Below are 242656 nucleotides of genomic sequence, written 5' to 3'. Positions count from 1 at the left end.
TGTGGAACCTGTTGAGCTCTCAATATAATTAACTGATTTGGGCTTTCTGATAACAATGAGTGATAAAGGGGATATTATTATTATTATTTTTTTTTTTATTGCAGTAACATTGGTTTAGAATGTTATATAAATTTCAGGTGTTGATCATTATATTTTTTTTTTTTGACATTCTTGATGTTTTATTATCAGCCTCCCCCACAATATTTACACAAAGTCAAATTTCTTTTTATACAATTAAAGGCCCTTCAGCATCCTCAGGTTGATGCTCCACACAATGCAAAATTTCCCGTCATCTACAGGATGGTGCAGTGCTCACCTCTCTGCCCACGGGAGAGTTTTCCATGGATAGTCTGCCACAGGCACTCCAGTAAATAAAGAAGTAAATACACCAAACAGCTTTTTGTCCTCTCCCTGTCTGTCCCCAGAGCTCTGCCTCACATACAGAGTCAGCGGGGAGGAAGTAAACCTCGAGGAGTTAGACAAAGAAAAGCTTCATTCGAATTTGTGGGGATTTCATGTCTGGCTAAATCTTCAGGGTCTTACCCTCAGGGATGTCCTTGAGAGAGCTGGGGTTTTGCACCAAGGCCCTTTCCCCTTTGAATGAAATAACATCAAAAACACTGTTCTGAAGAGCAGGACGTTAACTGAATACACTATTTCTAAATAAACTGAGAGTTTCAGAGAGTAGGAGAACTTCAGGTAGGAAAACTAGTGATGAGTTTCAAATACATGAAGAGCTCTCCACCTAAGATTAAAGAAATCAGGTGAAACAGAACAGCGTTATAGAAGAATCACTTGAGGTCATTCATTCATTCAAAAAAAATGTTTTAAACCAGAGCCTATGGCGTGCCATTTGCCGTGCTAGGAACTATATATATATATATATTTTTTTAATTTTTTGTTTATTGCAGTAACATTGGTTTATAACATTGTAAAAATTTCAGGTGTACATCATTGTACTTCTATTTCTGCATAGATTACATCATGTTCACCACCAAAATACTAATTACAACCCATCACCACACACATGTACCCAATTATCCCTTTCACCCTCCTCCCTCCCCCCTTCCCCTCTGGTAACCACGAATCCAATCTCTGTCCCTATGTGTTTGTTTATTGTTGTTATTATCTACTACTTAATGAAGGAAATCATACGGTATTTGACCTTCTCCCTCTGACTTATTTCACTTTGCATCATGCCCTCAATGTCCATCCATGTTGTCACAAATGGCTGGATTTCATCGTTTCTTATGGCTGAGTAGTATTCCATTGTGTATATATACCACAGCTTTTTTATCCATTCGTCCCATGATGGGCACTTAGGTTGCTTCCAAGTCTTGGCTATTGTGAATAAGGCTGCAATGAACACAGGGGTGCATGTACCTTTGCAAATTGGTGTTTTCAAGTTCTTTGGATAAATACCCAACAGTGGAATAGCTGGATCATATGGTAGTTCTATCGTTGATTTTTTGAGGAATCTCCATACTGTTTTCCATAGTGGCTGCACCAGTTTGCACTCCCACCAGCAGTGTATGAGAGTTCCCTTCTCTCCACAACCTCTCCAACACATGTTGTTTCCTGTCTTGTTAATTATAGCCATTCTGACGGGCGTGAGGTGATATCTCATTGTAGTTTTGATTTGCATTTCCTGATAGTTAGTGATTTTGAACATCTTTTCATGTGTCTGTTGGCCATCTGTATATCTTCTTTGGAGAAATGTCTGTTCAGGTCTTTTGCCCATTTTTTAATTGGGTTGGTAGTTTTTGTTGTTGAGATGCATGAGTTCTTTATATATTTTGGAGATTAAGCCCTTATCAGATGTATGGTTTGCAAATATCTTCTCCCAATTGTTAGGTTGTCTTTTCGTTTTGTTGATGGTTTCCTTTGCTGTGCAGAAGCTTTTTAGTTTGATGTAGTCCCATTTGTTTATTTTTTCTATTGTTTCTCTTGCCCGGTCAGATGTGGTGTTTGAAAAGATGTTGCTAAGACTGATGTCGAAGAGCGTACTGCCTATGTTTTCTTCTAGAACTTTCACAGTTTCAGGTCTTACATTCAAGTCTTTAATCCATTTGGAGTTAATTTTTGTGTATGGTGTAAGGTAAGAGTCTACTTTCATTTTTGCATATGGCTATCCAGTTTTCCCAACACCATTTGTTGAAGAGACTTTCTTTTCCCCATTGTATGTTCTTGGCTCCTTTGTCAAAGATTAGCTGTCCATAGATGTGTGGGTTTATTTCTGGGCTTTCGATTCTATTCCATTGATCTGTGTGTCTGTTTTTGTGCCAGTACCATGCTGTTTTGGTTACTATAGCTTTGTAGTATATTTTGAAATCAGGGAGTGTGATACCTCCAGCTTTGTTCTTTTTCTCAGGATTCCTTTAGCTATTCGGGGTCTTTTGTTGTTCCATATAAATTTTAGGATTCTTTGTTCTATTTCTGTGAAAAATGTTGTTGGAACTTTGATAGGGATTGCATTGAATCTATAGATGGCTTTAGGAAGTATGGACATCTTAACTATGTTAATTCTTCCAATCCAAGAGCACGGAATATCTTTCCATTTCTTTGTGTCTTCTTCAATTTCTTTCAGAAATGTTTTATAGTTTTCGGTGTACAGATCTTTCACCTCTTTGGTTAAGTTTATTCCTAGGTATTTTATTCTTTTTGTTGCAATTGTAAATGGGATGGTATTCTTAATTTCTCTTTCTGCTACTTCGTTGTTAGTGTACAGAAATGCAACTGATTTTTGTATGTTGATTTTGTATCCTGCAACTTTACCATATTCGTTTATTACTTCTAAAAGTTTTCTGGTGGATTCTTTAGGATTTTCTATATATAAAATCATGTCATCTGCAAATAGTGACAGTTTCACTTCTTCCTTTCCAATTTGGATCCCTTTTATTTCTTTCTCTTGCCTGATTGCTCTGGCTAGGACTTCCAATACTATGTTAAATAGGAGTGGTGACAGTGGGCATCCTTGTCTGGTTCCTGTTCTTAGAGGGATAGCTTTCAGTTTTTCACCATTGAGGATGATATTAGCTGTGGGTTTCTCATATATGGTCTTTATTATGTTGAGGTACTTTCCTTCTATACCCATTTTATTCAGAGTTTTTATCATAAATGGATGCTGGATCTTGTCAAATGCTTTCTCTGCATCTATTGAGATGATCATGTGATTTTTGTTCTTCATTTTATTAATGTGGTGTATTACGTTGATTGATTTGCGAATGTTAAACCATCCCTGCATACCTGGAATAAATCCCACTTGATCATGGTGTATAATCTTTTTAACGTATTGTTGTATGAGATTTGCTAGTATTTTGTTGAGGATTTTCGCATCGATGTTCATCAGTGATATCGGCCTGTAATTTTCTTTTTGTGTTGTCCTTGTCTGGTTTTGGTATCAGGGTAATGTCAGCTTCGTAGAATGAGTTAGGAGCTTCCCCCTCCTCAATTTTTGGAAGAGTTTGAGAAGGATAGGTATTAAGTCTTCTTTGAATGTTTGGTAGAATTCACCAGGGAAGCCGTCTGGTCCTGGACTTTTATTTTTGGGGAGGTTTGTGATTACTGTTTCGATCTCCTTACTGGTGATTGGTCTATTCAAATTCTCTACTTCTTCTTGATCCAGTTTTGGAAGGTTGTATGATTCTAAGAATTTATCCATTTCTTCCAGATTGTCGAATTGGTTGGCATATAGCTTTTCATAGTATTCTCTTATAATCTTTTGTATTTCTGAGGTGTCTGTTGTAACCTCTCCTCTTTCATTTCTGATTTTACTTATTTGTGCCTTCTCTGTTTTTCTTGGTGAGTCTAGCTAAAGGTTTGTCTATTTTGTTGATCTTTTCAAAGAACCAGCTCTTGGTTTTATTAATTTTTCTATTGTTTTTTTGGTCTCTATTTCATTTATTTCTGCTCTGATTTTTATTATTTCCCTTCTTCTACTGATTTTGGGCTTTGTTTGTTCTTCTTTTTCCAGTTCCTTTAGGTGCATTGTTAGATTGTTTATTTGAGATTTTTCTTGTTTGTTGAGATAGGCCTGTATCGCTATAAACTTCCCTCTTAGAACCGCTTTTGCTGTATCCCATAAATTCTGGCATGACGTATTTTCATTTTCATTTGTCTCCAGGTATTTTTTGATTTCTTCTTTGATTTCTTCGTTAACCCAGTCGTTGTTCAGTAGCATTTTGTTTAATCTCCATGTATTTGTGGCTTTTCTGATTTTCTTCCTATAGTTGATTTCTAGTTTCATACCGTTGTGGTCAGAAAAGATGCTTGGTATTATTTCAATCTTCTTAAATTTATGGAGACTTGTTTTGTGGCCTAATATGTGATCAATCCTGGAGAATGTTCCATGTGCATTTGAAAAGAACGTGTATTCTTCCGTTTTTGGATGGAATGCTCTGTATATATCTACTAGGTCCATCTGTTCTAGTGTGTCGTTTAAGGCCAATGTTTCCTTATTGATCTTCTGTTTGGATGATCTATCCATTGGTGTAAGTGGAGTGTTAAAGTCCCCTACTATTATTCTGTTACAGTCTATTTCTGTTTTTATGTCTGTTAATAATTGCTTTATATATTTAGGTGCACCTACATTGGAGTGCGTAGATCTTTCCAAGTGTTATCTCCTCTTGTTGGATTGTTCCCTTGATCATTATGTAATGCCCTTCTTTGTCTCTTTTTACAGTTTTTGTTTTAAAGTCTATTTTGTCTGATATGAGTACTGCTACCCCAGCTTTCTTTTCATTGCCATTTCGTGGAGTATCTTTTTCATCCCTTCACTTTCAGTTTGTGAGTGTCTTTAGGTCTGAAGTGTGTCTCTTGTATGCAGCATATATATGGGTCTTGTTTTTATCCAGTCAGCCACCCTATGCCTTTTAATTGGAGCATTTAGTCCATTGACGTTTAAAGTAGCTATTGATAAGTATGTACTTACTGCCATTTTTAACTTTTTTTTTTTTCTCAGTGTTTTAGTAGTCCTTCTCTGTTCCTTACTTCTTCTATACAGAATTGATGGTCACTTTAGTTTGACCTCTGTCTGAAAGCTGTACTCTTTAACTACCCTCCTCCCTCCTCTTATGTTTTTGATATCATATCCAACCTCTTTTTTGTGCATTTGTATCCATTACGTTCTAATCGTGGAAATAGATAATTTTTCCTATTTGTGGTCTTCTCTTTTCCCCTTAAATCAGTCCCTTTAACATTTCTTGTAACACTGGTTTCTTGGTGACAAACTCCTTTAATTTTTGCTTATCTGGGAAAATTTTGATCTCTCCTTCCATTTTGAACGATAACCTTGCTGGGTAGAGTATTCTTGGCTGTAACGTTTTTTCTTTTTGCACTTTAAATATATCATGCCATTCTCTTCTAGCCTGTAAGGTTTCTGCTGAGAAGTCAGCTGATAGCCTTATGGGGTTTCCTTTGTATGTAACTTGACATTCTCTTGCGGCTTTTAGGATTCTCTCTTTATCTTTAATTCTGGACATTTTGATTATGATGTGTCTTGGTGTGGGCCTCTTTGGGTTTATCTTGTTTGGGGCTCTCTGTGCCTCCTGTACCTGGATGTCTGTTTCCTTCCTTAGGTTAGGGAAGTTTTCATCTATTATTTCTTGAAATAGATTCTCTGCCCCCTTGTCTCGCTCTTCTCCTTCAGGGACACCTATAACACGGATGTTAGTGCGCTTGATGTTGTCCCAGAGGTCCCTTAGACTGTCCTCACTCTTTTGAATTCTTTTCTCTTTTACCTGTTCACCTTGGGTAATTTCTTCTAGTCTTTCTTCCAGCTCACAGATCCGTTCTTCTGTATCCTCTACTCTGCTTTTGAGTCCCTCTAATGAGTTTTTCATTTCCAGTATTGTATTCTTCATTTCTGATTGGTTCTTTTTTATATCTTCCATTTCTTTGTTGACATTCTCACTGAGTCCATCTATTCTTCTCCCCAGATCAGTGAGCATCCTTAACACTCTTAGTTTGAACTCTCTGTCGGGTAGGTTGCTCATTTCTGTTTCACTAAGTTCCTTTTCTGGGGTTTTGTCCTGTTCCCTTACTTGGAATGTATTCTTTTGCCTCTTCATTTTGCCTCTTTCCCTGTGCTTGTGTCTACGTATTAGGTAGGTCAGCTACGTCTCCTGCTCTTGGATAGGTGACCTTATGTAAGTGATGGCTTAGGAGGCTTCCAGTGTGCTTCCCTCAGTTCTCAATGTTCCAGGGTGACCCCTATGTGGGCTATGTGTATCCTTCTGCTGTGGCCTGTTTGCTCTCCCTGTAGGCTCCCAGGGAGGCTGAGTTATGCTCCTGGCCAGCTGTTGTAATGCTCAGCTGCTTGTAGTTGTTGTGGGCCCTTCAGTCTCTTTATCAGCTGTGGGGAGCCCCAGCACAGTTGGCTGCAAGTTCTAATACCACATTTGTGTTGCAGTATTTCTTTTAAGTGAGTAGGCCCCCACCGTGGCAGGTTGTTAGGCTCAGGGCCTTACAATTGCTGTAAGCCTCTAGCCTATTAGGTCTCTTGTCAGCTCTCTGAGGATTGCAGCTGGGTGGGGCTGGCCTCAGGCACAGGAGCACCCAATTGTTTCAGGTTTTGGAAGGTGGAGCAAACCTCCTATGTGGGTCTTTGAGAAGTACAAGTCTTCTGTGGCTGAGAAGCCCTGCCGCCCACAGGTCCACACACACAGTCAACACAGTCCTGCCCCGTGTGAGCGCCCCGACCTCCCCAAGTGGACCTAGTCTCTCCACGGCGGGAGCCCCACACACTCTGCCACCGCCCCACACTCTCCACTGGCTCCTTGTGCACACCCTGCCCCGCTCAAGTCAGCTCAGTTGCCAGGCTGCAGAGAATCCAGTCACCAATCTATGCAGGCCCACACGTTGCCTGAGGGCTTGTTGTTGGGTGGGGCTAGTCTCTAGGGTGGGCTGCCTGCCCTGGCTGAGCTGGATTAAATCGGTGCTCTAGCGGGTGGAGCAGACCCTGGGCTAGCAGGTCTCAGGGAGAACTCCAATGGCGTCTGTGTCAGCACGCTCACACCAGGCCACAACAATGGCTGCCGCCAATGTCCCACTCCCTGGAGAGGTCTCACCCCTCACTGTGATGCACTCAGGGCCTATTAGGTGAGTCTCTTGTCACCGAAGCACTGTGCACCTTTCTTTCTGGTGATTTTAGGATGCTTTCTGGAACGGGTGAGTTTGTGCGCGGGCCCTTTAAGAGCCAGTTTTAGTTTCTTTGTGAACCGGGTTTTCTGGGGGTGCTACCCAATGCTTTAGTAGCAGGCACAGTCAGATATTATGCTGCTGGTCTCAATTGTGCTGGGTCCACAAAATGCCCACAGCGGGGGCGCTCCCCGGCTCAGGACCCCGCGCCTCCAGGGAGGCTGCGTACCTGTGAGCTGCTCCTGGCAGCCGTGAAGCTGGCGGCTTGTGAAGGCGGCATTTTTCCTCTCCAGAAGGGAGTCTCTGCCTCTTCTACTCCAGTTAGGATCTTCCGTTGTTGCAGGAGTTCCTCTTATCCAGTTTTCAGTTCTGTCTCAGGGGTAATTTTTCCATGAGTAGTTGTAAATTGGCTGTGTCCACGGGAGGAGGTGAGTTCAGAGTCTGCCTACGCCGCCATCTTGACTCCGCCCCCGCTAGGAACCTGATCATTATATTTTGATTTCTGTGTAGATTACATCGTGTTCACCACCCAAAGACTAATTGCAATCCATCAGCATACACATGTGCCTAATCACTCCTTTCACCCTCCTCCCTCCCCCCTTCCTCTCTGGTAACCACCAGTCTACTCTCTGTCTCTCTGTGATTGTTCATGTTGTTTTTGTCTTCTACTTATGACTGAGATCATATGGGATTTGACCTTCGCCCTCTGACTTATTTTGCTTAGCATAATACCCTCAAGGTCCATCCATGTTGTCACAAGTAGCCAGATTTCATAGTTTTTTATGGCTGAATAGTATTCCATTGTGTTTATATACCACAACTTCTTTATGCATTTGTCCCTTGATGGGTACCTAGGTTGCTTCGAAGTCTTGGCTATTGTGAATAATGCTGCAGTGAACATAGGGGTGCATCTATCTTTACGCATTTGTGTTTTCATGTTCTTTGAATAAACACCCAGCAGTGGAATAGCTGGATTGTATGGTAGTTCTATTCTTAATTTTTTGAGGAATCTCCATACTGTTTTCCATAGTGGTTGCACCAGTTTGCACTCCCACCAGCAGTGTATGAGAGTTCCCTTCTCTCCACATCCTCTCCAACACTTATTTCCTGTCTTGTTAATTATAGCCATTCTAACAGGAGTGAGGTGATAATTCATTGTGGTTTTGATTTGCATTTCCCTGATAGTTAATGATGTTGAACATGTTTTCATGTGCCTGTTGGCCATCTGTATGCCTTCTTTGTGAGAAACATCTGTTCAGATCTTTTGCCCAATTTTTAATTGGGTTGTTAGTTTTTTCGTTGTTGAGATGTATGAGTTCTTTATAGACTTAGATATTAACCTCTTATCAGATATATGGTTTGCAAATATCTTCTCCGAATTGTTAGGTTGTCTTTTCATTTTTTTGATGGTTTCCTTTGCTGTGCAGAAGCTTTTTAGTTTGATGTAATCCCATTTGTTTATTTTTTCTATTGTTTCCCTTGCCTGGTCAGACATGGTACTTGAAAATCTGCTGCTAAGACCGACATCGAAGAGAATACTGCCTAGGTTTTCTTCTAGAAGTTTCATGGTTTCAGGTCTTACATTTAAGTATTTAATCCATTTTGAGTTAGTTTTTGTGCATGGTGTAAGATAATGGTCTACTTCATTCTTTTGCATGTGGCTGTCCAGTTTTCCCAACACCATTTATTGAAGAGACTTTCCTTTCTCCATTATATGTTCTTGGCTCCCTTGTCAAAAATTAGCTGTCCATAGATGTGTGGGTTTATTTCTGGACTCTCGATTCTGTTCCATTGATTTGTGTGTCTGTTTTTGTGCCAGTACCATGCTGTTTTGGTTACTATAGCTTTGTAGTATATTTTGAAATCAGGGAGTGTGATGCCTCCAGCTTTGTTATTTTTTCTCAGGATTCCTTTGACTCTTTGAGGTCTTTTGTTGTTCCATATAAATTTTAGGATTCTTTGTTCTATTTCTGTGAAAAATGTCATTGGAACTTGGATAGGGATTGCATTGAATGTGTAGATTGCTTTAGGAAGTATGGACGTTTTAACTATGCTAATTCTTCTGGTCCAAGAACACAGAATATCTTTCCATTTCTTTTGTCTTCTATTTCTTTCAACAATATTTTATAGTTTTCAGTGTACAAATCTTTCACATCTTTGGTTAAGTTTATTCCTAGCTATTTTATTCTTTTTATTGCAATTGTAAATGGGATTGTATTCTTAGTTTCTCTTTCTGCTACTTCGTTTTTAGTGTATAGAAACACAACTGATTTTTGTATGTTAATTTTGTATCCTGCAACTTTACCATATTCATTTATTATTTCTAAAAGTTTTCTGGTGGACTCTTTAGAGTTTTCTATATATAAAATTATGTCATCTGCAAATAGGGACAGTTTCATTTCTTCTTTTCCAATTTGGATCCCTTTTATTTTTCTTGCCTGATTGCTCTGGCTGGTACTTCCAATACTATGTTAAATAAGAGTGGTGAAAGTGGGAATCTTTGTCTGGTTCCTGTTCTTAGAGGGATATCTTTCAGTTTTTCTCCATTGAGAATGATATTAGCTGTGGGTTTGTCATATATGGCACTTATTATGTTGGGGTACTTTCCTTCTATACCCATTTTATTCAGAGTTTTTATCATAAATCTATGCTGTATCTTGTCAAATGCTTTCTCTGCATCTATTGAGATGATCATATGATTTTTATTTTTCACTTTGTTATTGTGATGTATCATGTTGTTTTGCAGATATTGAACCATCCTGCATCCCTGGAATAAATCCCACTTCATCATGGTGTATGATCTTTTTAATGTATTTTTGTATTCAATTTGCTAGCGTTTTGTTGAGGATTTTTTGCATCAATGTTCATCAGTGATAATGGCCCTTAATTTTCTTTTTTTATGTTGTCCTTGTCTGGTTTTGGTATCAGCATAATGTTGGCTTCATAGAATGAGTTAGGAAGATTACTTTCCTCTTCAATTTTTGGAAGAGTTTGAGAAGGGTAGGTATTAAGTCTTCTTTGAATGTTTGGTAGAATTCACCAGGGAGGCCATCTGGTCCTGGACTTTTATCTTTTGATTACTGTTTTGATCTCCTTACTGATGATTGATCTGTTCAAATTCTCTATTTCTTTTTGAATCAGCTTTGGAAGGTTGTATGATTCTAAGAGTTTATCCATTTCTTATAGATTATACAATTTGTTGGCATATAGCTTTTCATAGTATTCTCTTATAATCTTTTGTATTTCTGAGGTATCTGTTGTAATTTATCCTCTTCCATTTCTGATTTTATTTATTTGAGCCTTCTCTATTATTTTTCTTGGTGAGTCCAGCTAAAGGTTTGTCAGTTTTGTTTATCTTTTCAAAGAACCAGCTCTTAGTTTCATTGATTTTTTTTCTATTGTTTTGGTCTCTATTTCATTTATTTCTGCTCTAATTTTTATTATTTCCTTCCTTCTACTGATTTTGGGCTTTGTTTGTTCTTCTTTTTCCAATTCCTTTAGGTGCATTGTTAGATTGTTTATTTGAGATTTTTCTTATGTGTTGAGGTAGGCCTGTATTGCTATAAACTTTCCTCTTAGAACTGCTTTTGCTGTATCCCATAAATTCTGGCATGTTGTATTTTCATTTTCATTTGTCTCCAGGTATTTTTTTTAATTTATTGTTTGATTTCTTCATTCACCCAATCGCTATTCAGTAGCATTTTGTTTAATCTCCACATATTTGTGGCTTTTCTGATTTTCTTCCTGTAGTTGATTTCTAGTTTCATACCATTGTGGTCAGAAAAGATGCTTGGTATTATTTCAATCTTCTTAAATTTATTGAGACTTGTTTTGTGGCCTAATATGTGATCTATCCTGGAGAATGTTCCATGTGCATTTGAAAAGAATGTGTATTCTTCAGTTTTTGGATGGAATGTTCTGTATATATCTCTAAGTTCATCTGGTCTAGTGTGTCATTTAAGGCCAATGTTTCCTTATTGATCTTCTGTTGGATGATCTATCCATTGGTGTAAGTGGAGTGTTAAAGTCCCCTACTATTGTTGTGTTACTGTCTATTTCTCCTTTTATGTCTGTTAATAATTGCTGTATATATTTAGGTGCTCCTGTGTTGGGTGCATAGATATTTACAAGTGTTATATCCTCTTGTTGGATTTTTCCCTTGATCATTATATAGGGCCCTTTTTTGTCTCTTGTTACAGTTTTTGTTTTAAAGTCTATTTTGTCTGATGTGAGTATTGCTACCCCAGCTTTCTTTTCATTGCTATTTGCATGTAGTATCTTTTTACATCCCTTCACTTTCAGTTTGTGAATGTCTTTAGGTCTGAAGTGTGTCTCTTGTATGCAGTATATATATAAGTGTTGTTTTTTTAATCCAATCAGCCACCCTATGCCTTTTGATTGGAATGTATAGTCCATTGACATTTAAAGTGGCTATTGATGAGTATGTACTTATTCCATTTTGTTACTTTCTTTCTGGGTGTTTTGGTAGTTCTTCTCTGTTCCTTTCTTCTTCTCTTGTTCTCTTCCCTTGTGGTTTCATGGCTTTCTTTAGTATTATGTTTGGGCTCCTTTCTCTTAATTTTCTATTTCTTTGTTATAGGTTTCTGATTTGTGGTCATGAGGTTTATATATAATAACCTATGTATATAGCAATCTATGTTAAGTTGATAGTCTCTTTAGTTTGACTTCTTGCTAAAAGCTCTACTCTTTTACTCCCCTCCTCCCACATTTTATGTTTTTGGTATCATATCTAACTTCTTTTGTGTGTGTGTGTGTATCCGTTACCATCTTATCATGGAAATAGATAATTTTAGTACTTTTGTCTTTTGACCTTCGTATTATCTTCATAGGTGGTTGATCTGCTGCCTTTACTGTATTTTTGCCTTTACCACTGATTTTATTGCCTTTTTTTTTTTTGATAATGTTCTTATTCATATTTATGGTCTTTTCTTTCTCACTTAAGTAAGTCCCTTTAGCATTTCTTGTAAGGCTGGTTTCTTGGTGATAAACTCCTTTAGTTTTTGCTTGTCTGGGAAACTCTATTTCTCCTTCCATTCTAAATGATAACCTTGCCAAGTAGAGTATTCTTGGCTGTTTTTTGGTAGGTTTTTTCCTTTCAGCACTTTAAATACATTGTGCCACTCCCTTCTAGCCTGTATGGTTTCTGCTGAGAAGTCAGCTGATAGCCTTATGGGGTTTCCTTTGTATGTAACTTGTTGCCTTTCTCTTGCAGCTTTTAGGATTCTCTCTTTATCTTTAATTCTTGACGTTTTAATTATAATATGTTTTGGTGTGGGCATCCTTGGATTTATCTTGTTTGGTTCTCTCTGTGCTTCCTGTACCTGGATGCCTGTTTCCTTCCTTAGGTTAGGAAAGTTCTCAGCTATTATTTATTCAAATAGATTCTCTGCCCCTTTGTCTCTCTCTTCTCCTTCTGGGACACCTATAATACGAATGTTAGTGCACTTGATGTTGTCCCAGAGGTCCCTTAGACCATCCTCACTGTTTTTAATTCTTTTTTCTTTTATCTATTCAGCTTGGGTGATTTCCTCTCGTCTTTCGTCCAGCTCACTGATTCATTCTTTTGTATCATCAACTGTGCTATTGAGTCCCTCCAGTGAAATTTTCATCTCCAGTATTGTATTCTTCATTTCTGATTGGTTCTTTTTTATATTTTCCAGTTCTTTTTTGAAGTTCTGAGTTCATCCATTCTTCTTCAAGACCAGTGAACATCCTTATGACTTTTTGTTTGAACTCTTTGTCAGGTACATTGTTTATTTCTGTTTCTTTTAGTTCTTTTTCTGGGATTTTGTCCTGTTCCCTTACTTGGAACATATTCCTTTGTCTCCTCATTTTGCCTCTTTGTCTGTGCTTATATCTATGTATTAGGTAGGTCAGTTACATCTCCTGATCTTGGAGAGGTGGCCTTATGAGGCCCAGCAGTGTGCTTCCCTTTTGTCACCAGTTCCAAATGTTCCAGGAGTGACCCCTCTGTGGGCTACATGTGTCCTTCTGTTGTGGCAGGGTTGCTTTTGCTGTAGGTGCCCAGGAGCCTAGGCTGTCCCCCTGGCTGGCTGGTTGTAATGCTCAGCTCTGAGCGGCTGCTATGGACCTTTTAGTCACTTTATCGGGTGTGGGGAGCCCCAGCACAGTTGGCTGAAAGGTCTAATAGCACATTCCTGTTGCAGTTTTTCTGTTAAGTGAGCAGGCCCCAAACATGGCTGATTGTTAGGCTGAGGGGCTTATAATTGCTGTAGGCCTCTGTCCTGCAAGGCTGTTGTCAGCTCTCTCAGGATTGCAGATGAATGGGGCTGGCTCCAGGCATGGTAGTACCCAATTGTTTCAGGCTTTGGAAGGTGGGGCCAATCCCCTATGTGGCTGTTTGAGAAGCACAAGTCTGCTGCAGCTGACAAGCCCCACAGCACATAGGGCAACACACACTGTCAACACAGTCATCCCCCATGTGGGTGCCCCGACCTCCTGAAGTGGACCCAGTCGCCCCACTCCAAAGGCCTCAGACACTCCACCAATGCACCCCACACTCTACCCACTCCTTGCACATGCCTTGCCTTGCAGAGGCGGACCCACTCACCCAGCTGTGGAGGTTCTAGGCACCCTGCCTATGTGGACCCACAAGTTGCCTGAGAGCTTGCTGTTGGGTGGGGCCAGTCCCTAGGGCAGGCTGCCTGCCCTGGCTGAGCTGGGTTAAATTGGTGCTCCAGTGGGTGGCGCTGACACTGGGCTGACAGGCCAGGGGAAGAACTCCAATGGTGTCTGCCAGCGTCTGTGTCAGCACTCCTGTACTAGGGCACAATAATGGTTGCCACCAATGTCTCAGTCCCTGGAGAGGTCTCACCTCTCACTGAGATGCACCCAGAGCCTATCAGGTGGGTCTCTTCACCAAAGAACTGTGCACCTTTCTGGAGATTTTAGGTCGCTTTCTGAAATGGGTGAATTTGTGTGTGGGCCCTTTAAGAGCAGGCTTTTCTTTCCCTTATGTCTGACAGCTTTTCTGGTGGTAGTCCCCGCTGTTGTTAGTAGCCAGCAAAACCAGATATTGAAACTCATCTCATTTGTGCTGAGTCCAAAAGATGCTTATAGCAGTAATGCTCTCCTGTTCAGATCCCCCAGTCCTCCAGGGAATGCTTCATATGTTAGGATTGCTCCAGACTGGCCATGAAGCAGCACAGCTCATGAATGTGTCTTTTTTTCTCTCCAGAAAGGAATTTCTGGGGACCAGCCTGGTGGCGCAAGTGGTTAAGTGTGTGCACTCCACTGCAGCGGCCCAGGGTTTGCCGGTTCGGATCCCAGGCGCGCACAGATACACCGCTTGTGAAGCCATGCTGTGGCGGCATCCCATATAAAGTGGAGGAAGACGGGCACAGATGTTAGCCCAGGGCCAGTCTTCCTCAGGAAAAAAACAAAAAAAAAGAGAGAACAGACAGATGTCTGTCTGTTCAGCTCAGGGCTGATCTTCCTCACAAAAAAAAAAAAAAGGAATTTATGCCTCTTCCACCTCAGTCAGCACTGTCTCTTGTTGTGGGGGTTCTTTTTATCCAGTTTTCAGCTCTTTCTCAGGGGTAATTGTTCCAAGAGTAGTTGTAAATTTGTTGTGTCTGTGGGAGGAGGTGAGTTCAGAGTCTGCCTATGCCGCCATCTTGACACGGTCCCCAGGGGATATTATTGAAGAGCTGGTCTAACATCAGTGCTAGTGGTAATGCTAGAAAAGGAAATATCAGTAAGCTTGAGTTAAGATATATGTAGTCAAACACTGCATTGCTGCTCAATAACAAATTATCCAGCAGAAATTTCAGTAATAAAGGTGGTAGTGGTAGGATCTGGGGATGAATGGTTAGGTTATAGTTATAAGCATATAGCTGTATCAGGGGTCAGCAAAACTTTTCTATAAAAGGCTAGATAGTAAATATTTTAGGCTTTGCAGACCAAAGGGCATCACAGCTGTACGTCTGCCTTTGCAATGTGAAAGCAGCCACAGACAGTACATAAATGAATGGACATGACTGTGTTCCAATAAAATTTTATTTACAAAAACAGGTGATGGGCAGACTCAGCCCTCGAGCCATAGTTTGTGAACCCCTCCTCTACCCATTTTTGTAGACAATGCTCACATCTTCCAAACATTTCTACCTCTTTTGGCCTCTTCCAGATAATATTGATATTTATGTTGTCCAGTTTTCCTTGTTCTAGACTCATGAGACACTAGAAGCTTCTCCTTTGAGAAGCAATGTGATTGGTTCTACAGCATGCTAGCTGTTTCCTTTTCCATAAGATGAGGGTAACAGTAACTCACAGGATAATTATAAAGGTTAATGAGATAACGCAAAAGAAATGCCTGACACCTAGTAGATGTTTAAAAACATTAGTGTTCTTCTCTCTTTTGCAATAACATTTTTGCTTGAAGTTTATGTTCAAGTTAATGAGATTTTAGCTTTGAGATTTTTTTTCAATATTTTGGATACCTTTGGAAGACCCATCAAAAATCCATGCTGCTCAAACCAGCCATAGACGTATCTGCTCCATAATGAGAATCTTAAAGTGGTTGTAGAGTGGAAAGGACCAGAATAATCATTTGGTCAGAAAAGAAAATGTGTCTCACAAAGTTAAATGACTTTCCTAAGGTGACAAGACTTAATACTGAAATTTGATCAGCATTTGAAGTCACCAAAAATACTTGATAAAAATTAGGAAGCAGCCCTTGTGCTTTTTGAGAATTAGAGAAAGGCGCTCCTTCTTCAGGACACTTCTATCTGTCAAAAAATTGTCCCTAAATATATAATGTATTAGAACAAAACACTTTACTACCCTTTGATGGAAAATTTTAATAATAAATATACGAATAATAAATATTAATAACATTAAATATTCAGTGTCTATGATGTGATTAGCACCTCCTCAGACGCAGTGCACAATCTGTACAGCCATGCAAAGTAGCTAATCTTATCTCCATATGTTGTATAGATTAGCTTCCTTTACAATGGTTTACATTTGTTGATTGTTTGCAATGGAACTCCATTTATCAGTCCTGAATTCCACTGGAAAGGATCCAGTAAGAAAAGCTACCTGTGTAACACTTGATAGTCACTGACAGCTAATCTAATAACTTCCTTTTCCCAATTTTGTTTTAGTCCTAACACTCATTCTTAATTTTTATTAATTAGCCAGAATTATAAAACACAGTGTTAAGAGTCCTAACTTGCAAAGTTAAAAGGTTCCATCCCTCTAGTTTAAGTTGTTGGTGTAGTAGAATAGAAGGTTTCTAGTGTTTTCCAGTGTTGTGTTGATTGACAGTGTTACCACATCACTGGATAACACATTCATAAATCTTGGAAATCCCCCTCCTAGCCTGATGAAACTGCATTGATATTGCTCTCATCTTGTTTGATCAGAGATGATTCTGGGCTGTTGCCAGCACAACTAAGCAGCAGCCCAGCATTTGGCCTCAATAATCTGTGTTCATTTCTTGTGAGCCAGGTTCTTGGTGAAGCTAGCATAGGGTGAAACAAGCCCCCAGACTTAATCGGCTAACTGAACCCAATAACTCCAACAAAGAAAAACCATGCTTGCCTTATTAGCAAACTATTGATAAAGGAGATTTCTTCTCCTTAAATTAAGAGAAATACTTAAAAGGAGGTAGAAATCAAATGGGAGTTGGTAGAGGAAAGAAATTAGAATGATCTGTAAAACATAGAGAAGACCAAGAGAAAAGATGAGGGAAGAGCAACTTGCAGTGGCATGGATTGTTAAAATACTTTCATAATGTTAAAAACCTTAACTATTTTGGCTGCCACAGGGTGATTCTACCTAATTTGTAGTCTATGAAATTCAAGATTTAACAGTGGCTGAAATTGCACAAATGGTTCCATATGTAAGATACTTAATGAAGATGACGGTCCTTTTCAGCCTCTTACTCACCTGTCCATATGTTAGATGATGTTCTTCAAGGCTCTTTCCTAATCTCTATTTTCTTTTTCTGTATATGTTCTCTCTGGTGCATGCATCCTACCCTATGGCTTTGAATATCATCTATATCTAATGAATCCCAAACTTTCTCACCTGAGCTTTAGAATATGTATGCAACTACCTTGGGACACCTCTGTTTGGCTATCTCCCGAACTTCTTTAACTCAATGTAGATGTAAGAGTTTATAGTATAAACTAGTGTTTCTCAAAGGGGCCACTCTAGGAATTTCCCCCAAACCAGTTCTTTCACCTGTTTGCCCATCTCAGGAAATGGCAATCACTATCTTCCTCACTGCTTTGGATGTAATCCTTGATGCTTTCCCTTCACTCCCACGTTCAACAAATATAGATGGCCTATGTCTTCTAAATCTTGTGTGAGCGTATCTACAGGGTGACCAGCAATTCAGGAAGTATAAGCAAATACATAATATGTGGTTTATTATGATAGTACAATGCATGGTAAAATGACATCATCTATATTTTCAGACCTTATAGCTCTCTGTCTTTGGTGGAACATACTTCACATCCAGAACCCTAGCTGCAAAGGAGTCTGGGAAATATAGTTGATCGCTTTTTAGGCTTTGAATTATAAGAAGTGTTCCAGTTATTACCATGTAACAAACTACCACAAAATGTAGTGGCCTAAAACAACTATCATTTATTTTGTTCATCAACCTGCAATTTGGGCATGGCTCAGTGGGAACAGTGTCTCTGCCCCACACAGTCTCACTTGAGGTGTGTTGACTGGGAGCTGGGGATCCATTTCAAGACAGCTTGCTTACACAGCTGGCAAGCTGGTTTTAACTGTCAGCTGGAAGTTCAGTTGGGCTGTGGGCCAGGACCTTGGTTTCTTTCCACAAGGGTCTTTCCATGTGTGGGTTTTGTCACAGCATGGTGATGCTGTTCCAAGAGTGAACAACCCAAGAGAACCAGGCAGAACTGTCTTTTATGCCTTTGCCTTAGCCTCAGAAGTCAAATAGCATCACTTTCACTATGTCACGAGTCAACCCAGATTCAAGGAGAGGGACCGTAGACCCCACTTCTCAATGGGATGAGTTTAAGAGAGTCACATGTGGGATGAAAAATATTGTTGGGCTATTTTTGGAAAATACTGTCACAGGAAGTCACCCTAGAAGCAGAGTGGCATGTAGGTAGATTCTGCGAATACATAGTAATGACCACAGTTATCAATTTTTCCTCATTGGCCTTAATTATTTTCTATTTCATTTTTTCTCTAGGTGGTTCTTGGAACCTTTTTATGTATCCCCATGAGCTTAGAACTTGACAAACTGTATAGATAAAAGGTGGAATGTTTTTCATTTACTCTCTAAACAGCCCAAGAAATGCAGTTTTAATTTCCTTTAAAGTCCTTTAAAACACTTACCTGAAGCAAAAGTGCTATAAGAGACTTTTCTAATTTAATACTTTTCATTAGGAACCTTAAAGCTCGATTTTTCAATACATTGCTTCATTAAACAAGTTGGCGGCAAGGAAAAAATGACTTGTATCAGTTCCTTTCTCTGTGTGGGTCATTCAGAACAGAGGGAACTCCCCTAGGATTGAAGAAAGATAATAAGAATTTGAAAGATGTAGCGAGTGGCACGTCCAAGTTACAGAGAAAGTATTGCAAATTAGCATATTTGGAAAGTTTTTCAAAGGTCAGTCTGTATCTCTTATTGCCTGCTTAGAATGTGTCAAACTGATGGACTGATTAGAAGTTGTTGTTTATGTAATGAGAAGTTTCAATCTTACACCCACAGTTTTTCTTACTCCCACTTCCAAACCTTGTTTTTCTTTTCAAAAATGATTACCTCAAAAAAACTTGTTAACTATAATTGAATGCCAAGGATGTCTAGATTCTTAAAACTGGTGCAGTGTGTTTCCTTTATACACCTTAACATTTAATACCTACTACTCTAATGTACCAATAATGTCCTGGTGGGGAGGAGACCTCTAATGTATGAGAATATTTTGCAATTAGCAAGAGAGTAGATGATCTTCAATCATGGTTGTAATAATAAAAAAGTGCATTTTATTTTGGCAAATGTGTAGTTTTTCCCACTTTCCTTAAAAAATTAATTTTAATTAAATAATTACTTAGTATTTCTGCTGCTATGTGCTATTTGTGAGTGAAATTCAATTCTAATAAAATATTTTAAAATGTATCTGCTTATAAAGAAATCTAATTTTCCAAGTTTTGTACACTAGAGAAATGGTCTTAGTCATTTTATATGCTAACAAATCAGGGGATTTCAGATCAGAAATATGAAAATTAAGTAGGATTCCTATGCCATAATACTGAGTAGAATACGTACATATTAAAAGTTTGTGTTAATGATATACGAAGAAGCAGCTGCCATAAATTCTCAGGGAGTACCATGCTAGCACTGTGATGGACTTCATAGTTCTGGCATATTTATTAGAATTTGTCAATAAAATGCTTAATTATCATACATGTTACTTGTATAATTACTTTCTCTTCAAAGAGATTCTGCAAAGCACCTCACTAATAAGTAACCATGAAGGAAAAAAAAATTCATATCCCCTCAAAGGCTGTTTGTTCCTGAGACAAAAGCTAAGGGAAAAATAGACAAAATAATTAAGGTGATGTACTCCTGGTTCAGATCAACCTATGATCAGACATTGTGGGTTATGGGGGAGCAAAACCACAAAACAAGAGGACTAGGAGATAAGGTAAGAAAATCAACCAAGGAGTCAAGATTACCCTTAGGGCCTTCCTCCCTGAGAGGGTGAGAAAGAAGCACATTGATTTTTTGTCCCCTGTAGAGCAGTGCTTACCAACATTTTGTGATTTGTTACACTCTAGTATTTGTTGGACTTTTTCCTATTTCATACCTCTTCATCACTATTGCTTTAAAAGAAAAGCTAAAGGAAAAAAAAAAAGCAAAGGTAATTAATTTTGGATCTATTTTAAGGATTTGGTGAAAATTTCTTGATATTGCTTGAGGAAACTGGAGGCTCCCTGAATCGTTGTTGCTAAAGAGCAGTGGTTCTCAAACTTGAACATGCGTTAGATTGCTGAGCCCCAACCTCAGAGTTTCTGATGTAGTAGGTCTGGGACAGAAACCTAGGATTTGCCTTTGTAACAAGTTCCCAGGTTTTACTGATGCAGCTGGTCTGGGAACTATTCTCTGAGAACCACTGGTTTAAAGGAAACTTTTCCCGGCCTCCTGCTCTGGGGCCCTGAGCTGGGCATCCGTGGGGATTAGTGCCCTTCTCACCAGGCAGTGTTATAATACATTCCTGGCGGAGGCGGGGGACTGCTTCCAGTGTCAAAGTCGATTTCTGGTTCCATTTTCCTGTACTTCTGCTCCACACAAATCTTGGATCCTGACAATTTGCCTTAAGATGGGACATCTTATCTTTTTCCACTCTGGGATTTATGACCTCCTCGTCCCTGTCTCTCCATCCATCTGGCTTCTAAATAAGCTTGGCTTGTCCCCAGCTGGCAAATCTGCCTGCTTCTAACTCCTAGTTTGTTTTCGAAACCAAAGTTTCCCAACATTTCTTGATACACGGTGCCCTCAGTTTCTCAGTAACATTTTCATAGCTCCCCTAAGCCAAAAGAAATACATAATGGCTCTGTTTATTAAGTAGTTAGGTCCAAATAATTTAATAGTAGCAATTGTGCAGTGTCAGTACATGTTCTGTGTTGTCCTCAAAAATGTAAAATTTTGTGTGTTCCTTGTGTGCCTCAGTGTACAGTGTGGGAATCATAGCTCTGTACACTGTCCCAGCTCATCAACCTTTTCTCACTTCCATCATACCAGTGGGACCTACATCCACAATTTTCTGCTAAAAGGCCCCAGCACAACACTCCACAAGCAAACGCAAATTGATGGCAATATTTATATTTATTTTTGCAACGCCTTGGATAAAAACCATTTAAACAATGTTGGGTAAGGTGTTATTCTCATAAAAACATCTCCTTTCAAAACAAATGTATTTCTATTTTCCATAAAAGTTAAAATTACATGCTAAAACAGAGTTAATCACTGAGATAACATAAAACGATATCAGAAGACTTGTAGAATAAGACCAGGTGATGAAATGCATTAAACTAAACAATTACACAGAACTAGAAAACTGACTCAGTAGTAAAATATAAAAATCTACAATTATAAATATAAATTCGGTCCATGGAGACACTAGAGCAGTATTTACAGTAAGTATCAGATTATTTCTACTTTAGGTGAATACTGCAGTTTGTAAAATGTTGAATATCATAGGGAACTCAGTGTTTTATTTACAATCTACTATATTAAAAGTTATATTTCTAGCAAACCTGCTGAGTGCTACAAATACAGCTAAAAATTTGACACTAAAAAAAAAATATGTTTTCTGTAGTTTGGAATTCCTAATATCTATAATTTGAAATTTTCTGTTAAAATCAATATGAAAAAAAGCCACAATTCCATTCTTAGAAATACTGTAAAATTCAATTATTTTAGTTTAAACACAATAAGTGAATTACAAGAAGTTTTGCAAAAAGGCACACATTGTTAATGATGTAAATTTGGCAGCAGAATCCTATGTCATGAAAGTTACTGTCAGGTGATGGGAAGTAAACGGATAACAGAAGAACTGAACTGATTTTCCTGTCTAATTTTTGAAAGAGGAAAACAACGCTCAGATGTAGAAACCCCTCACCCCTTTCTGTGCTAAACTAAAGACTCTAAGCTCTCAGCTATATTTCCGTCAGGCAATGTGGTGCCATTACTGTCCAGAGAGGTGGAGGGATTCTCTTCCTGTCTCGTGCTCACAAGGCTGAGGACTGCTTTGTAGAGAAACTGATACTGCTCCTAGAGAACAGAGAATGGTAGGTTATAAACAGGAAGCTCAGTGAACATATGTTTGCCATAAGAAGGAGTGTTTTTAGTCATACTGTGGCACTGTTCATGGGAGGGCATTGTGTTAAGGGCTCTGTATACTCAACAGAGGTACACAACCTCTATTAATGTCTCTTTCTGATTAAACTTAAAGTAGTTTTTTAATTAGCCAACATTTATTGACCTAGACAATTGGCCCACATACATTGGCCAATGGGAAGCACTCCAATCTTACTCATTTGCTTCATGGAATCAGAAGGTGATGTGACAGGGTTCCATTACTATTTATCAATTTGTGTGTAAACCCTTTGGCACTAGGCACCTGTAACTCACTCATAAATATGTTACTCTTTTGCCTTGCTTCAGTTGTTAGGAAATCTACTGGGTTTGTCTATTTATGGAGAGGTCTCAGAAAGCACTGCACTGTCAGCTCGGGGACTCGTGCAGAATGCAGGCCTTTCACAAGATCCACTGTTTGCCAAGTGTTCTTCACACTCTACCAGACTGACTGGTCCTATGCCCTGCTTTGAGCAAGGGTAAGCGTGTGCCCTACTGCAGTCTCAGAGTAGAGACACACAGGAGAATAAAGTGGTTTCTCTCTTACAGAGGCCAACTCCGGTGGTGGTGGGTGGAGAGAACGCAGTTGCAGAGAATGTGAGCCAGTGACTAGCATCATAGTGGGAAATTATTAGGACTACGTGTGAACTGGTGCATCACTAACTGCATTCATGAAATGGGTGAAAGTTCAGTCTCTGGAAAGCAATTTCACAGAGCACAAGCTTGATACAACTCAACTGGCCTGAATGAGACTTTTAATAGGGGCTCCTCTCAAGTGCATGTGCAAGGGTGACCTTGCTCTCTGGCCAACTGGTTTGGGCTGGAGCTTTGAAGATGGACCCTTTATTAGGCCCTTAGACGTACACAGACCAGGGAGCTGGAGGTGAGCCCATGCTTCTACATCCACCTAAGCTCCTCCCATTGGGGCATTTGCACTAAGTTCCCTATTGTCTTTCCAGCCCTTGTTTCTATAATAATAAAGACTTCCAAATTATTTTCAGAGTTGAGACTCATCTCTCCAGATGTGCTGCACCCCTTTCTTGATTGTACGAGTCCCACTCAAGTACTCAAGAATTAGCCATTTGTTAAGTTCAGAAATTGAATGTGGCTTGAGAAACAAGTGGGCAGTTTCAATATTTAAGTCTTCAGGTCTGTCTTCTGATTGTTCTCTGAGGCTAGGCTCTGGGAAAATAACTATTTATTTTGTTAGATAAGTCAGATTAGTTGGTGCTTCTACTGACATCTATTTTTCAGAATTACGATGTCTTGCAAAAAGGCATACATGAGATTTGAAATTTTTTAACCATCAATTTTCCAGAAGAAAAATTTTAACTGTTTATTGTTCCAGTTCTATGGATCGTGGACTAAATAATTTGTAATTCAGCTTGAAAACTACATGCTAATGTTATCAGTCAATGTGGTATTTTTTGATACACAATAAAACAATTCTGGCAGCCTCTGGGAAGTAAGTAGCACTCTAACAGTGAAAAGTCTGGGTCACTGCTTTATTACTTACAATGTCAGCAAAGACTCCTGGCCTCATCAAATTGATCATCTTGGCTACCTGGTAAACATCCATGGAATTTTCTTTTTCTAGTTGGTGCATAAGGGTTGTCAGAGCACAGAAAGTTCCTGCTGTCACTCCTCCATGCCTTGAAGCAGAGAGAAAGGACAAAGACTCCATTCAGAAGTATCAAACTTTCACATTTGGAACTCACAGAGCATGTAGCCTTGACAACTTTGCAGTAAGAACACTGAAATTTTTAATGAATTATTTCTCCCTACTTTATTGTGCATAGAACTATGGTTTAATTTGAAATATTGGCTAGTGTTCATGATATTAGTAATGGGATACTGTCTAAAAGTTTAATATTTGCTTATGCATTTGTTATTTTTATACTATGGAAGGGGGTGGCAATAAATCAAAATGATCTGACTGAGGTTATAATATATGTTACATAATATGTATCATAAATAATATGTACATAACATATAATTCCAACATATTCATTTTCTATTTGTTCATAACAGAAGCCTGGAAAGATCTATTGGATAAAGATTCCTGTCTCTGGTAAATAAAAAATAAATCAATTTGACTCCTATCCCAGGAAATGAATGGCTGAGAACTGTCTCTCTGGTTAGCACTTATAAAAACTCAAGTCCTTCAACACTGACTCATCACACAAAGTGGTCTCGGCATACAACGCAAGAGCAAATTCCTGACTGAGCATCCATCTTCTGCCTTCAACGGGAGCTCCAAGAGAAGTGAAAAATCTATTCCATGTTAACCTTGGAATAAGAAGTAGATAATTCACCCTGGCTGAATCACCACAACTGGTCCCACGTATTAGGTTAGTACAAAGACAAGAGAAATATACCTACACCCAGAGCATGCTCAGGTGTGAAATGCTTTAAAGAGTAGAACTTACTCATCATGAATAATCATGGGCCCATCCCTGGTGGCAGCTTCATCTTTGATAATACTTATAAGTTCAAAAGTTTTACTAATGGGGCTATCTGGATTTGGCCATCTGGGACACTGAAAATGCCTCACTTCAAGTACATAGTCATCCTATAAGAACAGAGAAAAATTAATGTTTTTAAAAGAGTCATATTGGTGAGTGACAGTTTATCATGAGTGGAATAATGGGGGAAAATCAAGAATTATACTAAGGTAATAAAACCAAACGGCCCACACAAGTGAGCAGGAGGGCTGCAGCCCGACTCTATCACGAAGGAAGAAACTGCTGTGACGCCACATTGGCCATGTGTAGATGGAATCCCTTTTTTAGTCTATAAATAAAACTTACTTGTGGGTTTATCATGCCAATCAAGCAATGGAAGTAGGTACCAAAGATGTGTCTGTGCTGCTAAATTTAAACTTACAAAAAGAAATCTTCGGTGTTAAAATTTGTTTTAAAACAGCATAGATTTCTTCAATCCACATTACTCAGGATTAACTAAAGGAAGTACAAAATTGCATGACGCAGTGGGGAAAACGCTGGCGAGGAGGGTGGAGATCCAGGTTCCACTTCAGTCCCAGTTCTGATTTTTGCTTGACAAAACGGCCTGTATGACTTTAAATCCCTTAAACCTCTGGCCCCAATTTCCTCATGTGTCCTCAATAAAATGCTACATTGAAAAATAAGTATCAAAACCTAAATTTTATATGGAATTGCAAAAGTCCAAAATAGCCAAGATACTACTGAAGAAGAAAAACAAGACAGGAGATTAGTTCTTCAGATATCAAGAATTATATCTGTAACCTATAAGAACTATAGGTTCTATAACCTATAAGAACTAAGATATTGTGGTTTTGGCAGAGGCATGGACAAAGAGACCAATGGAATAAAACAGAGATCCTGGAAACAAGCCCATACATATATTGAAATCTGGCTTATGACTGAACTAGTATTGCTGATCTATAAATGATGCTGGGACAATGATTATTCACATGGAATATAATGAAATTGGACCCTTGCCTCACAAAATATAATACAAAAAATCAATTCCAGGTGGAACTATAAAACATTTAGAAAACAATGTAGGAAAGTTATCTTTATAATTTCAGAAGGGAATTTTTTAAGACAATAAATGATGGTTTCCTTATAAAAGTGCAAAAGGAAAAGATTAATAAATTCATATGGATTAAATTTAAGAACTTTTATTCACCAAGAAAGATCACAAAGAAAGTAAAATTGTCAAATTACAAAATGGAAGAAGGTATTTGCAACATGTGTAGCTGACAAAGGAGTAGTATCTAGAATATAAAACAACCTCCAACAAATCAATAAGAAAATGATAAATAATTTAACAGAAAAATGGGCAAAAATCAGGACCAGAAACTTCACAAAAGAGGATGTAAGGATATTCAATTTCATTTGCAACAAGAGAAATGCAAGTTAAAAACGCCATAAGATGCCATTTCATTCCCACCACAACACTGGTGAGGAGGGTGACATTCCAAATCACTCTTGTATTCCTGATGGGAGAGGAAATGGGCAGAGCCACTTTGGAAAACAGTTGGCATTAATTAATAAAGTCAGAGAAAGTTGAATATGCTCATACCCAATGACCCAGCCCGGGAAATCCCAGGTATACCCAAGAGAAAATTTTGCATGTGTCTAAATATATTCATAGCAGCACTGTTCGTAGTAGCAAAACAAAACAACACAACAAAACAAACAAAAACAAGTAATAACCCAAATGTAGAATGGAAAAAATAATTTATAAACTGGTACACTAAACAGCAGAAATAAATGAACTTGAATTATACTCCCTTACAGGGGAAAATCTCAACAACATAATGATGAAGGAAAGTAGTACGTCTCTGAAAAATACACATAATTTATATGAAGTTCAAAAATATTCAAAACTAAACAACATGATGTTAAGAAATACAAAGACAAAAGGTAAATTTATAAAGTAACCTAAGAGAGCGATAAACACGGATTCAGGAAGCAGCTACTTCTTTTTTTCTTTCTTTCTTTTTTTTTTTTTTTTTTGTGAGGAAGATCAGCCCTGAGCTAACATCCATGCCAATCCTCCTCTCTTTGCTGAGGAAGATCAGCCCTGAGCTAACATCTATTGCCAATCCTCCTCCTTTTTTTTTTTTTCTCAAAGCCCCAGTAGATAGTTGTATGTCATAGTTGCACATCCTTCTAGTTGCTGTATGTGGGACGCGGCCTCAGCATGGCTGGAGAGGCGGTGCATTGGTGCACGCCCGGGATCCGGGCCCGGGCCGCCAGTAGCGGAGTGCGGGCACTTAACCGCTAAGCCACGGGGCCGGCCCAGGAAGCAGCTACTTCTGAAGGGAGGAAGGGATGGAATGGGATGGGGGCACATGAGGGACTTCAAAGGTAAAGGCTGTGTTCTTTTCCTTGAACTCACTTATTGGATCATTTTAATACCTTGTACATATTTTATGAACATTCTTAATCTAGTCAATATTTCATAAATTTTTAAAATAACTCGTATATCAAATAAATAAATGAAAGCCCCAGTTCTTGATTTCAGTAGTTTACTCCAAACCTCCTGGACACTATAATGAGTCCTGGTCTATACAATGTAGACTTTCACCCCTCTACCAATCTCAAATGCTGTGATTTTTTTGGGGGGTAGGGGAAGCGCCTATAAATGTTTGAAGTTGTAGAACTGCCCACTTCAGACTTCCCTTTCTGCCTGAACATTGTTTAGAGCTGCTGCCCATCCCTGTATTAGACTCCTGGGTAATCAAGGTGTCCATAACAGCTGATTTCCGTGGAGGAGACATAACAGAATTGGGATCAATCATGAACGCTTATTCTCTAGTTTATTTTCTGCATAATACCAGGAGAAAAACTGTGATGATTGCACAGACCTAAGCTAGATATTAGACATGATCTGTAATCAGGATAACGGGTATGACAAAATAATAGGTATCTAATGATTATTACTCTCATAATAAGCTTTTCACTAACTGCGGAGAGTGATGGGAGGAGGGCACGAGCAAGGACAGATCTGAATGGGTGCTTCTGCAGTGTTTGGGGAACAATTACAGATGGAAATTAGGATGGACTGTTAAGTGCTCTCAGGGAACATAGTATTCCTTTAATTTCCGCCCCTGATTTTACAAACAAGGAATCTAAGTCACTCTCCCAAGGCCACACTGTTCATCACTAGGACTGGAACCAACATGTTCATTTTTTTTGTTTTAATCAAGAAGGAAACTATTCTATTGCTATATTGTTAGCATTATTATTCTATTTGCATTATCAAATTTATATGTTTTGGTCATTCAAATATTTTGAAGAATAGTAAATCTTCTCATATACTCTATACGGTTTAACAATTTCAGAATTAGAGTATAGTAAAGTGAAACATTTAAACCATCTAAAACAGGATTTAATCTTTTTCTGATTGAGAAGGTACTCTGAACCTCACAAGTCTTATTCACCATTATTAGCATCTTTTAGTACTTTACTGTAGTGGTACAAGAAATTCTGCACTGTACTATAATTACTAAATAATTATCGACAAAGAATTCAGATTGATGCCTTGCAGATAACCAAGAATTTGGTAAAACAAACCTAGTTCATTGTACAGCACATTTCCAAAGCATTTCTTTACTTATCAACGCATTGTCCATTGTCCAGAGAGCAGTGAGCTCATATTGGTAGGTAATATTTTTCCCATTTTACTTAGGAGGATACAAGGTAAGGACTTGCTTTAAAAAATGAGAATTAGAATTAATGAATTTTTTTTTTTGCTGTGTTTATTTTCAATTTCAGCTCTATCAGCAACTGCTTTGGAGTAAAAGAGAAATCTGACTTTCTGTGTTTGTAGAAGTCAGGAATGGTTTAGTTTAGTGATAGCTAATTATTTAATGATTCTGTAAGATTTTGAAAATGAAAGTGACAAGTACAGTAAAATTGATTATTTGGGTAGTCTGTCTCAATTTGTAAGAAATCGGATTACTTTTTATTTCTAGGAAAGATTCTTAAATCAGCATATATTTAACATGCACTTAAAATGAAAAGTTTGCCATTTAAATTTTGTCCATACCTGTGTAGCTTCTAAGATAAAATCTTGAATTATAAGTTTTTCTTCGTTAGACAGACATTTGTGTTCTTCAGCCATAAGAGTCACCTTAAAACTCTCACAATTTATAGGCTCATCTTTATTTGGCCAGTAAACAAATTCATCTTCTGCCTGGAGGATTAAATACCAAAGAAGATTCTAGATTTTAATAAAATGTCTAAGTCAGACTGTGAAATGAGGTTAACTGGTTGTCATAGAAAATTCAACTCCAAGTTTTCTTTGAATCTCAAAATTTACTCTTAAAATCTTGAGCCTTAAACCAGATTGATGTGCACAATAAAATAATACACTTAAGAAACCAAACTATTGCTTTGTTATTTTGCGTTCTTAGCTTATCACTAACAATGGTAAGTTGTTGCTTCTATAATTGATAACTGAGTAGAGAAGAGTCAAGTGATTTTAAGAGCTAAGAATTTCCAGTGTCATTTGAAATGGTCAGTCTAACTTTATAGACAAGAAATGAATCTCAAAGTTAAGTATATGCGCAAAGCCTCAATGAAATAGGTCTTTTTTTTTTTTCATATTTCTATGGATCTCTTTACTCTGAGGGACTCTTCAAATAGCCTAACAAGTTTTGTTAAAAAAAAAAAAGTAAATAGAAGCATATGGACTTACTTCATTCATGGTTGCAATTCTAATTTTTCTTAAGCAATGTCATAAAATACTTAAATTTAAGTTAACTTTAACCTGTTGTTCAATAATTTCAGACCCGAGAGATTGTATAACCAGATCAGGCCCAAGAGTAGACAAGGTTCAACTCCAGTGACATTAGTTTATTAGTTGAAAAAAAATTACTTTGTGAGCTGGATTTCTGGCTGTTGTGACCTGCTATTTCCCCTGTAAGGGAAGCACCAAAAGTGACCTGAAGGACTTACCATGTTTTGACCATCAGGAAGCATAACCACCAGCTGCGCGTTATGGTCCCAAATCATCCTCCAGAAATCCTTGATGGTATGGAGAAGGGGATGCTGGGTGACCACGAATTCATTGCTCTGATAATAACCCTAAAAAACCAAAGAAAAGATAGAAAGAGCCCTGACATATGATTTTAAACATTCAAAATACATTTATAAGTTAATGGGCCTTAGGTCAAGGCAGTCTTTTTATTTTTAGATTGTGTCTAAAAACAACAATGTGATTATTATAGCCAGTGTTTACAGGGTACTTCCTATATGCCAGGTATACCACTAAGCATCCTCTTCCCCCTAAGTCACTTATTCCTTTCAGGAGTACTGTGAGATAGGAACTGGGATCCCCATTTTACAGATGATTAAACTGAGGCTTAAGAAGTTACATGCTGTACCCAAGTTTACACAGCCATCACCTCTAGGAGCAGACTTATCAATATGGCGTGTGGACCATGTCTCCTACACTAGATAGAGTGGAAATCTAGAGGAGAGTTTATATTTCTCACTTTCCACAAGTCCCAAGGGCAGAGTGCCAAATTTCATACTTACTGGCATTGGAACACCTTTGATGTCCAGACACCTCAGCTGCCTCTACAGGAGAGGAACCAAGGAGGCACCTTGCAGATTTTGCTACAGAAACCTGGAAGCTGGTGCCATGGGATTTATCATGATTTCCATGCTGCTGCTTATTAAAATCATGCCTCATCTAGCCCCTTCTGCCCTGGGGTCTGTCAGATCCCATTCCTATCCCCCATGGGCTCATCTGAAGTGTGACACGTATTTAGATGCCACCACCACACATCTCCCTGTTTCATGTATATTCCTCAATATTTTCTGTGCTGGATAAATGGAACAGTGCTTTTGGCATGGGAATTAGGTCTTTTTCATCTGAAACCAAGCTCTGTGATTGATTGACCCGAAATGGAAATGAAGGTCACATAACAGCTACTAAAGCACGCATCCCTCTTGTAGAAGATCTAAATGCAGAAGGAAAGTACTGTATCTTTAGAAATCCAACTCCCCAGTGAGCCCAGTTTGCAGGGTGAGAACTGTGCTGCAAACCTGGAGTGGTCATGTCAGTGAGACTGGGCTTTGCTGAAGCTGCTGTGTCCTGGGTCTGCTCAGGCAATCTGCTTTGGGAAATGAAACGGAGCCTCTTAGACAGGTGAGTGTACGTTTTGTATCTACTCCTAAGTTCTGATTGGGGAGTTTGGTTTCTGCATCTACTCATTTGTCTTACTTGAGGTTTCTCAAATCCCAGCACACACAGACACATCAAGAGATGCTGTTATTCTACTTGCTGCCACGGGCTGTGGGCCTGCAGTCATCCGATTTGACTTATGTTCACCAGTGGTGCTGCTCATGTCTGCAGTCGCTGCTTCAGGCAGCCCACTCTGGTTTGGCTTCTGGTGACACAAGCTGGCAGGCAGTCTCCCCAGTTACTTCTCTGACTTACCATGATGTAGGAGGCATTGATGTAGTCTGTGCCTTCCCCACTCAGGGATGAAATGCCAACCCTTGATCTTTCCACTGGAACACAGAACATTCATGGTAAACAACCATGCTCACAGTGCTGTACCTTTCCCCTCCACCCCCAAATTGCAAAACATAAGTGCATTTCTCAAGTTGAATGTCTCTGACTTAAGCTAATTTTTCTAGGTATTTTGTATTTTTAGATGAGACTTCAGAGTTTAAAGTCCTTTTTAACAGTTACATTATCAGGCATAATTAGAAAAATATGAGTGTATTCCTTTTGTTCCAAGATCTACAAATATTGTCAAGTTACTTTAAAGGCTTCTAGTATAAAAAAAAAAAGTTGTTTTTTTCCAGATTCAACATAACCTACCAGGGATGATGGAAGAAGTTCTGTTCTTTTCCCTGTTGCATTGCTTTAGGGCTGTAGAATAGTCACTCTGTTGTATATTTGACTGACTCAGGAGCTGAGAAAGGGAGTCAAGGAAAAATACAGATTATTTCACTTAAATCCTTCAAATACTCAAACACACACACACACTCATATACATGCACATGACCCAACCAAGATAAGATACTGAATACAAATATATATGACTTGTTTTCCAAGAATTCCTTGAACTAAACCTTATTTTAGGGAACTCGCTGGCACACCTATGTTCTACACCAGGGAAGTTGGCAGAAGCACAGAACACTCTTTAGTTTGACTTTCAGCATTGGGAGGATCTTCCCCACGTCTTCCTCTATGGGTGTGCACCCTCCACTTCCTCTACCTAACCTCACCCTACAGTTGAGAGGTAAATTGCATGATGTGTGTGTGTGTGTGTGTGTGTGTACATATATATGTATATAGTTGGATTTATTCATTCTTTTAGTACTCCATTACACGAATAATCTACTTGCTATTTATCTATTCCACAATTAGTAGATGTTTGGGTTACTTCCAATGTTTTGCTATTTCAAACTTTTTAGCAATAAATATCCCTTGTATATTTCTTAATGTGCACACATGTGAGGGTTTCTATAGAGAATTAAGAGTCATCAGTGTTTAACTTTTGACAGTCTGATAGATGAAAAATGATATATCATGGTTTTGATTTATATTTCCTTAATTATTATGATTGTGAATTTTAGTGTTCATTAGCCATTTAGATTTCTTTTTTGATGAATGTCTTTTCATATTTCTACTTCATTGTCATTTATTAATTTGTAGGGGCTTTTGACATCTTGAGTGTAAATCTATATTCTGTTAAAAAGTTGCAAACGTCTTTGTTCTCTTTAATCACACTGACATTTATGGCCAATTTATTAAGTTTTTCTTTAAGATTTCTATAAGTTATGTTTTTATTTAAGAAGTCATCCTCTACCCTAAAGTCCTCAAAAGAAATTTTCCAATATTTTCTTATAATAGTTATAAAACTTTGCTTTCACCTTTAGGTATTTAATACATGTTGAATAATTTTAGTTTTTGAGGTGTGGTAGGGACCTAATTTTACTTGTTTCCACATGGAAATTGTCCCAATATAATTTATTGATTAGTCTGTCCTTTCCTCACTAATTTGTAATGTCATACCTGTCACATAACAATTTCCATATGTGCATGGTTCCTCTGGCTGATTTGTCTGTTTTTCAATATTAATTATTATATCTGCATAGTAAGTCTTCCATATACAGTACAACAAATTTCTATTTCTTATTCCTCATTTTTCAGTATTGCTTTGGATGTTTTTGGCTCTTTACTTTTCTATCTCAATTTTGAAATTAGTATCAAACACAACAGCCTGGCATGTGATAGGTATCTGATAAATACGTGTTGAATAAATAGACATACAATGTATTTCAAGGAGATTTTTCTATGGATAAACTTGAATGAATACCTTTTCTTATAGGACAGTGTACACATACACACACTTCGCTAGTTATGATGTTAACAGGAAACAGAGTCAAATGTCTCTCTTTTCAATTGGATTCTGACCTCATAATTGATATTTCCATTTTGATCCTGGGTTATTCAATGTTATCCATATCAATTCGTTTCTGTAATTGTGTAGGGGGTAAATTATATTTAAATGAGAATTCTGTCAAAAATAGGTAATACACAGATTTTTTTTAATTTAGGGAAAAGCTATCCTAACAAACTAATGTTAATGTTCTGTATTTCTTTATTATCTGTTTTTGGAAGCTGAATTGTGTACTTTTTCTTTCCTTAGTGTTCCTTTATGACTCAGATGAGCTTGGCTGAGTAAAACATTTATGTTTTGTTGACAGCAGGTTCTAAGTTCAGCATTTACCCCTAATCTTTCTCTTATTCCTCCAAAAGCACGAAAGGTATTGACTGAGAAGGCAAAAAGTCAGAGGGAATTCATAGTGACTAACAACTTCTATGTTGTAGGCTGGGGGAAAAGAGAAAAAATTGCTATCTCAAGGTTTGTTAACTCTCCTGGATTTTTCCAGAGTCTTCCACATTCTTCCTAGATATTCCTTTTTCAGAAATTGGCCCTGTTTCTCTAGGAATTCTGGGAAGTAACAGGTTAGTATAGGAATAATGTGGAACAAAATAACATAGTCTCCATTCCTCTGGAAAGCCACGACTCTGTAAATCCCTCCATCCCAGCTGGCGGGTCTGGTAACAGCTGTTTTCTGAATTCTTTGCTGACTGATTTCTGGAAGTCAGAAGGTTAGAGTTGCAGGAGTTAGAATATTGGACAAAATATGCTCTCCTCTCTAGCTCACTGCTTCGTGACAGAGTGAGTGGGAGAAATTGGGGTTAAAGAAGCTATTGTTGTGGTGTGGCCTATTCTAGTCCAGGGGCTTCAAGTGAGACAGATTTTTCCCAGAGTAGCATGAACAGCCTGAGCCATAGCACTCATAGTTAAGTGGTCTGGTTTTTTTCAAAGTAAAAAGAGCACTTACTCTGTATTATAAGTTCTGCCTGTTCACTCTGTTATGCTCTGTGCCCTCCTTTCCCAGACCAAGTCTGCATTTATAAAAGTTAGTCTAGGGTTTCTGACAACTTTTCTTCTTGCTACTCAAATTACGTTCTTGAAATTTACCACGTGGCTTTGCTTCCTGTTGTAAAGAACAACACAAAGCCACTGCGTCCACAGTGCTCTCAACCCATCCGCATGGCCTTGTCGACTCAAAAGAGAAGATGCAAGAACATTCAATTCTGTGGTGACACCCAAGAAACTCCAAGGGAACTCACCTTGAATTGTTTCTCTAGCTTTGTTTTGCCTGTTGGTCCAGGAATGAGAAGTGCATTAACATAGGCATGAATATGACTGTCCAGCACCTCAGTTTCTTTGCTAAGTATGGCCTCAACCAGTGCATCATGAATGAAGACATACTGTTCCTGACAAAACGACAATAAGGAACATTCATGTTTTCCTTGTAGGTCTCTAGGTACAAAAGTGGTATCTTCCAATGACAGACAAAAAGATCTTTATGAAATGGGAGGAAACCCACAAATGCTTGCTTACTAGACCTGGCAGGAAGTCAGATGGAGGAAAGGGAGAGGCCAAGACGGAGCACAACTCTTTATTTCTTGTGTATTAATGTTTGTGGGAAGGAGGCAGGAAGATTTGGGGAGGCAAAGCAATGCCCTCTCTGCCCATCCTTCAAACCTGAGATCCTCTTCCACATTTTGCACAAGGACTTCCCTGACTTTTCAACTTCTGATGGGTCTTCTCCTTCTGTCCGTTCCAATTCTCCTTTAGCCAGTCGTACATAATTTAGCACAATTATCTATACAGTTTTTAATAGTTATCTTCTATTTCACGTACTATGGGACTCTTCTCTGGTCTTCTATGACTAGAATGTCATTTGCTTGATGAAATGAAATTTAGTTTGGTTTGGTTTTAAAGCCCACTCAGTTACATGTTTCTGACTGCTTTCAAGCTGCCATCTATAGTTTTAAATTTAAATTCATTTTTATTTAGAAATAGTGAAAACAAAATACACATATGCAGACTTTGTCCTGTGTCATAGATGGGTAAACTACATGGACCTAAAAAGGGATATCATTTGAGCATAATTCATACTTTTAAAATATGGAAATGAATCCATTCATTCACTATATGTAGGAAAAACTTGAGGATTTTGCTAGCAGATATGGGTGGTGATTAATCCACTTACTCTTTTTCCGAATCTTCTCTGTCACCAGTGTCATTTTAAAGACATTCTCCATTTGGTCAAAAAATAGACAAAATTTAGCTGACCCATCCATGACTTATATGCAATTATCTGGTGCTGTGGTTTGAATTGTGTCCCCCCAAAAGATGTGTTGTAGCCCTAACCCCTCAGTAACTCAGAATGTGATTTTATTTGTAAATAGGGCTGTTGCAGATGTAATTAGCTAAGATGAGATAGTGACTGGTATCCTTAAAAGAAGAGGAAAATTTGGACACAGATACAGACACATGTTAAGGACAGCCATACGAAGATGGGGGCAGAGATTGGAATGATGCTGCTACATCCAAGGAATGCATGGGGCTACCAGGAGCTCAAACAGACAAGGAAGGATCCTTCGCTAGAGATTTCAGAGGGAGTGGGCGCCTGCCAACACCTTAATTGTGGACTTCTAGCCTCCAGAACTATGAGACAATACCTTTCTGTTGTTTTAAGCCACCTGGTTGGTAGTACTTTATTATGGCAGCCCTACGAAACTAATATAACTGGTAACATAAACTCTGGTCTGTCCAGTTTTGGAATTTTAGTGACACTTCCAACTCTTAGATAAATAAAATCCTTTTTTATCATACCTCAGTTTGCACCAAATAATTTCTTTGTGAACGAATGTGTTTTAAGAAGCCAAAGATGTTGACAGTTCCTTCATGTTGAATTTGCTGCAACATACTGTCTAGCACAATATATGTACCTGTTCTTCCAACTCCAGCACTGAAGAGAACACAAAGAGAGAACTGTTTCAATAATAAGCATAAAATAAATTTGAAGATAGGTCACTACTGGCTGTCTTGTACATTAAAATAATATCCTTCCCCAAGCAAATGAGCTACATAATAAATAATTTAGCAGTCCAAAATTGTAAGCAGTTTAGTAGTTAAGCATAATGCTTCAAATAATAAATAAAAAGTTTTCTTTTTTAGTTTTTGCTACAGGTCAAACTGCAAAACAACCTATTTCTTTTCTTTTTTATTAATTGAGGTAACACTGGTTTATAACATTATAAAGATTTCAAGTGTACATCATTATAATTTGACTTCTGTATACACTTCATCTTGTTCACCAACAAAAGTCTAGTTTCTCTCTGTCACTGTACAAATGTCCCCCTTTACCCCTTTTGCCCTCCTCCCAACCCCCTTCTCCTCTGGTAACCACCAATCTGTTGTCTGTATCTATGTGCTTGTTTGTTACAATCTGACTATTTCTGTTGGAGATTTTTTATTTTCAGTGATTATATTTATTATTCATTATCTACTATACAATGAACAAATTATGTATGAGAGCATAGCAAATAGACATTTAATCTGAGAAAAATGAAACCATCAGCTTCACCAAACTCTGAAAAGAAAAGGTCCCTGGGTCTGTATTGCCAGGCAGACATGTTTGTAAAGGTTTTCACATTAATGGGAAAAAGAATTTGATAAGGCTTTCAGCTAAAAATATCATTTCAGTGAGATTGTGAGGAATAAAGCATAACTTCAGTCATTTCTAAAGGACCATTATCTATCGACTTCTTCAAAGACTCTACTGGAGGGACAGAATTCACAGACAGGCATTTCTTTTCAAATGCTCTGACAAGTAGGAAATGCTAGAGTGGAAAATTAGCACCTGCTCTGCACAATACCCTGGTCCTTCTCCATTTGCTAAGAAACAATTCCTGACCTTCAGAGCTATTTTTCTTGCATCTTCCTGCTTCCCTCAGCTTACCTTCAGGTTAACAGATAAAAAAAAACTCAAGATAGGTCTCTCAAACTTTGAGGATAACTCCTGAGGTAGGTAATTAGAATGTGTCAGATAAGCTGTATATCAAAGAAAAACACTTGCTTCTGTAAAAACACAGACACTGCTTTGACAAAAATACTGCATATAGAAATGAATTTGATTTTTGTGGTCATAAAGCTTGGCATATAACAAGCAGTCAGTAAATGTTAACTGCTATTTTTATTTTAACTGAAAAATGTTAGACTAAAACTTCCAACATATTTTTGTATCTTTCTTTGAAATATCATTATTTCTATTCATCAACTCAGTCTTGGAAATTAAAGTACTTAAGTAACAACGAATTGATAACACACTCAATATTATATATTAGAAAGAACTCAGGAAAATGAGAAATGGATTTTGGTCCCGAACTGTTTAAAAATGACTTAAAAGTATTTTGCCAAATCCCTCACATTCTGTGTACTTCTGTTTCTCTAATATAAACCTGGCATAATAAGGCTACAGTAAACTATGAACTCCTAGGAACAGAGGTTGTGTCTCAAGCATTTTTATCCCATGACATTATGTTGAAATAAATGTTTGTTTAATAGCAATATATTGTTCTGCCTGCCTCACACAGTTAATAAATTGAAATCCAATTCAACAATAAAATACAATAATAAACATCATAAAAATATCTGGTGCTTTGAAACATTCAGCAATCAAATTCTGAGTCTGGCATACTCATTTCCTAGTGATCAATATTTATGAAAATGGGCATGTAGTTTCATCCCCCTTGCTTCATGAAATCACTCCCATTTTGGCAAAAGCTTTGTTCCATTGATTCCCTTTTTGTCAGCATAAGTAAGTCTGTGGGTTTAGAAATCTGTCTGAGACTTACCTGCAGTGGACAACAACAGGCCCCACCGCGTGGCGCTTGGCATGGGACGCCTTTCTCACGAAGGTCAGCACCGGCAGTGAGTACTCTGGCACTCCCATGTCAGGCCACTGAGTGTAGTGGTACTGCGTAACCACACGCCCACTGGGTCTTCCTTTCTGGGAACCCTAGAAGAACCCAGACAGCTAATAACAGGAACAAACACCTACGGGCGCACGCATACACACGCGTGCACAAGGTCTTTAAATATCAACTCAGGATTCACAGCTTGATATTAGTGGTCCATAATGAAGAAGAAAAAGCACTTTCATTTGTGATGGCTAATTTTATGTGTCTATTTGGCTAGCCTATGGTGGCCGGTGGTTTAGCCAAACACCAGTCATACCAGATGTTGCTGTCAAGATATTTTTTATATGTGATTGACATTTAAATCACTAGACTTTGAGCAAAGCAGATTACTCTCCATAATGTGAGTGGGCCTCAGTCAGTTAGTTGAAGGCCTTAAGAGCAAAGACTGAGTGCTCCTGAAGAAGAAGGAATTCTCTTCAAGACTGCAACACAGAAACCCTGCTTGAATTTCTAGCCTGCTGCTCTGATGAATTTGGATTCAAGACTGCAACATCAACACTTACCTGATATCCAGGCTCCTGGCCTGGCCCACAGATTTCAGACTTGTAGTGTTCACAATTGCTGGAGTCAATTCCTTAAAATCTCTCTCTCTCTTTATAAATACATTCCTGTTAGTTCTGTTTCTCTGGAGAACCCTGACTAACACATTATTGTTCTGTTTTTTTAATCTTCCCTTATGGCAATCTCCACTACTTTTAGTTGGATGTGCCATTATCCTATGGGGCATCATATCCACTGAGACCATGGGCGCCAGGACCAATCTAGCTCCAAAGCCACGGCTGACATTTAGAGACTTGAAAAAAACCTTTGGGATTGAGGTGTAGCTGTGATAAGAACTCTCAATGCCTTTTATTATATATATTTTTACCCTGTCTTGGTTATACCACCCACTCACTTACAAAAGGATGAGATGGATTACTCAATTGATGACATCCATCCTTTAGTAACTCACCTTTTTTATCTTTGTGTTTCTTAGAGTAAAATTCCTCACAGTGTAATAGGCAAGCATTTGAACACTCTTCTGAGTGACCAGAAAGTTCCCATACTCTTCACTACCATCGGCAGGCCAGTACTGGTCACATTTTCTCTGCAAAAAAGAAAGTAAAGATGCTATTTCCATATTTCAAATGCACAACAGAAGAGTCATCCCCGAAATCAGTAAAGATCTGAGACTGTGACAGGAATAGACTCCCTCACTCTTCTAAATCTTTTCTTTCCTTTCTAAATGCTTGTGGATTAGTTGTACAGGAGACCAGGGAATAGAATCACAGAACTGAAAGGAACTTGAGATGATCTGGTGCAAACTTCCTCCTTTCAGATGAGGAAAGTGAGGCCAGATGTATTGAGTCACTGTAGAGCCAGCACTAGAATCAGCTCCTGTGAAATAAAATCTCTGTTAGTCTACACTGCTTTTCAATGAGCACTTTTACTTTTTCTCCCAATATGAGGAATGTATTTAAATAGCAGATAGCTTGATTTATAGTAAAACTTTTTGACCTATAATGTTAACAGTTTCCCTTTAACATCATACCTCCTAGAAATGAATCTTGATTAGCTTCCATAACTTTTGCTGCTTCCTAATGCTGACTCTATTTAAAGCAATTTGAAGTAGCTCTAATCGCAATTTTGGGAATGACATAAGAGACTACCCACATACCCTTCCTTTCTCTACGAGGTTTGTTATCATGACGATAACTTCCACGTTATGTTCCCATATCATTCTCCAGAAATCTTCAGCTGTGGATTTCAGTGGGCCTTGGGCAGCAATGTAAGCTTTTGGTCTGTTGTAGCCCTGAAGAAATAAATCACAAATGTTTCTTACTAATTTATATGCCATTTTTAACTGTACAATACTTAAGTGTTTAAGGTCAGCACATTTTTTCTATTAAAAAACATAAAAAATAAACTTGCAAAGCTGAAGAAACTTTAAAATACTAGCAAAGACAGAAACTCTTCCTTAACTATGATTTTTTTTTTTTTAAAAAAGAAGAGTTCTCTTTGCTTTGACACAACCACAATCCTCTGCACCTTTAGTCCAAGTGCATTTAATCCAAATCTATGTACTATGTTTCATATCTGGTCCTTAACTGTGCTGCTTTGAAATGTGTTTGAGGCATTGGGGCTCAGCTGTCTAAAACATTTAGGAAACCTCTGGTGTTGTCTCCTTATCCTCTCCTTGGTGGGACTGGGCAATGCTAATCATTAATAGCTATCCTTCACTGAGCAGCCATTGTTGGCCAAGATGCTTCACAAACATTACTTCTAATCCTTCACATCTATGTAAAATGGAAACATCGTCCCTGTTTTGGAGATGAGGAAACTGAAGCTCAGAGGAGTTAAGTGGCTTCCCAAGCTCCCACAGCTAGCTAGTGGCAAAACTGGGATTCAAAACCAGTGCTAACTCCAAAGCCCACGTACAATATGACAAACATATTGCCACCTCTGGAAGCACGAAGTGATTGCCTACAACAAACCCATGTACACTTATATTTGGTACTCACTTCTTTGAATTCAGTGTTCTACATAGCATAAACCTGAAGGCAGCTAGACTGCAAGGTCAGTGTCAGGAAAATAACTGAGTTCTGTTGACACTCAATTGACTGCAGTGAAAAACCAGTAAGCTAGTGAGTGGTCTATAGTCCCTGAAGAACTCCAATAAGTTCCACAAAGCCGGGTACCCTGAGGAGTGCCCAGAGTATAAAGGCTGATAACTGGTTTGGTAATCACTTTTAGCCAATACTAGCTTGGAAATTTCTTCAGTCAGGATTTACTGATCATCTGCTATATACACAGCATTGTCCTAGGAGCTATGGGATATTCAAAATAAGCACTGGCCCTGCCCCTCACATTTAAGGAGTTATAAACCTATCTAGATATATATATTCTACCTTGAACATATATTCTCAACCCAAATTCCTTCTCTCACCTAGGAGATTAACCAAATACAAAAAACAAACAAAACAAATACAATAAACCAAATACAAACTAAATACTTGAGTATTATTCAATATGAAATCCTTTAGTTATGGAATCTCTTACTGCTGATTTGTATTTTTTATTATTTAGCTAATAACATGTATTAAGCATTAGTATATTTATGGCACAGTGGTATAATAAATTCATAGTCTAATATAATATCCATAAACATTTCAGTTAAAACATGCTTACATCAACATAATTGGCATTGATGTAATCAGTCAGTTTGCCATCTTTTTCAGCAAGTTGTGCAAGCTTGACCCTACTGTGATCATCTGTAATAAAAAAAAGAGAAAATATTTCACTGTAGCTGGACCACTTTTCAGCATGAAGATAATTTATATTTATATAATAATTTATCAAATACAATTAAAATCAATGCAAAATCATTTACTTTAGTAGGCTTTTGGGAGATACAGAGATGAAAAAGATAAAGATAAATATAACAAGAGCCTCCGCCTTCAAGAAGTTTTCTAATGTAGAAGATGAGAATGGACATATACATGGAAAGAAATGTTCAGCTGTCAAGAAAGAGGTGCAAAGTACTAGGGGGATATGAAGGCAGAAAATGTATTGGTTTGGGATGACAATAAATGTTTTCGTAGAGGTTGAAACCTGAAGTTGGCATCTTAGATGGCTTTCTAAAGGTGGATGAAAAGTGAGAGAGTGAACAGTGGAGAGCCACTGAGGGGGAGAGAAGAGCGATGGGGGTCTCAGAAAGCTAAGGAAGAATGGCAGCATGGAGGCTCTGAATAGGAGGCCTACTGAGGAAAAGGAAGTAGGGAAGAAAGCAGGAGGGCCCTGGGAAGTTTCTGTGAACGGCAACAGCACACAGCCCCTTCAAAGGAAGAACCTCAAAGAGAAACTACTGCAAAGAGAGGCAGGAGAATGGTTGTCCAAGAACAGAGGACGTGGATCTTGCATTGTCAATTAAAAGAGGGCAAAGAGTATGGTAACTTATACATGGTGTACTGTGGTAATTCAAGTATGTTAAAATAATAAGGTTGGGATTAACTTCAGTTCTACAGAAAATCTATATTTGTAGGAACTACATAACAGAAAGGAAAGTATTACTAGAAGGAAACTTGATAGTTTCACAGGGAAGACTATTTATTCTTTTCAAGGATGAAGAAGTGAATGAAGACTAACCCATGACAATTAAAGAGATATTCTGGGATATTACTATTTTGGTGACAGTAGCAGCTCAGGTGCAGGGAATGTATGCAGAAACAGATGTATGGCAACGGAAAGATGGGTTTAGATGCCTATTTTTGTATTTTGGTTGTAATATTTTTAGAAGAGTGTTACTGGGTAAATTTCTGGGTTGTTTTTCTTCATCTCTAAAATAGGACTGTTGTTACTTATCTTTCCAGGTTGTTTCAGAGATTAAATGAAATAATGTATTTACAGTGCCTGATACCTAGTAGGTGTTCCACTAGGTTAACCTCCATCCCTTTCTTAATTACCTGGTAGGTATTTTCTATTTAGCTTGTAGAGGGAATAGCCTAACAACTTCACTCTGTCCAAGAAGCAACTGAGTTTTTATGTGCAGTGAGGAAAGTTGCTTTATTTGAGAAAGACAAACATGAAGCAGAGCCTTCTATTAAAATATAAAAATTGGTGTAGACCCTGTGGAAAGGAAGGTGGCACTTATGCAAACTATTTAGAAAATGTGATAACAAAAGAGGAGAGTACAGCTTCATTGGCTTCCAGAAACTAGAATGGAGCCAGAATTTAAATAACCCAGCTGGTAATACCATGTTCATATGAATCTAGGGAGTCCACCGAATATATAAGAAAGGATATAAATAGAAGTTTTGGAGGGAATGAAAGTGGATTTCAAGAAATGGAGGGGAATACAAAGGAAAATAAAAGGGAACAGATGTAAACAAGAGGTGTTGTAAGAAAATAGAAGAAAGATGGTCATTTCATAGGGAAAAATAGGTAAACTTGCATTAAAGAAAAGAGCCAGAGAGCTACTCATTGAGGAGAAAGAGAGAGAACAGCTAAGACAATAAAGGGAAAGAAGGAATAAAAAGAAGGAATCCAACTAACCCTTTATAAGACCCCAGGAAGAATGGCAAGAGAGGGAGGGAAAGGGTAGAAGGAAAAATAAAGTCTAAAGAAAATCTCACTTGGTTGGTAAATTCATATAAAGTAGGCAGATCTCAGTGAAAACGGGACTACGGAATATAAATAAAGACAGAAACCATAAGAACAGATTTACAGTCCATGGGGACTGAAGAAGGCACTGGATTAAAATTTGAATTTGTTTTGTTCAAAAGAAACAGATGTCATTAATTGCAGAATGTATTTAGGTTTAAGTGACATAACAGCCTGTATTATCTAACACAAGTCTTATTCCTCATACAAAGGTCCTGATAGAGCTACACCGAGGTCAGATTTCAGGGGACTTCAGGATGTCAATTAAAAGCACAGCAACTATAATGATCACAAAGTCAGAGCTGAGTGAAGGATATACTTACAGGCAACGATATTTATGTATCGGTTCTTGTGCTTATTGTCTGGGTGATTGGAGCTGTCTGCTGTAATACCTAAATCAACAGTACAGCTCTGCACTTCCTGTAAGAAATCGTATGCACGACATTTTAACACATATCCTTTCAAACAAAGTGCCTTAAAATATAGTAAGGGAGACAAAACAAACAAAATAACTATCCAAAATTTTTTTTTTACACATTACAACTATTTCTTGGCTAAAAGAAAATGCAGTGAAATAATGCCTTACCTGGTAAAACTCTTTCAGTGTCTAATGAGGGAATGAATGCCAAAAAAGTAAAGAAATCAAATTCCACAGCACACGACAAATGAGAAAAAAAAGCGTTCATATTAGGTTTACAATGGAAAACTATGATCATGCAATAAATACATTTGTCAAATACTAACTAAACAGAATGTTCCAAACAATTGCATGCAAATCAAAACTTCTAACCATTTGGAACCTTAAAATTATGTAAAAGAAACAACACTTTTAAAAGGGGACAGTGGTATAATAATATGATGAATTTTTAAAATGCAGATGAGAAAAACCACATATTTGATGACACATTTTGTCATATTAGTCAGATTTGCTAATACTCAAATATAATTTTATTTGACCACTATGGCACTATTTGAAACTCTGAATTAGTCATACATTTTTTGTTTATTTTGAGTAATTTTAAGGAGTAAACAGTTTCCTATTAGGTGGTTTGTAATAGATTTAGAGCTGTCAAAACATTAAAAGTCTCCTAAAAATTTTTTATCATACATACTACGTATTTTGAAACAAAATTTAGATAGCATTACTTTCAACATATTTAATTAGTAGACCTCTTTTTAATTAAAATATCAATAGGTAGAGAAAAATTATTTCTGCCAATTCTGTTTTAAGATGAATTAAAATCATTTTCAGAGATGTTGTCTATCTAAATATATTAGTTTGAAATTTACAATTATTTAGTATTATGATAATAACATGAAAGCCTCATCATTTTTGAGAAAGTATATAACCCAAATATGAATCTGATTGATCAGCAAATGGCCGAGCCTTTCTCCAAATAAGCTTTTAAGGCCTCTTTCGCAGCAAGTCATTCTGACTCTAGATTTAAAAACAATTTAATATACGAACCACTTAAAAGGCATAGCATTATTAGTTATTAAGCTAATTATTAAGTTAATGAAAAGTTTTCTTGAATCGGACTGTGAGTTAAAAGCAATGGGATTGAAAAAACACTTTTTGAGAGAAAACATGAAGTTATTTTATTAATTTAATTATTATGAACTGCTTAATAGTATTCAAAATGATTTTATAGTTGTGAAAACTGTGAATCTGCCTTTGCACATACGCTGTCAGCAACTTTTATTATAAATTATCTATTTTTCCTTATGGTTTTTAACATTTGGAAGATTAGACCCATCCTTGACATATTCTTCTTTTCAGTTATGATTTGGTTTGACATATGCCTAATAGTTTCTATGAGTTAATATCGTACCACCCAATAACCTCTATTATGGTAAGAAAAAATAGTTTAACGTTTTAAATATGTAATTTTTTATATTATTCTACTTTACTTAGTCGTTACCTCACACTGCTTTCATATTCAATGTAGCCATGACCTAGATCTTTTAAGATTAAATGAACTGGGTTCTGTTATTTTAAATTTAGTGAAAATCTGTCACATTTCATTTCTATTTCTTTTGATTTCTTTTTTTTTTTTCTTTTTTTTTTTTTTTTTAAATTTTTGTTTATTGCAGTAACATTGGTTTATAACATTGTAAAAATTTCAGGTGTGTGGTGATGGGTTGTAATTAGTATTTTGGTGGTGAACATGATGTAATCTATGCAGAAATAGAAGTACAATGATGTACACCTGAAATCTTTTGATTTCTTAAAGCTTTCTAATCTACGGCATTTTCCTTCCCTAAATGTGTCTTAGTGGATATGACGCCTGGGAAGCAGTTGCTTGGTGCACTGGGGCCGGGGGAACATTCCCTGATAGGGATCAGAGCTGAAAGTGCTTCAAAGAGGGAGGTCCATAGAGCACTTGGGGGTTAGTGGGAGAGGAACGCAATGTGATGCTTCCTAGAGAAGAGAGGCCAGAGGGGAGGCTGAAGAGCACTTGCTGGAATGGAAAGGACATGAGTTTTAAAATCACAGACCTAGGTTTGAATCCCAGCCCTGCTATTCATTAGTTGCTAATTAACTTCTGCAGAAGTTGATTTCCTCAGTAGTATGAACAGAAATAAAAACAAATAACTTCCAAAGCTGGGTGAAGGTTGACTGTAGAAGTACCTAGTACAATGACTGGTATATTAGGGAGTGCTTAATAATGTAACTTTTATTTTTTGTGGTTGTTATTGTTAACACTGGGCTTATGGCACCCTATTTTGAAAAATGTGCTTAACTGATACTTCAGAGGGCCACGGTAAATTTGCAGTAAATTTCTTTGCCCTTTCTAATGGTATTTTATGGACTATTACTAGAAAAATTTTCACTGATTGTGAAGTTCAAATGTATTTTAGAAATGCATATTTTCTTGAGAAGAAGATGAGATTTTACTTTGTATAATATTTATTTTACCTTGTGTAATAAATGCTTCTGCATTTATACTGCTGTAATACAATTAAGAGTTTGTACATACTTTGACTGAAAATCATGAAATTTAGTAGTTTAGTATAATTTATTTAATTTAGAAAATTAAAAGAAATCAGTGTTATTAATTCAGATTTAAAAATGAATACTGGAGTTCTGTATTTTATAGGAAAGAATTAACAATGCTTTTGATTTTTCCACTAGAACAATTTGGCTTTTAAAATGGAAAACCATTTTTCTAAATTGTATGCTAACCATAACACATCTCCTAAACAAATAAGTGATTATGAAACTAATATTCTAGCTAGAAATGAAAATGGTTTCAACACCCAGAAATAGCCTACTGCTGAATCTTTGAAATTTACTATTTTCCATAATAATTAAAATAGATATTACCATCATACCTCAAATTCTTCAGTGAACCCATTACTTGCATGTAAGTCTGCAACATGCTTTGGAAAGTGCTTTATTGGAATTGCTCCAACATCATCTAAGTGAATAAAAAAATTATATTGGAAAGGATAATTAAACAGAAATGAACATGCTTCTCATTTATAAAGATTTATAGAGTGCCTTCTTCTAAAACAACTTCCAAGTGCAATTATTCCTATAATCCCGATTGAATATCAGTGTTCAATGAAACATTGAGCAACAATTAACAATTCTCTCTATATTTACTATCAATCATAACCTTCATTTTAGAATTCTGATTTGATCAGGAATCTCTTTTCCTTTCATACTCTAAAGAGACAAGAATTAATTTTCAATGTTAAATTGTAAATATCACCAAATTCTCACTTCATATCAATCGACTATAGTTCTTTATGTGTAACTTTCTTTAACATGAGTGGGAGTTGCACGTAAATTTGGGGGAAAAATGCAGAAATAATATATTTTTAATTTTACCATGGACTAAACATAATATATAGTGCAATTTCAGTTTTATAAAACTGTGCAGTTTAATGTCTTGCAGTTAAATAGTCAGATTTTTGCATTTGAAAACATTTTTTCCTCCTCTCTATAAATAATAGAAAACATTTATATGTAGACTATTCATTAAGGATAATGTCAAAAACCTTTGGGACTTTTAATCTGTAAAATTTCAAGAATTCTAACTTGAAAATATGTGATATAAACAAAGTCATTGAATCTGTTAATTAATTCTGAAGGGGCCAAATTATCTTAACTGGCTCTGTTTTTTTTTTTTTTTTCCTGGAAAGACTGTCTTAGATTAAACATATTACTAGTTCACAGTATGCAATTTCACAAGTGATTTCTCTGACAAGGAAACATCAAACACGTTTCACTAGAAACAGTTATTTACATTAACAGATGTTCAGCATCTAGGCCATTTAATATTTTTAAGCTTCAGTTACCAAGAATTTGCTGATTTTAAAAAAAATTAGAATCCATCTGTTCTCTCTCTTTGATGAGTGTACCTGAATACTAAAATTGAATTAGCCAGTTAAGCTTAGCACTAGGCAAAGGTGTAATTCCACCTTCACACCTACAGAAGGATCTTGCCTGGAAGTAGCTTTTATAATTAGATAAGAAAACAGAAGGAATTGGTCACATCTAAATCATTAGTTCTTCTAGTAAAGGGCCTTCAAACCCATTGGTATTATCCTGCACAGCTGACCTTGTTTCACAAGCAAATTGACTATGTTTTATTTACAATCATGCATTCTAGCAATTTCTTTTATGAACTGGTCTGCAAGTAAGTGAGACTAACACATCTTTTTATTTTCTGATTTTACATAAAAATGGGCATATTTGGGTGATCAGGAATGCGTCTTTGAGAGCCGAGCACGTGAAATGAGGAGACGCCCTTGATGACTATTCTACTGAGAAGTAGAACTGCAGCTTTTGGATTTCCTGTTGAAGGTCCTAATTTTAGATTATTTTATTTATTGTTAGTAATAAACTATGTTGGACTTTGGATAATATTAGGGTTAATTTGCACACCCATGCTGATGGGGCATGTAGAAGAGGTATGTTTGAAAGTGAAAGAAATCAAAATGAAACAGATAACTGAGAGCTGTCAGTCTCAAAATTCTAAATGTGTTCATGAGAAACTGCGCTGTACTAAAATAAATGTACAGAATTTTAACATAAACTAGCAAAAGAGAAATAAAACAGAGATGGTTAAAGACACAGAGTTGATAAAAGAAGAAAAAGAACAAAATACCTCTAATTTCTATGCCTGTTGAAAATTACAAAGAAAATGTTTCTCTTTGGGTTTTTTTTTTTTTTTTAAGTCATGAGATTTCAGAAGATAACATCATGTAGAACTTGAGCCTCTAGCAATAATATATGGAATATCAGACAGTTTAAAAAATGCTTCTATAAAATGACCACGTAGTTGCATTTTTCCCTCTGTTTCCCCTGGTTGGGTGACTCTCTGTGCTTGTCTCATCCTCTATCCTCCAGTATTTATTCCATAGTTCACACATTTCTATACAACTTCCTTTTTCTTACCACTTTGCATTCTGAAATGTTATAAAATGTTAATTAAATAAGTGTCTGTGATTGTAGTTATAGTGTGAATTCTAGGGTCAGTGGGTGTCTTAACAAAATAACCCTGGCTAATTCTTGAATATTGTTAACCAGGTAAGTTCTGACAAAAATAGCTGATGTTTCCCCAGGTATTCAACTGTTTGACATTTCTACTTGAAGTATTGCACACAACCTTACATTCTTTGTGCTCATGTTTTTCTCTATCCTCACCATTTTACAGTTTTTTTTTCTAATATAGTTAAGAAACCTCATAAAGGAACTAAACTTGATCCTTATTTTTCTTTTTGTCCTATCCACCCTTACTGCACTGATTTAGTCTGCTTTTGTTGTTTAGGCTTCCATTAAAGTAACTGAAATGACTGAAAGTCAGTATTATTCTTAACTAATATTTAATTGTTATAAGTGTTTATGTTCTTTAACATATTACATTTGAACAATTATAAATTATCTTGCCACATCATCTTATGGTTAAGAGTGTTCAAGATTAATGAGAACAAGGTATAAACCTGGGTGTCTGATATACAATGTAATAAATATTTTGGGCAACACTAATATTTACTAATCTACACTAGAGCAATTTGCACAGCACTCCAATAAGGAGAAACCTTCCAATATTGTGCTTGCCGTTCAACATCTACCAGCTATTCATGGTCACACTTTAAGCTATTACCTGAAATTGGAAAGATGGGTGTGGGAGGTGTGGATATTACTCGAGGGGATGTACTGTCCTCTAAATAAAAGTGCGCTGTCTGGAAGCATTTCCTGGAAAGAAAAGAAAGCAATTTATACTACTGGCTGACATGGATAATAAGACAACTTCTGAGCTGCTTGAAAATCATGATGGAAATTTCCAGAATTAAAACGTAAGTGGAAATCTATATCTATTTTACAAAACACAGGTAGTAAAGAATTTTATGGCCTCAAAATTTATCTCAGTTTTACCTGTACCTGATGCAGAAGAGTGAGCAGATATCAGAGATGCTGAAAGAAGAGATGGCATTTGAAGCTGCGGTTGGTACCAATACCACATTGCTGAGCTAGGACACCTCGACGCTCTGGCTACTCTTCCACTGTTGCTATGTACCAGTGTGTCCTGCCACCTGGGACAGGACCAGAGCGGAAAAGAAAGCACGTCCAAAGCTATTTTCACTCCATATTTAAGTGACCATGCCCTTCGAGCATATTCAGCTGCTAGCAAATGGCAGCAAGCTGACTATGTAGAAACGAAATTCCACAGTGGTAACATTTTGATGAAAAAAGAAGGAAGCTTTATAGTGCAAGTCTGATAATGCAGTAAAGACAGAATGAAGTGAGGAGGAAATAATGAGCATATAACCAAAAACAAGGGTGATTTTCTTTCCAACAGATGCTAGCCTTGTTGATGAGGGTTTTGAGAGGGAATACATTTGGAATCAATGCATCTATGACCTACAATGTCACCTGAATCTATTTTCATTCAGATAATAAGAGCAACATCTGGTAAGAGCACATTACACACTATTGAGAAGAGCAAGGAACCACCTCCTGCTATAAACTAATGCAAACCACTCTTAATTTAAAAATTTAGATAATTAAAACTGCTAATGACACTCTTTGATGTGGGTCATTTAATTTATTTGAAATATTACTCATGAGCGGTTAAGTTTAAATAGAAATATCCATTTGAGTGAAGATGCCAATCTCATTTTCTATTTTAAAGACTCAAGCTACAAGATATTTATCCTAATGAGCTTTAACATAATACTTGTTCTTATACGACACACCTAAATTACGATATTTTTTCAGTAATCAGTTCCCGGCATAAAATTCTTCAGTGGCCTCCCACTGGATTAGAATGAGATTCAATTATTTCAGCAAAAGCTGTGAGACCCTCCATGACCCAGTCCTCTGCCTACTTCAGGTTTCTCCTCTCCTACAACTCCCTCCCTCACCCATTAGGCTCTAGCCCACACTGGTCCTCCCTTTCTCCCTCAAAGAAGCGCTGTCAGTACCACCTCAGGGCTTTGGCTCTTGCCATTCCCTCTGGCCATCTGCCTTCTTCCCATCATTTTTGCATTGGCTCAAAGACCACTTCCTCTGAGAGTCCTTTCCTGACTACCCCGGCTAAAAGTACCAGCCCACCCCACCAAGTCACTATTCTTTGCCCTTTTGTTTGCTTTGTGGCACTTATCACTATATGAAATACCCTATTTGTGTATTTGTTTATTTGTCTTACATGTTTTTAGTTGATCCTCCCTCATCAGAACGCAAGCCCCACAAAGGCAAAGCACTTTGTCTTAATCACTGCAGGGTTAGTCCTTGGTGCTAAAAACAATGAATGTCACGTTGTAGGTCCCTCAAAATATTCGTTTAATGAATTCACTGCTATAAATATGAGTAGTATAAAATTATATAGTTTATTTATAACCTTAATGTTGCAAGCCCCCCTCCCCCCGCAAAAAATCCAAAAGCAATGATGTGCATAGCAAAACCTAGTCCTCTCCTGTGATGGTCTAAGCCTGTGATAATCAAACCTGTGAGAACATAGATAATTGAAAAACCCAAGAATGTCTTCAAGAGAGAACAGATTGTGCAGGAGGAAGATGAGTGGATGAAGAATCAAGTATCAAAGGGACCCTGAGCGACGTTCATATTCTGGAAAGTGGAAGGAGTATTGCAGACTAATGAGGAATGGGAGGGATGAGGGCCACAGGTCTCATGATAAAGAAACTATCCTCTTGAAAGTCCACATTTGAGCAGAATTGAAACCAGACTGGAGCAGAAACTACAGGTAAAGTTTGGCTTATTTGTGCAACCAGAGATGTAGCATGTTCTGACACACTGATATGGAAATACTGGATTTGATACTTGCTGTTAAGATCAGAGAATCAAAATCGCTTTGATTCCTCTAAAATGTAGTTACATAAACTGGTGAAAGGGTTTCTATTTATTTTTCAAAAAATCTTAAAGTCGTAAAATGGATTAAGGGACTTAGTGCAATATCACAGCTGATAGAAGAACCCCTTCAACAGCATCTCTGACATATAAAGAAGGTCCGGTTTGAATACCTTCAGTGACAAAGAGCTCATTTCCTTATAAGTTGTTAGATATTTCTTTCTTATATTAGCTCAAAACTCATTCCCTTCTAAGTACCACCAAATGTTACCCAAAGAGGAGGCCTTGGCCTTCTGTTCCACTGTTATGCCTCTTACTGTTGATATCTTTTTTGTATCAAGCCAAATATCTATCTTCCTGTTAGTTTGACACATTGGCTCTAGCTCTGCACTTGACAGAGTTTGAGATTATGGTACCCAAGATCTTTTAGTACTTCAATCCTACTTTGGCCCTCATCTTTTTTAACTTTTGTCCTTTAAGTTTGTAGTCCAATAATACAAACAGGTAGTAGAGCATTGAACATGCCTTGTTCTGTCCTAACTCAGTAATCCTCCTCCCTGCTTTAAACATGATTCTCCTTCTGACCAAAATGCCTCACTCACTAACATGCCAGGCAAACATTGTCCTCCTTAAAGACAGCTCAGTGGCACCCGCCTGTGAAACACCCTCAAATTTCCTAAGCAGACTCCAGCACTCCAGTTTCTCTGTTTCCACTGCTCCCAACACAAACTTCCATTCACATTCACCTTTTTAAAAATATACTTAATTAATCCAAGGATGACCTTCACTTCCTAGACATTATTCTCTGTTATTTTTTAAAATATTTTTATTAATTGGTGGTTAGGGTAATTATTTTGTAATATATTTGTTTTGTGCCTATATCCTCATTACATTTTTTTAAAAGATGGGCCATGTCTTTTGATTTATGTAAACCCAACTCCTAAAATAGTGCCAGGGATGGGGCCGGTCCAGTGGCGCAGCAGTTATGTGAACGCACTCTGCTTCAGCGGCCCAGGGTTCGCAGGTTCTGATCCCGGGTGCACACCAATGCACTGCTTGTCAAGCCATGCTGTGGTGGCATCCCATATAAAGTAGAGGAAGATGCGCACGGACGTTAGCCCAGGGCTAATCTTCCTCGGCAAAAAAGAGGAGGATTGGCAACACATGTTAGGTCAGGGCTGATCTTCCTCACAAAAAAATAAAAACCAAAAAAAAAACAGTGCCAAGGATACAATAGGCGTTAAATGTTGAATGATTAGACAGGTTTCCAGTAGCAAGTAAATCCCACTAACCATAAGTTATTCAGCTACATCCTAGACTTTCCTGTCTACCCAAGCCTTAAATGGGTTAACTTAAAATCTCAAAACATTTGGGAAAGAGAGTTGCAATATATAGCTAGAGAAAGACGGATGGATGGATAGATAGAGCATGCATCTGAGAGAATGGGAAGAAGCTAGCATCTCATAGAATAGAAAAAGTTAAATTAAAATATATTGGTGTTGAGGTTTAATATGTTGCTAGTGTTCATTGTAGTATTTGGGTAAATACCAGCTCTACTCTTTTCAGATATGTAATCAAATATTTATTGATTTTAGAAAACAAGTGGTCCATTAATGCTACTTGCATTAACAAGTAATAAAAAAAACCTTATAAATCATACCAAAAAGCTTATAAGTGGGAAAAATTAAAATTAAAATAGTACAGGATAAATTCTGGATGAAGGTCATCTGTATATTGCTTAGGTATATTTTATAGTGCAGTCTTACCTAGGAAGTAACATTCTGCATAAAGGTCAGCATGGTACCAGAGGCCTCTATTCAGGGTTGGTAGCTACCCTCAGGGACCCAAGAATTTGAACTTTAAGATCAAGAGAGAATTCACATTGCTTTTCTTTCCACTCCCCCCTGCCAAAACAATTGCGTTTATGGAAAGTTCTTTCCACACTGCTTTTGATGTTGTTTTGATGAATATACCTTTGGTATTTTTAGGTTCTAACTCCTCAAAAAGCTCTCAAAAATTTACCCTTTGTCTTCTTTAAAGAGAACTTTTTGAAAATCTTCGTTATTGAAGTAATTTTGCATCTTAGAAACTTACGCTTTGACTCGTAAATTATACCTTAAAACATCTGGAAAATAATTTCAAGGCATATCACAATGTATGACAAGATTCAATATCTATAGTCCATCTGTTCTGTATAAGCAGTGAATGTCTTCACGTCTATGTGCTAAGTGTTGATAACTATGTCTCCTGCTCATTATCACTCAGCCATGATGAAAAAAGTGATGACTGTTTTAAACTCGTAGACATAAGTCCTATCAATCAACGTTAATCTGATTATTTAATTTACACCTTTTCATCACAGTAAGTCTTTAGAATTAAAAGCCAGAGATGTGTAATTATTATTCTATTTTTTAGATACTTATACAAATATGAAACAATATTCATTATGCTGCATTCATCACAAAAGCTGTTTAGAAGGTCTGACAGCAATCTTAAAAAAGATCTAGTAAATTCTCCCCCGAATGGTAAAAAGAGGAAACTAATTCTTAGGTGGGTAAGTGACATGCCCAAGGCCATACAGCAAATTCCAGGCAGAAATGGGAAAAGGACCCAGATGTTACGACCTCTATTTTGTTCTGTCTTCTTGCTACAACATGGTTTCTCTCAAGGTTTATACAAAACATAGGAGTCCACCTTGTGTTAGGTAAATTAGACAAAAGAGAGGACCTATTATACCACTTTGAGATTATTTTTTCTCCTAAAAAATTAGGTTAGAAAAATGTTTCAATATATAAACTTGGAAAAACTCATAAGGACCGTGGTGCTATTAGACTCTTGTTGATATGCCATTAGATTTTTAAGCCTTTCCACAGGCTGTGGTTTCCACAAGGATGGAAAATGTTTCCATATTGGCTCGTAAAATCATATTGTTTACAGATGCATCTACACTGGAATTTGAATACTTCACACGACAAACCTTGAAGAATGCATTAACATTGTCATTTTGTGCTTCAGCATATAATATCCCTAGTGTATTATTGATCTAAAAAGTTGCATTTTGAAGTGAATTAACTTCAAATGGATGTGAGTAAGATAGACATGTTAAATTTTGAAATGGATAAGTAAGACTGACAAATTTTATCAGAACATTTGATACTTAGATATAAATATTTACATAACCTTCTGAGTGTTCATAAACTAAAGCACTCTTTATTCAAAGTACACAAAGTATTATTTGTGAGGAAATGTGAAACATCGTATTAGTGAAAGTCAAATTAATATTTTTCAACTTGTAATTTTATCTTTTTCCTCCACATAATACAGATGGCATGACCCATTATTAACAGAAGATAAAAACCATTCCATATTTTTAATTTTCCATGAAATATCAAATCATATTAAATGACACCAATTTTCAAATTTACAGAAAATAAACTTGAAATATTAAGAGATTAAAAAACTCATTCTAATTATTTCAATCTTATAACTACAAACCATCTGACATCTTCACTATTTACTGTGAAGTAGAATTTCATCTTTTTTTCCATCTTATTTTAATTTTGTTTAACCTCAATTCCCATTAACTTCAAAAATTGGTTTGGCAATAGAAAAAATAAGCAAATGGGACTACATCAAACTAAAAAGCTTCTGCACAGCAAAGGAAACCATCAACAAAACGAAAAGACAACCTAACAACTGGGAGAAGATATTTGCAAACCATATATCTGATAAGGGGTTAATCGCTAAAATATATAAAGAACTCATAGATCTCAATGACAAAAAAACTAACCACCCAATTAAAAAATGGGCAAAAGACCTGAACAGACATTTCTCCAAAGAAGATATACAGATGGCCAACAGGCACATGAAAAGATGTTCAAAATCACTAACTATCAGGGAAATGCAAATCAAAACTACAATGAGATATCACCTCATGCCTGTCAGAATGGCTATAATTAACAAGACAGGAAACAACATGTGTTGGAGAGGATGTGGAGAGAAGGGAACTCTCATACACTGCTGGTGAGAGTGCAAACTGGTGCAGCCACTATGGAAAACAGTATGGAGATTCCTCAAAAAATTAAGAAGAGAACTACCATATGATCCAGCTATTCCACTGCTGGGTATTTATCCAAAGAACATGAAAACATGAATGCGTAAAGATACATGCACCCCTATGTTCACTGCAGCATTATTCACAATAGCCAAGACTTGGAAGCAACCTAAGTGCCCACCAAGGGATGAATGGATAAAGAAGATGTGGTATATATACACAATGGAATACTACTCAGCCATAAGAAACAATGAAATCCAGCCATTTGTGACAACATGGATGGACCTTGAGGGTATTATGCTAAGCGAAATAAGTCAGAGGGAGAAGGTCAAATACCATATGATCTCACTCATAAGTAGAAGATAAAAACAGCAAAAAAACCCCACGTAGAGACAGAGATTGGATTGATGGATATCAGAGGGGAAGGGGGGAGGGAGGAGGGTGAAAGGGATGATTAGGCACATGTGTGTGGCGATAGATTGTAATTAGTCTTTGGGTGGTGAACATGATGTAATCTGTGCACAAACAGAATATAATGATGTACAGCTGAAATTTATATAATGTTATAAACCAATGTTACCACAATAAAATAAATAAATTAATTAATTTAAAAAATTGGTTTGGCAGGGAAAATCTGATTAGATATAAACCAGTAATCCGAAAAAACATGATATCAATGTGGGTAAGAAGTTTGGCCAACAAGCCCAGTGGGTAGTAGGGAGAAAAGCTATATGAATTCTTACTGAGCAAACATTTATGGATTATGTACTGTATTCATGGTACTCTGCTGAGCCTGGAATCTTCTGTAAAGAGAGTCATTGGCAATTACAGGAATCAGTGAAGAAAGCAGCTTTGTTTGCATTATGTTATAGACAAAATAGACTTCTAACTCATGCGGATAACAAACGCATGATCTGCTCTCCATACTCTGAAGTCTACTCTGTTCTGTAAAGGAAGATATGAAATACAGCTGGTCATGAAAACATTTTATCTTAGCCAACCAATGTCCAACCACATGCAACTTCATGCTCCAGGCCTCACTGTCTCAGAGACTCCCAGCTTATTCCTGCTTCCCAGTCTTCCCGCCTGCTGTGCCCCTGCCCAGAATGCCCTTCTCCTTTATTTCCACTTTCTGATTCCTATCCATCTCAAGCCCTACATTTTACATTTACCCTGCCCACTCTGGTCTATCAAAATCCCTTGTTTTCTGGCCACTTTTAGCATTAGAAATTTCAGCTTCCATGCATATGCTTTTGTGTAATGTTTTATAAAATTTTCATGGAAAATTCTTTCTCCTCAATAAGCAGGGGCTCTCATTCATTTGTTTGTTCGTTCATTCATTCATTCATTCATTTTTTATATTTTCCCATAGTAGTTAACATAGTGAAAACTGTCAATAAACACACTAGTTTTTAACAAACTGAGAGAATATATTTTGGGATAACACATAAAGAGTAGTGATATGAACATATAGAAAGATGTTTCTAAACAAAAAGGAATTAATTATAGATCTTCTGAACAAAATTCTTTAAACAAAAATATAAAGTACTAAGCTATGCCCTTTCTTAGTTTACAGATATGACTCCTTATATCATCATAAAGACCTTGTTTTCCAACAGACGTAGTTATAACAGTTATACTGATTTATACTGTGTCCCTAGTAAACTTACTAATTTGCTGTGTGTTCTGCTTGCTATAGGATGGGAAGCTTACAATGAGTGCAATTTTCCTTCTCCTTTGAAAGTTTTAATAGGTTATTGATGAGAGTGAAGCTATACTTCATCCTCAAGTTAAATTATAATGAATTTTAAAATCCCATGCATCTTAATATAGTCATTAACTTTATTTTCTAATTATATTCATATTTTAATTGCTTAATTTTTATTCTTATGTATCTTTTTTATTGTTAGTATGCAATTGATATGCATCTTGTACAAAATCCACTGTTATAAAAAACCAATTTTTTTTTACTACATCAAAAATTATATTTTCCTAAATAATACCTTTTGAAATTGTAACAGCTGGAGCATTTAAGCTGAGAAGGTTAAATTTATGTTAAATACTATGATAATCTTTGATTGTGAATTAAATTAATATGAAAGTACAACGGTCAAAAACCTGCATTAAATATTAACTGAAACCAAATTTCCTCCATTTTACCATTAATTATTGCATTGAAGTATGAAGAACAATCAATTCTTTTATTATTATGTCTTTGGATTCACAAATTCAGCTTTTTCATAGTTACCTGTATAAATTAATGGTAGCTCTCAAGTAAAAGGAACTTTGAATATGCTTTGAAGACCTTTCAGATCAAAACTGGGCAAAATCTGAGCTTTATGAAATACATTTCCAAAACGAACACTCAACTTACCTCCAGTAGATGAGAATACCCACAAGAACCACTAGACAGATAAAAGTCAGGGCTGACACGATCACAAGGGGTACAACTGCCTTCTTCTCGGATTCCAACCCCTCAGCTAGACCAATACGAGATTCATGGCTACTATTACTGGCCTCTGTAGTCGGAAAAAATTGAGAAAGTTGATATTTAAGCTTAAGGAAAAATCACAACATTTTTCAACCGAATAATTGCAACCTTCACTGTTGTTGCTTACCTTTAAAATTTCAACTCTAGGATGCAAAAACTGTCTATTTTAAACCAATTTAAGTAAAACAAAGTTTAAAAAGTAAGGCAGGCTATCAGAGCTGAAGAATGATAATATCCCAACAGAGACCAGGATCCGGGTAGGGGTGCCATGGCAAGAAGTGAGCATAATACTGCCTTGAAAAGCTTGTTAAAAGGAAAATGGAAGTATTAAAATAAGAAAACTACCCAGTTTTTAAGTAAAATAATCAGGAAAAACAATGCCACTTACTGAGTCACCATATATAATCTTGATTTTTTCAAAATTAATTTCAATGGAATTAGTTTTAATTCTGCAATTAGGTAAATAATTAGGAGCAATTAATAATTTCACGAAGGGAGAATCTTAGGATAACTCTTCTTACATTAGGATAACACTTCAATCCAGCAAACTATTTAAAATTTAAGTTTAGGTTGGTTTTTAAAAGTTTTTTTAAATGCCCTTCTTATCAACCGTTTTTCTCTATCAAAAATAAAAATGCGGGGCCGGCCCCGTGGCTTAGCGGTTAAGTGCACACGCTCTGCCACTGGCGGCCCGGGTTAGGATCCCAGGCACACACCGACGCACCGCGTCTCCGGCCATGCTGAGGCCGCGTCCCACATACAGCAACTAGAAGGATGCGCAACTATGACATACAACTATCTACTGGGCTTTGGGGAAAAAAAAGGAGGAGGATTGGCAATAGATGTTAGCTCAGAGCTGGTCCTCCTCAGCAATGGATATTAGCTCAGGGCTGATCTTCCTCACACACACAAAAAATAAATGAAAAATAAAAATAAAAATGCTATTGCATGTGGATTAAAGGAATATGTAGATCTGAGAAACTCTTTTCAAATATTCAATTGTAAATTATAAGAATAGTCTAAATTCTGTCCTTGGGTTAATTTTAAGAGATGGCAATGACTATTTTTGTGACCAATTGGGTACATTATTGTTCAAGCATATTCAAAATCACTGCAACTGCAGCCATCCTTCCAAGATGTTAAAAGAGTTTCAGAACCACAGGGTTTCAGTGGCCAGTCACAATCCTTCACTTCTACTTCAAGGTGTGTGCAGTGGGAAACCAAGACGATCGAACACTTGAACTGTCCTACCACAATGATATGCAGACACTGCTACAAAGTAAGAGCTCTTACCCTGCCTACCTGCAGAAGTTCTGGAAGAACCAAATAAGTTTCCCATCTGAGTCTATATTGCTTCCTACACACTTGGCGCATTTGGTGCTTTTATACGAAGTATCTTACTATTAGTGATACGAGACAAAGGGAATCAATTCAATTTAAAATATTTAAGGATAAATTTGAGAGTAATAAATTCATAAACATAGCAATGAAATATATCTAACTGCAGAGAACTTAAGATTTAAAATGATAGCTTTCTTCTGTAAGGAGAGATGATGCAGAAAGGGTCAAGAATTTAATCCACTCATATAAGAAATGTATCAAAAGACTATAAATGACACCCAAATTTCCCAAGATGTTTGTTCTTATAATTACGGACGCATTTGCTAGAAAAAAGCAGAATTTAAAGGTGTGACTAAAAAGCACAGAACTGAATAAAAAGTGGCAGCACTGTAAATCAACTGATCCCTGAGCTGCAGTTAACATTCTTGTGAGAGAAGCTCACACTTCACTTTCCATTATGTTAATCATACGGTCTGGTAATTACATATTGTGGTGAGGCTTATCTAGAAGCCTAAATAATCTGATGGTAAATATACTGAAAATTCCCTTATAAAATTCAGGAAAGCATCTTGTTTTATACATGATTATCTTCACATTTTTTCCTTTTGTAACTATTGTTACCTAAATGGAAAGTCTGTAGGTAATAAATGAAATAATCCATTTAGCAAAGTCCCTGGTCCCTAGTAATTTACAAATGGTGGTTAATATTATTACCGCATCAGTCATTCTTGAAGGGTGGTCCCCAGAATAGTGGCGGGAGCATCACTTGGAACTTGTCAGATACGCAAATTTTGGGCCCCACCTCAACCACTTCAAATATTCTGAATCAGAAACTCTGTGGGTTGGGCCCAGCAATCTGTGTTTTAACATTTTTTCCAGGTGATTTTGACCCACATTAAAATCTGAGAAACAATGATGTACATTAATTTATACACAAAATGAGCTTATATAATTGCACAGGTCTTCAGTGACCACAAATATTCACAGCAATATGTATATAGGTGTATATATAGATACACACGTATCTCACTTATATAGATGTATGTGCATACATATATACGAGATATGTCTTATCATATATGTGATATATATGTCAGACAGATAACATAAAATATGTAACAAATTACCATATATATCACACCCACATTATATACACTCACTATCCATGCATGTATGCACACATATAGTCTTGTATACAGACGTTTCTCATAAGTTCTCTAGGAGGTCTGATTTTAAAATGAAATCTTTAATTGAGGAGTTAGAATGATAAATCCATTGTAACTGCATATTATGAAACCTAGATATTTTATGCACGATGGGACACCACATGCAAGTACCAACAATCAACTGGTTGCTTTGTATACTATAATAAGGAACAACTAGTTGTATTGATTTTTACATTTATTAGTTGAGACTAAAATGTCTATTTTGATATGGATCAGTAGTGTATACGAGTTACCCAAATGATAAGACAAGAACCTACTAATAGATAATTAGGAAATAAATAAGACTAATATTTTAAAATATCTTTTGAGAATAAAACAGTAAAATTTTGGTTTTAGAATTTAGGTATTATATACATTTTATTGTCCTCAATCATGAAAGCATAGTCTCTAAGAGACAGACACCAATTACATGTTTCCAGTCTCAGTTTTGTATTAACTCCCTATGTGACCTGGATCACGTCATTGAGTATCTTTGTGTCTCATTTTATTCATTCATAAATTGCAGATACTAGTAATTGCCTTATCTATATGATTTTGAGAACTATGTCTTGTAAATTATTCTACATTCTAGGAGTACATAATAAAATTATAAGTTTCAGAATTAGTCTATATGCATTTGATAAAGAGGCATATTCAATTATTGGATAAGACAGACTACATATGATTTTTTAGATATAGTTTTAAAAACAGGCAAGAATTTTTCCTTAATCTTGTTTGATCTTACTTCATTAATTTTGCTACTTGATGATGTTGGATGTTATATTTGGATTGTTTTTTCCTTATCAGTGGGAGAACATACTCTTAATAATTAAATAAATCTAATTAGCACATTGAAGAGAAATTGCTAAGTTTTAGTCAATAATTCTGGGTTTGGTATTTTGCAATATATAGTCTTTCCAAAACAGCAAAATCTAGCAAAAACATATTGTTAATGTCACCACCTAGTAAGATACAAAATCGATAGATTCCTGATATTTTCCTTTAAAATAAATCTAATAAAAATTTTAAAAAAAGCACTGTAATCAAAGCCAGATAACAATTTATATACATAGCAACACTAATGTATATAGTGACCCATGGATTCATTATTCATTCTCACATGTCAGAGTTGAAGTGTTTAAACTGGAATGCAATGTTAAATAGGTTTTAAGTCAGAACGGAGAAAAATTTCTCTATCAAAATGTACGAACTTTTAATTGGTGCTCACTGAAGGAAAAATATACAACTAATTCAAGGGATGGACATAACAAAGAGGAAAAATATCCTAATGAGATTGGTGTGCATGTTCTGGATTATAAATATCCACTTTTATGCAATAAGAGTGCAGGATGTTACTTTTGATTTAAATATTTTCATCGTTAATTTTAAAAATGCCTTAAAATTTAATAAAAGCAAATTATAAAATTCTTATCATCAATTCAATAAAATTATTTAGCATTTCATATGCTTAATGGTATTGAATTTCCCTTTTTTTCCTATTGGTATTTGAAGCAAACATCTGTATTATATATGCTGCAAATAATCTGCTCTAAGAACATCTGGCCAACAAACTAATTTGCATAAAACATGTTAACAAATTAAATGCATTCTACAGAAAATGTTCTAGCGTTTTACATCTTGTCATACAATACCTATACACACTATGCATATTAATGCATATTATTTAACTTCTTAGAAAGGTGTATAACAGCCAAGTACAAAGTAAAATGTATTTTGTTAGTTCACACTGCCCTCTTTAGGCAATATTAACATAATGAAACAAAGACAGTTTTTAAAAATTGGAAACTTCAAAAAAAAATCTTACCATTAACTCTCAAAACTTAACAAAAGGAGTTTTTTAAAAGCTCCCCAAGCTGAGGTGGATGTGAAAATTACCTAATTCTTTTCCATGGGGTGGGTCAGAGAGAGGTGTTAATATCATATTACTATCAGATCTTAGAATTCATTTTATAATTCAATAGAATTAGTTTACAACTAATTTAGAACATGAGTAAATACGAAAATTAAAACCATCTATTTTTTGGTGGTTTAGATAATTTTCAATCTATCATTTCAAAAGCTAAAATGTATTCTGCACACATAATTCCTCCAACATGGAATAGGCATCTTGTAGAACATAAAAAATTGACAATAAGTAAAAATCATTTCATCTATTTTGTAGAGAATTAAATTAAGAACCAAAACATGTTGAGAATTCATTTGAAATAATGAATAAAATCATACTTTAAAAACTGTAAATTGATTTGTTGAATGTCTTAATTAAAAAAAAAAGTCCCATTTTACCAAACTTCTCTTTCCAGAATTTTTCTATTTTTTGAGGAAGAAAACCACCATATCTCAATCTATCCCTTGGATCCATAACTAACCTGCCTCTGAAATGTTGAACACTTCTGAGTGTCCGCTAGTCAGAGTCGGTCTTGAGGACTGTGGGGATCCGGGATTTATCTCTGAGTCACCTGCGCCCAGGACCCCATCAACATCTCTTTCGTTAACATCTGGAAAACTGAAATCTGTGGAGGTCTCATTATCATTAAGGCTATCTGAGGCCCCTTGCCCTGATCCACTCTCTTCATCACTTGTAAGCACTGCCCATGCTTTAGATTCTGGGGTGAAAGGCAGCAGGGCATTACCAGTCCGGATGTTATTTTCCTGTTTTCCATATTTGTGCTTTTGGGTTAGTGCATTTGTTGGTGGTGATTTATCAGGACTTCTGTCCACATCAGTTTGACTGGCTGATATTATATCTGTGACTTTATTTTCGTCTTCAGAATTCTCAGATAGTGAATAAGAGATTGGGTTATTCTGATCCACAAGACTGTTTTCCTGGGTGTCTGAATCATTCATTACCTTTTCCTGTGACTCTCTATAGGAGGAGCATGACATACACTTATTTATGGATAAACCATCTCTGTCTCTGTCATCATAATCATCATCATCATAATCATCAATATCACCATCGTCACCACCACCCACTAAATCAGCATCAGATCTGGCACTTGGAATCAGCTCAGAAGTTGTTTTAGAAGGAAACAGCAACTTGGTTGTGGTTACAGAACCATCTCTGGTGGGAGAAACAGCTGTAATGGAAACATACACATTTCCTAAAGGAACAGAAGGATCAGCAGTTACAAGTGTATCAGAAACAACTGTTGGAATACCAGCAAATACCTCATCAGTAATAGAACCCTTGGTGGAGGTGAAAACTTCATTAGAACCTATAAGCTTATTTATAAGTGTATTTGGTGGGACATCGATGGATAAAACAGGAGTAACAAATGCATGCCTTCCTTTTGGGGGAAAGACATGGCTAATCTCCAAGTTGGCAGTTTGGAACATCTCATAATTACTGTACAATGAGGGTACCACTTGCTGGGAATTTTCGCTTTTAAGCAAAACTGGTTCAAAATATTGCTCACTTGCATAAGACATGGTTAAACCTTGAAGAGAAGCAGCGTGCATATTAGAAGTAGGCGATACATCAAAAACTGGTACAGACGTAGAGTGCAGCGTATTTTCACTTGAAGCAGAATCTGATGCCATGAGATGCAATATTGTAGAACTAATTTGATCAACCTTGGGGGTTTCAACCAATATTGGATCACTAGGCACAGCTGCAAGAGCAGTTTTAAGCAATGTGTCAATATCAGAAGCCTGAAAGGAAGGTTGCAGCAATACTTCAGTATTAAAAGAAGCTGAGGCCTCATAAAACAAGAGCGGAGTTGAAGGAGATAACATTTCACTAGAAGCAGGGTCAGAGGACGCTGGCTCTGGGTTTGCACTAAGCACAGGTTTAGGCAAGGTGTCATGAAATACTTGAGATACAGCATGTGTAGGTTGAACTGAAAAGTTATTTTCTGGAACTTGACTAATCTCATGATCAAAAACCTTAGTGGCAGTATAAGCAAGAGACCCTGGAAGTATGCCCTTTGTGCTAGAAATGGAAACAGGGGGTTCTTGTAAAGATGAATTCAACTTATTTACATTATCATACAGGTCAGGCACGACTATGCTTTCAGAATGATAAACCATCTCACTGAAAGATGAAATTTGCAGTTCAGTCTCATTTCCATATATTATGTCACTTTTAGAAAGCGGCTTATTATCATCACCAAACACAGATGTAGTATATGTAAATTCAGCTACAGAAACAGGTGAAGAAAAGTTAAGGGCTGTCAGACCATCTGTGTCAGGCAAAAGAAATTCACTATCAGAGGAGGCTCCAGACCACTCCCCATCACCAGAGGGGCCGTGAGTAGGCTGCAGCAAGGATGCTGTTGGAGTTATTAACGAAGACTTAGGCATCGGTGTGTGGCTAGGACTGCTAAATAAGGAACCCTGATGAGATACATCAACAGAATCATGCACAGGTATTGCAGAACTGTGAGAAATAGTGAAGAGGTGTTGGGAGCCCTCATTATCAGAGAAAGCATAAGCAGGTTCAGGCCCTGAAGAACGTGCATGCATCGTGACACCACTGCTGGATGGTTCAACTTGAGAAAACATAAGTGTTTTATAAAGGACACCAGATTCACTACCACCAAATTCCAATGTCTCTGAAGCAGCATGAGTAGTGGTCTGATGTGACACCACATCAGAATATTGAGCAAGGCTGGGTTCTAATAGCAAATCACCCCCAGCCACCGGCAGAGAAGCATGCAGGGACACCTTATCACTCTCAATAGCTGAAGTAACTTGTGGAAGGATTTGAGACACTGTATACAGATGGCGAGACAATTCACTACTGAAGGAAGCAGAGGAAAATGGGAGCAAAGGTGCACCATCATAGGAAGACAGGATGGATTCAAATGACACATCAACACTGGGAAATACAGGCGTAGCATGCAAGGCCGAATCACTACTTGAAGCAGCAGGGGTAGTGTTGAGGATCTGATTGTCAAGCAACAAAGGGGTGACTAGAGGAAAGACTTCACTACTGTAGGAAGGTTGAAGAGGTGTCTCACCATTGTATACTGGTTGAGTTGTCTGCGAGTGTACCACGTTGACAGTGGGCACCGAATCGTGTTGTCCGGAGGATGGAGTAAAAGCATGAGGTGTTACCTCAGTCGGGAAGTAGGCAAAGGTAGAATAATGTGGCATTTCCATATCTGTGACTGAGGGACCTTGTGACACCAGTGGGCCTGGAGAAGAGGACTCAGTTGTCTTCTCAGCTTCAACAATATGTATCTCAGTGTAATTAGTCTGGAGAAAGCTCTCTCTACCTGATCCAACATCAGGCTCTGTTGTCACATCTGTAGTGCTAGGAAACCACACATTTCCATCAACGGAAGGATCCTTTAGAGATTCTTCCAAACCTGAGGCTGAATCTTCTGAAGCATTTCTTGGAGATTCTGGAATAAGGACAGCATATGTGATTACTTCCGGGTTTTCTGAAGAAAATACATACCCGTGGGATATGTTCTCAGAGATGAAAGGCACAGCAGAAGTTGCAGGACTGGCGCCCGAAGAATCATCAGCTCCCGTATCCAGCCTGAAATCAGTCAATAAACTCTCTTCCTCACTGATATCAGTAGATACCTCTTGGGATTCCGTTTCAGAAACTGTATTTAAAGATTCCACAGTCCCAGACAAGTTCATCTGTGGAAATCTGAGAACAGTTTTAGAGCCGTCATTTAAAGAGGCTGAAGTGCCTTCCAGAGTGCGAGGTGGCAGTTTGGTCACAGTCTCTGAAGTCAAAGAAATGTCTTTTTCTGAGGCTAATTCAGTGACTGGTTGGGAAGTGGAATCTAAAGATGTGCTGTGAATATCACCCTTTCCAGAGAATTCGCTTCCTCTTGTTGGGGATGGGTTAGTCTTGGCCTCATTGTATTTAGTCCCTACGCGATTGTAGTTTGCTGTGGTAGGAATCTGGGGTTCCTTTCTCCTTATTTGGTTTGTGGCACTGTCTCTACCAGGATTCACAATAGTGTCTTCTTCAATGTCTTTTCCCTCTTCTTCCTCCTTCGAAAAGCAAGCAAAGTTTAATGGAACATAAGGAAATACGAGAAAAACAAAATCTTGATAATATCTTATATACTGTATTATACTGTTAATCTTCACTTGTGGGATCTTGGGAACTTCTCATAAAGCACCATCCCATAGAAGCCATGCCTCCATCCTATAACCTTTATCACCCACTCTCTAGGGACAGTAATTAAACTTAATGAAAACTCCCTATTTATGGCTGCCTTTATTTTAATGCTATGGAAGAAAGTAATTAAATTAATAGATACCACAGCTTTGAAAGGAAGACACATTGTAGTTTATTGAGAGTGGTATTTAACATGCTATTTATTTTCTTGTTTTTATGTTTCTCTGTTCAGTTTATCTGGCAACAAGCTAAATAGCAATTAGCTTCTTGTAATATGAAACGGCAATGAAACAATTTATTTCGAAGACCAAAGTAGTTGCATATTCAGAATATTTCATTGTATATATTCAGAATAAATCACAACTTTTAAGCCATCATAAGAGGAAGATTTAGGACTGGAAGAGGTTTTTGTTTTTGTTTTTCATTTTGTTTTAAATACCTTCCACTTAAGACTTAGGTAGACATTTTAAAGACAAGTTGTCAAAAACATACCTCTAGTACTAGTTCTTTAATTTTGTGTTTCCCTCAGAACCATCATTCAGATGACCCAGTCTTTCATGACCACTTAGTTACTGTAATGGCCCAGGAGCTATCTGGCTAGAGGTCAACTAAGTACATTTATAATATGTCTAATCATATGTTTAGAAAACTAAATTGCCAAAGGCATCAAGATATAACATTTTTAGTCCACATGAGACATGATTTTGCCAATTTGTTAGCATTGTCATCTATTAGATCTTTTAAGGCCATGCCCCTTAAAAGAAGAAAAAAGTGACTGAGTACAAATTAGTCAGTAAGAACTTGACCAATATAGCAGAAAGAATCTGAATTTTAAACTATGTGTGCTCATGAACACGTGTCTCATATGCCTGGAAAGCGGCACTGTACGAAACACAAGCTTCCAAGCTTAACGACTGCATCATTATCCAGAGCTTAATGATTTGGTCGGTTTTAAGTATTTCCTAAGGCATACGTCACAGCTCTGAGAAGTGAGTCAGCTTTAATGATCTAGATTGTATTGATATTAAAAATGGATATTCTGTTAGATTCCCTAGACAAATTTCCTCACTAGTGGTCAGAACTTCTTCAAGAAATTTTGCATTCTGCTTGATACCTTGTGCACAAAGACAACTCAAGAGATTTCACCATATAATTTCTTGAATAAAATAGTCCCCTAATCTACAAGCCCAAAAACTTCATGCAAAAGGAAATAAGAATAGCTTGCCTTGACTTGCTCTTGGTGAAAATTTGTTGGTGCCAGATATAACTTCTTTCCTTAGAAGTTCTCAAAACATTTGTTTTATAATCTGATCTAGAGTTTTGCTGAGGATCAATGTTAAACTTAGCAATATGGAGTTTCTGAACTCTTCCTCATTTTTGCAAATCTGGATATTTGCTTAGTTTTCTGATATCACTCCATACTCTTACCCTCTACCAAGACCCTTTCAAACTTTTTTCCTGCTCTATTCAAAACTCCATTTTCCTATCCTCTCCCCTCATTCTCAGAAGATGGCCTTCCTGTTTACAGAGAAAAGAGAAGCCATCTGACAAAAACACACTTCTTCCTAACATTAAAACTTCAAAAACAAGGACCAACCAAATCCACCCTTGTCCCTCATCCTATCATAACTAAAAAGTTGTCCTCCTTTCTTTCTAATTTCTACATCTATGTTTTAAATCCATTCTCCATCATCTTCTTGAGAACTGAACACAATTGAGAATTTCCCTCTACTTTGTGTTTTCCATTTTGTTTTCTCAAATAGACCATTCTTATCAGCTTAAACGAACCAGATCTCTCCTATCTAAAACGAACACAAAGGAAAATCTCTGATTCAACTTCTAGCTATCATTCTACCTCTCTCCTCCCCTTCACAGTAAAATTCCCAGAAGACACGTCAGCAATATTCTTTACACGATCTAACAATTTCTATCAAATCCCACAACAATATTGCTTCTCTTCCTCTTTGCTATTTTCCCACACAAACACACTTCATCATCCTCCTACTATAAGCTAGTATACTATAAGATTTCTAAAAAATTTTTCTTAAAACGTAATGCTATTCATCTTTTCTTCTGTTAGATCTTTTGGGAACAAAACTATATACACATAAACACACATTTTCTATTTCTTTCTTTTCTAGCAGATTTTAGACTTTATCGGATTCAGGTACCTCTCAGAATCTGAAGAAGGTGGTGGATCATTCATTAATCCTACCCAACAAAATCTGGTAGATCTCTATGAGGTTATATGGCCTCATGTCAGCATTTCAAGAATAATATATCATTCATGCTCTGTGATTACTTTATACATATCTGAAACCACAAATATTTTAATGGACACTCCTTCCTGTAATTTCTTATGGAGTTATTGTGAATCTCTCTTCCAATATGGTTTTGATCTGTGCCACATCTGTTATTCTTCATAACTTCCATTTTAAAAATTTTATTGTAGAGCCTTGATCATGCTGGATATACTGTCTTTCAAAGTAATGGGATTTCTATTTGAAGAGGATCTGAGAAACATCCTCCAAACTATTCGTTTCCTTATTCAGGCTTAAAAACCATTACTGATACATTCCAGGTATTTGCCAACCTCTGTCATTCGTTCCCACATGAATCAAGGGAAGCGAATAGTGTTACGGACTAAGTGTCTGTGTCCTCCCCAAATTCATACGTTGAAATCCTACCTCCCAAGGTGATGGTGTTAGGAGGAGGGGCCTTTGGGAGGGTTAGATGAGGTGGAGGATTAGATGAATGGGATAGTGCCCTTAAAATCAGAGTCATGAGAGAGCTTGCTTCTGCTCTGCTCTCTGCCATGTGAGGATACAAAGAGTTAAGTCGCAGTCTGCAACCCGGAAGAAGGCCCTCACCAGAACCAACCATGCTGGCACCCTGATCTCAGACTCCCAGCCTCCAGAACTGTGAGAAATAAATTTCTGTTGTTTATAAGCCACCCAGTTTACGGTAATTTGTCATAGCAGCCTGAACTAAGACACCATTCAAATCAATGATTTGAATTTACGGTGTAAAAATAACTTCTTTTTCCTGCCTTTGACTTGATTCTGATGATCATTTCTAGGTATATACATATCCATGTGCATGTGTGCACACACACACAAAGATCTCCTTAGCTGAATTCTGTGAATTCTTGTTGAAAGGTGGACTGGTCATTTTGGTAAAATAATCCTTTGTAAGAGAGAATTGCCATAAGATATATAAGTTATTAAAGTAACTATACATGTGAAAACACAACCTAATTGCTATTTATTGCTAGATAATAGCATTAGTTATCACATTTTATGAGCTCAGGCACATGTTCAGATGACATTAACAATAACACCTGGATTTCACATATACTCTCAGTCAAGATGAATAGTATATTTGGGCTTAGGATGAAATATAAGATACATCAGTCATTTTCTCTCTATTTTAAAAATTAAGGCAGTGTTAAAACTTATAAATATTCTTAAACACCCATTTACTTAAAAGACATGCTAGTAACAGACACTTATAATAAGAATAGTCCAAACAAATATTCAAATTAAAGGGTTAATTTAGGAGGGCGGAGTCAAGATGGCGGTGTAGGCAGTCTCTGAACTCACCTCCTCCCGTGGACACAGCCAATTTACAACTACTCGTGGAAAAATTACCCCTGAGACAGAACTGAAAACTGGATAAGAGGAACTCCTGCAACAACGGACAATCCTAACTGAGGTGGAAGAGGCAGAGACTCCCTTCTAGAGAGGAAAAACGCCGCCTTCACAAGCCGCCAGCTTCACGGCCGCCTGGAGCAGCTCACAGGTCCGCAGCCTCCCTGGAGGCGCGGGGTCCGGAGCCGGGGAGCACCCCCGCTGTGGGCATTTTGTGGACCCAGCACAATCGACACCAGTGGCATAATATCTGACTTTGCTGCTACTAAAGCATTGAGTAGCACCCCCAGAAAACCCGGTTCACAAAGAAACTAAAACTGGCTCTTAAAGGGCCCGCGCACAAACTCACCCGTTCCAGAAAGCATCCTAAAATCACCAGAAAGAAAGGTGAACAGTGCTTCGGTGACAAGAGACTCACCTAATAGGCCCTGAGTGCATCTCGGTGAGGGGTGAGACCTCTCCAGGGACTGGGACATTGGCGGCGGCCATTGTTGCGGCCTGGTGTGGGTGTGCTGACAGAGACACCATTGGAGTTCTCCCTGAGGCCTGCTAGCCCAGGGTCTGCTCCACCCGCTAGAGCACCGATTTAATCCAGCTCAGCCAGGGCAGGCAGCCCACCCTAGAGACTGGCCCCACCCAACAACAAGCCCTCAGGCAACGTGTGGGCCTGCATAGATTGGTGACTGGATGCTCTGCAGCCTGGCAACTGAGCTGACTTGAGCTGGGCAGGGTGTGCACAAGGAGCGGGTGGAGAGTGTGGGGTGGTGGCGGAGTGTGTGGGGCTCCCTCCTTGGAGAGACTGGGTCCACTTGGGGGAGGTCGGGGCGCTCACACGGGGCAGGACTGTGTTGACTGTGTGTGTGGACCTGTGGGCAACAGGGCTTGTCAGCTGCAGAAGACTTGTGCTTCTCAAAGACCCACATAGGAGGTTTGCCCCACCTTCCAAAGCCTGAAACAATTGGGTGCTCCTGTGCCTGAGGCCAGCCCCACCCAGCTGCAATCCTCAGAGAGCTGACAAGAGACCTAATAAGCTAGAGGCTTACAGCAACTGTAAGGCACTGAGCCTAACAACCTGCCACACTGGGGGCCTACTAACTTAAAAGAAATACTGCAACACAAATGTGGTATTAGAACTTACAGCCAACTGTGCTGGGGCTCCCCACAGCTGATAAAGAGACTGAAGGGCCCACAACAACTACAAGCAGCTGAGCATTACAACAGCTGGCCAGGAGCATAACTCAGCCTCCCTGGGCGCCTATAGGGAGAGCTAACAGGCCACAATAGAAGGACACACGTAGCCCACATAGGGGTCACCCCTGGAACATTGAGAACTGAGGGAAGCATACTGGAAGCCTCCTAAGGCATCACTTACATAAGGTCACCTATCCAAGAGCAGGAGACGTAGCTGATCTACCTAATACGTAGACACAAGCACAGGGAAAGAGGCAAAATGAGGAGGCAAAAGAATACATTCCAAGTAAGGGAACAGGACAAAACCCCAGAAAAGGAACTAAGTGAAACAGAAATGAGCAACCTACCCGACAGAGAGTTCAAACTAAGAGTGTTAAGGATGCTCACTGATCTGGGGAGAAGAATAGATGAACTCAGTGAGAATGTCAACAAAGAAATGGAAGATATAAAAAGAACCAATCAGAAATGAAGAATACAATACTGGAAATGAAAAATTCATTAGAGGGACTCAAAAGCAGAGTAGAGGATACAGAAGAACGGATCTGTGAGCTAGAAGAAAGACTAGAAGAAATTACCCAAGGTGAACAGGTAAAAGAGAAAAGAATTCAAAAGAGTGAGGACAGTCTAAGGGACCTCTGGGACAACATCAAGCGCACTAACATCCGTGTTATAGGTGTCCCGGAAGGAGAAGAGCGAGACAAGGGGGCAGAGAATTTATTTCAAGAAATAATAGATGAAAACTTCCTAACCTAAGGAAGGAAACAGACATCCAGGTACAGGAGGCACAGAGAGCCCCAAACAAGATAAACCCAAAGAGGCCCACACCAAGACACATCATAATCAAAATGTCCAGAATTAAAGATAAAGAGAGAATCCTAAAAGCCGCAAGAGAATGTCAAGTTACATACAAAGGAAACCCCATAAGGCTATCAGCTGACTTCTCAGCAGAAACCTTACAGGCTAGAAGAGAATGGCACGATATATTTAAAGTGCTAAAAGGAAAAAACTTACAGCCAAGAATACTCTACCCAGCAAGGTTATCGTTCAAAATGGAAGGAGAGATCAAAATTTTCCCAGATAAGCAAAAATTAAAGGAGTTTGTCACCAAGAAACCAGTGTTACAAGAAATGTTAAAGGGACTGATTTAAGGGGAAAAGAGAAGACCACAAATAGGAAAAATTATCTATTTCCACGATTAGAACGTAATGGACACAAATGCACAAAAAAGAGGTTAGATATGATATCAAAAACATAAAAGGAGGGAGGAGGGTAGTTAAAGAGTACAGGTTTCAGACAGAGGTCAAACTAAAGTGACCATCAATTCTGTATAGAAGAAGTAAGGAACAGAGAAGGACTACTAAAACACTGAGGGAAAAAAAAAAAAAGTTAAAAAATGGCAGTAAGTACATACTTATCAATAGCTACTTTAAACGTCAATGGACTAAATGCTCCAATTAAAAGGCATAGGGGGGCCGGCTCCGTGGCTTAGCGGTTAAGTGTGCGCGCTCTGATGCTGGCGGCCCGGGTTCGGATCCTGGGTGCGCCCCAAGGCACCACTTCTCCGTGCAGCGCGAGGCCGAGTCCCACGTACAGCAACTAGAAGGATGTGAACCTATGACATACAACTATCTGCTGGGGCTTTGGGGGGAAAAAGATGAATAAATAAAATCTTTAAAAAAAAAAAAAAAAAGGCATAGGGTGGCTGACTGGATAAAAAAACAAGACCCATATATATGCTGCATACAAGAGACACACTTCAGACCTAAAGACACTCACAAACTGAAAGTGAAGGGATGAAAAAAGATACTCCACGCAAATGGCAATGAAAAGAAAGCTGGGGTAGCAGTACTCATATCAGACAAAATAGACTTTAAAACAAAAACTGTAAAAAGAGACAAAGAAGGGCATTACATAATGATCAAGGGAACAATCCAACAAGAGGATATAACACTTGTAAATATCTACGCACCCAATGTAGGTGCACCTAAATATATAAAGCAATTATTAACAGACATAAAAACAGAAATAGACTGTAACAGAATAATAGTAGGGGACTTTAACACTCCACTTACACCAATGGATAGATCATCCAAACAGAAGATCAATAAGGAAACATTGGCCTTAAACGACACACTAGAACAGATGGACCTAGTAGATATATACAGAGCATTCCATCCAAAAACGGAAGAATACACGTTCTTTTCAAATGCACATGGAACATTCTCCAGGATTGATCACATATTAGGCCACAAAACAAGTCTCCATAAATTTAAGAAGATTGAAATAATACCAAGCATCTTTTCTGACCACAACGGTATGAAACTAGAAATCAACTATAGGAAGAAAATCAGAAAAGCCACAAATACGTGGAGATTAAACAAAATGCTACTGAACAACGACTGGGTTAACGAAGAAATCAAAGAAGAAATCAAAAAATACCTGGAGACAAATGAAAATGAAAATACGTCATGCCAGAATTTATGGGATACAGCAAAAGCGGTTCTAAGAGGGAAGTTTATAGCGATACAGGCCTATCTCAACAAACAAGAAAAATCTCAAATAAACAATCTAACAATGCACCTAAAGGAACTGGAAAAAGAAGAACAAACAAAGCCCAAAATCAGTAGAAGAAGGGAAATAATAAAAATCAGAGCAGAAATAAATGAAATAGAGACCAAAAAACAATAGAAAAATTAATAAAACCAAGAGCTGGTTCTTTGAAAAGATCAACAAAATAGACAAACCTTTAGCTAGACTCACCAAGAAAAAGAGAGAAGGCACAAATAAGTAAAATCAGAAATGAAAGAGGAGAGGTTACAACAGACACCTCAGAAATACAAAAGATTATAAGAGAATACTATGAAAAGCTATATGCCAACCAATTCGACAATCTGGAAGAAATGGATAAATTCTTAGAATCATACAACCTTCCAAAACTGGATCAAGAAGAAGTAGAGAATTTGAATAGACCAATCACCAGTAAGGAGATCGAAACAGTAATCACAAACCTCCCGAAAAATAAAAGTCCAGGACCAGACGGCTTCCCTGGTGAATTCTACCAAACATTCAAAGAAGACTTAATACCTATCCTTCTCAAACTCTTCCAAAAAATTGAGGAGGGGGAAGCTCCTAACTCATTCTCTGAAGCTGATATTACCCTGATACCAAAACCAGACAAGGACAACACAAAAAAAGAAAATTACAGGCCGATATCACTGATGAACATCGATGCGAAAATCCTCAACAAAATACTAGCAAATCGCATACAACAATACGTTAAAAAGATTATACACCATGATCAAGTGGGATTTATTCCAGGTATGCAGGGATGGTTTAACATTCGCAAATCAATCAACGTAATACACCACATTAATAAAATGAAGAACAAAAATCACATGATCATCTCAATAGATGCAGAGAAAGCATTTGACAAGATCCAGCATCCATTTATGATAAAAACTCTGAATAAAATGGGGATAGAAGGAAAGTACCTCAACATAATAAAGACCATAGATGAGAAACCCACAGCTAATATCATCCTCAATGGTGAAAAACTGAAAGCTATCCCTCTAAGAACAGGAACCAGACAAGGATGCCCACTGTCACCACTCCTATTTAACATAGTATTGGAAGTCCTAGCCAGAGCAATCAGGCAAGAGAAAGAAATAAAAGGGATCCAAATTGGAAAGGAAGAAGTGAAACTGTCACTATTTGCAGATGACATGATTTTATATATAGAAAACCCTAAAGAATCCACCAGAAAACTTTTAGAAGTAATAAACGAATATGGTAAAGTTGCAGGATACAAAATCAACATACAAAAATCAGTCGCATTTCTGTACACCAACAACGAAGTAGCAGAAAGAGAAATTAAGACTACCATGCCATTTACAATTGCAACCAAAAGAATAAAATACCTAGGAATAAACTTAACCAAAGAGGTGAAAGATCTGTACACGAAAACTATAAAACATTTCTGAAAGAAATTGAAGAAGACACAAAGAAATGGAAAGATATTCCGTGCTCTTGGATTGGAAGAATTAACATAGTTAAGATGTCCATACTTCCTAAAGCCATCTATAGATTCAATGCAATCCCTATCAAAGTTCCAACAACATTTTTCACAGAAATAGAACAAAGAATCCTAAAAATTATATGGAACAGCAGAAGACCCGAATAGCTAAAGGAATCCTGAGAAAAAGAACAAAGCTGGAGGTATCACACTCCTGATTTCAAAATATACTACAAAGCTATAGTAACCAAAACAGCATGGTACTGGCACAAAAACAGACACACAGATCAATGGAATAGAATCGAAAGCCCAGAAATAAACCCACACATCTATGGACAGCTAATCTTTGACAAAGGAGCCAAGAACATAGATTGGGGAAAAGAAAGTCTCTTCAACAAATGGTGTTGGGAAAACTGGATAGCCATATGCAAAAAAATGAAAGTAGACCCTTACCTTACACCATACACAAAAATTAACTCCAAATGGATTAAAGACTTGAATGTAAGACCTGAAACTGTGAAAGTTCTAGAAGAAAACATAGGCAGTACGCTCTTCGACATCGGTCTTAGCAACATCTTTTCAAACACCACATCTGACCGGGCAAGAGAAACAATAGAAAAAATAAACAAATGGGACTACATCAAACTAAAAAGCTTCTGCACAGCAAAGGAAACCATCAACAAAACGAAAAGACAACCTAACAATTGGGAGAAGATATTTGAAAACCATACATCTGATAAGGGCTTAATCTCCAAAATACATAAAGAACTCATGCATCTCAACAACAAAAAAACTACCAACCCAATTAAAAAATGGGCAAAAGACCTGAACAGACATTTCTCCAAAGAAGATATACAGATGGCCAACAGACACATGAAAAGATGTTCAAAATCACTAACTATCAGGGAAATGCAAATCAAAACTACAATGAGATATCACCTCACGCCCGTCAGAATGGCTATAATTAACAAGACAGGAAACAACATGTGTTGGAGTGGATGTGGAGAGAAGGGAACTCTCATACACTGCTGGTGGGAGTGCAAACTGGTGCAGCCACTATGGAAAACAGTATGGAGATTCCTCAAAAAATCAACGATAGAACTACCATATGATCCAGCTATTCCACTGTTGGGTATTTATCCAAAGAACTTGAAAACACCAATTTGTAAAGGTACATGCACCCCTGTGTTCATTGCAGCCTTATTCACGATAGCCAAGACTTGGAAGCAACCTAAGTGCACATCAAGGGACGAATGGATAAAGAAGCTGTGGTATATATACACAATGGAATACTACTCAGCCATAAGAAACGACGAAATCCAGCCATTTGTGACAACATGGATGGACATTGAGGGTATAATGCAAAGTGAAATAAGTCAGAGGGAGAAGGTCAAATACCGTATGATTTCCTTCATTAAGTAGTAGATAATAACAACAATAAACAAACACATAGGGACAGAGATTGGATTGGTGGTTACCAGAGGGGAAGGGGGGAGGGAGGAGGGTGAAAGGGATAATTCGGTACATGTGTGCGGTGATGGGTTGTAATTAGTATTTTGGTGGTGAACATGATGTAGTCCATGCAGAAATAGAAGTACAATGATGTACACCTGAAATTTTTACAATGTTATAAACCAACGTTACCGCAATAAACAAAAAATTAAAATAGCCGTAAAAAAAAAAAAAAAAAGGGTTAATTTATTTTTAACACATTAAAAATATACACAATTTATATTTTGGCTTATATTTATTATCAATCTATCAATTATTGGTTAAGTTAGTTATAAATAAACTAGCAATATTAAGAATTGGGTAAATATTATTTTAGCTTTTTAGAAAAATTGGAATACTAAAAATATTCCAATTTATAGTTCATAGCTGTAATTATTTTTAAAGTTCATTTTTTTCATTATCACCAAACCTTTTCTATCTCTGTTATTTTTATTATACTAATCAAAGTGTCTTCCAACTTCTTCATAAAATAATCATGTATATCAATTATATGACTATCTGTGAAGCTCAGCAACTAACCCTACAATGACTAATGCAACACGAACTTTTCTTAATGCAACATCTGAAACCTAACCAATAATTAAAAATAGACTTTTTAATTTTAAAACATTTGAATATAAAAAAAATAGCTATGATACCTTGATTATTTCTTCAGTTCCAATTAATTCAGGAAAGAGGTCAAGTTCTATAAAATTAAAAACAAAATTATTAAAATTCTTATTCAACTACTTCAGCCATGTGGGTTTACCTTTGGATGGAAAGAGAGAAAAGAAAAACAAAGACTGTTAGCTCTGAAAATACAGAATCTCTCAAAATAAAAATTTCAAATTTCAGTTTTCAACACTACTGAACACGATGTAACAACACCACATGAACCTGTATGAAACTGCATTCAAAACCTTCACCTGGAGCCAGCCCTCACGGCCTAGTGGTTAAAGTTTGGCACGCACCACTTCAGCGGCCCGGGGTCAGTTCCTGGGTGCGAAACCACACCACTCATCTGTCAGTAGCCATGCTGTGGCAGTTGCTCACATAGAAGAACTAGAAGGACTTACCACTAGAATATACCACCATGCACTGGGGCTTGGGGAAGGGAAAAAAAAAAAAAGAGGAAGATTGGCAACAGATGTTAGCTCAGGACAAATCTTTCCCAGAAAACAAAAGAAAACCTTCATCACTACCCTCCGCTCCAACTCCCTTCCCCATTCCCACCCCAAGTGATTGAAGCTAAGAAGAGAGAGGGGGACAGTGAGGCTGATGTTATGAGTGTAAAGAAACCCAAATAATTTTTCATCAGTGCAAACTTACTTTCATCCCTAGCAGGGCTGATAAAAACATAGTTGGGGAAATGCCAGGGATTTTGGGGAGAACTGACAGGATTTATTTTCCTATTCAGCTACTTATTCCTTAAGTTCGTCTTCTGACTGAGTGTCAAATAAATCTTTTTAGTCTTTGGATATGGGCTCATAGCTATTTGTATACAGTGTGCTGCACCAGGTAGAATGGAGTGTTTTCCAGCAGGTCCAGCCTGGGCTGGCAGCAGGAAGAACTGATCTGAGTGATTCCCCTGCCTTCTCCCAGGGGAAACTCAGCTAATGCTGCCTATGCAAAAAGGCAACCACCAAGGTCATTCCAGTCCATTTTTCCCAACTGACCAGAATCAGTATATTTCTAGTACATGGATATCTCAATCCTCAAACAAGACCTGCTAGTAAATGCAGGAAAGATGAGGAACTGGTTATCTCTCTCTAGCAAGAATCTAGCCCCACTGTCAAATTACTGAGAGGCCAGAGGAGCATTTTTCCCTACTCTTTGTCTGAGCTGCTTAGGTCATCAGGAAGATGGGAGACAGGGTACCTGTGAGGGCTTGAGCATTATTACAATGATACTCCTCTTATTCCTGTTATTTTATAGAATCTCACTCCATCCCAAAGTTTATGCTCTTCACTATCCCAACGCTGCTTATGTTCTATGTTTTATGCCTCTATCTATCCTCAAAGGGAATGCATATTCTACAGAATTTTCAAAGGCATTTTGACTGAACTAACATTAAATGTTTATCGAACCCAGCCTGTTTTATAATATAGACTTTCTTGAGTTTATTTTTATCAGAAAATTTCTAGGTGCTAAGAAATGTAAAAGCAAAATACAGCTATATGCATGAATTCTATTTAGAAGAGAATTCAAGTTAAATTTAGAAGATAGCCCAGCTCCCAAGAGGATTTAGATGAAATTAATAGTCTTGACTATTGAGCTATTCCAAAGTTACTTACCCTGAACAATTTTCTGTGCTATAAAAATGAAAATATTCACTAGGACAATCACAGTCTCAAATTTTAAGTCACAACTATTTTTTTTTCTTGTTAAAACTGACCGTGAAGGAGTTTAGAAATTTTTATTTGGACTGTTAGCATTCTCCTTTTTCTATTTTTGTCTCTATGAAACTCTTTTCCCACCCTGTTTTTCATGCTCTTTATTCTTTGATTCCAAATTAAAGTGATTTAAATAGTCTGAAACAATTACGTCTCTGTCGCCTCTAAGGAAACCAATATATGGGAATTTAAATATGGGATGTCACTAAACTGTGAGACAAATAAGAATATTCAATATGATTTTCTAAAGACTACAATTGGAGAAGTTGATGCATGTAAAAATCTTCAAATTTAGCGTGAGACAATACAGAATTTTACTGAAAATGCTTTTAAATGGAGTCACTCCTTTTCATGTACTTTTAAAATACTTTAATGTTAATAAGGGCAAAGCATAATCAAAGACTTGTAAGTGATACATCTATTATACTGTAGATTTTTCTCTGTTAAGATGCTAAGGGAAAAAATGTCAATGATAGTCCATTCTCTTTAACATGTTTAACGAAATGTTTTAAATTAAAAAAACAACAAAACCATGATCTAATTTCACCTAACTTCATACTTTCAATGGGCAAAGGTAATTTTCTTATTAACTGTCAGGGTTGGTATGGGGTTTATATAATTATTACATTGAGGACTGATTTCCTTTCCTTTCAATATTCTCTGTGTGTACTGCATTTGATTTATTTTTATCCTTTTACCAGAGTATAAATTAACTATATGGAAAATACATGATTTTACCCAATCATATCCCCTAAAGAGTATCAGTGAGTTTTGCTATAACTGGCTTTGTTGTTTACTGCAATAGGAAGTAAGAAGTTTTCTTTGGGCCCCCTTTTGACCCTAGGGGGAGAACATACAGGGCCAAGCAGCCCTTGGAGACCCTCTTTGTTTCATGGCACTCTCATGGGTGAATACCCCTAGTGTGGTGTCTTCATATTGGTAAGTATAAACCCTCTTCTAATGATCTTCATTCTGGTTTCCTATTAGACTCAGATCATTTGAATTGACTGAAATTCTGGGGTTGCCCAGAAACACTTCAACCCTCCCCCGCCCCGACAATAATCCAGAAATCTTTTGCTGAGCATCTTCAGAACAACTTTGAAGTAAAATACTTTTGGAAGATTGTTTCAATCTTCCTGGAGATTCTGAAGCCATACTTTTGGGTCTGAGAGTTCACAGCCCCCAAGGTCTAGCTCTGGTGATTGGTACAAGGTCTCACATTGGGTACTCTTTGGCCTGTTGTTTCCTCACAAATAATAACTGATGTTTTAGTAGCCACTGGTCTGACTCAGGCTGATGTAATGACATCTTAAATAGTTCAAAAATTATACTGGTTTACAGAATCTTCTCACTTCATCAAAATAGACTCCATGAAAGTTACAAAAAGTCCAATAGTGAAGATTGTAAATATCTTTTTTTCTTTGAGTGAACACTTAAAATTCACATTTGTGTGATAACTGAGTAAAAGCTATTGGCTCATTCTGGTTTTGTTTTTGGGCACATGTAATGTTAGATTTTCTAAAAGAGCATGTTAGTAACACATTAATATTCCATAACACAAAAAAGCAACACTGATGTAGGTTGGCAAGCAAGGCTTATTTAATTGTTTGACGGTAAGCCAAATTTCACAGTGCTAAAGGCAAAAGCAATGTAGACTGCAAACTCTTCAAACTGTGATTTTAAATATCATTATATAATAACACCCACGGCACATGATGGTACAGGCAGAGTAAGGACAGATGTATAGCGATTTAACAAAGACAAATGTTATACAACTGAAAAGCACACAATAACAGAAAAATATGTTGATCTAATTCATCATGCATTTAAATTTAACCCATAAAATTATCAAGACCCTAAAACATGGCTTAAATAATGTCCTCTATAACTGTATAATAATCAGTTCTACGTTATAGAAGAGAAATGAATATGATTATTTTAGTTACAATAAAATAAATACATTTATGAATTACTTATTCATAAATATAATTTTCTACAAAGTATTTGAAAAGAATATACATTTCTGCTTAACTTTAAAAAGGTTTCCGTGACAAATTTAAATTGTTTCTGAATATAAATTTATGCATTTATTTTAAAATAGCAAATTATAATCAGATTAAATGGACACTAGTTTATGGTGATACTATTGTACACAACAACAAGTATAATTAAACTGCCAAGCATTAAATTAATCAAATTAGCCAAAGTTAAATGCACAATTTGGAAGGTTGAGTTTTTCTTCACAAATATTGATTAGAATATTTGAAATTTACGATTGAAAGAATGAGGGCAGTTATAATTACCTCCTTCATTTCTTTTTAACAAAAGCAATAAACAATACAGTATTTAGAAAACAGCTTACCCAAAATAATAATAGAATAATTCAATAGGGTATATTACAATGTTACTAAGGTAATGAAACAACATAATTAACAGGATGAAATGGTACTAATAAAAACCATGAAATAAGCAGCAAACTCCAAACCCCCTTACATCTATATTAGCCACGTAAATCATAAAATTCACAAATCTTATAGGTACCATCATGCTAAACCACGAGACAGTACTGCTGTCAAGACTTCAACTGTAATATATATACTATAGAAACAATATCTAAGATAATGTAATTTCAATAATGAACTGAAAATATATGGATTGAAACGCCATTGCAGCCTTTAAGAACAGAAAGAATGAGTTCTAAGAGAACTAATATTTTCTTTATAAAAAATAGGAAGAGCCCAAACTTTAGGGAAATTGGCTTTTGATGAAGAACTTTTGGTAGGAATAATTAAGGAATAATCTAAGTTTTTAACTCTTGCCTTTTACGAGAAACATCATAGTGAAATATTAAATCAAATACCATCTTTTACTAAAACATCATTACTGTACAAAATTCTTTAAAGGACTGAGACATCCACGGAGATTAAATGGTGTGTCCAAACTAGCCTCTCACTAGTTCAATAGAGTCCTGATCCTTTGAATAAATAGCAATCAAGTAATAATATTTATTATTTTGTACAAATGTGAAAGTGATGTGATACAAGATGATACAAGAATGTTATACTTTGTGCCAATATAGACTCATCTAAAAGGATCACTCAGAAATCACTTCTGTAGAAAATAGACATTTGATCTCTTTTTTCATATGCAATAAGCTTCTCAAAAAAAATTTCAGAAAGTTAAACATTTTGGCATAGTGGATAGAGTAAGAAAGAGCATAATACAAATAGCTAAAAGTAATTATTTTTTGCAAACTCCTGGGAAATTGTTTTATGTACAGAAATTAAAGTGGTATAATTAAACCAAGATAGTAAAATGAAGTGAATGTATTCAATATAACTCATATCCTAAAATACACAATAGGATTGGAGGAGATTCTCATATGCATATTTCATCAATTCACTTAAGATGTTGGCCAACATGGTCAATGTTGCTCTGGTAAAGATGTCATTTTTCTGGTGAATCAATATGGGGAACTTTGGTAAGAGATGACATTAAATGGATGAGCATGATATGGTATGGTTGAAACCATGGTCAGTTAATTGGATACTCACCTTTCAATAAGACTTAGAGCTCACATTCCATTTAAAAATAACCTGATTTTGAAAAACAATGCTAAATAAAAGCAATGGGAAAGATGGGTATACCCAGGCCATGAGGCAGGTCATAAGAAATATTAAATAATGATATTGTCATCATGATAGCAGTAATATTCCTTAGCCATTAATGTTTTAACTTGGGAACTATCTTGGCAAGTTTTGTGCCCGGTGGTTTGAAGGATACATAATGTAACATCTAATGCTCTGACATATATTGTTCAACTTAAAAATTCAACTGGTGAGAAAAACTAGGATGAGATAATCAACGAAAAAGCTCATAATGGATTAAAGTCCCTGCTATGGCATATAGACCACAAAGGCAAATCAATGCAAATCAGTTTTCCTTCCATACATAAAACTGGAATATGCTATAATTAATATAATTTGTAACCATTCGTTTCCATTAAAAACTTGTAAAAATTTCAGCGAGTAGCCTAATGATAGGGATGACCAAAGATTATTTACATTTATGTATGTTTGCATATATTTATGAATATGTATATGCATGACGTGTGTGTATATATACATATACACATATACATATATAAATACATACATATATAGTCCATTCTATTACTTTAAAATTGCTTACACTAACAAAAGGAAGACTTTATTACATAAATTTGTAAATTGTGAAATTATGATGGTCAGCACTTCATTTAATTATTGCATATGCTTTGAGATCAAAAGATTTTCCCATAATACTTAGAGAAGATGCATGCAAATAAAATACCATCAGAAACAACATTTTTGTTTTGCTTTTATGAAACAGTACTGGCAAATCAAGTAAGAGGAAAGCACTCCTCCCCTCCACCAAATTATAAAAAGGGGATAAAAATATCTAAGAGAAACTGTTGAGATGCTTTGTAGAGTTATTTCAAAGTACCTCACATGATCCTAGGATCACGGATATACTTACTACAAAATGCTTTGGGGGCTGAAAAAAGAAATAAACACAAATGAAACCAACTCTTCATTATCCAAAATAAAAGTCTTAATATTTACATAGCTATTTCCATTTGATGGCCATTACAGACATTACAACAGGTTTTGCTGTTCTTATTTTATAAATAGAAAACTTCAATATTAAGAATAAAGTTACTTAATGTCCCGCACCAGATCTGTTGGAAGAAAAACGGGTTCCATGCATCACAAAATTACCTGATGATCCAGACTAAAAAGCAAAACATTTTGCCTTTTAACCAAAAGAATATAAAGTCAGAGTAAAAGCACCAATGCATTCAGTAATTAAACTAGCCTCCTTTATTTAGTAATATAAAGGAGTATCAGGGGAGCACTTACCAGGGTCATCGGAAGGCATGTCAACAATCAGCTGGTCACTGTATTTTCCATATAAACCATTAGTGCATATGGCTACTATTTGAAGAACATAACTCATATTGGGTAGTAAATTATTGAGGATAGCACCCTAAAAGAAAGATGTCAGTAATTATACAAATGTGTGATTCTCGTAGGGGTACTAACATACTAGACATCTGTCCTTAGAAAACTTTTCCTTGTCATGGAAAATATTTATATTTTATTAACTTAAGAAAAAGTTTATGCAATGTTGTTAAGATGAACTTGTGATATTTGTAAGTTAGGAAGATACTGGAAAACTAGGCATTTATTTGCTTAGTTTTAGTAAGTTTCATTTTTAACCTGAATTTGTCAAATTCATAAATGATGCAAATTAATTAATATTTTAGACAAACATATAGCATTTTCAAGGAGCAACATGTGAAAAACACAATGAAAAACCAATTTATCTCTTTATCTTAACAATATGTAAGCCAGACAGTAATAGGATTATTCCCCTTTCACATCATTATCAAATGAAAAATAGCATATTCCCATAAATTCCACAACTTTCCCAGCTCATAGTGTGTCTGTTCTAGATAACTGAACTAAAAAGTTGTTAAGAATTTTATCTGTTTTGCCCATATGCTATTCAACACCATGATAACAAGGACAGTTTTTGTTTAAATGCAGGTTCCTAGGGCTTGTAGGACTCTAGCTCTCTGAAAGCAGGGTTCAGTGTCTTTGACTTGCAGTGGGGTCTTCGTAGAGCCACACTCAGATGGAGTTTTCTCAACTTCACCCAGTCTATGGCCAACACTTCCCTACCAAGGCAAAGTCTGATACTAAGATGCTCAGGTCACAGAGGGAATCTGTACTTCATTTTCTTTGATTCATGTGCATGAGTGGGGAGGAAGAGAGAGTGGATCTTCTCCTACGGATTACCTGCCTTGTGTCCCAGAAGTTCTGACTCAATTGATTTCACATCTGTTACTTGGAAATTTGATGCAAAGAAAAAAACTTTTGAGTCCCCTACTCTATTTTTCTTGTGCTGGTACTGTATGATGGGGGAAACAATACATGACGGTAATGAAGCATGAGATTCCAGACCCAATGCTTTCCATAACTGTGAGATCACAGTCAAGGTATTTAACTGTTTTTTGAGTTCCTTTATTTGTAAAGAAAGGCTACATTAGATGATCTCCAGTTCCTAAGTCCTCTATAAGTGTCTACTCTATAATGTTGTTGGTGGCAAAGTCACAGTCTCCCTGTAATTCAAAAGATAAATAAGAACCTACTGTAATTCACTGTAAGTTTAGTATAGTATAGTTTCTGCTTCCCTCCTTTCCACTGGAGAGCTTCATACAAATTCTAACAACATACAAGCATTTGTAAATTCTTACCTTGAAAATTAAACTAGAATGTTATCAATACGTGAAACAATTGATCTTATAGTTACCAAGTCTTGATAGCCATCTGTCAAAAATTCATGCTTGGTTTGGTCTTCTCCCTCTAACTGCTGGTACAGAACTGCAAACTTCTCAATCATGGTATCATAAACCACTCGAGGTCTCTCCCAGGTGACAAGAAGGCTGGTATAATTCTCTGGGTCAGCTTGAACGTTTTCTGGTTCTGAACTACAAACTTCAGAGAGAAAAAAAGTACGGTTATTAATACAACCGTCAGCCTCTAGGATTTTAATGAGTAAAATGTATTCTATGAAAACTTTTGTTGTATTTTATTTCAAGAGAAGTAAAAAGTTACACTTTCCCACTGTGGAGCTTTTTTTATGCCATTTCCTGTATTGAAATACCTCTTCCTTCCCTCCTATCTCTATCTGTTCAAGTCCTACCTTCCCATTCAGGAAAGGTCTTGGTCAAAGGCTGCCTCTTCTGTTAGCACATGCTCTGATCTCTGCTGAAGTGATCAGTGCCATTTTCAATTGCCTGTTTTGTTTTACCACTATTATTACATTGATTGCGTGTTCTCATATTATTTTTTCCTGAATGAGTCTTAACTTCTCTAGTAGATTATAAACATAAGAACCACAGCTTCTTATTTCCATATTGCCTAGAACACAGTCTTGAATACATCTGGCATACAAATCATTTTTAGAAATAAAGGAACAAAGGATGTCTTCAAATTTATGGTGTCTTTATTTCTTGTCTGACAAATACGTTTAGCTCAGGACGAGGAGAATTTCAATTATAAAAGACGATCTATTTCAGTATTTTTCAGACTTGCTAACAAAAATCCCACTTTGGCGTCTTAAATAGATTAAGCAATTAATTTCAGGGAATTAGAAGATTTGTTTGTCTCACCTGAAAAAATACTTTGAAAATCATTCAGGGACTTCTTAAAATGAATTCAGGCCCATGCTGGGAATCATGCCAAAAATTGAGTCCCATCAGAAAGAGTACTACGATACTTTCTACGAGACATTCATAATGGGATAGTTTAGACTAACTGAGGGTAAAAATTATAAAATTATATGATATCATGCTAATGAAGCAAAGTAATAAATATAATCTCTTCCTAGGCCAGAGAGATTTGCAAAGGAGGAGAAGAGAAAGATTTCTAAGGCCAAAGATTAATTAATATGCTCACAGAATCCAGGCTTTGCCTTCAGGGAACACTTGAAGTTACAACGCCACTGGCTGAGAGTGTGCAGTTGACTTAGGTCAACCGATCGTCACTGCTACAAAGACTATTTCAATGACTCTATGAAAATACACCTCAACTGCATCAAAATGTGACCAAAAAGTCTTTTGTCTAGACTAGTCTGCAGTTTATGTTGTGAACACAGGAGGGCACCCAAAACTAACTGGTCTTACAAATTGAAACAAATTTTACATACAGTATTTAGTAGTAGCAATTTTTGCATATGTACGCTATGCTAGCTACAGTATAAGAATGATTCAGAAAAATATAAATATACATATTTTACATAAAGAAATGCATGTACAACTTTATATGAATTAGAGACAGGGTGTTTCACCGTAAAAACTATGATGTTATTTTTTGTTGTTGTTTATCAAGGATTTAAAATAAGGTGTTCCTTTGGGAATAAGAGGGCAATTCTTCCATTACCAAAAACATCAATTCAGAATAAGAAAATGTATTCTAACTTAGGTCTAGACTACATCACTGTTACTCCACTAGTGACACTTCTACTAGTGTCCACCAGATGGCAGAAGACCATCAAATCATCTCAAAAGTGAGCTACTCTATAACACTACCATTAGAGGAACAGGATTGTCTCAGCCTTGCTTCTTATGATTCCCAAGTCCATTTTTAGAAGGTTGAAAGTGATTCTAGACAATATCACTTGTGGATTTTGTCCTCCAAAAATCAATCCCACTTCTCAGAGACTGGGAATGATTTAAAGTGAACTATTCTCTTCCCCAAAGATGAAACTATCTGAAAATGCATTCAAGTTTTATGCATACCCACAAAACATAAAAATCTCTTGAGAAAAATATAAAATGATTAGCTGCACAATACTCAAAGGACTACTGCTTAAATAGCACAAGCTACTTTAGTAGGATGTCTATGTTTATCTCGCCTTAATAGTAGAAATCAGCAGATGCTTCAAATTTTAAGAATCAGCATTAATATAAAGTAGGACTCTAAAAAGAAAGTCATATTTCCCTACCATCAGGTTTTCATTCCTTTGCTTTCTTCTTTATAAATACTTAAGAGCTTATTGGTAATTTGTTTAATAGTTTATACTTACATTTCAATTAGAAATTTATTTTAAAAACACCCATTGTTTATTGATAATCAATAACTTAGTATTATGCTATAAAGCTGCAGCTAAATTTTATCTTTTAGATGCTGAAATGCAGGATTTCATGGAAAAGATATATACTTTAGAGTGTATTCAAGAGAAAAGCCTGTACTTCTGTATGTAGTCTACGATCTTGCCAAAGGATTGCCCTTCTGTAAGGTAGGACTGGATTTTTTAAATAACAATCTAGTTAATTCCATATACACTACTTGGTGTCTACATATAAAACTGGTAATGACCATGGAATAAGTTATTAATTTGCACTAAATTTTCCAGGTTTTCCTTATAGTTCTTATTGAAATTAGTTTAATTATCTTATTAGAAGGATATATACTCTATAAGGCACATTACCTGGATTGAAAATCAAGAAGCATTTTCCAGATCAACATACACTCAGATATCAAATACAAGCCACCAATTGATATAACAAAATAGTAACAGTGCTTGCTTCAGCAGCACATATACTAAAATTGGAATGATACAGAGAAGATTAGCATGGCCCCTGAGCAAGGAAGACACGCTACCTTGTGAAGCATTCCATATTTTTATGACCTCAAAAAACAAAACAAAATAGTAACAAAAATATAATTTCCTTGATTATGGGGAGTTCAGAACTGTGCCGGGGTCCCATTTCCTTCTTCAGGACTGAATCACACATCCCAATTCCTTTCCATAAGCTACACGTGATCTGGGTCATAGTTCTGGATTCTTTAAGGAACGCTGGCCAAGAAGGAGAACCTGGTTCCTGCAAGCCCTTGGCTATAAGCCAGCTCCGACAAACCTGGGTCCATGTCAAGTCACACAGAATACAAGTAAGTGCTTCAGTACAAAGGCAAAGGATCCTCACATATAAAGGAGAATGTAGTCTCCTTTATCAGGGAGCAATAAACGTTCTTACTTAAAAACTTATTTTCAGCATTCAAATCTCATCCACTTGGTTCCAGGCACTCTTGATATACAAATAAGACAGTGCTGTCCCTGCCTTTAGGAAGCTCATTCCTATGACAGCCTCTAACCCTTAAATTTACTAAGCTATGAAAAGTAACGGGTACTTTTAGTTTCTAGGTCCTAGACTCCATTTACAGAGGAATGCAAAATAAACTTGTAAAAAATCTGTCCTTTAGACCAAATTAGGTTGTGCTCTTCAAAATTACATGTTTTTCCCACTAAAAGTTATAAAAATTCCACAAACTTTTAGCTGACACAAAGTCATTTATCTTCTCATTACTTAACATGAATTTATGTGAAAAGTGAATATATCATACACAGGAACGCACATGACTTGCAGAGCAAGTACAAAAGATTAATAAGCAAAGCATTGAGTGTCATGAAGAAAAAGAAAAAACGTGGAAAGAGAAGAGAAAAATAAATGAAGGAGAAGAAGTATAAATGAGGAGAACATGACAACTCTGGCTGTGACAAGTGTCTCAGCTAATCATGAAAGTTGATGCAGACAACCAAGCGGAGATATGAGTCTCCTTCTGCCTTTGCTGTTCTATGTGCCCACCCTGGAAGAAGGGCAGTCACCCTGAGGGGCAGGTCTAGTCTTAGCTCCATGGATTATGAGTAAAAATGTGGATGGAGATGAAAAGACAGAGTGGTGATTCTTGGGGAGTGGCAGAGAAAATCTCATAATTACCTAAGACATCACTAAGTTTTACTCAGATATTTCCCACTGACTTGAAGTTTGGTATTTAACACAGCCCATGACAAAAGCACTTTGTGAATGCACACTGATAAATCCACCACATCCTTGTGTAAAGTTTACGAGCCTCATTTAAAAAATATTGAGACAGGTACTTTGGTGACTACTATGAGAGGAGCTTAAAGATTTACAGACTCAGAAGACAACCAATATTAAGGTTGTGAGCTCCCCTGGGGGAGTACCAGATCTTAATAAAACTAATGTAAAAATTGCCACAAATGTTAAAAATAATAACTTGAAATAGTCTGTCACTGTTTTGCACTTCTTAATGATTACATCAGTCATTGTAGATAAACAGTTAAAAGAAATCTTTCAAATTCTACCTAATTCAGTCAATCTTCTCCAGTGACACAAAATAACTTGGTCAACAGTTCAATTTGTAATATATAATCTTCTAAGAAGTAAATAATCTTCATGTCACTTTTCAGTATATAGTTAAAGCATAGTGTTAATGTACATTCGACCTTAATGAATGCTATTTACAACTACAGACTTCCAAGGAGGTGAGTCTACTGATGTCTGACTCATCGTGACATTTTCCAAGAAATTATAGAAAATTTCTCATAGCTCAAGTACAACATTATGCTATAAAGACACTCCTTTCATGTTTCTCTGCCTTGAAACATTCTATATTTTGTTTTTTTTTAATTTTGCATTAAATATATTACAATGCTAGCAAATGAGATTTGAAGTGCATTTATAATTTTGTTCAACAAACAAAAGCCTTAAACATGCAAAACATGAATAACAACCCATACTTGTTGGGATAGCTTACCCCTCTCTCTCTCTTTCCCTCTCTCTCTCTCTCCATATGTATACATAATAATATATACAATAGTATATATAATAATACTGTATAATGAGTATACACACACACACACATACACTACAGCAATAGTAGCTATAAGTCTGGAGCACACTGTGTTCAAGGGACTGTACTGCTTGCAAACTTTAGCTCATTTAAACCTCATGATAACCCTACGAGTTACCATTTTTAACTCTCACTTTATAGGTGAAGAAACTGAGGTTTAGAGAAATCAAGTAACTTGACCTTTTTTATATAACTAATAAGCATTGGCCCTGGGCCTTGAAACCAAAAGTCTATTGGACTTTAAAGTCCAAGCTTTTTTCCACTGTGCTTCAGGAGGCCCCTGCTTCCTAGTGGGAGAGCCTTGCTGTGGGATAAGAGGGCAGGGGGAAAGTACCTGGTGCTGGAAGGCATGGGACAAAGCTGAACTTCACCTACTTTACACTCAAGCTGTGTTTGTATTGTTATTCACACATATTTCTCATTATCTAAGAGACAGCTTTTACTAACTCCTTCAAGATAAGATGGTTCTATTAAATTCTGTGATTCTTAGAAGAGCCAGTGTCCATTCCATGATGCCAAAAAGAAATGTCTTCCTAATAAATGTCAGCTCTACATAAAAATGCAAAAATATAGGATTGAGATTCTTGTAAAATATGTATTCATTAACATTTATTGAGTTCCTGCTATGAATGCAAAAATGAATGAGGCTTGGTCTCTTCCCTCGAGGAGTTTACATGAATATATAGATATCACATGTTTTTTGCAATGTATTTAGTAAAATGTATTTTTCTACAATGCTTTTCTTGAGAGCAGAATTCTAAGAATTTTCACGCCACCTCTTACTTCTCTCTTGGTCAAAACGAGGATGTTAGATATTTATAATAGCAAAATATATAAGTATAACCTGAATGTCCAAAACTGAGGAATTGGTTCAATAAAATCACTATGACTATTCAATAGAATACTACATAAAATTAAGAATGGGGTATTAAAGATATATTTATATCATTGAGTAAAACAAAATCAATAAACAGATATATGTAAGTGTAGTCTCATTTTTGTGAGATATAATAATATATCTTTAATTTAAGAGAAAGGTCTGGAAGGATATCCATCAAAATCCTCATAGCAGTTATTTTTGGGTGGTGACATTGTAGGCGATTTTTATTTTCTTCTGTGTGCTCATCTGTATTTTCTACTTTTTATAACGTTCATGTAATAAAAACTTATTTTCAGATTAAATTTAATATAAAGATTAAATCCTGAACATAAATGCAATCCTCAATTCTTATTCTCAAATTCAGTTCAAGAAGGTAGAAAGCAGATAGTGCATTATGTAGGCAGAAATTATGTTCCCTTATAAATATAAAGCCTAGTGGAGAGAGCTTTGGAAGTCTTAGAATCGGGAAGATCTAGTTCAAATACTGACTCTAGCCCTTTATAGTTCTGTAAACTTGGACAAGCCACTTAATATCAGCTTCCCAAACTGGAAAATGAGGAAAATAAGGCCAATTTATAAGAGTGATGAGAGATTTAAATCAAATATTGTATGGTTCAATGCCTGGTTGAACACCCGGTTCACACGATACATGGTTACTATTACTGTTGTTATTACTACTTTGAGCCTTCATCACTTAACTGTGAAAACAACAACGTTCTACATTAAAAAAGAAGTACATATTGGTTTACACATTAAATGGTGCAAGAGGCACCAATAAAGCATAACCTGCCATATTTTTATTATAGGAAAATGCATTCTTTTAGTCATTCAGTGAATATCTGGTGAACGAGAGCTTTACTTTAGCTCAACAATGGCGGTAAAGAGATAAAAGACTTAGTTACTTCCTTCCTGGGGCTCAGAATTCGGTGGGGGAGACAAATAAGTAAACAGACAATAATCATACTATGGCAACTGCTGTGAAGTTTGGCTGCATAAAATATAGGAGCACCTGGGCACATCACACAACTCCAGATGAGCATCCTTTATCTCCTACTCTACTGGTATGGTGCCTCCATGAGTACACAGTCCTGTGCCTGGGCCAGAGCCAGACTCGGTGGGGATGGAGGTAGAGTCAGATATGGCTCCCTAGTGGAGGCAACGGCCTACTTGAGTCTTGAATAATGAGGAGAAGACAGGCAAGTGAAGACAGAAGGGAAGAACATGCCGTGGTGAAGAAAGAGAATGTATAAATGCAGCCTGGGAGAAGGTGGTCTTCCCTCTGCAGGAGACCTCAACGAGTGCAGTATGAGAGAAGGAAACTAGTTGGAGAGGAGTAAGTACTAAGACTAATAAGTCCCACACAGGACCTACTATGCAATGGCAAACAGGGTTGGCTTTATTCTAAAAGCAATGAGGAGCCACTCAAGGGTTTTAATAAAATATAACTGATAACAGTACATTAAAAAAAGAATCATATTTATTTAATTTGTTATTTGGGCATTTGGGTTTTAGAAAAGGAGATAGTTAAATCTGTTTCTTTTTTCTAATCAATTGTCTATTATTTACCAGACAGGATGTTTTAGTATTTAGTAACGCTGGTAGAAATATAATTAAATTTCCTCACTTTGGGGCAATTTAATTCAAAAGTTAATGTCACATTAAATGCAGCCATTCATCACTGTTGTCTTGTGCTCTATTTTTTGTTCTTGCTGTTAAAGGATAAACAATTCTCACAAATATCACATTAAAACAATAAAAGTATGCTGTTTTAATGCCTAATCTTCAAAAGCAGATTATTAAATTAATATTATACACGGCCAAAAATTCATTGCAGGGCTGAGATCAAAAAAGACCATGTACTTGGAAAGGTTTTAAGTCCCCAAAGCAAAGGCCACTTCAACTATTTCTTTCATGAACCAGTAGACCCCCAATGTAAACTGAAAACGACAAGGCAATAGATGCAACTGATTGTGTCCTCTGGACATTTACAAAGGCTTCTGACTGCTGGGTCAGCTTCAAAAGGCACAAAGGGCACTCCAGAGACTTTTCCCCTGCGTCTCTCCACTGCCTGGGCCTGACAAGGACAAACTTCTTTCCCCACAAAGAATGAAGCTGAGGAAAAGACATTTTTTATTCGTTAATAATTCAGTGCACTTGGTTTCAATCTCTACTAGGTGGTAGCTCTTGTCTGGGAGCTGCCAACACAAAGACACACACTTTAAAACCCAAATCATGGGTCAAGACTCGGCTCAAAGGTGGTTCTCTCATGCTAGTTCCCTGATCACCTCAGTCAGAAGCTCTGAACACCTTGGCCCCCTATTCATTCCTCGCTTACAGCTCTCAGCACAGGCAAATACCATAAATTTGGAGGTGTCTATGTGGCTTTGCCATCTATTACTTTGTGTTTTAGAAAAATCACTTTCCTTACTGAATCTCAGTGCTTCTCATCTGCAAAATGGGGTTATGCATGTGGGGAAGAAAAGATATTTTTGTGTGTGTGTGTGAGGAAGATTAACCCTGAGCTAACATCTATTGCCAATCTTCCCTAGCAAAAAGAGCTGAACTAACATCTGTGCCCATCTTCCTCTATTTTATGTGAGATGCCTGCTACAGCACGGCTTGATAAGCAGTGCATAGGTCCGTGCCCGGGATCCGAACCCACAAACCCTGGGCCGCCGAAGCGGAGTGCGCAAACTTAACCACTACACCACTGGGCCAGCTCCAAAGGAAGATATTTTTAATTGCCATTTTATAAATATGGTAACAGGTTCAGAGAAGTTAAATAGCGTGCCTAAAGCTACAAAGCTAACAATCAAAATATTTCTAAAAATCTGTCTTGTCTATTTTCCATTATACCACAATTAACTCCTACAATATCAAATCTATGAGAGTTGTAGAAAAATTATATTTCAGTACATACCTGCTTCATGAATCTCTTCCTTTCCAGTATATGAGGAGAACACCTGCCTAGAGAACTTGTACTGTTGTTCTCGAAAATTGTTTTGTAAGTAGTCCATAAGCATGACATAACCAGACTGCTGCATTGTAAGAACTTCACAAAAAACAGCCAACTGTAAAGATAATTTAAAATATAATTTAACATATCTGCTTCAAAGGCATCAGCAAATGCTTTAAAACAGATATTCTGTAGTAAAGCTTAGAAAATAATACTTTTTAAATTGCATCAAATGACTTCATTTGTTTGAATTTCCAAGATTACCTGGCTTTCAGAGATGCTAACTGTATCTTTAAAAACAATCCAGTCAACGGTGTCTGTGCAGGGAGGGGATGTCAATGAGCCATTGTAGGTGTAATACTTGTCAGTTGAGTTTGGCAGAAGGTTCAGCAATACAAACGGATCTAATGCAGCCTGTTTCCCTACAAAGTAATAACATACATCTCAGCTGGAATCCCAATACTGGAACTTAGCTGTTCAAAGCTTCTATGAAACAGAGATATGTGCTTTGTTGTGTATTTAATCAGAACTGAAATTTTAAGAACATTTAAGATATATTTCAAAAGTGGTGATAAAACTGGCATATTCCAAATGCTCTTATTTATATCATTATATAAGGTTAGATGTTTTATCTTTACACCAGCAAGATGCTGGAGAGATTATTTTACATATAAAAATATTCAGAAATCATATGACCATCTCAATAAGTAGAGTAAAATCATTTGATAAGATTCAATACTAGTTCCTGGAAAACAAAAACAAAACCGTATTTTCATGAAGATTATCTTCAAAAGCCAACAACAAACATCACAATTAAGGATGACTTATTGAAAGCTCTTCCTCTAGAGATAAAGAATGTGACAAGAATGTCCTGCTATCACCATTTCTATTTAACATTGAACTGGAGGAACAGGCCAGTGCAATAAAGTAAGAAAAAGAAAAAAAAAGGTCACAAAGATTGGATAGGAAGGAATGATACCATCAAAATTTGCAAACAACATGATTGTGCATGTAAAATATTAAAATAATTTATAGACTATTAGAATTAATAAATATATTTGGCAAAGTCACTGCACACAAGACCAATATACAAAAACTGTATTTCTATGCACTGGTATCAGACAATAGAAAATGAAATTTAAAATAATATAATTTATAATAGCAACAAAATATCAAATACAAGTGAATCTAACAAATGATGTATAAAATATCTATATTGAAGATTACAAAACTTTCTTGAAAGAATTAGATAAAATCTTAAAATGGTTGGAAATACCCTGTTCATGGGTTGGAAGATCCATTATTGTGAAGGTGTTGATTTTCCCCCAAATGAACTTATGGAGTCAATGAAATCTTAATCAAAATCTCAGAAGCGCTTGTGTGTGTGTATATGTGTGTGTGTGTGTGTTTACTGACATACTGATTTTAAAATTTAAATGGAAATGCAAAGAAAAGTTAAGACAATCTTGAACAATAACAAAGTTATTGGAGAACTTTCACTGGAGTATTTTCACTATATGATAGGAAGACCTATCATATAAAGCTATAGAAATCATGATAGTGAGATATTTATGCAAAGACAGGTAAAGAGAACAACGGAAGAGAATAGAGAGTCCCAATCCACACATACGTGGTCACTTGATTTATGATAGAAAAAAATTACTGTGTAGTTAGAATGGACAGCCTTTTCAATAAACAGTGCTGTATCAATTGGATATCCTTATGGAAAAAAGTTAATCTTGATTCCCTACTTCATACAGTGAAGTTAACCTTGATTCTCTAAACTATAATCACAAATCAGTTCTAAATAGATTGTAGATCTAAATGTGAACAGAATAATAAAGCTTTTAGAAGACAATATAGAAAATTATCTTCATAACCTTATGGCAGGTTGAGATTTGTGAAATGGCACACAATGGATTTTAGTATGTGATAATCAAGATCTATTCATCAATAGTCACTATTAAGAGAGTAAAAAGGCAAGACAAAGAGTGGAAAATATATTCCAGATAATATATATATATATATATTACTATTATTATAACATGTATATCATGTAATTTATATTATATATTCCAGATAGTATTATATATATACACACAATTATAAATATTGATTTATTCTTGCTATATATACAAGTATATATAACTTGTATCCATAAGAGAGAATCCCTCCAGAAAATCAGTAGAGTTTTCCCAAATGGTCCATCTGGCCTTAGAATCCTGAAACAATCCAATTATATCTGTCTCCTTGAATAGTCCCATTTTTGTTTTTGCATCTTTCCAATAGCATTTACCTTGGTCATCCAATAGCACTGCCTTGGTCATTTAGCTTTTTGTGTACCAGCCCTCACTAATGTAGGCAGCAATCTACTTACCAGAGAGATCTGCATCTGACTCATTTTCCCATCCTCTTAACTACCCAGCCCTGTGCATGTGCTCTGCTCCGCTAGCACATTGAGGTCATTAAGAAATAGCCCCTGAAGCCAATTTAATCTAGTCTAAGTGAGGTGGCACAATGTAGAGTGGTAGTTTCACCCCTTATTTGAATCATTTGGGGAGCTTTAAAAAAAATGCCAATGGCCTAGACCCCACTCTAGACCATTTTAATTCAGATCTCTAGTGGTGGTGCCTGGGCATCTGCATTTTTTTTAAAAAGTGTCCCCAGGTGATTCAAACATTCAGCTACGGTTGAAAATCCCAGGAAGAAAGAAGCCTATACAAGATTTGAGTCTTTTGGGGCCTCACTTTACTCATTATAAAATGAACTGACTGGACTAGATGATCTCAATAGTCTAGTCCAGCTCCAAACTCTATGAAGACTGGACATACCCAGAAAGCCTCAAAAATTAGATTAAAAATTAGATTAAATGTTAATTTTTCTACAAAAGCTTTTAAAGGAAGTAGAAAGGCTGTTAATAAAGTTGTAGATAACTTCAGCTTCCAGTCTGAATTTAAGACTGAATCTTAGAAGTAAAAACCCATTGACTAAATTGACACAACCTAAATCTAGTTTTAATCTATTAGAAAATTCAAGTTATGTTTGGTTTAATGGATTAATTACTAACTTCTAAAAGCATGTCTCCCTCTCATCCTATGTCGAGATGAGATTATTAGAATTCATATTCAAATTAAAGTGCTCAGAAACTGAGGAAAATATTTGTGTTTAATATGTGAATAGTTTTTCCATTTTCAGATTTATGTTTTTAATATCTGAAAAATTTTGTGATTAAATAACCTCCTTCTTAATCATCAATGGACTACAATTGTTTCTTTTTCTGTGAAGACAAATTTATCTTTCAAATGTTCTGTGGAAATGTGGAAAATACTAACGAAGTAACAAGCCAGAAATGGACTTACTGCTACACGCTAAATTAGGTGGGAAATGAATTGATACCAAGAGAATTAAAGGCCAGAGAAGGAAAAACAGAGGTGAGACTTGAATAACGATGGTGAAATAGAGAATTTTCTTGAAATTGGAAAAAAAATTAAAGAGAAAGAACCAGAAGAAAGTTTTTGATTTCTCCTTCCCTTACCCTGGTATGGAATCCATTCTCCCTGCCTCTGAACCTCAGTAGCACCTATCTAGTCTCTCTTATGGACATGTTAACTGTTTTGTACCCCTTTTTGTGTGTTACGTATGTACACGTCCTAAGTTTCTGTCTGATACCACAAGACTTTTCTATTACAGTAGTGCTTTTCAATTACACCATCACCTTCTGAGAAAATTGGACTAAGTTGGTTTTTGGTGGCTTGCAAAAACATGTGCTTCATGTGAATAACCTATTGTTAACACAAGAGAGAATCACACCTGAGCCAACATTACTCTATTTGTGATCAGTCATTCATTCATTTGGTTACTATTCATTTGAACATATATTGGTGATTAACCAATCAATCAGATCCCCTTCTGTAGGAGGTTGATAGTAGGAGGGGGAAAGATGAGGAGGTTCAGAGATAGGGAGATAAAGACAAAGACCACAATAGAGCCAAGCGCTAGGGAAGAGCTAGTAAATACTTAAAACCAACTCTTATTACTTAAGACAATGAGACTTAAGATGGGGCCACATCAACACTGTGAGGATTTTTCAATATACAAATTCCTGGGCTGAATCTGTGATTAAGTAAGCACTATGAGTCATTCTGATGAGAATTCCCATTTGAGAATCACTGATGATGTTAACTAGGGTGTGTCTCTTCCTTGCAACTTGAAAGATTTCAACTAACAGTTCTCTTTTTGGTGGGCTCTGCTTGGGGAATATTAATGTATTATCTTTGTATCACTGCAACTTCACCCTCTCTCTCACTCCTCCATGGAGAAGACAATGCTTAATGTAGAGCAGGTACGGTGGAAGGAAGGGAAGGGAAGAGAAGTGGGTTTGTCTCTTGGAGAGAAATATAAAAAAAGGAGCAACCAACCAGCGATGTAACAAGACAAGATTTTCATCATCTGGACGATGGTTGAAAAGTGATGTTTTTTGGATAACTCACATCACATGGAGGATATGGAGCTGGATTTGGCAGCTTAGCTGCAGTTCCAGAGTCAGTGTCTAAAAACAAACACTGCCTTTAATCTTCTAGGTTCCTAACAGCAATGGCTGGGGGCCAATATTGGGAAGCCTTCAGTTTACTGGGCACTGGGGGATTTTCTAGACTTTGAAATAGGACTAGATTTAATCCAAGAACTCTCAAAATGGAAATGTTTAACTTTAAGAGGACTTTACTTATTTAGTTTGGACAGATCATATCTAACAACCATTCAAATCAAATTGACACATGTTTCACATGTGTTCTGAAACACATAACTAATATAAATCTCCAGAGTATAGTGGAACAAACTTTGTGGACAGACTAGGATCTAAACCCTGGCTTAGGTGTTCTTGCTGAGCTTATTGAAATATTAAGCATGTGGAGGGTGATTTGATAGGCATGGAGGATTTTATTTTTTGGTAAAGGAGGAGGGAAGAAGTTGGTGCACAAGCAGCAGGGTAGAGAGACAGAAGAGCGAGAGGGTAACTGAGGGCCGACTAGCATGTGGTCCCAGCTAGTCCAAGAAACTGTAAGTTCTGCTTCTGAATTAAGAGCCAGGAGATAGGCAAAATAACACTGTTACGGAATCCAAATTCTCAGGGAGGGTATTACGTGGCAGCCCTGGCTCTGAGCAAGTGCCTTCCTCAATGGCTTGCAGATAGTAGATACTAAAAAGTAAACTTTAGTCAAAGAACATGAGCAAATTGGTTCTTAAACTCATATGAGCACTCTCCTAGAGACCCTCAGAAATAACTGAAGAGGCTTCAAGAGACAGCGGCAAAGTCCCAGAGTTATACAAGTCAGGACTGACAACACAGTGTTAGCATCACTCTTGTCCCCACAGGCTGGTGTAAGGTCTGGGAACACGCAGAATTCATATTTTATACAAGTTTAAGTGCAGGAATTCAAATTAGCTGCCTTCTTTCAGTCTGGATAGAATCCACTTTGTGACTAAGTGAGGGAAAAATTAAGTATAGCCTATGACATTCCATGTTGAATTTTGCAATCTAAGTGGATGGAGGGAGATAACAGCTTCATCTTACATTTGACTGCACCTTTAAAACAAAAATGAAAGCCGCACTGCAGGTGTGCACATATTCCAGACTTCTGAAAAGTTCGGTCAGTTCAGGTCCTCACATGTAATTGACAGAGATGAATCAATCCTAGGCCAGGCGTCCACTTTCAAGAAAAGGATCTATCTGAGTTGTGTTTCTGATTTCAAATTTTGCAGCTTCCCGGAGAGGAATAATCCTCATTTTATTGATAACACGGGGCAGCATTAATACGCTGTATGTGAGTGCTTAATAAAAATAAAATAATAATAACAGGTTTGCTGTCTATTGCCAATATTGTCAAAAGCATTTGCTGTGACAATTACAAGATCCATGAGCTAGCGGGCAGAACAATATCAAAGCATATTGCATCTTGTTCTATGTAAGCATTCACCTTCTTCCAAAAATCTTGTCTCCTCATACTGGTAAAGCAAAGGATTTATCAAGGAAACCACCAGTGGAAAAATTTTAACTTGAGTAAACAATTTTCTTTTCACTTTAAAATGTGATTTTTATAAAATTAACTGGTTTCTTTAAGAGACGTACAAGGCAGAGACAGAATAAATACATCTTAAATGCATGATGTAATTAGATTATTTTCAAGAATAAAACACTATAAAACTTCAACTTCCTACTTACATTATTTTATGATTTTTATTTGACAAAAATTTCTGATAAATTGTTTTTTAGTGAGAAATGTATTAATCGTCAAGAGTAAGAAGTGAGAGATTTCTCCTCTTTAAAAATGTCTTTCTTTCTTCCTTCTGGAACAAGTGGTTTTTGTAATATTGTAAATATTGTAATTCAGACCCATTCAAAGTGGAATCTTGAAAAAGAGATTTCTCCAAATAGCTTACCAAAACGACTAACACTCTCGACTCCATCAATAATTGCTTTGTAATCCAGATTTTCTTCTATACCAACCTGTAAAGAAGAATGGCATTCTAAAAACAATAAAATATTTGATTAACTGTTCAATAAAATGTAAAGATTAGTGAATTCCATTTTAAGTATTCAAAAGTAATGTCCGCCAAACGTACACTTTGTTTTTACAGCAAGGTAAAAACAAATAAACAAAAACCAGGTAACTTTTAAATTTTCCACTAAGAAAAATACAATTTAAAATGTTATGATTCACAGTTACTGCCATATCATTATGATGCTTTGCATGTACAAATAAGAAAATCTGTACAGTCAGAACAGAGTGCTCCAGCTGAAAGTGACAGAAGAAATTAATGAATGCCAGAGCCTCCCTTAAACATACTAGCCAAGGGGTCATTGTCTTTGAAAAGGACCACCAGTTATCATTCCACCTGTGAGCTCTCCTATTTGCTAAAAAAGTATGTTTTGATATTTCACATCAATAGTCAATGTGATTAAAAAGTTAGTGTTAAATTTACGTATAATGATTACCTCAAATAAAATGGACAAAGCTCTTAACTTTCCTTTTCCTTTAACTGCTTCCTCAAAACTTGAAAATCGGTTTGCATCAAAGCAGTAGATTTGCATCTATAAATATAACAATGATAGCTTTATTATATAAGAAGTCTTCACAAAAGTCAGCAAAAAGACAATAAAATAATTTACCAATTCAGTAAATTCTATTTGAAAGATTCTATAAACCGTATAACTCTATATTCTGTGTATTTCAAAATATTTTATCAATTACTTGTATATACAACTACGTTTACTATTACTTACCATCCTTCAATGAGGACAGAAATACAAAGTTAGACACATATAGAACAGAAATTAGCACTTTGAGATGAGCAGGGGACACTGAAGTAATAATTTACTAGAGGAATTATCAAATGTAAAAAATTATCAAATGTTATTTTAACTATTTTTCTGGAATTCTTTCAAATATGGTTTCATTATTTCCTGAATGGACATGCCTTTCTTGATGGTCTGAGTTACCATTTTTGGACATTACCATACTGTGCTGTATTAACAGCCAAACTCTCAAGGACTCTCTGCTTTGACCGGAAAAATAGCAAGAGTTTTAAGTTCCTTATTTTAAGTTTCCTCTCCTGCTCTGAGGCTATCCCTTATTAATTTCTATTTCAGTCCATATATCTGTCTATAACAGCCTCTATTCACCTATAATTTGGTGCTCCTCATGTCATAGGCTTGGAAATCAGGCAACTCAGCTAGTTTAGAAGTATAATGAAGGGGAGAGGAGAAAGCCTCTGAGAAGATTAATGTGTGGCTAGGGCTACGATCAGAGAAATAGCAGGTGTGAGGCAGAGGATGGCAGTGGCTCCTGCCTTGTGTGGTCACCAAAGCCTTTTCAGAGAGAGGATTTCTAAGCTGACCCCTGAAGGATGGGCAGCTTAAGAGCTGACAGATGAAAAGGCAAAAGAGATGAATGTGTGTTCAAGTCAGAGGGACTGGCTTGGGAAAGGCCACTAGGCAAGCAAATATGAGAAATGTGGGAAACTGAAAACAGTTTGCTGTGATTTCCGCTGAGCGTATATGAGAGAAGAGGAGAGAGATGAAGCTGGAGGGGTAGGCGGGGGCCACACCAGAAAGGACCATGAGGCTAGCCCAGCAGTTCCGTCTTGAGGGCAAAGGAAAGTCGTTGATCATCCTGCTCACAGCGGTGGGGAGGGGGCGAGGCTGGAGAGAGGGAGACAGGTCAGGGACATTAACAATCCAAGTAAGAGCCAAAGGTGGTTTGAACTTTTCTCTAACCTCCTACACCATTTAGGGGCAGAATTGAGAAGATTTGATTACAGGATGTGGGAGACCAGGAAAAAAGAGCAAATCAAGGATGCTCCTCAGTTTCCCTGCTTGCACAGTTACATGGAGAAGGTTTTAAAAAAACAACAAACAAACAATACTTCTGACAGACAACTTGAGGGGCTTTTTTTTGTTTTGGTGAGGAAGATTTGCTCTAACATTTGTTGCCAATCTTCCTCTTTTTTTTTTTTTTTTTTTTTTGCTTGAGGAAGATTAGTCCTGAGCTGACATCTGTGCCAGTCTTCCTCTATTTTGTATCTGGGTTGCCGCCACAGCATGGCTTGACGAGTGGTGCACGTCCACGCCCAAGATCTGAACCCGCAAACCCAGGCCACCAAACCGGAATTCGAAGGACTTAACCACTATGACGTGGGGCCAGCCCCTTGAGGGGCTTTTAAACAAGAAAAATACATGAGGTTTAGTGAACAGGTTCTGTACTAAATGTGCACATTTATTTTGCTGGCTCAGGGCTTTTGTTGTTGTTGTTAGGGTTTTCTTAATTTTCATCTTTGTTCTAAATGGGTAATATTGTGAGACAGCTAAACTCTGAGAATTGAGAGTGTTATGTATTAGTGAGTTGACTTTCACTACTTTGACAAACCAAATTTGATAAATGTCCTCTTCCTTAATATATTTTTAAAAAACATAAACAAATTAGAAGCCATAAATTTGAATGTGCTTATCCACATTAAAAAAAAATTTTAGTTCTTTAAGAGATAATTAACTCTAGTCTTATTTTTATTATCAGTAACTATTTTGGATTATAAAAGTAATATAGTTTCATTATAGGTAATTTAGAAAATATAGAAATTTTAAAGGAGCAAAGTAAAGGCACCAACAACGTCATCACCCAGAGAAAAGCACTGTTAATGTTTTCTTAGTTTCCCTCAATCATTTTTACAATAGTAATAATTCATTCTCTCATATAATCCTCATACTAACTTTACAGGCAGTACTATTACTATTATGTTAATTTCACAGAAGACAAACAGAAGCTTAGGTACATTAAATTGTTTGCACAATGTCATGTCAATATAGCCAATAACTAAATGGTGAAGCCAGTATTCATACCTAGTCCATTTGACTCAGGCTCTGTACTCAAAGCCACTATTTAATTATTTTTCATGTTTTACATAATCAGAATAACAATACTATGTATACTATTTTATATTCTGCTTCTTAAAAGCATTAATATCTTATGATGAAGAATTTTTTTGTAAATCATTCAAAACATGATTTTTACAAGACCTATAATATTCCATCATAATGTATTTAATCATGCCTTTTTTTTCAACTTTTTATTATTATAAATCTGTCCATGATTTTTTGAGCATTGAAATGATGGGTATTGAGATTAAAACATTTAAAGTTCTTGATAAAATAAGCAAACTGCTTCCCAGAAATTTTACCAATTTATACTCTCTTCAGACATGTATGAAAGTGTTTACTTCACCACATACTCATTATCCATTATAATTATATTTATTTTGCCAATTTTAAAGCTGAAAAATTTTCTCATTTTAATTTGCATTTCTTCGATTCTCCAGTATGTTGATGCAATTTCCTCTTTTATTCCTACTGAGCTATGGAAAGAATTTTGTTCATTTATTCACTCATCAACATTTATTGATCATCCATAATGGGACACTCTAGGTTACCAGGAAGTGGAAAATCAAATATGGGTCTTATTGAGCTTAGTCTAGTGAGGAAAGCAGATATTAACCAAGTAAACGAGATGTAACTGTATAAATTACAAAATTTGATTACAAACTAATCAAATTAAATGCTAAATAAAATCTCAATAACTTAGAAAATGAAACAGTAACCTGTGGAACTATTGACTTACCTCAAGTGGAAATTTTTGTCCTTCTAAACTATGTTCTGATCCGTCAGATGACATATTGCATTTTCCCCAGTGAAAAGTTATCTTGCTTGCTTTGAACACCATTTCTGAAACTCCTCCACTGAGACGGTAGTCATTTGTGAGATTAATTTCCACTAAAACAAAACAACACAAAACAATAAAATTGCACCTGAGTTTCTGAAAATCAAAATTACAAACTTCAACTACATTTTCTTCTATTAAAGTTACATTAAGAAAATCATTTATTGGATAAATTAAAAAAAAATTAAGTCGCCATTTTGGAAGCTGAACTTGTAACTCTGTACAATATACTCAACGTACCTTGTTGCCACAAATGTAAACTAAACCAAAGACCTTAACTGCTATATGACTCTAATAGCAGAAGCCAGTCAGTGCACCTGCCCTCTTTTGTTCAGTGTCCTGAGATTGTGGTTCCCCCAAAACTCTGCTTCCCTAAGGCATCTGATGGTAGTGAGGGGACAGAGTAAAGGGAGAAGGAACAGAAAAGCGGAGAGAAGCAAGTCCTCTCTGGGGAGTGCCCCTCACCTTCTCACTTTCAGCCCATTTCTACTCCTTTTCAGGCTGCTGTTTTTGTCCCACCTCCTTATCACTCCAAGCATCACCCCAGGCTTCATCAAGCTCCAGAACCTCTGTCCTAGGCTGTGGCAAAGAAGGTGGGAAACCCACTCCTCTTGAAGCGGTTTTAGCCATCTCATGTTTGAACCCTGAGTAGTAACCCTCAAAATCTTAAACTCTCCTATTGGAGTTCTGCAGCAGATATTATCTGACTGTATTTTATGAGTCATCTGGAGATTAATGATTCTCTTGAGAGGCTAATGGAAGACTTAATGTTTCTCAATCAGATTTAAATAGTCTTGGTTCCATTAGGCAGAAACCACTGTTGGCATTAGGGACCGAATCCAACATATTGACCAGCCAGCTAGAGATAAAAACTTCCACTAATAATCATAACAATAATAATAATAATAATGACAAACACAATAACAATAATGGTTTATTTATCACTTACAATGTTCCATGTGTTACCCTAAGTACTTTACATCTTTTAAACATTTGATCCTCACACAATCCTAGGAACGAGACATCGTTATAATCTCTATTTTACAGATAAGGAAATTGAGTCACAGAGAGATTAAATAACTTGCTCAAAGTTCCACACTATAATTTAAAGAGCCAGTATTGAACCCCAAAAGTGTAGCTCTAAAGATCAAGTGCTTGACCACCCTCCACTAAGAAAAATAAAGCAGAGATTACATGCCTTACTGCTTTGTAACATCCTTCAAAACTGGTAAAGAAAATGTCAAGATTTGGGAAAAAATACTTTCATGTATTTAATTAATATATTATAACATGTAATAATCCTAAATATTCATTCAAAAATACTTATTGAGTAAATATTATGTATTAGGAACTGATGTAGAAAAATTCCTACCCTAACAGGATTTAAAACTAAATTACTACATTCAAGTAATTATATCACCAAAATATGAAAAATAGAGAAAAAAAATCACTAATGATATAACCACCCTAAAGTAGCTACTATTATAATTTTGAATATTTTTTATTTCCCATGAGTATACTCATTTTTTATCTAACTTCCTGATTACATACAATTTCACTGAAAATATGAGAAAAGGAAAGGTATTCACTTTTTGAAAACTATTTTGTCCATCTATTGGTTACCGGAATTTTTTTTTGTAGTATTATATTTTGCATGTTTTTTAAAAAAAGATAGTCTCAAAAAGAAAAGCATTTAGAGAGTACTTCCTAAGAATGGTACATAATTTTAAACTTTCTATATAGAAGGGCTAGTAATTTCTTTTCTTAAAATTCAATTATACTCAATTGCTTTTTTCATATCCAAATATTGAATATATCATGAGGCTGAGCAGACAAGATCAAACTATAATGCTCAAGAAAAGGAAATCCTGATTAAGTGACTAACCAGTGATGGAGTTATTAAATTACATTAGCTATACATTACATTATCTTTACCACATCTTCTAGTGGAGGCATCAGTATTGTTATATTACTGGAGCACATGACATGATGACTTTGGTCATTTTATTTTTTGTACACATTTTCAAAATGTTGTCTAAACTTCCAACTTTCTATGTTCTATTTGGTTTCTTTTACCTATACTTTCTATCCAGTTCATAGAACATTATTCAAAGGAAAACGAGATGAAACTAATCGAAATATCCTCTGGGTCAAGAAACATACTAAAGTCACAAACAAATGCAAACATTTTACCTGTTTTCCCAGTGTTATGAATGAATGTGTTTTCCAAAGATGTTTTATCCCAACCCTGAAATTTAAGTTTCTTAAGATTCACATTCACTTGTGTAAGATCTTCATCAATATTGATAGGGGACTGTTTGGGGCTATTACATGTTGGATATTTCTTTCCCCAATTTTTTTGATTCAGTGCTCCTAGGGAAAGGAAAAGGGAAGAAGTTAGTTTCAAGTAGTTAACACATTTTATAAAAATAAATACAATAGTAGGAAAAATTGGGAAATCTTCGAACTAATTTGTAAAAAAATTATGGCTAGATTTAGATTCTAGGTTTTAATATGATACACAATAAAAAGAGGCCTATAGAAGAACCACATCAAGTATAGGGCTCAACAATGGCTTTGTTTAGCCATCACACTTTTCCAAATCAACAGAAAGCCTAATTGTCAGATCAGGTAGTCAGACCTAGCTCAGAGTTCCAGAATGGAAGTCATCCAGATGATAGGTGTTAAGTTCTGACTTCCTTAGCACTCTGCATTAGGGTAGGCCCCTTCAGACCCTGTCACCCCTGCCATTGAATGACTTGGTTTAATTTCTATGTGCTCAGGGTCTTATTTATAAAAACATAATCACCAGGCTATCCTTGAAATGTCTCCTCCCTTCCCTCCATCCTGTTTTTTTTCTGGTCATAAAACCTACCAAGTTTTATTGTTTAACAATAAGAAAAATAAAGCAATGCTTTCTATAAAGATTTTTGCTTACAGTGAAGTGAATTTTCACCTGTTCCACAGAATGAACAGTCCTCTAAACCAAAACTACCCTGTGCTGCCTTTATGTCACCCCTACCTGAAACCATGAACCATCTCTCATAACCTTATTTCACTAGACACTAACTTAGCTAGCACCAAAGCAGCGCCAAGAACAGGTATATTCTATTTAATATATGAACTTTTGCAAGTCCAAGTCAAACTTTTCTCTGGTTAAACTCTAGCATTTCTGCAGCCATCCCATGAAAGAGCAGGGTGGCACCATAATTTTCAGCTTATATCCTTTCAAATGATTTTCCTTCAGAAAACAAGTATGGGGAAGCCAAGATTTTACATGATTGATTTTTAGAGAAATTATAAGTAAACATGCCCTCCGTACAACCCCAGTCTATGCCATCTTCTTTTTGTAATAAGGGAATCAGTGAGGATTGACTTCCATGCAAGCTCTCATAATGGGACAAAGCTAACTGCATTATTTAGCCCAGGAAATAAATAATAGCCACATCATGAAACTGCCTATATAGCCAGGGAAACTTAGGTAATTTTTCTCCTAGTGAGGCATCTACCAGAATCAATAGGTGCTGAAAACATTTTATTTTAAAATCTAGCTCTATTCCTGGAGAGAGTGCTTGAGTACAATAGGCTTTAAATATGAACCGTGATGCACATTTTTGCTTCTACGAACAGCTTTAATGAGTTGAGTAATAATATGTTAATTTCACGGTAAAAAACATTTGCATAGGGACAAGGAACCACTGCTTGTTTTATTAATGTCAATGCAAGAGAGAGAAGCAGAGAGAGAAATGGCAGCATGAATCAATAAGGCCCTTTTTTATTGCTTAAGTTTTTTAAAACAGTACAATAAATTCCAAGCACACTTAGGAAGAGTCTCATAGTTGTGGTGTACAGAAACATAAAACTTTAAGTCTCTAGTAACACTGCATATGATTTATAACCTGTTATTTTTCATAGCATTTAGTGATCATCTCTACTTGGATTCTAAGTTAGCATATCCACAACTGAACACTTGATTTCTGCCCTGCAACTAGTTCCTCCTACAATCTTTGCTATCCCCTAAACCTAGAAGTCATCCTGATGCCTCTGTTTCCTCTGCAGCAAGGCCTTTTGGGTCTACCTTCAAAACGTATCCTTAATCAGACCATTTCTCATCTCCACCACTACTACCCTAGCTCAAGCCATTGTCCTCGCCAGCCTGGATCTTGCTAGTCCACAAGCAGCATCGCCACTGCCTAGAAGATTGTTAGGAGTCAGACCTCCACCATAGCCTTACTAAGTCAGAATCTACACTTTAACACAATCCCCAGGAGATTCATATATACATTAAATTTTGAGAAGCAATGGCTTAGACATCTCCAGTGCCTTCTAACTGGTCTCTAGCTTCTTTTCTTGCTCCTTCCATAACTCTGTTCTCCACTTACATGGTATGCAGACTTCTAAGATGGCTCCCACTATTCCCATGCCTTGGTGTACACACCCTGTATTATCCCCTCTATTTGAGGGTGGGCAGGACCTGTGAATATGATGGGATAGTCATTCCCTTGATTAGGTTACCTTATATGGCAAAGGCGATGGGGAGTCCCTGCTGTGATTATGTTATGTTATAGAAGGCTCCATCTTGGCAAATTGGAGGGAGAGAGAGATTCAAAGTTAAGAGATTCTCCTGCTGGCTTTGAAGAAGCTACCAGGTTGTGAGAAGGGCACATGGTAGGAACTGAGAATGGCCTCTAGGATCTGAAAGCACCCCCAGGCTGACACACAGCAAAACCAAACAAACAATAAGCCAGTCACAAAAAGAAAATTCTATATGATTCCACTTACATGAGGTAGCTCAAGTAGTCAAATTCATAGTGAGAGAAAGTAGAATGGTGGTTGCCAGGAGATGCAGGGAGAGGTGAAAAAGGGAGCTGTTTAATGAGTATAGAGTTTCAGATTGGCAAAACGAAAAAGTTCTGGAGATCTGTTTCACAACAACGTGAGTATACGTAACACTACTGAACTGTACACTTAAAAGTGGTTAAGATGGCAAATTTTATGTTATGAGTTTTTTAGCACAGTAGAAAAAATGGTTAGGATGGTAAAAAACAAACAAACAAACAACAAACTGGGACCTGAACCTCAATCTTGCAACCACAAGGAAGTGACCCTGCCAACAACCTACATAAGCTTGGAACAGGACCCCAGGGTTCAAATGAGAACACAGCCCAGCTGGCACCTGGATTTTAGATTTATGAGACCCGGAGCAGAGAACATTCCTAGCTAAGCAGTCCCTCCTCTCTGACTTTTGACCCATGGAAGCTGTGAAATAATAAATAAAATACATGTTTCTGTGTGTGTGTGTGAGGAAGATCAGCCCTGAGCTAACATCCATGCTAATCCTCCTCTTTTTTGCTGAGGAAGACCAGCTCTGAGCTAACACCTACTGCCAATCCTCCTCTTTTTTTTCCCCCCCAAAGGCCCAGTAGATAGCTGTATGTCGTAGTTGCACATCCTTCTAGTTGCTGTATGTGGGATGAGGCCTCAGCATGGCCAGAGAAGTGGTGCGTCGGTGCGTGCCCGGGATCCGAACACGGGCCGCCAGTAGCGGAGTGCGCACACTTAACCGCTAAGCCACGGGGCCAGGCCCTAAATATGTGTTGTTTTAAGCCACTAAATTTGTAGTAATTTGTTATGCAGCATAGGAAAACTAACACAATCAATAGCTTAAATAATCTTTTAAAATACGTATCAGATGGTGTGTCACTCCTTGGCTCAGGTCCCTTCAATACCTTTTCATCCCACTCAGAATAAAATATAAACTCCTTACCATGGCTGACTGATGCTACATGATGTCACCACTCACATCCTCTCTGATCTCATTTCCTATCTGTCTGGGTGATCACTCTACTCTAGCCATATTGGCTTCTTTCCTGGCCTCAGGGCTTGGCACCTGCTGCCATCTCTTTCTGGAATGCTCCACCCAGATGTCTGCAAGCCTCGCTCTCTCATCTCTCATCTCTCATCTCAATGAGGTCTCTGCTCCAATGCATCTCACTGGAGAGGCTGTCTCTGAGCATCCTGTATAAAATACACTTCCCTCCCTCGGTCATTCTCAATCCCTTCTCCTTACTTTATTTTTCTTCTTCTAAGATATTAATTATGTTTATTTAGTTATTGTTTCTACACCCCAGTATCTATTAAAATACCTGGCACACAGTGGGTGTTCAATAAACATTTGTCAAATGACTGAACCAGACAAATGAAAAATGACGTCTGTTGTTTCATGAGTTTGAGCTAACAGGGATCTAACATAAAATGGAAGTAGGAAAAAAACAAAAGAAAGAAAACTGACCAATTAAAGAAACATTTCTAAACTCAACTGCAGGGCACATCTGACTGTTATATGACAATTTTCTTGAGTAGTCCCTACTAAACTTCTGCTGAAGGATATCGAGAAAGACCGGATGTCCAAACTCTATGTTGTCTGTCATTTCATAGCACAACGATCCTGAGTAACTGGATTGTATAAGAAGTGCATCAAATGAGTACACTGAGTGTAGACCCAGTTTACAACACCCACTAGATCATGGTGCCCAGTACATACAGGCTCAGGAAGCCTCCTTAATTTTTGTGATTAGAAGAAAAAAGAGCCAGAAGAGGTAAAAGGACTTTTTTGAGTGAAAAGGCTGCAAAACAGAAAAGTCCATAAAAAATAAGAACTTGAGGTTCTTTTTGCAAAAGACTCTGAAAAGATGATGTTTCATTCATAAGTAGAAAACCGGAGGAAGTAAACTAATGAAGTGCTAAAATTGTGCACAAAGATGAAACAGAGATCAAAGAAGCATTAAATATATTTTACCTGTCTTAATAATGAAACATTAGATGAAACTTATGCTCACACATTACTTTTAAAATTCCCAAATTAATGTTTTTAATGTTGCAATTGGAGACCTCAGTCCACGCAGTAAAGCTAGGATGACGTACCGGAGGAGGCAGGTGCACAGAACTCATTAGATCTATACTGTATCCACCGGAGTGTTGTTAGCGACTGTCGCGAAGGAAGAAATTAGGACACTCCACGTCTGTCGCGAAGGAAGAAATTAGGACACTCCACGTAGTTGCAGCAGAAGATTACCAGGGTGATTTCCTCATAAGGAGGACTGCAGAGTACTAACTGTCAGCTCTAGAGAGCTAAAATAAATTATTCATTTATATATTCGTCTATTCTTTCCTCCATTTATTGACTCACCTGAATTAGTACCATTCCTATAAATTTCCTATGCTTACTTCTATTGGAGCACTTAACAGACTGTATTTTGTCTATCTATTTTATCCATATCCTATTGCCAAACTCTGAGTCTGGCATATAGTAGAAACAAATTAAATGCTTGTGAAATAGTCTTTGTGCAGCAAATGACTGTACAACATCCAATATTTATATACTGTGAGCTCTCTATTCCAAACAGAATGGAAAGCAATTCTAGGCTCTGTAGGAAAAATGCATGAGCTCAAGTTTGTTTGCTTGCTTGTTTATTCTTGCATTCCAGAAGGTTGGGGCCGTGTTAAATAAAAAGTAGACAAATGCCTAAAGGAGTCGATGGGATGAAGGGGAGTAAAGATGGATATCAAAAGCGAGCACACAGGCAGGCCTTGAGGGATGGGTAGAATCTGACAGGCAGAGACGGAACCAAGAGCACGTCTGGTTGAGTGATGAATCTGAGCAAACTCAACGTGGCAGAAAAGTGCAGGCAATGCTCAGAGAGAAGTGAGCAGTCCAGCTTGGTCCAATGAGTAAAGAGTGGATGCCGAGGGATTCTACATAGGGAGATGGGAAGGCAGACTGTGATCAAACGTAGCTGGGTAGGCCAGTGCCGGGCACTGAGGCTTTGGAAGAGTAAGGAGCTCACGGCTGCCTTATCAGAGAGATTAAGCTGGCAGGAATGCAGGAGAGGCAGGAAGGAAGGGGCTGCACAATTAGTTGACATTTTCATAGGCATCTTCTATTCGTCTTCATTTGATTTTTACAGAATCCCTGTGCAAGGGACTGACTGTTTTTGTCTCTCCAAAATTCATATGTTGGAACCTAATCCCCAATGTGCTGGTATTTGGAGGTGGGGCCTTTGAGAGGTGATTAGGTCATGTAGGGCAGAGCCTACATGAATGGAATTAGTGCCCCAACGAAAGAGACTCCAGAGAGCTCCCTCATCCCTTCCCCCACATGAGGACACGGTGAAAAATAGTGGCCCAGCAAACGGCCCTCACTAGACACCAAATCTGCTGGCGCCTGGATCTTGGACTTAGCCTCCAGAGCTGCGAGAAATAAATGTCTTTTCTTTATAAGCCACAGTCTACAGTATTTTGTTATAGCAACCTGAACCGCTAAGACACTTTGTACTTATTTGAACAAAATATGTCTGTCAGCACCTTTCTTAAGGGTAAAATAAACATTTAGTGAATGAATAAATGCTTCACTAAGACATCTACAGTTAACTACCCCTCAATGTCCATGTACTATACGTCTTGACCAATTAGTGTTCTAAATAGAAACACATTTAAAAAGACATCCTGTGTAGAGAAACAGTACTCCACCAGTCCCCAACATAAAAATATCAACTGAAGAAAACTAAAGTTTAAAACAAAGAAAGAATGAGTGAAAAAAAAAAAAAAACCAACACAGGTTTTTAATATTTGGAGAAAAAATTGAGAAAATGATGAAAATGAAAGGAAAGTCAAAGAAAAAAATCATTCTTCCTCTCTCTTTTTTGCATTATTCCTGTTGAATCTTACTTTCCAATATCAAAAAGATTGATAAGGTAATTATAATAGTGTGTAAGGCATTCAGAGATGAATTTCTGAAAATTCATAGAAATATGATAAAAATCTCAAGATTGACTTCTTTTCAAGGTTACCTTAAATTGCTGATATCTAACAGGATTTGAATAACAGTAGACTTAGAACTAATTCTTTAAAGACCAAGATATTGTTAAGAAAAAAAGTACTCCTTTTAAGCTTAACGGATTTCTTTTCCAGTCCAGGTTTTGATGTAAGAAAATGTTTGCAACTCTACATATCTACATATAACAATATTAATAAAGGGAAAGTATAAATGTAATACTGAAGTGTAGACTGTAGCAATGCTTGTAGCATCTATTACTAATTGACTCAAATTAACTCTATTCAAGATTCCATACACTATAAATCACAGCTTTATAAATTACTATGGGCTTGCTTCATATGTGGTAACAAATATGTCAAAAGCCAAAATTAAAAAGTCACTGAAATAGTATAAAGCTATCACAGTGAATGACTTGAATTCAAATTTCAGTTTATTCAAATATAAAAATGAAATAAATCAGTGTTATTTTCAATGAAAATGTAACATGGAATTTAGAACTCCAGCAAAATGGAAAGATGATATATTTAAGTAGACATTTTTCAGATAAAGCAGTCAGCTGCTCAACAAAGGGACTTCCTCAAAGATAAAGTAAAACCTCAAGTTACTGAATAACCATCATTAAGTGATTTTATGTCACACCAGTAAATGTCATCACATACACTGGCTGAAACAGAAAAAGAAGGATGCCTGAGATAACTTGTCATGTTGAAAACAAGAATGAGGATTGTTTCCACGCACAAATCAGTGTGTCTGTTTGTGTTTTGGGCCAGACAAAGGTTTTTGGAGCTAGAAAGAGCAAAGCAGTTGGCAAACGTAGATAATGGCTGCTATGAAAACTGCACAGAAAGCAGATCAAACACAAACAATTTCAGATGAGAAGCTGTTTAGTCGAGACTGCATTTTCCTTTATTATCTGTCCTAGTGGGATGCTCATGTTAGGACAGTAGGAAACCTTTGCAAGCCTGGCTGATATATCCAATTGACAAGGGGTTATAGAGGTCAGGGAAGGTAGTTATCAATTTATTTAGGAAAGTGCGAGCACAAATGTTCCTTAAGCATTATGATAGTTAATAAAATTATTAATGAAAATCAGTATAAATAGAGAGAGAGACAGATCAGAAACTTATTTCAAAGTTCCTATTTGAAATTTTAGGACTTTTTCAAGTTGGAAAAATACAAAGCAAACAAAAAACCTTTAAAAAATGATAAAAAAAATACTGCTCTACAATGCAATAAACAAGTTTTTTGCAGACCACAGGAAAAAAATAACACTAGATGAAAAAGATCTAAGGACACTGACATAGTAAAATGTTATTACACAATCAAAATCTGTGGTGGGTGTAAATGAAATCAATAAGCAGAGCAAAAAGGATGATACTCATAATGGGTCATAATTAACCACTGCTTTAATCAGAGAATGAAATAAATCCTATAGAGAAGTAAAGGAGATTTTAGTTAAGGCAAGAAATTATGGGGGTACAAACTAATGCAATAGAATTGAAGACTAAAAGTAGCATGTGGTTTTAAAAGATTTAATCTTCCTCATCAAAAAAAAAAGAATCCTTTTAAAGGATTCGTATTTGGAAGTGAGCAAGGAAGAAGGGCAAAGAATGACTCCCAAGATCCTGACTGGGCATACCTGGGTGTATCATGGTACCAGTCATGTTTGTGGGGGGAATGGATGGAAAGAAAGACTTTGAATGTGATTTTGGACAACAGTCTTTAAGATTCCCAAGGAATTTCATTAGGCAATCAAGAATTTGGGTCTAGGAGCCATTAAGATGTCTGGACTAGAGAGAGAGATTGGGGAACATCAGCATAGAGGTGGTAATGTAAAACTATGGATGTGGATGAAATATTTCAATTAAAGTCAATAAGTGAGAAGAGGATCAATGATAAGACATTGGAGAGCACTAACATTTAGGGAGCATAGGGGAGGAGAAAGCACAAAAATAAATTAAGAATGAATGACCTGAAATAAAATTGCAAATTTAGGAGAAAAGCGTATCATGAAAGTCAAAGAAGGATGATTTCAACAATGAGGGACTATCCCAAAGTAGGTATTATACACAGCAAAGAGCCCATAGGGTCATGATTGAAGAGTAACTATTGGGTCTGGTTATTTCTTAACTCCAAATCCCATATTCATAGAATAAAACAATTTCAGTGAAATTATGGACCTGGAATTCAGACTACGGTAGCAGAAGAGTGAATTGGAGGTGACAAAGTAGAGTTAAGAAAGTGCTTTTAAAAAGCTTGCTGTGAAGGAAATAAGAGTGATAGAGCAACATCCAGAGACAGATATGAGAATGAGGAATGGATTTTTTTTAAGACAGAGATTTAAGCATGCATACATATTGAGGGGAAAGAGTTATTACAAGAAGGAGTTTGAAGTTATGGGAGGGCCATGATCAAAGTCCCCAAGTGGAGAAGATATAGAGCATCGATGGAGGATTATTAGCATATGAGAGAAAAAGAAACAAAAAAAATCAAGAAAATATGGATTTGTACCTAAACATTTAGAGATGAGGGAATGAGAAATCTGACGGTTCATATCACAGAGCTTCAGGCGCAGAGCAGGTCACATCACATGGCAGGAAAAGAGGTTTGGGAGTTGAGCCGACTTCAGTCCCATCCCAGCACCACCACTTCTAGGCACCACTCACCTCAGTTACTGAGCAATGAGCCTCAGTTACCTTATCTGTGACAGGAATAATAATCTCTGTGTCTCAGACTGTGCATATTAAAGGAGATAATACATGTAAATGGGCTAGCAGATAGTATGAATCTTCTTAAATCCTTTCCCTATTTTCTCAGGAAAACTGGAAGCAGGATCATTAACTGTGGGAGAGAGGTAGGTAGGAGAGTGGGCTTGAGGAAAAGAGTGGAGAATGAAATAGTGGACATTTCAGACTGATGGAAAGCACTGAGGACTCTGCTGATGTGGGAGACCGTGAACTTGCAGAGGCACTGCTCAAAAATGTGTCTGTGTGTGTTTTTGTTTGTTTTTTGTTTTTGCAAGTTCAGTAGTCCTGATGGACAAGCAGACAGGGTAGGGCGTTGCAGTCCTATAGTGGAGATCAGTAGAGCGGATGTGATGGAACTATAAAAGGTCAGAAAACTGGAGGATTCAGCAAAAGGGTGTTGAAGCTCCTCGCTCTGCCCCCATCTCAAATCTGGTATGAGAGAGAAAGGTAATTTTTTAAAAAAGCTATCAAACAGTTAAAGCCACAGCGTCCTCTGTCGTCTTTCATTTTAAGTTATAAAATGATGAGTGATAGTGATGAAGCCCAACACTGCAGTGTTTCTGCTATAGCCTGCTATCAAATATTTAACTAATCAAAATCGGAAAAATCACAGCTGAAATTTAACAATCTCCAGGAACCAGGAAGAGCTCCTGTTGCTCTATCACCCCCTGACAAGCCACCACTTCTAAAAGGAAGAAAAGGCTCAGGGTTTCAGTAACTTTCTGATTAATGGTATGACCTTTATATTTGCTTGATTCTCTCCAAATGAGTCCACTGTGTTTAATATTCAGGACTGAGACTGAAGGCAATGCATGCTGATTAACTGCAGGACTTTTCTTTAGCGTTTGCTGTTAACTAACTGACCTCAATGAGAGGCGGGCAAACTATCTGTGGAATGACGGACGAGAGAGACACAGAGTGGGATTTCTTTCCTTTGTTGCTACAGTCTGGCTATTTCCCACGAGACAGCAAATATGGAACCAAAACACAGCCCCGGAAATTACTCCTTGGTTTGAGGACTAAAATCTCTTCTTGTAGAATAGCTCTGAAGGTTGTCTTAGAGTCACTGTAAACTCCCCTGTGGTCATCAACTTTTCCTCTTCTCCAATAACTGATGAGCCAACTTCTTATAGCAAGGAAGTAGAAGCACAACAGATTAACAGTGACGGTGGTGACAGTGACTGTGGCTCTGTTTCCTACCTTTGGTAGGAGGACCAAGGATTCAGAGTTGAAGTCTGAGACACAGATATAACGTAATATCTTTCTATTTGTGATAGGACTTCTGATAAATTTACCTACAGCATCATTTCATTGTTTTGGTTAAAGAGCATGCTGCCTATAAGACCAAAGATTCTGGCTTAATTCCTATATAGAACCATCAGTTCCTCCTTTTTGCATACACTTATCACAAAATTCTCTCTTAAATCAGATCTCCTAGATGCATGCTACTGGTCACGCGCAAGGACTAAGAAGAAATCTGTGGGTAAATATCACAAACCCATTGCTCCAGCTAGGAATACTATGTTTTGTATTATCTCCAGATCCCATCAAAACTTAATTCCATTAAATATAGCTTTTATTTGTTCATTTGTTCACTCATTCATCAAATATTTATGGAATGCCTAGTGTGAGACAGAATATGTCTGGTACAAAAGATTTACAGATGAATAAAATAGCATCCATCATCAAAGAACTAATGTTCTAGTGAGGACCCAAGACATATCAACTGTTAATTTTAATACAATCTAATAAGTACAGTAGCAGAGATATGCATGGAATATTTCAGGGACACAAAAGAGTTGTATCCAATCCAGATGGGACAAGAGACAAAGAAGGCTTCCTGAATGCCAAGATGCCTGAGATAAGTCTTAAATGATGGGCAAGTATTATCAAATTAAAGTCGGAGAAAGAAGTCAGGGCTGAAGTATCTAGGAAGAAAGAACAGCATGAGCACAGAAAAGACAAAGAATGGTTATTAGAAAAGAACAGCAGGAAGTTCTACGTGCTGATACATAAAATGCAAGGCAGAGAGGGGAGAGGAAATGGGTGGAGGTAAGCAGATGTTGAGGCTTTGAATGTCAGGACAAGGAGTTTGAACTTTTTCTGGTAGGCTATTGAAAGGATTTAAGTTGCAAGTGGCATGGTGATATTTAAGTTTTATGGAGGTAATTATGGTTACAGAGTTGAGGACAAAACTGATGGCAAGTAGATTGGTAAGGAGTTTTCGCAATAGTTTAGGTGAAGAATAGTGAGGATCTCAACTAGGGCAGAGATAAGTGGAGAGAAAGAGGAAGAGACAGATTTGAGAAAGAGGGAAAAATTCAGGACCAGGGAGTTGATTAGTGGTGAGGGCTGGAAGAGGGAGGTAGTAAATGATCACTTTAAAGACTCTGGCTTGGGTGACTGAGGATGGTAGTGCCACTAGTCAAGAGGGAACAGTTTCTATTCCTTCAGGGAACGGGTTGCCAAGTCATTCTCTCCCATGTCATCCTCCACGGCCACTCTGCATTAGTTTCGGGGGAGAGAGAGCCATAGTTTTCTATGGTCTACATTAAGCTCTCCTCAGAGACCTCTGATAATCAAGTGGAGTAGCATGAAAGTGGCCTAAGTGAACTCTTCTTTGGGTCAATTTTCTGCCATGGGTGCAGCTAGAGTGGCACCATTGGTTCCCAGATTCTCTCAGAGTGCGTTGGCTGGTTTCAGGGGACTAAAATGATATAAAAATTTTAGCCTGATGATTCCGTACATGAGAAAATTCAGTCTTCTCCTCACTCTGCAAATTGGCAATAAAATACTGCTCTCACCAGTAGCAACATACAGAATAATGTAAGGGCAGTAGATTCCTTAAACATATATATTGCTGAATAATGATAAAGATTATGTGACATCAGTGATCATTTTGATTGCTCTTTATAACAGAATAAAACCAGAAATGTTTCTTAAAATAATAATAGAAAGAGTAGAAAGAGCTAGAATTTAAAAAAAAAAAAAAATCCCCCAAAGAATTAAAGGCCTGTTTTCCTTTTGCATAAATCTACATTTTCTCAGGCTTGCTATTGTACCATGGTCCTTCCAAACCAAGTGAAAGTTCTATAGACAGGCACTCATAGGGATATTATTTAAGGGAAATAATGACAACTAAAATTAACTTTTTATGAGCAATTTGTAATAAACAGTTCAATGAGAGCTAACAGAACCTGTAAAATATAAAAGAAATAGATGATGAAAAATTATTACCCAAATTAAAAGACTGAAATGAGAAAATAAAAAGTGTTTAAGTGATAATTAAACCAAACTTCTATTTAAAGATAGCAAATTTATTGCTTAGTTTTTAAAATCTTAAAGTTGAGTCATGAATTATAATTAATTTTTTTTAATGTGGCATTAACCAGCTTGTGAGAACCACATAGCTGTTGCTGTGTCTCTAGCCTTTCCGTTTTCTGAATCTCCACTTATTTTTTAATTAGTCTCAGTCAGGAAACTCCTGTAAATAGAGCACAGAAGTCTGAAAACGGACTCTTTCATTTTTTTTTCTAATTTATTTCTTAGTGATGATGTTTAAATATGAGTTTTTGAATATAAGTAATTCCAGTACATGACAACTTATAAATCAGATAAAACAAGTTGGTAATCCATTTACATTGCAGAGAGATTTATTGCAACAGTCCATTAAACTAGCAAGTGCCCCTACTTTAAGTACATACATAAAAAGGCTAAAGGAGTGAGAGGTTTTAAACTAAAATGTTACGAGTCACTGCCAAGGGACTATCAATCCCAAATAAAGATAAATGATTTTTAATAAATCGATTATTCAAGGCTTTATCTATTATGCAAAATAAGATATATTTTGCATGGATTCAAATGTGCCTTAACTTGTGTCTACTCTGTGTCCACCCTAGTGAAAGATTCCATAACAGTCTTTTCAGTAACAATAGACTTAAGTGGATTCTCTTTTTGGAAGAGCAGGTTCCCTGCCCTTGCATGACTGCATGGAGTTGGGGCAAAGGAAGTGAAGCAGACACAGAGAAGAGAAGCCCCTTGAGAATTACAGAAATCCTATGGAGGGCTTGGGACTTCCACAGGCAGCAGAACCTGAGGGATGAAGAGGCAGGCTGGCTTTTGAGACAACATAACTTAGATCTTTGAAAGGCTGGGAGGCCCCAGCTGACATCTGTTTTACATATTTGTAACTAATTGATACTGGGGAATGGCCAAAATTAAGAACAAGGTAAAAGTCAACAATGCACTTGCAGAAGAGCAAATTCTTCTGTTTGCTCTGGATTAGTTAATGCAATATCCATGTCTTCACACATGCCATTACCAAAAAATAAATACCACATTTCTAAAAGGTGTTCAAGACAGTCAAATTAGGAAAATTCTTCAAATAAGTCACTCTTTTTCACTGCCCCAGAACAAAACATTTAAATCTTATATGAGTAATACCAAAAAGTATTGCAAATACAGTAATTTTTCTGCATTGGTAGGTAGCAATGAGGTTATAACTATCCCAACTCCAAGAAGCCACTGCTATCCTCTGTTTAAGAAATCTAACTAAAATTTGGGGAGTTTCAAGAAGTTGGCCCTAGACCATATCTCTATAAAAATCAACAAACTGGCTTAGCATACAACATTTATTTTCAACTAATTCACTGTGATTTCATTTGATATAACTCTAGAATACCAAATGGAGGAAATCTTCCACATCTAAGATCTAATGCCATCATAACTCATCACGTCTTGTATTGAATTGCTTGGATCTTGTAATCTTCTAAATCAAAAATATATTTTATGAATTAGTCTTCTGATACCATGTTCAAGGAGCACATGTCTGGGACGTTGACTGGTAATTGAAAAGTGAATGCTCCTCACAAATATGTTAGGTTTCTAAATCCAACTTTGACTTTCTGATCCTATTCTGTGGACCTGTAGTGGTCGGCTCCTTATTGTCTTAGTTCCTTTATTCTTTTTAGTAACACTTTTAGATCTGAAAACGCAAATATGAATTTCCCTTCAGTGAGTCTAGGGTCTAGGAGGAGAAGACATATGGATAAACACATCAATGCAATGAGAGTTAAAGGTAATCTAATAAAGACATGTATATATGATCAATTCCCTGGGGTGTCAGGATTGGTTTTAAAAAGGAGATGACGTTGAGTGTAGAAAGTTGAATACACGTTCAATAAGACAGGATTACCCCTGCTTTCCCACCTAAGCCAGATCACCAGTTCCCTTGATAACTGGAGAAGACAATCAGGTTTTAATATTTAATTGTAACCCTCCTGTCTGGGATCTTTGCTTTTGCACCTATATCTGTTATCGAGTTCTATACCACGCTCTGCCAAGTCTGACTCTGCTGGCTTCTAATCATAGCTTTTCCACCATAGAATCTCAGGAATGGGAAAAACCACCCTTGTTCAATTATCCAATCATTGTTTGAATCCTTTATACCACACTCTTAATAATAGGTTTTTCTGCCTAGGCTTAAATATCTCCGATGTTGGGGTGTCTTTATCTCCCCCAGCATAACTTATTCCAACTTTGGATTTTTCAGTGTTAGAAAGTCATTTCCTCTGTCAAACTAAGTTCTTCTCCAAAAGTAATTTCTCCCCAAACTGCATCTACTTGGGGGCTAAAACCAAATCTTCAGTTATTTTTCCACGTGATGGCCCTGTAAATGTATGAATACTGACGCTGTAGGCGCCTGAGCTTTATCTTTCTCATGTTAGAGTCAGACCTGCTTTACATACGGCAGGACTCTTCACCAACCAGCCAGGGAGACTTCTTCCAAATGCTCTCCAATTTGTCTACGTTCTTTGAAAGCTTGGCATCTAGAGCAGGGCACAACATTCTTTAAGGAATGAACTATGGAACTATAGATGAGTTTTCTAAGCTATACAGGATAACTGAAACTTTATCATGATAAATAATAACAACAGTAATTTACATGTGCATAGTGTTTTCTTTGGGAAATAGCATGGTATAATGTTGAAAGCATGGATTCTGAAGTCAGATTTCCTGGATGAAAATCTTGTCCCCACCACTTATCAGCTGACTAATCACGGATAAGTCTCTTTACCTCTCTGTTCCTCAGTATTACCACCTAAAAATATGGATCATATTAGGGTGAACCTCACAGGATTACCGTGAGACTTGAATGAGCTAATATAGGGGAAACCGTTAGCACAGCACTTGGCATAAAATAAGTGGTTACGTACTCTCTCCATTTTACCACACTCCACCCTCTCTTTAACTCAAGCACACAACTCTCTCTTTGTCTCAGTGCCTTTGCACTCACCATGACCCTGCCTGAAACATTCACCCCCCTACTCCTCATTGGCTGGTTCCTTCTCTTTCTTCACATCTCAGGTGAAATGTCCCCCTCTTGGAAAGGCCCTCCTCACTTCTGCTAAGCTATTTTCTATCATATCACTATGTTTATTCTTTCCACAATACTTATCACACTTTGCAATTATCTTGTTTGCTTATTTGTTTTCCAGTCTTTCTCTCCCTAATAAAATGTAAGCTTAATCAGAGCAGGTACCTTATCTGTTCTGTCAACTGTTATATCCATAGACATTAGTATTGAATGAATAAATTGATGATCATCACCTACAATTATTATTGTTATTGTATTTATTAGCATTTATCATTTGTCTTAGTTCTCATGAGTGCTCTCTGAAGCAGGAAGATAAATGAATTCATATTTTCAGGATAACTAAAATGTAGAGCAATATGCATTTCACAGACGTAAGGGGAAACATAGTCACTAAAATGAATAAATCCACTAAAACTCTCCAAACATTTCTATGCAACTAGAGAATTCAGTTCAATGGAGCATGAAACTCCATTTCATGTGCCCCAGTTTCTCATCAGTTTCTCATATAAGGAAATTTCAGTATGTGTATTAAAAGGAAACACTTATTTAGAACCCAGAATGATAATGTTACCATGGTAGATCTATTTAATTTAGTCTGAATTTGGCCTAACAAACAAAATTCTTTTAATAAAGGCTAAGTAACAGAATGCTAAAAAGTTACAAAACAAAATCTCATGGCAACATCCTGCTTTCATTTATTTTAGTTAGAATCCCTGGCAGACTTGAATAAATAGAAGTTCACATCAAATGATGTTTTTGAGGCCCTTGTATTGTTTTCTAATCCAAATTATTTCTATAGAAAAATCATTAAACTCAACGTAGAATTACCAATTGAATTATTTTTCTTTTTCAATTAAAACTAGAAGGTAATTCAATAGTTGAAACCAGTGTAAAGAAATTTAGTAGACAGATTATGGGCTCTGCGATATCACATTCCCCTTTCTCTTCTATTAAACAACTAAAATTTGCTTGTACTCTCAGTGTGAAAGAGCAACACATATGACTATAGAGTAAATATTAAAAGGCTCCATTTTACCCTTCCTCACCTTCTACTCCTTTTTTAAAAGGTAAGTCTTACTAACTTGTTGGTGTATAACCTTTTCTTTGGAAGCAATTTTAAACTTACTGAAGAGGTTCAAATACATAACAAAGACTTTTTTTTCTTTGACCATTTGAGAGGATGGTGCCTCTGTGGAAACACCTTCATCTCCACTCTCAGATTCTGACACCCCACGCAGGGCATCCCTCCTACCCAATGACCTTGCTCTCACATTCTACTGCAATCCACTCTCAGTGTGGACATCCTCCTTACTTCATGTGGACAAACACCCCATAATGAACAGCCACCACCCCAGATGACATCCTCCTCACCCTGCATGGGTTCCAACACCCCACACCAGGCGGCTCTTCTACGTGAATGTTCTCCCTGTATCACTAGGGCTTTGATTCCCTGCACCAGGCCATCACCCCGTGGATGCCCTCTTCACCTCACTTAACATCTGACACTCTGCCCTGGTCAGCCCTCCTTTGTGGGTGCCCTCCTTACCATGGCTGGACTTTGGCACCTGGCTCTGGGCCACTATTGCTTCATTCCACTGGCACAAGCATTTATTTTGCTCGGCCTCTCCGCATGGCTTTAAGACTGAAATGTTCAGGAAGAAAGGAAATGGAAGGGGAACGAAAGCAAGAGGAAGAAGAGAGGAAGAGCTCAGTCCTTTGTCTATGCATTGCATTTGTATATATGTGTATATACCCATAGTCTTTTTACTTCCTATTTTTCTAAATAAATGGGATCATATTACATATGTTGATATGACTTGCTTTTTGTCTCTAAACAATAATGTCTTAGCGATCACTCAATGTCAGCATATGTAATTCTGCTATACCTTTTTAAATGCCTGCATGGTATTCCGCAGCATGGATATACCGTAACTTATTTTATACAGGCGCGCACACACACACACACACACACACACACACACACACACAGAGTATCTACTCTCCTATTCTTGGACATTAAGGTTGATTTAAGAAACTTCAATTAACATCTTTGTACACCTATATTTTTAATCTCACTATAGAAATCTCATCACATTAAAATAGTGACAAATTTTAGAGAAACTATAATGCAGTAATAACTTCTTTGACTTATGGCTTCTAGAAATCTGCTTAAGCATGAAATAACAAGGAAGCTGTCCAATCTTTTCTGATAAAAATGAATCTATTCTTTTATCTCGTATGATTTAAAGGGCACAAAACGGCTTGCTAACCAAAATTATCTTCCTCACAAACTGACACAGTGCCTAAAAGTCTCATGAAACTATTCTTTTAAGGATTCTACCTATAAAAGTAGTCTGATAGGTAAACATCTTCCCCACGAGGGCTCCCATGAACTCATTAGTTTCTATTACTGTATCAGAGTGGACTTCACCAGATCAGTAAAACAATAATTTGAGAACAAGTACTGAGAGATGAAGTTGTCAAGGACACAGTTAGCTATGCATTAGACTCAGATGAAAGTCTGAGAAATGGAAGACCAGACATCTCACAAATTCCTGAGAATGGGGGGCTGCCTGAAAGGGCAGGTCCTGTTGAGACAAAAAAGACAGCACTCAGGGCACTAGTTGGAGCTGTATCCGGAATGGCTGAGGACTGGGGGAGGGTACTAGGGAGGAATGGTGCCCAAGGAGCAGTTTCAGGGACTCGCTTTGAGTCGAAGTGCACGAGCTTCATGGTCTCTTAGGGAATGGAGAAAGATGACAAGTTTGAAATTTTAGATGGCACCGAAAGCTGCACTTTGCTTTCACTAGTTAATTATAACTTGCTTATTTTTCAAAATGATCTTTCTTCTATTTTAATAATTTTGTTATATAAAAATAAGAAACTATGAAATCAAAGAAAACAAATATAATTTATCAACCATGGATAAAATATAATTATATAATTACAATCCAGTATTCTTCAGCAATGTTACTTAAATGAAAATCTTACATCATCAGCTTTGTTAGTGCAGTCATCAGTGCTTTTTAGAAATATTAGAGCTGTGCCAATGTCAATATAACATATAAAAAATTATGTTAAGTCGTATTTAACGAGTGTTGTGACGTAATTCTGCTGAGATTCAAAGGTAATACAAGATTTTTAATTAAATGAAATTATGCCCTTGGTAAGGCAATTTTGTTAAGTAACTCTAAATATGTTTAAAAATAGATGTCTCCATTGTTTAAAAATAATTTTATTTAAATTTTATCTCTTCTTTTTACAAGGAAAATTGTACAGAAAAATATCAATCATTAATTATGTTACCTTGTAAAATCCAACACTCTTTAAGAATAAGTTAACCAAGGCAACCAGACTATCACATTTGTAGGGAAAAAATAAAAGGATCATTTTACTCTGAATTCCACCAGCTGATAAAAAGGGGCAGGGAGGGGGGCGGGAATCAGTAAGTAACAAAGTTAGTAAGACACAGGCAGGTGAGAAGTTAGAAAGAAACTGATCTGTGTGCATATAAATTATAGGGACTGAAGCAGACATGCATGGAGACTAGGGTTAGCAATGATGGACATCTAAAAAACAGAATGAGGTTTAAGCAGGTTAGACTGGGTTCTTCACAATCAAAGTGAGGGAATCATTTGTTCTTGACAGGCTGGCAACAAACTCTTAAGGGAGTAGAACTCATACCACCCCCTTTCAGTTACCATCCCCCCAACCCTACTGTCCCAGGAGGGACAAAGCCAGTATATATTCAGAGAGCTGGTAAGTGGTAAGTGAAATAATGCAAGATGGGCCTCGCTGTGCTGATGTTGAGGGTTGAGACTGCAGGCTGAAGGTATCAGAACCCTTCAAGAATAATGTTATCTGCCCCTCTAGGCCCCTTAGTGTTTCATGGCCCCATATCCCCAAAGTTGGCCTGGGATATAAACATAGACCTGGTTCTCCCATTTCTCAGAGGTCCTAGGGTTCTGTATGAGAAATGTCGAGTTATCTACTAGAATTTTGGGAGTTTTCTGTCTTAAAAAGCCTGAGTCCTATGGACCACTACTCTAGGTTAGTCCCCAGTTTATTCCACTAGGTTGAGACCTAGCAAGTCCAAATGGTCTTTCAGAGTGTAGCTGTTTTCCCATATCCCTGCTCCACCAAGGGAATACCTTTAAATCTTGGGGACAGCACCATTTCTAAAGAAGGCTCTATGAAACCTTTTCTCTACCCTGTTACGTGTAGTCTTTTTTCCAAGAAATGGATTAAGAGCCACGGCAACTGATTTTAGGATTAGTGTAGGAGATAAACAGCTGGTACATTCCACAGGCTCTCTTGAGGGAGGGTTTAAATTCCCTCTCAGACTTATCTTCCCCTTCATCATTTCGTTTCAGGTATAGGCCTTAAAATCCAGAAGTATTCCTGTTAGAAATACTATATCTGGGGCCACCACTACATGCAGGAAAATGGGGGTGGGGAGGAATGTAAAGGTCCCCTACATTGTTGAACAATGGCTCTATACAGCTGAACAATTCCTTGGGTATTTGTATGTAATCAGTGGGTCCTTTCCTAATTTCTTTGATTCAAATTTGATTTCCTTGTTTCAAATTCAGGACACTCAACAACTATTGCCCGCTCATAATTAGATCAGAGTATGAGTGTTCCTCAGGCTTCTCTGTCACTAACAACCCAGAGTCCTGACTGACATCTAATAGTACACACATGGTGGGTGGCGTGCAGAACTTTCAATGAGTGAAGGAGAAGTCACAATCAGGGTATGGTGCCTACTGAATTCTACCCTGAAGGTACTTGATGATAAGAATTTGACCAAAATGACAAGCTGCTTCTTATAAACTTGTGAGAACATGATCCTGTCACTAAGCCTAACATTCTTCCCAGGGTTCTGGAGAAGAGGCTGTCTTTAAGCTATGAGGGATATTCCCATGGCTAACAAGAGATAATTTCTTCTCCCTGCACTGGACATGGATTGAGATGTTATGCTTGGCACACTGCCTCCAGGGTGTGGATGAAGGGAGGTCCAGAATGCAAAGGAGGAGTAGTTATGGCTGGTTGCAGATATTAGTGAGAATTGGGTTGTGTTCAGTAGTTTTTCAGGAGTTCCCAACATTGAGTGAGTCATTACTACGCATGGCTTAATGGGGACTTTTCATATAACCTGGAGATATATTGTGAATCTTCCAAAACCAAAGGGCAAAATTGAGTCGAAGAAAATAAAAAAAATTTTTTTCAAAACATTCAATTTTGAAAATTTATTTTAAAAAATATTATTTACTTAAAATAAGACAAGACTTGGCCTTAGAAATTTTGTGTAAATTTAATCCCTATAATTTTGGAATATCTCCAGAGGATAATAGACCAAAATGACTGTACTCAACATTCATGAACGGGATGCACCCTTATGCAGCATAGTTTAACAAGTCACCATGAGTCATTTCCTTTACCTGTAGATGTTTGCACTCAGTCTTTTTCATTTTCTGCTTCCAGATAAGCAGTGCTCAATTAAGATGCGCTGAATGAAGTGATTATCCAACAAGTTCAAGCTCTATCATCCACTGTAAGATTTCCAAGCAAGTTCTCTGCTAGAATAATGAGATCTGACAGATGCTTTTTTCCTCAAATTCTATGGACAACTATTAAAATTTCTGAAAATATCCCCCAGGGTTAGAGTCTAAATTCCAAGAAAAATGCAGCCCAGTGATGAAAAATATAATTTGTATGTGTAGCAGTAAAATAATTTATCTTGTGGAGCTGACATTATGACTTGAAACGTGACAATTACATGAGTTACTTAACTCTAAACAGCTACTGAAGAAAGGAATGAATAACAACCTTTACTAAAAAAAAAAAATAAATCCAGAAATATTTTTATCCTATTTTAAAAATTTTGAAAGTAGCACTAAATTACATTACTAACAGCCAAAAAATTAGGAGGAAATCATTATTAACAACATAGGAGGTCTATAACACCGAAATTTGGAAACTAAAAAAAATAAAAAAGGAGAAAGAATCCAGAAACTGATAATATAATCTTGATATCATTGGGACCCAGGCTTTTTGGGAACCAGGTCAATAAAAAATCATTTAAGAAAGGTTATGAAAAAGAACATTCCTTGGAAATTGCCAGAGATAAATGTATCTAGAGTAATTCAAGAAAAAGATAGCTTGCAGCCAGACTCACTGGTGAGGGATTCTCACTGGGCCCACCGAGGCCAGTAACTTCCCTATACAGGTAAAGAGGACCCTCTCTAGATGAGTAAATTAATGTTAGTTGTATTAACAATTGTTCAAAACCTCACCTCATCTCTTTACTGATGCAGAGAGCAGGTTTCAAAAATAACATTTAAAATTTTATTACATATTAAATAGAAGCAATAATAATATTCTTTCATGTCAATATACCATATCTAGAGAGCTAAAGCACTTTCACATGTATAAAGGTATTCATGCATATGCTGTATCTTTTTTACTTTATCATTCATTCATTCCACAAATTAAGGCAATACCAGCAGAGATTGATCTAGATTCTGGATATTGTAATACGAGGTTTCTCAGACCAGCAGAAGCAGGATCACTCAAGAATTTGTTAGATATTAAATTTGCAGCCTCTATTTCAGATTTACTGAATCAGAAATTCTGGAAGTCAGACCTGGCAATCTCATTTTAGTAAGCCCTCCAGTAACTGATGCACACTGAAGTTTAGTAACACTGGTCTAGATGATAAACTATCTATATTTAATGTTCCCTTTTTTCTTACCATTGTAATTGCTCCTTTGGCAATTTCGTTCTTTAAAAAGGACCAAAATGCAAAAATTTAGGAACATTACAATTAGGAAAATGGAATTCCTTACTAATCCAGTATTTTATTATTATTATTATTTATTTTATTATTTTTGTTGTTAGAAAGATTGGCCCTGAGCTAACATCTGTGCCAATCTTCTTCTATTTTGTATGTGGGATGCCATCACAGCATGGCTTGTCGAACTGGTGTGTAGGTCCACGCCTGGGATCTGAACCCATGAACCCTGAGCCGCAGAAGCAGAGTGTGCGAACCCAACCACCATGCCACTGGGCCGGCCCTGGTTATTTTTAATGTTATTTGAACATGAAGCACTTTCATGTAGATATTCACAAAAAGTTATTTTTATTTGATGTATCTTCACATACTGTGAGCAAACCAACATACGCTAAACTACTTCTGTGATAATTTAGCATGAACTTTAACACAATTAAACAGATAATAAACACTTTTTTCAGTGATAACCTATAACATACAATCTTCCTAAGGCATGTGAATTTCGACATGTCTTGTAATATATTTCAACATAGTCTAAATATGGTGAAAAACTTGCATATATCTACTTGGCAAAGTTTAATATTTATCTGGCCAACAACTGCTTGCTGTTTAATTGCTTAACATTAGGAAATCGGAAAGTGGTGTGATTATCTATTTAAGGCCAAATATTAATTAGGATCAAATAAATATAGTTCCTTAGATCTCTGTGGTATCTAATCTATATAAATGTCTTGCAGTGATAACTCATAAATGATTAAACAAAGTCCAGATACATTAGAGGAATTTGCATCCTAAGCTACAACTCAATTTTCATTCAATTTACTTTTTAAAATGTTGATGGCATAAAAACATGTCAATAGGACTTGGATTTTAAATCAAGCCTTCTTTTTTGTGCTTAGGCATGAGCAAGCAATCCCCATAAATGAAAGGAGTAGAAGAGTTATTACAATTTACCAAAACATGTACATTTTGGAGGTAAAGGATCATAATTAAAAGTCATAGGACCTTCTCCCCAAATTTACTCTGAAGCCACATAAACATATCCAGAACTGGCTTTCTTCATTGTCTCCACAGAAATTAAAGATGTAATTATTCTGCTAAAAGGAAATAATAGAGGCTGCTCTCTAAAGATGAACTGTTCTCCTTTCAAAAGAGAATGAACTCTTTCATGTCAATAGAGACTCAGAAAATGGTGAATTGGAATGGAGAATCCTTTGATCTACAGGTCAGCAACATTGTCGATCAATTTGCAGAAGAATTTGAGCTCCAAGAGTGGGTGACTGCTCTGAAGTACATTCTGAGGGCATATCAAGGCTATAGGTTACCTGCATAATTGTTCTGACTTTTCAAAAAACTATACTTTCTGGTAAATGATGTAGAAAATGTGACTGAGCTGGCAGTGATTCAGACAATCAACTATGAGAAATTGATTCTCACTGAGCTGGGATAATGATCCCAGATTGTGAAATGAATGCAAAGTGAATATATTGCACCACAGCAGAGAAGAAAATCAAATTGTGTGATACTTTAAGTGCCCTCGATGGAATCCTGGCCAGATTGAGTCTGGGTGAAATGCAAATGTATAATGATATGACCCTTTTTCTAAGAGAATATTACCCTTTTCCACACTAATGACAATTTATTACCTACTCCTCAAGGATAGAGATGATTAACATCTTACTTCCAACTTTATTGATCAGCAAAGAAGTTCACCGGCTATGGTCAAGTAGAAATAGGTCCAGATACAGCCCCCTCAGATACATAGAAATATCTCTTCTCAAGAGGGCAGTACAGGTATAAATGTAAGTGATCTTCAGGAACAACCTTTTGGAGTTTTATAAAAGAAAACTATATGTTATTTAGGAGAAAAGTGCTGCAAGCAGTTATTACCTCCTAGAGATACTCATGAAATAGGCAAGGACAGGAACCACACACGTAAAAAAGCTAGATCAGCCATACACAGTTCAGAAATGGTCTAGTTTGGCATGTGCCAGGCTTTGAATTTGCTTTGATGCTGATTCCGGGTATCTCTGCTATTGTTTTAATTTCCAGGTGGCAAAGGGCTACATAATACAGCTTTTTTTGTTTTCCAATTCATTAAGATTTATAGCTATTTTGCTATAAAGTCCAGTTATTTTATATATATATTTATATATCAATTTATTTAAATTTCATATATTTACCTTATTTATATAAATATACTTACATTTATAAATACAATATATGTTTATTTTATGCTTATAAATATTTATATTCATAAGCATGAATACATTTATATATTTACATTTTATATATAAATAAATATATATTTATTTGAATCATATATACATGATTTTTCTTAAATGAACATTCTTTTTTTTTTGGTGAGGAAAATTAGCCCTGAGCTAATATCTATTGCCAATCCTCCTCTTTTTGTTGAGGAAGATTGGCCCTGGGCTAACATCTGTGCCCATCTTTGTCTACTTTATATATGGGACACTTGCTACAGCATGGCTTGATAAACAGTTCATAGATCCACAACAGGGATCTGAACCTGCGAACCCCGGGCTGCTTAAGTGGAGGGTGTGAACTTAACCACGATGCCACCGGGCTGGCCCCTCCATGTATTATTTCTATAATGAGAAATAAGTGAAGTGATTTTCATTTTGGGGAACAACATACACCAGATCATTACTCATAATACTCATTAAGATAATAGCTTGGATCTCTACACTTCATACATCTTGTTATTGGGAGCAATTGATCAGACAGGCATCTGTAGTCTTATCACATTCAGTCTCCTCAGCCTGGATATAGTCTCCTCTTTCTTCACTTGTCATCAAAAGTTATTCTGTTAAATTAGAGAGCTGAATAACATCTCTTACAGGAATAAAGTTTAGCCCATGTGGACAAGAATCTGATTTTAAGTCCAAAGCTGCTCCTTCCCTGGAGATCGTCAATCACTTCCCTGACTACAGGTGACTGGTGACCAGACTGGTATCCTGCACCTGTGCTGGCCTGCCCCATGCTTCCATCTTGGAACCCTCAGGGTCTTCCTCTTCTCACTTCCTGCTCTTTGAGAAGGAGCCCCACAGTAGAGTTGCTTGGGCTCTTTTTTCCAGGACAGCACATACAGGCATTTGAGAGTGAAGGAGGCTCTGGATGGGAATCGGCCTCGCAAAGCCAGGAGCATCACACAGAATCTGGAACCTGCTCCCGAAGATGCTAGGTTCCACTCGGCACTCAGCTTCTGCTGCCAAGTTTCTTTCTCAGTCATGATAACTGTCTCTCAGGGGTCCCCTACTGCCTTTCCCTGGGTTCTGACTTCCATCATGCCCATCTCCCTAGGTTATCAGACTCTGCTCTGAACCAGTCTCTAAATAGGGCTCAAGTTCTCTTCCTTCCTCATGGAACCCAAGGCTTATATAGTTTGAGGAATGAATCTAGGCAGCTGTTAAAAGTATCCCAGAATATTCCATGATAGTTAAGAAGCTCCTTGCACAGTTTATAACAGTTTGGAGGCCAGTGTTTCAGAGGCCACAAAGAACCTCTACAATCCTCTGTACTCCAGCCAGGAAAAGTCCTAGCTCTGGCCCATCCAAGGAGTTTCTTACCTGAACAAACATACTACATGGTCAAAACAGACAGCTGGTATTCATAGATAGCAGGATAGAGAGATAGCCACATAGATACATATATACATTCAATGGATAAAGGGAATAAAATCAATAAGTCCTAAACACACCTGAATATATTTCAAAATTATTTTTGCAATTCTGTGCTTCAGTCATGAAAATAGAGCTCACTCAAGAATCTTTCTGAACATAAGAAAAGAGTCATTTACATATTTTTCATCTTTCTGCTCTTTGAAAATCCTTGGTTTAAATAGTCAGAATTACCATACAGAAAACATGGGAAACTAACTAAATAAGCCTTGCACTCGGCCTTTACTGACTCATAAAATCAAAAGGTGACATAGGCTGACTTAAAATAATTGCAATGGTATTTTGCCTACAAGTTGAAAACATTTGAAGGAATTTTGCGTGAGACACAAACTTAGATGGTTTTTATCTTAGATGGTTTTAATCTTTGATGGTTTTAATCTTAGATGGTTTTTATTAACCATGGAATAGTTTCTTTTCTTTTCTTTTGCTGAAAGATATATTATGTGAACTAGGGCACTCCAAAGTAAAGAGCATAGAAAGTGAGATAAAGGAGGTCCAGAAAAAGGTAGGAGAACAATACCCCAGACACAAAGCCCAGAAGTTTGAGCCCAGACAGAAGGAGAAACAGCTAGATTTTTTCATCTTGAGCTGCCAAAGGACTTGTCCAATCCATTCAAGACTCTACCAGGTACTGTCAGCAGGGTTAGTTATGAGGCTAGATGAGATAATCTCTGCAATTTTAACTTTACTCATGGGGGAATACTCATTAGTGTATAGTTTTACTATGGATCAATTTAGCAATGATTATTTACTTTTGATGCTCTTCTGCAGCCACATCTTTATTTTTTTTTCAATTCTATACTAAGCGATAGTTGCAGACACATTCTGAGTTTTAAATCACTTAACTGAACCCTATTAAGCCTCTACAAAGAGGCACACTTTACTCATCACATTTAGCACAAGAAAAGTTTGCCCACAACATAAATCTTAGCTAAACTTTTAAAAACATACAGATGATAGGAAATATCTGTCTATAATATGCATTCAAGCACATCAACTCCTAAATCTTGTGAGATTACCAGATATGCCCAGACTTGTTCAATCTGTTTGGGCTCAAGTTAAGTAAGACACCGCCAAATAATAATCACTTGGATTTGTAGTATATTTGCTCAAAGAGCTTTCTTACAACATTTATTTAATCCATGCACAATTATGTAGGGCATTATTAAAAACATTTTACAGGTAAGTAAACTGCAATACAGAGCAGTTCAGCTGCTGGTCAGTCTGCATGTTAGTGATATACAGGAAGCCTGACGCTGGGTGCCCTCATGCTCTGATTAGATGTCTATGACATCCTCTCACCAAGCAGAGACCCTGCTTTCTGACTGGTGAAAACACAAAGCTGCAGTTCTTATCCAAGTACTTTGTCCTTTTGAGCTAAAACTAATCTAAGTAAGTTGAAAACCTTTGTTTCAATATACTTGTTAAAAAAACTAGCACAAGATAAACGGTATGCTGTAAGAGGTGAAGTCTCCTATCTCCTATGGCCTTCCATAGTCCCATTCCTCAGCGGTAACCACTGACAAAAGGTTGCCCATATTAATATATAACTTTTTATAGAAATGAGATGATTCTATACACAGAGTTCTGGAACTTGCTTTTTCACTCCTAAGTTAGAAATGAGAAATGAGGGGCTGGCCTAGTGGCATAGTGGTTAAGTTCACATGCTCCATTTCAGGGGCCCGGGTTTCATGGTTTCAGATCCTAGGGATGGACCTCCACACCACTCATGAAGCCATGCTGTGACTGTGTCCCACATACAAGAAGTAGAGGAAGATTGGCACAGATATTGGCTCAGGGACAGTCTTCCTCAAGCAAAAAGGGGAAGATTGGCAGCAGATGTTAACTCAGGGCCAATCTTCTTCACCAATAAATAAATAAATAAATAAATAAGAAATGAGAAATGAGTAGTCTACTATAAGGAATGATGAGTCAAAGAGAAAAATATAATATGTAAAAAGATATTTCAGATTCTAGAAGTAAAAAGAGGCCCCGACAAGCCAGAAATCAGCCATTATTCTACATGGATTCAAATTTTCTTTCTGAGTGACGTTTGGCCTACATTCTCCTAGGTTAGAGAAGTAAAACACTAAACCTAAATATATCCTAAAATAAATGCCAAACATCAAACCACACTATATACAACCTTGTATTATGACTCTTTTGTTTTCCATAAGTAGTATCTTCTAGTATATATATTTATTGAAATGGAAATACTATTTAGACAGGATATTCTATTTAAGGAAACAATCAAATTGGATATTTAAAGACTCCCTCATTCTGGGGTATTCAGCCAGGTGTTTAATAGTGACTCCTGTGTGGCCTTCCTAACTTGTATCCAAGGCAACTCTTTAACTAAAACTTTAAAGGTGTCTAGGTTTAAGAACACTTGAGAATATACCAATATAAAATTTTCAATTTCAAGTTGCTTTACATATACTGAAAAAGAAACCACAGAATATTTTTAAAAGTCCAGGAAACAAAGACTGCATTTCAATAGTGACTACTTCTAAGAATAGAGCAAAGTCCATCATATTCTGATGATCTTACCATTGCTTGAAGTTGCAGAGGTCTAACAACTCAAATAGAAGAAATATTTTAACATCTCACTTGATAATCGTTGGCTATGTATTCATGATATCAAAAATCTTTTTTCTTCACTGAATTGTCTTAGTTTGGGCATTCTCTAAAATTTAAGGTTAATAGGAAGAAGGAAATTCATTTTCTGAAACCCTTAAATGAAATGAAGTTACTATGAAAAGAACTGGATTTTAGCACTGACATTCCCAGATTTACAATTTCCTCTTTCGTCTCAGTGCTCATCTTCCCATAATGACTTTAAAAAAGGGACTGTCGACTGTATTTACCAACCCTGTCATTTCTCAGCATAATTATAGCACACATCCTGAAAAGAAAAGTTGTTTTTAACCTGTGTAAAAAAATACAACAGAAAGAGTAATACCTTCTCCTCCTCTTCTATCCTCTGTTTCTCCACCCTTCTGGTAGCCAGCAGGGATTTCTATTGTTTCTTCACATATTATAATCGTGTAATCTTTCATAAATAACCTTAGCCTAAGTGATTCCATTTAAATAATGTTTGACATGCCTATCATATTTTTAAATGGCTTACGGTACAGCAATGAGCTCTTTTACAGACAGATGTTATGAGTGTCTTAGTAATTTTTATTAATAGAATTCTATATGTAAAAATATTCAAGGGCAAGTCCTTCCTTCTGAGATTGCAGCTAATCTGACAAATTTAAATGATAGCACAATGCAAGACGGAACAGAAACATATAGCTCAACAAGCTGTTATGAACAAAACTAGGACTAAGCGTGGTCAAAACCAGCTTACTTCAGCCATTCATCAATTAGTTAAATTTAAGAATTTTAAACCTAATTTATCCTTAAATTTTATACAGTTAGCATAGTTTTTCATTTTTTAGGTGAAACAATAAGCATAGAAATTGAAAATATACCAATCTTTAACTACTTGTATTAAAAATAAAAAGAGATAATAAACTTTATAGTGAATAATCCACATTTTAAACACTTGGTTTCAGTGTGATTTGCTTGGGAGAGAGACGTTCAGTTAGACAAAAACTTTCATTTGTTTTCTTTTTGACGCTCTAGGAATTCAGACAAAATAATCAACCCACACTCAGTTTGCGCTAAGCAGTTGTAAAACGTCCTCATCTGAAACTCCACTCTCATCCCAACTCCGGAACATTGCCTTTTGAGACCTACCAGACCACTCCACAGCAAATGACCCTTTTTAATGAATCTATCCCTTCGATCACTAGACTGTCTCCTAAAGGAGCTGAAGCCAATAGGTCTTAAGTTAAGAGCAAGATGGTGCAACTTGATTATAAAGCAAAGAACTGTGCATTATTTATGCACACACCCATCCATGAGAGCCTGGCCACTCTATAGATGCCATGTCTATATGCAATTAGCCCACTAAAAGGAAGAGCTCTGCGGCTTCCTCCTAAGATAATAGCATATGCACTGTGGTATCTGCCTAAACCCACTGGTAAAACTGCTATTTTCTCCTGATCTGATGAGGCACACCCAGCTGCTCAGGGACCCCGGGCTTCTGGAAAACACACATCACTCCATCAGTCGACACACATTGGCCCTTGCTTAGGATGGTAAGAACTGTAACCCTTTCTCTCTCTGGGCTGTAGGTCCTCCATTTTCTGATTCTAGGTTTAGGGAGAATGACGATGCATTAAAGCTTGTTTTTCACTTACTCATACTTGGTAAATGTCTGTGTTCTCTGTTTAAACATTCGTTGGTTAGGGGAAAATAACCTGCTTCGGTTCTACTTTTGAAACTAGGAAGTTAGTTGTTAACAAAACTAAACCAGATGATTTTTATTTTATGAACATATCTCTGCATATCAAGTTTTTTACAACAGTTATATATTACTTTTTATCCACCGCAAAAATGATGTAAACAATAATACAGTGGTGAATTTTTAAAAGATGGCTTGTGATATTCTTAGTAGTTAAAAATAAAAATACAAATGTAACAGGCTAAAACACGAAGAGGTTTAATCTTTATGAAAAATTCCTTGGAGAAAAGTTTATCCTTGAAGCAGCATTCCCAAACCACTACTGCTACCTAAATAAATCTTTTAAAAAGATATCCTGTATTAAATAATATCCAGATGGTGACATCAGCAGATATTTTCCCGGAGAATCAGGGGCCTGTCCATCCTGATGTCATCTTCCGTGGTTAGGGTTGTGCTCCAAGCATTCATAGTCTTAACTAACATATTTCTCATAATTATTAGGGAGGTAAAAATGAGCTGTCACTTTTACAAAACACTAGGATTCTGATTTTGGAGAAAAAGAAAGACAAAATGGATTATAGTTGTTGGATACAAAGTTACAAAGTATAAAAAGATTTTGAAAAGACAACAATACAATACTTTGTTACATCAGTTAATAAATTTAGAACCCAATTGGTAGTACATATAAAAACAGAGATGAAAAGTTTCTTTCATATCAATGCATATATATTACTATCTAACTAAAACCAACTTTCTGTAAAAATAAGTGATATTTATCTTTAAAGAATATAGCATGATGCCAAAAAAATTTTTAGGAGAAGCATTTTGGCTTTTCTTTATTATAATCAAAGTAATTTTAGGGGAATTTCTTAAATAATTCATTAAAAGTAACAATATACTTGAGCTATATAATCAGAAATGTATTTGAATACTCAAAATTCCCAAATGTTTCAGAAGTAGACAAACATGTTAGCAATCATTTTCTACAAATTTTTACCTTTTTCTTTGGATTTGTCTTTGTCTTTGTTCTTGCTTGATGATTATTTTATTGTTAATATTATGTTAGCCTCAGTATTATTTTAATAAAGTCAGACCAAGGGAAAATGTTTTTCTTCTTCTGTTTAAATACTTTACTTAAAATTCTCACTTTAAATATAATTTAAAGGTACTTAAAAGTTATCTTTACCTATTAAAATAACTTACTTTAAAATCTTTATGTTGTATGAGTTACACATATAATAGAGAAAAATTGGCCCAGGGCCAGAGAAACTTAGATGCAAATTTATTCAAATAGAAAATAACATGTACATTTTCAATAAAAACACAAGTGAAATTTTTTAGGATAAAAAAATGGATTGTCCATTTTTTAGTACTAGCTATTCCTGTCTTCTACCATTCCTATTCACTTAACCATTATCTCAAGTAGTATTTATCTATCATATGTCCTCCCAAAACCCTAACCTAGACCTTGTTGTTTGGGATAATTTAAGAAATTAAGTAATCAGGAAAATGCAACTTAAAAATGAGACTCTACTTTTTGTCAATCAAATTAACCAAAGTTTTTAAAATTAGTATTGGTGAAAATGTGGGGAAATGAATAAATTAACACAATTTTCTGAAATTAATTTGACCATTGCTATTAATTATATAATTATCTAACCATAAATATTTAGGCACTTTGATACAATAACCCTTTTTATTACCATCCATTTTTCTGAAAAAAAAAATTTCTCAAATAACTAGAGTTTGAGGATGTTCATTACATTGGGTATGTAATAGCAAAACATAAACAAAACAGAAGAAAAAGAAAGAACTGCATTTAAATAATTAAAAGTGGCATAGAATCATGGATAATTTTTGCTTGTATATTTCTCAGGATTTAAAAAAATTAAAAATTAAAAATAAAAAAACAGTATTCCTTAGATATATGGTTTATAATTATAAATGGGTAAATTAAGGGCAGGTCCTTCCATACAATATGATACAGATCTACCTCATACCCGTCTGAAAGTAACCCACTGTATAGGTATGCCTTAATTTGTTCATTTTTCTTGCTCTGATGAATATCTTGATTATTTTCCATGTTCTAATTTAACTTATTTCATAGAAGGGGTAATACAAATGGCTAATAGAAATTAAAATCTTGACTTGGGTGGTGATCAAACAAAACAAATTGAAATAAAATGTCATTTTTTAAGCTATCAAATTAGTAAAGATTTTCAAAATGACAATCATAAATCCTGGATAGCATTCATGGATAGTCACATACTTATATACTAGTGTAACCTCTGGAAGGCAATTAGACCATGTGTATCAAGAATTGTGAAAGCCTTTATTTTTTTTCTATTCAGTTATTACATATCAAGGATTCTCTCATAAAGAAATGATAAAAATACAAATAAAAACTTATATCAATCTGTTCATCTATTTGTAATTGTTTATAGTAGCTTAAATATCCAAAAATAAGGGATAGTTAAAAATAAAACATTTACTCAATGGAATATAAGGCAGACATTCAGTACCATGATCAACAAGAATCATCAATGAAATGAGGAAATGCTCAAAAATAATTTCTAGACTAAACTGGATGCATAACTCTATGTATAAAATATACAAACATGAAATAATAAAAACCAGCCCGAAAGGAATACACCAATTTTTTTTAGAGGATATCATGGAAAGAGTTGAAGAGTGATTTTTATATTCCTCTTTGTGCCTGAACATATTTTCTAAATCTTCTACAATGAATATTTGCTACTTTTAAAGAAAGAACAAAATAAGAAATAAAATGCATGCCTGTCTACAAAATCCATCATGCTACTGCCCTTAATCTATAAAATAAAGTCCAAATTGGCTAGGTTCATGTTAAAGCCCTACTAATCCAATTCCATCTTATCAACCCAATTTTATTTCTAATGAGTACCCAACTCTACTCCTCAACTCTGTCTCAGATGGTCACCAGGCATCCAGATTCCAGCCATGCTCTTCCCATCAGGCCTAGGGCTTCTTTTCTCACCGAGGGTTTCTGATCAGGATTTCTGCTTGTAACTATTTTAAGCCAACTTCAGCTATTCATGATGCTCTAAGCCAAGTCTGGCAGTCGTACAAAATCATTTTAGACTCTGATTCCAACAAACTCAGCACAGTAATTCAGAAAGAAGCCCCTTCTGAGAGCAAGAATCCCATCAAAATTTGTTAAATGAACAAAAAAATCACTACTGTGACCATAACAACAATAGTATTTAACATTTATTGAGAGCTCTCTATTTATAAGGAGGCACTATGCCAACTTCATTTATCTCATTTAATGCTCAGAACAACCCTCCATTCCACACATGAAAACACTGAGCCTCAGGAAGGTTATGCATTTTTTCCAAGGAGATATATAGCTAGTGTGGACCTGGGATTCAAATCCAGTTCTATCTGATACCAATATGCCCTACACCATCCAATTTGCTAATAGAAAGTCCACTAAAAATCATTTTGCATCTGATACATTTTTATTAATTAATCTAATTGCATATCCATGTAGCTAAGTTAAAATGATGTGTTGAGTTACAAAGTTTTCTTTTACACATAGAAATAGTTACAAAACAATAAAATTTTCTGTTGCATCTCACTATATAATAAAATGTTTACCTGTATAGGACCAGCCAATCTCTTCAACAAGTTTTCGCTGTTGTCTGTAGTATCCATAAGCCCAATCTATAACCAAGAAAAACGAACTGATCAATGTGTAACAAAATATATCTGTCCAAGTTAAAAAAATATAAGATGCCCACATCATTCATACCATAAATGGCCCTCGGTCACTCCTTTCCGTGTCACCTTCCCAATGTTTCCTCTCAATTCCAACTACCACCATTATAGTCTTCATTGTCCCTTTTCTGGTAGTTAGTGTAAATTTGAGGGGGTACATTTAAAAAATGCTGAAGTTCAGGCAAAGAGAAAGAAAATATTCTGGGTAAAGCAGGAGCAACCCAGAGAGGTTCATCCCAAAGAGAGACTGGGGTCAGAAAGGACAGCTTGTCTTACCTCCTATTGATTAGAGTTACTTGTAGGTTATCACCCCAAGTCTTATCTGTAAATCCTTCTGGGGGATCCAGAAGTTATGACATTTTCAAAATTTGCTTCTTTTGTAATGCAAAACAAAATTAGCTGCCTTGTGGGAATGGGTATTTAAATGTGTGTATGTCGACTGGAACGTGGAAGAGAGGTTATGTTAGACAGTATAGGTAAATCTCGGAGGAACAGAGATGCCTGAGTGGAGTAATGCAGTGGGAAGCTTGGGGCATCATAAAAGTGGACCTCCTCATGAAAGTTGTGGACACCTCATGACCTAGCGATAGAGGATCTAGATCTTGAATATGGGGCAAGAGATGTAGAAAGAAAAATGGATGGAAGCCAAAGTCGTACTCTGCCTAATTCAAAATTTTGCCTGGAGCCATGCCGGCACTCAAGAAATGAGGATGTTATGATTCATTCTCCTTTTTCCTGCGCCATTGTCCCTTAACCGCAGACTGTACTAATATTAGTACTCCTTGTCAGCTACAGTGTGGGTAAAACAAACCTCTGTGAGCTAGGTTTGGAACCTGATCAGTCGTGACAAAATTCTTTCTGTAGAAAAGGCTACAAATAGCTAGTTTACAAATGGACTTGTGGAACATTACTTACTCATAAATTGGGGTTCTGTCAATATAGCTTTCATTTGAATGCAAAGATTAATTTATGCCATACCACACCATAAATATATTTATCTTTCTCATCATGTGGCAAAAGAAACTCTATTTCTTATTATTTTCTCTACACAGTTGTTTTCTCTTTATCGACAGTTCCCAATTTCAAGAATGCAAATATCTAAGGATATTGCAGAAATTATTTTCCTCTCTTCCACATCATATACTCTCTGATTAATGCAATATGGTAATAAATAACTGCTAAATTATTTTATAAAAACTAAAAAGTAGGCCAGCTACCAGAAATATACATTCTGAACCCATAGATTATTCAAAACCAAAACTTACCTTGGAGAAATAAGAATTTTGTTTTTGTTTTAAAATTTTTATTATTCATAAATATAGGTAAATGTTCCATTGGCCATGTAGCACATTTCACATGTATTTGTTTTTATAACAGCTTTATTGAAATATAGTTTGCACACCATATAATGTGCCCATTAAAGTGTACAATTTAATGGCTTTTAGTATATTCACAGAGTTGTGCAATTATCACTACAAACAATTTTAGAACATCTTCATCACCCCCAAAAGAAATCCCATACCCTTTAGCTGCCACTCCCAACCCCAACCCCACATCCCCTAGGCCTAGGCAACCACTAATCTACTTTGTTTCTATAGATTTGCATATTTTAGGCATTTCATATAAACAGAATCACACAATATATGACCTTTTGTGACTGGCTTCTTTAACTTAGCATAATTAATGTTTTTGAGGTTCATCCATGTTGTAGCATGTGTCAGTACTTCATTCCGTTTTATTGCCTAATAACACTCCATTGTATGGTGACCAAGATGGCCTTAAAGTTCCCCTCGGCTGACTAAACTTTGGACAGGCTTCTTCCTGATTCTAGGCCCCTGACCCCCCTTTTCTTAGAGCATTTAGTTTAGAAAACTTGTGAGTGTACATTCTTTCTCTACCTCTTTGAGATCTAAATCTTTTTTAATAGCCACACACCAGTTTAACAACCAGGAATGTACTTCTCAAGGACGGAGGAACCATCTGTTTGAAATGTAACCATAAAAGGAAACAGCACTCATCTCCCAGCTTCTGTGGGAGTGTAGGAGCCTAACTTTGGTGGGGTGCCTTGCTCCAACTTGCAAAAACTACCTTCTGTCATAAAGATACGTGTTTATTTTTCCTTTAGGTAAAGCCAAGAAGCAAACATAGATGGCCTATGACTTCCCCCTAACGCCCTGCAATACTTTTCCAAGGGGGCCCAGTCCTTAAAAAACCTTACCCCCTCTGCTTCATCAGAGTTGAGTTCCAACTTGGTTCTGGCTTCTCTCAGCTATTGCAATGGCCTTGAATAAAGTCTTCCTTACCTATTTAACTTCGTCTGGTGCAATTTTTGTTTTGACAATGGATATACCATACTTATTCATCCATTTATCAACTGATGGATACTTGGGCTATTTCCTCTTTTTGGCTATTATGAGTAATTCTGCTATGAATATTCATGCATATATTTGTTTTTCCACTTAAAAACTAAATATTAGGTTCATAATTTATTTTTCAAATAGAGTTTCCCTTAGAATGATAGTCATTTAAGCTTAAATTCTGGGGACAAGTGTTTCTTCAAGATCAAGGAATATATACAATTGGATGTTAGAAATGGCCTCAAAGGTCATTTGACTCAGACTTTAACAATCTACCTATTTTAGAGATAAGGTAATTCATGCCAAAGAAATATAAGTGGTTTGTACAGATAGTGAGCGACAAAAATGGAAACAATAACGCATGGCTCCTGCCTCATACTCCACTGAGCCTTCCCCAATATCAAGGATTCCTAACAATCCTAAGCTATTGGTTACTCTCTTAAGGTGCTTTGTCTGAGCAGAAACCGCTACAGCATGTATGCCTTCAAGAGAAACAAAATAAAGCAATACATTGGGTTAGAGCTTGATCTGCAGAATTATTTGGACAAATAAATTATAGAGAATTGACTGTATACCTGAATTGACCAGGCCATCAGTTGGAATTTTCCTCTGAAACTTTGCACTGACCCATAGGGAAAAGATTTATCATCATCTATTATATGTTTTAAATATAAATATTTTTTTAAAAGTAAGACATTTTTGATACATAAATGCATTTTGAAGATTTCAGGAGATTCAAATACCTAACAAAACCTACATTTAACAAGTATTCCATTGAAATCAATCAAACAGTAAGCTTTTGTTTTAGTGGTTCAGTCTAAAAGATGACAACAAAATATCAGCAGATTTTAGCTTTCCTTGTAGGGCTTCGATGCTACACAATGAGCATTTGTCCTTGGTTTTTAATTACTTACATTGAGAAAGCGTTTTTCAATACAAGATTCCCAGGTGTTGGTAGCTCTCTTCAGTTCCTTTATGTATTGTTCCCTTAATTGTTACTTCAAACAATCCGTTACACATTCATATGCTAATTACATAGTCCTTGGGCGTGAGAGAGTACCCCACTTTTAAAATTCTACTTAGAGGTCTGATAGATGAGATGTGATAGCTCCAATGAACAAGAAAAAAGAAGCTAGGTTCACTTTTCTTCTTGTATTATATACTTTGAAAACCAGTAAATCCTATATAAAATAGAATCTATCAAAGTGCTTACACAATTTTAAATCAATTAAAATAATAAAATACAGAAATTTTTTTCTGTTTCTGTGAATTTTAGTTTCTTTAGTTTTAACATTTTGTTTATTTCCATTTAAAAGTATTTGCCAGGTCTGTTTTGGTGTGAGTGTTTTATAGTGATAAAACCAAGAAACAAATTTCAGGAATGAATTGTACACATGATGCACAACAAGAAGACATTAGTAAATCTTTTTTTTAAGGCTACTCTAACATTTATCCTGAAAAAATATTCTTCATGAAGTGGCTTTTTCACTTGCTACCAAAACAGAGATAAATTTGCTTTATATTATTTCAGGTAACCTTAAACATTTCTGTTTCAATATATTCCATCTTGTATTTACCTTGAGCACATACATATATGAAAATATGCATATATGTATGTGTATATATATATATATTCCTTTATTTTTCTTTACACTCAGATAATGGAAATTAAATTTTGATAACTACCACATGGAAGATATAGATAAACTTAGCATTTCTTTTGCTCAAGTTTTTTAAACCAAAAAAAAAAAAAATCAAAGTGCTCATTTCCTACTGAAAATATCATTATAAATATTTTAATTATAAAAATGACTCTGATTTTGCCCTTACCCTAAAGAAAGTCTCCGCTTCATGTTGATCAACAATTTATCACCTGCATCCTACAATATAGTCTAGCAGCAGTGTTCTGACAAAATACACACACACACACACACACACACACACACACACACTTTAATGCTATAAAGTGGCCAAACATATGACAGGCAGAAGAAATAGAGTGGTCCTTAGAATAAGAAACTTCAGGTAGAAAATAAGGACAGATCTAAGTCTGAAGACTAGGATTCTAAAACTAGATTTCTCAAAGTGGACTTTTCCAAGGCAAATTATACCTGCATATTTCACTAAGGAACTTCAGAGGAGGAGAAAAGTCAGTTGATAGAAATCTGGAAAGGCAGAGAAAAAGGAACAGAATTAGAGATGAATCTTTAAAGTCCTTGAGTAAGACTTTGACAAAGAGAGACTTGAGGAGAGGGACTGAAATGTTCCAGGTAGAGGAGGGCATGGGCACCCAGAAGTGGCAAATTGCGGAACCAAAGGTTTGAGAGCCCAACTGGCCTCTCACGGAGGGTCTGCACAGGTCACTAGGGACTTATTCTTGGTGACAGCTCACCGTAGCACAAGGGTCATATCAGTTTTCACACTTTTTTTTTTTTTTTTTGCGAGGAAGATCAGCCCTGAGCTAACATCCATGCCAATCCTCCTCTTTTTGCTGAGGAAGACTGGCCTTAAGCTAACCTAAGCTAACATCCATGCCGATCTTCCTCTACTTTATGTGGGACGCCGCCACAGCATGGCCTGACAAGTGGTGCGTCTGTGCGCACCCTGGATCCTAACCCGGGCCTCCAGCAGCAGAGCGCGCGCACTTAACCGCTACGCCACAGGGCCAGCCCCTCACTTTTCACACTTTCTGTTTTCACCCTACTGTCTCCTCTTATCTAGATTTCTTTTGAAAAAGGAAAGGAGATAGTCTGCTGAGTTGACTGAAAAGTGTTGAATGTATTTCATATAGTGAGTATATTTTAAATGAAAATATTAAAGCAGAGTATGTAATAAACACATATATCTAATTGAAGTGAAAGAGGTTGGGGGGTGGGTGAGTGAAGAAAGGTAAGTGGCTGGTGACCACTTAGAGAAGAACTTGGAAACCCCTGGAGACAGTCTAGTGTCATCAGAGCAATTATCACCCACTAAATCATTTGACAGTCAGACATGCGTAAGACGGAAGCGGCAGTGACAAAAAAGGTTGACAGTTACAGCAGTCATAACCATCCATTACTGGAAACAAAATAATAGAAGTCCTCTCTCAGAGAATAAAAAAACAAAATCAGAAATATGAGTTCCTTTAAGAAGAGAATCAGCTTTTGATTAAAGAACTCCTGTGAACACATCCCTGAGCCAAAACAGTCCTTTATTTCTTCAAGTATTCTATTGTAAATGTCTGTCTTTGTTTGATGAGAAAGCTGAGTTTATTATCCAAGTGATCCAACCCCAAACCTTGATTAGCTAACTAAGGAAAACTTTCCAAGTAAAATTAAATCTGCCCATGAGAATAGTATACAGTCTATAATATCATACATGGTAGATTTTCTCTGAGGATTTTCCTGTCATTCAATGTTAAGGATTAGCTTGCTGTCAAATTGTGTTATGATATAACCTGTTTTTACCTATCTGGAATGTTAACTTTTATCTGGTATATATGCAAAGACATGTGTGAAAGATAATTTAGCTAATTATAGTAAGGCAGATAATAGGCTTGTTTAGGATATAGTTATAGTTCAAATATTATACTTACTGTTAATCACTTCAGATATAGCCAAATGACCTAAAACCATACTGCTTTTTTAAGCATATATATTATTTTCCCCCAAACCACTTATTTTCCAATTTCAGTTGTTTTCTAGTGTTAGAAGAGTTACATTGGTTTTCTCCTCTCTGCAAATATTTAAAAATAAAAGTACTTTTTACGGTCTCAAAACTTAAATTGCAACTTATTATCAAATAGGACAGCACATGAATTCATATTGTTAGAGACAGAGAATTCTGGAAAGATATAAGTTACTAGAGTCCAGGTGACCTCCTTATTTAAGGATAAAGTTAAAGAGATGAAAAAGTAGATCCTTAGGGCACTATACTGAAAAAAAATCAAATCGTAAAATTATCAAAGGAAATGGAAAGACTGAATATAATGGATAATGTAAGAGAACAAAGAGAGCCCTGTCCTCCACATGCTTGTTTTGGTGGTCAGACATCCAATTCAATATGCACTTCTCATAGTACTAAGGAAGAGTTTGGAGGTGAGCAATTACATTTATTGTTCCTTAGATACTGAGGACTGTGTCTGCTTTCCCAGCAAGGATTTGTGTGTTGGCAATATGTCTACCGAACCTATTCAAAACTTTTCAATGAAAGCTCAAAATATTCACAGGCTTGTCTTGGAAAAGTAGCCAGTGTATTTTCTTATACTTAGATATATGTGTTTAGCCTAATGTGATTTATCTATACTCCTCAAGTTGAGATATTTTCTGCTAAAACATGCTAATGATTTTGATCTTTATCATGTGAGTAGTAATACATGCCTGTTTCAGATAAATTAGAAAAATAAAGATAAGCAAAAATAATTTAAAAAATCATCCATAAACCTGTCTCCTAAAGATAACCATTCTTTACAATTTTGTGCATGTATATATGTTTTTCTAGATGTTATTTTATGCTTTACATAAACTGAATTATACTACTCCATTATTTGGTGACCTGCTTTTTCTACATAATAATAAATCACTAATAATCTTCTCAAGTTAATAAATATGGTTCTACAACATCATAACAGTTCACTTAAAGAATTCTTTACTTTTCGGATATTAAAATAAAAGTTGATATAACTTAGAAAAATTTATTTCTTAGGTTTAAATGATATGAGCGATGAAAGTTTCCATTAAGCTAGTTTGAGCTTTATATGTAAGATAAAGTCTAGGAGATTGAACTTTATGTATAAAACAAAGTCTGTAGGAGAGGAAGTACCACTTTTTTCCCCTGTCAACCTTCTGCAACACCAGGAAAACACTAAAATGGCACAAATTCATTTCCTATAATGTAACAGGGAATTTATTCCAACATAAAAGAAAAAACCAATTGTTGATGAAATAGTAATAATGGGACCAGAGATAGAAAGAACATGTGTAAAAATAACTATTAGAAGAAAGAGCTAAAAATAATATTAAGAGTGGGAATAAAACCAAATCTGTATAAGAAAAAGCATATGAAAGTGGGTAGAAAACAGGGAATTTGTCAAATTATAAATAATGTGCTATTATATTATATTATTATACTATATTATCTGTAGAATAATAATGTGTTATTATTTAGCAATCCAAATAATGTTTCTGTTGTGAAGTCTTATGCCCATGCACTTTCACTGAAATCAGGGGTAGAGCATGAATCTCTGCTGTGTAGCTCTGTGATTAGTATTGCTTGGGAAGTTTTGGACAACTGGTCCACTAAAATAACCAACTAGAGGATACAATGGGATTCCATTCACATTTACCATGAAAAGCATAAAACATCAAGAAAGTACATAAAGAAAGAAAGATATGAACTACTATTAATATACAAGAAAATATGAACAAATAAAGAGACCGACCACATACTTAAATGACAAAATTGAATTTGGAGAAGATATCAGTTCTTTTCATATTGATGAACAGGTCACATCTCAATGGGATGTTTTTAATCGGCAAAATTACACTAAAGTTCATATAGAGATATAAATGGAAAATAATAATTGATAAGAAAGTTTAGAAAAAGAGTGAAATAACAGAGGCTTGGTTAACCAGTTACTAAAAGATAAATTGACAGGCAGCTCAATAGAACAAAGCATATAGCACTAAAAATTGGACCTAGTATAGATACAAGTTCAATTCATGAAAAAGGAAACATCACAGTCAGAGAAGGAAAGTATGAAAGTTAAACTCATACTGAGAACACTGCTATTAGGAAAAAGAAATTGTATCACACTTCACACCTACATCAAAGTAAATTCCAAGTGGATTAAGAAATGGTTAAAAAGGGATGCATAAAAACTATAAGAAAAAAATGTAAGCAAAATTTTAATTTATTATAAGATAGAGAAGCCCTTTCTATGCATGAAAAAAAGAAATCATAAAGAAATATTCATAGCTTTGAGTACAAAACATTCAAAACTTGTACAGAAAAATGTTTAATAAAATGCAAATTACAAATATTAAGCTATTGATAACTGCTAAAGTACATTAAACAAATATAGCAATATATTCCAAACATATAGAATTCTTAATATCAATAAAGGCAAATATATGAGCAGACAAGTTTTTTAAATGCAAATATAATTAATTAATAAACCTATAAAGAACTGTTAGATTTTAGTAGGTATCAAAGAAACAGAAATTAAAATAACATTGAGTTAGCATTTTTTCAGCTACCAAATTGTCAAATGTTTATTACTTTTATTCTTTTAATGTTCAATGATGCCCAAAATATCTTTAGATATTCCTTTACATACAGGTGGAGGTATGGAACTACTATAAACTTTCTGGAATGTAAGCTAGGAAGAGTTATCAAGATTCTTAAAATGCTTCATATCCTTTGAGACAGTAATTCCATTCCAAGGAATATATTTTAAAAGATTAACAGAGGTGAGGACACAGTGTCACGTACCAAGACATTTACAGCACTGAAAGCAACAGTGAACAATTGGAAAATATGTTCATGTACAAAAATTGAGGGAAGTTTAAATAAATTATATAATATTCATAATATAAAATAACGTGAATCCATCAAAATCATGTTTCAAAAATATTCATTGATGTGGAGAAATGCACATGATATAAAACATCATCAACAGTTATGATACAATTTTGAAAATACTATATATATCTTCAGAAATGTAAATTTCTCCATGTGGTGCCACCGGGAGTGATTTTTACTTTTTTATATGTTCTTATGCTTTCCGTGTATTTTATGAGTTTGTATTAACTAAATACTGTATTTTAAAAATTTATAAGTGTATATGCAGTTCGGAAAGAATATTTCTGATTCTACAGCCAAATAGGTTAGAGACAAATATATAAATGTTTTGAAGACTGGGTAAAAAAAGCCTTTAAACCCATTTTTCATTTCTTATTTTGGATTTTGCAATAAAAGCTTCTCCTTATTCACAAGAGACCGCATGCAGTAACTTAACAGCATTTTTAAGTTAAGCTTAGGAAATCACAGCCAAGTCTACACATGGTAGGCAATCTGAGCATTCTGGCTACCAAGAAAGTGAAAAACAAGAGCCACAGTAAAATAACAATGCAGCAAACACACAGATCATCTTATCGGCCACGAGGATCAGACTGATTGGATCACCTATTTTGTGGTAAACCTTGAAAAGGCCTTATTTTAATTTGTGCCTTACTTCTAATACAATACTTTTGGCTTAGATAAAATTAAGCCCAAACATAAGTATCTACCTATTAAGCAGGAAAATCTGGCAACTTTATGAATTGGCAACCTATTCTGAAATAGATGTGATCATATGTTAAAACTGCTGCCAGTGTTGACTGATTCCTTATGTAGCCATGTCTGGGCACGGCAGAAAGATTTTCTTGACTTCTTTCCAGGGTATCGACTGAAAATTCATTTTTGTCACATGTTTCTTTTAGACTTTTTCTTTTACTGGTCTAGTAAAAAGAAACTTTTATTCATGGGAAGCATGTTCATTATAATAAACAGACTGGTAATTTTTCAATTTATTTTTAATGATTTAAAATATTTTCCATTTGCCAATATATTTTATAAGCTTAATAAGTCACATGTTCTTGCTCAATAAGTCTACTTAGGCTTGGGCAACATTTCAATAAGAAATCATGGTGAGCATGGTAGATTCACCTAATTTAAACTGTAAACATACATTGAAATTTTGTGCCTCTTTTCACTAATTCTTAGGGTCAGAAATCCACTCTCCCTTTGATCGGTGACCTTGGACAAGTCCAAGTCTTTGCCTGTATTTCTACAATTGTAAAATGGGGATACGTAGCTCCTGTTTACTAGCAAGTATTTTGTAACAAAAGATAAGGCATACGTCAAACCATTTTAAGCTCTTTGTAAAAAATGTGCTTATATTAACTCTATTTCCTGAATTTATTTTTCAAATATTTAGTTTTCACTTTCATTAGTGAAGCAAAATCCAAAAAACAATGCAACATTTACATCATGTGCATAGCCCATGCTTGTTCAGTCACAAAATTATTCATCTATTTACTGTTGGTGTCTGATTTTTGGACTAAAGTATTAGTCTTAAAGATAAGTATGGACACTCAACGCACATGAAAATACAAATTTCTATATTTAAATGTTCAACTGAGTCCCACAAGAACAATGTGAAGACTGAAAAACATAATATTTAATTTTAATTAAACTTAAAGAGACTATCTCTATCTAATTTCCTAGCTACATTCCACAAGAACACATTTTAAAAGCAACATTTTTATAACGTTTATACTTTCTTGGTTTCAGAAGACTTAAGGCAGCTTAAGATGATTATTTATTTAAAAGTTCATATTGTTTTCATTTTAAAGAAATTCTTCATTTTAGAACCACTTTCCCCCTAGCAATTTCAAGGAATTAAATGCTTTTATGACATCCTTAATTAGCTGACTTTCAGTTGTTAATAAGCACTTACCTATATTAGTCACTGATTTTGTTCGTACCTGTATAAAAATGATTACATCCATTGCTTTATTGGTTTAGATGTTTCCTTGCCACTAGACTATCAAGTGATAATTATTATTTGTCATCTTATTTTGCTCTGTTATAAAATTTGTTTGAAGTGAGTGGAAACTGCTGAAATCCTATTGGCTCAATTGACTGGTACAGCGTAGGCATGTTCTGTCTGGCTAGCAGAATCATTTTGTTTGCTTCACTTTCCTCTGCTTGATACTTTTATGGCCCCCACTCCTCCCACAATGCCTCCACTCTTTGCAAAGCATCTCACTTGTGCTTTTTTGTCTTTCTCACGGAGATATGTGCATTCCATATCATGGAACATGGTGTCTCCATGATGTTCATTCTGTGAACAACCAAAGTCTACTTAAGAGAGGAGTCAGTTCAATCATCATTTACAACACACTTATCTTCAAGTCTTGCATTGGTGACCTATCCTGACCAATGACAGCACTGTGTCTTACTGGCCCACTGTTGCAACAGCTTTTCCCAGCTGTTGCCTGAAACTTGAAAGCTCTCTGCAATGACAGATGTTCAAAGATGCTCATTAGGTTGCCCAGATAACCCAGGTTTATTGCACTCAGAGGAACAATATCTAAAAAGCATTCCTGTTCTGTACATAATTAATATCCTTGGAGAATACAGCTCATTAGTTACTTTTTACATACAATCACAAATAGTTGGTCACGGGTTGGATATTATTTATTTTGGAATACTTAACTCAGTTGGAACAAATATGCTTTCTTTCCAGGTTTACCATTCTGTTTGCAAGAAGTCAAGAGACTGAACAAGTTAATGCAGTGTTATCGACCTGGATTGCAACCAGGACTCTGCTGGCATTTTGCCCTGGAGTTACTGGGCCACTGGGACACCCCAGGATAATTAACATACTCCTGCAGTGTCTAATGTGATAATGGTGATGGTTAAATAAAAAAGAGCATCTTACAACAGACCAAGGGTAGCATCTTTGTACCTCAAGGGAAAAGAGAAGGTGTTTTTTATGAAGGGATTTAGTCCTTGAAATTTATATAGGATATATCATGAAGACTTAAGATATTGAAATGGAACTTACATTTTCACTAATATATTTTTAAACATCTAAGTGACTTCACCCTTTTCTGAAGTTTATACTTTTGCTATTAATTTCATTAATGGTAAATATTTTTTGGTGGAAAATGTTTAATTGATAATCTATTATATGTCTAGCCAAAGACATATTGATTTAACCTGGGAAATAAAATGTCATACTACTCATTTTGTGCTCAAGTGAATGCTATTTTATTGATGTCTTGAGTTTTACAATAAAAAACAACAGAGTGACTGAACAGATCTATGATTAAAAAGAAATGCTACAATCACCACTCCAAGTTGACTCAGACATAACTTTTCATTAAAAATAATACTTTTCTCTTCTCCCATGTTTATTCTTAAATGGTCATACTGACTGAATATAGATTATAGGAAGAAAAGGCAAAGGATAAATGTTTAGTGATCTTGTGTCTTTATTTTTAGTGCTTACATCTCATTAAAGATTTTATTTTTATGTCATCTAGTTTACAGCTACTGGCCTCCTACAATGGCTCAACTTCTCCAGTCAAGGAGAAGAAAAAAAAAAAACTATTTTTCATTTGTGATACTTTGAAAGGCTGTGTGTCATAATGGAAAGAGAATGGAACTAGAGATGGGGCCAGAAGAACCAGGAATGCAAATCCTGGCTTCTAAGCTTCCCAGCTGTGGACATTGGGAAGAGTCATTTGCCTCCTCAGAGCCTCGGATCCTCTTTCTGAAAAATAAGGTCCTCCTATACTGATGAGTGGTTTGGGATGCAATGAATTAATTCATTTGAATATGTTTACAAAGTCTAAAACAATATATTAACATAAGCAATAATACTTTCATCTGGGAAGTAAACTGAACCCTATTTACACATTATTTTATAGAATGAACAAAAGTTATTTAATGTATTGCTAAGGCAGGAGTTTTCTCTATCCTTTCTTTCACAGTCTATGTGAGATATTACACAATTATATTACTTAAAATGGCTCTTATATTGTTGATAATCTCTGTGGGCAAGTCAATGTTTCTGTCTAAGTCTCAATTCCCACATCAACAGAATGGGCATAATAATTCTATCAATGTATGCTTGGGATAAAGTACACACAGCTATTAGTCCAGATATATTTAATTTATGTTTAGAGTTCATCCTGCTATTGCTTTTTTTTCAACTTCAGAATTTTACTGATTCATTATCTTCTTTGCAAAACAAAAAACTTAATTTGTAAACAAATAGGACGTGGTAAGTCATTTTACATGAAGACACTTTCATGCAGATGTTCACCAAATTCCAATACGAGGAGAAGTATATATATTTTTTGCCAATGTTTTTATAGTCAGTTTTGCTCAATAACATACTTAATTTAATTGAAAAGATCCAAAGGAGAAGTAAGCAATCAATAATATACAAATTTTAATTTAAATAAACTGAAATCAATTCATTTTAAAAGCTGAATAGTTACAGAATAGTTTCAAAGCAAATGAGTACATAGAATTCCTCTTATATCACACTAGCAATACCTAGAGTCTAGATTTTGACATCTTCAACATACATATAAGTATCATGAATCCTAAAGAAATTAAGAGTCACAAAGACTACCCACAGTAATGGACCTAACATAGGCAACTGTGTCTAACGTAAAGGAGAAAATCTGGGGCAAGTAATTCCAATAGCATCAAAAAGTGACTGTGAACAGTTGAGGAAGCTGACCAAACCACCAATAAAAATCAGAAACACAAACTCAAAAATAGTAATAGACTACTTAATGATGTGGAAAATGGCACTCATTCTTTAATAGCATGTTAAGGAATTATTACAGATGAGAATATGATATGAGGTGTCATTTAAAACGTTAAACTACATTAAAGATATTTTTAACAAAGTGGAAAAACCTATTTATATTTTAGAAAGATTTTTATCATAAACTGGGAAATTTTTAAATAAATATTTTGTGTTTTAAAGGATATATTTTAGTTACTTAAAAAATTCAATTCTGTGGAATGCCTCATTCCATCAGAATAATGCTAAACAAATGGAATGTTTATGTAGAATTAATTTAACAGTTAGTGGCTTTCTATTAAACTCCATGCACTAGGATGCACAGCTTAAATAAAACAAGGCCTCTTCAGGGAGGTCACAAACTAGCAGCATAATGCCTCAAGTTGTTTAACATGTCATTCAAGTTTATTGGTAGGCTAAGAAAATAGTAACTATTGAAATACAAATTGTTTTAAACTATCTTTTATTTAACCTCAGAAAAAATAGCTTACAGAAACTGTCAATTCCTTCATTTTAAATGATATCTATGTATTTCCAACTAGCTGAAATATTTTGCTTCATATAATATTTAAATGAAAAGAATGTTTCTTGTGAGGATGGAACTTCCAGAAGACTCCGGTATCAGAGCAAGGAGCATTACAGGCCAAGAAGTTTGGCATTTCCCAAGAAGATCCCAGCCAGACTTCTTGAGATTGTGCACTCACTTTCTACCTGAACACCCCTAGTTACTGCAGTGGCCGGAGAACGCACTGTTCTCTCCTGCTCAGAAGTGTCTGGTGATTTGGGGTGGCATTCCACACCAGGGGAAGTGATGATGATACCATCACCCTGACATGGCTTTTCCATCTCCCACGGAGCCCCTGTCAGTCAGCAGGGGAGTGTGTGCAGCATACTGTGATGCCCTATGGGCCTTGCTTATCCATCTCTCCTCAGAGGGTGAAAGACCATCCCCATCTCCCTGGCACACATTAAGAATCAATGTAATTTTATCAGTCCCTCGTATAATGTTGCCCTTAATGCCCAGGCCACTAAACTATTTACAGGAAACCTAGCAGTGCTTTTGGATATAACAAGAAAACCCTAGGAGGTTTTCATCTGTAGAACCAGCATGGTGCTCAGCACAGGAGTGAATAAATGCATGAAAGTTATAAACCACACGTCGTGTTCAGTTCTATAGTCAGGAGACGTACAGCAAGTACCTACTAAAAACTCTTCAAGAAGAAAAAGCATTGAAGATTTTATTCCGTGGTCTTCAATCATCTCATTATATTCTGATTTTAATCACATTTTTCAGTTTGGTCTTTAAAATACCACTGACCACCAAGGATATTTCAGAAAAAAAAAAAAAGATTAATAGATGATCTACGATTTTAATGAACTTGAGTCTTTGAATTCAAGGCATGTCTTGAGGATTTTTCACAAATACAATAGACCCTTTTCATGGCTTAATGCCGCTGTAACTTCCTGCACACAGCTAGCAGATTGCCATGGACACACACTTCCATGCCTTTCACACTCTCTGGGTCTCCAGAAGTTTACATTTGGGTACAAAAAGAAAGAGCAGTGGAGTCTTTTCTACGCATGAAGCTTACACAGGACCTTAAACAATATGCACCTTTGAAAGTGATAATACAAATCACTACCAGAAATTTATATTACGCTAAAAATTTTTTTTCGACACAAATAAAAAAAAGCAGTTCTTTAAAAATTAAGATACTATCAAGCAACCACAAACCAATGATTTAAGACAGTGGCAAATACATATGATTTCACAGAGGTATAATAACATACAGCTAAGAAAAGCAACACCAGGTTTTTGCTTCTTTTAAATAGGTGCCAAATATAGAGGTAAGAGGATAAGTATGCAATTTAAAAAATAAACATAGACCGTGTAGCCATATAATTCAAGGCAACAGCTCCAATTTTTCCCAGCAACGAGGTTGGACTACTTTTGCCTGAACTTTATGAATGATTTCCTGAACTATTTAATTTGTTCGTGTAAATAAATTGGGAATTCTTCTGGTTGAACATTAAATAATTTGTAATTCCACTCAATCTTATTCCATTGTACTGACAGTATGCAATAAAAAAGAAATAAGAGAAAAATTTCCCCCATATCTGCTGTCTAAGGTAAGAGAATTGCCTCATTCCCTTTGCAAGCAACCCCAAGATAAACTTTCATTTTACATGCCAGCTGTGTGTGGACTTATAAGATTTATAAAATTAGTACACGTTAAATGTAGCATTATTTTATCAAATATATATTTGCTAAATAAATGAATTAATTGAATGACTGTAAACACACGCGCAGTGTCAAATTAAGCTGACCCAGATAGCCCACCCACTTCGGGCACCTTGGTGGTGAAACAGAAGAAAACTTTCTAGGGTCACTTTCCCTTACTCAGGGCTTCTCAAACTTTTTTATAACATGGCTCAGTTAGAAAATGATAATTTTTACAGTGCACTGGGCTAACACACAAGTACTATACAGATGAATATCAGGCACCCCTGCCACCCTCTAGAAGCAACACGACACAACGGGTGGGAAGTGCTGCTCTAACATTCTCAAGCAACTTCTTACCCCAGAGCCTTTGCTCAGCCCTTTCTCTGCCTGGGTAATTCTACTCTCTCCCTTCTCTGTCTCTTTACTCACACCCAATCCCTCTCACCCTTCATGTGGTATCTTAATACCTCTTCTTCAAAGAATTCCTTTCTATTATGACTCTTACACAGTCTTTCTCACAATTATAATTGAATAATAATTTGTGTAACAATTTTTGATATCTGTTTACTGTGCAAGGCTATGAACTCCTTGAGAATTGGAAATGTGTCTCTCTTGCTCCACTGTATACTCAGTACCTAACCTACGCACATGGCAGGTATTCAATAAATATTCATTGAATGAAGAAACTACAAATTTGGATTTATAGTCTCAAAGGAATGTTCCCTCTCACCTATAATTCATTTGCCCCTCTCTGGTCATCAACATTTTCCAGATCAGTGACTGTGCTAAATCTCTCCCTTTACTATTAGGAGCTGACTCAACAGTCTATTATCGCCAAGAAAACAGAAGCCATTGCACAGGGAATTTTGCAAGTTCCCTCCTCTCCATCTTTTAATTACCTTTAATCTTCACTCATAGACCTCTTTCTCCTTGTATTTCATAGAGAAATGTCCTCACACTTTCCCATCCTCCTACCTCCTCCAGGACTTCTTGGGCTTCAATCTCTCTCTCTTCCCTGGATTGTGCTCTTGGGCCCTTGTAACACACTCAAGCCTGCTACCCTAAAAATTCCCGTTCCCTTGACCCCTCTTTATCAAATGCACTAACATCTGAGCTTCCATGCATTCTTCTTCCATGCTGTCATTCTCCTTCAATGAATGTACACTTGTCTGTCTCCCTTCTGTCTGGGGTTCACTTTAAGAGCAGAAACCAGTGAATCCTTGAATTCTCTCTAGTATCAGACACAGAATAAGTGCTCAATACATATTTAACACAAAAATGAATAAATAAGATCAATGAATATAGGACACAAAGCAGTGCTAAACCTTATCAACTTTATCAAAATCTCTTATTTTGTGTTTCCCATATTTGACTGCTCTCGAAGAACAGAAGATAAAGACGCAATATCAATAATGAAATGCAAACTTTGCCTTGTCATTATTTTCATATAAAATGGTTTAAGTTAACAATAAATATGTGAAATTTACTTCAAACTCTCTCTTGGATTGACAGCATTTTAAAAAAAATTTATCTAATACTTCTGTTCAATTATCAGAATCTTCAATTATGTATTAGCCCTTTATGGATAAAAAAATATTAGTTTTCATACTACTGGAAAATATTTCATCATAACTTTCTATTTCAAATATAACATGGAAGTAGACATTTCCTTTTTCATAACAGCTCTACTTTTTATTAACAACTCTTTACTAGAACTTTAATGAATTTTCCTGTTATATTCTTCCCATGTAGATTTGCCATTGAGATAAATGTAGTGACTGATCTTCTAGTTGTCTAGGTGCCTAAAATATTGAATAGCTTATTGAAATATCGAACAGCTCATTAAAATGAAAAGTATTTCATGTATGTGTGTATATATAAATAAAAGGCTCCTAAGATATAATGCTTTTTCTTATATGACCTATGAGATGTGCTATGATAGATCTTATGCTCTGAAAGGTACTGTCATGAACGAGAGCTACAATCAACTGCTTGGGGAAATTATTGTGTTTCCACCACAAACTACTTGAGAATGGGATTGCTTCCTCTGTATCTTTTTCTTTTCACTTTAAAACTTTCTCTCAGCAGCCTTTGGCAAGGGGAAGGGCCTTGAGAAGTCTGCAATCTTTTACAACCACACTTTCCTACCACTCCCTGCCATCCATCTAGGTTTCAGAAAAGGGAGAGGCCATAGAAGGACAAGAAAAGGAAGAAGTGAAGAATCAGAGACAGTGAGAGGGCTGCTGTTCCTCTCTACTCAGGGTGTGCATCAGAATGTAGACATGAATACTAACTTTATATGTGATTCAATATAAAAACGTTTATTCATAATATGAAAGAAAATCACAGTGCATACTTACTAGTTATTACCATTCCTGGGACAAGAAAAAAGGAGTTTGTTTTACTAAACCGGCCAATTATAATGTAATCAGATTAATCCATAATTGGTGTTTTCAAATATACAGTCAAAATCAGAACACAGAATCTTTTTCTAATTATCCCACAGTTTAAATCCGTGCAGGTCACAACTATGTACCTATATAATTATTAAGAAATGTATAGGGTTTCTTTGCTAAGCAAACGTTATAGATGTTTATAGATAAAGATTTGCTCCCCTAACTTGTTACCGATAAGAACTGAATGGCATGTTTTTTCAATAGAAAAAAGAATATTAGTAAGTGCTATATTGAACACCTTTCATTAATCTTAGATATGAGTTTTTATACCCCAAAGCACAAAAATCTTCATCTTTGTAACCTATGCCCAAGCTAAATAGATTATAAAACTTGGAAAACTTTCTACAAAAGCTTTTTTATTGTTGTTAGCTAAGATATTATACCATTCTTCTTTTCATTCCAAATCCAGAACTTCTATGGGTTTAAATGAAACAACTATTTTTAAATTTCATTTTTGCACGGCTATGAATGTTGTAAATTTCTAACAACATATATTAGAATCCTGGTATTGTTTATTTTCAGCTCAGAAAATTGATGAAATGTTGGTTTTAGAAATAACCATATTTTCCCACCATTTTATCAGTTCAAAATAACCATATTTTCCCACGATTTTATCAGTTCTATATTCAAAACCTAATTCAAATCACTTCTCTCCACTTATCTTGCCTCCACCAGACTCAAACCACCACCATGTTGTCTGTGAAATAACGCAATTGCCTTGTAACTGGTGTGCCTTATTTCACCCATCCCTCCGTTCTTTCTGCCCTTTCTTTAATCCTTCCTTCCTTTATTTAGTTAATTGATTCATTCAGCCAATATATACTGATTGCCTACTGTGTGCCAAGCACCATCATAGGTACCTGGGATACACTGGTGAAAAACCAACCAATCAACCAATATCCTGTCCTTGCGGAGCTCTCATTTTAGTAAGCGGACACAGGAAGTAAACAAGGAAGATAATAAATAAGTCAATCACATAGTATGTAAAAAGGTGATAAATGCTACGGAGAAAAGCATTAGAGCAGAATAAGGTAGATGAATGAGCAAGCGCAATTTTATACTGGGTTGTCAGGGGAGGCCTGGCTGAGAAGGGACCATTCAAGCAAAGACTTGAAGGAGATGAGTGAGCTTGCCCGCAGATACCTGACAGGACAGTAGTCCTGGCACTGGCGCAAAGCCCCTAAGACAGAATAACACCCGGTGTGTTTAAGGAACAGCAAGGGGGCCAGCATGGCTGAGGCAGAGAGAGAGCAGGGAAGATTAGTAAGAAATGAGGTCAGAAAGACAAAGATGGCCTCTTCTATTCTTGCCTACTCTGCAAACTTCCAACAGCCACCAAGGCAATTTTTTTTTTCTTTAAAAAATATTTTTGTCAAATAATACATGCATGTAGTTTAAAACCTCAAGTGCTACTGCAAGACTGAGTATGGGAAACAGCTGTACCTGCACCATCTCATTCCACCTCTCTAGTTCGGTTTCCCAGAGACCACAATTTTTAACTGTTTTAGCTCTCTCTTCTGTAACTTAATTCCATAATTTTAGAAAGCATACTTTCACTGTGATTTCTTGACTTATGAATTTTAGATATTATATGTTGCCTTTTTGTTTTGATGGATAAGTATTTACCCTTTAACTTAAATAGCCCGTTTCTTCCCTCTCCAAACTTCCAATATGGGTATCACATTTCAAAAATAGTCAACATTATAATTATGTAAATATTGATGACTGCTGTGTACTATGATTACATGTTGTAATCAACTTTTTCTTTTTCTGACAGATAATTAATGCCTTTTTAAAAAATTTGATTAATTTTCTCAGTACCAATTGCTAATTTTCCCCAAATCTGTAAAATATCTCTAGATCTGTAAAACATATATAGATTTCTAAATTGTCTCATGTGGTCAATGAATTATGTAATATAGCATTTCTATTTTTCCCTGGAAATCCTTCTTTTCCAATTGGTGGCACCACAGCCTGCTGCCTGGCTGCTCCTCGGATTTTTCTTCATTCTGATTGCTATTTCAGTGGTTGCAACCTTGGTTTCCTGAATTCCATGAATCCCTTATGGGTTTAATCCTTCATTTTGGGGGAAGCACTGAAGTGCATCCTCTAGCAGCTTCTGGGAAAAAGTGCACAAGATGAAAGTTTTGAGCTTTTCTATGTCTGAAATTGTCTTGTTCTCTCGTCACAGTTCTAGGTTGAAAATAACTTTGCCCCCTAATTTTTCAAGGTATGCATTGCTCCTTTATTCTCTAATTTCCAGCATTGACATTGAGGAATTTGGTTCCTTTTTTATTCTCAGTCCTTTGTATATTGAGTCCAGTCCCCTCCCCCCTTTAAACTTTCAGAATCTTTTCTTTATCTTCAGTGTTTTGAATTTCTGTAACAATATGCCTTTGGTTTAGATCTTTTATCATTGACTATACTGGGTCTGTTTTGGCTCTTTGCGTTTAGAGATCCAAGTTCTTTAGTAATAGGATATTTTCTTGATTTTTTTTAAACAAATTTCTTTCCTTTGCTTCTCTCTTTCCTTTTTCTTTTTCTTTTTTTTTATAATTTTTTATTTATTTATTTTTTTCCCCCAAAGTCCCAGTAGACAGTTGTATGTTATAGTTGCACATCCTTCTAGTTGCTGTATGTGGGACTTGGCCTCAGCATGGCCGGAGAAGCGGTGCGTCAGTGCGTGCCCGGGATCCGAACCCTGGGCCGCCAGCAGCGGAGCACAAGCACTTAACCGCTAAGCCACGGGGCCAGCCCTCTTTCCTTTTTCTGAAATTCTTATTAGTTAGATATTCAATTTTCTAGATTGAAAATCTACTTTTAATTATCTCCTCTCTCATTATCCACATCTTTCGATTTCTGTTCTACTTTTAGGAAAATTTTCTACCTAATATTTGATTGTTTATTTCAACCATTGTTTGAAAAAATTTCTAAGGGCTCTTTCTTGTTCTCTTATTATGCCATTTTTAAAGTATCTTGTTCTTATGAATGTAAAATCTTCTATTATCTCTCTAAATATATTAATTATAACTTTTATAAAATTTCACTCTACTTTCTGCTTTGTATCAGTTTCTTCTGAGTTACTTTTTTCTGGTTATTTGTTTGTTTTGATTGCTTTCATGCTGGAGGCTTTGCTTAAATATCTGGTCATCCTTGACTGCCCCTTCTTATTTATGAGTAACACACTAAAATACAGAGTAGATGTACTTGGTGAGTGGAGTTTGTCAAATGGTGCAGTTCACTATGGGGTGATCACAAGATAAGATAGATTTTTCATTGTGGAGTGCCAAATATCCATATCTGTCATCCACATGCTTTCAGCATTCTGGGACCAGGATGCAGGAATGCACGTGAAGGTCTCACATCTGACACTCAGACTTTCAGTTAATTCCCCTATTTTTACCCCATAACTCACCCCTACCCTCTGCTATACATGGGTCTCCAAGGCAAGATGTAAAGGGCAAGATTCAAGTTTAATATGAAAACAGAAGAGCAAGAAATTGATTAAAAAATAACAATAGCATTGGGGCCAAAACCATGGCATAGTGGTTGAGTCTGGCATGCTCTTACTCAGGGGCCCAGGTTCGAGGGTTCAGATCCCAGGCGCAGACCTACACCACTCGTCAAGCCACTCTGTGGCAGCCACCAACATACAAAATAAAGGAAGACTGGCACAGATGTTAGGTCAGGGCTAATCTTCCTCAAGCAAAAAAAGAAGAAGATTGGCAACACATGTTAGCTCAGAGGGAATGTTCCTCACCAAAAACCAAACAAACAAACAAAAACAATAGCACTCATACTTAATACATAGAACAATCAGAAATGTCACAATAATACTAAAGCTTAAATACGTCTGCTGAATATCCTGCAAATTCTAAATAAATTTCCGTGAAATCCTCAGGCACCAATCAATGTTCTATGAAAAATTAAACATTATAGATTTTTTTCCATGTACAAAAATAATTTGCTGTATATTTGCCCTTTGCCAATCCTTATCCAAGACTATCTGACATTTACTTCAAAAAGATGATAGCAGCACTATCACTACAGTGTCATACATGATGTTATTCTAGCCTGAAAACTGCTTACTGGGAACATTTTTAGGTTCTAAAGGTTATTTAGTGACCTATTTTAAAATCTCAATTTATTCAAGTTTCTAACTCTTAAGAGGACTTTACCTAAAGTGTGATCACTTGTAATTAAAGAGCAGGAGAAATAAAGAGAGAATCATTAGAGGAGTATAAGATACTACTCTAGAGTCTCACTAGAAAGGCTGGGGAAAAAAATAAGTCTGATGCAGAAACTAAGACATAACACAGACACAAAGGAACAAAAATGTTGGACACAGTGTTCTTAAAAGGAAGAGAAAAAATAGAATAAAAACTAAGAAATTTTGTATATCATATAGTTGATATTCTTTTCCAGTACAACTGAACTACACATTTGATAAGATCTGCTATTTATGATGCACAAATTCAGCAGCTACAGATATAGTTGTACTAGATAGATAAGCAATTGAATACCAAATGGCTAAATACATAAGATTATGATTATGTGGTCAGATCATAACTAACTAACCATCACCAATACATTTCACCAAAACTCTGAAGAGAAATTACTCATAATTGTTCTACAGGCAAAAAATTAACAATTTCTAATTTAAAACATGGTATCCTCTTCCTTTACACTTATTTGACAACAGTTGGCACATTTGGTAAGAACTTGACATGACCAAGACCAAATCATCAATTCAATTCTCACATCAGCCATTCAACTTCTTCTTGTTCTGTACCCAAAGATTGAATATCTAAATTGGATTGTCATTTTGTGATTGGGCACACATGAGGAGATGAATCAGTTTAAAACAAGAGCATATAGCCTTCAAATGATAACTCAGTCGTATTTAACTTGTGTTTGAAAACAGTATCTCATAAATATGACCTAAAAAATTCAGAATTTCATTGAATTACACATATGAAAAAGAAAAGTGTATAATGTTTAATTACCCTTAATTTTGTTGTTTGCAAGTTGAAAAGTTTATATATGTATACATAAGATAAATTAGATTGCTAAAATATGCTAATTCATATATTTTCAAAACTCCTTGACCTAAGACCTTTCCACATATTTTAATGTATAAGCTCTCTAAACCATTAGAAAATAGAGGTTATTTTCTAATATTTAAAATATTCTCTTAAATCTATGATTAAATTAAACCATGTGAAAATCATGCAGATACTGAGATCACTCTTTAATGTATGGTCCTCATTCATAACCAAATAATAAAATGCAAAATCATTCAGCATATACATACCTCCTAATAAATTAACAGAAGATTTAAGGTTTTCATTCATAAAATATCTGTTCCTAGTTGTTCAGCCAAATACAATAATGGAAAATAAATGTCTTGGAATTATTTTCCATATTTAATTCATTTTGAACACATGTAAGTTGTTTCTTATGGTGTATAGTTCTTTAGTACAACTAACAAGGTTTTTAACAAATGTCACTCTGTTTAAAAATTATGTTTCAGACTTCAGACTTGTCACTGTACATTTAATAACAGCAAAATGTATTACTGTAGTTTTTTTTTTTTTGCAATCTTCCTCTTTTTGCATGTGAGCTGCTGCCACAACATGGCCACTGACAGACGAGTGGTGTAGGTCTGCGCCTGGGAGCTGAACCCAGGCCACTGAAGTGGAGCAGGCCGAACTTAACCACTAGGTCACCAGGGGTGGTCCTACTCTAGTTTTTTTATTAATGTGATATTTGTAAATGAAAATATAATTTCTCTTATTATATAAGCTGTTTTATTCTTTCTTTCACCATGTATAAAATAGTCACATTATTAATTATAGATGAAGTTGAACTCCTGTGAAAAATGTTTATTTAGATAAGATCTTCAGATAAAATATTCATATATAAGAGACTTATTTAAGTCTAAATTCTAATATCTGCATTATAGAATTAAAATTGGGGAATCATTTTGGGGGGAAATCTCTCTGCAAACATAATACAGTATTACGCCACTACATCAAATTGTCATCTTAAAAATGACTACAACTTATTCAATAGGCATACTGAATACAACCCAAGTTTAACTTCCAAAAGTATAGAAAATAAATTTCATTTTTTAATAGTGTGGGTATAACCTGCAAATTCACTGTCTTCATTGATATCAGGAAATGAAGAACAAGCAAGCTAGTCTACAAATGATGTTAAGCCAGTAGATGTCTTTGACATGCTTTGACATGTACAGTCAAAACCTACTGCCACTTTCCACGCCCCATCCAAGACTTCCCCTTGTAATGGAGGAAAATGCCAACCACCTAAAACATCTTCAAACTAAATTCATTTTTTGAAAACTCAATACCAAGTCAGGTACTCAATAAACAATAACAATCTTCAACTTAATTATAATTCTTTATAAACTACAAAGCTTAATTTGAACTATGGAAGCCTACTTCATGACACTGGATCTAAAACATTGAACCATATCTCAGACTGCTGTGGGTTGAACAAAACGGACAACTGTTTAATAAAAAAAATTCCTTGTATTTAACCTCCTGTGCATTAGTAAGAAGACAATCCATATAATTTTATATATAAACTGCAATTAAATATAAGAAAATAATCAGGCTGTATATCAGAAAGTGATTAATACCCATCCACACGCTTCCTTATATCTGAAATTTATGTTTTGAATCCAAAAGTTCACAAGGAAGGAGACATTCCAGACTTAATCTTCAGGCTCTAATACAGTATTTAGTCAACCACAGACCCTGTGCTTTTGGAATAATGGCTTCCTTTAAATATAGGCAGAGCCCTTTTAAAACTGTTATCATTAGGCTAAATTCCAAGACCAGAGATTCATGAATAGACTTAAGTTCTCCAGTTTCCTAGAAAAAAGTACAATGGAAACATTACGGTGAGGATAAGAGTATTACCATATATACAGAGAACCACAATTTTTATTTGAGAAGCAATGCTGTATGTAGTCAAGGTGCTTGTGCCCTTTGTGTAGTGGAGGCAAGTGAATAGGAGGGAAACCACTTGTACTGACTATGATCAGTACGTCTTGTAAATTTTGCCAAAAATCTAGGAGAGGGGTACAATAGGGTGACGGAAAAGAAGAGTGAAAGGGAGAAGCAGTGGTAAAATGATTAGAGGCTCTACCAGAAAAATGCTGCAGGTTTACTGGTGGCAGAACTGTATAGAAAAGGTAATCTATTTTCAAAGCAGGTCTAAATTTTAATTCATGTCACAGATCTTTGTTTTTCTTCTCACTTTTAAAGCCTAGCCGCCCACCTTTGGGGGGTGTGTGTGTGTAAAGACTAGAACAAAGAAATCACTGCATACATTGCATATATTTGCAACTTGTAGCAAAACCTTAGATTCAAATCTTCTTATGGATGTCAATTTCCACCTCTTACAGAAAACCCAGACCTTTCTGGATGATTCTCATGCCGTAATCCCATATTTACACGGTTTTTTTGTGGGCTGAGGTCGGGAAGCGGGGAGAAGCACCCTTCACGATAAGCACGGTATAAGGCAGCTGTCCTTGATGAGTCACCCCACGTCTCCCCTGTCCAGGACTCCTCACAGAGGCTGGGAAGTAGTGCTGGGGATGCTAGCTGACCGCAGCAGATCTCTTCTCTTTGTAAGCCCTGGGGAAGGTGCTGCCTCCAATTGTTGGTAGTTTTCTATAGAACATTGAAATCTTAGGCACTTTTCTTTTCACCCAAGGACAAATAGCAGCAATTCCAAAGCGCAAGGAAAAGTCCTCCTCGGTATCCTGTTGCAGAATTAAATTATCTAAGTTTCTTTGGTTAAATTAACATGAAAAGCATATCCTAAGGCTCAAATCAGTAAAAGAACATTATGTTTTAACAGTAGACATAAATCTACATAAATATAGCTCACTTAAAAAATCTTTAAATACACTGAAGAAGTTTAGTAAGTAGCAAAAATGAAATTATTTTGAATCTATCAAAGTCAAGGTATAATTCTTAGGTCTATGCAAAAACTGAAATATTCTAGATTACTTACTATAGTTATTTTTGCAGGTAGTTGAACAAAATTGTGCTTGCATTTATTAATGTAGTGCTGACATAAAAGTTATGTTCTCATTATTTTTAGAAACCAAACCATAAATTCTAGAAATTACGGAAGTTATTCCTTCAAATTCTAGAAACTCTGGAAGCTACTCTTTCAAACTTACTGGACAAAATTATCTGAGTATCTTCTGATTATCAAAGTCCCATTAAAATTAATTAATAAGGAATTATACATTTTCTGCATCATGGGAATGGTACAAAGAGTTAAGATTATTTATTGTGTTAAAATGAAATAATCAAAAAGTTAAAACTCAAAATAATTATTATACTAACTATGGTCATCTAAGGACATGCTGAGAACATGAAACCAGCACATGAAGAAAGATATTACACACAGTAGATTTTCTCTAAATATCAGCTGCAAAAGTGAACGAATAAATGAATAAATGAAATAAGCTGAAGAAATTAAACTCAAGGATTTGCTAAAACTTAATCTGAAATGTATAACGGACTGTGTTCCAGCCTTTAAATCACAAAAAAATAGTAGGTATCTGGGCTTGAAGAGTTTGAAGAAAAAAGAAAAAATAGAAATTCAAGTGAAAGACCTCCATTGAATATAAACTACTTTTTCTATATTATTCTACTACATGAGTATGCCTTGAAGCCTTCACTGACAGATCTCCAAATAATTTCCTGTTCTGATTGGGCACATGCTTAGTAGGTGGGTGTGCTGATCTTCCACTTCTTCCCTGAGTAGAGAAAAAGAGAACTGGAGAGACAAAGGAGGGTGAGCCATTTTTCAGGTATCCCACTCCAGAGGCTGGCTGCAGTTGACGGCAACCCAGAAAGAAGAGAGTGTGGGGTGAATCATTGGTTGTGAGGACTGAGATAGAGGAAGACGACAGTCTGGACCTGGTCTCCCATGTCAGGGATCTGTGCAGTGGGGACAGTCTTGCACAAAGAAAGCAAACACATGCACCAAAAAAGATTCAGCTTTTGGACCCACCCACGGAGGGCATTAACCAGAGAATGAGAAACAACCAACAAGGAGAGGATTACTAAAGTACTAATCCTTTCTTTTTCTTCCTCTGTGACTCTCAAATTAGAGGAGTGTTTAAGAGGGAAGATGGGGAAGGAGCCAAATGGTAGATTAAGTCTCTCTCTATACCTTAAATTCCTTGGGCTTGAGATTGAATTGAGTTTGAGATTGATTTTTTAAACAGAACTGGACTTTTAAAAACAAAAGTGAACCAGAAAGTTGTGAAACCTGCATAGGATGCCATTACATGATGGGAAAGTGGAATTCAACCTAGCCTGGTTGGACACAACCATGAGGTCAAAAATAAAAATGCTTCCATTTATATTCCACTGAGTTGATGCTCCTCAATAGTTACAAGTTTACTCAAAAATGAACAACAGATCTCTAATTTTCCTTTAACTTGTCTTAAAATCTAGTAATCTTTAGCCATTCAAAGCAGAGAATCAAGTGCTTTAACAACAGGAGAAGTTTATACTAAAATTAATCCTTCTATCATGTTTTCATTGTTAAAAAATGAACATGACAAAAGCTTTCTAAGTAAATAAATGATATTGCAAATAAGTTGGAACTAGAAAATTCCTAGCAAATTCATGCCTGCCAGAAAGAAAGAATATGGATTTTTATCAAATTAAATTAATTCATTTTAAAAATCACCACACAATATGTTATATGATACTTAACCACAAAGCATAGTTGCCCAACCTTAATTAAGTGATGTTATCATAATTGCATTGCACTAGCACCAAGTATGTACAACAATAGTATTCCGAGGGGACTAGGGACTGGACTGTCTTGTTCTCCTCTATATTCTCCCACCCAGCCCTGTGCCTGACTCATAGTAAGTGTATGTAGAGCATTCAAAATAGGGAATTTGTGGTAGGCGTGTCACCTCTGGTTTTTCTTTCTCTTACATTAATAAATAAGTCTGCTGATTTTTCTACATTATCCTACATGGCTATGGAATCCTGAAGAAACAGAGAAAGCAATATTCCAAGGTTTTTGCATCACCGTGGGCATGCAAGAAGGATATTACAAATAAAAATTCTAAAAAAGAACTTTTTTCATGACACTGGATTATAATAGTTGAAAGAAAATTCAGGATAACAAATTACTGGAACAAAAGAATCTTCCATGCTCTGATATGCATTTATGGAATAACTCCTAGAATCATTTCAGTAAACAGAATCAAAAGCCAAGTAATCAATATTTTCTAAAAACACTCTCCTGCAATAAAATATCAAAAGACTAATTATAAATAAATTCTGCTTTGACTTGTAAAATATTTCCTTCCTCAAATTTTGGAATATACTAACCAATAAAACCATTTTTTGATAACTGTATAATTCCATAACATACGTTAAATCATTTTTTAAAGTGACCTATGTTTTATATTATATCCTGGAACAAACATACAGCACAGATTTTAAGATGCATTGTTCTGTTTCCCCAACTACTAACCAGTTTAACAAAATACATCTTTTTTGAAATACTAGTCACCTAAATTTAGCTTTTATTACATTGCTTAGGAACTTTACATTACATTGCCTCATCACTATTTTTAGTTTTGTTTTCTCACTTTGAGTAGGTTGTGAATATGAAAATGAGATTACTAGCATGCATAATGTCTTTGCCTGAATTATGGCAGGGACTTCTTAAAATACTGCTCTCAGTTACTACCTTCACTTTCAAGAAAAAGACCCTATTACTCAGAATCTAAGGGCATTCGTGGTGGTAAATATCAGAAACAGAGAACGGGGTACATACATAGGGACAAATACTATTGAGATCCTCCCTTTTCTTTGGGCTCAGACACTTTAATCCAAGCTCTCCTACTTACTGGCTATATGATATTGGGCAAGTTATTTGATCTCTCTATACTTCATCTTCATTTGTAAAATGCATATAACAAATTCACATGTTTGTTATCACAATTAAATTACATTGCAAATGGCAAACACAGCAGTGCTTGGCACACAGGTCATGTGCAAGAAACAGTGGTCACCATGCTTAGTATTAGACCTTACAAGTAAGGATTTCATAATCTTCATTTTGTATCTCAAAAGCTGATCACAGTGCCTATTAAAAAGTACATAAACGCAACTTCTGGCTCCAGGTATGTCCATATGTTCCTATGCCCTTCGACCAACGCAAAGATTTAGAGCAGGCAGGGAGAGGCATCTGAATGGATGAGGTCAACGTGATTTACGCTTATCTATATCCCAGAATGAACCAATATATCAAGGCTATTTGTTGGTTCTCTCTACAGATACAGAGACCCTCAGGATCTCTTTGCCAAGTCAACATCATCCATATGCCCCGTCATGAGCTAGTCTCTGGCACCAAGGAGTTCACAGATTAGAATGGGAAGAGAAACATATAAACAACTTCCATACAATGGGATCAAAGCAGTGAGAGGCACATCAGAACGATATGATTTCACAGAAGAGGGAGTGACTCTCTCAGGACAGAGCAAAGCAGCAGAGCTGAGGTGATGTTTGTACTCTGCCCTGAAGGGTGAGAGGTCTCTCCAGGGCTGTACTGGTTTCCTAAGTTGCCAGGGCTTGACCCTGGTTCATATTTATCACCGTGTCTTTGGCATCTAGTTTCGGTTCACTGTTTCTATTTACCTTCTCCCAGGTCATGTTTCTTACTTCCTTCCAGCTCCCAAACTCGACCTCTCCACTCTGAAAACCAAATACAGATTCTTGACACCTGTATCTCAGGTTTCAAAGCCTGTTCTTGCGTCCTGCTCTGCCTCAGTGAATGGCTCTCTCACCTCTGCTCAGACTTAGGCCATGAGGGTTATCTACTCACTGGGCCAAAATTTTCACCAGAAAATGGATCTGGGTCTGCTCCAAGAGCAATACAGGCCCCAACGTTCACCCACGGAGAACACAGTTGTCACTGCTATTACACAACTAAGTCCTGAGTGACAAATGATATTTCCAGATTTTTCCTGTACTTTAAAAACTCTCCCTTGTCCCCAGGCCCCTAGGTGGTCTCCAATAATCCATAAAGGCAACCTCAATCCATACACTTCATTTAACTCTTCCTCAGGGGTTGTCAAGCTCCAGTTGAAAGCTGCTCCATGGTCCCAGCCTAGTCTGTACAGAGCTGTAGAGCCTTTCACTCAGGTCTGGTCCTTGCCCAGGCCTGAGGCATGGGTCTCCCTTTCTCCCAAACCCACAGCCACCTGCCCTCTCCTATCCTCAGCTCTAACTTCTAAGAGCTCCAGGATCCAAGATTTTTCAAGAGAGAGACTCTGAAAAAATGAGATAAAGTCCCTAACTGCTCATTCGTTTCAAATGAAATCTGAGCTTTCAGTAAGCTTAAAGATAAAATAAAACGTCTGATAACATAAAAAACAAGCTGTGAACTTGTACAGATAGCGTAATTTATCTTTCATATTTTCAGAGTGTTATGCATAGAATATTAAGAATATAAGGAAGCAAGAAAAATACAGAAAAATGTATTTGAGAGATCTGGAAATCATATATGAATACATCTCCAAGTGTTAGAAGTTAGAAACAGTTTTGAGTCATGATTAAAAATAAGTGATTTGAATTGCGATATGAACTGCAATGCCTAGTAGAGTTTGCAAAGAAGAAGAAGAAACTGGGGACATGTTCGCATCACTATTGTTTCAGTCCAGTGAAAGCCATCAGAACTGAAGGGCTTTTGGAGCTAAGAAATTTTTAATATCTAGGAATTAGATAATAAAACTTTTATCTAGGAAAATTTAAAATATAGCAATAATCTGAGGCTTTATGATAATGGATAAATAGAAGCATTAGACTGGATTTGCTGAGTTTTTCTGTAGCGTCACCTCATAGCAATTCCTCATGCACTCCCATCATTAACTACTCTGCTCTCTGCCTTCTTTCACTTCTCGCATATACATCCTGCGTTAGTTTTCCCCTGAAGCTAATCAACCTGAACTACTTACCAAGAGCTCCCTCGCACTCTTTGGTGGATTATAAATATATGAAATACTTCTCTTTGTAGCAAGATGTATCCCTTAGAGTAGCATCCACCTTGTTCTCATGTATAAATCAGCAACCAGAGCATTCAGCAGCACTTCTTGGGAAGACTTCTCAGTTTACTCAAAAGAAACACATTCAAGATTATTCTTTTACCTACCCAAAGGAAGTGTAGTAATATAAATGAATTTGCCGCTTGCAGGGGAGAAAAATACTATTTTCTAACAAAACCCAGTAAGAATTGACATCAAACTTCAGCTTCTCATGTTCCAGAAAATACCGCTTGAATATAAGAGATGATACCTATTATATTTATATTATAATTACCGAAAACTGCATATGAAAAGACCTCCAAGGAATTCCTTTGATAGCAAAGACACCTTCTGAAACATATGTAACAACACCATGTTCGTATTGGGGAAACACCTATGGCCTTCTTCTTTTGAAGTCTTTCATACCAACACCAGGCATAGAACATACGAAAACCCATCAAATACTTCCACGGTTAAAACAGATCCTCTCTAAAGGGAATTCAGGGACCAGGGTGAAATCTATGAGAGCTGCTCATTTTCTTGGATGTCTCGAAATATTTATATGATTTACTGTTTCAGTACCAGAAGGGGCCATACCTCTCTATATACATTTTCAGGCCTCACTTTCTGCGATTATAGCATTTAAATACACCACCAATGGATGTTAATTTCCTACTTTACTGAGAAAAAAAATTCTTCTTCTTCTCCTTTTTTTTTCCTGAAAAGGTCATTCAACGGATCCATCATGATATCATAAGGTTTTAGGGGAAATAATGAGTGCTCAAAAACTCCAGCTGAATGTTGAATGAATAATGAATGCATGAAATGGATAACTTTGCCTTATACACCATCATGCTACTTTGTATTTCTGGCCACCACAATCACTTAGTGTTTCTTGATCACTTGCTCCTTTTGCCCAGGGAGCAGTAAATGTATTCACTGCATGTTGCTTTGGGAAAGAGGTAGAGAAAGTTGCTGTGCACAACCCCAGGTAGAGAAATGCTGTGAGAGGCAGGAAGACTGTGCCTTAGGTTTCCCTCTTACTGGAGGAAGTGAAGAAGCTCTAGCTAGCCAATGGTAGGGATCTTGGTGAAATGTGGGCATTAAGATAGGCAGTGACAAAGAGGGCAGACTAAGCCAGCAGATAGCATTGTGCTCCGGGCTATGGGGGGAGAGGAATGCACAAAGGGAGGTAGAAGAACAATGAAAACTGTCCATACTTCGGAAAGCACCATGGCAGCAGTAAGCCTGAAACACAAAGTATTAACGTAAAAAACTCAAGATTCTGGTTTTGGAAAAAATTGTTACATTTTTTTTTTCCCAAAGAGATTATGAAATGTGCATGCTAAGATGAACTTATGTCAAACCTTAACACCTACCACTATTATGAATAAAGCCATTTTCACAAATGGTACAGGGTTAAAAGTAGAGGCTTTGGAATAAAAAGACCTGGGTTCAAATCTTAGCTCTGCCACCTTCCGGTTGTGACTTTAAGGAAACTAAAAGATGAATAAAAAGGAGAACAACAATAATGTCTATCATAGACATTATATGAGAGCACAAACATAAAGTGTTTGGTACTGTGAATGTCTCAACAAATGGTTATTATTAATAACGAAAATATTAATCAAGCTAGTGTTTTTCTTCACACAAGCAATGATGGCTATTACACAAACTCACTGCCAACCTAGAAATTAAGGCAAACTGCCAACAGAGGGAAAAATAGGTTGGCGTCATAAGTACAGAGCTATGGAAAACATTCTACCCCAAAGAGCCTGTTGCCTCAATCCCTCAAAAATATTTATGCTTATACCAGTTACACAATCGTTGATATTAATGTGCTTCTCTTTTAAAATGTACATATGGCCTTATTAATTTTGGTCATTTATAGTCGAGCATGAATTACATTGATCAGCAAAGAAATGTGCAACCGAGTAGTCAAGATAAAGAAATGGAGATTTGATTGGGAAAAGAGGCAGAACAGCTGACTAATTAGGAAGCCTAGAACACTCGGCAAGAAGGACTCGGAGAAGGTGCAGAAAGAGTGGACGCTGGCTTTCCAAGGGCAGCCTGCAGCATTACGTGTCTGGGGAGGGCAGGAGAAGAATACATCAAGGAGGGGAAAGATGCTAAGCTAAACTTCTGTTTGTTTGAGATTTGCCTGGGTGTCTGAAAGACCCAGTCTTTTATATTCCATTGTAAATTATTTTCTTAAACTATTTGGTGTACAGACTGTAGGTTGCCAATTCCTTTTATACCCTTCCCTCATAAGGTTAGTTTGAGTCATCACAAAGATTCTCAAAGGATCCTTTAAGACAAAAAGATCTTTATTTCTGGGATCAATAGCGTGTAACACTAGGAAAATCATAAAAGCACAGCAATGGCTATAACAAAACCACTTTACACTAAGCCTTCACCACAACATGTAATCTATAACAATCTCTACTCTCTCTTGTAGTTCACGTTTCCTTTAAAATACTATTGTTTTATATCTCTCTCAATAAACATCTAAAAAAAAAAGGAGCATTGCTATTTTTGGTACAAGTGGTCTTCGAGAATTCTAATTAGCTTATGGGATCAGTCCCACCCAAAACTGTCAACAGCCTAGGTGTCCCATTTTCTTAAACTACTAGAATTCCAATATCTCTCCCCCAAAAACACATAACTAGGATTATCCCACACCTGCAGGACCTGAGTAGGGGCAAAAACAAGAATAGAAGAGAAAAGAGAGGAGAGACAGGTCTTATTTATTTTTCTCATTATGGTTACAGACAGACATGTTTTACGCCAATGCCTATTCTTACAGGCCCTAAAACCAAGAGTGCATGCTTTGTTTTAGAAGAGAAACAACATCTTTTCTAAGCATTTGGATCTCAAAATAACTAAAGATATTTAAATAAAAGAGATAATCAATTTACACAAATAAAAGGCTTCAGAAATCATATTTTACTTCTGTCCTCCACACTCCAGGAGAGGGATTATCTTTTTTTTTTTTTTGAGGAAGATTGGCCCTTAGCTAACATCTGTTGCCAACTTTCTCCTTTTTTCTCCCCAAAGCCCCAGTGTATAGTTGTATGTCATAGTTGTACATCCTTCTAGTTGCTCTATGTGGGACACCGCCTCAGCATGCCTTGATGAGCGATGCATAGGTCGGTGCCCAGGATCCGAACCCGCAAACCCCGGGCCCCTGAAGTGGAGCGCATGAACTTAACCACCACGCCACTGGGCTGGCCCTAGGATTACCATTTTTAAAATTGGGGTGATACTTTCATGCAAGAGTTAACTATCAAGACATTTAGGCTATCTTTCACCTTTTTAAAGTCTATTCACTTTCAGAGTGATAAATTCCAAAATTATTTTAAAAGCTATATATGACAAAAACAACGAATGTAAACAATACGCCCTCCTCCAAATCCAAAAAAGTATATCAAAATCCAAAGAAATGGGGGAAAATCTGAATTTTATATACACATATGTTTATGCTTTATATATATATTTTATATATGCTTATATATATGCTTTATATATATATGCTTAAGATAAAGAGTTCTAATAATCTATAAGTAAAAGAATAATATCTCAATGGGAAAAAGCAAAAGATTCGTACAAAAGGCAATACACAACAAAAGAAACAGAAATAATGACAAATACAAATGTAAGTGTTTAACCCTATTATTCATCAATAAATAAGATGTAAACTAAAATAATGGATTTTAGTTTACATAATAGTGGATTTTCTTTCCTTTTTTTTTTTTTTTTGCCTCTTAACCATCCTATACACCATTGACAGGAGCATCAACTGCTATCTGCTTTCCAGAGGGTAGTTTGAAAATGTGAATCAACAGCCTTAGACATACGCATACATTTGTGGCAGAACTTTTTCTTCCAATAATTTACCCTAAAAAAGTAATTAGATTACTAGTAGGAGTTAGGACTTGGACTCAAAAGTCAGACAGCCCTGTATCTGAATCTCATGTTAATCAACCATTTCTTAGGCCTCTGAATGTGACTAAGCTATTTAACACCTTCTCATTTACCCTTTTAAGCCTTCTAAAGAAGACTTACACTTCTAAGTCTCAACTTCCTCAGTCATATCCCTGAATGAGGATAAAGAAGAGTAGCTACTTAATAAGATTATTATATTCATCTGAGAAAATATATGTAAAATATTTGCATACTACCTAGCATCTGATAAACATTCAGAAAATCTTGGCTATCATTAAGAAGTCAATATTACAACGGAACAGATACGGAAGCAGGAGGATGTTCATTAACACATTGTGAATAACTGCAAAGAACTCGTCAGAACACACTTTAACAGTGTACGATTTTGACAGTGATTGTTAATTACTCCCCCAGTAACCATTCTCCCCTTCTTCTATAGTAACAAAATGTTTGGCTGGGCTCCTGGCCATCCAGAGTAAACTTAAATTGTCCAGTCTTCCTTGTAGACACGTGGGTAAGTTCTGAAAGGGAAAAGTGCAACTTCTGTTCTGTACCTTTAAAGTGAAAATGCAGGCCAGGCCATTCACCTATTTCCTCTTCCCACTGGTAGGAATACCGACATGGTTGTGAACCTGAGGGACGTGAGGAAGAGGATAATATCCCAGAGGGAAACAACAAGATAAAAGGACCTTGGGTTCTGACATTGTGGAGTGCAAACCATCTCCACTGACTTTGTAGGAGAGAGCTCCATCAGTCTGGACTGACAAGGAAGAGAGAAATAAACTCGATTCTTCTTTGAGCCACACAGTCATCTAGGCTTTCTTCCACACACAATCAAACAATATTCTAACTAATTCAGCAATTTAAAATCATGATGTTTAATGACATGACAAATTATTCATTATATTTTAAATTCAAAAGGCAGATCACCACAACATTTGTACAGGGCAAACTTTGTTTAAAATGCATGCTTCTCTCTCTCTTTCTCCCCCTCCTTTTCTCTCCTCCGTCTCTCCCTCCCTATGTGTGTGGTGAGTGTGTGTGTGTGTGTGTGTGTGTGTATGTACTTAGAAAAATGTTGGGAAAGAGGTAAACTAAAATGTTAAAAATATTTATCTCTGATGGAATTATGGGTGAAATTTATATATTTTATGTAATTTCTGAATATTTGCAATGATAATTTTATAATCATGAAAAAGATTTTTCCAAAGAATAAGGAAACTCACTATCATGCAGAAAATGTTATATGGTTGAAAGTTTAACACATTTTAAAAAGTCTTGAATTACTATTACTTTTATTTTGGGGCAAATCCCAACTGCCTTATCAGAAAGATTGGATTGTTTTCTTAAGAGTTTCTGAGTGAAATATACACACACACACACACACACACACATATACATATACATATGTATGTATACATAAATGAGAAATGCTTGCAGATCTCTAAGATACATCAGGCAGAATGACTTTGCTCTTTAAATGGTGAAATAGAAAAGCCATATGCAATACTTGTGAAATAACTGTTAACTATTATAGGTGCAAATGCATAATTTTTAATGTATTTAATTATTTTGACTGTGGAGAGAAAGCTGATAGATCTGCAGGTCTAAAGTCTCAACCAATCAGAAGCCTGTGTCCCTTCCCATTGCCAGACAGGCAACGTGCTTCAAAGACACCAGTGTACTGCTCCACTTCCACCACCCTTGCCTTCTTTTTGCAGCCATTAAATACGCCATTTCTGGTGGAAAAGAAATGGCTTTGGGTGGAACTTTCCACTCTTTTCTCAGCAACACTAAATGTCATAATATAAAAAGTCAGAGCCATATATTTTGTAAGAAAAAAGGTTGTGACCAAATAATTTTATGTCCATCCACGTTGTCTTCTATATGTGAAGAAAAAAACTTCAACATACATGTCTTGATACAGAAAACGGGTGACCTACATCTCCTTTAAACAATTACTTCAAGGAGGAATCCAACCCAAAATGATAAAATTATGGTATAAAATACAACAAACTGTAAGCTCTAAGTCAAAAAAAATAATCCAGATATATATTATACAGCAGGTTTCTGAACTAATTATGAATGTCCAATAAAATGTAAACAATAATATCTTAGTAACAATGTTCTGTATTTAAAATAACAAACTTGCGTTTATAATACCAAGTAACAGAGAGAAGGTTGGAGGAAGCTGGCTGGTGAGGTGGGAAGAACACTGTTGGTGGCGGGTAATGCACTTCATGTCTGCTGTAAAGAAGGACTCAAAGAAACAGTTTTCCTCTTGACAATTAGAGAAAAAAGTTTTAAAGCACTCTACTAGTTAAAATTAAATAAGAATTAAAAATATGACGCAGGAAAAGATAAAGGCAAAGACTAGACAGTGCATAAAGCAAGAACCAGAGAGTATACAAACCAACGAGGATGCATAAATATGAAATAATAACACAAGATGAAAGAAAGATGTTGCAAAAAATAAACAGATTTCAAATAAAGCCAAAAGTTGACTATATGGTATTTTCAAGGGTCGTTTAATGAAAAGTTACATGAAATGTCAAAAATAAAAGGATAGCTTAAGATACATATGGCAATGCAAACTAAAGAAAGACACGGTGAGATCAGATGAAATAAAATTCAAGCAAAATCAAACTACAAAAGAAAAAAGGGAATTGTTTTATTTATTCATTTATACAACAAATATTTACTGAGCACCATTCTGTGCCAGGCACTGTGCTGGGGACTGAGGCTAGAGAGTGAACAAACACGCAAACCCTCTGGGGGCTTACGTTCTAATGGGAAGACACAGAATTAACATAATTTAAAAATATGTGTAAGTGATAAGTATAAAGAGAGAAATAAAGAGAGGGAGACAGAGGGCATTTGGGGGAGGCAGGTGGTTGCCTTTTATAACAGTGTGTCCAGGAAAGTCCTCAATAAAAAGGTAACATTGAGCAAAACCAAAGGAGGTGAGGAGGTGGGTCATAAAGAGTTATAGAAGAAGGGCACTTCAAAGACAGGCAACAGCAAAAACACAGCCTGGAGAAGAATGTGCCTGGGTGATTCAGGACCAATAAAGAGGCTAGTGAGGCTGGAACAAAAGGAGTGTGGGAGTGAGGAGCGGGAGTGGCAATCAGAGAAGTGAAAGGAAGCCAGATCATTCAGGGCTTGATGAACACTGTAAAGATTCTGGCTTTTACTCTGAGTGAGACAAGAAATTGGGGGAGTGACAAGACCTGGCTTACATGTGAACAAAATCATCCCTGCTGATTTTTGAGGCAAAGCAGGGAGACCAGCTGGGAAACCAATGCAGTAATCCCGGCAAGGGATGATGGAGGCTGGACAAATGGTAGCAGTGGATGGAGATCATAAGAAAAGATAACTCAGGAAAAGTTTGCTTGTAGATTGAATACAGGTTGTGAGAGAGAAGGAAGAATCGAAGATGACTTCAAGATTTTTGGCCTGAGCAACCAAAAGAGTGAAATTGTCATTTACTGAGATAAAGAAGGCAACGGAAGTTAGGAATCGGGGTGGGAGGAAGAACAGGAGATCAATTTTGGACACGCCAAGTTGGAGAGGTGTATTAGTATCTGAGTGGGCAGTTGGATATGTAACTCTGGAGTTCAGGTAACAGTTCTGGTCTAGAGATATAAATTTGAGAGTCACCCATGTAGAGAATACAGGGATGAGATAACTATGCAAGTAGTGTAAACAGAAAAGAGAAATGTCCCAAGGAATGAGTCCTGGCGACTCCAATGTTTAGAAGTTGAGAGGTGAGAAGGAACCAGCAAAAGTGACTGAGGTAGCCAGCGAAGTATGTGGTCAGTGAGACAACCAGGAAAACCCGGCACATGTGGTATCCTGGAAGTCAAGTGAACAAAGCGTTGCCAGAAAGATGAATTGATTACTGTCAATAAAATGAGGAGCAAGGATGTTGACTATTGGATGTGGCAATGTCGAGCACACCGTGAGACTGATGAGGACAGTTTATTTTTTATTTTTGCTGAGGAAGATTCACCCTGAGCTAACATCCGCTGCCAATCTTCCACTTTTTGTATGTGAGCCATCACCACAGCATGGCCACTAACATATGAGTGGTGTAGGTCCATGCCCGGCAACCGAACCTGGGCTGCCGAAGCAGAACTGTGTCAAACTTAACCACTAGGCCACTGGGGCTAGCCCGAGGACAGTTTTTTTGAGTGGTGAAAACAGAATTCTGTTCAGAGTGGGTTCGGGAGCAAATAGGAGGAGAGCAAATGGAGATGGTGAGTATAGGAAACACTTTCCAAAAGTTTAGTTGTAAATGGAAGGAGAGAAATGGGGCAGAAGTTGAGAGGACATTTTTTAATGGTAGAACTAACAGCATGTTAAGAAATATCCATTATTCTAACCACATTTACTGATTAATTTGTATTATCATATGTTAAGCTAATAATTTGAAAGAAAACACCAATGCTTTAATTACGAATGGATATAATGCAAAAAAAAAAAAAAAGAGAGAGAGAGAGAATTCTATTGCTAAAGATGTGACCTTTAGCTGAAGACATTCCCACAGAGCTTTGCTCCAGGTTGGGAGGAAGGCCTTCCAAAGTCACTCAAAGAATCCTTATCTACATTTCCTAATATAATATTGCCCCTTCTGCTTTTGCACAGAAGACAATTTCTTATCAAAAACTTCTGAAGTCATAGTAAGCTTTCCCAAAAACACAAACTACACATCATTTTACGACTAATATTGCTTCCAAAGAACCATAATCATAATGGCTGCATTTGGTGTAAGGCTTCTCATACTGAATGTTTGACTCAGGCCTCATTTTAAATACCTAAAGTAATTAAAGCCTTTTTAAACATCAGGATGAAAATATCACATCCCTTAAAAATTAATGTTAAAACCACTCAATTCTTTTCTCTGCTCATAAATTTAAAACTTTAGTAATTTAATTCATTCCCTATATAATTGTGTTTTAAAACCTGATTTTCCCAGAGTAAGTCCCCCAGGAACATTAACCATTGCTTACAGCTATTTGCCAATTCTTCATCAGATCAAATACTGCTGTTTCTACTTATTATATAATAAAATAATAGCTTTTTAACTTTTAATAAGCTAGTTAATGTTCTATCAAGTATCACTGTTTATTTCAATCAGTGCTCTCTTTTTCAGTGTCTTTTAATTAAACATCTGAGCATCTCAATTATTTTCCACAGATGTGTTGTTTTCTCTTAATTTTATATTTCTTAAGTTATAATGATTATATTTTGTCCTGGGCATATTAAAACAAACATTTTCAAATAATTTCTGAAATAACCTATTATTCAATATCCGTACAATTCACACGAAATTAAAAATAACAACTATTTTTTCAGTATAAGTGATTACGTATTTTAGTGGATCTTTGTCCTATTCTAACCCGGATAAGTTTTCCTGAATTGGATTTTCTTATCATTGTTGTTCTCAGAATTGGGAAGTTACAGAAGCTTATGTAAATAATTTCTATTTGTCTCATAAATATCTAAACTATTTTTATTGAACAGAACACTAACTTCTATAGTATTTCACTAAACATTTGCCCCATAAGGATAGACTTTGTTTTCAGCAATCTATTTTTTCATGATCTCTTCGAGTTTTACATGTCTTATTGTGGACTCTCCAGTATTGTGGACTCTCCACTGTAAACAAGATTGGTAGCCCAAAGAGGAAAAACTTTGATTCTTGTCACAAAAGGTAGTTTTAGAATATCCCTCATAGTCCCCCGAGCAGGGCAGGGCCTCATTCTACTATTCTCACATTTTTTAAGACTTTGAGGTATCAAGAATACTGGCCCTCTTTTCCAAGGAAAATAGCTTAACTCTATAAATATAAAACTTATGCTGCTCAAAAATTTTAAAGCAGGAGATCCATGATAAAATGCTGACAATACAGCTATTGACAGTGACAGGTAACCAGTGGCTGTGAAATATACAGTGCTTTCTCCATGCTTGAATCAAACAGGATCTCACATATCTCAGATCTTGTTCTTGGTTTTAAAAAAGGGTAAAAGGAGCTGAGAGAAATGCTCTTGGCTGGCACTGCCTGGGGTGTTGGAGGGATGTGGAGGTGTTAGCGAGAGGGATCCGGTATCTTTTTGTTTCATTAAAACCCCAGCTTGACAGGAAACATAGGAAAAACTTAGCCATAGAAATGGTGCATCCGCTGTGCAGGCCAACAAGTGGATTCTCCCACCGCTACTTAGAATAAAGAAACTTATAGTTCTCTTTCTCTCGTGTTTCTGGCCACAGTCATCTTTCTTCCCTTCTTCTGCATTCACCATTGTACTCTATTCCAATCACTTAATTTTCTTTCTTAAAAGTCTGAATGCCAAGAGTAAAAGCCCTTAGGAAGTTGACCATGATCGTGTGCCAATTCAGCTCAAAATCTATATAGACTCTTGGACCCGTTAAAATGAGAATGTAGTTTGATTGACCTACTTTTAGTTTACTTTTTTAAAATAAGAGGGATTGAGTGAATTTGAGGGTGAACTGACTTCTAATTCCACATGCTGGAAATGTGATACCAAGTTTCTTACTTTGCTAAAGAATGTGCTGAATGAGTTGAGGTGGCGGCAATATTTAACATTTGACTGGACAGATTCTATTATATTTTCTGTTTTTAAAGTGACTGCTTTGGAAGGAATTTCATTCACTCATTTATGTCACAAGTATTTATTGAGCACCTACCACATGTGCCAGGGGTCTTTAGAGCCCAGTGCCTGTATTTGAGACCAGACTCCCTCAAGGGAGAGAGCCATGGGAACAACTGAAATACAATGTGAGTGATGTTTCCCCCTCTCTGGCAGGGAGCAGTGATGTGTGGGAGAAGGTTTCACAGTGGAGATGAAAGACAACTAGGGATGCAAGCCACCAAAGAAAAATGAAAAGCTTGAGACAAAGTGAAGGAGCACAGGTGCAGAGGTTCAGGTCAAGCTGGATGGGTAGCCTGAGTTCAGGTTATGAAGCACCTTTCATGCCCTGGTAAGGGCATCATAAGACATCAAGAGTAACACGAACCTATGGGTCTTTCCCAGTAAGGAGTAGGAACAACACAAAATCCTATCTACTATTTTCTTAATGGTTTCCATGGATGGAGACCCTTATTCCTCTAGTGCGTTTCATTACTGAAGTCAGTTGCAGAAGAATTTCTTTCTGAGAATTACAGAAACACACCATGTAAAAAAAAGTCCTTCTAAGATGCAAGTTCCTTAAAGCATTCCAATATCCATTGCTACAAACTTGCAAAAGGCCTTTTTAACATTGGTCTTGGATAAGGAATAATTCATGTCAAGTAAGTAATGACTATAGTGTGTCTATTGAACTGTATACATTTTAGCAAGAGAACAGGTAGGGAAGGATTTCCTAGGTTAATAGAGCATATGTTTGTTGCTATTTTCATGGCTCAGTGTGTGTGTGTGTATGTATGTGTGTGTGTGATATTTAATACAGTGGAACTTTCCAGCTGTGTTTTGATCAACTAATATGTGTATTTGGGATTTTTAGGTGAGTGAGCAAGAATATATATAATATGCAAAAAAATTTTCAAATGCTTAAAATATTGAATACCATATTACGATCCTGAGAGGGTTAATCAGTGGGAACCTAAACTCCACTCTACAAATCCTAAGTGAGATTATATGTGACCATATTTTCTCACTGAAACTGCATAGTCTGGTACATTGAAATGTAGCAAGAATGCAATAAACAAGCCTAATTACTTCCACACAAGAAAGTCTGTATCAATCTTTTCTTGATGACCTATTTTCAGTGAGTTTTCTCCAGTAGCGCAATCACCCAAACAAATCTCCAGTAGACTGTGTACTAGAGTCTCAAAGCCTCACATTAAACAAGCCAGCACTCCCCATGTATTTATAAGAGAAAACTTGCTGCATGGAGGCACACTTTCTCTGCCCGTATTCAGAGAAGACCCAACCTGTTTCACAGTAAAAGGGTTTATATGCCCGTTATCATTAGGAGAGAGACTGTTTGGCTAAATATTTTCTTTTATTTTTTATTTTTTTATTTCTTTTATTTATTTATTTTTTTTTCCCCAACGCCCCAGTAGATAGTTGTACGTCATAGTTGCACATCCTTCTAGTTGCTGTATGTGGGACGCAGCCTCAGCATGGCCGGTCAAGCGGTGCGTCAGTGCGCGCCCGGGATCCGAACCTGGGCCACCAGTAGCGGAGCGCCCGCACCCAACTGCCAAGCCACGGGGCTGGCCCCTGGCTAAATATTTTCTTATCTTCACTTCTTTGAATGCCACTGAATCTAATACAACTTAATCTTTCATCATATTTGTAAAAACTAAGAGTTGCTTTTTTTTTTGTTCCAAATTGACAGATGCTGTAGGATTCTAATTTAAAAATGTGGATGCGGAGGAGGGGGAGGACGAGGAGGAGGAGCTCCCTTGAGAAGCTTAAAAAGCTCCCCCCAAATAGGGAACTGCCATACTTTCTTATGGGTATCTTATCATTTTGGGGGAGTGGAAGGGTTGGAAAAAATTTTTGAATAAATTATTGAGGAACTAAGAAGCATCTTGTGTTTTCTAGATTCTTCTGCCAAGAATACTAAGTAGCTAAGAGGTAATGAGAGGTTAGAAAGGAAATAAGTTGGAAACACAGGCAAGAGAGAAGCATTATGGGATACTCTCTTGTGAGATGGATGATGCCCAGACTGTGCCGTTATGTTAAAGAATTTAAACGCAACGGGTACTAGCCATTCTTGGCTAATTAAAAGTGATTTCATTCCTTGTGCTTCTTTCCAGGAATCCACTTTGCAGACAGAATTAACATCTCTGTCTAAAATTCTTGCCTAATTTTGATAGACTTTTAGGCAAGAATCACATGTATATCAACTCATTCTTCGAAATTTTAGCAGCAAAAGTTTACCTTTGTGACAAAATAGCAGCTGCCACTACCAAAAATTAAGCCTGAAATTGGAACAGACTTAACTATGGAAATTATGTGACATTTTCTTAGCAATAGGTTACAAAACATACAAGAAAAGTGTTCTGATATGCACATTTTGCTTATATATTTTGCTCCTTACACTATTATTTTGAATGCGGTAGGGTAGAATATTGAGGACAACTAAACGCACTTCACACTGGAGATGAAAAACGAAACCAACTTCTGTATTCAAGCTTCTCTTTGAGTGAATAATCTGAAATGATTACTAGGCTTACCTTTTTGTTTCTGTATATAGCTAAAAAAGGGGGGGGCACAAAAGAGGTTTAAATTATTGGAGGAAAGAGTAAATGTTACGTGTTCAAGAGGAGGAAGTGCTGCTCATGTGCTCACAGATATTTTTTAAATGAATCCACATCTTTATTTTGTCTCTCCTTTGTATGACTTTTGATAGACTTAAAATCTGATTTATACAATCTAACACTTACTTCATTATTCTCCATTCCAGTATGCTCCCACCAGGGTTCATTTTATATCTGTAACCAGATGAACTCCTCAAAGAGAAAAACCATTAAAGTCCAAACACAGTGTTACACACACAGTGACTGCTCAACGAAGATCTGGGGAGATGGGTTCCATTGATCTCAACCCCTACTGGACTCAACCCCTTTGGAGAGGGACAGCACTGTACTCAGGTCACGGGAAGAAGTAGAACTTTTTCCTGTCCTTTATGTTGGAGGCAGGAAAAAGGCTCAAAATATCCAGGATAATTCCTACCATTTAACTTAACAATTTTTCCAAAGAATATAATCTTGCAATGCTTAAAATAATGTCAGTTCTGAGAAGCAGAAAAAACTACATATATATCCTTATTTATTGTGTGTATAGATACATGCATTATATACATATAAATATATTTATATATAAAATGCTCATATAAATATATATTATATTTATGCATAGTACATGCCATTTCTCTACTCTGAAGGCTGTCCAAGGAAAATGGACCATAACCAAATATTACTCACGAAGAATCCGTTCAGCCACAATTTTAAACACAAAAGTCTTGCATCCAACTCTTATATAGCACAATATAGCTATATTTCTTCATTACACAAGGAGAAATATGCTTACATTTCTATCCTTGACATAGCTGCCACTTTATTCCTTTTCTAAACTTAATGATTCATTAATTTACCACTTCACGTATCCTTAATATATCCTAAGAGACATACAGTAGATCATGAATTAAAAGAAAAAAATTGCTAAAATCAATTTAAAAACAAATTCTTGGAAGACTATTCTATGGATTATTTTCCATAGTACTGTTTTTATGTAAAACACAAGTTGCAAGCAATTTACAAAGATACTAGTTTATGCGATATGAATATGACAGCCTTCAAGCAATCTGAAATCGTGGATATCAAGAAAGTCTATTTATTGTCAGACAGCTGACTGAAATGTCAAAATAGTGCCCGTACAATACAAATGTATTTACAAATCTTGTATTTACAAGAATTTTAAAGGTGAATGAAGTAAATAGTTTTGATTAGACTTGATAAAATTAGCCTGACACTACAAATATACTCAAATTCTTCTCATTCTTTCCAAAAGAAAAACGGTTTTTGTGACTATGATCTCTACTAAAATAGATAAAAATACATCATTTTAAGCAGCACCATTTCTTCTTATTGCTTCTCAAGGCACTGATTTAATCTGTTCAGAGGAAATGTCTAACTTCAATTCCTTTGTCTTGTGGTAACAAATTTGGAGTTCTACCATTCAATGAATAAGCAGTTTTTCAAGCCACCATCGTCTATTTGTCTCTCCTCTTCCCTTTCCATTATGAACTTCTATAGTTTGCATGTATTTGCTGCTTCCACTTTTCCTTCCTGGATATTTCTCTGACTCTGTGGTCCTTGCTACATCTTCACCTTTCTAGAGAGGACACTCTCTTGAGGACCACCAATGACTCACTCTCCAGAGAATGGCGTGAAGTCCTAGCAATTATACCAATTACACTTATATCTAATGAGGTAATGTATTTGAAAGTACTTGTTAAATATTAAAGTATTATATAAAGAGGATGGTATTATTATACTTCTGAATGATTTATCAAATTTCCACTTTGACTGCTACAGTATAACAGCCTTTTAACTGAGCTTCCTGATTCCCAGTCTCACTCTGCTCAAAGGCACCCTATACTCTGACACTTGAGTTATCTTCCTAAAATAGAGATCTACTTAAGCCATTTCACTACTCAAAACCCTTCAATAGTTTCCTGTTATATGCTGGATAAATTTCAAACTCCAAACCCTTCAATTAGCCATTGGAAATCCTACCTACTTTTGGATACTGTTCTACTACCAGACATCCCTCCAATTTTTTCTTCTCTCCAAACACCACATTCTCATTGCCATTCCATGCTTCTGTGTATCTCATCCTTTTTGTCACTAATGCTGTTTGCCCCCACGGTGACCCCCGAAGCCCTACTCATTCACCCTGCAGGATCTACATCCAACCCCATCTCCTTCTAGAAACCATCCCAGAGGTGAATTTGGCCTACATTCCCATACAACTCACACTTTCATATTCCACAAACTCTGCCAGGTATGAGAGCTACTTATGTATGGATCTTTCTCGCTGGCAAAGGCTTAGCAGACCACTAGAGGAATATTCTCTCTAGGGAAATATTTATCACAAACAAGATGCTCAAAAAAGATTCACTGAATTGATTTGTGCTTGTGTCCTCACCGTTAATTATTAAGAATATTAAAATAGTTTTTGGACCATCTAAAAAAATTCTTCATTGACTTTTTTTTTTTTTAAAGATTTTATTTATTTTATTTTTCCCAAAGCCCCAGTGGATAGTTGTATGTCATAGCTGCACATCCTTCTAGTTGTTGTATGTGGGACTCGGCCTCAGGATGAACGGAGAAGTGGTGCCTCGATGCGCACCCGGGATCCGAACCCGGGCCACCAGCATCGCAGCGCGCGCACTTAACCACCAAGCCACAGGGCCAGCCCTTCATTGACTTTTAAATGGAGCTATTAGTGCTTTTCAAATACAGTAAAAACAAATAGCCTAGATCTGGTAAACAATGAAAATGTTATTTTAAAAACACACACACACAAATAAAATGCTGAAATGAAAAAAATATAGCTAAATCTTACATGTATTACATAACAGAAAACAATAACTCTAACAATTTATGCATGGAGAAAGAAAATAAGACAAAGAAACAGCAAGAATATGTATCATTGACAAAACAAAAGATATTAGGTGCTATGCCCTAGTAAAGGCACTTAGAACCCCATCTCGGAGGCTAGTTCACTTATCCTCCCACTTGCTGATTGACTTGAATCTTTGGACCAATTCCAAGACTATCTGGCCTCCTGAAGTTCCTCTGGCTTGCAAAGACTGTGAGGTCAACCACTATAGTCCATACTCCTCCTTCTAGGGTTACTCTGAAACTAAAACCCCCTTAAGAAGAGGAGAGAGAGATGGGAAGTTTTCCAGGGCCTTTGTCCTGTGGCACTAGCTTTGTTTTAGGATAGCATGAAACTTGCCAATATCTCTACCTTAAGAAAAATGAACTAAGATTAGTAGTATCACAAGGTTGACCTAGATCCGTGGTTTCAAACTGTGGCTGTTCTCTATAATCAACTGGGGAGTTTTAAGAAAATATTCACATCTGGGCCCCATACCCACACATGTACTTGATGCGAGGTGGGGCCCAGACATCAATACGTTTTAGAATTTCCCCAGGGGTATAGTCAGCTCAGCCTGCTATAACAAAATACCATAGACTGGGTGGCTTAAACAACAGACATTTATTTATTTCTCACAATTCTGGAGGTTGAGAAGTCCAAGATCAAGGAGCTGGCAGATTTGGTTCCTGGAGAGAGCTCTCTTCCTGGCTTACAGAGGACTGCCTTCTCACTGTGTCTTCACATGGTAGAGAGAAGAGAGCTCTGGTGTCTCTTCCTCTTCTTATAAGGACACTAATCCCATCATGGGGACTCTACTCTCATGACCTCATCTAAACCCAATTACCTCCCAAAGGCCCCACCTCCAAATACCATCACACTGGGGGTTAAGACTTCAACACAGGAAGGGGGCGGGGGACACAAACATTCAGTCCATAATACCAGATAATTCCAAAGTGCAGCCAGGATTGAGAACCACTGACCTGGTTCAATGGTTATCAACCTTTTTTTGCACTGAAATAAACATGACAACGATATTGTATGTGCAATACTCTCTTAGGGGCAGACCAAGATTCTGCACAATTCTGTGCACTAGGTGAGATGCCACCCTTATGTATCCCATTCAAGAAGATATTTCAGAATGCAAAAGAGTGAAAATGTCATTACAGAAATAAGTTTTAATCTGATGATAATGTGATTGAAAACCATAAGAAAAGCCAAAAAATTCCTTATATCTAGCCAGCATTTTGTTATTCTAAGCACACAATCAGACCTCTGGTGGGGACCACGATCTCTGCTTTAAAAGAGGTCATTTTAAACAGTAACATTTTCTTTTATTCCTACTCAAGGTACTGAATTAATCAGTTCAGAGAAAAGGTCTAATATTCAAGACCCATCTTTAGTAAATATGTTAGAGCTTTAGGATTCAAGAAATAAGCAGTCCAGTCAGTGACAGTGAAACAACAGAACAATTATGGAGTAAATTCTAATGGAGAAGGCAGAGAAAGGGAAGGGTAGAATGATTCTCCAAGAGTGGAAAGGTACCTGGAGTCATTGTTATGAATATTATAACAGAAAAATCCTGCTTACCTACTAATTAATAAATTATACCAAATATATAAAGACTATATTTCCAAGGAAACTTGTAAAATATTTATCTCTTGTCAATGTGTACATAAATTTATGTATGCTTATTGAACGAGACCAGAAAGTTCACCTTAACCAGGATCCTAAATAACTGAATTTACTTTAATATCTGTGTGCAAATATCAGAAGTGAAAAAAAAAAAAAAAGAACAACTTGTCCATTTTAACACACTAGAATTTTTAGGCAGAAAGAAATCTTAACCCATACTTTAAAAATTGTGTTAACTACAAAGCTCCTCAAATTGTATTAACACAGTAAAAATATTTTTAAATAATGATCTCAAATAGTGTCAATCTCCTCCCTGCCAAACTTTTCATCAAGATACTCAGCGATGCTGACTTTTTTTTTAATCTTAAATTTGTGTTTAAAGGAAGTAAAGGTGAAGAGGAAATAGCAGCCAGAAAAAGAAAGCAAGAAAGAAAGGGTGGTGAGTGAGAAGAAAATAAAGCAAAGATCCTAATGAAAGAGCAAGTCTTTTTTTCTGATTTTAACTCCTGTGAGGATTTCTAACTCATCCCATGCCCTGTTCCATTTGAATTCAACTCAGTTCAAATATTTGCTGAACATCTGCTATGTGTAGGGTTAAGCTAGGTGCAGTAAATCATCTCTGGAATTAACGATAAAACTACCAACAAATTCCAAAAGCACGCATATCCACATAATGTGACTGTAGTTCCTGTCACTTACTTGGTTTCCAGAACTGCCTTGGGCCACTACCTCTTATGGCCCACTTGACTAGAAAACTCGGTGGCTTTTGACTGACTGAAAATACAGTCTTCATTGGCTCAGGATACTTCATTTCTCATTAATGACCACCCCTCACCCCCACTGCCCTCTCCTCCCTAAGAAGTGAACATGCACAAGCGCGCGCGCGCGCGCACACACACACACACACACACACAGGCACGCACACTGACTTCATGCCCTGCCCCCTGGAACATATACAAGCTTCACAGGTGCCAACTCATCTAGAATTAAATGTCACTCAAAATTGCTCCTGCCACTACACATGCAGTATCAATCACGGGGGCTTTATTTTTCCTGCACAGATAGTGTCTGGATCTAGGTGATGCTTATGTGCATTTCTGGGAGAGTCAAAGAAAGCGAAGTTCTGGTGCCGGAAGTGGCATTAATGATGGACGGGTCAAGGTGAATGCTGACGTAACTCTCGAATTGGGATTAGAATCAAAAGAAGGAAAGGTCAGAGGATACTGGCTGATCTCAACAGCAAAAAGCTACTGCTGTCTCAGAAGCTTCACAGTACTCTCTCCCTATGACCTTATACATTAAAGATTTATTAAACTCCTGCTATAGGTGCTAAGTCTAAGAATGCTAAGTCGAAGGATGAATGAAATATAGTCTTTGCCCTCAAGGAGCTATTCTAGTCAGGGAGACGGACAGATACATTGCAAAACAACATAGTGAATGCTAGAACAATTATGGAAAAGGTGCTGTGGGAACAGAGCACTCACTCCTGAACTAGCAGCTAATCTTTCCCACTCAACCTTAGTTTATAAAGGCCACAAAGTGGCCATTAAACTTTCTTCATCAATTGCTTCCGTGACTAAGGCCACCAGAATGTCTCTGTGATTTTTGTACGGCTGATACAACACACGCCAAAAATAGCCTACATAACATCAACACTTCAAATAATTTTCATGATTTTAGAAGTCTTTGTAGTTGAGTTGAGCACCTCATAGGTGCTATCCATCAATACTTTATCAGCTTTTTTTGATGCTAAAACAGCATCGTTCAATAGACCTTCTGCAGTGATAGAAATGTTCTATATCTGCGCTGCACCACGTGGTGCCACTAGCCACATGTGGCAACTGAGCACTTGAAATGTGGCTAGTGTGACTGAGGAACTGAATTAATTTATTTTAATAAATTTAAAATTAAATAGCCACATATGCTTAGTGGCTATGGTATTGGACAGCTCCTCCACTTAAATATGTGTTTTAGGATTATACAATACGATCAAATCATTTTTCCATTAATGCCTATACAGTATGTTGTCTACATCTCTGAAGAATTACAAACACAGTTAAAAACTGATTTCTTTATTTGTAAACTGAAGTTGCTGCTAGGGATTACTCCCAGTAATTAAAAATTAAAGCACAGCCAAAACATCTGGGTATCTTGTTTAAATTGACTCTGACTCTTCCCATTGGCCTTCTTGATGCAGTAAGAAACATTCTAAAACATTTGAAAGTTAAGATATTTAACACATTAAGAGATATTTGGAAAAGACTGTTATTGTCAACTAGTTCTAAATGAAGAAAGTATCTTAAAAATGAGATTTAACGAGGTTTTCAATGTGGGGATTGAATCAGATCAGCTGGATTGTAGGCACCATGAGTACCAGGACTCTGTATGTTTATGCACTGCTTAATCATTAGTGCCCAGCAGATGTCAGGCACCTAGTACACATGTAATGAAAAAGTAGTTAAAATAGTATGGATGAGAATGTTCCATGTCTGGATCACGGTGGTTGCTATGTGACCATGTGCATTTGTCAAAGCTTCCAAGATGGTACATTAGAAAAGGTAAATTATGCCTTAATTTAAAAAAAAAAATTTTTTTTACTTTTTCAAAAAAGTAATATGGGAGCACATGGGAAAAATCATGAATGGAGATCCGCAAGAAAGCAAATGTAGCATCACATGTCATATGAAGCAAGCTGGTAAATTCCAAACAGCAAACTGATCTCCTAGGAATGAAAGGAGAAAAAGGCACAGCGTTGGGTGTCAGAGGAACATATGGGCTGAGACAGGCTGTGTGATGTTAGAGAAGTCATTTGACTTCTCTGTGCCTCAGTTTCCTCAGCTATAAAACGTGAAAAATGAGAACACCTACCTCAAAAGGTTTTGGGAAGAATGAAATGAGAAAATGTACATGAAGTGTCCAGCGCTAGATCTGCACTCAGCAAACGCTGAGTAGATGGTAAATGGAAATGAAACACAAGCTCATCTTCTTAATCAAGTCCTTCCTTTGAGGTCCTCAAATGAGAGAGTTCCACTTCCATACTACAGTCTCAACACCCAGCAAATGAGAATGGGGAAATGCAGCTCATGCTTCCAGAAAAATCTGAATTTTTGCCAGAAGCAAAACTCCTGCAAGGTAAAATTTTAAGCAAGTTCCCAAATATCTAGTGTGGACATGAGAGCATAAATGAATTCATCAATGAAATGATTTATCTTGGCAAACAGCCCTGAGTGGAAGCAACCATAGTCTACATAAAAAGGAGTAAGAGAGAAATAAAGAAAACTGGTAATCTGCAAATCAAAAGTAATTAATGTTCTCAATGGAAACTAGTTATTATTTTGGAGGAGAAAAGCATGAACATTTTCTATTCCTGTTTAAAATTTGTTTTTGGAAGATAAAGAGACCAAGCTGAGAGTCACAACATATTGGATTCCACTGATTCCATACTCAGGATAAATTAAGCAATTAATTCTTGGAGAGGAATTGGGTATAACTTGTAGCAAATGTGGCCTTTAAAGCAGTAAGATGACTTAAACATTCAGAATCTGATTTACTACAGATTTAACAATAATATTTAAACATTTGAATTTAGTGTACCTTGCAGGGCTATAACTCACTCAATTCAAAGATCTTGAATTCTCATTAGTTGAAAGAAACCGTTCCTTAAAAACTCTTAAAACACCTACCTCTTTGGACGACTCACAGTTAAGCCTCCTTAAGAGGCAAGCCACCGCAGTTTTCCCATTACCTGTTCAGTGGGTCAAGACTAAATAATAACTAGAGTTGTGCAGTCATTACTTTAGTTCTCCACCTAGTAGAAAACCTCTCAGTTATTTAGAGGAGGTCCAAATTCACTTAGGGAATTATTCTGGACTCATCTTTAATTTCTGCCTCTCTGATTAAGAATCTCTATGTTGTGCTACTCCTGCGATTTAAAAAAATATATATTAAGCAGGTATCAGAAATGAAGTCCACAAGAAAAACTGGTTAATAATCCAGGAACTTTGCTGCCATTTAAATGTCAAGCTAGCGCAGTAGTTGTCCAAGTGTGGACCCGGACCAGCAGCATCAGAATATCCTGGGAATGGGTTAGACACGGCGATCCACAAGCCCCAGCCCAGCCCTACTGGAGGAGAAACTCTCCAGGGTGGGCCCCACAATTGGTGTTTTAACAAGTCCTCCAGGTGATTCTGATGCACACTAAAGCTTCAGAACCGTGATCTAGCTACTTCTGGCAAAAATAGTTGTGGCCACAGACCAATCTTTTCTTTTCTTTTTCTTTTTTTTTTTTTTGTGAGGAAGATCAGCCCTGAGCTAACATCCATGCTAATCCTCCTCTTTTTGCTAAGGAAGACCGGCTCTGAGTTAACGTCTATTGCCAATCCTCCTCTTTTTTCCCCAAAGCCCCAGTAGATAGCTGTACGTCATAGCTGCACATCCTTCTAGTTGCTGTATGTGGGACGCGGCCTCAGCATGGCCGGAGAAGCGGTGTGCCGGTGTGCGCCCGGGATCCGAACCGGGGCTGCCAGTAGCAGAGCGCAAGCACTTAACCGCTAGGCCACGGGGCCAGCCCCACAGACCAATCTTGATACAACTATCCAGATAGATGAACTCACAGATATATTTAACACCTCACTCCCCCCCAAAAAGACATGATGCTCCTCTTTAGTCCCTAGTGATCCCCAGTAGTAATGGGTAAAGAAAGTATTCGTTTCAGTCCAAATAATCTAATGAGAATTTTTCTGTTTGGAGAGTTACTTGAAAGAAGCAATTGGTCTATACGTCCAGATCAAAACATCAAGAAATTTTGGACACAGAAAGTGATGAGGTCATAAAGACATTCTTAATTGCTAATAAGGAACACCTTAGTGAATTCCACAACTTGTTCTTGGATAGTGGGAAGAATGGCAGCCTAACATTCAAATTGTATTGGAGCTGTCATCCTGCACAGCAAGTCTCAGTCAACCGACCTTTCCTGAGTATCTATTACATGTGCCAGGCTGCTTCGTTGGCTCCAAGGACACTGCAGATGAGTAATAAACATATCCACGAATACCACAGTAGATGTGGAGGAAAAAGTAGTTGAAGTGGAGGCTGAATTTTTCATTTGTATAGGAAGTGCCTTAGTTTTTCAAAACGTGCACCCTAAGATCAAGATATTCATCCCATTTGAGGTTGCCCGGCCCCTAGGTCAGCCTGTAGGCAACAACGCTAAAGGCCAACTTGGTTAAAATGGGAAGGGATAACACAAGTAGTCACCTGCCAGTCTTAAAGCAAAACAACACATTTTGAGTTCTAATACAGGAGTACATTCAATAATATCACATGAACTTGGGATACTCTTAAACAATTAATTTAATCCTTTACAGTTAAATTTTACCTCATCAAAGTATTAAAGAAAACGTCAAATAAACTGAAATCTATATAACCAAAAACAACAGGCCAAAAATAATGCTTTATTGAGAAAAGACTTTGCAAGATGTTGTATATTGGAGTGGAACATCTACATTCAGTCACAAAAAGGAATGAAGTATTGACACAAGCTACAACATGGATGAATCTTGAAAACATTATGCTAAGTGAATGAAGCCAGACACCAAAAAGGCCACATATTGTGATGATTCTATTTATATGAAATGCTCAGAATATGCAAACCTATGGAAGAAGAAAGTAGATTGGTGGTTGCCAGGGCTGAGGTCAGAGAGAGTGAGAAATAACTGTCAATGGAGTTTCTTTTGGAGCTTGTTAAAATGTCCTGTAATTAGATAGTGGTGATAGTGGCACAACTTTGTGAACACACTAAAAACCACTGCATTGTACACTTTAATAAGATGAATTGTATGCCCTGCTAATTGTACCTCAATCTAAAAAATTCACAATATAATCAGGGCATGTGGCTTGCATGGCATACAAAGCAATATTCTCTGGTTTCTTTCCAAACTACAGTGAGATTTACTTCAAATAATAATCTAGGTACCAGGAGGATCTGGCCTTGTTGTTAAAACAGATCTATAGTGGAAATGTAAATTCAACAGGTGTGCATTTGATGAACACAGCACTTTCAAAAATGTCTTCCCTCTCCAGAAGCAACTACATGGTTTTAGAGAAAACCAGGGTCAGATTCCCCTCCAAGTCTTAAATGTCAACCGTGTGCATCACATCAACCCTGAGTATTTGCATAAAGCTTTTGGAATTTAAACTATGTCCGTATATCAGGGGGGCTATTGGCAATTATTACCATATTTGCAATGCAATTTTCATTAGTTAGAACACGAAAATGATTTCTCTTTGTAAAGGTTACTGTGCCAAGAGCAGCACCATCTATTGGATGAAAATGTAGGTTAATATCTACTGTATTATGAACAATCTAAAATAAAAAAATTGGGATCCTCCAACTGAAAAGAGTAAAATATGTGTACTCACAAACTAAGGTACATTTTCTAACTTTCAGGTTAATGCTTCCAAACCCATTATATTCCATCATAGTAGAAAATCTTCATGAAGGAAAAAAGACATTTCCTTAATAAAATGCAAAAATCCAATCTTACGATTCTTCTGGAAAGTGACTGGAACACTTGAATCTGCATTCCAAGTAAATATTCCAACTGGCTGTTTCAGAAAGCAATTTCAGTACTAAACGTGTAACCTGGAAGGTGGTGGATGACAGATGAATCCATGAATAAATATTATCAACCTGCAGCTCTCCTCTGACTTTGGCAGCAGTGGCAGAACGTTGATAGAAATTTTGATTGAAACTTTTTTTTTAAGTAACTGCCCAGACTTGAAAGTGACTAAATTAAAAGTACTGAAATGTCAAGTTGGTGCTTGTTCCTGTTATTACATTTTGGGCGCGTGCGCGTGCGCGTGCGCGCGTGTATATGTATGTGTTAAATTCACATCAGGCACGTGTATTTTTCATCCAAACCCATTATATCTGTAGCAGAACTTAACTGCAAAAACACGATATAATACATAGTCCCGCACCATGGTTGTATTTATCTTGTGTGTATCTAAAAAGCTCTTTCCACACTTTTCAAAAGAGGAGAGAGAAGAGCTGTGAGGACACGGATCGTGACAGGTAAACCTCTTTTCTGGCGGCGGAAGCACGTATCCCCGCCAGCAGATAGAAGGTGGCGGAGGTGCGAGGTGGAGAGGGGCCTCATTCTCCCACGCTGCTGACACCCATCGTGCCGCCGCCGACACCGTGAGATTCCCAGTCCACTGTCCCTCTTTCCTCCTTGCTAGATGGCGGCGGCGGCAGCAAGTACCGAATGCTCTGAAATCCCCCCACCCGTGTCCCAAACGATCCCGGAGATGAAGCCCCACCGAGGTCTTATCACTCACCCAGACGGCAAACACAGAGGAGCTGAATACAAGCGAGGAAGCGCTTTAGGATTCGCATTTCCAGACGGTCCGGGGGTCCCCACTGCGCGGTTCCTCAGCTTCTCAGGATGAAGAGGGAGGGGGCGCGAAGGAAATCTTTGCTCCTCCAGCGTATAGATCGGTGTGAGATTGTGTGTGTGCGTGTGTGTATAAGAGCGAGAGAGAGCGAGAGCGAGAGCGAGAGAGAGAGAGGAACAATCGAGAGAAGGACGCGCGGTGGTCGCGGGAACCGGGAGCCGCTAGCCGAAGCGCATGTCGGCGGGCGTGCAGGAGTTGGTCTCCTTCGCCGGGGCAGCCGCGGTCTGGGCGCTCGGAGCGCAGCGGTGCCTGTGTGGCGGGTGCGCGCTCCGGCTGGGCTGTGCGCGCCGCGGCACGGCGGGGGCGGGGGCGCAGCACCGCGCCGCTGGGAGCGTGCCGTCCAACTCGGGTCGCGCGCGGGGGGCGGAGGAGTGCGGCTGTCGCTCAGGTTCCTGGTCCCAGTGTAGCGATTCGCTTAGCGGCACCCCTCCCCGCGGCCCCTGCCAGGGGCTTCGCTGCCCTGGAGTTAGTGGAACCCGCCGGGGTTTAGAATCTTCACGGAGAAAATGTCTCTTCATTAAAACTCCTTCATCCTTTTTGGAGAGAAGAGGAGGCCAGACCCCCATTGTCCCGCACAGCCAGAGATTGACCTTTGGGGTAACCCCTGGAAATATTTTTCATTTTATTGTTTCCCTCCCTGCAGATGCTAAGTGGGTCCAATCAGAAAGTGGGTGGGGAGCCCTGGGTAAACTGGATTCCCCTCTCCTTTTTCTTTCCATTTTCCAAATCACCAAAGTAGTTCCAGACCCCATTAGCTCTAGGGCAGTTGACTGCAAATAATCTCCGGCCCTTATTGTGACCAGTCAGACCCTGCCCCTTCCCCAGACTCCAATCAAACTGCCCTGCTGTGCACAGCTGCTTGGAGGAACTTTCAACTATGCGATGGTCCTCCTGGACAGAACTACCCAAGCGCCTCCTCGCACAGGGTCGCACAGGAAGATTTTTTAATTGCTTGATTGAAAGATATACAAAAGACGTATAATACATCCTTCTGCTGCCTCAGAGCTGGAAATGTACATGCTTGTTTCTATGGTGGTCTCCTAACTCGACTGTGAGCGTCTTAATGGCAGGGAGTTTGCCTTATTATTACAATAACCCAGCTCCTAGCACAAAGGCAAAAATAGTTAGTAGATGTTCCCTAAATGTTTGTTGAATTAATTTGAAGCCTAAATGAAAAGATAAGGCAACTCATGGTATCCTGCCTGAGCCTGTCTGCACCGAGCTCTAAAAAGTCATGAGCTTGTCAAAGATTTTTCATTTACGTATCCTTTAGCTATAAGTACATTTTTGTACTTATGTGAGACCCAATTTGAGCCTTTCAGGAGTCAAGTTCTGGAATTATCCCTTGTATTCCTAGCAACCATTCAGTGTAGGTTACCTGTACAGTGTGTACTCCCATGTTCTGTTCTTGTCTCAAAAATAGTGTTTTAGCTTTAAGCTTTCTTTAAAGAAAGCTCATCGTCTAGAAAATTGGGTTCTGAATGTAGTTTAAGCGTTACTCCCAGTCCTTACTAATATCCACAGCCTCTGAACACAAGGTTAAACGTGCAGAGCTAATGATGCGATTTGCTATCGCTTCAGGAATTGATTGTAGTTGTGTAATAAATTTCAAACCTATCTAGAATGTTTATTCAGGAATACATATAAATATTAAGAAATTGACCCTTGATCTTATTCTTCCCATGAATAAAAATAGAAATGCTGCAACTTCTACAGGAATTATAATGGGGATTGATGATTGTTGATGCGAGTTTCCATTTAGGAGGAAAATTTTTGCTAGCATTGCAGGAAGTGTGTATATAAACTAGAAATACATTCTGAGAGGTCAGAGAGAGTGTTTAATATGGATTGGGGTAGACAGGGGAGGTTTCCTAGAGGTGTGTAGCTAATCGAAAAGGACTAGCAGGAAAAAGTTGATATCAAAGGGGATGGGGACAAGAGTGAAAGAAGCTGGTGTCATGTACTATAAAAACAGTGTGAATTAAGTTTGAGCAGATTGAGTGGGGTCAGACCGTGGGAAACGCTGATTTTCTAGCAGAGGAGTTTATGCCTAAAACACCAAGCAAGAGGGAACCACAAAAGACACTTCCGAGAACTTCAACTGTTTAGCAGCGAGGTTTGCTCAGGGGCATGCATGGTGTTCCAGGAGGTCTCAACTATCAAGTCAACCCCATTAGCTTCCCCAAATAATCCAACAATAACAAAAATCACCGTAACACCCCCCCTTACTTAGCCAAAAAGTCACATCACTAGTCACTTTTTTGAGTCAGATCACAAAAAACTAAACTTTTGGAATCAAAGTTACCCTACTGAAAAGGGGAAGTGGGTCTTGTGGTCTCTGCTAATTCCATTCTCACATTTAAAAATATTGTCATTCACCTGGGAAGACACAAAAGCCACCTTGAAGGAGTAGTCAAGTTGCTATTGAGGTTTGTATGGGGAGCAGGATGGCAACCAAATCTATGTGACTTACAGCAATGGAAAACTGACTTGGAGGACCAGCCAATGTGGATCTGACAGTCCTGGGGAGGGTGATGGAGTGGGAGGCTCAGGAGGTTCAGGTCCTTGGAAAATAGGTCATTGCAACAGCGGAGGTGTGGGAGAAGGGAAGGCATCAGAAGGGCGGGAACATCAAAAACATATTGTATCTCACATTTCACAATTTTATGGGGCCATAGTCATTTCTGAGATGTCTTACCTGATCAATGTATATTAGTCATTGTGAGTTAAAGTTATAAACCTGCAAAACCACATGCCTTCATTCAGAGTCTGAATCTATCTATCATCTATGTATCTATCTATCTACCTACCTACCTATTTATCCATATACAGATAGAGTTATATTCGGTATATATTTTATATATTTATATTTATAAATATGTTGTATATTTATATTCTGTACATTTTATGTATTCTAGATATATATATATTTTGTGTGTGTGTGCTAGTAAAGTTTATTTACATTATGCTTTATTATGTAAATCACATTTAAGACCTAGAAGTTTGTATTTACATACAAAGTTCAGTACATTCCTGGGAGAGTACTTTTTTTTTTCAAAAACAATAACAAAACAGGATACAGTTAATATGATAGTTGGGTAGCTTAATGAACATCTTGCTTCTGTGGGGTCTCATCTGGGATTTTAGAGTGAACTGTATCCAGAGGCTGCCGGTGGTAGTTCATGAGAGAGTCATAGAGTTCTTCAGTTTTCACCATAAACTCTTGGTTTAATTCCTCAATATTCAAATGAAGATATGGATCTTCTAATGGGTCATTATCTTGCTTTTCAGCCAGAGCTGTGGTTTCCTCAAGTGTAACCAAAGTTTCAGCTGGGCGTGAAGAGGTCTCCCGTGCAAAAAGAAGGTTGTGTCCATTTCCATCCACTGCACAGCCACAGCTGTAGCCAGAAAGAGAATAACAGCTGTGCTGTTACTCATACTAGTTGCCAAAGGAGTAACCCTGGTCGGGCTGGAACTCTGGTTTCACTCATTGCCAGTATCAGTAATAATTATTTTGTTGACCTATGCCAACAAAATAAGCTATAAGGTAAATACCTATATCTATCTATCTATCTATATCTATCTATCTATCTATCTATCTATCTATCTATCTATCTATCTATCTATCTATCTATATTATCTAATCTATGTATCTATCTATCCGTCTATCTATCTATCTATATCTATCTACCTCTATCTATCTATATCAGTTCTTTAAATTTCATCCTTTACATTCATTCATTCAACACATTTCTATTGTGTTTCCATTATGTATCAAGCATTGCTTTAGAGGCTGACCATTCAAATATAAATTACTCTATTCCTTCCATAAAGGAACTCACAGTCTAATAGGAGAGGAAGACATTGCTTCTACAAAATGTGAAAGATTGCCAGATAAAACACAGAATGCCCAGTTAAATTTGAATTTTAGATAAACAATGAATAATTTTTTAGTACAAAGTAATTTTAGTGCACTATGATGCACAAAATTGAATGAATAAATTTAATGGATAACTTTCTTGTATAATGAGTAGTTTTTTTAGTACAAAGTAATTTTTAGTGCACTCCTATGCAATATGTGGGACATATTTATATTTTTAAAAATTCATTGTTTATTTGAAATTCGAATTTAACTGGATGTCCTATATTTTTATCTGCTAAATCTGACCGTCTCACTTTGGTGTGTCTGGGAATTGTCTGATATCAGGGCTTGTCATTTGTGGTTGTGAAATGGCCATGGTTTCCCATAAGTTTCCTTACTCTGCAAATTATCTCCAAAGTGTCCCTAATGTGAATAAAGATAGAGGCAGATGGGAGAAGGAGGGTGCTTTCTCTGCAGAATGTTTGTCTTGTAAATTTAGCGGAAGTGCTGGGAGACTACAGAATATATGGTATAGCCACTGAATAAAATATGAAATTAAGGGGGAAGTAAAATATAATTCTTACTCTATGACAGTAATAAGTTGTTCCTATTTGGCTTACATACATTATTGCTCATTTTTATCCATTGTTATTGACAAATATATTTGAGCGAAAGTCATTAGGTTGGATCAATTAAATATTTAGTCTGAAAAGTAACTTATTTATTTAGAAGTAAATATATATGGTTTTTGTAATTAAAGATGTTTGTCAGAAGCAGATCTCATTTTACTTGAAACCATGTATTTTAGATTGTGAGGATAGATTTATCTTGTATTTTGCACCTTACAAATTTTGTGCGCATATGATTGACACAACAGCATCTACTCAGTATTCTTGCAGTGATATTTCTGAAAAGATTGAAGAGTAATTTTACTTTTTGCAACATAGTCAAACCTTTTATTTGGATTTGTCCTTCTAGTAACTTTCTATCTAAAAAGCAATTACTTCCTACTTTCCTGAGCTTTGCATCTTTGTTCCTTATGACCCCTAGGAGTTTAGTTAGATGGACTGTTACTGCCTTTTCCCAATATCAGATGTAAAACAGGTGGGAGGATCCTCATTGATAGGTCCAGAGCCAAGTGTGATGTACACTCTAAGTCCATCTGAAGGAGGCAGAATTACGTTTAAGAGAAAACCACAGCATGTTACATACTTAGCCTGTTAGCACCTTATCATAATTGACTGTAAAATAATTTAAACTTACTATATGCCAAGTATATAAGTCAATGATTAAAACTGTATTAAAGAACACAAAAAGTTAGGAATCATTTTTTCCATGTTAGGAATATTTAGTATAGTATGAGATTCAGGATAATTCTTCCTCTGTATATTAGTAGAATAATCCTCTTTCACATTTTACATATTTTCCATTTAAAACAGTGGTTGGAAAAAGTAACTATAAACTATGAAAATTATTTGTGGATGAATATTGCTTAAATTTTAATTTTTCTTTCTTGAAAAGAAAACATGTCATTATAGCTAAGATCTTAGGTGTCTTCTTAAGTGTTTGATTTATTATAATGCTATCTTGGTTTGGAAATTTTCATTTGTCTTGTGGATAAGCCCATTTTTGTATATGTTTGAAATTAAATGTATTGAAAGTCTCCTTGAGCTTCTCTTTATGCTGAACCAAACTTTTTATTTGATTAACCAACCCATTTAAAAATGATTTTGATTTTTTTAGAGCAGTTTTAAGTTCACAGCAAAATTGAGAGGCCATTAGAGTTCCCATAAACGCGCTGCCCCCAACTCACACATAGCCTCTTCCACTGTCAACATCCCACACCAGAGGGTTATGATTGGTAAACCTACACGGAACTACAATGGACTACAGTTCTCCAATTTGTTAACATTTTACCTTTATCCTTCTCTCTTCTCTTTTGTTTCTTCTCTTTGTATGTGTCTATATACTACATCTATAAACTAAAAAGACCTTCTTGGCAAAGTATTCGGTTTGATCTAAACTGCTTCACCAACCACTCTTCAGGCCGTTGTCCTCTGGTGGCTTCTTGAAGTCATCAAAGAAGCTTTTGTTGATTCCAGAATATTTTATTAACAGCATGACTTATGATCACATAGAAAAGGAATTAGTGATCATTAGGAGCCATCTCATGTTATTTAAGAATAATCCATGCTAGATCCATGTTGTTTCCTTGGAAAAGTTGTTCTTGATTTTGAAAATGTTTATTCTCGGATACAGCTTCCTTCCCTTCAACTCTTAGTCACCTTGTTTCTGGCTCTGTCCCTCTGGGATAGAATATTGCACCTGCCTTCTTACAGAGAATCCTGCTGTTAGTCTTTCTACTCTTTAGTCCATGCTCACTATCAGAGTAATCTTTCTAAAATGAATATCTAATATGGAGTACACACCAGTAAATAGGAACCAGCATTAGTGATTGCTTCTAAAGATTCAACAGTATTATCCAAAAAGAATTAACTAGTCTCTGTAGTGGAAGCTTTTATTTGAGGAGTTCATGTAAGTCAGCAGTGTGCTATATTGTTAATTGTTGGTTGTATTAAGAAGATTGTTAATCGTATTAAGAGAATTGTATTCTTTAGAATGAGAAAGGTGATTCCTCTTCTACATTGTGCTGGTCATAAGCTAATGACTGATATTTCAACGTCTACGCATCCTGCTTCCTTCTCCCCACCGCACCACCGTCTCTACTATGAAACATAGTAGATGAGTTGTATTTTTCCTCTCCCCCAATAACCATGATGAACTCCATTATTTGAATAAGGTCCAGGGGAATGTGTCCTCAAATTTGTATTGCATTACAAAGATACACATGGCCAAATTTAGGTTTATTGCTACTTTCATTTCTTTGCCATTTAAAGGTGAAAACACACTTCTCCCTGTTTTAGCAAAGACAAGCATGGGATTTAAAGTCTTCCCACAAGCTTAATTTAAAATCAATATTTGCTTGCTCTCTACGCGTTTGAAAAATGTCTAGGATAGTGTTACAGTAAAAGCAAATGTGTAAAATAACTTCTGAAAACCCGAGAATAAGCACTGAACTGGGTCATTGGAATGAGCTGCTCTATTTCAAATGCATAAACATTTCTGATAAACGGTCAGTTACCTGTTTCTTACCTATCTCCAGTCGAAAATAACATACAACCACTCTGAATCATCCATTACACATTTGATGACATTCATAACCATTGTGTTCACCTTTATTTTTAGCCAAAATATTTTATCAATATAACTGCCATCCATTTGATTTTAGGGACCCCAAACAAATCTCTTCCCTTTACTTGTAGAAAGAATTTCTGCTTTTCTCCAATCCCAGATAATAAAGTTTTCCTTCTTTTGCTAAATGCTCATTCTTCCAAGGTTGATCTGAACCCCTGACTCTTCTGAAGCCAATGGTCCATCATTTCTTTGAATCTCTCCCTCCTGATCTATTCTCCTCTCTAAGCTATTGAAATATTTTTTCCATTAAAAAAAATTCTTCTCTCGACCACGTCTCATTATAATTATAGTACCAGGTGTGTCTTCCTTCATGATTTTCTTGTAAGAGTAGACTATAAGCACTACCTCGACTTCCTCACCCCCCAATTTCTCTTCAAACCACTAACATTAGGTTTCTGCCTTCCTTATTCTACTGATTGGTCTTTATTTATTTATTTTTTTAATTTTTTGTTTATTGCAGTAACATTGGTTTATAACATTGTATAAATTTCAGGTGTACATCATTATACTTCTATTTCTGCATAGATTACATCATGTTCACCACCCAAATACTAATTACAACCCATCACCGCACACATGTGCCGAATTATCCCTTTCGCCCTCCTCCCTCCCCCCTTCCCCTCTGGTAACCACCAATCCAATCTCTGTCTCTATGTGTTTGTTTATTGTTGTTATTATCTACTACTTAATGAAGGAAATCATATGGTATTTGACCTTCTCCCTCTGGCTTATTTCACTTTGCATAATACCCTCAGTGTCCATCCATGTTGTCACAAATGGCTGGATTTCATCGTTTCTTATGGCTGAGTAGTATTCCATTGTGTATATATACCACATCTTCTTTATCCATTCGTCCCTTGATGGACGGTTGCTTCCCTTGGTTAGGTTGCTTCCAAGTCTTGGCTTTTGTGAATAACGCTGCAATGAACACAGGGGTGCATGTAACTTTACACATTGCTCTTTTCAAGTTCTTTGGATAAATACCCAGCAGTGGAATAGCTGGATCATATGGTAGTTCTATCCTTGATTTTTTGAGGAATCTCCATACTGTTTTCCATAGTGGCTGCACCAGTTTGCACTCCCACCAGCAGTGTATGAGAGTTCCCGTCTCTCCACATCCTCTCCAACACATGTTGTTTCCTGTCTTGTTAATTATAGCCATTCTGACGGGCTTGAGGTGATATCTCATTGTAGTTTTGATTTGCATTTCCCTGATAGTTAATGATTTTGAACATCTTTTCATGTGTCTGTTGGCCATCTGTATATTTTCTTTGGAGAAATGTCTGTTCAGGTCTTTTGCCCATTTTTTAATTGGGTTGTTAGTTTTTTTGTTGTTGAGATGCATGAGTTCTTTATATATTTTGGAGATTAACCCCTTATCAGATGTGTGGTTTGAAAATATCTTCTCCCAATTGTTAGGTTGTCTTTTCGTTTTGTTGATGGTTTCCTTTGCTGTGCAGAAGATTTTTAGTTTGATGTAGTCCCATTTGTTTATTTTTTCTATTGTTTGTCTTGCCCGGTCAGACATGTACTTGAAAATATGTTGCTAAGATTGATGTCGAAGAGCGTACTGCCTGTGTTTTCTTCTAGACGTTTCATAGTTTCAGGTCTTACATTCAAGTCTTTAATCCATTTGGAGTTAATTTTTGTGTATGGTGTAAGGTAAGGGTCTACTTTCATTTTTTGTCATGTGGCTATCCAGTTTTCCCAACACCATTTGTTGAAGAGACTTTCTTTTCTCCGTTGTATGTTCTTGGCTCCTTTGTCAAAGATTAGCTGTCCATAGATGTGTGGGATTATTTCTGGGCTTTCGATTCTATTCCATTGATCTGTGTGTCTGTTTTTGTGCCAGTACCATGCTGTTTTGGTTACTATAGCTTTGTAGTATATTTTGAAATCAGGGAGTGTGATACCTCCAGCTTTGTTCTTTTTTCTCAGGATTCCTTTAGCTATTCGGGGTCTTTTGTTGTTCCATATAAATTTTAGGATTCTTTGTTCTATTTCTGTGAAAAATGTTGTTGGAACTTTGATAGGGATTGCATTGAATCTATAGATGGCTTTAGGAAGTATGGACATCTTAACTATGTTAATTCTTGCAATCCAAGAGCATGGAATATCTTTCCATTTCTTTGTGTCTTCTTCAATTTCTTTCAGCAATGTTTTATAGTTTTCGGGGTACAGATCTTTCACCTCTTTGGTTAAATTTATTCCTAGGTATTTTATTCTTTTTGTTGCAATTGTAAATGGGATTGTATTCTTAATTTCTCTTTCTGCTACTTCGTTGTTAGTGTATAGAAATGCAATTGATTTTTGTATGTTGATTTTGTATCCTGCAACTTTACTGTATTCGTTTATTACTTCTGAAAGTTTTCTGATGGATTCTTTAGGGTTTTCTATATATAAAATCATGTCATCTGCAAATAGTGACAGTTTCACTTCTTCCTTTCCAATTTGGATCCCTTTTATTTCTTTCTCTTGCCTGATTGCTCTGGCTAGGACTTCCAGTACTATGTTAAATAGGAGTGGTGACAGTGGGCATCCTTGTCTGGTTCCTGTTCTTAGAGGGATAGCTTTCAGTTTTTCACCATTGAGGATGATATTAGCTGTGGGTTTCTCATATATGGCCTTTATTATTTGAGGTACTTGCCTTCTATCCCCATTTTATTCAGCGTTTTTATCATAAATGGATGCTGTATCTTCTCAAATGCTTTCTCTGCATCTATTGAGATAATCGTGATTTTTATTCTTCATTTTATTAATGTGGTGTATTACGTTGATTGATTTGCGAATGTTGAACCATCCCTGCATACCTGGAATAAATCCCACTTGATCATGGTGTATAATCTTTTTAACATATTGTATTATGCAATTTGCTAGTATTTTGTTGAGGATATATGCATCAATGTTCATCAGTGATATTGTCCTGTAATTTTCTTTTTTTGTGTTGTCCTTGTCTGGTTTTGGTATCAGGGTAATGTCGGCTTCGTAGAATGAGTCTTGAAAAGGTGAAAAAAATCACGTTCTAATGGTCTTGCAAGTGCAGTGCACCAGAAACTAAAAACTTATCTTTCCACCAAAACTGGTGCTTTCAATAGTCCACAACACCTGAGAAGTCTCCTTAGCCCCTTCTTCCCCATCTAGTCAGTACTGAGTCCTACAGCTTATTCTTAAATCCCATCCTGTTCCTATCATTATTTCTTTACATAGTCGATGGGCCTGGCATAGATTCAGTGTTTAATAAATGTTTAAATATATGAATTAATTTATTGAAGAAGGGCAGCTTTCAACCCAATACTACCAGCTACTTCTCTTGCCTGCTTCTAACAAGGTTCCAGGATACATCAGCCTGCATCCTTGATGTTCCCCTGTCAGTTCCTGGACGCTAACTTAGACCCTCAGACTAAGGAGGCGTCCCCTTCCCCTTGCCTTACTGGCTGACTTTTATGATAACAGACTTAGAGTGCTCATAACACATTTGCCTTGACTTGAACTTATTTGGTGGTTTCTGTTCTTCAATTGACAGCATGGCTCGCAGGCCTAGAGCACCTCCATTGCATTCCCAGACTATTGTAATCTTATTCTCTCCTCTTCCTTCACAATTAACTCCCCCTCCACTGATTCCATTCAAACAGAGGACTGACCAGGCCTGGGGGCTTCAAACTTTCCCTGGTGTTTCCAGCAGCAGTATTTGGCCTGTAGTTATTTTAAGTCTTGAGAGTTAAGAAACATTTATATTTCTGGGCTGTTGCTAAATCCTGAAATTTGCCATTGGCCAATATCTCTAAGCATCCATTTTTACTTACAATATTTCTAGACAGCTTCTCCTGTTCCTTAAAATAGGAATAGAAGCTGAGTAGTTCTGTTGTCCTGGAAGATTCTTTCATAAGAAAGGATATACCTCAAACAGATAATGTACAATTGAAAAGCTGGTATAAACCAAGGTTTTAGAAAACTAATTATCGACCTTCTACTGTATCTCCTTCTATCATAATATTGATTATAGCCACACTTACATAGCACCTATTAGGTGCCAAGCATTATTCTAAAGTTATATAAAAATTGTTTAATTCTTTAGCAAACCTATGATGTGGTAACCTATGATAATGTTACCATCTTCCCAATTGCATAGGAAAACTGAGGCTAAAATGATTTGTTCAGTCACACAGATCATAAGTGACAGACCTTGGGTGTGAACCCATATACTTAATTATTAATCCACACTGCCTCTCCCTGACAACACTTAAGAGATTCTACACTAACTAATCCCTTACCAAACTCGGACCAGGTGCCTTACATGGTTGGAAACATGTTCCTGCATTGCTTTCCTGATGCATAGTGCACTTTACAAAGCTTGTCCCATGTCAAATGTCAGTAACAGGAACAGTGTGTGATGCAAGAAATAAACACGGTTCCAGGAATTCAAATGTGCTGTCTGCCCAAATAAGATCATTATGAGTCTGAGAAGAATATTGGCTTGTGTTTCTCTTCAGTTACCTAAGTAGATATATTTTGGAACTAATCCCTGAAAGGATTTGGGAAATCAATAGAGGAGCGCTGAGCAGAAAGAGACATTGAGGCTGCAGAACAATGCTTTCTTCCCTGAAGCCTCCAGCACCTGGTTAATTTCCAAAATCTTATCAGGAAAACAGCACATAATAATAGTAATATTTATCCCTTATTGACTGTCAACTCTATGCCAAATATTTTTGCGCTTATTATCTTTAAAGATTTATTTATTTATTTTCCCCCCAAAGCCCCAGTAGATAGTTGTATGTCATAGCTGCACATCCTTCTAGTTGCTGTATGTGGGACGCGGCCTCAGCATGGCCGGAGAAGCGGTGCTTGGGTGCACGCCCGGGATCCGAACCCGGGCCGCCAGCATCGGAGAGCGCGCACTTAACCGCTAAGCCACGGGGCCGGCCCTGCGCTTATTATCTTTAATCAATCCCAAACCCTAAATTAGATATAATATTTCTCCAGTTTGCAGATGTTTCTGAAGGCTGAAAGAGTCTAGCAATACTCAGAGTCAAAGAACTTGTGGTGGTGGAATTGGAATTAAAAACTGAGTTTCTCTGATTCTGGTGTGTACGCTCTTTCCATAAACACATCCTGAACGTAGTCAGCCATAGGAGGGCATCTTTCTCAAGCAGCAGTAACTCAGTATGTACCATATCCCCTAGTGAGCACCTGTGACTGAAACCGAACTCACCAGATTCCTGCTAGTTTTATATTCCAATGAAGCTGGTTCTTCACAGCATTTATGCCTTTCTATCATTGTATACGTATACTTGGCAAATTAAAATTTGAAGATCGTTCAAGTGTGTTTAGTAACATGAAGAAGTACCTAAGGATGAGGGTAAATTAAAATAACAAAAACCAAAATTGGGAAATAGGTAATGCAAAGTGAGTATATCAGTCAGGATGGGTTAGGTTATACTGCAGTAACAAAGAAAATTAAAACAGCTGTGACTTGACAAGAAAAAAATTTATTTCTTGCTCATATGAAGCCAGTTTAGGGTTCAAGTGACTCACCAGGGTTGCTGCCTTGAATGTGGTTGTTCAGTAATCCAGGCTGCTTTGAGATTTTGGCATCTCCTTCTCAACATGTGTTTTCACAATTTCAGGGAAAGCCAGTGCTGGTGGGTCTTGCACTGTCAACTTAAATATCTCCGCACAGATATGACATATATCAGTTCCCTTCCAACCCACTGGTTTTCCAATGTGCCTAGAAGGAAAGGAGAAACGAATATGAGTAAGTAATAGAGATGTCTCCTACGTGGAGTAAAAACAGAAAAAAGAGAGGGAGAGGGAGAATGAGAGTATAAAATAAAAAGGTATAAAGAAACTCAAAATCAATAGAATACATTGTTTTATGATTACATAATGGTTTGATAATTGTTTTGCTCTCTTTTCTCAGGTTCTGAATGTTAAAAATTATTCTAAAGCCTTTCAGGGAAAAATATGTAAATCTCTGTTGTCAAAGTTGAAACAGCTCACAAAATGTTAACCCCTACCTTCCATCAGTCTTTGGGATGTTGCTCCATCCCTGAAGGGTTGAAGGAAGTTAAAGAGGATGGATGAATAACAGCGAAGGGACTGAATATGACAGCAAGGAAAATAGTTTGTATTACAAAAGCAGATCACTTCTCTGATTCATTCCTACATTTTTTACCTTCGAAAAGAAAAATGTTGATTACATTTATATACTTTAAGATCCTGAAGGCATGAACTCACTGTTTGTATTTATGACAGCATCAGTCATTCTATCACTGCTTAGCAAATGGAAAATGATTTTACACTTTTAACTTGAGCCACATTTCCTTCATTTTACGTCTTATAGTTTTAAAAAGAACTATTGCTGTTTTAAAATAAGTAAAGAGACTGAGGAAAGAACATGGTCCTTTAGCTCAGCGAGGAACGTCGTGTTCCTCTCTGTTGTGCTCCCCAGAGCTAATGTAATCTAGATTACATACAGATTGATTTGGCTTTCCAGATTTTCATATACTTGTAACAGGTTGCTGAAGAATGTAGACTCATAGAGGCAAAAATATGAGAAGTTAAATTTTTTTCACTAACTGTCTTCAATAATTACTAGGTTGTAATCTACTTTTCCTATCTTGTATTGCATCTTGGTCAGAGTCTGTAAATTTTCCAGGCACTTTTGTTTATTAAAACTCCAATCAAGTCTACAATATCAATATTATATGGAGTCAAAACTCTTCTTCTTCTCCAAGGATGGATAGACTTAATTAGCTTGGTGGTGGTGCATTCTTCTTACAGGGGTCCCCCTCCTAAATCTTCTAAAAGCTTTGATGCCTCTGGGCTTGTGATAGAGACATTAGAGACAAGTGGTAAATGTTTCCTCACTTATCAGTATAATGACACAATCCTCTTCATATTGGTTCATGCCACTTCTCTGACTATCATTGATTGCCTGTCTGTGCCTGTTGGAGAGTATTCGAAGTCTAACTCTCGACAGTTGGGCAAATACACGGATTCTTTGGAGTTTCTCCACTACAAAGTTTTCTGACGTGCAGGATCCAGACCTTTCCCCACTTAAAGCCTACAACCATGGGTCTAGCCCACAGATCTTTGTCACGAGGTACCCTATAGTTTACCAGTGGGAATCTCTCTCAGGTGAAGTACTAGCAAGATAGCTGAAGCCTGGCTACCTTCTAGGTTGTCTATTCCATTCCTAGGTGTGTTGAGCAGAATAATGGTCCCTCCAAAGATTTCCACATCCTAATCCCTGGAATCTGTAAATATGTCATGTTCCATGGCAAAGGGGAATTAAAGTTGCAGGCAGAATTAAGGTTGCTAATCAGCTGACTTTAAATGAGAGATTATCCTGGATTATCTGGGTGGATCCAATGTTATCACAAGGGCTCTTAAAAATGGAAGAAAGAGGCAGAAGAGGGAGGTCAGAGTGGTGTCATGTGAGAAGGGCTCAACTGGCCATTGCTGGCTTTGAAGACAGAAGAGTGTTATGAGCCAAGGAATGCGGGTGGCCTTTGGAAGCTGGAAAAGGCAAAGAAATAGATTCTTTCCTAGAGCCTCCAGAAGGGAAGGCAGTCCTACCCACACCTTGGCTTTAGCCCAGTGAGAGCTGTGTCAAACTTCTGACCTACAGAACTGTAACATTGTAAATTAAGACTGTAAATTTGTGGCGCCGGCCCTGTAGCATAGTGGTTAAGGGTTTGGTGCACTTTGCTTCGGTGGCCCGGGTTTGCGGGTTTGGATCCCAGATGCCGACCTACACCACTCATCAGCCATGCTATGGTGGCGACCCACATACAAAGTAGTGGAAGATTGGCACAGTTGTTAGCTCATGGCTAATCTTCCTCAGCAAAACAAAAACAAAAACAAAACCTGTAAATTTGTTTTAAGCCATTAAATTTGTGGTAATTTGTTATGCCAGCTAGAAAACTAATACACTAGACAATCCTGTATCCTTACCATGCCAGTGCTGCTGGCTCCACTTGGCTGCCTTTTCTTTCAGCCTTGTACTTACTTTTCTCATCTCAGGCAGGCATAGGTACAGACTAGCAATTCTATAGCCTAGGCAGATGTCTAACCCAGGAACAAATTGCACTTTCCCTCCACACAGGCCCATCTTTTTACTTTTAAGTTTGTTTTTTCCCTAAAGTGTACATATTTAATGTTTTATAAAGCTCTTTACAAAAACACAGCCACCTCTTGTCATCAATGCTCTCCACTATTTCCTCCTTTCCAGAGGCAACAATCGTTAATTCATTTAGTTATCTTTTGGTAGTCAATCCTGTACTTCTAAATGACATGCTTATACTGTTGCTTCTTGATCTTTCTGTGTCTATTGATTTCCCAAAATGGAAAACTTAGCTATACTTTACCTACATTCTTGCCCACCATACATAAACTTCCCTCCCTCCCAGCCTCCCAAGAGAGTTAAGTTATAATTTTTGGTTTGATCAATATTAAGACTTTACATTTTTATGACCATGTGAATACTATTCGTGTGTATACTATGATTGTTTCCCTTTTTTGTGTAACTCTTCATCATCCTTGAAATTAAAATAGTCTTCTCTATTTATTTTCCTGATTTTCCATGTACACGTTATAATTCCACCCCAAATTTTCGCCAAATAAATTTTATAAATCCTTTCTCAGTGCTTTCAGACACAGTGGGTATTCTATTTTTAGTATTTTTGGAGAAACCCCCCCCCCCTAAACTTCTGTTTGGCTTCAATCTGGACTCATTTCTTCCAGGTGCCTGCAAACCATTCTTCCTGTGATCTCCTTTCATCATCTTCCTGGGGATTCTTGTCACCCCTGACTTATGCCAGATCTGTTTCCAGAGTCCGCTACTGAGAAAGTATGCACAGGAGGCAAATTTTGAGGATTTTAGTCTATCTAAACATATCTCTATGCTTATCTTGAATTGATTTTGGCTGGGAGTTGAATTATAGATTGAAAATAATTTTTGCTCAGAAGTTTGAAGTAATTGCTCTATTTCTTTCTGGCTGTCAATGATGTTGAAGAGACTTCCAAAGCCATTTTTTTTGTTGTTTTGTGGGGAAGATCAGCCCTGAGCCAACATATGTGTCAATCCTCCTCTTTTTGCTGAGGAAGACTGGCTCTGGGCTAACATCTGTGCCTATCTTCCTCCACTTTATATGGGACGCCGCCACAGCATGGCCTGACAAGCTGTGCATCGGTGCGCACCCAAGGCCTCCAGCAGCAGAGTGCGCGCACTTGACCGCTATACCACTGGGCTGGCCCCTCCAAAGCCATTTATATTCTTGATCCATTCTTTTCTCCCTGCCCCCACCCCACCCCTCGCAAAATTTAGACACTTTGATTTTCTTTTTTGGGGAATTGGAAAATGTATCTTCTCTTGGTGTGGATCTATTTTGAATCCATTGTCTTGGCACTAAGCTAGATCTTACAAATTATAAATTTTTATCCTGTCTGTAAAATGTTTTAAAGTATTTCTTTGACGATTTCCTCCCTTCCATTTTCTTTCATCCTTCTGAATTCTCATTATTTGAATATTGGACCTCCTAGACTGAACCTCTGCTATAGACTGAATATTTGTGTCCCCTCAAAATTCATATGTTGAAACCTAATCTCCAATGTGATGGTATTTGGTGGTGGAGCCTTTGGAAGGTGATTAGGTCATGAGAGTAGAGCCCTCATGGATGGAAATGGTGCCCTTATAATGTGTTGAAGAGACCAGAACTCCCCCTTCCCTCATGTGAGGTTACAGTGAGAAGGTTGTTCTGTGAACCAGGAAGCCAGTCCTTAGTCAACACCAAATCTGCCAGTGACTTGATCTTGGACTTCCCACATCCAGAATTGTGGGGAATAAATTTCTGTTGTTTATAAGCCATTCCAGTCTATGGTATTTCTGTTATAGCAGACCGAATAGACTAAGGCACTTCTCATTTTTATTTTCTTCCTTTCTTTATTTTTTTTCTTGACTTCCTGGGAGTTTTTCTCAACTGTCCTCCGACACATCTATTGAGTTTATTGTTTCTCTTACTATATTTTTAATTTTCAAGAGCTCTTTTTCGTCTCTAAATGTACTTTAAAAGTAGTATCCTGTTCTTGTTCCACGAATGCTGCATTTTACCTTCTATTTTATCTTCTCCAGAGACTAAAACCTCCAGTATCTACCAGGTTGGGGAAGGAACAGTAACCTGAACGTGTAAATGAGTGAGAGGATCTAGGATTCTAGCTTCTTCTTAAACAGACTTTCAGCTAATCCGCTGTTTTTCAAACCATCTTTCCCTTTACTTCTAAAAGCATCTGGTGCTTCCAAGTACTGGAATGTTTTCAGGGATCAGCAGTGCAAGTTGGGTTGCTTACCGGCTTTTACCACCGCCAGTTTAGGATCCAGCTCTCTTAGATCTGGGTAGATCCATTAACATTCATCCTGATTTTGAAATTCTGATTTTTCTCCATTTATCTGCTTTTGAAATTCTTTTTATCCCTTTTCTTTGTCCTTGTGGTATTATACCCTAAAAAAATTCCTGTTAACTGTTGTTTAAATAGGGCTTCCGTAAGGAGTAAGGATAAAGATATATGTTCAATCCATCACATTTATATCTTTAATTGGGATGGCACCACACATCTTTATGAATGCATCACTTAGAATCATCCTCCCTAGGCTAATCACTTGGCTTTGGGGAAAAAAAAAAAGGGACGGTATGAAGAAAGAAAACCCTCTTAACACCCTGCACTTCTTAGTGAACTGCGCACTCTCCACCTGTCCCCAGTTGCTGGTTCCAGAGCTGGTTCTACAGCCTCTTAGAAAATTTTGTGTTAAGGGTCTCACCCCAAGTTTTATTTTGAGATGACTCTCTTTAGAATTTGGTATTTAGTTTTTGGCTTTGCCCCTTAGCTAAAATTCTGAGATAACAGGGAAAATTCTTCTCAACATCCTATTATATACTGAACTGGTTATTATTAATTTCCTAAGAAGTCTTTTGTCCCCCAAGTTAAATTATAGAGTTGTTCTGAGTGAGCAAACAGTTGATGGTTATTTTGTTTGAATTTCTTTCACCCGTGCCGTTTGATTATCTATATCCTTTGCTCTTAAACATAAGAGAATGAGCAGATTTTTGTTTTTGTGCTTCCACAAACTTATGCAGGGTTTCAAATACTAATTATTCAGCCAAGAATGCTATGTCTTCCTAAATAAGAATATTATTAGGTATATTTCATAACCTATGGTTCTGTGTGACAAAGAATGGAAGTATTGAATTAGGACTTGTAGGAAAAATCCTTATATAAGCCCATCAGTCAAATCAAATAGATCACACATTATATTTTGAAGCATTTTGTTTTTCCTTTCTTAGCTTTTACAAATGTTTAATGGCTTAACACATCTTTAATACTAGTTCTAATCCCTTGAACATACACACAGACACACACATCATAAATTCTTGGGAGCTAAGGTTAAATGGTGTTATAATCAATGATTTACAATTTTGTAACATTCAATTCTCTTTTTAACACTCTCTGATTCCATTTAAGGAACTCACCCCAGGGCAATCATAATTTTTCTCATTATCGTTCTTTTCTCTTACATTATCCTGTTATTCTGAAGTAAATTCAAATATGACTTTATTTTTCTATATGATGGAAAATAGATTTATTGCTCTATTATTTTTTTACACACCAGGATCTCTTATTTTTTCAATTCTCCCACTTTTTTTTCTGGCAGCATGGCACCGCTGGATTTTCCTCAATGACAAGATTATGCAAAGGACAACTCCATTGCTTCTGTGCCTAGAGCTCGTTTTCAGCATCACTTGAGCTTACTGCAAGAGTGATGTTGGGAGAAGAGAGTTTTCCTCATTTTACATGTCTTGCACATGACTGTTAATATTTTACAATACCATTTTCTACAAAAATTTAAATAAATTAGAGCTGTAATTTTTGGTAGCTAATTCAATCACAGTAAAAGAAAACGAAGTAAAATTATGCTCTAATGCTATAAATTAATCATTCAGAGTAGGGTGCTTACTTAACAAGGTGAAGCTTCAGTCTTTGTTTTAGCGGAGGATGACTACATTTTGTAGGCAACCAATCAGGAAAGTAACATAATGGGAGCAAGTGCTGGCTTTGCCTGGAATGGAGCCATCCTGCCCAGAGCAAAAGGGAAGAATGAACTCCAGCAGAGTGATGTCAATTAATGAAGGTTTTTCTTCAAGTGCAGTAGCCAAGATGTTATAGTTAAAGCCTGATGTGGGTTTTGAGGCTCAGAGACCCATCTGGATTCTGGTCTGTCATCTGCTTGCTGTGTGAGCTGGGACAGATTACTTATCTAAATCTCAGTTGCCTCCTTGGTAAAACAAGGATAGTATTATTTATCTTACAGGATTCTTATGAGGATTAAATTGGATAAAGTTTGTGAATGTTCTTTGTATATTTTAAAATGCCATGGAAATCCAACTGGTATGATTGTTTAATGCTTTCTGTAGCTGAAGGGTGGTTCAGATTGCATTGCAGGGCTGTCTAACACAGTGCCTGATATACCATATAGTAAGTAAAGAGTAGCTTCTTTCTTTATCCAAGGAAGAAAACAAATGTCCTCTCAGTAATGAGCAATTATAAGACACCATAGAGAGTCCAGGACAATATAAACATTTGTTTGGTGAAAAACAGTCAATTACGTGGAATATTCTAAAGTTCATACAATCTAATTTTTCAAGGATTATCAATGTTGTTGAAAGAGTAGCAACTATGCTCATATAAATTATATGGCACAAGTGGTTTCTCCTTTTCTTAAGTATAAGACTAAATAAGCTACAATTTATGTGAGAAGTCAATAGTTTGGTGATCATGATAATAATAATGGTGAAGTTTAACACTTTTTAGGAATAGGAAAGAAATTTAGAAATCCCCTCTTTAATATTTCAATGAAACTAAGATTACTCAGAGCTCTCATTTAAGTGACTATTTATTTACTTAAATGACAAAATTACTAAGTAATCTATCTAGTTGGTTAAAAAAACAGAACTAAATCCCACATCTATTGATTCCTAACTTAGTTCTCTTTTTACGATACCAGATTGACAATTTTATCATTTATGATTTCATTAATTTGATAGGACTTTAGAATATATTGGTCGTTGGCAAACATTCTATTATTAAACATCCTCTTATTAAAATAATAATAAATGTTTTCTCCAGAACATATGGTATCTAGAAATTATGCTTCCTAAAAATGCTCCCTGATCCTATATCTTGTGCCTCATTGGCTCCTCCCCACCTACCCAATTTTTACAATTATGTGGGATAAAATCAACTGTCGATTTCCTAAAAGCAGTAACAGATTCTGTGGATTACCCTCCTCAACATGCATTCTAACCCCTTTTAGGATGCACAGGCTAGAAAGCTAAAAACCTACATTTCTCAGAATTACTTGGAGCTGGAATTCCATTCATCAGATTACCTGAGGGAGACCTATTTGGAAGTGAGCGTGGTCAGGCGTGAGGTCCCCCTTTTCACTGATGCAAATAGCAGCAGAGGTGGCATAATTCTGGGGCTGGCAGCTATTTTAGAAGTTCCTCATTCTACAGATTCCTTATTGCATCAGAGACAGCAGATTTTTCTTTTAAAAATTGTTTTACTGAGGTCATATTGTTTTATAACACCGTGTAATTTCAGGTGTACATTATTATATATCAGTTTCTGTATAGATTACATCTTGCTCACCCCCAATAATCTAGTTTTTATCTATCACCATACATATGTGCTCCCGTACCCTTTTCACCTTCCCCGCATCCTCTGTCCCTCTGGTAACCACTAACCTGTTCTCCTTATCTACTTGTATGTTTATCTTCCACATATGAGTGAAATCATATGGTGTTTGTCTTTCTCTGTCAGGCTTATTTTGCTTAACATCGTACCCTCAAGGCCTATCCATGTTGTTGCAAATGGGATGATTTTGTCTTTTTTATGGCTGATTAGTATTCCGTTGTATATATACACATATACCACATCTTCTTTATCCATTCATCCTTTGATGGGCTCTTGGGTTGCTTCCACGTCTTGGCTATTGTGAATAATGCTGCAATGAACATAGAAGTGCATAAATCTCTTTGTATTGTTGATATCATGTTCTTTGGATAAATACTCAGTAGTGGGACAGCTGGATTGTATGGTATTTCTATTTTTAATTTTTTGAGAAATCTCCATACTTTTTTCCGTAGTGGCTGCACCAGTTTACATTCCCACCAGCAGTGTGTGAAGGTTCCCTTTTCTCCACATCCTCTCCAACATTTGCTATTTTTTTTGTCTTCTTAACTATTGCCATTCTGACAGGTGTAAGGTGATATCTCATTGTAGTTTTGATTTGCATTTCCCTAATAACTAGTGATGTTGGACATCATTTCATGCACCTGTTGGCAATCTGTAGATCTTCTTTGGAAAAATGTCTGTTCATATCCTTGACAGTAGATTTTTATACTTTACAATCCAGTCTGCATAACTATAATGTAATGTTTGCATGATATTCCATTGAATGACTAAATAAAAAATTTTTAAAAATTTCTCTATTGGGAATACTTTATTGATTCCTTCCACTTTTTACTATTATAAATAATAGTTGAAGTCTGAATGCATAAAGTTATCTCCTTTAAAATTTTTTCATCTGAAGATAAATTAATAGAAATGAGATTATGAGCTGAAGGGCATGCTCACTTTTATAAGATTTTATTAAGAAGAGATGCCTGAAAAAGAGCCTTTTCTGGGCAGAGGACAGAGAAATGGATGTGTGTACAAACTGGGAGAAATGTAAATTATCCCCTGAGACTAGGGAGCAATTGTTTTGTCCTGATTCCTCCATAGACTTACAGGCTGAAAAGACTCCTCTTCATGGAATGATGCCAATCAAAAGTAGAGTCAGGAAGGATGGTGGAATTTTGGGGAACCCTCCCTCTGGATGGAGTAAAAGTGAAGAAGAAAACTTCAACCTGGCTTCTATGCAGCCTCTGAGAAAGGCAGTTCGGATCTACAGACATGGTTCCTGGATAAGCATTACGGAATTAGACACAGTTACCGTATAACTATTTATAGAATGTATAATCTTTACAGAATTTAAAATTTTAAAATTTTAATTTAAAATTTTCTCTTGCCTTAAATCATTAAGCTTTGCCGATTTTCCTTAGTAATGTTCAGTAAAATAATTAAAATTAATAAGGATGCGTTTGTGATTGGGAGCACCAAGAAAGGAAGGGAACAGGCGACTGTGCTAGTCTTTGGAGCCCCGCTGGAGGAGCACAGCTTAATGCGGGCAGCCTGGTGAGGTGAGGTGAGGTGGCTCATCCCTTCTCATGTGGGATCTAGTGCCTCAGTCAAGCGTGTCTAGAGATTGAGAGCTCTCCTGTGTGAACAGCCAAACACCACAATGGTGTCCTCCTAAGAGGTAAACCCAACAGGACTGAAATCCATTCACGATATTTTTTTCTTTGTTCACACTAGTGTCTTTAACTTAATGGTTTAGTTATTTTATGTCTACCTTCATGAGATTTCTCGGCAGAACAAAAATGTCTAAAGTAATTTTTAGCATTGGGAAAATAAATAGGTACAATCACAATAAATCTCTAACCCAGTTAACACAAAAGACGGTCTAGCAACAGATAAAGAGCTATCAGATTGAGAAAGAAATGTTTGCATAGGCATTGTCAACTCAATTGAAAATACTTATTAATCATCTGCTTTGTACATTGTACTAGACACCTTAGGGATGGGAGGAGAAGGTAGGTACCAAGAACCAGGAGAGATGTCTGTCCCTGCACTCAAGGAACTATCAGGCTCTAATTTAATGAATACTGGTTGATAATAGCCAGTTAGACACATATATTGTACATGCATGCATCTGTTGCATTTTTGCTATCTGTAAATATGGTGTGGAAATGCTGAAGTCTTTAGTGCAAACATGCACACATACAAGCAACTGAGACTCCTCTTCAGGTATGGTTCTTATAATGCTTCTGTTTAACACACTTTTTACAAGTGGTTGTTGGATATACCCAAGAATGTGCTCTCTTTTTATTATGGAAATGGATTTTTGGTTAAGAATTATGGGCCCTCTATTATCCTGTCTAATGTGTTGATTTTTCAAGTTGTCATTCAGGATAGGTGAGTTGCAAAGTACAGTGACGCATGCCTACATTGTGGGTGAACAAGAACAAGTTTAAATGTGTGTTGAAATGATTTTAGAGCAAATTTCACAATGCTAATTGTGCTTCAAAGTAATCTCTTATGAGTCAAATCTAACGAAAGAACTAAATGTCATCCAGTTATATAAAACAAATGTAAACTAGGTCACAATCTATTTCTATGGCATAGAGTAATACTACATAAAATAAGTATAAACATTTTTGGATAATTAGATATATGTTAGACTATGATATAAAATGTAAATGGTTATCTTTATCATATCTTTCATGAGTATGAGAAATTTGACAAAAAACATGTAATAATCCTGTAGTATTCACTCAATCTCAGCAATGAAGATAGGTCCATGTTTTTAATATACATTATTCTTAAGAAAGATACAAATGAAACATGCACTTCCATTATATATGTAGAGGAAACAACATATTATATAAAAATTTAGTTGTTATATGTCGCTATATTTTATACAGATGAAGTGAGAAACTTCACATGGTAAGATTTTATTTTTATAAAATAGCTGTTATTTTGTTTAACAAAATGTATTTGGGAAATTGTCAATTAACTGTGCCAATTTGATATTCATTAAAATTTTTATCTAGAATTGTTGTTTAAAATATCCACTGAAAATAGACATGCCCATCTGCAAAATTACAGGCAGTATTCCTTTTAATTCATTAACCTGCTTTTTCCGAAAAATATAGTGAACTTTTAAACTAGCCTCAGTAGGTTTTATCATGTAATGCTTCATTTTTTAAAGCAGAGATTCATTAAAAACAATACTTGAGCAGGAATTGTATCACATCCAATATTAATTATCCCTGCAGTAAAGTTTCCAATTTATTTTTGTATTTGTTATTATTGAGGTTTTAATTAGTTACAATTAGAAATAGGAGGAACAAAACTAAGCATTAGTGGAGTCATCCTATGCTGAAAGTGCATTTTGTGGCTTGCCTCAATTATGACCTATTTGCTTTTGTTTTTGAGAAAAGCTGAAGAACATGTCAAATATGGCAATAAATCAATGTGAACTGGGCAATCACTGCAATTTCAAAAGTCTTTACACCTTCTGTATCAGCCTACACAGTATCTCACAAAATGAGGAAAAAAGTCATTATGCCATAATTAAGTGGTATGTTTTGCCTTTAAACACAAAATTTATACTCATGTATATTTTATTACTAAATAGAAATACCAGACTCTTAAAAATTATTATAACATAAAGAGAGGAGACTTTTTTTTTTTAATGATTCTAAGCACAAATGTGAGAAATGTAAATTATTCCATGAAACTGGGGAGCAATTGTTTTGTCCTAATTCTTCCATAGTCTTAAAGGCTGAAAAGACTCCTCTACATGAAATAATACCTATCAAAAGCAGGGGCAAGAAGGATGGTGGAAGTTTGGGGAACCCTCCCTCTGGATGGGGTAAAAGTAGAGAATAATTTCTGAAATGTTTTGTAAAGAAAAGAGAACAAGTTCTGAAATGTTCTGTAAAAATAGCTTACCATCTGTATTAGCTATCTATTGCTGCATAACAAATTACCCCAAAATTTAACAGCTTAAAGCAACTCACATAATTATCTCACATAGTTTCTGAGGATTAAGAATCCAGGAACAGGTTTGCTGAGTGATTCTGGCTCAGGGTCTATCATGAGATTGCAGTCAAGCTATTGGCTGGGGCTTCAGTCTCTGAAGACTTGAGTGGGGCTGGAGGATCTGCTTCAAAGTTCATTCACATGGCTGTTGGCAGGAAGCTTCAATTCCTCACCATGTACTGCTCATGACATCGTTTCTACCAGTCTAAGTGATCCAAGATGGAGGCTGCAGGCTTTTATAAATTACTCTTAGAAGTGGCACACTTTCACTTCTACCATGGTCTATTGGTCACGCCAAACAACTAGGGTAAAATGTGGTACTTGACTACACAGGATGTGAATACTAGGGGCAAAGCTCATGGGGAGTCACCTTGGAAGGTGGCTATGACATTATTCTTCTCTCAGTTATTTATTTAGGCATTCATCCATTTGTAAACATTCATTGAGCCCCTTCTATATGCCAGGAATTATGTTAGATCCTGGAGATACAACAATAATCAAAATAGACATAGTTTCTACACTCATGGAGACATAGAAACACCAGATATTTACAGTGATTAAAGCTATGTTAAGAAAGCCCACAGACTACCTCATAGGCTCCCACAGTATTTTGTATTTCCTCAACATAGCCCTTGTGCTTGTCTGATTTCATGTGTAGTGAACATTCTTACCCCAACTAATATACTCCTCTTCTCTGATGATTTTTACCTCCATTCCACTTTAATACACACTCTATGCAGAGGGTAGAACTTTTCTTCCTCTAAAACCTCTTTACCTCCAAAAGCACTAATTTAAATAATCCACTCTTTAATTACAATTGATATTTCAAACTTCCTTATTTAACTAATTGTATTAGGATTGTGCTTCAATGCTATTGTGATTTCTAGTCCATTTATCCCCATACCTTCTTCCCATCTGCCAGACTTCTCCTGTCTCCACTTTCCTCCCTATCCTCTTAGTTTCTACAGTCCATTATTTTAAGTTTCCTGTTGCCAATATTCCAAATTCATGTCCCCTTGTTTGGCAAAACTCCAAGCTAGGATGAACCTGATTACCTTATTTCTTTATGCCTTTAGGTGACAGTTAGAGCACTGCAAGAGAAATCCAAAACAGAGTAAATGGGTTTCACTATAAATTTATAATCATCAAACTCAAATGTATCCAAGTATGCCAGCAACCTTATTTCATTTTCCAAGTCAGCTTGTTCTTCCACTATACACCGAACCTATTCCATTCCTTTTCCACTCTCCTTAAATATCTGAACCATCTTCACTCTTACACCCTCTGCTCTTAGCAGAAAACTTCCCAAGAGGAAATACAAGCCACCATCTGGAGCTACCTCCACTTCCCTTCACCATATTTCTAAATGTAATTCTAGCTGCACCCATTCTGTCTTCCATCTCTGTTCTTTTAGTGAAGGAAATGTGCTACTTTGTTCTATCAAAGACTAACCCCTCTTTATATACATAGATAATATCCTCAATCTAGGTCCTCATCTCATCAATGATCATCTAGCTTTTCTGTTTTTTCTACCTCTCCCTCATTATTATACTTTTCTTTCTGCATTAAAATTTTGTTTTAAGTTTGGGACAATATTTTCCCCAAGCTTAAAATAAACAAACCCTTCTTAAACTGTGTATCTCTTTCTACCTATATGTCTTACATCTTTGCACACACTTACATCTCATCAATTTTCCCCAGAATTGGCTCTCGCTAAAATTAACGGTGGCTTTCATGTTGCTAACTCTTATGGATACCATTTTAGTCTTTCTTGAGCTTTATCAACTTTTGACCCAATTGACTATTTTCTGTCTCTTGAAATGCTTTTTACTCTTGATTGCAGTAATATTGCATTTTTTTTTTCGGTTTCACTCTTATCTCTATGGCAACTATTAATCTAGGTATTTTTAGGCACTTTCTCTTCTACTATCCGACTCTAAAATATTGGAGTTCTTGTTTAACTTTTCTTCTTTCTCTACTCTCTCTCTAGGTGATCTTATTACCTCCTGACAGATTAAGGAAATGAGAGCTGCCAAAACACATAAAACCCTAACTTCAATGGCTTAATTCAACAGAAGATATTAATTTTTACAACTTTTAGCTCACATTATACTCCAATGTAAGAGCATTTCCAGTCAGGAGATCTTCTATATGTTCATTCAGATATCCAGGTTCCTTCTATCTCATGGATCTTCTCTTTTACAGATAATAAGATATTTTTCCCATTCAGTTGGCAGAATAAAAAAAGATACCATGGGGAAGACTCAACAGTTTGTTAATCATTTCAGTCCAAAAGTCACACATGATTTTCATGTATATTCTTTTGATGACATCTGTCACTTCCTCCCACCTCGACACAAAAGGGCTTGAAAACATAAGTCCTGGCGTGGCTGCTGCTTCCCAATAAAAACTCTACACTATAGATGAGGCCTACAAGTCTTTGGTGGCCAGATGCTCTTTCTGACACATTTTCCATAGCGGATTATAAAATTATGTCTCTATCCTGACATTTCCTCTGCCTTCCAAAAATCTACATTCCCTATCTGCCTGGATGTTTCGTAGGCATCTCACAATGAGCTTCCGATCTTATTCTATACCTTTCCCTCCACCATTATTCCTTATTTGAGTGTATGGATCTACCATCTACCTAGCTGCTTGCTCCAAAAGACTGAGAGTCTTCTTTGAGACTGCGCTCCTCCTTAGCCCCTAACTCCCATTAATCTACCCCCAAATATATCTTAAAGTCATGTAATTCTAACCATCTCTATTCATACCACTCTTGGCCATTTCTCACTGACTGCTACAATAGCCTTTTACTTGCTTTCCACATCCATTCTATTCTTACCTAAATGAATCTCTGAAAGTCAAGATTTAAATAAAATTATAGAGACTTCTGCTTTCAATTATGACAGAGGAAGTGGAACCAGACTTACTCTCTTGCCATAAATAAAGACTAGTCAAAATCTATGAAACAATTTGTTGTCTGATATTAATATATAGCACAAGACTGTGACCCCTGAGATAAGGGCAACCAACTAGGTGAGCCCTACAATAATCTTGATTTTCTGTGTAGAAACATATTCTGGACCATAGTGTAGGAGAGGAGTACCCAAGCAGAGCACGGTGATCTTGCTGAAATGGAGAGACAAATCAGAGTTTTGGGAAGCTGAGTTGCTAGAACCTTGAAGGAAAAGTATAGGAGAGAGGGGAGCTCTTAAGAGAAAGAGCTCCAGAAGGCCACATAAGAAATTACTTGAATCTGTGGGTGAAGATCAATAAGCCTGGTCCAAGAAGAACGAGAGAGCTATAAACTGAAAAATCCCCTGAGCTCATCCATGGCTGGGAGACATTCCAATTCCAAGGAAGCAGAGCTGAGATACCTTGAATATCTGTAGTGTTCAGTAGAGACTCCAAAAGAGCCACACTTTACTAGTAAGGTTCGCCTATCCCCAGAATAAACGCTACTCTATACCCACTCTAGAAAAGCATAAAAACAAGCCGCATTAATGGAAAATACCATATGTAATGTGGGAATATAACAAGGCTACCTAACCTCATCTGAGGAGTCTAGAAAGGCTTCCCTGAGGACATGATTTAAGCTGAAACTTAAATGCTGAGTAAGAGTTAGCAAGTCGAAGAGGTGGGAGGAGAATTGGGTATTCCAACACATGCAAAGACTTTGAGGAAAAGACGACGCAGGTGAATTTAATAACTGAAAGGACAGCGTGCCCAGAGCATGAGTGGTGGTGGGAAGGGGCTCTATGATGACACTAGGGAGAGTGGCGATGGTCATAGAATTTAAGGTCTCAGACATCACGTTATGGAGTTGGATTATCATTTCACACTGTGTCTCGTTGCTTCTCTTGTTCTTTGGGTGCTGGTGACTCCAGACAACTTCTCTCAGGAATTATGAATGAGACAAAGGAAGAGAGAAACGGGACAAAAGTCATATGAAAGAAAGAAGTAAAACAGCGCAAAGTCCATTGGAACAGTTTAGACATAGAGGAGATGCTATGGAGGAAAAAAATAGACCCTAACTATGTTCCATAACTTTTAAATAATAAGTAAGAAAAAATTAATTATGACTGCAATAAATGAAGGACAATACATTTCTGTACAAAGAATGATCTCTGTTAATTTACTCATATGAACTAAAAATTCAAGATAATGACAATAAAAAGTCATCAAGCAGAAATTTCATGTTGGTAGTGCCATCATTCAGTGAGTACCAAGAAAGAGATTATAGGTTTGCTGTCTTTAAAATTTTTTCTCTAGCAGAAAAAATTACAGTTTGCCAACATCACAGAACAAATAGAACCGGGACTTATGCTTTACAATGTACACAGCCAATTTTATGTTCAGCACTCCTAGCATGTTTCTTGCCATTTTTTTTTGGAAAATTGTGTGAAGAGGGTAGGCGGTGGTGACAAAGAAATAATCATTTCCATTTTGGAGATGTGAGTTTGAGGTGTCTGAAAGGGACTCGAATAAGTGGAAAGGCAAGCACTGTTTTTGGAGAGATTGAAAACAACATTGTAAAGATATCTTATATCCCCAGGTTATCATAAATTATTATGAAACCAAAAAAATAATAATAGGACTATTTTTGAAACTACACAAGCTGAATTCTAACATTGATATGGAAACATATATGTTTAGGAATAACCAAAAAAAAAAAAGCCTGAAAAAGAAAAATAATGAAAAAGAATTAGTCCTACCACTTAATGTATTATAAAAGCTACAGTTATTCAAAAATTTTGGTATTGACATAAGAATAAATAGACAGATCAATGGAACAGAATCAGAAGCTCAGAAATAGGCTAAATATATATGGGAATTCAAAACATAATGAAGATAGCATTTCTAATCAGTGGTTAGTTGTCCTGTATAAGAAATTTAATTCTTTAAACTAATGTTTAAAGGCAAAAATGACATCATCAAAGTATTAGAAAAAATAATAATGTAATTATTTTTTAATCTTGGAAATCAAGATACAAAAACCTAGAATCTAACAAACAAAGCCAAGTACAATTATTTTTATGATTATAAATATTAGGACAAACAAAATGGGAAAAGTATTTGCAATTCACACAAGACTCTAAGAGCTATTTTAGAAATATATAGACCTCATTCAAATCAACAAGAAAAAAAACTAAGCGCTCAATAGAATATTGGGCAAAAGATATAAACAGATTTAGTCCAAGCTCTAAAGACCAGGTGGCCTGATAGACAAGAGTTGTGGGCCAGAAGCCAAGGGAAAAATAGTTTCAACAATATCAAATCCTGCCTGAGGCCAAGCACGAGGAGAGTTGAGAAGAGGCCACTGGACATTCATTTAGGGTGTCCTTGTTGACCTTTGACAAAGAACTTTAGGGAGAGTAGTGGGGAGTGGAGACCAGATTCCAGCATGCTGCTGAGCATGGCAGAGTTAAGGAAGTGGAGGCAGGAATGTGGACTATTGTCAAGAATTTTTAAGACATCGGGAAGGAAAGAGAGAGTAAGAGAGCAAGAAGAAGCCACGGTTCATAGAAGTTTTTTGTTTTTGTTTTTGTTTTGTAGGACAGAAACAAGCATTTTTGCAGACTGAACAGAAGGAATCACTGGAGAAAAAGAAGCCAAAAATTTCAAAAAGAATGGACAATTAATGAAGCAAGAATCTGGAGGACAGGAATAGGAAAACCTTTGAGTTTTAGGTAAAGATTAAGATGGTATAATTTTAAAGCTCCAATTTTAAATTAGAGATGAGGGAATCCATGATTTAACTTAAAGAGATATCACTAAATGGGTGCTCCTGCTACGTTCCACGGCACCTGTCCCATCTATTACCCTCCTTCCCTTTACCACTGCGACTATTTACAAGCCTATCTTCCCAGCCCCCTGCATCCCCCTATTGAGGGGAGGACCTGACTCTTTAAGAAATGAGTGAGAATCCTTAACATGGCTCAAGTCTTTAGCATTTGCCCAGTTTAGGGGCCTGGTTTTATGCGTGACGTAAAGCTGTAAAGGCTGTGTGAGAAGTCAACCAAAATGATACAGTTTGGGAAAATGGAACCTATGTAAGATAAGAAATCCTAAAAAAGAACCCCTTCACCCCCTCAAAAAAAAAACCAATGAAATAAGAGGGAAATAAATGAGAAACAAAGAAATATGTTGAACCTTATATTAACAGTTATTAAAGATAAAGGCTTCAATTGCAGGAAATTAGTAGATTCAAATGCTTGGTCCCTCAGGAAATATTTTTCAAATTATTAAAAACATTGCCCTCAATGCCAACATGAGGGTTCCTCACTTTCTGTGGTGGAAGACATATAAAGATAATTGCTACAACTCTCCACACGCGATTTCAAAATATTGGAGTCAATTGAAAGAAATCTCATGGGTCCCATTTATTCTTTGCTTGTATGATTGATTTTACAGATGGGGAAATAGGCCCAGGAGACACATAAGAGGTGAATATTTGATTGTTTGTAGTTACTATGGTGGAAAATTTGTTTTAATTTTTTATTGCTTTTATTATTTTTTTTTCTTGTCTTTGACTGAAATGTATGGGAAAACGAGGGTTGAGTTGAGCAGGCCTCTTACGTGCTACCATTTGTGAATGGGTACAGATGTGTGCACATGTTCAGAGCTGTATGTGTTGAGGGGGCGGGTTTGATTACCTCTTGCTACCACTTTTCTCCCACCATCCTCTCACTTTCAGGATTTCAAGGCAGTTGGTCAATGTTAAAATATAGAGTCAGCAAAGGCACAATAATAAGAACTATTAAGTCCACTTAAAAGTGAATTATAGTCACAAAAGGTTGACAGAATTTACAGTCGAAAAAGGCAACATGATAAAAAAACCATGAGAAATAATGAAAAAAAGTGGAAAACCTGGAAAAGCACTTAAAATAAGACAAAATGGCAGCTTGATTAATGAGGGTTGTTTCAAAATAATTGCAATCCAGATCAGATCTAGTGGAAGCTCAGAGGCATCAAATTCTAAAATGATTGATATGATGCCTGTTTTTACGATCCATTGAAGAAAAATGTTCTATTATAAACAGAAGATTTAACTGAATTATAAATAATAATTATGCTTTCCAATGCTTGTTTTCATTTTTTGTTAACTGATTTTACCTTTTCCCCCTAGTATCAACATTTTGAATCCTGAAAACTTTGTGCTCTGTAAATAAATCCATAATCAATGCTAAAAAATTTTTCATAAAAAAATAAGCTTATAGTAAGTAAGTAATGAACAGTTTTAGGAAAAATATTAGTAAAATTTTAAAAACTAAAAAATACAGAGTTGAACTCAAGAGAGACAGGTAAATTTTGGTGCCAAAGAAAGAGGGAGAGAAAGAGAGAGAGAAATCAAAGCAAACCAATAAACAAGTGTTGATATCAACACAGCTTGTGGGATTTAGGAAGCAAGGGGCTAGAGGTTTAATTCTTACATAGGGGAAAGAGATAGGGCTGGGATGAGGTGAGCTGGGGAGTGAGAACTAACATTCTCTAAAGGCTCCAGTCTCTAAAAACTTCCCCTACTATCTCTACCTTGTATCCAGGAGAAACCTAGAGCCAATTAGGTGATTATTCATTATTATGTAAGATAAATCAGTGACTAATTATTAAATAGATATTTTCTTTCCAGGGGAGGGGAAACTAGTTCAATTATACAGTCTTCACAGCAAAGGTAAATCTTAATGTAAGGCCATATTTGTCCCACAGAAAAATGATCAAGTCCCTTCCTTCCTTTCTTCCTTCCTTCCTTCCTTCCTTCCTTCCTTCCTTCCTTCCTTCATTCCTCCCTCCCTCCCTCCCTCCCTTTCCTCCTTCCTTCCCTCCTTCCTTTCATTCTTTTTCACAATAGCACATTATCTCTGATTGAAGATTATAATCCAAACTCAATTCCTCTGTGGCACAAGCTTGAACATGATTAATTATTAAAATCAAATGTGGAAATAGTGATGTTTTGTATTCAGCAACTTAAGGATCAGCAGGAGTGGTCCCAATAGGAGATTAGAAATCTGAAGGAAGTTAATATAAAAACTGGTACAGGTCTTATGACAACCCTGGTGTATGGACATTTCCCTAATTCTATGGTATTTTCTCTCTCTCTCTTTCTCTCTCTCTCTCTCACACACACACACGCACACACACACACACAGAGGTTATGCTCACAATTAAAAACTACACGCAACAAAAGAAAACAAACTACTATGATAGAGTTATCAAAAAAATAGAACATTGTCCACAAGAACCAGAAATATCAGAAAAATTGGAAAAATTCTAAACACTATATTTAAGTAGATTATAGGGACATTTCTGTGACTTAATCCACTGGAGACCAACCCTCTACCTGCTGGATTGGGATCCTGTACCCACATTTGTGGTGGTACAAGTGCTACAGAAAGTGGGTGCAAGGTCTAGAGATGTGGCTGTGAACTTAGGCTAGAGCAAACCAGGAGTACTCTTCAGAAAACTGGCTAGATTTGTGGATTTCTATTGTAGTATAGTCAGGTGACACTGCGGTGATGGTCACAGTGGTCAGTGAAACGAAATCCTCATGCTCTCTGTTCATGACTTTGGTGGTTGACAATAGGCAGAAAGCCACCACAGCAGGTGGAATTCCCATGTACTCTGTTAGGAGAGAGGTTGGTTTCTCTGATAAAGAAATGGTTACAAGTGAATAATAGATGGTCCAATTAAACATCTCTTTACAGCTGACTAATTTTATGATACACAGTTCCTTTGTAATTTTTTGTAGTAGATGGTGTTAATGAACCTGGTGTCCTGGCAAACAATGGAGTTTTTGTAACCCTCTTGTTACGAGATATTTCTTGGAATGGGTATTGTTGGGGTGATATAATTAGGAATGATTGATGGAAAATGCATTAACATAATATACACACACACAAGAATGTCTTCTCATATTTTAAACTTGATGGATGCTGAAACACCAAAAAGTCAGATTGTTATGTTGGAAACGTCTACAAAAAATGTGGTACAACAGGATTCTTGCCACAACATCAAAGTGGCAGCGAAGTCTACCCAACAAATAGTCCAGGCCATACAACAATGTATGTCATAAAGCAGATAAGTCAGACGTTATTTACCGCTTTCTGAGAGATTGTGAAATACAGTCATACATTCACCTTGGAAAGATTATTTCATTTTAATTTTGAAAATTTTAAAATTTCCACAGATAAAGTTATCAACAAGAGAATATTGGATACTGAGGACAACTCAAGGAAAAATTTCTAGAGGTCATTCCATATGAATAGAATCCTTCAATACTATTTTACAGGAGGTTTCTAGAAGTATTATTTTGAATGACTACAAAAGGTGTGATGCACTTAGGTATATAAATTGTAAGGTTGATATGTTTAAAACTCTTCCTGGATCAGCACTATTTTAAAGACGACAGCTGCTGGCACTTTGTGTGGTCACATGTGATCCATTAGAATTCACTGTGAAGTCAGATTTTATTACAATAGCTATAAAGGGGGATAAAAGGTACAAGTTTTATGTTGCACTATGAAGTTCCTACTTCATTACAACTAATGAAATTGATGAAGTCATTCACATAAGTAGTAGAGAACTTGGCCATGGTGCTCTAACAAATAAAGCTATATATACTGTTGTTCACGAAGACTTGTTCTCACTGTTTGAGTCACAGTTGAAGTCCTTGAATAAAATGGGTTATTGTCTATAGGAGTGCTCTCCAGTAGAGCTCTTGATGATGATTAAAATGTCTATATCTCCATTGTCCAATATGGTAGCCACCAGCCGCATGTGGCTCCTGAGCTCTTCCAATGTGGCTAGCATATCTGAAAAACTGAAATTTTAGTTGAATTTATTTATGTTTAAATTTGAATTTAAATAGCCACATGTGACTAATGCTTACGTTATCAGACAATGCAAGTCAACAGCACTGAACTATAGTGGAAATCTAGAATTAATGAACACAGGGATTCCAACTTCATCTGCTCTTGAAGGTATGGCAATGTGACTAATTACCAAAAACAGTCCTGAGGAGGGTAAAATAGGAGGTGATCATTTCTCTAGGGAATTAGTGGGACTTGAAGATTAAAATGATGATACGGATTTTAAAATAGCTGACATCAATAAGAGAATAGCTGTAATGCAGCCCAATATTAAATTTCCAGGGACACTGATAAAAATTTAATGGACGCCATTCAACAAGCCTCAGTAGTAAAGGAGAAGAATAACAGGTAATGAACAAACAATTCAAAGCCTTGAGCATCTAGAAAATAAAACAGACTTGTGGAGACTATCCAGATTCCATTATGAAAAATAATCCAAGTTTCTTGGACCAAGGAGATGTAATTTTTAAAACTGCAGGTAAAAAAGGGAGTAACTATTCACCAGTTGAATGAAGAAACATTTTCTATATTTGCATCAACATATACTGCTATGCATGAAGTAACAGACTTCAATTCTAATATCTACAAAGATAGTTAAGGCTGCAAGCAAAATCTGAAGCAGTTTACACTGACGCAACAACTAACATCAGAGAACTGGAGCAATGACAAAGCTGAATCTATTCATGATTACAGACCTACTTCACAATATCCAGAGTGGTCAATGAAAGATTAAACATCCCACTGTCCCACAGTTAGAAGTTGGCCAAGAAATCTGGGTGAATGATTTTGGATGCTATCTGGCTGATGATAGAATGAGGCATTACTATAAAGTAATTCAGTTTTCGGCTATAACTCTTTTCAAAGCTCTAAATAATAGAAACAATATAGCAATAGAGGAGGCAATTCTTCAGTTATTATTTAATTCTTCTTTCCTCTGATTTCTTAAATAATTACAGGGTAGAATTCCCCATACCAAGAAAGACTTCAACATTTTAAGAGTATGTTAATTTATATACAAAATAAATATATACTAATATTTTATTAAAAGTGAAATATAGGGGCCGGCCCGGTGGCGCAAGCGGTTAAGTGCGCGCACTGCCGCGGCCCGGGGTTCGCAGGTTCGGATCCCCGGCGTGCACTGACGCATCGCTTGTTAAGCCATGCTGTGGCGGCGTCCCATATAAAGTAGAGGAAGATGGGCACGGATGTTAGCTCAGGTCCCATCTTCCTCAAGAAAAAAGAGGAGGATTGGCATCAGATGTTAGCTCAGGGTTAGTCCTCCTCACACACACACAAAAAAAGTGAAATATAGGGAATAAAAAAATAATAGAAACAAAATGAAAGACCTAGGCAGTGTGAAAATAGAACAGAAATATTTGAAACATAGGGACAAATTTCTATGAATAAAAAATAGTAGTTATTTAATTAAAAGTAAACAGTGAGTGGTTTAGAGAGCAAAGTAAGTAACCAAAGAAGAAGTGTTAGTGAATTGGAAAATAGATCTAAGTAAATTTCTGAGAGAATAACAGAGAAGAAAAGGAATGAAAAAATATGAAAGATAGGTTAACAAAAAATTTTCTTTGAAATGATGTGTCCTCATCTACAGTCTGAAACAATTTTCTTAGATGCAGGCCAGAAGAAGAAATGATCTAATAAATCAATATTTCAAATCAGAAGAAGAAATAAGCTATGATGAACAACAGTCAGTAGAAAAAACAAATAAAATTAGACCCTCAAAGACCCAGACATTTAATGATCAGAAATGGATTATAAAATAATTGATGAATGAAAGTTAAGGAAATAAAAATATGAAACAACAAAAATAAACAAGCAATAAGATTTAAAATAACAAAGCAAATCTGAAGAACAAACTAGAAGTTCAAAATTCAAAAACAAAAAAATATAATCACTGAAACTGCAAGACAGATCTAAAGTGATTATTAAAAATTCAGCAAAGAGACACAAAGAGAAGGAAAATAGAAAAAACAAGTTGAGTCTGGTCTCTGGAGAAAGCACTCTAAAAACAAGTAAAAATACAAAGATAATTCAGAATATGGAAAAGTAGGTCAATATTTTAATACATTAATAATTTAACATACCATTTTATCTGCTAGATTATAAAAATTCTATTTGTATGAGGCCTTAGGAATCAATAGATCTCTCTGTCAGAGGACTGAAGGAAAAAAATTGAAGAAAATGGTTATAAAGTTTAATTATATATATTGTATTCTTTGGGTTGATTTTCTATAGTCCAAAAATGTGTAGCACAGCTTAAATGTTTCTTCCACATGTTGGGTTTACATTGGTTTTCCTTATTGTTTATCTCATTTTTTTCAGTCCTTTATTCACGTATATGTTCAATCAAATATTTGCAGGGAGTATTTTTATGGTTGCCCCTGTATTAATTCTTATAGAGTAGGGAAAGTAAAAGAAAAAACTGTTTCTCTACTCACAACACTTCTGACACTAACTATCCAATTAGTGCAGACTCTACAGATTAAGGGTTTAGTCCCACAAGACTGTCCCCCACTTCAGATGCCAATTGACAGTCCAAGCCAGGAACTTCTGGCCAACTGGCTATAGATCAGGGATTCCCACACCCCCTTCTTGGGTTTGATAATTTGCTAGAATAGTTCACAGAACTCGGGAAAGTGCTTTACCTACCATTACTCATTTATTAAAAAGGATACAACCCAGGAGCAACCAAATGGAAGAGATGCGTAGAGCAAGGTATGGGGAAGGGGCGTGGAGCTTCCACGTCCTCTCCAGGTGTGCCACCTTCCCAGCATCTCCATGTGTTCACCAACCCAGAAGCTCTCCAAACCCCTTCATTTAGGATTTTTACGGAGGTTGCATTACATAAGCATGATTGATTACATCACTGGCGATTGGTGATTAATTCGATCTCCAGCGCCTCTCCTCTCCCTGGAGGTAAGGAGTGGGGACTGAAAGTTCCAACCATCTAATCACATGGTTGGTTCCTTTGGCAACCAGTCTCCATTCTCCAAGAGTCATCTCATTAGCATAAACTCAGGTATGATTGAAAGTGGCTTATTATAAATAACAAAAGATGTCCCTCTCACTCTTATCACTCGGGAATTTCCAAGCATTTTAGGAGCTCTGTACCAGGAAGAGGGGGCAAAGACTAAATATATATTTCTTATTGTGTCACAGATAGTTAAAAAAATAAATAAAAGCAGGTATGGCTTTTATACTAAAGGAACATATAATTTAATGGCAGAGGATGGGATAGGTGGAGAATGGAGATAACAAACATGAAACTATTTAAGGATTGAATTAGGATCTAGAAGGAACTTACTCTTTAATATAGATTAGTATGTACATATATTAGAATATATATGATGTCAAATTTCATTTTATTTACTTTAAAAACACATTTAACACAATCTTTAAAAAAGATGTTAGAATTTTTTTCTGACATTAAAAAATTAATTAGCAAATTTGACTGTCTTTTTTCAGTACCTAAAATGCAATCTGTTAGTTTGTGGGTAGAACTCGTTATTATTTTATTGTGTCATGCACTGACCAGCTGTTAATTTATATTAAGCAAGGTATATTTGTTTAAAAAGAGCAAATTATTAAAAAAAAAGGAGAAATATTTCCTACTCATTCCAATGAAATTCTATCCTCGTGCTTTCTGTTAATTGCCCCTGGCTTTGTACACAATAGCAGATGGACTCCATGACCAAAAGGAAAAACTCATTCATTCTAATGGCAATTTTAGTAGAAATTTTCAAAGAAAAAAATGCACAAAAGGAATATTTGAAGGCAAAATCATATGAAATTTATACATTGCTCTTTGTGGGTCAGACATAGATATTTAAAAAATGTATAGATAGAAATAAATACTTTCCAAAGCACTTGATAATAAGTAGGAAAGACAAAATTTTAAATTGATGATTTATCTATAATTCCATGTTTTTTAACCGCATTATAGTCTCTTGGTTCTTAGATTTGCTATTTTGTTAAAAAAACATGTTTGTTTCAGCTACATATTTTTGTCAAGGTTCTTGTTCTATGCTCAAGGAAAAGATCTCCCCTTAGTGCAATCCAACATTTGTATATCAAAGGATGACTAATCATGTCCTTCTCTTCTTGTTCACACTTTTCACTAGGCAGATGAAATGTTTTGCAAATTCAGAACATATGCACCATCTGGCTCTGGTGTGCATAATTCATACACTGAAAGACAGTGTAGTTACATTACTAAAAAGAACCAATTTGAAGTCAGATAGACCTTCCTTTGTCAGAGGCTGTGTGAATATGGACGAATTATTTACCATCTTGGTCTTCAGTTTCCTCATCTGTAAAACGAGAACAATACTTATTTACAGAGTTGTGATATGGATTAAATGATATAAGTGTAGAAAGCTGTTAGCTTACAAACATTACATACATCTTTTAGAATTGAACATAAACTAGTAATTGGCTAAGTTTTTACTTATGTATGAAGAAAATACAATCATTAATCTGTTAAAAAATGCCTAAAGAAGACAATTTAGGCGATACAAACAACTTACACTTCATGAAGCAGAGAGTCTCCTTTTGGATAACTGCAAAATGGGGCAGAAAGCAAGAAGATTTTATAAGATAAAGAATAAACAAGAAGAAGAGAAAAATAGAAAATATCTGATTGGCTGGGGCCTCATAGCCACCCTTGTTTGGGGTGAGAAGGACCAAGGAGGTAAGTATAGAGCCCAGAGCTGGCTTGGCGTTTGGGGATTGGCTGACTGAACACACTGTGGTTCTGGTGAAGCAAAGCATTTACAGGGACTCAAAAGTGAAAGTTATTTAAGTTTAGATTTGCTGACATGACATCCCGGGCAGGAGCACCTTCATCTTGGACCCAGAAAGTTGTTTCAACAAATCAAAATGCGTCCTTATGAAAAGAGAACTTTTTTCCTAGTCTAACATCTTTTATGAATTGGTGCTAGTTCATATAACAACCATTGGAGGAGCAAGTGCTGTGGGACACAAGGGGAATGTCAATTTGATTTTGAAGGCAATGAAAAGCTTAAGGAAATATAGAGGTGTTTCAATTAAAAATGAAAAATCATTTGATTTTACCTCATTTACCAAATATTTGATGATGTAGGCACCAAACCAATAGAAAAGATTTGTACTCTTCCTTTTAAACTGAGGAAGCCAGAAATAGACAAAGCTCTCTAAAGAGAGTAAGAAACGATAAGTTCAACGTTCAGATAATTTTGTAGTTTTGTGTGTTACATTTTAAAGGGACTGCTTCCAAATAATGAATTCTATTTCTGTTTTGAGATGTGCTTGTGGTCCCAGGCCCCCTCTCCAATTTGGCGTCCTGGGTGAGTCAATGATTATATCCATCACCTCAATTATTAAGGACTCTTTTTTCCTGATAATCATAGCAGTACTGTTGATTTGAGGGCCATCTTTTGGATGTCGAATAACTCTGGCCAACATGATCCTCATATATACTCCCAGAAGAAATATCTGTGTAGGCTGCATAAAACATACCATCTGAGCTGGGCAACAGAGACTAAAGTGATTTGCTCAGGATTTACAGCTGTATCAACTATTAGGTATAACTGTATAGATTAGCACTATCTAATAGATACATAATGTGAACTGAATATGTAATTTCAAATTTTCTGGTAGCCATATTCTTTAAAAGTAAAATAAACAAGTGAAATTAATTTTAATAATATGTTTTATTTAATACAACATACCTAAAATATCATTTTAACATGTAACCAATATAAAAAATCTATTGAGCTATTTTCATTCTCTTTTAATATGACATCCTCAAAATCCCTACTAAATGTATTTTATATTCACGTTACAAGTCATCTCAGACTAGCCACAGTTCAGGTGCTGAATAGCCTCTTGAGTGCCTTCATACTGGACAGTAGGGGGGCAAATGATTAATCTGATTTGAGGAAAAATGTGTTTACATAGAGAAAGATATCCTCATTCTAGAATTCACGATTAGTAATGACTCTTATTTTAAAACAACTTTCCAAAATATGCAAACTGAGCAAGGGATGCTTAATCTAGAATGATATTTCACCTCTTTAAAATTCAAAATGTGACCACCTAGAAATCTATAGCATTAGGACCAAATATCAATATCAACGTAATTTGCAACTGAAACTGATCAGAAAGGAAAATTCATATCCTAGATCTGAGAAGACTCGAGAAAGCAGCATAGCTGTCTTTAAATATCTGAGGGAGTCCCAGAAGACGACCAACATGAATGTTCTTTGTTCAAAGGAAACTAACATCTTCACTGTATATTGAGATCTCCTTTGTTCTCATTTAAATCTAATGGCAGAATCTCATGTCAACTGAGAACTGACTACTTACATTTCCATCTTGAGGAGAAGCCTCAAAGTACCCAATTCTCTCATTCTATAATTGTAATTCTTGCGTCTCAATCTCCTTCTGGAAAGATCCCCCCACCTAAATGTTAGAAAATCATTAAGAATTCATCTCCATTCAATCTTTGGAATCTCTGCCAAGATTGCTAACAGAGTGCCAACCAGCTTGTGGTTGTTTGTAGATCTGGGCTGAGCTGAACAAGCAGGCTCACACTGCGTCTTTAATTCCCATTGCAGATTCTGAGTGATCTGACTTCCTATCAGATTTAATTTTGATGACTTCTATTGGTTTCATTAGTGAAAAAAGTGGGAAAAAGGAATATAATATGTGAAAATTATCTATAGTGGAATCACATTACTAACATGGATATTTCATTTCTCAATAGCTGTCCTGGTCACAATTTGCAAATTATTGTCAGCTGGGTATCAAATTTTTCAAGAACTATTTCTTTCTTTTGCAAAATTAGCTTACTCTGATTTTTTTTTTGGAATTGTCATAAATATGGAAGCATATAATATATTAAACAACAATTTTTGGTAGTTTTATTTCTTCATCATTAAGAAGATGTGTGAAATCAAGGAGAGAAAAATTGGACATAGTTTATGTGTTAGCACAATATAGACAATTAATTGATATTAAGATATACTAAAGGATGGTTTTTATTATAAGCAATCTCTGTATTTTCCAGTGTTTTGAAGAATTGTACCTATGATCATGTATTATTCAAAATATAACCCCGAAATCCTCCCCTGTGCCCTATAAAAACAAATCATTACCATCAAGCAGTGTTTGCCTGATGAGTTTATCAAGCCACATACACCTTAATGATAGATGAAAGGTGAGTGACAGTTCACCTTGAGGAGCTGTTTAGAGTAAAAAAGACATAGCTTACTACAAGCGATGACCTAATCTCCCTTTAATTCCTATAAAGTCTCAGCATAAATATGATTTCAATAAATGCCAAAAGGGTCATATTAGAGATGAAATATGCCAAAAATTTTTACTTGTGAGGACTGCAGAAAGTAATACAATTTCCAAATAACTACGGGGATAGCGTGTATATTAGGAGAATATCTTTCACTGAACACTTATGTGCTTCTTTTGAATCGCACCTTTCACCTTACATATCAAAATAAAAGAAATGTAATGTACCTTTCCACCATATCAGACCCTAGAAATTGGATATTAAGTGGTCTAAATATACTACAGAAGAGATTAAAAAAATGAAACAGCTGGTTTGAAGTTGCAGTCTTCTTGTGGTTCTTTAAAAAAGAGAAAAAATAAATAGTTGGACAAAAAAGACAAAGCCATTTAAAACACTCAACCAAAAATGGAAACAAAAACATATACGTATATGTGTATATATTAAGGGAAAAGAATGTATTTATTACATATACATATTTTTTTATTATATATGTACATATATATTTTATATGTGTGTATACATATATATATATGTATTTTCCTCCCCTCCTTTAAGATAGCACAAATGATGCATCATGCACCGAGTACTTTATGTCTTGTAAGGTCACTTTTCATGCAGATTACTTGGAAAATTACTGTTTGCCTCTCTTGTGTGACTTCCATGAAATCAGCATTCAGCAAGCCTGGCTTCCTGGCAAACAACAGAACATTCAGCTCATATGTGAGGAAAGAGTTCTCTCCGATGAGAAGGGAGGGCAGAGAGTGGGAAAAGCGGCAACTAGTACAAAGGAGCAAAGAACGGTGATTCATCAGGAGGGTGGGAGATCGGAGCCTGCCCCCATGCCTGCCACAGTATAGATTCCACAACTGGCACTTACTTGGCAGATAACCCACCAGGGTTCTGACCTTGGCAGCTTTACAGAGGTAATCTTTATATGAAGAGGAACTATTCTTCCACAGTATCTCCAATATGCTTGCCACAAAAATTCTTTTTTTTTCCTAAGGAAAAGGAGGAAATGCATGGAAAAGCGTATTTTATTTTTCCGTTCCTTCTTTACCCCTTGTTGCAGAGGCAACATTCATGGCTTATTGGGAAGATTTCCTATATGCCCTGTGTGTTCCTCATAGTCCTTAGGGACGTGTAAACGACAGTGAATTATAGGACACAACAAGAATGGCTTTTATTAGTTCACTGCATTTTCCTTTCAATTCAGGGCCATAGAATAACTAGTTCTCCCTAGTAACCTTTTGTATGGGTAAGTCTGTCAGGCAGTCTCCTTCCCAAAGGGGCAGCCTCGACCTAGAATGCTGCCTTCTGTCCTAGTGTCCCTTCTTTCACCCACATGCCACATTATAAAAGTGGCTGTGGTGGTGGCCTTCTTGCTTCCATTTACATGACTGTCAATTGCCTGTAATTTGTTATTCTCAGTACTCACGAACTGACAATCAGAGGTGCCAAAACACATATGGTAACTTGTGTTTGAAAAAGAGAAAGCCTTTGTTTAAAAGCGTCAGAGGGAATTTTATACTTTTACAGTTAGAAGCACTAATTCTGCAGAAGAAAACAAAAATAAAATTCTAACTTTGTTTTTGGATGATTATAGAAATACCAGGAACAGTCCCAATACTTAAAAAAAAAAAAAGTATATTTGAAGAGTTTACATGTCTGTGCATGCATAGCAGGCTGCCAGCTGAGACTGGTGGTAAACCCATTCAGAAATTTAAAGTCAAGCTCCTTCAGGAATAATGTGCTATTGTGCCCGTCGGCTCCAAGTGAGAAGGGGCTTTTTCCCTTACAGCTGGCGTCAGACTTAATGATGAATCACTTGCCTCTTTATATTTTTGCTCTTCTTATTTTGTTGGAGATTACTGGCCATGATTGATGGCTCCATGCAATTGGTAAAAGCAGAAAATAGCTGCTCTAGAGTAAAACAACAGGAAGAAAAAAGCAATACTATCCTTCTGCCTTAGGTTTGCAGCTAAACTCGTGAGTTATACTTGCCCAGGAGTGGAAATTTAGTTTCCTATTCTGTCTGTCAGATGTTATTGTCTTTACTCATAATAGACAGATCATGCTATAAACCAAGGAAAATAGTTTCTACTAACCTAGCAAATACTTTTAAGCTAGACTGAATATGGCTCCATTTTGAAAGGTTTTTTTTGGATTACAAAACAATATTGTCTTATATGTCCACTTTCTATATATTCATATAGCATTGCATACTTTTTATTTTTAGTATTTATCATAATTTTAATTAATCAGCTACTTACTAGTCATTTACTTATCAACAGTGTTCCATGCTAGATTAAGCCCCAAGAGAGTAGAGACAAATCCGTCTTGTTCATTACTTATCCTCATCACCTAGCACATATGAGGTGTTCAATAAATACTTAAAATCATTAGAAGACTAATACAGGATGTATAATGCAAAGTCTCACTATATTATGTACTTTGTTATGAAAAATCAGCCAAATGTATACATTCCTATGGAAATATGAGGAAGAGGTAAAAGTAACAAGAGAAAAAAAAGTGATTAGAATTTTGGAGAAATTTACTTTTTTGACTCAGAGGAGCAGGGATTAGAGCAGGTTACCAGGAAGGGGTGGTGTTGGAAGGAGGACTTGAAGACAGAAGAGCAAGGGAAAAGTTGAGGGGCTGAGAAGCATTGAAGCTACTTGGGTAGAACAATTTGCTTGAAGTGAGGACTGATTTATGGACATTGTTGGAAATCATGCTGGAAAAAGTAGATTAGGATCAG

General features: G+C 36.6%; 1 protein-coding gene, 1 non-coding gene and 1 pseudogene across 4 annotated transcripts; 1 reads left to right on the top strand and 2 right to left on the bottom strand.

Moving 5' to 3' along the window:
* Window positions 1–20963: 20963 nt before the first annotated feature.
* PTPRZ1 (protein tyrosine phosphatase receptor type Z1) lies at window positions 20964–198002 on the bottom strand. Of its 3 annotated transcripts, XM_014785324.2 has the most exons (30): window positions 197733–198002; window positions 141054–141119; window positions 106855–107034; window positions 104563–104714; window positions 101388–101483; window positions 100832–100898; window positions 94658–94815; window positions 94358–94508; window positions 85651–85835; window positions 84195–84321; window positions 77560–77606; window positions 65430–66426; window positions 57785–57929; window positions 49153–49244; window positions 46370–46455; window positions 43620–43640; window positions 43357–43453; window positions 41063–41145; window positions 39552–39686; window positions 38847–38981; window positions 37769–37932; window positions 35745–35880; window positions 34190–34336; window positions 31358–31451; window positions 30968–31041; window positions 29479–29607; window positions 28568–28714; window positions 24454–24596; window positions 23541–23676; window positions 20964–21940 (listed from the first exon to the last, which is right to left on the bottom strand). In XM_014785324.2, exons 1-30 carry the CDS (start codon window positions 197788–197790, stop codon window positions 21800–21802), a joined length of 4389 nt encoding a protein of 1462 aa, XP_014640810.2. In that variant the 5' UTR covers window positions 197791–198002; the 3' UTR covers window positions 20964–21799. The 3 variants fall into 3 exon arrangements, with proteins under 3 accessions (XP_014640810.2, XP_087286260.1, XP_087286264.1); XM_087430134.1 differs by lacking the exon at window positions 197733–198002 and having other exon boundaries at window positions 141054–141268; XM_087430138.1 differs by lacking the exons at window positions 43620–43640; window positions 197733–198002 and having other exon boundaries at window positions 141054–141268.
* LOC147918256 (U6 spliceosomal RNA) lies at window positions 88422–88528 on the top strand. Its single transcript, XR_015553501.1, has one exon. It is a non-coding gene; the product is annotated as a U6 spliceosomal RNA (small nuclear RNA).
* Window positions 198003–200952: 2950 nt separating the features above from the next.
* On the bottom strand, window positions 200953–203832 carry LOC147918255 (putative uncharacterized protein C6orf52 pseudogene; annotated as a pseudogene).
* Window positions 203833–242656: the final 38824 nt, after the last annotated feature.

The sequence above is a fragment of the Ceratotherium simum genome, chromosome 1 (assembly GCF_057802395.1).
Source record: "Ceratotherium simum simum isolate JZ-2026a chromosome 1, ASM5780239v1, whole genome shotgun sequence".
Classification (NCBI taxonomy): Eukaryota; Metazoa; Chordata; class Mammalia; order Perissodactyla; family Rhinocerotidae; genus Ceratotherium; species Ceratotherium simum.
Note: the sequence above shows the minus strand (reverse complement) of the source record. Positions and strands in the feature narration are given on the sequence as shown.

Coding starts and splice junctions, on each gene's coding strand:
- PTPRZ1 (XM_087430134.1), bottom strand. CDS start 141,201: ATGATGTGGGCATCTTATATTTTTTTAACTTGGACAGATATATTTTGT. Junction 31,042..31,357: donor AACTTCTTCCATCATCCCTG/GTAGGTTATGTT, acceptor TCTGTGTTCCAG/TGGAAAGATCAAGGGTTGGC. Junction 29,608..30,967: donor TCAATGCCTCCTACATCATG/GTAAGTCAGAGA, acceptor TTGGTTTTTTAG/GGTTATTATCAGAGCAATGA.